Genomic DNA, 288,358 nt, shown 5'->3' on the forward strand with positions numbered 1-288,358 from the left:
CTGATGTGATGTGATGTGGCTTGGTTGCCTAGCAGCCATCCCCTTGTTTGAGTAACTGGGGAAGCGGAGAGATATCTGGTCTGCTGAACAACACACACATATACACAGACAACACTCGCACTCACTCTCTCTCTCTCTCTCTCTCTCTCTCTTACACACACTCACACACACAAACACACACAGCAGAGGCAGATAATGCCTCTGCTGTGTGTGTTTTACAGGCTTGACAGTGTCTGTTTGATGTCTGCTGTTACCATGTGAGGTATGAGGCATCTATAATCAATGTCTCAGGCTGGTGTAAATTGATTTGTGTTGGGAAGAGTCCCTGCCTTTGCTCTCAGCAAACCCACAATTTCTTAACCCTTTACCTCCCTGGAGGGCTACAAACAAAAAAATCCCTGCTTTCTCTGTCTTATTTTAAAACTCCACAGTCGCCCACATTCCCAACACTCCCGGCATGAAAATCTCTCATTTATCAATACTTCGATTTTCATGCAATTTTCACCGCCACCTCTCTCTCTGCCGTCCGAAAAAAAATCTATTTTTACTTTTTCCCTCCTCGCTCGCCGGCTCTCCCTTGTTCCATCCTCTCCTCATTAGCGCTGTGTGTGACACCTACACTGGGGCTTCAGGAGATGAATGGCCTAATCCCTGTGGGTAAGGAGTGAAATATTACATGGTGTGCTCACACATGCACAAACACACGCACACACTGACAATGAGAGGCACATGAGCACATTGTGTTGTACAATACACATGCTCAAATACACACACACACACACATGCCATAGTCTTGACAGCTCTGGTAAAAGGAGACAGATTAATGGAGGAAGTGTCCCACTGCAAAGCCTTTCAGAACGACAACGGGCAGATGAAGCTCTGCTCGCTTGACCAAGTGTCACCACACACACACACACACACACAGACATATACATATTTATATACATATATATTTATTTATATATATTTCTACACATATATGTACAGTATATAGAGAGTATGTACACCTGGGATCAATAAGCAGAATGAATAAGATCTTGCTTATTGTGCGTCATTGTGATGTCAGAGCAGCCAGGTGTGACGCTCTGGTTACGCTCTCACTTCTACGTCTGAACATCACAAGACCATCTGTCTGTGTAATGGGACGGTGGGTTGGTGGGGAGTGATGGGTATCAAGTGTTCAGGCACATTATACTGTACTTTTATGGTTGCCTTGACACACACACACACACACAACCTCCATACATAGCATCATGAAAGACACCGCAGCCATGTTAGATTGCGACCAACAACAAACAAATGACTGATCAAAAGTGGTGACCACTTTGAGTGAGGTGTGTGTGGGCTTGGTATTCAGGTCACTGTGTGTTGATGCCAGGCCCGCAGGGGCATATGGAGGGCACGGACTGGGTGGTGACGGTGTAGGGCGCCAAGAAGGAAACCATAAACCATCATTGTGATGTCCAAACAAGGCCGGGGAGTCATGGATGGGTGAGGGGTGTGATGGAGGTTATGAGGATCAGATACAGTTCCATAATCTCATTTATAAATAAAACAGCTGGTACAGTAGATGTATACATAGTTTTCCCGGGGGCCAAATGTGTTCCAGCAGAGTTCAATGTAACAGTGCTTTCAGTGTTCATATGTTGACAGGAGAATGTATTTAGAATGCTGTGAAGAGGAAAAAATGCCTAAAGCTGAGGAGTAAATACAGTGTACTCTCAGAAATACTTTAGCAAACAAGCATTTCCTGTTTTTAAAGGTTTTTATTCTCACATGAGTTGAGCACTTTCTAAAGATGCACATTTTATGCAGTAATTTCTTAAACCTACTTCAATTGATTTAGGCTATACAAATGTAACCTATTAATGTAATTTTTACAGGTGGAATAGTTAAAAGAATAGTTCAACATATTAGAAAATTACTTCATGGCTTTCTTTCACTTCTCTGGTGTGTAGCTACTGTATTTCTGAAACCAAAGCTAACAAAATCTGCCTTGCAGCACCCTTAAAGCTTATTAACACATTTGTTGCAGCTGTTCAAAAACCCAAATGTAAAATCAACAAATTTTGAAAGTCACAGGGCCCAGCCAAGAACACTTTGTATCACTTCTATTTTTCTACATGTTAATAAAATAGCTTTAGAGGTGTTGGCAGGCAGATTCTGTTACCTTGCAACAAAGCCAAGCTAGCTGTTTCCTCCTGTTTCTAATCTTTATGCTATGCAAACAGCACTTCAAGAGCTTGCTAATAAACATATATATCTCTTCTGTATGAGCAGCATGAAAAGTGTAAAAACAATAAGTTGTGGTTTTGAGGGGGATTATGTGCCAGGCTATTTCTTAAACTAAACTAACTGTCTCCTGGCTTTAGCTTAAAGAGAGAGAGTAGAATCAATTTTCTCATCTAACCCCGGGCAAGAAAGTAAATTTCCCAAAAACTATAACTCTGATGTATAAAACATATACAGCTGTGAACAGAAAATACACATGTGAAGGCAAAAGGTCAAATTTTCAAACACACAAAAACTCCTTTGCTCTGTCTAGCAACCCTGCTAATCCTGTTCAACAATATGAAACAAGAGCTCAATTATTCTCACATTGTTGCCACACTAACACCAGACAGATTTTTGGCCATGATCTGATGCTCATTTATGAGGCTGAAATGATCAAGCACAGAGTCCAATATCGCTGCAGTAAACAGTAGCCTGGCAGGCAGTGTGTTCTCCTCCATCAATCACTCCAACTCACCTGATCACCCTCCAGCACTCTTTGGTCCACGTCCACACACACTGTGACAGTGCCAGCACCATTACCCACTTAAACAATGACCCCCTTGTTCACTAACAGTCGCCCATTGGAGCTGATTAAACTTTTAAATGTCATTTAATAGAAGCGTAATGTTGCTCCAATCTGTCTGTCAGCAGCTTGAGGGGGGGTAAAAGGATACCTGGTCACCCTCTTGGCGTGTCACACTGCCTGCTAAATTCCTCAGCTGGCTAGTCATCACCCTCAGTGTGGGATGTGGTGATGAGAGTGTATGTGACCTGGACTTAAAGGAGACACGAGGTCGCAGCACCTTTAAACCTGCCACCTCTTTGTTTGACCCTCTTGCTGCTGGCTGGAGTTTCTCAAGGTGCTCATGTTATACAGCAGGGGAGAAAGGCAGACGAAGCCTGGCCGGTTCTGTGACACTGGGAGGCCATTTTAGCTCAGCATAATGCCAATGAATGAACAATGGCTGCTCTGTTTGAGGGTTTGTTTGTTTGGCGACCTTTAGCTGAGACTCAGCAACTGATAATGGCATTTGTCCTGCACCAGTATTGGATTATGGGTATTTTTAAGTAACCTCGCATTCTTAGGAAATTCCAGCAGCACTGCCTTCGTCATCGTTCTGGAGCAGAGTCACATTTTCTCAGCGTGTTGCGCTGAGTTAGCTGTTAATTTGATGTCCTTGACTCTCGCACAGCTGTACCACTGAGTAGCAGGGTCACCTCCTGCTGGAAGCTGCCAAAAACACAGATTTATTTCAGACCCTCGCTGGTGTGCTACGCTGATGTGCTTCCTGATTGTTCTTGGGACAGGATCTCATTAAGCTGTTGCCGGAAACTAAAGTTGATATTTGGGCTCTCTGCACGACCTGCCCTGACACCAGATGTTCCTATGGTCTTTAAATAATATACTTCCACTGTGCCAGCACAACTTTTATATCACCTTCTTATCAACCTTTACAGGAAACAGTAGTGCAGATGAAAAGATTGTGTGTGTGTGGTAGGCTTTGTGCAGTGTGTAGCCTTTACTGTGGTGCATGTGCTACCTGCCATGCTGTTCATTTTCCCTGCAGTGTTGATGCCAGTTCCACTTTCATCTGTCAGTAGAGGTTACAGAGAAATGTCCACACTTATGTGATTATTTTGTGTACAACTGAATGAAAGGCGGTGACTGGTTTGTAGACCTACGCAGGTGATGATCCAGTCATGAACCTTTCAAGAAATGAGAACAAGCGTGTGCACGTGTTTGCAGGTTTGCACGTCAGTTTGCAGGAGCATTTTTAAAAAAAGCAAAGGATCACAAGTGCATGCGTGCATTTGCATACACGGCATTGTGCGGCTGCTCGTGTATTCTTTGAAGCAATGCGCTTCTACGAGGTGGGGGGGGGGGACTGCTTGATTGACAGCGAAAGAGTGGGCGCCTGGCCGTGCCTGTGGTTGAGGCAGGCTGTGGGAGATGGAGGGTGTTAAGTCGTCAGTATGAGGCATATGTCAGAGATCAGCGCTGGACTGTGGAGATCACTGAGATAAGAATGGAGGAAGGGCGCCGGGGGTTGAGAGGGACAGAGATTACTGGGGGCTTGGTGCCTTGACCACAGGCAGAGATGGCTGCTCATCGCACACAAACACACACAAACACACACAACACACACATTCACATCTCTCCCATTGCATCTTCCTCACAAGCAGTGGATACACATGCCCAGCTCTCCAGAGGCTGCATGCAAAGCCCTGTGTTAATAAGATTGTCTTCTTCTCTGGGTGAAAGTCTCCAGAATAATGACAGGGGGAATAAGAGCCTGGCTCTTGAACCTCTTCATGCTCTTAAGTGTCGGCAACTGAAGGAAAACAGAGTGGTGGAGATTAGAGTCGGCCAAGTAGATGTGCAATGATAACATCCTGTATTCCTCACCTGGCTGTTCCAAACAAAGCACTTCATTGATGTCAGTACATGTGCAGGAGTCAGTACAGTGCCTCTCTATGTACAATCCCCTTAGGTCCTCGTGAAATAAGCCTCTGCTCTCTATGTTCACCCTGCTGCAGTTTCCTTGTGCACAACAGAAGAACAGTCCCTGTCAGCTCTGTCAGCTGACTCTGAGTGTTAACCCACAGCTTGAGGTGGTTTGAAATATTTGTTTGAGGGGAAATGGTTTAATTCCAATATTTATAACTAGCTTTCCAGTCACTTCACTACAAACATGGCTTTTTTAGCCACTTGGGAGCAGGGCAGTAAGCTGCAAACACAACACTGACACATTGACACATGATTGAAAAATTGATACGGGGAGTGTTTAAAGCAAACATGGTGAATGGACTGCACTTATGTTATGTCACTGTCTTAATGACCATTCAAAACGCTTTACACTACGAGTCACATTCACCCATTCATGCACACATTCATTCAGCGCTTCTATATGTATATACAGGGTACTCTAACACACACACACTCATACTCTAATGGTACATGGGAGCAATTTGGGGTTCAGTATCTTGCCCCAGTTGGCACACATTTGGCACAGCCAGCAAATATAGAGCAACACTGAAGTTCATTTGGAGGTGTGTTTCTGTCCACTTAATGTCTAAGATTATCTCCCTCTCTCCCTTTTAGCTCTTTTTGGATCTCTGCCCTCTGCCTTTAGTGTCTTCCTCAGACCATATTTGCTGAAAACAGCTGTCTGCTGCTGCTGAATCAAAACTTATATGTTGTGAGCATTCAAACCAAAACAATGAGCAAAGAAACACTAAAACGCTCCACAGAGTCGAGGGAATCTGCTGATTCTCTGCAGGTTCACACTACACAAGGTCATTTAATCCATTGTTAATATCGTGATATTGGAGCATCAAATAAGAGGATGTGAGTGAAACCATGTTTGTAGTTCTTTCTGGAGTTTACAGTGGGCTGGGATACATTTAGCCGCTCAGTTGATGATTCAGGGAGAGAATTTGCAGATACATAAACACACTTGTTGAGTGTCTACATCCAAATGAGCTTAAAAATGAGTTCAGATCCTTCATCAAAGTCAAGACAATGAAGCAGCTATATTATTGTTGTTATTGGCCCTGTGCAGACTCTTTGCTGTATTATTAGTTGCTATGGGTGATCATTCATGCACTTTAATTACTGTTGCACATCTTTTCTTGCTCTGAGCTGACAGCACAGCCTGGATGGGCTGCATGCATGAACATAACTATGCACACCTCAACAAAGGTCTAACTGACCGTGGCACAAAATTCTGCTGCTCTTAGACCCGAGTGTCTAACTCCATGAATAGGAAGCAGTGCTGACAAAGTGCATACATGCTCTGCAAAACCCCTCTCTGAATGAATAACAGAAAAAAGAAAAAGCATAGTCCTAAGATCATGCTAATAACAACTCTGCAATGTGTTTGTTTTTATTTTGGTACCTTTTCCCTGCTGCACTGTAATCTACACCGCCATTATGTTCCATGCAGAGGTGAGTCCTATCCACTGCTGTTCTCTGTGTCCCCGACATTATTGCCCAAGTTTGTTTGGTTCGTCGAAAGAAAGAGTGAGTATGCGGAGTAGGTAGCGATAAGAATAGCTGTTTTATTGTGTGCCACTGCCTTGGCCCCTAATACTGAATGTGTTATCTGAGGGTGCAGCATGCCACACTAAGCTATGTGCATGTGATGCATGGCTGAGCAGCATTCCTCCTCCTGAGTGCATCGCAGGGCAGAGATAGTAGGAAGGCAAAGCAGCCTGACTGCCAACAGAGAGGGAGAGAGGAGTGAGAGCAGGTGAGAGGAGAGATGAAGGGAGAGAGCAATACAGGGAACATGTAGTTAAGTGGAATGAAGCACCCTTTGTTGCAGATAAGATCATTCTGCTTCCCTGGCTGGCGTCACTAAAGCGATTTGAGCACAACGAATGTAGCTGATTATGTTGTTGGCAGCCCACAAAATCCCTCACTGACATGCAGATAAACATTTGTCCAAGTAATAAGAGACTGGAGGTTTTCATGCTTTTGTACTGTCATGATTTTACTTATCATTATTTTATCAATAAGGCAGGGTCATGTGTGATCTGCCAGTAGATTGACAGGATGAGGAGATGCTAGGAGGATCAGAGCATCATGGGAAATAAAGTCCACACTAAGGAATGTTGCGGAAAAAGAGGCTAAATGAGGGTCTATGACCTCTGTGTTCAGACGGTCACCCAACTTCCAACAGGGTTCGTAAGCTCCTGGTCCTGGGGTCTTCTGTGGAAACACACACACACACACACACACACACACACACACACACAGACACAGTTTTTTTTTCAGTGTTTCAGTTCTTATTTAAAGTGCATTGCTCAATACTTTCTGAAGCCACTGTAATGGTGTGACCCCATATTTTATTTAAAGGAATTCTGTAATTTATAACTACTCTCTTTAAAATTTCATACATTTCCATTAGTCATATGGAGAGCAATTTCACCATCCGAGATATATACATTAATGTGTATATTGCATTTTTAGTTGCCCACCAATGAGCAACAGTTGACAATGTCATAATGCAACCAAGAGTATATAAAACTGTACAAAGTGTAAGTATAAATTCATATTCTTTTCCAGAATTAGAATAGCCATATGACTAATTATGTAGTGTTGTACATGTTTACAGATGACCTGTGAGCAACTATAGAGGAGATGTAAAATATGAAGTACTGGACTCACTGGGTGCACATAGTGGAGCCGTGGCAAAGTGGATTTGAAGCAGGATGTGATGCCTTTTTCAGATCTGGTCTGTAGATTGTAGTGACATGGAGCAGGTCCCTCCTTCTGAGGTGGTCAGGGATAGGAGAAAATGTCAGTTAGCAGTAACAGTTAGCAGTCTTTTATTGGACAGAGGCTCAGTTACCAAGCATAACAGCTAAACATGCTATAACTTGGCTTTGATATGTTGCAGACTAGACCTAGCATGGAATTATTAGCATTTACTCTCACATATGGTTTCTTACATTTAGTCAGGCAAGGAAATTAAATCTGCCCTATTTTTGTCCACTGAACATATTTGAATATACTACTGTATTTGCTGTTTTAACACTATGTTTACTGAAAATGTCCATTAGCAATAGTTTGTAGTGAGTAACTTAAGCAGAACCCAGGGGAGTTAAAATAATTGCATTCCAGTCTCTGTAACTTAACTAAACACAAACAACTTGTGTGCAGCCCCTGACAATAGTTTTTTGGGTGGTCACATACAGAAACAGCTGGATATGAACAGGAGTCTAGACTTTAATTGGCTAAGAATGAGCTTGAATTATTTGAATCAGGGACCTGTTCTCTCAGAGGAGAACATGGAATTTAATTTTTTTGCCACCTGAACTGAAATGGCATCGTCAATCTGGAGAAAACCCAACAGTTCAATCAGACTGCTCCAAACATGATGGTGTGTACACGCCCTGAGGCCAGTGTTGCTGTAGGTTAGGGTTAGGGTTTGTCTACTGTACATTATGACCTCTGACATTTTTAGCCACACAAAAGATTGATTCTCACACATTTGGCTCATGAAAACCCTATTGTTATTCCATACTGATACTCATGTCACAGTCATGTGAGGGATGCAGTATACACCAGACCTATTTTAGGGTCCCATACAAATATTTGAAAGATCTACAACATATCATTTGACTCGTGACTTTATGGTATTTGCCAGTAGATCTGTTGTTTAGGTGTGTTATGAGTTAGTCTGTGTCAAAAGTCAGTCTCTCTCTCTCTCTCTTGGTCTTGCTCTCCCTCTCTCTCTCCTTGCCTTTCACTTCTCCTTTCCTCTTACCCACTAACACACATACTGGTCATCACCAGCGGCATGCCACGCAGAAATAGCATCACCCCCCCTGCACCCTCCTCCTCAGACATAAAACTGTCTCCCTGTCCCTGAACACAGGACTAGCCCTTCATTTTCAGCCGCTCTCTGATTCTGACAGAGGAACACAGGAAGGTGTCTTTTCCTCTCCTCTACTCCTCGGAGGAATGGCTGCTACCATTACGTGCTATTTGAACCCAGTTGCCAGTTCACTTGATCCACGTGCATGCTTGATGCTCCCAGAGGTGCTAATGCAGGTGTATTTAGCAGGAGCTAGCAGACAGCATTGAAACTCTTTCAGGGATGTGTGTAAGTGTGTTTGAGCCAAAGCACCTGGCCTACTTTCCTACAGTGGCACAGCACATTAGAAACGTTCTCCTGTGTGGCGTAGGTAACTGGAACATGCTGTGAGTGTCTGTGAAACTCTTAAACTTTGACCTGTTTTTGATCGGGGCATCCAAGACCATGCTATACATTAGAACTAATGTAAACTGGAAACCTTGATTTATCTTTCTACAACGACGTGAGGTGAAGTTAGTGTGACATATAAGTGTCAACCTCATGGTGGTAGAGGAAAAAACAAGAGCTCACCATCTGTCAGATTCATCCTCTGGGCACCATGAATATCTGTATCAGATGTCAGCATCAAATGGCAATCCATCAAATAGCTGCCAAGATATGACACTAAAAAGTCAACCATAATGGTGGTAGACCGACCATAAACTTCTGCTGCTAGCATGGCAAAGTTCTCATGCAGTACTTACAGGCTGAATCACATTCATGCTAGAGCATGCCAAGAGAGTAGGGTATTTATTCATATGAAAATGTCTGGGATTATGACTTTAATTCTAACAGGCTTAAATCTCAAGGGAGGATTTGTTCCTTCCAAGCAGCACGTGCAGTCAATATTGCAAAAAAGCACAACATGTAAATCTAGGACACACAGTGGCCCCAGGATGGAGAAATTAAGTCAAATCATGAAATAGAGAATATATGTTTTTTGTTGTGTTCCCAAACATCTTCAGCTGACTGGGGGTTTCTTTTTAAATATGTGGAAATCAATTTCATTTTGTTCTGGGCTGAGTCTATGTTCAGAGAGGTAATAAAATTCTTATCTCCTGACTCTGTATGTTCCCACTGTAAACCATTAAGACACCTCAACTTTGATCCACTAATGTCTGGATGTGTATCCAGCTCAGTCGGGTCAGCTGTCTGAATGATCTGTGCTTTCAGTTAACTTCGCTGCGGGATTTGTGTAGCTGCTTAACCTTTGACAATAAACTTGTCTTGGAGTCGCTATGACACCACTAACATCAGAAAACTGCTCCCAACTCTGCAGTAATAACACCCTCGAGATTTCTTAGCGCCTTTCCTTCTCTGTCAACACTGAGCAGCTGCCAGCACGGCTCAAATATCCATCAGCTACCAGCATGGACACACGGGTAAGGCTGCAACACTCTGCAATATGAACCAAAGCTGACTGGTCAGCCAGTACAGTGCCATAACAGGCCCTCAGATGAGGCAAATGATACTATCGGCCTGTGGAATCAATTTTCTGTGACCCCTGTGTCATAACTAGCTCCTGTGCGGTACATACCAGATACACATTAGGTCACAGGTTGTAATCAAGACCTATTGAAAGTGTATTGTAATGAAGCCTTTTTGTGGGCAATGGAAAGACTGAATGGTCCTAATAACTAGTCTTGGTGACCAGATACTTACAGGTGGAAAGCTGATCCGTTGCACAGTCGACCGAAACATCACATGCCTGCAAGGAGAGGAGAGAAGAGAGAAGAAGGGGGGATGGCTGTCAAAAAAAAAAAAGAGAGAGAGGAGAACAATGACGGGAAGAGTGAGAGAAGAAAAGAGTAAGGCCGTGCATGATCAGAGGCAGAGAAAATGAGAGAGCAGGTTGGTGGATACTCCATCTATGAGATGTGAGGGAAGATAAGAGAGGAAAGGAGAAGTTGAATGAGGAGGAAGGACTCAGCGATCAAGGGATGATTCATGGGTTGTCTGCTCCGCTGTGATCTGAGAGTTAAAGAGAGGCTGTTTGTCGAGAGCTTACTTGCAGGGAATCTTCTCCACCGGTTTCGCTGTCACATTGTAGTCGCACGGTGAAGTGTTTATATGCTGGCACGGGGAATAAAGATAAAGAAGTGTTTAAATATATATGACAGTATCACCATGGGTTTGTTTGTGTGTGTGTATGTGTGTGCTGTGCTACGTTGAAATGCATCCTCTGTTCAGTTAGTCTCCTGCAGGTACATTTTGAAGAGCAGCAACTGTAATTTTAAGTAAGGCACTGTGATGATATCTAGATGTCACAGCCAAACACACTATCAAAAAATAACAATTAATAAGTCCTGTTTAAATAAATTACACCCTAGGGCTAAGAAATACATATTAGAATTAAGGTGATATAGCAACAGTTCCTGTTAATTATAACTTTAGCCGGAAATTACACTGCATACTCAGTTTTTGGGTTATGGCATCAACTACAAGTAACATTAACATATAAAGGTATTACATGTTTAAGATATTGGTATGACATTATGGCATTTATTACATTAAGTTTTATTACATTACATGATTGCGTCATTCTGTATGTTGCTTTAAAAATTTTATTTTTTTTTATGAGAGTGAAATGAGAAAATCAGTACCACTCTCACATCTGCATGTTAAGTTTGGAGCCACAACCAGGAGGCAGTTGGCGTAGCTTAGCATAAAAACTAACATCAGAGGGAAACAGCTAACCTGGCTCTGTCCAAAGTTCAATAGCTAATATTTTTCTTCATTTTTCATGCTAACAGCTAATCCTCCCAGTAGTTCTGCAATGTGTTTGTGCACATCACTGAAGAAGACAAGAAGTCACTGCTCCCAGCTTTTGTTCACCAACAAATAACTTAAGTATGTAACTCTCCATAAAACTACAAACTACTGTGTACAATTGGAACAAATGAAATAGAGATACACTGTGTTAACAGGTCAGCTTTAGATGTTTTGGTAGGTGTATTTTTTTACTTGGGAGAAAGTCCCATAACTAAAAATACCTGTGGAGTTTTCTTGTTAACAGAAACAGTTGTTTCATCATCCAATGTATCTTTGAGAGCAAACGTATAGAGTGGATTTCCACCTTCATAAAATATTTGCAACACAGAATTTTTGATTATTGGAAATCCTGCATTGTTTACATCCATGTTTTCTGGCTAGTAGCCTTCCTCCTCCTTACCCTTGCTGGCTGTTAGCTACAGTTTTGGCCCATTTACTTCCATCACGTGTCAGTTAGAGAAACTGCATCAAAACATCAAATTGAATATGTATCCCACTGTGTGTGCTCATGTGATACAAACAAAGAAGGACCCACTCATAAAAACATTGCTCCATAGTAATTCTGGTCAATAACTAGTCAATAACTACAAAGGGTATCTTTAATGTACAGAAAAAGGAAGGTGGGTCCGTGTACTCCATTAATATGTTGTCACTTGTACATGCCAGTAGGAGGGGTGAAGGGAATAATCTGAATCCCACCTTGTCTCTGATGCCAAGCGTGGCGATGTTGGGCCGTGGACAGTTTTTGAAAGAGTAGGATGCCGGGTGCATCAGGACCTCCTGGATGGAGTCGATGTGGTCATACGCCCCGGGTAACAGCAGATCTCCTTTATGCACGCCCAGAGTCTGGGCTTTTCTGCCTACACCTTTAAACCCATAGGTCTTCCTCACAGGGTTCAGTTCAGCTTCTTCGATGAAGTCTCGAATGTGATAGAGACCAGGGATGGGTGTGTCCTGGAAGAAGATGAGAGGGGAAAAGTTTGGGGAATGTGTGACCACATCACTTGTTGCTGGCAATTTACTGCACTGTGTTAGCCCATTGAAGGAATCACTGGATCATTGTCTGTATGAACCGAATGCAGCTCAGGCAACTCAAACACTGGCTTCATACACCTATTTCAGCCTTCCCCAAAATCCTTTGTGAATGCAGCTGGATTTTCACATCACAGTAAGAAACTTCAGGTTTCCTTGCAACAGTTTAAACTCATTTCAAAATAAAATCCCTGTTTGTACATGTACTGCACTGTTAATAGAGCTGCCTGGCCTGTTGTTTGTGGTGTAGGATACATGATTAGAAAGAAGAAGGCAGCTGATTAACAATGAAGCATGAGAGCTGGGATCACATTAAGATAAACTGATAATTAATTAGGTCTATGTGTTATTACAATGAATGCACTGTGAGACACAGGACTCGCTGTAGTTTCCAAAGTGTTTGGACAGCACACTTTGGAAGGAGACAGTGGGAAAGTGCTGTGAAATAAAAGTCAGTGACTGAAAACCATACATGCTGCAACAACAATATGAAGCTACCTGAAGGCAGGACAGTGCTACTATAGCTACATATGAGCTAATGAGCCACTTCAATTTGACAAGCCAGTGACAAGTGTTTGGGCCTGCTCAGAAGCTAATGCAGTAGGCTCTGAATGCTCTGAAGACAGGCTATGAAAACATACTGCAGTATGACACCTACTTTCAGTGTCCCCAGCCACCAGCTCCCCCGGCCACACAAGTCCACCTTGTCATCACCCTGCAGATAAGAACAGGATACAAGCCACCACACAGTAGACTGTTTCAGTTAAGATGACATTACTATGCCAACAATGTGTGGATGCATCTCCCACATGTAACATCCCGTGCTTTACTGGTTCTGTTTGTCCTCATTAACCACACAGAGTTACGAGGGCTTTAAAGACACATACTTACCTTATCTGTTCTATTACCACCCCTGGACATGTCACCAACTTTAGAGACAGCTTTGTTTTTCCATGTGGCCGTATCCTGCACCGGACTCATTGTCGTTCACTATCTGCTTGACTGGAGATCCAGTGACACCTGACCACCATTAAAACTGCGACTGTTACTATAGCAGCGACTCCACTATCGATCAATTTTTCAACAAGCTGGCCCGGTGGAGGGCTAAATTTAGACTCACCTACCAGTTTGACTGAGAGAAAGACACAATGGAAAACCAGCAAGGTACACACTGTACATGCTGCAGTTACTCTAGTCCTCATTATCATCATCTGCCATTGTGTGATATTTGGAGGCAGACTGTTATTCATTAGAATATAAAGATTAGAAGTTGGCATAAGAGTGCAAACTGCAATCCAGGACAAGACAAAACAGGAAAACATGTCTCACTGGGAGTGTGCTCTTGAAATGAAACACTTAAAGAACACAACAGGATCCAAATGAAATAACTTGAGAAATTCTTGCAAACTGCATGAAGTTTATCTTACCTCTAGTGGCATGCCAGGCTGAAGTGTGATGTCAGGTACAAGCACACACACTCTCTCTCTCAGTACAGCAGAACTGAAGACCATCACCTGAAGAGAAAATCTCACTCTGGGAGCATAAAGCGCAACATTCGGGCCTCGTTGCTAGGCTACATGGAACGCATGGTTCTAAGAAGGAACTTCATGTTTCCATTTCTTGTCAAGGAAGTCTCATGAGACCTGAGAGAACATGAGGAGAAAACACACAGCCAGCAAAGGAACTGTTATCTGACTGATGTTGTCCTGTACACATCCCCTTTCATCACAGTACCTGATGTACCTTCACAGTCTCATGTGCATGAATGCAGAGCAGGGCTTGGACTAGCTTTACATGAGCTGTGTAATTAACAGCTTTTTGTAAGTAGGCCGTGATGACACTTAAACTGTGAGAGTTTTTTTTAAAGTCTTGTGATAATTGGTTTTGACAAGATGAGAGCCACTTGTGTCATCGATTCACACCTGAAGTTACTGTGGCTTATGGTGTTCCTTTCTGTTCTGTCTTGGAGTTGAGGGTGTTCCTGAAGATAACCACTTCATTTTTAGCTACACACAACAAAATAAAAGGGGAAATCAAATCAGGTGCATTGTAAATAAATAAATCTCCTTATAGTCATTAGTGTCTGAGCTGACATTTTGTACTGCTCCATGTTTGAATATGTCATTCACACCACCCTATATACTTCAATATACAAAAACACTGTATAAAAACATTACATGTAAAATGACAACAATCCTTAATCCTTAAGTGTTAAATCAACCACTGCATAGAATCAAGGGCCCAACTCCTTAACATCTAGCATAAAACTCACACAGGAGGCAGAGCAGAGGTCCACAATAGAGCTTTATTTTGTCATTCATCAAAATAACAAACTTAGTATCTCTGCAAGCTACTGTAACAAACTCAATAAAAAAAAAAAAAAAAAAAAAAAACAGGTACACCTCTATTTACACCATGGTTTCTGATGTACACTCAATCACCTGCACCTTGTGATTGGGGGCAAATGCCAAGTAAGACATGAAGCAGTCAGCTTCTACATGGTGCTGCACCAACAGTAGCAGACAACACATGGCCTATATAGTCAGTGGGGAGCTGGACAGTACAAGGCTAATCTAATGTTGAGTACCATTATGTGCACTTCACAATAGAAGCCTTTGATCCCACGCAGTGCTTTTATTTTAATGACAATACAGATTTGATCTGAGCTTATCTGAACATTAAGAGGCATTGGCTGATGCTCCTCAGTGCTTTTGGGAAATTAACAGGGGACACTTTAAATTTAAAACGGTAAACATTTCATGTGTATTCGAAGCAACAAGGAAAAAAAAAAGAAGATCCTATCAAAAACTGAGCATCCTGTCCTCAATACAAAAATGGGAATTATTACAGGGTATACAAACTCAAGGATCCGTTAACTGAGAAAACAAGACAATTTTCATATCCGGGTAGATTGTAAATTTTATTGGAAAACAAAAATATACAACTTGGAATGAATTATTTGAGGCATGACCAGAGGTCATTAAAAAAAAGAAATAAAGAAAAGTAAAAGTAGTGAGTAAAACATTAAAAAGCATGATAAGATTAGTCGTTTTCTGGTATATAGAACAGCAGATACAAAAAGAGTTTGTACGAGTACCTAGGAGATACACCCGTGTAATTTTTTTGCAGTAGTGCAATGCTGAGAGATTTCCATATATACTTTGTCCGTAGTCCATGCAGAGTTTAAACTCCTCTACATTGTTTCCATGCCAACAGTGTTGCCAAGTGACAACCAGCTGACAGGTTTCCAATGTCGCCATGCGTGGAGGGGCCCCGAGCACACAAGACAGGAAGATTCGAAGTTCTCCAGCTCCAAGGGGCCTCCACAGGCATCTGGTTGTATGACCGTTCTGTCACTCCAAAACACCATGACAGCAAAAGAAAGGGACATGGGGACAAGAGCCTATGCAGTTTACATGCAGTTCCTTTGGACAGCAGAAGGGGCAGGGACAAAAGGGGCTATTAAGATTTTACAGATAAATTACACAAAGAAAAAAAGGCAAATTATTTATATACGAAATCTGTACAAGGCCTTCACTTCGCCGTCATCATTTGTACGAACTCTGCAGGAAAGGAGGGAGAAATGAAAATGTGAATGAGTATTCGGCGAGTGACTCAAGCAGATTAAAAAAATTAAATATTTTATATCTACCAACCTTCATAGTTGACCTGTCCATCTCCGTCAATGTCTGCTTCTCTGATCATCTCATCCACTTCTTCATCAGTCAGCTTCTCTCCAAGGTTTGTCATCACATGGCGCAGCTCAGCAGCACTGATGTATCCATTGCCATCCTGAAAATTCAGATCAGTTAGTAAGCAAATTTAAAAACTGCTGTACAGAGTTGAGTGTGGGAGTGTAGACAGTATTTACCTTGTCAAAGACACGGAATGCTTCTCTGATCTCCTCCTCGCTGTCTGTGTCCTTCATCTTCCTGGCCATCATGGTCAGGAACTCTGGGAAGTCTATCGTTCCATTTCCTAGGGACAAGAAACAGACATTGAAGAGGGATTTCCATCTAGCACAATGACAGTATGTGTGCAGTTAGCAGGTTTTGAAGCCAGATTGAGACCTCACCATCAGCATCCACTTCATTGATCATGTCCTGCAGCTCTGCCTCTGTGGGGTTCTGGCCCAGAGAGCGCATGACTGTGCCCAGCTCTTTGGTGGTGATGGTGCCATCTCCATCCTTGTCAAAGAGCGAAAATGCCTCCTTGAATTCTGGTTGCAAAAAAGACAAGAGGATGGTTGTCTTTAGTAAGGCAGGGATGCCACACCTATTGCTACATATGCACAAGAAAAATGGTAAAGTATGTCTGACAGTGGCTGTAGAAGAAAAACTCTGCAGAAGGGTCAATATAACTTAAAAATAATTAGAATAAAAATTGACATAATTGCTGTTAGTTCATTTTGCTTTACAAACTCTTCAACTTATCTTGAAGTCTGCCAACCACACTGACCCAAACCCTGAATTAGCTCAAGCCTAAAAGGGCATTACATCACTCATGTTTCAGTTATAAACTAGCTACAGCATGATGATATACCCCTCTGTTTTGAGTTCCAACTGCAGTTGTTTCTGGCTAAACAAGGACAACAACCACGAGACCAAGCAGCAGGCTACATCAGCACTGAATGACAGCCTGTGTAGTTTGGTGGAGCTGTGAGGGATGAGGAATGATGACACACATCAAGTGTGATGAGGCCAATGGGCAATGTGTAGTGGCATGCAGCAGCTTGTCAGCATCATAAAAACTACAACCTGCCCTGCTATTTGCAGGGTCAAACGCATAGGGCAACACCCTTTTTGTTAGGAGGAAAGGCCTGCTGTCTGCATAAACTACAGGAAGTGGTGGTGGCGGCGGCGGGGGGGGGGCAACAATTCCACCCATACAGGCCACTGAAAACCAACTTCACTGCCCCAAGACAGAGCACACTGGTGAAGGGTCACGTCATGCTGTTTGTACAAACTGACAATCTAAATACTGGCGCATGAGCAAAACACAAGGGTTTACTCATGAAAAGCTGATACTGTGAAATACAGTACGAGTATGACCGGCATAATGTGAAACCTGAGACCTAAGCTGAGTCAATTCAACAGAAGCAGGAATATTTTAGCAGAAAAACAACCACAACTGCGCCATTTTAGACATGAATTGCATACATTTCTGCAAGTCTGAGCAGGGCAGCACAGACACATTCCACCTGCATGATTATCACAATAACATCAAGGTCTCATCTTATGATACCAGTATACTAAGCCCAGGTTGCTGCTGCAATTGTTCTTGAAGCTTTCCATCTGACGAGAACACACCCAGGGCAAAGGCCACATCATGCTCAGCATGTAAAAAGGTGACTGCCAACACCTCACCAGAATACACAGCCCTTCCAGATTACATCATTTATTACATGGCAACCATGAAAATGCAAAGTTTTCCATGCGGGAGTCCTTCTGCGTTCCAGAGCCAACAAGCAACAGCCGTTTCATTCATTCCTGTTTTATGACCAGTAGGCTGCCCTGTGGAATGCCTTAAAAGGCAAAAGTATAAATCCACTGCAAGGGATGCAAGGATCCATAATGCAGGCCACTTTGCAGGACATGAGGGACGTAGATCAATGCAGCGATGTCTTACCAGCGATCTGCTCTTCTGTAAGCTGATCAGCCTGTAAAACGGAAGATGAAGTAATTAATAATCTGCCATATAGCAAAATATCTAGACTTTACCGTAATACCTTTAAACGACTTTAATATCAATCCCAATTCTTGATAGATTATTTTAAAATCCTTAAACATATTTTGTACAGCTGCTACAACAGCTATTACAGCAATTGTAACATTGCAACTACGTAAAAACAAAGGCGTTTTCGCACCGGTAGCTAACAATCTTTTTACGGAAACACAGGAGAATGCAGAAATACCGAAAAATTTACGATACCTCGTGCCCCTCAGTCGTTAGATTCATCTACATTTGAATGTTCGATGACGCCAACTTTGCCATAGACAATGAATGACTTACAAATTGGCGGTAAATGTTAGCTAGGAAGAGCTAAGGTTAGCTAGCTACCGTTTTGCGCCGGCTTACTGTTACAGACTTAGGCAAACACCCATGTTACACACTTTTAACAGACTAACTGGTTAATATAATAGTCATCACAAGAAAGGCTGCGGCTGGCAAACAGTCATAACATAATTTCTCGTTCAGCACCCATCACTAAATAGGACATGTAACACATTTGTAACAAAACGGACGGACGGACGGCTACCATCATAATTTAACAAACCCAACATTAAGCTGGAATTGAATTGATCTTGTACAAGAGCAACATTATTCGGGACCGTAACGCTCATGTACTGTTTCAAGTGTAACTACGCTAACGTTAAACACACGGGCGCAACTTGATTCATTCAGAACAACCCAGCTTCAGCTTACGTTAGCTTTGCCTAACAACCTAGCAACTAGGAAGCTGTCATTTATTCGGCCGGCATTGCGGTGGTTACAACGCACCGTTTATGGTGGCTTAAGCTTAGCCGCTGGTGACGTTATGTTTTAATGACATAAACGTCGAAAATTTAAAAAACTAACAAATGCTAAGGGGACTATCTACCAATTCTAAACTGGAGAGAAAAGTATAATCTTGTTTATCTTACCATTTCGATGTAGATGCAGCGGCTAGTTCACGACAAAATCCGTAACAACCAAAGCCAACACAAAGCCTACGCGGACTGACAACCTCTATGAACACACTGAGAAAGAGGCAAGTGGACTCGCCTTTAACGGCTATCCTAAACTCCTCCTCTTTTTAATATCACTCCGCCAACTTCCCGTTTCCTCAATTTCTAAATTAATGAAAAACATATTTATAGAAATAATTAGCTGCATATAAAAATAAAAAAACAACTACAATAGCCATGTACAAGTGACGTGAAGGTTTCGATGTTGGTATTAGAAATGATATTACGTATTGATTGAGATCTGCATAACAGCGTATGGATACTTTCTGCTACTCTGTGATGGGGCACAAGACGTAGCTGAAAGAAATCGCGCTCTCTGATTGGTGTGTTTGTACCTGCAATGCGTCACTCGCACGGTCTGCGCTGCCGCTGCATCTTATCCATAGACATTCAGTCAGTGCCACAGGCATAACCGACAGGCTTGTTGCATCGTGTGTATACATATGGGCATCATCTTAAAAGAGACCCAGTAAGATAGTGTTTGATAAGTAATTAGTCACAAGGAGCATAGTTTGTATTAGTTATTGGGGTTTTACTGACCCAGTTTGTGCTTCCACGAGTGAATGTTTTTTTCGTATTCCAGCAGTTTTCTCATCTATGATTTCATTACTTGTGTTTTTTATTCATTAAAGTGGCGTTACAAGGTTATGACAGACTGAGTGAAGGGTCCCTGTCTGCTGTGCATATCTTCACTTAAAATTGTATGAATAATGAAATGCTGTGTAAGGGCTTAAGTGTATGAGTGTAAGAGTTTGTAATAGGAAACAGTTTGTGCATGTGTGTGAGTTTGTGTGTGCGTACATTTAGATGTGTGATATGTGACTGGGTCTGTTGCAGGCGTTGCTGTCAGATGACTGTGGATTCTCAAGTCTAATTGTGCTGCTGGTGTGGATGGGAGTATCTGATAGCCTGATTGCTTATGCCTGACTGCTCTCCTGTCTCCCAGTGACCACCTGTCTCTGGCCTGATCCCATGGGAGCTGCTGTGGAGGAGGGTGGACAGAGATGTGCGAGGAGAAGGATTTGAAGAACCACTCAGAGAATGTACTAGAATCTCCATGTCCCAAAACAGCCCCCCTTCCTCCCAATTCTGCTGCCTCTCTTATTATTAGACACGGATGTCACACTATAAGTAGAGAGCAGGGATTGTGAAAAGCTCAATATCTCCCAAGCAGATGTAAGAAATGAGGATCCAAAGTGGTTCCCACCTCCATCTGTGCTGTTTACAGAGGTGATGCTGCCTGTGCCATGTGTTCTGCTGAGCAGCCTCAGAATCAGCTAGGCTTTTCCCCCAGCCTGCCTAATCTGGAGCACATTGGATTCCTTTCATTTAAATCTGTTTTTCTGCTACAGGGTTTTTGTCACTGCGTAGATTATGTTTGGCAAAGGTGACGGCACAAAGGCCTAAACCTGTCACAAGAATCAGATAAGCTGGAGCATGTGTATGTGGAGGTGTATGAATTCACCTTTTGCCCCTCTGAAAATACTTTGCATGTGCCTTAGATACGAATATGTAGCTGCCGTTAACACTTAACTACATTTCATCTGGTATTCACATATAGAAGACACTATTACACAACACCCATAGCAAATTGTTCAATAAAACTGTTGTTTGGAGACAATGGTTTACTGTTCGGTCATAAATATTTCAAAATCTGAATAGCTTTCCACTTTGTCCTCCTGCTCAATTTTCTATAGCTGCACTTCATCCAATATGCACAGTCAGCTGTTTGGTTGGTTGATGACATGCCCTTCAATGATCCCCAGGTCTCAGAGGACCTGCTCCAGGTCAAAGGTGATTGCAGGTTGGAGGCTAATATGGATAGGGCATATTGGAATTCAGGAGACATGACTTAATGGTCTATAAAACCTGAAACCAATCTCCATGATGTAAGCCAAAGCCTTAACTCTCAGCATGGAGGACAGTACAGTCTAAGTTACAGTGTTTTTTTTTTATTATTATGAACGTTTGGTGTAATATTAATTCTGTACTATTATATTTTTTTACACAGATGCGTACACACACACACACTATGCTCAAACCACTGTTGTTACCACCTATTATTGCCACCCCACACCTGCCCACCCCCTGGTTATCAGCTCTGTGAATATGTAACCGCCTCACATAATAAGTCCTTATCGGACACAGCCCAACCTAGAACATTTTTCTTCTTCCATTTCCATACCACAGGGGTCAAAGTTCATTTTAGTTCATCAGGCACGGCTGAGGTCACTCCTCCGTCTTCATTAATGTCACCTCCCAGTGGCCTGAATCATCACTCCCGCTGATAGCAGTTAGCATTGTTTCCTTCACAGAAAAAAGAAACTTGCAGTGTTGGTCAGGGGGCGGGATTGGCACACAGCACGTGAGATACAGTATGTGTTAAGTGCTGTGCAGGGTGTTGGCATTGTGCAATCATATTCTAAAATAAAACAGCTTTCAAGAAAAAAAAAAGCTAAAGGAGGAATTTGTGTACCTAAGTGGCCTGTGAGGACTTTGAGGGATAAAGCACTGGTGACAAATATGAGAAGATGTTTACCTGTGTAACAGAAAGACGTGGGCACCATTATTAATGGATGAGGCTTTGTAATGCACCTGCTGGTTCCATGCCAAAGAAGCGGATCACCTTTCATGGGAGAGAATGGCAGTTGTTTGTGTGTCATGGATGTAGCCACTATTAGTGAAAAGACCTTTACATTGTGCGAGCAAGCATGTCTGTGCACATTCAGGTCTACATCTGTTTGCTTTGGAGTGTGTGTTTGAACATCTGCACGTGTGTGTGTATGTAAGATTAGCCTATATGCCTCTATGTAATGCTTCTGTATGTATGCACTGATGGTAAATACAACTGGGGAAGGGGTGTGTTCATGTATGCATGTATTTTTTATGACTTGCAGGCAATTTCGGCTATGTCTGAGTGACGTCTGAGAGTTCCTGATTACCCAGCGTACCCGACCAAAGGTCTGGATCAGTCAGTGGACAAAGTTGACAGCCTACAGCAAACCATTTTCGGTTAGCATGAATGGTTTTATTGCCATGCAATAAGGGCATTAGCTGTATATGGTCCAACAAATGGCTAGCTGCACATGAGCCAATCCCATTTGGCATTCTGGCCTACCTGTTACTGAGAAATGACTTGTTTTCCAAAATTACATCATGAAGCAGAAATGATTAATGGCCTCAAATCGGATAAGAGGATTTGGTCAGGCCTGCTATCCCCTGCCTATTTCAATCATGTTGTGATGAAATGGATATAGTATTAAGCATGCACTTAGTTTTCTATCCCCCTAACGTGTTTCTGTTTGTTGGGCCTGGCACTAGATCATCAACCGCCTCTAAACCTGCACATGTCACTTGTTTTATTTGAGGGGATCTGAGGGACAAAACCACTTACTGGCTGTCAAATAGAATCCCTGCTGTTGATCTTCACTCCCTCACTTTTCATTTCCCTCCTGTCCTCTCTCTCTCTCTGTCTCTCTTTCTCTGACTCTAACTCTGTCCCTCTCCCTGCCTCCCTCTTTCCCTCACTGGCTTGCCTCCAGGTTGTCTGCTGCAGTCAGTGTGGAGCTGGAGTTCAAACACTGCAGCCTTCAGCAGCACATGAAACGGTGCTACTAGGAACCTTCCAGAAGTGTGGCACTACAAAGCTCTCTCGCCAAGGTGATTTCATCCTTACTGGCTGTTTTTCACAGGCTGCTCTTCACTGTTAGCTGTATCTTTGTATTACAGGTGTCAGGAGCTCTACTTGCTATGGATTTTTTTTTATTCTTTCCAGAAGTTTCCTCTACAAATCCAGTAGGTAGTGTTGTAGATATAATCTCAGTTTACTCGCTCAATCAATCTTGTAGAAACTGAAACCGGAGGAATCAAGAAGCACTGCAGCGGTTATGCAGGGGTAGCAGCCTGCATGAGTGTGTACTTTGGTGTGTAACCACAATAAGGAAATGACAGGGGCAGAGTGCTCTAGAAGCGCCCTGTCCTTGACCCTGGCTGTAGCATAGGCCAGGTCTGTCTCTGCAGTGGCAGGGACCTGCAGGGCTGCCTCACTCTGCGCCCCCCTCAGATGATCTCATTCTGCAGGGGGCAGCGGGCTCCACTGCATGCCGTGGCCACTTCCAGATGAAGGCTGCAGAGCAGGTGTCTAGTCGTCTGTCTGAACGTGTGTGTGACTTTGTGTGTGTGTGCGTGTGTGTGTGGCTGTGAAAGTACTGCGTTTCTGCTTAAACCCAACTCATAAACAAATGTGATTGATCTGCCTTGTGTGGAAGACTCAGCTGGGACACCTGGTGGCCAGAGGATAAATTGCAGGTCAATTAAAAAATAAAATGAACAGATTCAGTGGTGGAAAATAACTATGTTCAGTCAAGTACTGTACACAAGAACCATCTATATGACTGCATATACAGTAGTTAAGATATGCCTCACCCGATCTAGCCACAAGATTAAAATGCTACATGTTTATGCACCAATAATAACATCCCTACAATTATAATACTCTGAAGGGGCCCATTCTGCAGACTTTTGGTACTGAAAGAACAGTTTGCTAATAACACTTCTGTACTTTTACTGAAGTTAATTTGAAATTTGAGTGTTTTATGTACGTTTATATTTACTTCTTTTATTCAAGTAAATGATCTGAATACTTCATCCACTACTGAAAATGTTGTACTTTTTACATGTTGTACTTGGTACTCTACAGTATTTACTAATTCACTAGTTACTTTTCACATCAAGATCTGACACATGGGTCCTCTGCAAGACAAGGCCACAAAGATTAGGTAATTAGTAATTTAGTGTGCAATTCTTTTTAGGAAAATATTTTATTTATAACAAACTTGCAGTTCATCGAATTACACGCAACCAATAAACTGTGGACTTGTGGCCGTGGGGGTTGTTGGGGGTCTGGGAGTCAGGCAGTTGTCAACTTTACCTGCTTGGTATCCTGGTATTTATGAAAGTATATCAGCCATATCTTAACCAACTACAATATTAAAATCCTGCTTACATGTTAACGCATCAGTAATAAAAATGCAATCATATTATTTATTATGAATACTTTACAAGTACATCTTAAGTACATCTTGCTCATATATTTTACGTATATGTTGTTTATAATGGAGTATTTTTACACTATGTTACTACTTAAGTAAATGATTTGAGAATTCCTTCCATCACTAATTAAGTTGACAGATTCATCTTTTGGAGGGTCAGTATCATTCTCCTCCACTTTGATATGTAGTTTATTTGACTTTAAGTAACTGTATAAACTGATCAATACTGCACTGATTTTAATACAGTAGTAGAAGTAGAGGTGTCTTTATTCCAGCATCCTTCATTTCAGAGTGTGAAATGCTTTTCCACCCTGCCAAGAATAACATTTGGGGGAAATGACATCATTATTTGAGCATGAATACCTTTTAAAGACACTGAGTCCTCACACAAACTATCAACTATCAGCAGCTACAGCTTGACATTGATCAGCTTGCAGGAAGATGACAATGTGATATTCATTTTCCTCCTGAATGGGAGGTCACAGGTCAGGGTGAGATGTAGAGAAAATCTGTACAGTTGTCTAAGGATTAACTGTCTCACTCAAGGACACTTTGCCAATGTAGACTTTAAATCTGGACATTTATGTTAGCAGACCTTATCTTTAGCTACATGGCCATTCTGTTCCCATCATTAGTGAAGCGACATGATTGTTTTAATAACAAAGGTCATTTCCTCTTTAAATGACCACAGTAGTAATGAATAATGTTATAAACATTCATAATGTGACACTTTTAATGATTTACATTATATTTACACATAGTTTTAACTTGCATTGACAGTCCAGCTTTACAAAAGACAGCTGCCAGTTGAAAGAGTGAATAACTCTGCAGTGTTAAAGTAACAGGGAGATAATCCAGCAAAGAACAATAACTTTGTTGTTGTATAATTCCAAAGTGAGATAAACACTTTTAGAAAACAGCGACTTGGATTTAAATGTTTGCAAAATAATAACACAACTGCATAAAATGAATCAATGATATTATGAGTGATGCAGATTTTCCAAATATTACTGTACATTTTGGACAAGGGCAATAACAAACTCGATACTGAATATAATTGTGAACAGAGGGCAGGGGCTTGATGCCAGGTATTCTGGCAAATGCTAATGTTGCTATCAAGGATGCTGTTGGCCTAGTATCAGCTGGAAGCTAAAGACCACTGCAGTGGTTTACTTTCCATCAACATCTCTAGCCAAGAGATTGTTGAGTTCTGCTGGGTCAGACTCTGACTGTAAACTGTTGTCCAGGCGAAAAAACTTCCAGCTCACACTTGGCAGGTCCATCGCTCAGCAGAGATGATTGGAAATAATTGACTTTAAAAGTCACTCAGGCTTAATTACTTGTTTGTTACAATATAAATAAGAGTCATTCATCTTGTCATTATATAACATATTTAGTGGCTCAAAAAGTGCTTGCATTGTGTTTGTAAGCCTGTACATTTTCACGTGCAAGTTTTAGCATCTTTTAGTGTGTGTGTGTGTGATTTGCACAGATGCATGTATATTTATATGGTTTTAGTATGTGCTATCTGAGGTGTTGCCTCCTGGGTGTGATGTTGTCTATGATCCGGGGGCTGCAGTGGGTCATGTAGTGCAGGGCAGGGTCAGAGTAGTTGAAGGGCGGAGGGTTGTACTGCTCCTGGATGTAGTCTGGCAACAAGTGTGGGAGGCTGGAAGAAACCATATAAGCCAATCAGAAAGCAGAAGTAAACAAGAGTTCAGAGTGTGGTAGATGAGATGATGTCCACAGCTGAGACCAAATGGGTCATTATGTGCTATAGAATGGTTGTAATAGCTATCATTACCAGGAGTTAAATTTCTGTATATTTTGTACCTTGTTCAGTGAATCCTGGTTCTGATAAGTACTGTCTGTAATTCATCCACAGACAATGATTTCAGGCAATTTATGGAAATATTTGGATGGGCAGCAGTTGTTGTGGAATACTCAATGACTCATGAATATTCATGCAGACTCTAGCCTAGATATTCAGAGTGTTGAAAGATGCTGAAATCTGGGACTAAAGCTGATTAAAAACATGAGACATACATCCTGAATGCTTCTCTGGACTTGGCGTAACCTGATTTGCGGTTCAGATGTTTTGGATTGTTCATCATTATGGATGTTCTCTGTGCACATATGTATATCCTCTCTGATAACAAGGTAAAGAATGTGCAATATGGTGTGCCATGGATCATTCTGTGACTTAAGATCAAAGGAAAAAACACAATTGTTGCCAAAACTTACATGGTGGTTAAACAGGAACATTAGTATTATTATATCATACCATGTAATCTTCTTCAAAGACAACATAACCTCTCCCTGGTTTTTGCTTCTCGTTCTAATCTAACATATAATCCCACAATGCCAGCACAGATCCTGGCCATTATATCCATAGGGTCTAGTTTACTGTTAGTAGAAAAAGCAGGCCAGTCATCAGGGGGATTATGTGTCTCTGTGGCCCACTAACACCTGGCCCAGATGCCATACATCTGTACACAAATACTGGGGCCAAGGACACATGCACATTATGATGCACAAAGTCGTGAACAGACACACTGCTATGCACATTCACACACGATATACATCTGGACATGAGATGTACTTTAGAGTGGACTTCCATTCAACATGATACATTCAAACCAGATTAAAATCCTATGTCAGAGCCAGGAACCTCACCAACCCTGACCTCAAATCCAAGATGGCTGCATCAACAGTAGTGAAAGCTATAGTAATATACTATTTATCTGCACTTCTGTCTTATCTCATTAAATCAGTCATATAGTATGTGTATAAAATACAGCATAATGCGTTGTCATTAAGTGGTATTACTAACAATGGCTAGCAATGACAAACCTTGTTAGAGGAAACACCACTTCCCCATGAAATAAAAAAAAAAAACCTTCTGCTCTGACGTCTGATTTCAGAGATAAATGGAATACAGCAGGAATATGAAGCTCCTTAGTTTAGCTTAGAATAAAGACTAAAGACTGAAAACAGCTAGTCTAGCTCTTCCTGAAGATAACAAAATCCACCAACTAGCTCATCTAAAAGCTCACTAATTACCACATTATATTTTGCTTGTTTAATCCCACCTAACATATAGTTTGGCCTTCCATGTAAAGCCACAATGTTTTATATATATATATATATATATATATATATATATATATATATATATATATATATATATATATACATATATATATATATATATTTTTTTTTACACTAGGTAAATATTGTTTAGGCAGATATTGTTACGGCAGATATTATTACGTTTGGAATGAGCCAGTCTAGCTGTTTTCCCCTTCTCCCCCTTCGCTATGCCAGGATAAGCTAAGTGGCTTAGCTTCATATTTACTATACAGATATGACAGCTGCATCAATCTTTTGAGCTAATTCTCTGCATGAAAGCAAATAAGCATATTCACCAAAAAGTCACCAAACTATTCCTTTGGATGATTTGATGATGCTGTTTTAGTCATTTCCCTGTGAGCAAACAAAGCACGTCTAACCTGTTGATGTATTCCCCTCATTATCACCGTGGTTTACTGTATATTCTATCTGCAAACATTCCTCAGTGTTAGCCAAGTGCAGTTTCATAACTCGGACCAAAGCTGTTAGTAGGAAGTGTTTTTATTTAATATAGTAAGAGAGTGGGCAGTCCGTCCTCCAACTGAGAAGTTAAATACAAGGAGACAGTGCTGCAGCAGCAGTACAGAGGACAGGATTTAAAGCCTCTGAGTTGCTGTAAAGGATTGTCTCTGGGCAGACCTATTTGACTACTGTACCTTGAAACAGTGTGTGTGTGTGTGTGTGTGTGTGGGAGGGGTTTGTTTTACTATATTCTTGGGGTCTGATAATTGGGAGCCCACTATACTTGGATCTGACAGCTTTGTGGGGACCAAAATGTTGGACCCCACACGTTTGAATGGCTGGTTTTAAGGTTAGGGTTAGGTTATGTGTGTGTGTGTGTGTGTATGTGTATGCGTGTAAGTGAGTGAGTGTGCGTGTGTGGTTATCTGGTCATTCTCTGCAGCAATATATTTTGTGTGACCTGCAATGAACCCTGCCTCAGTCTGCCCAAAGGAGCTGCTGACCCACCTAAAAACACAGTTTCAGATTAATTCATTAGTGTTTTAGTGCCCACTGATGGTCTGGCCATTATTTTGTGTGACAGAAAGCTGCAGTGCTATATAAGGTTGATGTGAGAGTGTAATGTTCAATACACAGCAGAGAACATGTCTGATGTGTGATGACAGTTGGTGTATGGATAGAAAATTGAGAGGTATACTTAGAATATAGCCGTGTTATTCTTTACCACTAGTGAGGCAGAAAACATGGCAGATGGGTGTGCCAAAACATAACAAAAGCCATGTTGATACACCAACCAAACGCACTGAAGCTGGAACCACAGGTTTCCATTTAACCCTAGCAGTGTAACTGTTGAATGGATAGTGACACTCGTGTTACTCACTCTCCGGTAACAGTCTTCTTGCAGCAGCAGAAGCAGGCCAGTGCAGCCAGGAGAAGCAGCAGGAGCAGAGGGATGCCGATGCCCAGAACCAACCCCAGAACAAGGTCCAGCTCCATGTCATTCACCTTACCTCTCTCTGGAGTGGGTCAGTCAATGTTAAGTTATGGAAAACTGTGGCAAACTCTCATCAAATCAAGTCACATGTTGTTTTACAAAGAGAGGAAGGATGGAATAAATGTTAAGGTGTCACAGGTCTGTGAATGATAGCACCATATAAACAAAATGCCTACCACACTATTAAAGACATGTTTGAAATACTTTCAGTGGTAATATCTAAATTAAGTAAAGTAAGCGCAGATCCTCACCTAATACACAGGACTGGGTTTCATCCATATCAGTGCCATTACAAACACACCTGTAGCCTCCATAAGTGTTGGCACAGAGGGCTGGTTGGGCACACACCACCTCCTTAGCCTTACACTCATCCAGATCTGAAGGTGGGGACACAGAGGCAGTCTTATACTATTAGCCACATTTATTATGTTGAAGTTAAAATGTTATGTTACTACTTGCCAATACTACATAAAGGTAATAGTTTACTATACTAATACATAAACTACATATACTTCCGTTACTTTATTTCCATTGCAGTTATTATGATAATGATAATTATTACTAAGTGAGGACCATTTGTCAAAATACATTTTTTTTAAGTGGTGTTATAAATGTCATAACCAAATGACAAAAATGTCAGACTTGATTTATCACAAGCAGCTTTAGGTAAGAATTTAACAAAAGTCATAAACTATAGGGACTAATTTTATTCTGTAGTATTAAAGGCATCTTGCCAAACAACAAAACTTGGATGAAAAAGTGTTAAATTGTTTAAATGGGTGTTCGCTAGACTTGCTGATCTTATAAATTAACATATAAAGAAACAAATAAATAAATGCAATGAAAATCACTAAAAGTATCTTACCATCAACTTCAATGGCAGCGATGTCATAGTGCTTACTGACTCTGGCCATGTAGTCTCTGATATACCAGTGGGGTGTGTCACTGGACACGTTGATACGATATTCATCCAAACCTGGTTTGGAGCCCTGTCCTTGATTCTTCTTACTAGCATTGTAGAATTTGTTCTGGAAACCCATCATCAATATGTCCTCCAGCTGAGAAACGAGCAGAATGAGGTTATTGTTTTGCAGTATAGAAATGTGTGAAATTGTGTTATTAGTGTTACATGTTACTAATTAATGTGTTACCGAGACACCACTGGCATACCCCCCCCCCCCCCCCCCCCCACACACACACACACCTGTTTGAGTCCGTCAGGTCTGCTCTTCTTCCATATCACGGTGACATTGAACACATTCCACCCTGCAGAAACAAAACAGCAGCAACAGCTGTGTGATGACCGCTTCTTACCATATATAGGCATGTTTACCATGGTAACACCAGGGGCAGGGCTGAACCATGATAAAGCCCTGAAACTACAGAATGAAGCATATGAGAGCTCTTACCTGGAGGGTTGGCAGATTCACCTGCAGAGAGAAACACATCAGTCAGACCTGAATCACATACACTGGTGACACACTGGATATCTACACAGCTGTAGGGTTTTCATAAACATATTTTAATTCAGTTTAGTTTTAGTTTAGTAATCTACTGGATCAGGACTAAGCAAATCATGGTTATTCTGGTAATAACCAGAATATGGTAATATGGTTATTCAAACATCACAACAGTCATTCTGGCTGATTAGACGTTTGCTTTGCAAAATGCTGGTTGAGGTAGATAGAATGTATGTTGATATTACACAATATTTGCTTAGAAACACATGCATGCATTTCAAAGTGCATTTTTACAACACTTAACATGGAAGTTGCTTGCAGATATAGCGTGGAGCTGCACAGTTTTCCAACTATTTGTGGGATATTTTGGACTTTTAGAATATTTAGATAAATTGTGGCAATTTCTGTCTGAATTTATTTTATGTTTTGTGGATTAATAAACCCTTTTTGCTTTCACCTACAAGAGGAGTCCGTGTGAGATGCGTGCATATTGGATAATAGAAATGTGTCAGCTTTGAAGTCTCCTTTAGAAGGCGTAAGGGGTAAATTCATTAGGTCATCAAAATCTATGCACTAAGCACAACAGTGTAAGATGTCCCACCAAGTGATGTCATGTGAAAGTTACAGTAATTACCATTAAATACTGTTCATATCAATAATTAAAAAGTGCCTGAAAACCAAACCACAACCCCTCTGTTAAGGTAATTAATCGCACATTTCATGGATAAGGCGCAGTGCACAATATTTTTTAACCCTCATATGACAAACTCTACAATCATGCAGCTGTCTAATGATACAAGTGTCTGTAAACATGGGAAGCTTTTGTATCATTTACCTCCATCCCACATGATATGAATGACTGAAGAGCTGAGAATAAGCATAACCAAGAATGTGGGGACTATGTGAGGGTTTTTAAAATATCACACTGAAACTACAAACAACAACAACAACAACAAAAATCATGTACAGTATTTTGTAGAGCTGTCAAAGATCATAACAAGGATATCAAACTATAAAGAAAGATGCAGTATGTGGATTCAGGATTCACCAGATGTGTATTATGTGCATGTACTGCATGAAGGTGTACTATACTATCATATTTGACACATACAGTCCAGTGCATGGTAGCTCTATAGGGACTCTAGATGGCACTGTTTCTTTTGAGTTCTAAAGTTCATCTTTATTGCTGAGTAAATATATAGAAAAAAATATTATTGGAGGATATTTATATTGTCATTTGGACTTTTATCATCTGTGAGTATAACTAATACAGTCTGCTGCTGGCTGAATGACCGATGACTGTGCACTTACCACATCCATCAGTGTCCTTGGTGTCCTTGTATCTGCAGACACAGTCAACAGAGCCAGGTTTGTTCTTACACTCAAATTTAGCATTGGGGCAGGTTGATAGCTCTGCGCACTCATCAATATCTGCAATACAGACAAAGACAGATTTGCAGTTACGTTGTTGTAAATAAATGTGTTACAATTCAAACTGAAGTGTTGAGTGTAGTAACAGTACCTGTGCAGTTGTGTCCATTCCCAGTAAAGCCAGGCTTACATGTGCAGGTGTAGTTTTGCTTTGTGCTGCGGCATTCAGCGTCTTTGTGGCAGGGGAAGGGGTAAGGAGGGATGCACATGTCTGAGAAGGTAAACAGACAAACAAACATGAATATGGGGTTGAGTTTTTTTCCCCAAAATCTGCTAAAGTGACTGCACAAAAAAAAGAAAATATATATATATATATATATATTGTGCCACAAACCATGCTCAAAGCACTTGTATCCTTGTTTTCCATTAGAGACAGTATTATCAGGACACTCTCCACAGGTGAACTGGTTAGGCTCCTTTGACTGGCACTTCACCCCACGGAAACAGGGCTTGCCTCGACATACGTCTGAAGCGTTCCCACAGAACTTCCCACTGAACCCCTTTGGGCACAAGCACCCCACTACCTGTGAGAGGAAAAAGAATGAACAGACACAGACATACTGGAAACATCCAGAGATACTGCATTCAAATAGACGTTTTTCAGAGATTTGTAAATCGAAGAGTCCCACAAGCACTTGAATTCACCAACAAGGATGTATTTTCAGCAGTCCCAACTTATTCTATACTCTGTGAGAGTATAAAACGCTTACATCCTCCCTCTTCCCTAAACCACATTTAACTTCAATGGGAAGCCTTCAAGTTAATTCAAGATTAAATTAAATTACAGGCCTGGGTCCACATTATGATTTATCTTATTTAGATTAGCATTTGTTTTGTTTAATTATAGGGAATTTGTTTAAGTTATAACTACAAATCCTTTTGTTCTTTGTCTTAGTTTGCATGCTTAAATAGGACTAAACACAGCATACAGCTCATGCTGGTGCTCAATGAAATGGATCACCAAAGTTACTAGAATTGATTGTCTGTGAACTATGACTGTCATAATCCATCAAATACGGTAGTAGATGCTGAGATATTTCAGTCTGCACCAAAATGGTGGAATGACGTTACCATCCTTAGAGCCATGACACAATCAGAGAAACATTCTTTGTATTCATATCTAAGGAATGTAACCAGAATCAGGGCTGCCACTTGAATAGTTCCAGATAAGTTGGTATAAATGAATAACTCAAACTAGCTTTTGTCTGCATTAGATCTGCTTATTCCAGTTCAGGGTCAACACCAGCACAAACAGGCAGGTTTGCCATTAATGAATGTCAGGTGATGTATGAGGTGTGTATGAACTGTATTAGGTAACAAGCATCAGCTGAATTCAAAAACGCACCTGGAACTTTCCCTGCTGGTGGTTCTCGGCGATGCTGTCGTACTGGCAGGTTCCTCCATTGAGGCAGTTGCAGACGCGCAGGAGGGGAGTGAACAGGGAGCTGGTGAGCTCATCCCTGACCTTAATGATCAACTGGACAGGCTGGGTGCTGAGGGGAGTCCATGTCAGGTAGCCATCACCTGGAGCAGAAAGCAGAAGAGTCATATAACAGTACTGTAAAGACTGCACAGACAGAGATTCATTCATAAACTTATATACTGCCAAGGGAACATCCATGTACATCCAGTGCCTTACAATGTCAAATTTAAGAAAAAAAAAGATTTAAAATTAAATATTTACAAGAGCATTTTTGTATGAAGTATGAAAAACAACAATGTTTATATTTTGGCCGATTTGTGTGTATTCTGAAGGCCTGTGCGTGTCTCTCTCTGCATGACCCATCCACTGACTCAGCTCTGAAATGTCCCATCTGCCAAAGACTGCACTGCTGGCTACAGCAGTGGGCTCACCATCCCACTAACAAATGTCAACAGTAACGTCATCTGTAACAGCGATGGAATGAAAGGAAGGGGGGACTATCTTTGGTATGAAGACTTGAGGGAAAAGTGCCTTTTTTTTGTGCGTGTGTGCGTGTCTCACCACTGCCAATAGAAGACTGTGGGGGCCTGGGGTAGAGCAGTGAGTAGGTGATGGGGTCTCCATTAGAGTCCTGAGCAATGATCTGAATGTTGACAGTAGAGTTGACCTTAACACGGATGACAGCAGGGCTCTGTCACTATAGGAGGCATGTTTCCTGCCGGACCACAGACAGACCACATCAAATTAGTGCAGGTCAAAGATGAAAATACAAATGAATTCCCAAAATAGTGCAGACAGCTTACCATAGATAAGAGCCAGATTTTGGTATTGCTTCTTGGCATCCATAGTCCGTAGACCCAGGTCAGTGCTGCCAGATGCTAGGGCATCATGGACGCACTCCATGCTGCCTTTACAGGTTCTCCTCAGCTCCTCCACCTCAGCAGGACTGACGCTCCCCAGCAGGTACTCAGAGGAGACAAGCGCCAGTGGAACCAGTGGCGGCGGAGAGAACAACAGGCTCTCTGGGACTGGGACTGCCCCTAGAAACACACACACACACACGGGACCAGAAATGAGGACAGGTATGGGTAGGGACAGGCGTGGATGTGAAAAACTTCTCAGAAAATTGTCTAGACATTGTCTGTCACACAGCAGTGAACTGAACAGCTATGGGAAGCCAAACTGGAGATGTGATTTTCAGTTGGCATTTTCAAGTATTTTGTGAGAATCCTGCACTAATGTAATATTTCAGACAGTCTCTGTGCTGATAAATAGATGTATTGATACACATAGTTAAAGCTGCATTACATGTCCAGAAGAAAACATTAGCATTGACTTGTTGTTATTTCAGATGACCTGAAGAATGTCAGTCCAATATTCACTCTTCTCTCTTCTGGTCTCCACTAACTGCTGAGGTAAGTATCTGGCTCTTTGGCTGCTAAATGCCTCCTTATGTTCACCAGCTACAGCTGCTAACTTTGTGTGTCTTCTGTATGAGCAGTAGGTTTATCTGAGAGAGTGGTGAGAGTGAACCAAAAGAGTAAAATTGGTGGCTGAAAGGTGTTAAAACTCTCCACAGAGCCGTGGGAACTGCAGAGTTAGGTGATAATTCTCTGTTGAACTGTCACAACAAGCGACTCCTGTCACATCACGCATAACAACTTGATTCACTGAGAATGGAAAAATATTGATTATTATTGCTGCAGATGACAGCACCTGAGTGGGCTGGATGGCAGGAGTCAACAACAAAAAGGTCCAGGTATTAAGATTTAGGTAGGCAGGAGGGCTCACTTTTATTTCTCAAAATGATGTCAACTTTTCTCTTCAAGCACAAGTAAACAGTATAAGTGCACGCATCTATGGTCCACTCACAGGACAGGCCGAAGTAATGCAGCCTCTCCTCTGGGGGGGGGTTGAGGTCTGCTGAGGGGAGGAGCCTTCCATCAGACATGAGGAAGTCGTCTGAGCGGTTGGCGCTCCAGAGACCCATGAGACCCACAGTGCGGTTGTAGAAGGTCTGAGGAACCTCCACCATGGCTGCCAGCTGACTGTGGCCTCCAACCCGCCACACCACCACATGGAGACCACCGGCGTACACCGCTGCACAGCGATTCACTGACATACAGCGCACAGCAAAGTCCTTCTCTCCCTTGTGCACAACACCTGAAAAGACAGTTATGACGTAACTGTCATGATTAAGACAACAGCTTTCGTGTCTTAAATAGATATCTGTGTTGGTGTGCTTGGATGATAGGCTAAAATTAACTGATATATTACCTGTTATATAACCATATACTGGATTGTAATTGCATAATTGTGTCTTTTTTTTAATGTGCTCCTACACTATGGTATCTCATACAAAAAAACTAAAGCAAAATAGAACAGCTTTTAATTATGTATCAGATGTGTGAGGTTATCATTACCAACTGTGACTGGGACCTCAATGTTATCCACAAAAACCTGGAGTCCATCTCCTTTCTTTGCACACCTCCATTCAATCTGAGAGTGATACATGAAAATTAGAAACAGGTTAAATTTACAAATATTATCTAATGTTTTTTTCATCTTGCTTCAACAACTAGATATATGGCTGGAATTGAGCCTGTTTTAACAGCTGGACATACTGTCTGACAGCAAATAAGCTTATTTTCCAAAACTGTACTATTCTTTCAATACACACAAACTCTCTCTCTCTCTCTCTCTCTCTCTAAATACACACATATTCCAGTGTTTTCCTTCCTGACACACAAACATCCTGACCTTGCCAATGCCCTGGTAGAAGGCAGCCATGCGCACCACCACTGGGACCTCAATGATCGTCTTTGCGTCTATGTGCAGCTTGTCAGTCTGTCCTTGCAGGGTGAAGATATTAGAGCCGGTCGCCGAGGAGAGACGCAATATCACAAACTCTCCCAAGGCCTTGAAGGAGTACTCCGTACCATCGAAGGTGATGAAATGGAGGCTGCCAAACACCATCGCTGCAGGGAAAACATGGCAAAGAGAGGTTTTCTGGGAGATAATTTAAATTCATCACACCAGACTTCTTTGTATAAGATACAAATACATTCTAGGAGTGGGCAGACTGACATTCCCACTGATCAGTGTACCATATATGCTCTTCTGTTGGTTTTAACTTGCTTTGTGCTTAATAGGAAGAGTCCCTCACCTACACCCTGTGTCCCCTTCTTGGCCAGGGTGCAGACATCGGGGCTGCCCCAGCTGTAACCTTGGCAACGGTCTACTGGTCTCTTGTTGAGGTACAGGTGACACAGAGGAGACTCTATACAACACCACTGGAACGGCAGGAGGTCGTTATCTGAGGAGAGAGAATTCTGATATTTAAAAGAAAGTAGCTGAGTCTGTGTGGATTCGTGGGCGAACAGACTGTCCTGTAAGCAGATGTGTGTTCACATGTGTTTCACTTTGTCCTTGAGCAAGGCAGCAATACTTTACAAGCTCTCAGTAATTGTAACAGTAACTCATAATAATTGTATCAACTCCAACTCCATTAATCACTTAAAAGTTGAAGGTTACAATACAAACCTCCTTTATATTTTCCAAAGTACTTTAAGAAGCTTTTTGGTCTTCGTCTTGGTCATAACTTTTTCCTGACCTTCTGTGGAGCAGATATTGATTTTAACTCAACTAATGCTGTCTTGAAAACAACCCTGGATTATAAATGTTTTCTAGTGACAAATATACTGTGTATATGGGATCATTAGGAGATGGTGACTATGCTGTAAGTCCTGATTTTGAGGTGCATTTGGCCAAAAACCCAAATTCACTTGTATTACCAATGTGTTTCTGTATGCTGTGTCCAGAGAAGTAGCGTTCGTTGTACCCAGCCAGCAGGGGACCTTCTGGTTCATACACGCAGCTCTTCCCTGAACCATGTCTGTTGGACAGGACTGACTGGAAGATGTGACCCCCTGTACCCCCCCACCGCTGACCCCTCAGTGTCTTCACCCTTAAGTCCAGATCACTAGTATCCTGCAAGAATGACAGGTCCTCCAGAGCCTGGGTGCGGGTGCAGGGACATGAAGATAGCTCCTTTGTCCACTCAGCAGGGTCAGGCTCATTCAGCGCCCATGTCTGGCACCTGATTTGGGGATCCATGTCTGACCCCGCTGGTCCTGTAAAATCATACACCAGCTGACCTAACTGTCCCAGGGTGCCTTTCACCTGCTGGGGCCTGTATCTGCCTCTAGGCCCAAAAAGGTTTCCTGGGGGGACAGTTGGCTCCCTGAAGGAGGATTTTCCATCTGTGTAGCCAATGACAGCGTCGTGATATTGCCTCAGGCCCGGACCCCAGAGCATCTCTCCATATCGCAGGAGGGCAAAAGAGCGTTCTCCATTGGTGGTCAGGATACACTGGAAAGTGTTAGTCTGAAAACAACAAATCAGAACTGTTTGAGTAATTAAGTTGTAATTTCAATCAATCAGTGTAATACTGCCCAACACTACATGATAATACCATTCCCACTGTAGAGGAACAACAAGACCTCAACACAATGCAAAAATTGACAATGCAAGGACACATACAGTAAACAGGTGGCAGCAGATCTCACTACACTTTGCATTCAAGCCCTTTAGGAAACAGCCCCAAGATGGCACCAAAGTTAAACAAAGCAGCAGGAGTATTTCAGGACTTCTGACTGAATACCTGCTTTCTTTGAGCTACGGTTTAAGGGCTCACATTGCACATAACAATGGAAGAATTTAAAGTAGGACAAACATGCAGGCAGACTTCGACACACCCTGCTCCATCACACCCTTCACTGAGACTGGTTTAGAAAAAGTCTCAGTCAGATGAGTTTCAAATGATGTTTGAATATTCTTGTGTTTTAACCTATAGACTGAGAAAGTGAATTACACCACTTTTTCTTGTTTTTTCTTTCCAGATCATCATCGATACTATACAAGGTCTGTGCATATACATAAATAAATTAGTTACTGTTTATGTGTGTGAGAGAGAAAAACCAAAGAAAATAAAAGTAACAAAAGTAAAGTAACAACAATGTGGTTGCAACTTTGGCTCACAAACATTTTAAGAAAAATCTAATCAAGAAAATCAAGATCGGACAAACAGGACACGTTCTCACTGCTGTTCAGTGCATGTATTAAAATGTTTTCATGATTCAAATAATCTTTACCTCTGAGAGGTTGACCTTCTGGTAGGATACGGGCATCACATGGTCCCAGGTGATCTTGAGGATCCAGGCAGGAGTAAAAGCAGGCTTGTTTCTCTGCAGCTCAAACTTTGTAACTTCATCTGCTGTACGATTAAACACTATCTGGGAGTAGATATCTGACATATCCAGGTTATGGTATTCCTGAAAAGAAAAGTAATATGATCCAAGTTGTAGCATAAAGCTATTAAATCCTTAGATATAAATGGAAAATAAATAAATAAATTGATAAATGCTTGTTTTGTAGATTGCAAAACTCTATCAGATACAGACTAAGCTGTTCTATGACTTTGATTTTACCTCATAACAAACCCCAGTCACACTCCAACATGAGCCTTGACCCCTGATAACATCTAACCTGATAGAGCAGCCGCCCATTGCCATTGGTGAGGTCGGCATCATCCCAGAACACCGCCAACAGAGTCACATCCATGTTGTCTGGGAAACCACTGGCTGAAGGAGCAGGGAGCAGGTACTGCTCATTCTCAGCGACAGATTGAAACTGGACGAGGCCATTGTCAGAAAACTGGGAGGAAAGGGAGAGGTGATACCAGACAAGTATTAAAAAGGTTGTTATAAAATCATAACGTACTAGCCAGTTTTGTAATAGTTCAAGCAATATACCATATTTATCAAGTTTAAAGTCATGTATGCATTATTGCTACTTGCGCACGGCATGTAAGCCCCACAAGGATCACATATTCTATGGGTAACTATGCTGCTATCCATACATTGTAGACTGAGTCATGTGCAAATGTCACAGCTCCCCCTCACCTGCCTACATCCCTGCTTTTTATCACTTTCCCATTTCTTTATTTTAATCCCATTACCTTTTCCTTCAGCCAGTGTCTGAGTCTGCTTGTGGGTCCAAAAAACAAAATGGAAAGCCAGACCTTAACAGTAGTATGTTTATTATTGTCTCAACAAAATGACACTCCTGAAGGTTATGCTGTATTCTGTCACTGTCAAGAATTAATCTGCTGGACAACAATGCCAGAGGCCAAAGAGGAATTGATTTTGGTGCAGATTCTTTATTAAAGGATTTCTAAATACCATGAAATGTCACATTTGAATCCAGATTCCTAAATATTTTCCTTTTTTTTTTTTTTTTTAAATACAACAGTTTTAGAGGACTTTGCAGCCTTGGCAGATACACTATATGTACTCCCTGATACATTTTTTGTGTTGTAAGGAATTTTGCTCAGAAACTCACATAAATCCTGTCGTACAATCGTCCCATAAATGGGAAACCCATTGGCGGTATGATATAAGGTGAATTTCCATCTTCTGTGTCCATCTTTACGCCTTTATCACCAACCTCTTTTCCAAAGGGGTACAGGTTGCTCTCTATTGGGGAAACACAAACAATTAATCAGTGGAAAGCTAAGGATAACTACATCATATTATCATCAACCAAACTAATACACTCGCTACCAGCATATAAGATGATTTAAACTGTAACTTATTATAAAACAGTCAAACCATTTGAAAAATGAAATAGTTGATGTGTAATAATCAGTTTAAATCCAATATTCACAGTATATAAACACAACAAGCTGTTGATCTTTGAAATGCATGTTGCCCTGTCTATTAAGCTAAGATACCGTTGTCTTCTTTGCTAATGCAAAATGCAGAAAAGTAGCAGTTTTAGTTTCAAACTGTATTTGCAAATAGCACTAGCTGTACACTATGTAAGATATAAATAGTACTTGCTAATTGTTTTCACTGTGAAAACCTTACTTCTTCAAATTTGTTCACCAGTATTTATATATACATTTTTACTTCACCTCCAAACAGAATAAATTAAAAACTGAATAGTTTTCTACTTAAAACTGATGCTGTTTCTTTTTTAGCTAATGAAACTCAGCCAATTCTGAGATACAAGATTTTCACAACAATGATGTGACATTACAAGAATGCCAGGTTTGACAGTCAAAGGTGGCACACATGCAAAAACACAGACATCACTGTGTGATTATCAAGACAGATGATTAACAAAGACATAGCCAACCATTTTGAGCCATCATTCTGCACAGTGTGCCCTGTTTGGGACAGGAACAGGTGTACGACCCTTGCAGGTTGGTACAGGATGTTTGCCCAGGGCATGTCATGGGCAACAAACACTCATCAAAGTCCACGCATCCTCCTTTTCCATGACCATTTTCTTCTGTGGCATTCCAGCCATGACTGCATGAGCATTTGAAACCTCCTACATGGTTGGAGCAGGTGGCAGCAGAGTGACACAGCTCATTAGCCTGTTGGCATTCATCAAAGTCTACGCACAGTGGCCCGATACTCACAAAGCCGGGCTTACACACACATACAAATGACCCTGGGGTGTTGTGACAGCGGGCGAGAGGGTGGCATGGTTTGGTCAGGGCAACGCACTCATCCACATCTTTGCACCAGGAGCCATTTCCAGCAAAGCCCAGGGGGCAGTGGCATGAAAAGGAGCCGGGGGTGTTCCAGCAGCGTGCCACAGGGTGGCATGGCAAACTCTCGCATTCATTAGTGTCGACACATGCTTGTTTTTCTTCATGATGCCCCAGGGGACAAGAGCAGTTGTACCCTCCAGGCAGGTTGGTACACACCTGGTCAAAGCGGCAGGTGGTGTTATCCTTGCATTCGTCGATATCCTCACAGCCCCGGTCAATGGGTTTGTACCCAGGGGAACACTGACAGAAGAAGGACCCTGCTGTGTTGTTACATAATGAGTGCTCAGGGCATGGGGTGCCATCTGGGCTCTGACACTCATCCACATCTTGACACTCTGTACCATTCAAAATAAACCCCTCATTACAGGGGCAAAGGTAAGACCCAGGGATGTTGACACATACAGAGTGTGGCTGACACACTGATGAGTTGAGGGAGTCTGAACATTCATCTACATCCATGCACTCTGTCCCATTACTCCAGAATCCTTTGATGCATTCACAGTAATATGACCCTACAGAATTTATACATGTCCCATTGGTGCAAAGCTCCCCCACCTCAGTGTCCTCACATTCATCAACATCCACACACAAGTCATTGTCCCTGGAAAATCCAGCATCACAGGGACACAGGTAGCTTCCATTGGTGTTGACGCACGTGCTATGCTCAGGGCATGTGGAGTTGTCTAGACACTCGTCGATATCCTCACAGCCGGTGTTGTTGCCTTGGTAACCTTCCCAGCAATTGCAAACAAAAGATCCAACTGTGTTTAGGCAGCTGGAGAAGTTAGGGCACTGGATGAGGCCGAGGGAGCACTCATCTACATCCAAACACAAGGACTGGTTTCCTGAGAAACCTGGGTCACAGGTACATTCGTAGCTCCCCTCTATGTTGGTGCAGGTACTGTTGTCAGGGCAGGTGAAGTTCCCTGTCACACATTCATCCATGTCCTGACAGTGTGTCCCATTGTCTTCAAACCCTGGCCAGCAGTCACAGATATAGGAGCCATTGGTGTTGAAGCAGTGTGAGAAGGCAGGGCAGACTTCACCATGTGAAGCATCACATTCATCCACATCCCAGCAATCAGTACCACTTCCTTCATAACCATCTGTGCACTGGCAGTAGAAGGAACCCTGGTATGGGTGGCACTCAGCGAGGGGATGGCAGGAGCTGCTAGCATTTAGACAGGTGTCTTCACTCACACACGTGCCCTTGTTGTACACCAGGTCCAAGATACACGAACACATATAGGAACCGGGGGTGTTGCTGCACGTCATGTTGCTGCCACAGGTTGCGTTCAGCTGACATTCATCCACATCTTCACAAACAAAGCCATCACCGTGGTATCCATCCTGGCACTGGCAGATGTAGGACCCGTTTGTGTTGAGGCACAAAGCCTTGGCACTGCAGTTGTGTGTCAGCGAGGAGTTCTGCTCACACTCATTCACATCCTGGCAGTCAAAGCCACTGCCTTCCATGCCAGGCGGACAGGCACAGTAGAAAGATCCAGGCGTGTTAGTGCAGCTGGCAACTGGATGGCATCCTCCATTTTGGCCTTGGCACTCATCAAAGTCTATAATTTATCCAAAATGGGACAGTGTCAGGGAAACAGCCCCAAATGGTGCTAAAAGAAAGCTCAAGAGAGAGTCCACTTATGGGGGCAAAAAACAACTGGCATTTATAGATGTTAACAATGAGAATTTGATGCTTACCAGAGCAGTTCTTCCCATCACCTGTGAAGCCGCTGAGACAGAAGCAGGAATGGCTGCCCACTGTGTTGACACACTGGGCAAAGTCACTGCACTCCTGCTGCCCCGTCTCACACTCATTTATATCTAGAAAGATGATGGACAAATGGGGAAGGAGAAAGAGAGGGAGATGATTAGGATTAATATCAAAAGACAAACCATTAGCAGTGATAATGATTTTGTAGGCTTAAGCCGGGTTTTACATGGTAACTTTTATTTCTAATTCCATCTTAGTTTAGTGGCTATGGACAGAAAGAAAAATATGTCAAAATTTTTAAAAAAAGAACTGTCATGGTACTGTCATGTTGAAACGTTTGGAAAGTAATCTGACTTAGAGCCAGGAGGAGTAGGTGGTGTGTCACTCCCTGTCCTAGAGTGAATATCATTTTGTTTTCTTCCAAATTTATAGCACTGTTAAAAACTATTCTACCTAAAACCCAGTGAAAAAGTAGATCCCTCCTTATCTTTATCCAGTTACTGGTACTGTGAGTTTGTTTTACTGAAGCTGTTTTCACTCTCATTTTTCATGAATAAGCTCTTGACACAAGTAGTGGCACAATACTTGTAAATGATACATGACACAGTAAGTTATTCAGTTTTCACTGAATAAGCTTCACACAGTGGAGGATTTTCTCAGAACTGTTAGCAACAACATATATTGAGACAGTTTAGCCTAGTTGCTATCTTACAACAAAAGTGCTTCTACATTTAAAAATTACATCAAACCTGTATTTACCTCATCCGTTAACTTAATGAAGAGAGAAAAGATCAGTAATATTTTCCACATTTGTTGCAGTTTATAAACTACCCTTCTTAAACAGATCCCATTTACATGGTATTGACTCAGACTCATCCATTCAGCCTGGCATCATGTTCAGGGTTGATTCACATGAGTCAACAAATCAGAAATATGAGCAGAAATCAGGAATCAGGCTACATTAACCACACTCTATGTGAAAATAACAATAAAAGGAGTGTGCTTACCAAAACATTGTGTTCCATTGAGAGCGTAGCCTTGTCTGCAGACACAGGAAAACGATCCTGGGATATTCACACACTCCGTTTCATTTTCAGGACAAATGTTTTCCCTCTGGCACTCATCTATGTCAGAACAAGTCAGCCCGTCACCCACATAACCCAGGTCACACACACACTGGTATCCAGAAGGTGAACGGTGGCACAGGCCATGACTGTGGCAGGCAGGGTCACACAATGGACTGGGTTTCACACAAGTGTCATTGAGGGCCACTGTACCATTCAAACATGAGCAGACATGAGAACCAGGGGAGTTAATACACTTTGAGAAGGCTGGGCAGGTGATATCAGAGAGCGAGCACTCGTCCACGTCCTGACAGGAGAAGCCATCACCTTTGAAACCCTGCTCACAGGAGCAGAAGAAGTCCCCAATGAAGTTGGTACATAGTGCCCGTGGGTGGCATGTACCCGCCGCAGAACACTCATCTATATCCTCACACCGGGTGCCATTTGCTGCAAAGCCTCGCTTACAGGTGCAAGTGTAGGACCCGATAGTGTTGAGGCATGTGGCATTGACATGGCAAGGGCTGTCTTTACACTCATCCATATCAACACAGTCCATGTTGCTGGCAGGACGGTAGTAACCGACCTTGCAGGGGCACTCGTATGATCCGTCAATGTTCTTGCACTGTTCATTCACTCCGCATGGATTGTTCAGTTCTTTACACTCATTTATATCCTGGCACAGAGTCCGGTTAACCAAGATGAAGCCTGGCAGGCACAGGCAAGAGAAGGAACCCTGGTTGTTGACACATGTCGCCTTGTTTCTGCAACCTCCGTTATCCACCAAACACTCATTGACATCATTGCACCGGGTCACCCCATTTCCAGAATAACCCACCTGACAGGTACAGTTGTAGGAGCCAGGAAGGTTGACACATAGGGCATTTGAGTGGCACGGCGAGGCCAATGAGCATTCATCCACATCCTTGCAGGTGGCCCCATCTCCACTGTATCCTGTTGTACACTGACATGAGAAGGAGCCTGGTGAATTTGTGCAGGTCGCATAAGGGCTGCAGCGGCCTGCCTCACACTCATCCAAATCAAAGCACCTGGAGTCATTGAAGATGTAGCCGCTGCCACAGTCACAGTAATATGACCCACCAGTGTTGACGCAGGTGGTGGTAGAAGGGCAGATGTCAGATGTTGCACATTCATCAATGTCCTCACACAGTCGTCCGTCTCCCACAAAACCTCCCAGACAGGAGCACTCGTAACTCCCCAGCCTGTTGATACAGGCAGCATTGGGGTCACATTGATTGTTTTCATTGCATTCATTTATGTCCGCACACGTCAGTCCATTTCCCACAAAACCACTGTTGCAAGTACACCGGTATGACCCCATGGTGTTTACACAGTCTGCATACAGGCTACAGATGTTGTTGGCACATTCATCGATGTCAACACAGCTCTGCCCGTTACTTTCAAAACCACTGCTGCATGTGCAGCGGTAGGTGCCTGGCAAATTTTTACAACCTTTGTAGCCAAGTGAGGAAGAACAAACACGAGGAGTCTCTGAACATTCATCTATGTCAAGACACAGGTAGTTTCCATTGCCCTTATAGCCAGCATTACAAGTACACACATAGGACCCAGGATTGTTAGTGCAGGTGGCGTTCCAATGGCAGATCCTCTGGTTAGTGCATTCATTAACATCAGTACACTGGAAGCCGTTGCCCTTGAAGCCAACTTTACACTGGCATTGCCGCCCTCCCTCAAAGTTAGTGCAGAGAGCGTTGGCATGGCAACCCCCGTTTTCTTTTTGGCACTCATCAATGTCCTGGCAGTTGGTGCCATCTCCAATGTATCCACTGAGGCAGACGCAGCTATAGCTGCCCAGAGTGTTGTTGCAGCGGGCCTGTGAGTGACAGCCATGCAGGCCAGTGAGACATTCATCAATGTCACTGCACAGCAGACCATTGCCCTGGAAGCCCATGCGGCACGCACAGGTGAAGTTGTTGTTGACCTTCAGACACTCGGCCTGAGGGTGGCACCTGCTGCCTGCTGCTTCACAGTCCCTCAGGTCAGCAACTGAAAAGAGCGAGGGTAGGAGAAAAGAGCTTGAGACATGTTCAATCTGATTATCTGTTAGTTTCTGAAATAGATATTAAGGTAGCATGTGTTATTTGGTGTCTGTGCGTTGGGTAAAAACAGTAATGATGATTTAAGTGAAGCACCTGCACTGCAGTGTTCCAGCACCGCAGATAGACTTATCAGCCACAGGAGTGGGAACCTGGGAGGGCAAAGACAAGAAAAGCATGAGAATCGACTATTATCTGTGATGGTACCAGTAGTACCTTTTGACAATAATAATAATATACTTTTTCAGAAACATATTAGGCATTCTAAAAGTCTCCACTGTCAAAAATGCGGTGAGGATTATGTAGCCACGCATCACATGAAGTCTGAAATGCCTCTGTTCTTGAAATAGGAACTAAAGTCTTGATTTGACCTAATTGCAGAGTGTGTGTTACCTTTCTTACTGTATTCTGTGTTTCCACAGCCTACTTTCATCCTACTGGAACAATGGTTGTGTGTCTTTTGTTACGATCAGTGTAGCACAGATAAACCTGTTGTCTTATCCTGACTCACCACCCAGAGGGGTCATTTACTGTCATTCTGCTCTGGCTTATCCAACATTACATCTGATTCCTGCCAGATAATGTACATAACATTTTCTTAATTTTATTCAACAGCATGTAAATCTCATTTTAAAATTACGGCAAGACTTTTTCAGTAGAGTAGAAGACTAGACTTATTATTTGACTTTAGAACTGCTGATTTATGCTACATAAACTAATAGAAATATATATTTTTTCTCACCACTTGTTCAAAAGTCTAAAAACCTTCCAGCCTCTCCCTGCTGCCACAGTTTGTTTGGGGAGGAGTTGTATTCAAGGTGTACAGGCAGTGGCTCAGGGAAGTAGTTGAGCTGAATTATGAGAATTATGAGAATAATGACAGCAATCCTTGTTTGTTCTGATTGGATTACCATCTAAATGTCAATATTCCCTTAGGGCCATATAAGGCTTTTGTCTGTGTCTCAGGGGAAGGTTCTGGATGGACAGACAGAATGTGGAGGACTGTCTACTGTAAATCATATCAGTCCTCCCTGTGGGTCTGCAGCTGGGACAGAGAAGGGTATGACAGCAGCCATAATATCCATCTACATCTGTAACATTTATAGCCATTTGAAACTTGAGGAAATGCTCCCTGTAGTGATGTCAAAGTACACTGGAAGTCTGAAAGGTCTTTTTTTGAGAGTACCAATGCTTTAAGCATTTTACAGTTCTACTGTTTTTCTTTTTACTCACTCAGCCTTTCTTATTATTCATTCTCTGTCTGTGAATATAAATATATTCAGTGTATTGTTAATTCTGTTTTAACAAAGTTAGTTTGTGTGTTAGATGAGAAGAGCTCTTATATCTGTCCATTGAATATGAAGGTTTAACCAACAGCTGGTTAGCTTAGCTTAACTTAAAAACTGGATATGGGGGAAACAGCTAGCCTGACTCAAAAGGTACCAGTGCTCTGCCTACCAGAACCTCTAACTAACTATTAGCATACAGTATGCATTCAATGCATATTAGAGTTTATGGTCCTGCTTGCAACTTGTAAATAAAAATAATAGAATAAATAAATAAATAATAAAATAATACATATATAATAATGATTAGTTAATAATACTAAAATACTTAGAGATAGTGCTGTAAATCCATTTGTAAATGTAATAAATACAATTAATTTGTACATAACAAAACAATTAAATAAATCAACAATTATATAGATAGTGACAAAGGAAAATAATAAAAGTCTTAATATTTTTTGTTAGTTTTGTTTATACCTCTAATATGAAGACAGGTGAGGATTGAGATCATGGTAAACAATCAATAATAAATTGACACAGGTAAGACATTAATACGTGTTTTAGGTCAAATTTAACAGGGTATTACTGACAAAAGTAGTTTGATAAACAGATCCATATGAACCATTCTTCAAAGCTTTATACTTAAACCATAGAAAAATTGACCATGATAGAAAAATCAACAAAAATATCAAGAAATATAAAATTCACAGACCGTCACCGCTAAAAGAAGACCTAGAGATTTTCACTTACCACATATTTCCCTGTCACCTGGTAGACTCCGAGTCTTTGGTGGAGGAGAAAGTGCGGACTCCCCTCCTTGGGACCTGTCTCCTTCTCTTCGTCTTTCTCGGTAGAGTCCAACCTCTGTCGTCAAGCAGCCTCTTCCAATTCCGTCTCCTCCACCTCTGTCTTCATTCCTCCACCCCTGGGACTTGGGACAATGGTCCACCTCACCATACCATGCACTGCCCTGACATCTTAAACCTCTGGGAAGGGGAACACCCATATTCCCCTGCTTATGTGTCAGCTCTCACACAATAAGTGGACCAGTCCCCTAAGGCCTTCGTTTGTCCCCTTCACTGTAGACAAGAAGACGGGACACCAAAATCACTTTCATTCACCTGTTCATCTGGGGAGAAAGGGATTTAGAGCCTTTTGGTATCTAGTATTTTACTGTGATTCTTTGCCAGAGATGTTGTCAGTTTGTAGCAGAGACGCATGCTACAAACATGTGAATCATATTACAATCACCACTGACAGCAGTATAATAACTTGACATTAATCACACCATTTAGACCATTTAGACCACTTTTTTCATGAGCCACCAAACTGTTTAAAGCTGCATATCGTTGCTTTGGCTTTAACCTCAACATCAGTCGATCCTGTAAGTGTGAACTAAACTGATTTAACCCCTACATTCTTCACAATGACTGTTATCTATAATATTGTCCTATATGGCAAATCCCATCCATTCATGATATGAATATAAGATAAAACAAATCAAAATGTCTAACTGCTGTTACTCTAAAGCAAATTCTATTACCTAATTTAAGATTTCATTATATATTATATCATATATCAAGCAGTCACCTGGTGGGCTTAGTATACAGCATGACACACAGAGTAATAAATCCTTGGCAGCAGCTACTGCACAGATAAGGCAGCCACAGATACAGAGCAGGTTTCAGAGCTCTGTCTGCAGACGGGAAAAGTGGTTCTGTTTTTATGGACTGTTGTTAGAATTTATTTATCTGATCACCTGGGCTGGTACAATTGTTGACTTAAGTTACACTTGACTTTAAGTCATAAGGCGTATGGTCTGGGGTTTCTATTGCTTAAAAGTCTGCGGCTGTAACCAGCACAGTTTCTCTTCTGCTCCGTTAGCAGTGTATAATGGAAGTATAAACCACTATATGTTACACAGCTATCATAGAAATTTGGCTACTAGAGAAGATGTTTCGTAATATAACCTGCGTACCAAAGCAGCCTTCAAAGTGTGGTAACACAGTTTTTAACATTTGAGACAAAACTGTATTTTTCTCGAAAACTCAGTGGTTTGTTTTACTGGTCTGAGTTAGACATTTTAAATATAAAAATGCAAAGCATGTATGAAAATGTCTCAGTCAGTAAAATAAATAAATAAATAAATAGGACCATTTTACTTTGAAGCATAAAGGAGGAAGTAATTTGACAAGAAAAGAAAGAAGAAAAAGGAAGTGTGTGCAACTGCGATTTCTCACAGCGTCTTTCAACTTTGCATGGAATGGACTGACAGAGAGCCAACAAGGAATATTCATCAGTTCATTTTGGGTTCATTCATTTCATTATGAAAACTTGGATTGCCATTATTCTCACTGCTTTTGCAGTGGGAGCCTCAGCTCAAAAGTGTAAGAGTCTTTCTTGTTATCCAGTAACATTTTTTTCATGTTACAAGTAGTGACATGTTGGTGATGTTGGTGGCTAGAGAAAGAAAGAAGAAATTGTGAATTATTTATATTTGATTATAGTAGTTATATGGATATGGATATGGATATATTATACAAAGATAACTTTGTATACAAAAGTTGATTTGATCTAATTATAGTTACCACATGTTTTGGTTTGGGGACAGCAGATATTCAGAGCTCCTAAGTCAAAATGAGTCTTCACTGATTTCATTATTTAGAGTCTGATGCATTGCTTGCCTTGTTTCACAAACTTATATTTCTTTGGAATTGATGCAGTTCTGGAAATAACAGACTCGACAATGCAGCCCCATGTGTAGGCCGTAACATTAAAGGTGGGGATCTATTAGCAGAAATATAATAGTAGAATATAATATACAAAAATATGTTTTCTTTAAGTGTGTAATCATGTAAAACTAATCATCGTTGCATTTTTGTTCGCTTCTATGAGCAGTTTATATCTGCATAGGAGAGGTTCCTCTTCCACAGAGTCCATGTTGCACCATCATGTTTTTACAGTAGCACATTAACAGTACCAGTGTCTGCCATTGCTTATAGTTTTACAGATTAACTACTAAATACAACATCTAAATATACAGTGTTTCCTCTGTGGTGAATGTGTGGGGGTGGGTTGACATGGTTATTCAATAATCAATGATAATTAAAAAAAAAACTTGCAGGAGAGGACTCTAGCTTTCCTGTTATCAGCAGCAGAGCCACTGCTGTCAAAGTGCATACGTTTAAAATGACTTTCAGACATTTGGGGTAACGTCTGTCCATTGATGATTTTAAAGACACTTAATAACGCTTGTGGGAGCTTTTCTTGTGTTTAACATAATGTCTCCTGTCCTCCTCCATTCCGTGTGTGTGGATGAGCTACTCACTCACACACATGTGAAACAGGAAAAGAGGAGATAAACACATAAGTGACAACAAAACACAGTTTTCTTGACAGAGTAGCCTAGTCAATGCGGTAGCTGATGCTGTTTTATCATATGTCAGCCAATATAGACTCTACAGCCCAAAAACAGAATGTTACAATAATCAAGTCTTGATGAGATAAATGTGTGAATTAGAAGTTCATCATCTGCCATGGAAAGGGAACACTGAATCTTACCTATGACGTGTAGGTGAAAAAAGGTGTCCTGACATCTTTAATATGCTGATTGAAGGAGAGAGCAGGGTCAAATGTGACACCCAGATTATTGGCTGTGTTACTTTGAGAAATCACATGGTTGTCAAAAAATTATTGTTACTTGATCAAATGCTTGTCTATTTTGTACTGGCCAATGACCAGCAAGTCAGAGAGTCATCAGCCTTTATGGCCACATATAGCTGGGTATCATCAGCGTAGCAGTAAAAATGAGACAAGAATCACAAGTGCGAGGAGCTGGTGGAGACCTAGTAAGTCATTTCATCCTCATCAGCAGTGTGGAGGGCTGGTATTAGGATGAATCATTTAAATGTTCAACACTGAAATGTTTACCTTGATGTCATTTTCTTTTCTCCAGCTGGGTCCGTATCCAGCTGACTCACAAACCAGTGACAACTCCACTGAATGCTCCCAATTTGAAGGCGTGAGTATATCTAACATTCCTCATTCATGAAAGAACTAAGAAAGTATAACCACATAGTTAGATTAAAGTGTCAATATTTCCTAATTGTAATACCTTGCCCTGATACAGTGCCATTGCGGATGCCATTCACAAGCGTTATGACAACTTCAACAAGGACATGGTGGAGGAAGTCCAGGTGAGTGCGTGTCCAACTGGGGGGAAAAAACACGTAGTTTTGTCACAATACTACAAAGTCTTCATTCAGTATCCTAAAAAGACGCCACTAACTGAGTAACAAAACATCCTGTCTGTCTTTCTGCAGTATGACCCTGATGCCCGTCTCATTGTGGTGGATGTGAAGAAGCCAATGGGAGAACGCAAGAGTGACCTGACCAATATGGCCTATTACATGGAGAAAGATGTATGCTGAAGCTATTTGTATAATATACTGAATATATATTTCTGTTTTCTAGAAGGCTTAAGGAGAGGCCTGGCAACTTACCCTGTCATTACTCATCATTTTTTTCTTGTAGGTCAAGATGCTGCCCCTGTTCAAGAACCAGGACAAGTTTGAGCCCACTGTGGGCAGCCAGAAGCTGGAGATGGAGAACATCCTGGTCTACTATGTGGATGAGAAGGCCCCCACTTTCACCACAGATAGGGCCTCTGGGGGTGTTTTTGACCCTCAGACACTCTCACTCACATTGGTACTTGCTGCCTGCTGCTTCACAATCCTTCAGGTCAGCAACTGAAAAGAACAAGAGTGAGACAAAAGAGCTTAAGACATACTGAAACTGATTATCTTGTCAACTCATTTTTTTTAGAAAATGTTTAGAGGTCCAATATTTCAATTGATTAACTCCAGATAAAGTTTTGCAATATGCATAATATTTTCTTTATTTTTAAAACATGTTTATCTCATTTTAAAGTAGGAATAAAGTCTCTCAAAGTCTTTCTTTTTTATTATCTTTAATTTTGTTTATTCAATGTTTAACTCCATGAACACTTTCTGCAATAAAATGTTATTGTCTTTGTTTAATTCTTCAAAATGCTGTATATCTCCATCTCAAGATGAAGATATCTGACATGTCATCCACCTCTGTTCTTGAATTAGGAAGTAAAGTCTTGATTTGACCTAACTGCAGTGTATGGTATCTTCCTTACTGTATTTTGTGTTTCCACAGCCTACTTCCATCCTACTGGAACAATGAATTGTAACAGTTAGGGTAACTCAGATAAATCTGTTATCCTGACTCACTACCCAGAGAACTCATTTTTCAATTAATCTCAAAATTAATGGAAGTTATCCCAGAGTTCCTGTAAGTCCTTTATGCATTGATATAAATGTTTTGTCATCATTCTCTCAACCTAATATTAATCCATACTATGCATTTTGAACAACTGGACTCCTCTGAACCAATGTCCAAGTATTATCCCACTATAGGGAAAATTTGGTTGCAGCCAAGTGTTAAATATTCCATCATAAATACAACATAAAAGACAACATAGCTGTCAGAACACAACAATATAGTGCAATACGAAATCACTACATGTGAAGACAAAAAACTGCTCAGTACCAGCATTTGTGCAAATTCAGCCCACAAATTTTAGTGAAAACAAAAGAGTCTTTGAGTCCTATGAGTTGGGACTCTGTACCCTTTACCTGAAGGTAGAAACTCAAACTCCATCTGCAGGGTTGGTCAGTACAGTCCAATATGGTGTAGCCTCCCCTTGTGTCCTGGGCCCGGTTTTTCAAAAGGTTTAATCTGGATAAAATTGATCTGGATTTGGTAATCCTTTTTTTTTTTTTTTTTTTTTTTTGCCATCCATGATCACATAATCCATTTTACTTTTGAGACGGTTTTTTCAAAGCAACATCGGATTGGATCAATCTGATCCGGACAGAAACTTTTCAAGATCACCAAATCTGGATAACCAGCGCTCTAACAGGATAGGAAATCACAATGTAGAACTATAGATATGTAAAGAGCAACAAGCAGAATAGCCAGTGTGGGGTCAGTACAAGTTTATTTTTATTTGAAACAAAAACACACACACACACAAAAAAAAACACCCTCTTCCAGCAGTCCGCTCATCTGAGACCTACAACAAATAAATAAAACATTACTCACAAACACTGTACATTGAGGATATTTAGAACAAGTTTCAAATATAGATGTATTGAATTAAATAAAAAGGTTTAATGTCAAATACTCAACAATAATTTCAGAGTTCTTCATCTGATGTGGAGAGACCAGCTTGTCTGAGCTTGGCCTTTAGGAGGTGGATCTTAAGTCCGGCCTTGGTTTGCTGTAGTTTGGTGAGAGTCAGTTGTTCCGCTGCCAGACAAATTTGTACTTCTGCCCTTTCAGTCTCTTTTTGCAGAAGTGCCTTGTAATCATCATCTTTGTTTGATGAAGCAAACAGGATGTGCAATAAGGGACACAATAGTTAGACACTATTTCTGATTTGGATTTGTTTTGCCACCAGTGATGCCATTGACATTGCTTTGTTATTCTCTTTTATCATTGCATGCATCGGTAAAAAAATAATCTAAAAACAAAACAAAAATATCTTTGATTGTGATGAATACACATTAATTAATGACAGAATTAAATATATTATTTGTGGTCAATATTGACAGCTGTTTGGGGGATTATTTTATGAGGCCAAACTCTTTCTACTTTGCTGTAGGCCTATACTGAAAGGCTGAATATGTTATAGCCTACATAATCACTGTAGCCTGATGGATGAACAAATCAAATTAAAACCTTTTGAATAAATAGGATATCTTGTAGGCCATACTGCATGATCCAAATATAGTATTATTTGATACAATTTTGAAGTTTCATCATATTTTGGGCCTGAAATCCATGCTGAATCCACCCTTCTGATGGGATCAGTATAATCTAGAGTTTTTGGATCAAAGTGATCCCAATCCTACTAAAAAGTTCTAAAAACCCCAAACTAAAGGTTTGATCTGGATCAAAACCAAGATTGGATTACGTGATCTAATCCGATTACGTAATCCGTTTTTTTCTTTTGAAAAAACCCATTTTCAAGATTTGATCCAATCTGTTATCCAAAATCTGAGCGGATTACTTTTGAAAAACTGTTCCCTGTTGGTTGCAAAGATCAGAAAGCTGAGCTTGATTCACCCCAGTAACTTTACTGGCCAGACTAACAAACTACAAGAATGAATTTTTTATCACAAAATAAAGACATTGTTGTACCAAATCTTGCTACATTTTTGTTTTTATTTGCTATTTTTTTCACCTTTATTACTGAAGCATGTTTTACTTTTTATTACCTGCAGTAGAACTTCAGACCATGTGATGCAGTGTGACTGATCCAGATTTAGGAGAGGGTAGAGAGCTAGGATAAGTCAGTTTGGACCGAAAGACTATTCCTCTACCCAGCCTACTTCTGGCTAATGTCTGATCCAAAGAAGATGGAATGGATGTGGTGGTACTCAGACTCACTCAGCAACAGGAGATTGAAGACAGTTGTGGCCACATCTTTGCACAGACTTAGCTTTGTTGCAATATCACAGATCAAGCTGTTGCACAGACAGACCATTGCCAAACCAATGGATTCCAGCAGAATGAGGGGATTGAGACTCTATTTGCAATGATAATGCCTGGTGCTCAGTGTGGATGGACAATGTTTACCAGATGTCAAGTTTTAACTCACCAGTGTGTTGCTGTTGTTTACATTCCTCCAGATGCAAACTCAAACTCAAATTTAATGTCTTTATGAGTGACATAGAGGGATTACATTTGTAATTTTGTTATATGATGATAATTAAATTGAATCTTGAATCTTAAATTCCCAATGACAGAATGCTCAGACAGAGGTGGGAATGATATGGACAATGAACAACCTGTCGATACCACTGATGATACTGTGTGGGACTTTATTGAGACCACAGTAGAAGGACTTTCTCCAGGGGTCAGAGCCATTTTTATCAGATACTCTGTGGCAAGGCAAAGTCCCAGACTGAACATCATCAAAAAATACTGCATCTATGCTGAGACTGTTGTTCAGGATGAAAGAAATCAACAAATGAAGGAATCCAAAGCAACAGCTGAAAGGTTCCAGATGGTTCAGCTGGCTTATTATGCTCCATCTGGAAGAGAAAGAGGAGGAGGCAGAGGCAAAAGCCTAGGACGAGGGACAGGCAGCAGCTTCTCTTTTTTAGTACTGTACTGTTTGTCAGAAGTGTGGTCAACTGGGTCACTAGGCTACAGATCGCATTGCCATAAGGCCAGAGGAATTGGATGGCAAGTGAGGAACATCGCTTCCACAACCTGTCAATGCGTCCATGAATAGATCATTTGGAGACAGGAATCAAATCATCACAAGGATAAAGACTGTGCAAGCCTCAAATCCTGCCTCCATCAAGTGGAGTGTCAAAAACCCCTGATAAGTTACTTTTGATCTATAATGCCTTTCTCTCCATTGATGTAATTAAGTTGTATCCTGTTGAATGTGAGGGTTTTTGGTGTGTCAAATGTACACCATTCATTTATTGTCTGAGAATGTCCAGCAGATAAGGCCGGAAGAAACTTGCTATGTGTTGTAGGCCTGACTATTGTTTACACAAAAAATAGCTTGATATTGAAAAAAATCTGACTCCACAGTTCTTAGGTATGATTATTGTTGGAATATATAATATTGATCCCTCTTCAGTTACACAGCAATTTTATTATTTCGATGAGGCCCATGGTGATGGAGTGTTTGTGGTGGGACGACCAATGCACTTATGTAGCACATGAAGGTGCAAATCAACAATTTGAACAAAAGAAGATTGACACAGTGTTTAGAGGCCTGATTGTGTGGAATATGCATGGGGGATCAAAGTATTATTATTATTTACTTAGGTAGAGGTCAGGATGCTGCTATTATGTTCACCTAACATTGCTAGTAAATGTAATTCAGATGAAAGATCAGTATGCCTCTTTACAGACAAATGTAGATGCAAACACCCTCAGAAGTAACTGGTAACATAAAGTGACAGATCTGCCCTCAGAGGTGCCTGTGCAAATAACACACACTCCTTTGTGAGCTGCTTGTAATTATCCTTAGCTTCCTATCTGTAGCCAGAGAAAAGGTTTTGTAATACTACCTGTTTGCCAAAGTAGCCTTCAGAGTGTGGTTTTTAACATTTTAAGTTTCACAAACCATATTTACAGGAAAACACTATACCTTGTTTTATGGAAATTATGTCTGGCTTTAAGAGTTGACAGTTTGTGAAATAAAGAAATGTAATGCATGTATGAACATGTCTCAGTAAACCACCATATTTCTTCTCAACACTCCTCCCACCCCAACAGCACAGCATTTAGCATCCATACGTCATAAACTGACGGTAAATTACATAATGATTCTTATAAAATGAAAAAAAATCTCATCAGCCATATTTTTACATTGTGTGGGCCAAATTCTAAATTTAAACCATATGACTGAGACTTGCATATGTAATGCAGATTCATGAGATGAAGTACAGTACTGTGAGAAAAATTAAGATACATAATTCATATAATTTACCGTGCTTGTTAATCAATACCACACTGAATAAAGAGAACTTAACGTTTTAATAACTTGTCTTAAAGCCTGAAAATACAAAATACTTTACACACATTGAATTATCTCTATCTTATATCACATTGATTTCTACCTCCTACACCTGACTTCAAATGAAGAATGCTGTGAATTAAAGAGTCTAGTGATGAAGATCTTTCTGTTAAATTATTTCAAATAAGTGATGATGTTTTTATCCCACTCAGTGTACAGTGTTGGAGGACTTATGGCATGTCTGATGACAGGCTTCAGTGTCTTTAAAGAGTAGTTTGAGATTTTGGGAAATATGATGATCCACTTGATCAATCCACTTGATTACTGAATGACATCTACTAATGACTGAGGCTAATGAAACTGTTGGTGAGAATATTTCTCAGACAGATAATCTCTATGAGAGCTGAGGCTGTGACTCAGCTTTGTCATGGAGTCGAGCATGACTCACAACACCTGAGAAATGTTTTCCCAACCTCTGGTTTCTGTTATGTACCTGCTCAGACAGTTGATGATGTCATCATATCTCAATTTTTCTTAGTTTGTAATAAACTAGATACATATTTAGACTTATTTTGTGCACATCTTAGGATATTTTAGCTGTATGTAATAAAATATGAACAAGAACACACAACTTTGGACACAGCTTAATGGTTTGAAAGTACCACATCATTGTAGATATGATGTGTAAAAAGCTATGGGGAAACCTACACAAAGTATAAATACACATAGTACTAAAATATTAGAATATTACAATGGTACAATATAATATACTGGGAATCCATGAATACCATTATATAAGTGACTGTAAACTATCTGACGTGTTGTTATTATTGCCACTACTAAGACTATCATTATTATTAATACTGTATATATTATAAACTATACAGTATAATATATACTAGTACATTTGCTTTGCTTTCCTATTTCTGTACAGTCTACTTTTGCTATTTTGCATGTTTATAAAGTATGTTTGTGTCCATTGTCTGTATCTGTATATGTATCTCTGTCTATCTTGAAATCCCATAATACTTTTTATTTTACACTAATAGAACATATAATATTTTTAAGGAAAAGGTAACTATAAACCGTAGCCCATAGAATTAGCCATGGTTTCACTATGATCACTGCCAAGAGGCAGAGTCTGTAGGAAGTGAACCACAAAACTACTGTATGCATAAAACTACTTTAAGACAGAGGTGTGTTTTTCATTGTTTAGTTTCTTCTAACCGAAAATATTACACATTTTTTCTGGACATTTTTGATTTGTTGATGAGCTAAAAAACTAAAATGTCAACATGAGAGAGAGAGCGAGAGAGAGAGAGAGAGAGAGAGATATCCAAATATGGTCATACCGGAAAACAGGTGCGTTTTTGTCCTACCATCCCCTCCCCCGTCTCTTCATCGACGTCATGAGACTACCCGTCTTATAAATTTACTTCATAGCTGCTCTGTATCAGTTCGACAAGAACACGTAAACGGTAATCAGTAATTATCTCTACATAGTTACTTAACTTAGGTAGTGCGCGCGCTGTTTTGAGTCCTTACTTTTGTGTGCGCGCGCTCCTTGAGTTTCTCTCTGAACAGGTTTGACCAGGATACACCTGCGGGAAGAAAAAGGAAGGTCTGTGAGCCTCCGCGGTATTCTTCACTTCATCTTTGACCTTTGTGGTCGACGGACGCACAGAAAACCGACTAGGAAACTTTATTCTTGAATTCATTTTTGAGAATTTCATCATGAAAATTTGGATTGCTCTCGTCCTCGCTGCTTTGCGGCGGGAGCCTCAGCTCAAAGCTGTAAGTAGTGTGATTTATTCAACTGTATCGGGCGAAAACGTCTTACAGAGCAGTTTTTGGCTTGGCATGCTCTTCGATAACCTCATTTAAATAGTACTGTTTAATACTCGAACTGCTTTAATTACAAAACAGGAACAATAAGGTGAAACATTAATTATGTTCTTACTGGCTGTAGTTAATTAATACTGACCTTTCTTACCTGCAGTGCAGTGTTCAGCCGTACAAAGTGCTTTTATTACCGACAAGAGTTGTAAAAGGTGGAGTTTAAAGTCGTTTTTATACCAAACGCAGTTAGTTTCGTTGGTGAGTGGGGGTTGGGAGGATTTGTCCCGCTCTTTGGGGACTTCGTTGTTTCGAGAAACCAACGCCCAGGTGTTCAGGAAACCTGCTTGACTACCTTGCCCTTTTCTGTTTATAGGGTTATGTATCACAGTGCAATAAATCCGTTGTTGAACGGGGTTACGCTAAGCTTCTGATACATTCTGGGTGTTTCATTGGGATTTGAACTAAATCCCACTCTAGACCTTGGCCTAATTTATTATGTGACATAATGTTAAACACAAACACACTACAGTGAAGTTGAAGTTGAGCCATTAGATATTTGAAATATTAATGTAAGTGTTCTTGTCAGGGATTGCTGACATAATATTTGTTTAGATATTATTTGCGTTAATTATGTTTTGGTCCTTGTTTTTCTGCTTAGGTACATGTGAAACCTTGAAGTGGGCTACCTGTGATGGAAACCCATGTTCTTGTACCATTCTTGTTGACAACAACGTGAAACAAACACTGGACTGCACCAAGCGTAAGTATTGTTGTAATCAAGTCCATAGACTTTATTTATGCAGCTCAGTTGTTTTGTTCTTGCCTGCTCATGGAGCACCTTCATGTTTCACCTTCAGTGATCCCCAAGTGCTTCCTGATGAAGGCTGAGATGTACAGAGCCAAAAAGGGCCTGGACACTCGCACAATTGGAGGAAAACCAGTTGAAACTGCCTTTGTGGACAACGATGGCATCTACGACCCAGAGTGCGAGAACGACGGCAAATTCAAGGCCAAGCAGTGCAACAACACAGAGGAGTGCTGGTGTGTCAACAGCGCTGGCGTGCGTCGAACTGACAAGGGAGACAAGAATCACAAGTGCGAGGAGCTGGTGGAGACCTAGTAAGTCATTTCATCCTCATCAGCAGTGTGGAGGGCTGGTATTAGGATGAATCATTTAAATGTTCAACACTGAAATGTTTACCTTGATGTCATTTTCTTTTCTCCAGCTGGGTCCGTATCCAGCTGACTCACAAACCAGTGACAACTCCACTGAATGCTCCCAATTTGAAGGCGTGAGTATATCTAACATTCCTCATTCATGAAAGAATTAAGAAAGTATAACCACATAGTTAGATTAAAGTGTCAATATTTCCTAATTGTAATACCTTGCCCTGATACAGTGCCATTGCGGATGCCATTCACAAGCGTTATGACAACTTCAACAAGGACATGGTGGAGGAAGTCCAGGTGAGTGCGTGTCCAACTGGGGGGAAAAAACACGTAGTTTTGTCACAATACTACAAAGTCTTCACTCAGTATCATAAAAAGACGCCACTAACTGAGTAACAAAACATCCTGTCTGTCTTTCTGCAGTATGACCCTGATGCCCGCCTCATTGTGGTGGATGTGAAGAAGCCAATGGGAGAACGCAAGAGTGACCTGACCAATATGGCCTATTACATGGAGAAAGATGTATGCTGAAGCTGTTTGTATAATATACTGAATATATATTTCTGTTTTCTAGAAGGCTTAAGGAGAGGCCTGGTAACTTACCCTGTCATTACTTATCATTTTTTTTTCTTGTAGGTCAAGGTGCTGCCCCTGTTCAAGAACCAGGACAAGTTTGAGCCCACTGTGGGCAGCCAGAAGCTGGAGATGGAGAACATCCTGGTCTACTATGTGGACGAGAAGGCCCCCACTTTCACCATGAAGAACCTGACAGGCGGGATCATTGCCGTCATCGTGGTGGTGGTGCTGGGCGTGATTGCCGGCCTACTGATCCTGGTAAGTGTGTGTGTGTGTGTGTCTACAGATGTCATTATCTCTTTGATTGAAGTCACTGATCATGTGATGAGTTACCAGACTGAGTACTAATTTTCTTTTCTGTGTGTGTGTGTGTGTAGTTCTTTGCCAAAAGGAGACAGAGTCAGCGGTACAACAAAGCTCAGGTGAGACAAACTTCCTTTACTGTTTTAGTGTCGAATCTGTGAAAAAAAGTTATTTGTTGCACCATAGAACTACAGTTTGTTAACTATCTGCTCACTCTTATTATTCAGCAAAGAGAGATGGAGGCCATGTGAAGTCCTCATGGCAGCGGGAATCTACGAAGAGTCAGCTTGTACATCACCTTTTTGGATGAACTTTTTTTTTTTGTAGTGGGAGTGTGCCATTATACATCATTTTACTTGAGGAATGCAGATTGTAAAGGAACATTCAACTTTTGCTTTGTTGACATTTTCGTTTTGCTGGCACCGCCATTTTATTTATGAATTGTGTGAAGTCTAAACACATCATCCAATCTATTGGCCATAAAGAACTGTGCTTTTTAAAATATGGTTAGTGGCACATGCCACATTTTAATGTTAGAACTTGTTTGAATGGTTTAAATTCCATGTCATAGATTGTACAGATTCTTTCTTACTAATGTGTGTGTGTGTTTGATGGATTGTTTTTAATAAAAATGTTTTAAAAGGCCCTGGGTGTGGTGTAGGTTTCTTTTTGTTGCAGTGGGTTGTCAGTAGACTTTGTGCCTCTTGTCACAGTGGAAAACTACAGCATGGGGGAGGGGAACAAGCTATAGGAAGACACTGTGAGCACCTTTTTTGTTGTGGTGTTTATTTGCCAAGCTGTGCAGTTTCTCTGATATTCAAACCTGATGTAAAGTCAGCACTTGGTGAGCTCAAATGATTCCTCAGTAAGTTTAACTCTCTCTTCATCTCAGAGACCTAAGATGGCTGCTTTGATAAAGGTGGATTGTAATAAGCCTTTTGTTTACATGGGACAAGTCCAATGGGTGTGGCAGCACTGTTTTGAGTGTGTCACTGTCTGGTATTGTTTCTTTTGAAGTAAACATTAATCCCTGCTTTTCATAGGCTGCTTTTTAAGCAGACACCTGCAGACCAGTCTTTCTTAACCTGTATGAAAGATCTTGACAGTAACAACACAGAAACAGCTGAGACTGTGGTCGAGTGCGTTTTGGTGACACTGGATTGCAGAGACTACATTCACACCTGCTAGTTCACAGGGAGTTGGTTTAGTCATTTCTTGCTTTATCTGAAACTGTTTGGCATCATGTTCAACCTGTCCGTCAGGTTCTGGCTCACTCATAAAAAAAATGTACATACTGCATATGTACATAACAAATATTGAGAAAGGCTTGAGTTTAAAGGGAATTAAAGTGACACTGCATGAGCCTTTATTCATGTCAGGTGAAAAAGTCAAAGCTAAGGCAGCAGAAATCAGAGAGGCAGAGTGTGAGGTGGGAAATTTGTTGCACAACAAACTGGAAACAGGTGTTGCACTGTTCAGAAATTCAGGTGAAACTGCCGAAGTAAAAATTCCTCTGAAGTGCTGTCACAACATGATCGCAGCGGTCAGTGTTTTGTGTGGCTGCTCTCTCCCTGAAGGCAGCACCTCAGGTGGCAGTCCTTGTTTCACCTTTATGAGCTGAAGGTTAAGTCTCTTTTTCAAGTGACAAAAAGGCAGCACATTGTAATAACTGGCAATTAATCCAGCCTACTTAATATTTACCTTTATTTTGAAAGGACAGAAAAGTCATTTGATTAGTAAACACGAACACAGACTTCCTCCCTTTGATTCTTCTCCATTCCTACTGTTTTGTTAATGCACATTATGAGCCACCAGAGTATTAATGTTTATCGCGTCTATTATGTGTTCCACTTTGCCTCAACCAACCCCCACCCCCGTAAGCCCTCCCTTCCTTCATCTCCATGGCGACACAGGGACAAAAGCATTTCTCTAACTACCTCAGGCAGGTTAGGTATCATATATCTCCCCCACCCCCTCCCCTCTGTGAGAGACTACAGGAATGAGGGTGTGTCAGTTGCTGTCATTCACCTTCTGCAGGTATCAACATGTCAGCTACATCTGCACCAATGAGGAGGCTGGAGGGCGGTTCTGTAGAATAAATGTGAAGTAGGAGGTGAATGTTATGGTTTCTGTGAATTTGGATTTCCCAGAGGGCGAATTATCTGGGTGAACACAGGAGTGGCTAGTCGAGAAACCAGTAACTTCTTTGTTTTAGTTACGTTTCTTCAAGCATTAGGCTTAGACAATAATTACTTATTCCAAAGATGATTTAAATACAATGTATTTAATATGACAAATAAATATAATACCTGACAATTCTTGCTGTATACAGATGTAAGTCAGAAGCGGGAGAGAAAAAAAGTTTTTTAAAAGTACCTTACACATAAAATGTCCTGTTTTTCCAGTTTATCTTCAAGTTAAATGGGTCACTATATCTGCTTCATTAAAATACCTTCATATTTTGTCACACCAGGTAACAAACTCACAATCAAACAATAACCTTTTCTTTCAGCATTTGTCACATCCTCTTACCATCTTCCTCTGATTCACTGTACACAAACACAGACTTCATTTCTTTTCCCCAGCCCTGCGATACTTCCCCAAATGATGTGGATGCACACGTTGACTTTCATTCCAACACACAGGCCTGGAGTATTTGTACACGATTAAAGTTTCACAGCTCTCCTGGCTGTTCAGTAACTAAAAGCACAAAGGGCACAATCTAGTTTCCTCATATGGTTCAGTCTTTCTCAACACAACCAACTCATCCAATCTACATCTATCACAACTGCTGTGATGTTCCTAAAGCACTTACATTTTCACCACAGTTAGTTTAAGGTTTTTTTTAAAAAAGCTGTTCTCCTCAGCTGCAGCTGGTTTGCCATTATTTCGTCCAGCTTTCATCATATTGTTGGATAAGCTTCATTATACAACAATACTGAACACTGCAAGAGTTTATGTTCCTGATACAGAGATACTGTGCCCCAGAAAATAATACAAAAATACCCTCTAAATGATTTCTTCATAAAGCATCATTACCTCTTCTATACGGAGTATTACTGCGTTATTTTTGAAGGTGGGAATACCAAATTTAACCACAAACAGCATCTTTACCTAAGGAAATGTACCAGACAGCACAGATTAATGAGACATTTCAGAACACTAGCTAGCTGTCAATAAATGCTGTTGACTTTTCTCTTTGGAGTTCGAACATAAAAGCAACATATTCATCAGGGAAACAGAAAATATCCTTGGAGGATGTTAACCAAAGCTCCTTATTTGTTCCTAGACAGCCTTGTACCTTAGTACAAAGCTCACAGCTCCAGTTTAAGCCCAAATCTCATAATGTGTTCTCTGAGAAAGGCACAGAGTAACCTCTCAGAAGGTTAACTGCTTATAACTGAAGGACATCAACTCCCAATAATCCTGTATGATGATATCAGTGAACTGCTGCCACCTCAGCTGGTCTGTTATATCAGGTTGTACCAAACAGAGAGGAGAGGAAGAGAAGTTTTTTTCTTAATTCAACTTCATCTGGATGAAGCACTCATGGTTTAGGGAGATAGTATTTGTCAAAACAGACCATGCCACTTACCAGAAATGAATCTGGCCTAGTAAGGCAAATGTACAGGATCTGAATCAGTCCTAGTGCACCTGTAAAATAAGTTTTTCAAATGTAAATAAGGTAAAAGGCAACTCAACAAAGTGAGTATTTTACAGAGAGATCAGGGTGTTATATTGTCACAGCAGCGTGGGGGCCTTGCTCGGGCGTCCCAGCGCCGGTGGGGATTTGCTCCTCAGCTCTTTGCTCTTCAGGCTGACGGGCTGGGCCACCATCAGAGCGGGGGCAGAGAGGTGGTGGGCAGCGGCCTTCTGCTGATGAGCACTATTGATGTAACTGGAAACGAGGAGGGTGATTTCCCTGATCTGTGGATGAAATAGAGGGGGTGTCGGTGTTTGTCTCCATATTTTACTGACTTTAAATTCACTGAAAAATCTTTACTGGGTTCCACAGGTTAGACTTCCTTCTGCTGTCTGTTTGGGATCACTGTCATGTTGGAAAATTCCTCTCCTGCCAAACTTCTTGAGACTGGGAATAATCTTCTCATTCAGTATTTGGGTATACATACTTGCATTGATAGTGCAGTCTATAAATACCATCTACCCTACACCTTTTGCACTCATGCAGCCCTGTATCTGCACATTCATCTCAATGTTAGACACTCAGCACATTGCACACTAAACATGCTGGATCACGTTTCTTTTCATGTTCTATGGCAAAGTTAAATATTGCAGTTTTGTGCTGTCTGTAGAGGTTGACTACATGTAATAACCCTCTCACTCTCGAATCCCTGAAATACCAGCCACAGCACCTTATGTTATCAGTAGTAGGCTCATCCTGTACCTCCCAATCACTGCTGCAGCTGTGTTTCAGTTTGTGTTCATTAGACTACTGATGCCTTAGTACTCTCTCCCATCTTTATGAAGCCTCTGGTTTCTTACTTGTTCAGGCAGCTCCTTACCAATGCGGAATCATGCTGCATCAGATATAACCCAGGCCAAAACTGAGAAGACCATGGTTATTTTTTTATAAGCTTGTTCATGCAATTAGGCGTCACTGGAAGTCAGTTGTGCAATCACTTTTGTTGCAGAGATTATCTGATTCTAGGTGTAAAGTGTTTCTATTGGATAGTTAAATATTAGCCACATTATAATTACTTGTCATGCATGCTATGCTGGTATCTTAGAAATACACCATAAAAATAAGGGTGAACAGCATTTTTCATTAGTTCTACAATAACAGTGGAATGAGACAGTATAAAAACCATTATGTAGGAGGTGGATGAAATGACTCCTACCACACACAATATATCGGTAACCTCTACTTGGGTGTTTGAATTGTGATAATGTGATGAACTCCACCTAAACATCAAGATTCACATAAAACCTAATACTGGTCTAGATCTCTCACTAACCTTGGAGGCGTCCATGGCAAATAGATGTTTCTCTGTAGGTTTGTCTTTGCTGGTGTTGGTACCAATACTCTGTCCCACCACCAGCATTAAGTCCTGTTTGCAGCCCCCAAACGTCATCAGGTTCTTGTAGGGATGGGACACCAGCGGTTTCTGAAACACAGATGCACATAATTTGGACAGTCGCATAAACATATCACAACCCCCATCTATACTTGTCTACATCTTCATACATGACCTCATTTGAAGTCTGCATGAGCAAGTTCTGCCTATCTGCTTTTGAGATTTGATTCTCCAAATCACTTAACTGTGTGACTGCATAGACCAATAGAAATGTCTATTTCTAGGGTCATGATTATAGCAGAGTGAATGCATATTAGCTTCTTAAAGGTGCTACATGTAAGTTTTGCTTTTAAGTTTAGCATTAACAGCTGTTTAGGAGGAACATTGTGAGTTCAGCATCACACTTGTTAATGCTTATTCATGCTTATTCTACTTCTATTTCTACTACTTATTTTTTTCTCCTGAAGTTAGCATGCTAACCACCTAGCACTGGCCCATCTGGTCTTGTAATACCACTGTGTGATAGTCACTGTAGGATGAGAGGATGAAGACGTGGCATGAGCTAATCTCTAATCGTGTAAATGCAATGGTGAGTAAGCAACTGTTAATGCTAATGTTGGCTATGTAGCATCAGCAAAAACACACATATAGCAACTTTAAATGACCCCCCCCCCCCCCTTACTCTCACTTCACTCTTAAGAAACCCTTTTGTGCTTCACAGGTTGTGCAAATATAATCTCTGTTCCCACTAGCGTTGGCAGGGAGTGAAGAGAGTAGAGCACAGGAATCATGTCCAGGCTGTTGTTAGGGGCAATGTGACATCAGAGATGCTTACGATAGAGTTGTGTTCCAGAACACTGATACCATCTTCATGTACTGCCAGCCAAACACGCACACCCTGCTCTGGAGAAGGAGTAATAGACTAAAAACAAGGGAAAGACACAGGAAGTGAGATCACTTTCAAATTACATTAATTTTCATGATACATTATTGTATGATAAATGAGGGGAAATACAAACAATGTACTATATCATAACATATTATAGTGTTGCTGTTCTTGATAGTTCACAGAAGTGGAGACACATGGAGCAAATATATAGTGAGGTGTTGATTCAACTTTATGGTTATTGAAATGATCTGCATTGTCTGGTATTTTGTTGTTGCTTATGTTGAGATCTGACTGGACGAAGTATCAGAAACACTTGCACTGTGCAGAGGTCTCTATTCCTTTCCTCTGTTGTGCACAGCATATCAAAAGTTGATTTAGTGTATGTGTCCATATCTCTATTTTTTTTAACACTGTATCATGATTTTAATTTGAAATTCACACACACACACACACACACACTTACCTCTGCTTCAAATAGTTTGGCCCCAAAGAAAGGCCACTTCCTGGCAACAGTCAGGTAGATCCTGACACACTCAGATGAACTTCGACCTCTGAGTGAGGCCCAGCGGGCAGAGAGACGCTGCAGCAGTTGCCTGGAGGGGTGGGAATAAAATCACATTCTATCATGCAATGTTACACAGGTCCAAAAAAGTCTACTCATTCTCTCACTTTTGTTCTTCAGGCTCTGTGTGTAATGGGTACTACACTACATGCCAAGTCTTAATTTGAGTAGGTTTACAACAATATAGTTCAAAGGTCACTGGACTGATACGCAAAACAAAATCATCATATTAAATGTTTCATGGAAAACCATTTGCAGTCAATGAGTCTTCAACCAAAAGACATCAGCAGATGCTTTGTGTCTTCCCTGGTGATGCTCTCCCAGGCTTTCACAGGTCTTGCTTGTTGTGAGGACTCTCTGCCTTTTAGCAAGTGGAAAACCAGATGATTGACTCTGCCAGTCAAGGACATTCCACTTCTTTACTTTGAAAAGGTCTGGTTGCTGTGCGGGATGTTTAGGATCATTATCCTGCTGAATGATTAAATATTGTCCATTGAGTTTTGATGCACCTGGCTGAACCTAAGCACACACAATGCTCCTGTATACTACTGCATTTATCTTGTTGCTTCCGTCAGCAGTGAAATCAACAGTAAATGTTCCACTTAGAGCCATATATATCTGAGCCTTAACAGAACCACATCACGACTGACAGTTATGGAAGTATGTCATGGGTCATGAGCTGTTTCTCCATGCTCTCCTCTTTAGATGTCAATTTTTGCTTCATCCGTCAATAAAACGTTGTTCCAGTTTTTGTGAACTGCAGCCTGGTATTTCTGTTTTTCAGGTTTGCATCTTGTTCAATCCTCTGAGGTTATGGTAATGATGTATTGTTCTGATTGTTGACAAGAAAACAGCTAAGCCTACACCCTGGAGACCATCTTTGACTTGCTGTGGAATCATAAAGGGATTCTTTTTCACCATGCAAATGACTTCCTGCTCACTGACAGATTTTCCTGTGCACACTTGCCTTTTTAGACTTTGCCCAAATGTTGATTCTCTGTGATAGATTTTTTTCTTTTTTGAGCTTTGTTTGTTTTCTCCCTCACCTGCATGATCACTGCTTTACTGCTAATGCTACCAAACTCCACCTCAATCTGAATAGCACCTCTAAACTCTTAATCACCTCTGAGCACCATGTGTGCTCTTTTATGCATGAGCTAACTTTGAAATGACAAACAGCTGCCCAAGCAACATTTAGTTGCCAGCTGGAAGCTCGGCACTATGTTAAAATGGGCTATAGCTCCAACACAGTTCTTTAAATGTAATTGTAAACCTGCTCAACATTAAAGCTGAGACGTGGCACTTTAATGTAGTATCCATTATTTTATTTTAACTTTAAGAGTCTGAAGTGAAAAGAAAGCAAAGATTAACTGCCCAAACTATGGTTTGGTCTGTATCTAAAATAGATAGCCAACTAAATAAATAGATATATACAGTTCACATGAAAGCTGGAAATATGTGAGGACTGAATTATATCCAGTTTTCAGTGTGGTCTGGTACCTGAGCTGCTCCTCAGATGTGGTTCTGCGGTAGTGTTTAGGGTAAAATCTTTCCAGAACCTGTTTCAGGGTTTGGTTAGACTTGGTCTGGGCTGATCCAGGAGCAGAGAAGGGACGCTCAAAATCCCCAAACTCCACCTGAACACAAACACAAAGGTGTTTATATAGTATATTTTTTTTTTTTTTTTTTACAGGTTTTAAAGGTAGGGTCTGGTTTATCAACAATCTATCAGTGACACATGAAATAGTTTTCCTTACAACAGAGAGTGAATAAATACATAAGAGATGGCACTGTGGTGCTAAAATGAAACTATCCACTGGACTGTGGTTATATTATACACCCTGCAGCTTCATTCATTAAAACCCATGACACTGACAATACTTAGTTTACATGATAAACAAAAATGTAAGAAGTAAGTGAAAAAAAAATACTAATTTATTAACTTCCAGACCTGGGCCAACAGGGCAGCCATTTCCAGAGCCAGTTCCTTGTTGACAGGAAAGTGTCCCGCTACAATGGCTTCATTGGTCTGATATGCCAACAGCAACCTCTCCCTCTCTGACTCCCCCCTGACCTGGAGAGAGAAGTACAGCCTGGGAGAGGAGAGCAAAAGATAAAAAGATGAAGACAGAGAGAAGATCATGGATGGATTGAACATTATTAAACATCCAGGGTTTGTTCAGTCTTGAATTTCCTTTTGTCTACTACTGCAGTGGAAACATTTTAGAATAGCATTGACATAGGATATTGGTCAGCCAAATGTTTTATGCAGACCCTTGTAATCCAGAAAGTAACTCACTCTCATTCATGCCCTCACAGTAAACCTACTTCCTCTGTGGCTATCAGTAGGTGTGGGAACAAATCCTGATAATAGTCTGAGCCATGCCCTCTCATCTCCTGCCTACTCTAAAGTAATATGTGACAAGTTTTAACACTATGAAACCATGTCCTGGTTAAATATAAAGAGTAATACCTGGTGTTAAAATACATTAATGTAATGTGCAGCCACAGGGCCAGTTGGGTTCTTCTTTACCTGTTCTTGTAAGTGAGGCGAACAGTCCTGGTGTTTTCAGACTTGCCAGTGTGCTGCTCCTTACAGGCCTGCTCCCATTTGGAGATAATGTCGCATATCTGTAGCAGATATGAAGAAGACACATTTGATTTGTTGGTAAGAAAACCTTCAAAACTTCACACATTTCAAAAAGTAATCATCACATGAACTAAGGATGCACCTTGATGCTTCCTTGCAGACAGTGTTCAAGCTCTCGTCCAGTAGGGTCATCAGTGTACAGACTGAAACCAGATAGCCCAGTTTTTCTCATGCAGGTGTCCTGGTTGAGGCGACACTGGAACTCGTCCACTGTGGTTGAAGCATCGAAACTCACCACCTGTGGAAAGGGAATTCATTCAGGTTAAACATTACAGTAAAAACGATGATCACGACAGTTCCAGCTTGGTTTTGATGTTTTCATTCTACATGTATAATATAGGTTCATGAATTTTTCTAACTACTTACAGTCAAAAATCACATACATGCAGAGACTGTAAGACTGTAGACTGATAAATACACTTACTTTATATGCATCCAACAAGCCTAAAACTTAAAGTCATATTAGCAGCTTTCTGAGGCTGTAATTGACGCATAGTGGTGTTTTCAGCTAAATCAGCATACTAACATGCAGGGACAAAGCTAACATGCTAATGTTTAGCAGGTGCAGTGTCTAGGGGTGTAGGAGAAACATGATGATTGTGACGAAGAAAAGTTCAGGGAACAACAAAATTATTACAATTCATCTTGAAGGGAACATCTGTACCAAATACCAAGGAAGTCCATTGAGATACTGAGTATCTCAATACTGAGTACTGAGATAATTCAGTCTGGCCCAAAGTGGTGGTTCAAATGTAGCATCCCTAAAGCCATGCTGGTAAACTTTTACGGAAACATATACTCTCTACTAATACTTATCATTATTATTAGTGTCATTATTGGACTGAATCAGTAATTGATCTTGTCGATATGGTGTAGTCATCAACATGTTTTGGACTGTAGAGCCAACCTGTAATAATATATCTTAAAACAGGTTTCTGTATCCTTGTGAACTGAGAGCTACTACTTGATAGGTGTCTCGGCTATGACCTCATCCTTCCCTGTAAACAAATATAGAGAGACAGGAAACAGGGAGTGGCAAAAACAAACAGTCACGCAGGAAAACCCTGGTGTGTACAGGTAGAGGTACAGGTTGGGTGGAGCAGTGAGACAGCTGAGTGAGGACATGTGCAGTACAGTTGTGTGTAACTGTGTGTGATGTGAGAAAGTAACAGCGTCAGCACGATGCTAGATAGTTTTTTAAGACATCACTCATCATCTGTCTCGTCATTACCTGGTAGGTGTTGTTGAGGAAGTGAACAGGGACGCTGAATGGCAGCGAGTGATGGTAGGGATTCCTCAGCAGGATAGAAAGGATCTCCATACGGGATGGCCTGGCCTGCCTTTCACCCTTCTGCTGAGTCCGCTCCATGGACCGCTGGCAGTAAATGGCATACTTACCCACCTCAGTCCTGAGGACAACAGAGAGTCAGTGATAAAGTGGTACATCTGTGGCATGAACATCATCGTATGATTATGTAATTGGAATTTACTCAGAGCATCTTAAAACTTCCTCAACATCAAAGATGCTAACATTTAGAAATAAAATCATGAAAATAAATGTAAACAGTATTCCAGTGTTCACTAAATAATCATATTAAATCCAGTTAATGATCACCATATACATATTTTATGCTAATGTATGTTTGAAGATTAATGTTAATTCATGCTGGATTTGCTTCAAAGACTCTTCAGTGATTTAATATTACACTACCATAACGTTGGGGGACTTACAGGAGACAGATTTTTTAAAAAATAGTTGAATTGAGGCTCTAATGTGGGTGAAGCTAAAAAACACTGGATTTTACTCATCACAAAACATCCACAGTTAGGATTTTCCGGACATGCAAAATCAGTGAATTACCCCTTATTTTGCACATTACACATACATTACAAGTGTTCATTGCATTAGTACATATTGAAATGTGCTTCACAAAAACTACCTCCTGTATATCCATGGGGAAAAGAGATGGAATTTGCGGCCCAAATTATATTCAAATACATGCACAGCAAGAATCTGTGATAGGTGCTGTAGTTTGCATTACTTTTATGTAAGGCGGATGCACAAAGACCAGTATTGTGTGTCGGCACAGCAGAGGCTAAATACCAGTGCAACATGATTTAAAAAGTTGGCCTTAGATAATTTCAGTAAGTCAGTATAATCAAACTATAGTGTGTCAGGTTTGACAGACAGCTGGGAGTCGATATGTAACAGTTTAAAATTGCATGAAATGTCATTTTGGATGTGAATGACAGTGTAGATCAATATTATATAAGAACCAGTTATTTAAATGGCTACATTGAGTGTGTAGTGTTTTGGCTGAGAGTGTTTATTGTCACCTGGAGTCTCCGTGTCTTTTGAGGTGAACTTGGAGGAGCCAGAGGAAAGGATGCTGAGGCAGAAACAGTCCTACACACAAGGCTAGAAACTGCCAGCCCTGAAGAATGACAAACAACACACTGTTACCCAACCTGTTCTTTCCAAACTGTCCCACATATGAGACAGACCGAAAACTGCAGCTTTTCCTTGTTGCATAATGTTTTACCATGAAACAGTGTGTCACAGTTGTAACCAGTTTTGATCAAGTTGATCAGCCTCACACAGTTCATTCATGCACAGTATCACAAAGGAGATACTGCACTGTGTTATGACTCATTCTGTTGTCTTTAAAGCCTGTGGTTGGCTGAGACATAATTATACTTTGGAATGTATCATCCTTTGTGAGACTATCAGGAAGTGATAAATGTCCAACCTCAACTGCTGCCCTCTGTTGGCGACACAGCTGCAGGTGTTATTGATGTATCTGCTTATTGGGTATGGACGATCACATGACTACATGATAGACAAAGAGCTTCTGGGGTAGTTCTGAGAACTTTTGAGGGCTTGGTCTTTGTGTATAGAAGCTTGTTTTGTATTCATGGCAACAAGAGAGACCAAAATGCTTTAAGAAGAAATAAATGATTTGATCAAGTTTTTTCCAAGTAGTTTTGATATCAGTTTACACAGTGAACCCTGATGATTCGACCCTTTTCCTCTTCTTTCAAACGTCAGCACTTTGAGTAAATAACATGAGCTACTGCTGACACCGTGTGGTGACAATGCAAACCTGCAGTGGTCCTGGATGGCCGTGTGGCTGCCTCTTCCGGGTCTGCTTGATGAGCTGGCAAAACAACTCGTTCTGAAGCTCTGGGTGGGCCAGACACACCTGCAGGGCACTCTGGGCCAGCGAGACATGGTAGTCGATAGCCGGGGCATCGATGGCCACATTGATGAAAAGCTGACAAGTCTGTGGAGAGGTGACGCATTGAGACGGGATGCAGGAGGAGAGATCACCTACACTATGATTCATTATTTGTCCACACAGAGGTTTCTGGTCAAACCATATTTTTGGACGTACCTTGAAGAGTTTAACAGCTTCTGTCTGAAGAGCCTGTGAGGGCAGGGTAGTGAGAGGAGATGACAGAGCCTCCTTACTGAAGCACAGCACGGGATGTCTCCAGATCTGAGAGTCTGAAAGACAGAGACAGAAGAGCAGTGAGCACACGTCACACAAATGAATTAACAACCACATGCTTCACAGATTATATGGTAAAAGAAATTAAAATAAAGATCACTGAGTAAAGATCCAAAGCAAAAACTTTCTACATCTTGTTTTGCATGTTAAATGCGAAGGAGAAAACATGACCCAGTTTACTCATGTACATTCTTAGGGACTTTGATTCATGATGATGTTGCTAGTCGGTGATGAACATCATAAAAATTACATCTCATTATTTTCACAAAAATCTGTAACTATGGGAAGTGATGAGAAATTCTTTCAGTAGACTGACTCAACCATGAAGGAACATGTTGTTTAATTGTTGACATAGTTGTTGTGGGGAGGTTTTGAAATCGAGAATTGCTTAGTCCATACCAGGTGGTTTTATGGGGTGTTTTAAAAGTGGTTTAGTTTTAAATGTTGCTACCAACACACTCCAAACAGGCTGTTTTCCAGTGTATTTTTGGTTATGATTTTTATCTGATGCAAGACAGGTCATACAAATCACAGTCTAATGGTTTTTGTGAAACTGAATTTAAAAAAAAAGACACCACAGAAACTGCAGTAAATTATTAGAAAGTAATTTGTAGGAAATACTCACTTGGATCTCCATCCAGTTGGAAGAGTTTTCCCACCAGTTGTTCGAACTCAGTGCCAACTTTACCCACTGTGGTGCCTGCTGCCACAGACAGATGGTACAGCCATGAATCCTGTGGAGGTACACATAACAGCAACAACAGATTTGGACATAGTTACAGAGAACACAATTGGACTTTAAAATCAAATTACACCAAATTAGTAACCAGTAAAATGAATAAATTAATGTTCCTTTTGCTACTCCCTATCACTATGACACTATTAAGCTTTTTAATTTTTACATTCTTACACACAGCATTCTTTGAGTTGTGTATGTGAGATGTGGGCTTCTTTTCTGGCTTGCTTATAGTAAGTTGGCCATCACATTGTGAATGCAGCACAGACAAGAGCACCACTAACAAAAGTTTAAACTTGACAAACGATGACTACATTTCCACAACTAAAAAAACTGAATGGTTATTATATGCTTTTTACATTCTACTACTGTCCACTTGATTGATTGATTTAATCTATACCAAATAGCACCAGATGGTGATGGAAAAATAAAAAAGCTAAGATGGTGGTGTGACAGTGCTGCTGTGATGATGTTGATCTTGGACCTTTTCATGGCGGGACTCGATCAGCAGGTAGGTCGGCCCTTGCTCCTGTGGGTGGATAGCGATGGTGAAGGGTGCTCCCTGTAAGCCCCGCCCACACATCTTCAGGTCATCATCTGAATCCCTGGACCTGTCCACCTCCTCCACCCTGGCCTCCCACAGCTTAATCTGACCTAGTGGGAACTGTGAACACACAAAGAAACAAACAATAAGCTCATATGTTGCACTGGCTTGTCTACTCACCAATTTACAATATGATTTACCATTACATTTCAAAATCTAAAAATAGACTAAAGATTTATATACCGTGATAATGACCCATTTTCAGGAAATTAAAACTTGTTCAAATTAGTGACCCTGAATGCTGCTCCCATGATCCAGCTCAACCAATGATACGATAATTAAACATTAAACATTTGTTAGTGTTAGTGATAGTGTTAGTGCTATTAATGTTTCACTGTTTGTCATTATTATTCCTTTAGCTGTAGTGGTTATAATAATAATAATAATAATAATAATAATAATAATAATTGTTGTTGTTGTTATTATTATTACTACTACTACTACTATTTACATTTTGACTTAGTCTGTGTATCTGCAATGTTGTCTTTCTCTTACCCCATTCCCTCACCCCCCTCTCTTTCTGTCTAAACCCAACCGGTCGAGGCAGATGGCCGCCCACCTTGAGTCCGGTTCTGCTCGAGGTTTCTGCCTCTTAAAAGGAAGTTTTTCCTTGCCACAGTCGCCTAGTGCTTGCTCATGGTGGGATCTGTTGGGTTTCTCTCTGTAAATTTTATAAGATAAAGAGTTCGGTCTAGACCGGCTCTATATGTACAGTGCCTCGAGATAACTTCTGTTGTGAATTGGCGTTATATAAATAAAATTTGACTTGACTTGACTTGAATGAATTTTTGAGTCTGGGTTGTGAAAGTGTTGATGAGGCTCAGTGACCAAATTTTCACCTAACGAGCATTACGGTTTTGTCTGAACATCCTGTAAATCTTTAAAGGTGATATATATGTTTTTGCTGTGGCAAAACCTGCATGCTACAGTGACTCACTATTGCAAAGTGGTATAACAAGATGGGAGGGCTAGCTGGTTAGCATGCTAACTTCAGGAGAAGAAAAACCGTGATAGAAATAAAAGCAGGACAAGAGTTAATATTGGTGTTACTTTCCACTGCTGGAGACAACAAGTAAAGGAATGAAGTTTGGTGCTGATTAATGCTAATGTTAGCTATATGTAGCACCTACAAAGCAACACTATGTAACTTCTGTTTGATAAAAAGATTTGCTCAAAAGATTGGTCCACTGAATCAGTGCTTGATCGGAGCTCCAACTGTGGAGTCCCACTCACTGTTGGTCCCCAGCTTCAAACACGTCAAACACGCCAAACCCCATTTATAATTCTTGATATTTTAAGTTTCTGTGCTGAATATTGAAGATGAACGCTGGTTTTTAATAACTTCTAGGTCTTCTGGGTTAATAATTATTTAACTGATCAGTTTGGCATTACTCTTGAATTTGCTGAGCCTGATTCAGTCAGTCAGTTAGCAGGAGATAGTGCCCACCCAACCCAAGATACCTAGTGCAAGAACAGGCCTTCAGGGCGCAGAGAGGGAATAAAAGAGGTTCCATTCTCCGTATACAAGTCAGTGTACCATCAAAATTATTTTGAAGCTGTTATCTTAAGGTAGAATAGTTGCAAATGTTGCTTTAGTGTTGTTTGAGTGATGAATCATACCTTGTCCTCTTGGCTCCGGAAGTAGTACAGCGTTTTACCAATCAGAGCGCACCAAACCCGCTTAGAGTAGCCGTGCTTTACCTGCCACAGAGCGAGAGCAAATCTGAGAAATTGCAGTAACGTCTATGACAACGTAGTAGTAGTAGTACAAAAAAACTGTCTGAAGACCAAGGAGAAGAACACCTCATTATGACATGGCAAAACTCATCACTGAACTGTAAACATGAATAAATCTACAGTGTTATTATAATAAGTTTTAATAGGTCATGCAAGTTTAAGTTGTGTATTGTAAAAAGTGATTCATTTTTGACAGTCAGTGCAGAGTTTGAGGCCATAGTGATAAGATGTTGGACCTTTATGAGCAGTCCCTTCATGCCAGGGCGAATATCCGGCTGGGTGAAGAGAGGACTGGCAGCTTTCACCCTCAGCACGCTCAGCAGCACCCTGAGCCACTCCTCCAGCAAGTTAGGAGAGTCAGCCTTCAGGTAGTAAACACGCTTCCCTGTCACTATCTACACATGACAATAAAAACATATGTGGAGGTGAAGATGGGAAAGGGAAGCAGAGATCATCTGACAGTGTATAGATGCTGAAAAATGATGAATGAAGAATACCTGAAGAACTTGTTTTCCCTCTCCACGGGCGATGCTGCTAGTGGCGTTCACCTCGATTTGACCCTGAGGTTTCCTGATCACATCACTCTGTGGGTGAATGATTACGTTTTATGGCACTCACTCAGGACATGGATAAAAATGTAGTTACATCATAAACCAACAAGATTAAGAAAGTAATGTGTAAAACCCACAGGTGACTTAAAGTAGAGCAGCTCTCCATCTTTGAGGACAAACCAGCGTCTCTTCCAGGTTTTCTTCCAGGTCTTTACCATTTTCAACAGGTAGCCTGACTTCTCCATCGGCTCCTACGAAATACAACGCTGTTCAGTTTATCAATACTTAAAAACACTTAAAAACAGCTCTGCGATGTTATCACTTCACAAGGTGGAGCACAGGAGCTGATAACTACGGATGATTTTGTAGTGTGTGTCATAGGTAAAGTGATCACCCGGCCTGGATCTATTCCTAAAACACAGACTGACTCACACTCTTGCCGTTGTCGCCGCCTGAAGAGCAGGTCTTGGGTAATTTCTGCTCTGGTTCAGAGCATTCTGTGTCTGTGGAGTAGGCATCAGGAGGGATGGCATAGTCGCTCTCTGATGTCATTGAAGACATGGACACAGCTAGAGGAGATGCAGAGTGGTTGAATGGGCGAGTGCAACATACAGTATGATCATACACAACTATAATCCACAATCTTTTTCTGTTTCCTTACAAATGAAGTAATTCCAGAGTAAAGGTTAGCATGCTAAAGAAACAGCACAGTAGAACAATAACTCCAAACTAATATATAAGAAACAAGAAAAGAGAACTGATGACCAACATCATAAGTTAAGTTTAATAGGAGCATTGCACAATTACTGTTGGTTGCTACAGACACAATGAATTTGTAATGTAAATCTGTATTGATTTAGCAGCACCTGCTGCGCTCAAGGACAGATTTTAGTTCAGCTGTTGTGGGAATTCTAAATAACCTTCAGGAACAGTGTATGTTGGTGTGTCGTACCTCTCTTGAGAGAGCGCGGGCTGCCGGGGCTGCTGTCCTTGCGGGAGCTCGAGGAGGTGTGGGAGCTGCAGAAGGAGCCATCCTCCTCTCCTGAACTGGACGACTCCTCAGAGCTGGACGACTCGTCTGAGAACGGACTGCTGCTCAGTAGAGTGGCTTTCTGCAAAAACGGAAGACAATGTCGACGTCAACACACTATTGAACATACACAAACACACTGTCACAGAACATCCCCAACATTCCTATATTAAAATCAATCTTAATATTATTACAGAGCAATAAAAATGCAGATGGTGATAACTTTCACAGTGCACAGCTATACTTACCCCCTTCAGAGTAGTGTAAACTGGTGTAGTCATGTTTTTATAGATGAGGGATGTGTACATTACAAAGGCAGGATAGGATGACTGGAGGGAAGAGTCTGCAAGACAGATCACATATCAGTTAACCAGTAAATCTGTGTACTATCAGCTCAGCAGTTTTGCTTCTTGTTTCTAGGTCTTACCTTTGCTAGCATTGTCTGTGCAGGATGTTTCAGACAGTCTGATTCCTGATTTAGCCACAGCATAGATACGACTCTCCTGAGGAGAAAACACATACAATTCTGCCATTAAGAAAATACTTGCCCACAGCTGGCAATCATTTTGTAAGGTTGGAATCTTATGTCACAACTGTTATTTATAGGGACACATCCTGTGCACATTCTGCATTGCATGTGTAGCTATTTTTCCAAATTACAATGACTACCTACAGGCTATATAATCTGTATTGCTGCTAGTGGGCACCTTAGCAGCAGGTGGCACTATGAGCACCTGAATATAAACAGTAACCCACTGGCAAGAAAGAAATTGCATGATAATTCATTTGAGCGGTAGAGGAAAACATGTTGCTAAGACTTTGACTTGTATTGTTTTCAACTGAGACCTTAAGATTAAGATTAAGATTACTGATTCATCTTGGATAAAATGGAGTTAGGATCGTGTCTGGGTTATGCTTTCTCTTTTGGCAAGAGATTTAAGACTTCATCTTTAGAGCATTCCCACCTTGTTAAGAATAAAGCTCTGCCAGAAACAAATATTGACTTATGGCAACTTGACATTTTTATTGATACTAGGCTTAAAGGATAAGGCTAGTGATAGCCCATATTGTCAACAACTTCCCTACCCTGTCTGTGGCACTTGGCCACAACCAAACTGGTCCCTACAGAAGACAGGCCAAGACAGGCCAGTGTTATAATAACTGAACGTAACTCAAATTGGGAGTAAATTGTGCATTTGTTGGGGACTACTTAATACTGGATTTGGTGACCTAACTAGTATTTACAACAACAACAACACCAAGATCAGTTTCACCTCACATCAAACACTGGACACTCTTACCCAGGAAGGCAGCCTGTGTAAAGGGGGAGTAGGAGGTTTGCTGCCAGGTGCTGAGATGTCACCGTCCGGCCTCTCTGGGCTCATATCTGTGCCAGGATCAGGTGAGGTCAGCAACGAAGGCATGGTAGGTGTAGCTCGTGAGCTGGGAGGGACTTGAGGAGGTGTGTCCCTGCCGGTCTCCATGCCAACCTCCTGCTCCTGGTCAAGGTCAGTTTCCTGTGGCCGGAAGGGGCGCAGCATGCTGAGGGCATTACGTGTTTGTCCATGAGCTGCCTCTGTGCTGATTGGCGGCTGGCTCAAGTGTTTCTTGGCCAGTGACACATTCATCAACCCAAACCCCGCTGGGGTGCGGAGACGCGGCTGTTTGGGTGAGGCAGGGTTGTCCCTTGGGTCCTGGGGTGGGTTTGGTCGTTTAGGTGTAAGGGCTGGCGTGAGGATGGGGCTGGGGGTGTTTGGTTCACTGGAAGAGGATGAGGAGTCAAGTCTTTGTGACTGGAATCGTTTGTTGAGTTCCTCAGAGGTGCAGTCCTCCAGCTTGGCCCTGTGTGCCTCCTCCTCCCCGTCTTTACATCCTCCCAGGGTCCCATCTGATGATCCCAGGAGGCTGAAGCTGGGCCGCTCCGCTCTCTGCATGTCATCGTCAAACAGAGAGCTGCTGTCATCTGAAGCAGTCAGGTAGGTCTCACTGCCTGGGCGGCTGAACTCCAGACCACACACTCCACCTCCTCCTCTGCCCTCACACCCTCCTCCTCCCTCACCCTCGGATGCAGCGCTGGAGAGCACAGAGGAGACCCCCCGAGACTCACGTCCACATGCATTCTCACCCAAGCTTTCAGATGCACTGTCATCCTCTACAGGAGAACACAAAAGTCCAGTTGGGTCAGGTCCATGGACTTCACCATCTATCTCTGAGGAGGCTGCCTGCTTACTCTTCACTGTAAAAAAAAAAAAAAAATCAAAATGCATATCCATTATATATTAATAATCTCTATTTCATTGTTTTTCATTGTGGCAATTTAACCAATTCAATAATTATTGTATAATTTCATAATGAGTGACTGAAAACATGTTCAGAGCTTTTATAGAAAAAATCTACTTTAAACAATCACGATCAAATTCATGCTAATTAGCCGAAGAGCAGTGAAACTTTAATTACTAAATTTCCATTTTATTCAAACAAAAGAAGACTAAATTTAATCCTTAGTCTGTCTTTGCTCCATTATAATACATTTGGTAGAGGTTTTGTTAGTATTGGTAAGTCTGACATTTTGTTTTTATTTTGTCCAGTGCTTTAGTTTATGAGCAAATGCCTGAAAAGCTAATCACACTCCCATCAACCTCAACTGTACTTTGCATTTAATGCTAATCAGCAACTGTTATCATGCTTACACACTACACCAAGATGGTGAACACTGTAAAGATCATACCTGCTAAACATCAGAGTGTTTGTAATTGTGAGCAAGTTAGCATGCTCAAGTTAGCATTAAGCTCAAAGTATTGCTGTGACTCAGTCTCATTGAACTGCTACCATGGCTGTAGTATAAACTCTAAATTTTATTTCACAGACTGCAATCTGGCCTTCTGGTCACACACTTTTCAATGTGCAATATGCAATGTGAGTGGCAAAATAGTTTAGTAGTGAAAACTCTTTCCTTAAGACGCCACAGATATGACCTAATGGCGAAAAAGGTCTTCTGAGTCACTTTCCATTTTCCACTATGAAACTGTGCCTTCCTGTGTCCAGCTCTTTCCCAGTGTCTGACTTCATCCATAAATATGCTGAATCACAAAAGCTGTTTCCATATCCATAGCTGTAACTATTTGGGGACTTACCATTTTCATCTCTGCCCTCAGTCTCTTCCTGGGTGCTAAGGGTCCTCTGGGAAGGTGCTGGCCCAGTGAGGACCTGAGGGTTCTTCCCTCTCACCTGGAAACAGCCAAACGTCAGGCTGCTGAGACGCTGGGCCTCACCAGGTCTGCACAGGACTCCTCGTCCACCACCACACTTCTGCTCGAAGGCTGCAAACACACACACAGCACATCTGAATGATCAAATGTATGTACTAAAGGAGGTGCAATCAAAAAGTTCCAAGACCGTTCCTGTTGTGTTCCGTCTCGTGATGATGATGCTCCATCATGAAAATGTGCCTGCTCACAGCGCATGGAAAACACAATTGTCATTCTCCACCTTCCCTACTCGCCAAATTTAAATCAGGTGCAGTTTTTTCTTGCTTTTTGATTGCTCCTCATATATGTGTGTTTATAAATGCATACATATTACCAACTAGCATTTACATTTTCTTCACCATGGTTTTTATCTACCTAATATCCTCTGATGAACATATGATTAAACGTGGATGACTTAGGACATAAAAAGTTCTTACCTTGCACTTGTTTCTGCAGCTTCAGAATCTGAGCCTCCTGTTGCTTGTTGGTTTCTCTTAATGCTGCATTCTCTACCTCAAACTGATGGATAAACATATATTTTCACATAACAGCAACTTGGCCCATAGAATGATGTGGAATTAATTACCCCAACATATCATCCAAGTTCCACCTTCTCTTTTACATCCAAACAAACTGTTTTAGTCATAATTATATAAAATTCTGCAATGTATTCACCTCTGACAACTTCAGCATCACCCACTCCTTGATCTTAGCTGCTTTCTCCTCCACTGTTTTGGCATCTTGAAGTCTGATCTGTTTCTGGTGAAAGAGGACAAGTCTGAATGAACAAACCTCAGCCATGTTTCTCTCCAGCTGAATGCATGCAGCCATAGAATATTTGGGGACACAAAGAGCAGATAGAGAGATAGAAGATGGAAGTGCCTTTCATGGAAATGGAATGTCCCTGCAGAGAGGAGGTAGGAAAATACTAAACAAACCCTAAAAGCAAGGTTAAAAACACTAGGAGAAAGAGGGGGCCAAGAGTCTGGTACTTTTCCAGTTCAGTTCTGCTTTCCTACACTTATGCTTTAAGCAACAACTGTTTTCCTTCTCTGTTGTGGTATACTGAGGTTTGATCATCTGACATTATTATCCAAATTCTCAGAGCATGACAGCAGCTTTTCAGCCAGGTGCACAGCTGAAAAATAAGAATTTTATAACTCGAAACCAGGGGTTTTTGTGTTGTTTGCACGTCTTCTTTTGCACATCTGCTAGTGCTACATCTGTTGCTTTGATGAGATTCATGGTGTGTACGTGTCTTACCTGCTCCTCCAGCTGCTGCTCCAGCTGGGCGATGACGTCCTCCTTCTCCTGCACCAGGGCCTGCAGCTCCTGGCATCGCTGAAACAAACGCACCTCTGAGTCTCCGGACTGGCCGTCTGGTGCTTTCAGCTTCTCCTCCATCCACTGCACCTTAAAGCATCAAATATACTGTATAAATACTGTGCACATGGGAACACACAGGTAAAGAGACGTCTGTTGGGACTCTTACCTGCTGGTGAGCAGTGAAGGCCCGTTTTTCTGCATTGATCACCTGAGTCTCCAGTTGTTGAATCTAGGAAAGGAAAAATATACTTTTTAATTTCACTTTACTTTAATCTGACCTCTTTTCTTGTGATTTTTTATTTATTTTATCCTTCAAATAATGGACACATATTCCATATTATATCCACACAACACACTGTAACACTCTCTACATGACTATGAACCGTAAAGGAGCTCTTTTGTTCCCTCCAGCGCTACTGACCACGATGCATACACATGGAGGTGAAATATCAACTCCACTTCTGTCCCAAGCCAAATACAACAGCACCAAATAAAGACAAAGAAAGAGCTGCATGCTAGAGACGTAATGAGAACTCCAGTCAAGATAACACTGCTATGCTGGAAAAGTGCAGATGCTTTTCAGCTGGTGTTGACATTCTTCGTTTTATATGACTCAAAAGAATGTTTATAATCAGAATTAGGCTATCAAAAGTTCACATATGTATCTTAAATCTACATTTTACACACCGTTTAGACATTTATGTTTTTTCCTCATATAAAATCCATTTTCCAAATTTATTATTCAGATTTATAGCAATCTACTAATATCTTCTACAGACTCACAGTGACATGGATAAACCTATTTTCAATGGCCTTCAATTAATGTATACTAATATAATAATATACTAATGCTCAAGTGATGTTTGTGTTGTTAAAATCTAAATGAACTATTACTGGCTGTTGTGCTCTGTTTGTGTTGTAAGATGAGAACAATAGAAATAAAACAGAGCCTTAGTGTAAAACAGTTCAGCAGATGTCCCTGTCTATAAAATGCAATAACTTAAACACCAACTATAAAATTAAGAGAGCATTGCCAAGAAGACGCTACCATTTTCTCATGGGAATGGATGAATTTGTTAACAACATCTATACTTATGACTCAGAATTGATGAGGCAGTTTTATTTCTGCATATAACACCTTTAACCAGTTACATAATCATGATGAGGTGTCACATCTATAAAGGTACAACCAGCTCTTTGTGAGCTAAGATCAGAGCACAGTGTGAGGAACCTGGTAGGAGTCTGTTAAAACTGCAGCAACACCAAAAGGTCACACAGCTTTCACACACAGGCTACAGCACGCAGGTACGCACACATACAGAGTTACACAGACAGATACTGGCACACACACTAGATATACACATACACAAGGATTTAAAAAAAAACCCAGTGGGAATCGAGGAGAGAGATGACTTTATGAGCAACATTCCTCTGAAATTCCTCAGCTCAGAGTGGCGGAAGCAGCAGAGAAACCAGTGTCTTCTGAGGAAACTCTCTTAAACCTCAGTGGCTTTACGGAGGAAAATATGTAGGAATGTCGATGGAAATTCTCTGTGAAGCAGCTCTACAACCACCATGGTTAGAATAGTTTGCTACAGTACATGTGCACATATACACGTACAAATTAGACTAAATTAGAGGAAACTTTTAACAATCCCTGCGGGGAAACTGGCTGACACACCAGAGAGTCGGCTGTAGCTCAGAATAGGACAGAGTGTTGGAGATAATGAAGGAAGTAATTTATTGCAGAGTAAGTATGGCAAGCAAACCCTCACTGTCTTACTCCAGAGGAGAAAATATAGTTCACCATTCATTTTCACAGGAGACATTTTGACTTGTGATAGCAGGAAAAGCACAGGTGGAATAAATAACATTTAAGATGATTGTTCCACTGAGGTGTCTCAGTAAGGCAGACCCTGAAACTGACACATGTACATGGAATACAGCCACTCATTAGTTATCAATTCCAATAACATTTTGCTATCATTGCAATGTACTGTACACCTCTGATAGGTCAGACAAATAATTCAATATTATGTTCTTGACATTTCATGTTTTCTACACATGACATGTTTGGTCTCATTCAATGCATAACAGTGTAGGACAAATTTACAGTGCACTGTGATATCTGTCTTGATAATAACAATATTATGTGTTCAACTATATCACCCAGTTCTTAGACCCAACGTTTTTGTGATTCAGTTTATGCTTGGATTGTTGGTATTTCTTTCAGTGACCTGTGCTGCTCCTGTGCACAGCTATACAGCCATTACAGGGATTCATAGCAGGGTTCACCAAGTTCAATTCAAGACTTTGTAAGACCTTTATAATACCACATGGAATGTATTTTAATATGTGTTTCATGATCACAAACCACAAGTGAAAATCCAGTGGGGATGATATGGTCTATTATTATGTCATATTTTTTCAGTACAGTATGTAACAATAACTCGTAATTATATAGTAACTTGTATTAAAACAACCTGGACATGGATAAGCAGCAGACAATGGATGGATGGACTCACCAACTAAAAACTACTAATTCACAAGTTCATTTAAGTCTACTGTAGCTAGCCAACGAGGACTGAACAACCTTCTGCACCACAGTCCACTGCTGAAGAAATCCTTTTAGTAAATAGGTGCATTTAATCTTTAATGCTTCCCATTCTGAGGTAAATAAATTCAGTTTTTTCATTTATTAAAGAAAAATATTTTGGGTCCCTTTCAGCTTTTTTGCATTCCTTCCACTCAAATACATAAGGGGTATTCAGTTTTCCTTGTATTTTGACTCCAGTACAATGTTTTAGAAGTGGAAAATCGCTTACAAAACACTCATGTACTGTGATGTTGCCAACTGTTCAGTGTCCACAGTAGTTCTGTTACACACACTGTAGAAATGAGCAAATTAGCACTCAAATTAATTACTGCAGATGCTGCTCTGATTCACATCCAAACTGTGTGTAAACTCCTGTGAAGAACAAAAACTGTATCTGGCCTCAGATTTAATGCCATTGGAGACTGGCATGGCTGGGCTCCAGTTTTCCCCTGCTTCTGTTAACTTCCATAGACCAGAAGAAGAAGTGGACCCAGCACAGTCCAAAAGCAGCCACACCCTGCAACAGACACTCACTGTTTCCACTGCACACAGTTTTCTGGACCAGAGCGGGAGCGAGGCCTTTACGCAGTCACTGTTCCACTTGTCACTGCAGTGTGATTTTTAAAAATGCATTCTGTCAGTGGAATCTGAGTACTTTCACATCTGGTTTTGAAGATATTGTGGCAAAATTCTTTTTTTTTTGTGCTGATAAAAACTGCACTGAATTGACAAATGTAAGAATAACATAGATACATGACTCCTCTGAATTAATCCCTTGATCTATTTCTGTAGTTACTTATCACATAAACCACAGAAACACACACTGATCACTTTCACTTTAAAACCAATGTCGATTAGATGTAAGTTCTAATCAAACATAGACATGAAGAAGGTTAATATATCTCACAAATATACACACACACTCTCTCCCTCCCTTTCTCTCTCTTCTCTATATAGATCCTCTGCTGTACCACAAACCACATGAGCCTCTCTCAATAACAGATATAGCATCTGGCAGAGAGCAGCTTGTTAATTACAGGGCATGTATTCTGTAGGCTACAGCTGGAGACGACACACACTCCATCTCATACATACACCAGACATAACAACATATAAAAAGCCATAAACATATGTTTAATGATGAGGATATTTTCCTGTTTATCAGACTATGCGTGCAAGCGCGTGTGTGTGTTGCTCATTCTGTTTGTTATATATAGGATGAGTCAGGTCTGGGTGTCTGTGTCATATCCTGTGTTCAGTTGGGATGGCAATGAGAGGTTAAGATTTATGTTGTGGTCATTTTAAGGTATACAGCCCATTACCTGCTCCCTACACTCACATGTGAGCATTTGTGCCGCTTCACTGTCTATATAACACAACCTCTCTCCTCTGCCTCAGCCCCCATAACCTCTGAACAATGCTCTATCACCTCTGCAGTCAATTCCCTCCTCAGATCCAAACTCCAGTTCAACTTCCATTCCTGGAATTCCACAACTGGCGCTCTGTGGCCAACCTCCCCCTGAACTCCATCCATCCCTCCCCCATCACTCCATCCACAGCCAGACAGCCAGCTCACAAAGCCTCTTTCTGTAGCCACTATGACCCATAGTGTTTACCTACAATTATACAGGTTTAACGGCAAATAGATTCATCAAATATAACTATAGTTAGGTATGGTCAAGACTTATTCTCTGCCAAATATGCTCACCGATGCTTAAATGTCTCGTTAATTGTCAAATATGTTGGATAAAATGAAAACTGGGGGACAAATAGAGGGATTAACTCACCTCCAAAACAAGATTCCTTTGACACACACTGCACATGCACAAAAACGTGGCTCTGCACACATGAAAACATAAACACGTGCAAACCGATAGGAACACAAATGAAGAAAGGCGACATCTGCATTGAAGAAAAAGTCTGTGTAACTTAAGGTTAGCCATAGGCATCTATGCTGTGATGACTGGGCAGCTGGAGGATGAAAATTACAAGCGGATGTTTGTGTGTAGTGGGGAAGATGGGTCTGGATAGGTGTGTGTGTGTGTGTGTGTGTGTATGAGAGTGAGCGTGAAAAAGTAGGGCTGGGTGGTGAGACAATAATGTTGAATAATGTGATATAATTTTATATTGCAATATAAATTATATCGCAAGAAGAAATGATGCTATAATTTTCCTCAATAGAAATATAACAAAACGTTGATAAAGGTTCAACATTAGTTAGGTTGGATTTTGTCATTGTAATCATTTTTCTACTTCAGATCTGTGTTATTTTCTGCTTTATGTGTTTGCGACCATAATGAAAAGTTTAAAACCAAGAGCAAAAACAGCCTTCAAACTTGAAAGAAAGAAATAATGATGACATTTATTGTGAAAATGATTGACAAATGTTATCATTTTTGGACATATCGCCCAATTTTTACATTCTTATCTTTCTCTATTTAAATTATTTAGGGCATGGTTAGGTCTTGAAAGCCACACGATGCATTTAATCCCATTTTTGAACCTGTTGACAGCTACTGATACACGATTGGTTCATATGGTCAGTAACCCACCTACCAGCTGGGAGGATGTTTGTTTCTTTCTAAACGTGGAAGACCAAACTACAATATGTCACTCCAGCCTTAGGGTCTTGGTGTGTCTCTACTGTATGTACTGTAGGTCTGGTGATATTCCATATGTTTCTTATTGTCACCAAAGTCCATGGAAAGACCCAAACCAACAATCAGTGTATCTTTCTAACATAATCTGCAACTGAAAATACTCAATGCACAACACTTAATTTACTCCTGTTTTCTCAAAACTACTGCTGTTTAAAGAAATTATTTAGCCTTAAAAAATGAAACTATATATTAGAGATTAAGTCTTCACTAAACCCCAGTGGGTCTGGAGATCAGTGTAACAGACAGTGTTGGGAGGTCAGAGAGTACTGACAGGCTAGACGACTGTGAATTATTGGTTTTGGTCGTTTCATGGGATTTGTTGACAAGACAAACATGGAACAACACCAGACTTCTCCTTTGGTATTTCTTCAACATTGGACAGTATAGCCTCTGGTATTTCACCACTTTTTTTTCCCTTTTTTTTTCAGGGATGAGACTCAGAGAATATATAGCTATAGAATAAAAAAATAGACAGAATAAAAAATGTCAGCGAGCATATGAGGTTGGAAGTGAGGAGGCTGACAGAATCAGAAAATATAACACACATGGCCTCTTTGTCTTCATGAAGAGATGTGTAGCCTACTGTTGCAGCTGGAGGCCCCACTGGCCAAAACTAACGTCCCTCCCAAATAACTACACCCACACTCTCTCTCACACACCACCACTTTTCATTTTCTGAAAAGTTAAAGCAGTTAAGCAGTGAGTTTGACTGGTCTTGCATATATATACATGAACACACAGAATAACTGACCGGGTGAGTGCTTCAGATTGCAAACTCACTTCCTGTGCAACACACACACACATGTGTACACACGTACTATTTACTAAACTGGGTATTTCCTCCCTTGGGCAGCTCAATCTTTACACAAGGTTTCATTTTTTTCTCTTTTTCTTTTTCTTCCCCTCATTCCCTCTCTCTATCCCCGTGCAGGGCTTTCTAGGATTTCAGCAATTTGCCAAGTCTACTTGGAGTCGAATTAATTTTAAGTCAATTCAGTTAGACTGATAAATTTATAATTCCAAATAATTTCCAGTAACTTCTCTCTTTTTTCTTTGCAACTTTATTTAATATAACTAACATTTATGCTTAAGAAATAGTGACGTTTTTAACAGTTTTTAAAGAAAACATGATGAGTTTTTGATTTTTAAAGAAATCTAGATGCAGTCACTACAAACAATAGTCACATTTTCTTAAATCTCACTTACTAATGCAATAATGTACTCGTGTGGTAGCAGTAATAGTACAGAATCTGCCATTTGTGTGACATAATTTAACTTGATTCTAATGCAAACTGAAGTCTACCTGTAAATGCACAGTAAAGTAATGCTGCAGTTTCATTAACCAATGAACACCAACATACAATTTTTTCAGGCTCAGCTACCTCCACCCAAATTGACTTTCACCCCCCCCCCCCCCCCTGCAGTGAGATATTAGGGGGATTTTGCTGTGATGTACGTGTGGCCCCCCGCACAGCTTTAAAACAACAAGCTCTGGCGGAGGCGGTGGGAGCCACAGTAGAGAAAAAAACATCAGCAGGGGTCTGGATGTTAACATGATGAGCTCATGGCATCAGGGGGTCAGTGAGCACAAGGTGACCGGTCATTCTACAACAAACACAAGAGTAAAATGGCAACATGTTTAAGGACAGCTCTGGTATTTTTGAACTTGAGCCTTATTTTCCATGTTTTTGGCCGTGTAAAAACAAAAATCTTGGGAATCAGTGCAGTATTGAGCCACAACAGTATATCCAGCAGCCGCAAACAGCTGCTACAATGTAATCCAGTGGGTAATTGTCCATGTCAAAGTATGTCCACTGAAGTGCTTGTTTTTGCCAGTGACAGGCTCAGATTGTTATTATAAGTGTCTGACAACATCATGGATAGGATTCCTACAGAGATAGACCTTTTATTAAGGAGTGAGATCCTTTTTGTTGAACCAGAAACATCACTATATATCATTACCAGACTCCACTGACAAAAACTGTTATTTTACCTCACAGAACACAGGACTTGCTGGAATACCTGTCCCAATCAGTTAGTTTGTGTTGTTGTGTGATACTTCCACAACTGAAAGTCACACGTATATCTGTCAAACATTTACACGCAAAAACATGGGAAACTAAGGCCCAGGTTCAAACATATCTATTATCCCTTAATTTTGTCATCTGATGCTAAATCATGATCCAAGTGTGTCGTTACTACCGGTCCTCAAATAATCTGCTGAACTCTGGTTGAACTCTGAATCCTTGGGAATTAAATCAGTGATATGTAGTGACTGCTGTCCTTACAATAAACACGCTGACCACTACAGTGAACTGAGGAAGTTATTTTTAACTCAGACTAAAGGTTGGGAGGTGGTGACCCTAGTTTGACAAAGCCTATTCAAACTAACGTGACATGTATTGAAATTTAAACTCAGCACACAAAACTGATGAGGCAACTGAACTCCAAGCAGCAAAACTACGATTGAGTAAACATGACTGAAGTAGAAACTAGTGAAGCTGAGGTGAATTGTATAACAGTTCTTGAAAACACATTGCATGTTATTCTGCGTTTAATGATGTGCTTTACGATGTAGAGAGGGAAAAATACTTTCAAATGTAGTTAAATTCAACTTGTCAAACAGGATGGATAAGGCCAAAAATATCGAGCAGAGACTTTCACATGTGCTTCGTGGGCTGAAAGAACCCACCAAAGCCAATCTGTCTTCCAAGTCTCTCCAGGAGTTTGTTTTGCTGTCCAGCTGAGCTTACTTTGACTCTGTAATTGACTGGAGCTGGGTCAATCCCATCATGCAGTGCGTGGTGGAGCCCTGTGGTCAGACTGCTGTTTACATTAGAGCTCTAATCAGCATCCCTGGAGAGCAGCTTCAGATCTAGGCCACTGAACAGTTTGGGCCGGCCCAGTGCCGGCCAGCTGGGGAGGGACGAGCTGCTCTGTACCCCACCAGACACAGCTTAGCGACAGCTCAGTTCCACTGAACAGAATCAGAGAAACACTGATTTTTAATGTGAAACTGCATCATTGAGTGTTTTTACCAGTTTTAATCACCTGACCCATTTGGAGGAGACCTGTGTAAATAGTTCGCCTCCCAGTAAAAACCTCCTGAACAACTGTCACTGAAAGAATCCTGAGAAGCTGACTGCAATGACGACAGGACGACAGTGGTGGTGTGGACAATAACTCCCATGATACCACACTACTTCATAACGTCACTAAACTAAGTCTTTTGTTTTTGATTTGATTGAGAGATTCCGAGAGGCAGAAATTACATAATCAGGATCATTAATCATAGAAACACTTTTACAACTTTGTTTACTTTTTCTTTATCAGCTAAAAGACCATTCTTTTCTTCTTCATCTCTTATAATCTATTTCAAATGTATCTTGGCACGAGATTTGTCCTCTACATCTGCACAGACTTACTTTCCCTGCAATTACAGATTACTTTTTACAGATTCAAATTTGAATTGTTGGTATTTTTTTCTTTCAGACACATTGTGTGACACTGTAACATGCCACATTAGCAACAGGTCTATACTCAATACTGGACCAGCAGTTATCAAGCATCAGCGTTTTTTGTGCAATGCATTGGGACTGATCTCTGTCTTGTCAAAATGATGCTGGATTGAGCAAATGATTTGGTAAATACAGTTCCTCCATCCTTACATCTCCTTCTCGCATCAATCTCTTGCATCCCTGTTGGGAGGACACAACATGGAAAGCACCCTTACTGTGTCTAAACTGGCACAAATGTTCACCGATTAACAGAAAAAAACCAAAGTTTACTTGAACCAACTTTGTCAGCGGTGAGTTCTCGGATCTTGATAATCTGCACTCTGAACTTCATGAGCAGAGCCTCCAGGACTGTACACTTCTCCTTCCAGTCCTCCTGGCTCATGGCCTCCTCCCCATCCGCCATACCGACTGACCCTCTGTAACATACACACAGCCAAACACACAGCAGTGAGAGAGAGAGGAGAAAGTAAATATATGTAACATAACATTACAGCAATCTCCTAGAGGCTTCCTGTGGGAAAATTCACTTTTCATTTCCTCCTCTTGAATGAGATGAGAGATCAGGGTCAGCTACAGACAACCATCTATGAAGCTGGTTGGGATTCAGTGTCTTGATCTAAAGCACATCTGTGGTATGAATAAGTGCTGACATGGAGGTTGTTTTTATGATAATACAATCAATTTATTGACAGATAATCAACATTTCTGAATTTGAACATTTTCATACTAAAAAAAGCTCCATGGTTTTCATGAAATTTTATTCATAACTTTGTGGAAGCAGTGAAACATGGAGGAGGACTGATGCACATTTAGTCTCATTGTCATCATTACATGAAAAACAGCAGCTGACCCATATCTGATTTTTGATAAACATACCTACACACACACACGCACACACACACACACACACACACAGAGGGTTTGTTGTTGTAAAGCCATCACCTGAAATATTCCAGGGTCGAGCCCAGCTGGACCAGTGTGGGCAGTGGGCGTATCACTTCACTCAGCCAAACAGTAAAACACTACCGTTGCTCCAAAACACCTCAACACCCTCCCTGGGACAGAATTGCATCACGTTTTCCAGTGAAAACAGCTGGTAAATACAGAGAGGAAGAGAGAGAGTGAGTGAGAGACACAGAGGAAGAGAGAGAGAGATGAGGATCTCTGATGAAGGAGAGTATCAGGAGGAGGAGGAGGATAGAAAGCCTGGGTTTCTCCTCCAAGTAATAACCTCTCATTACCAACCCTGGCCTCCTCACAAAGAGACTACAAACATGTGTGGAGAGAGGCCATAAACCGGTTTCCACAGGCTTATTTCTGTTGCTTGTTTGCTGTGGTAAACACTGACGAAGGCAAGGAAAAAAAGATGCTCTCACCCAGCAAAACAAAACAACATAAATGAGTAAGAGTAAGGAATTTAATGTGATATATTCAATGGGTCTAAGGCCTACAAATACCTATATAAAATCATATCAAAAAAGGATTTGTTTTACATTATAATTCTCATATAATTTTACAGATACATAATATCATACATTAGGGTACTTTGGCAACCAACATTTCGTGGCACTAGTATCTTTTCAAATATGCTGTGCTCATTTGCTGTTGATTATACTGTCAAAGAAAGTTTACTTGGATGGGCCTGATTTAGTTTTATTGTCAGTCTTCTGTAAAACCACCCATAAAATTTTAGGTTTTATTTTATTAAAAGTATTTTTATTTCTTATGATTTGCTGCACCAGTAATCTTAAGCTGATGTTTTGAGAAGTGAATTCACTCATGTTTCCTTGATAAGTACATGTTTTGCAGAATTTAATAAGATTCTATGAGAATATTAGTCACAACTGGGTAATAAGGGACAGATAATTTCCGTCTCTTCCAAGCATCATTCCATACTGGTGATAAAACGACATAGTTAGTGGAAAACATTTAAGTCCATTTAACCCCTGAACCCTGTCAGAGTTCCTTTTTGTCTCATTCTCTCTCACTTCCTGTTGAGTAAAGTCAGTGTCAGCACACAGAGACAGTGAACCATAATGTATTGTGTGAGCACTTGCCTGCAATTTCATCTGGAGCAGCAGTGCTGCATAGAGCCATTAGAGATGTCAAGACCTTATAAGCCACAGTTAATGTATTTTAAGTGAGGATTTACAGGTGTGGAAAATGAACAGTGATGAAAAATGATAACATGGAAGCAAAGTACTGTAAACACTGAGGTAATAAGGTATAATAAGTCTGTTCAGTTTTTAAACACTCCAAAATCTTTCAGTATTCAGATGTGAGGACTAGGGCGGAGTGATATAACCAAAAATGTCACCATGACAAAAATGTCTTTATGAGTCGATATAGAATTCTATAATATTATAATGCCATAAAAATTATATAATGATGATTATTGTTATCATTTTATCACCCAGCCCCAGTGAAGACTCAGTGTTTTGTTCAGTTTTGTCAGGTGTGAGAGTTTGTTATTAAATTTGAACCCACAGTTTGTATTCTCTATTACTAAGTCACAGATTTAACTTTGGTTGTGGTGTTTCTTACACAGGGCAGAGTCATGGTGGTGAAGAAGAGTAAACTAAGGTAAAGTAATGAACAGTGGCAAAAGGTTTTATTTTATATTGTGCTATTGTATATTGAGGTTATTGAGACTATAACACATGAGTTATATATTTAAGTGTCACTAGAATAGCTTGACATCTAATTAACATAACAAACAACAACAACAAAGTATATTTTGGTGTCTAAATTTTAGGGCTGCAGCAAAAAAACAAATCTAAATTAAAACTCCAGATAGGAAAAGACAAAAATAGCTCCACTTTATTTGCTTAGAAAACACTACTCACATTCATGAGTGTGCTTAATTTAATCATCATTTTCACACCACTGTTGAAACAGGGGCCAAGTGAAAAACTGGTATTCAACTTAAAAGCTTTAGTATTAGCTTGTCCCACGAGTGAATCATAATCAATCATTAAAAACTAACCGTTAGCCTAAACCGTCTCTCTCATACATACACAACTCTCCGTCGTTTCGTATTTAATTAAAAAACAGCTATTTTCATCAAAGTTTCTCGACTTACCCTTAAGTAAACTGACGCAAACTTCACGAGCGGCTTCACGCCATGTCAACTCCAGCGTCTATATATTTATTTATATTCCTGTTTAAAAAATGATGAATAAAAACGGTGAATTGCTCTCTTTCCTAAAGGTTTTCATTTCAGCTCTCAAGCAAAAGTTGGAAACGGGTTGGATTTAGGGGGTGTGGCTTCAAGAAATAAGACCAATCACTGACTTGATAGGCGTTTCTCTACGTTGAAGAACCACGAAGTCTGGGATTAATTGACGTATGATCTCCACCAATTAAAATCCGGAGCGCTATTTTATGGACAGATGTGTTGTGAGGGCGGTCACAACTATTTGTCGGAAGTGACGTTACACGTGTGCGGCATGGACCATACTTGTGTCAAGCTTGCGAGAACAAAACAGGAAATTAAACTTAAACTTCAAATTTAAAGTTTTATGATATACAAATAAGTTTGTGTAGTATGTTTGACCACATATGTATTACTAAATAGTGTCTTTGAATGCTTGAAGGCTACATGAAAGATAGAAACATCAGTGAAACAATTAGAATTTTGTGTTGTTTTTGGGCTTGGCTTATTATATTCTGAAAATATCACACCGGAAGAGAATGTTTGTGTCCTCCAACTTGACGTTAGTTACAGTTTCCAGCTGAAGCAGTGGGTCTTCCAAGTATACCACATGCTCAGTTGAGGTGAATGCGAATTATGTTTAATTTTACACCTTTATCAAGCTGTTCGACTCTTTGTGAGAGTTCAGTCGTTGTATAGTGTCAGTGTTTACTGTGTCTGTCTCGCTATTTAATATAGAACGTAGAATAAGTGCTACACAGCTAGCAGGAGTTGGCTAACAGTACTAGCAGCTCGACTTTTGGCCAAGGTAAAGCGAAAACTAAGAAAGTGTGTGTGTGTGTGTGTAAATGTGTGTGCAAGAGAGGAGAGAGAGATAGAAGGAGAGGGAGAGGGGGAGTATTGGGGGTGACAATGAAAGAAAAACTCTTAATTTGTAAATACCAGACGATAATTTTATCCATATTGGCCATTAAAGATGTGAAGGCTCAGTGTTCTACTCAGTTTTGACAGGTATGAGAGACTGTTGAATCTGAACCTCCAGTTTGCATTCTCTGTAACATTCAAAACATTCATGCAGTCACGGAATTGATTCAACTGATGGTGCTCTTCACACAGGTCAGAGCCATGGTGGTGAAGAAGAAGACAGCCAAAGTAGAGGCTGTGGCGTTGGACGAGGAGAAACTGCAGAAGCTGATAGGTAATGATGGCTACTGAAGAGCAAACTAAGTCTGTGGTAAATGAGGAACAAAAACAAAGACCATCAAATGGTCGTGCTCCTCAAAAGATATTACATGTCAATGTGACCTCAAAGCACTTTCAGTCCAAGTGTGTGTATCCTCCACTACATGATAAATGTGTCATAGTATTTAGTATTTTTTGAATATGTGTGTCTTTCTTAGCGTCCCTCTCTGTGGATGGAGGAGAAGATGGAGTCAAGCAGATTGCTCAGACCCTGCAGTCCTGTTTGGAGCTGACAGAGCCAGTGCAGCAGATCCAGCTAGTTAAAAAGGTTAACAACAACAAGATTAATGTATGCATTTGGTTGTCAGTATTTAACAAACATTGTGTTTAGTCGATGGAGCTGAGTAGGCTACTAAACCTTACTGTATAGTATATGACCAGTGTGTGTGTCCATACCACATCAGGCAGGGTCCCAGTTGGAAGCACTGAGTGAGGAGCAGTCAGATGGAGCTCTTCTCGAGGCCTGTTTACACACCCTGGCTCTGGTCTACACGTCCCTGCAGGCCAAGAACCCCCTACGACGAGCCATCGCCAGGTACACAACTAAGTTATAATACTCTCTTAGTCTGAAACATAACAACAATAACTGGTTCCTCTGTGTTCGAAATCCTCAATCCTGGAATCTAAATTCTTGTCCAACAACAAAATGTCTAATATCATGAAACTCCAAAAGTAGAATGTAGATATTTAGTTGTAAGAATATAATTATGGATGGGTTAGCTGTCTCTAAATTGCCCATAGGTGTGAATGTGAGTGTGAATGGTTGTTTGTCTATATATGTTGGCCCTATGATGGACTGATGATCCATACAGGGTGTACCCTGCCTCTCACCCAATGTCAGCTTGGATAAGCTCCAGCCCCTCTGCGACCCTTAGCGGATAAACAGTATAGATAATAGATGAATGAAGGAATGAATGAATGGTTTAGCTGTCAGACAGTGCAAGTTTGGACCTTGGTAGTTCATTATAACTTGTCTTTCATTTACCTGTCTGTGTTTACAGTATATTCTTTGGTTTTGTAATAAATAATATGTCTGTGTCACCCTCTGTCCTCAGTGCCTTGGGTTCAGTGCCAGCCTGGTTACAGGAGCAGACTGTAAACTGTTTGTGTACCTGCTTGTCTGACTGTCTGTCAAGTGCAGATTCAGACAAATATCCACACATTGTAGACACCATTGCTGCCTGTCTGGATGGTTTTCCTGTTGGTGAGTGGGTTATTGCTTGTATTTGCTTTTACTGCTGATTTATTCTACTTTTGATCACTAGAGATGTCAGATAAACCTGTATGTAAGTAAAAATAAATAACTGCCTTTTCAAAAATCTATCTCCAGGTGAGAGATGCATTAACAAACTGCTGCCTGAAGGTTAGTGTCTGTACGTCCTTAATGTCTGATTTTAAGAAAAGGCTCTGTTTTCTTCCTCAGCCTCACTGTCTCTTTTCTCCTCTATGTAGTATTGCAGTTTCTTCACAAGGGACTGAACGAATACCTTCATCAGAACAGGTACAGAGACACACTTAATAATCCCTATTTCTGGATGTCATTAAATGTTTTATTTTAGCACCTAAAACAATGTGTATGAATAATGTGATTAAAAATTTTTTAAAGACCTCTTCTTTGAAATCCAGGCTGTTTTTACCTGGATTTACACTTGACATTTTATAGTGTCTCAGTATTACTGGGAGTGACTGTCTTCTTTCCTTGCCATGACACAAGTTGCTGCGGACATTCACTTTCATCACAGTATCTGTTATTCAACTCACATAACTGCTATAGTTTTATTTCCTTTGGTGCTTGATTGCACTTACACTTGGATCAGATGCTTTGCTGCTCCCCCTGTCTAAACTCTAATTAGAGACATCTTATGTAGATACATGAGGGAAGCAGGACAACCCCAATATTCATAGTTTGAGTCTTGTTGTTGATCAGTGTGTCTCTGTCGCCCCCTGCTGTTCTTCAAGTGGTCTAGCAGGCCGTCACATTGCTCAGGCTCAGCTAATGCACTCCTGCCTGGCTGCAGTGAAGACTTCCATGCTGGTAGTCCAGAGATCCCAAGAGGCCATCAGTGCAGCTCTGCAGGCTGAAGTCGATCAGTGCAAAGTGGAGGACACGTTAAGCAGCCTCCTGAGCTGTTACATACACATCCTCACTGATGGTAAGAACCAGCTGTAGAAGTAAACATGCTGGATAAAAGGTGGTTGTAAGCTCAACCCGAGACATGGCTCCAAAGATGTCCATCCATATAAGTCTACAAGTCTTTGAACAGAACATTGCTGGATTAGTAATAGTTGCTGTCTTATTTTTTGGTAAAAGAAAATACTATTTTTACGTGCTGACCTTTGAATGAGTGATATATAAAGCTTGAAAATGAGAAACATGGAACCACAAAAGGACTACAGTATACCTACATATTTTTGTTGCTGATTTTTTCCTCTGTTCCTCTGTAGAGGAGTTCATCCAGTCAGTCCAGAGTACAGCCGGCATGGCTGTAGTATTACTGATCAGGTCCGTCATGGGCTCGGGAGACGAAGTTGCTTCTGTGGTGGTGAGTTTGAGGGATTTAAAAATAATGTTGTGGTGTGGCTGGATTGGTTGTTATGTATAACACATATAACTTGCTTGCATAAATTGAGGTAAGTAGTTAAGTTCGTATATATGAATGTAAACTAAGGAAGCAGCACCTCAGAATGAATGTGTAGTAAATATGTATTTAGCTGCTATATTACCTAAATATCAGGAACTCAGTAAATAACAATAACAATTAAAGATTTGTTCATTATTAAAATAGCTTTGGTGAAGTTGTCAAGAATGAATCTTGTCATTTAGTTTCTGTAGATTTGAACAGTGTTATACTGTATACTGTAGCAACATAAACATCCTGTCTGCATGTCGCTGAAATACTTCAGTTCATGCCCTTAAGACATTTTTACAGACACATTTAACCAAAAGTTATTAGAAAACTCATGATAAAAGTTACATTTGAAAGACGTATTTAATCACCTAAACATTTCTTTGTTATTGGTCGTTCTCTGATTGTGTGTGTCAGGTGTGCAGTTTACTGTGTGGCTCAGTCCAGGGCTTGGACCCGGCTCCTCAGTGGCTCCAGCAGAGGTGTGCTGGTCTGTGTGCCAGTGGTCGCCCGCCGGGTGTCTCTCTGTATCTGTGTCATGGGGTTCTGGCTATGTTGAGCTGGAAGGGTACTCTCCCAGGACCACAGTGGGAACAACTGCTGCTGTTGGTCCCAAACACACTGCTGGATCTGGACGTCAGGTATGTCTGGCAAAATGAGTCTCTATCTTGTATTGATTACTCTTCAGTTATTACAGAAGTTATTTCATCATGTGAAAATAGATCATATTTTAAATGTGTCTCAGATGTTCTTAACAAAGTATTCTGGTGTTTCCACAGCTGAGGTGTAACAAGCATGCTCATGTTTTTTGTGTCTTCGCTGTAGTATAAAGGAATCCAGTACAGCCATGGTGGTGGCTCGGGTTTTGACCCTGTGGAGTGGTGCTGCTCTGGACTGCCTGCAGGGAGAGGGGCATGCCTGCCCTCCCCACCTCCGGGAGTCCCTCTGTGGAGGCTCTGAGCTACAGCGACACCTCCTGGAGCACATCTACTCCCACTGGGAGCACCCACTAGACGGAGTCCGTCACCAAACCCGCTCACTGTTCCACAACCTCCTCCTCCTCCATCAACACACCAACCCTTCCGCTTCTGACCCCACCAAGGACTCCTACATCACAGAACTCACCCAAAGCCTGCTGGGACTAGAGTGGCACATGAGGGGGAAGTACGGCTCCTTGGGTTGCTTGGTGGACCTCTGTGGAGCGGAGTACTTGCTTAACATCCAGCCCCAGCTGCCGTCATGTCTCCTGGGCTTGATGGGTGATCAGACCCTGGCTCCTTACGCCAGCGACCTGCTGGAGAGGCTGTTTGTCAGTCACAAGGCGCAACTGGCAAGTGAGGCTGGTGCAGCAGGAAAGATGGAGGACTGGATGGAGCGTTGGCACCAGACATGGGTAACCCCGCTGCTACAGGTGCTCTGCCGTGCCAGACTGGACCAGACCACGTACATACTGGACTACTTCCTGCCCAAGCTGCTTCGCTGCAGCCCCTCCAGTTTGGCTCACATGGTGCAGGCCTTGCAGGATACACCACCCTGCAGCACAGGCAAAGGCACAAATACACAGACATCTCCACATACAAACACATTCATATCCCATATGTCTGCAACTACTTTCTCTCTTCCCCTCTGGTCATACTCATGATATTTCAGCTGCATATTAATGTCTCTCACTTTCACAAAGAAGTCTGTTGTCGCTTTAAAGACTGGAAAGCAGTGTTTCTTGCCACGAGCAAGCTAAGAGAGCATTCTGTAACACAGTCATGACAGTTTGAGAACTGTGAAACCTTTCTGTTAATACTGTCTTTATTTCTTGTCAGGTCCTTCAGGCAGCAGGGGTGCACTGGGAGCTCTGATGACGTGCCTGCGGGCAGCCAGGGCCCAGGGTGTTGTTCCATCCTCAGAAGAAGGTCTGTGGGGAGGACTGGTGCCCCTTCCCTTACTCCAACAAGCCCTGATAAACAAACATGATCAAGTGAGTATGTGTCTGTCCTTGAGTGTGTGTTCATGGTCTTCAATACTGCAAGATTTTTAGAATGATTTTTACATTTTGTGTGGTATATATCTTGGATTTCCACTGTATTTGATCATTGTCTTTCACTGGCCAGGTGAGGATGGACGCTTTAGGTTTGGTGTGCGAGAGCCACCGCAGCACTGAGGTTCTGACCTCACAGGAAATGGGCCTGATCCGCCACTTCCTGCCGCCCAATCTCAACAGTCAGTCCCCTGGCGTCAGACAGCAGACAGTCAGCCTGCTGAAGAAGGTCATCTTTAATGTTTGAAGATATTACTTATACTCTCATTACATTTGAAATGTTGGGCTGGTAGCAATACATTAAGCTTGAGTTTGCTTGTGGGCTGGGAGTAGCAGCCTGTGTGTTTATTAAGGGATTCATTGATGTTGATGTTAACAGGGATCCACAGAACTCTTTTGACATTTAATTAAATGGAAACCTAAAGATTAAATCTACTTCACAGTTACTTTGTAGAGTGAAGGACAGCACTCAACTGCTGCAGAAGAGACTGAGTCAGGAGAGAGACCAGGAGCAGAGAGACAGAGACAAACACACACTACATCTGTACAAGGTATACCACACACACAGTGCATTAATGCAGGGTTCCCATTAAGGATAATCACTCAGTTTTCCCTGATCTTTTTTAGTTTTAATGAATAAAGGCTTATTTTTTGTGTGTGATGCAGGAGTTCCTGCGCTGGCTGTGTAGTGAGGCTGCTGGAGGTTTTGCTTCCTGGAGCTTCCTTTTCTAAATGCCTCATGTCCCTTCACCTGCTGTGTCTACTGGGCCAGCTCTTCACCTTCAGCACTGGTACACCTAATGCTCACCAGGGGCAGTTTTAAATGACTTAAACCTAACAAGACATCACAGCTCCCACTGTAAGCAGTATTGTTAATAAACATTATATATTGCAGAAGTAGATATTCAGTGATATTTAATAATAATATCACAGGAAAGACAATGTAATTTCAACCTACCCCCACCAAAAATATTTTGTAACATTTTAAAGGATAACTCCAGTATATTTGATATTGATAGGGACAAAATGTCTTTGCGATTAGTATACTAATTCGTACACCAGCAAGAGTGCAGGAACCGCAAAACAGCACTACAATGTAAACAACAGGGCAGCTGTCCACTTCAAAGTACATCCACTTAAATGCTTGTTTTTCCACCGACAGTCTCAGATTGTTATGGTGTGTCTGACTATATTATGGATAGGATTTCTATAGAATTAGACATTTTTATTAAAGAGCTGTTTTATTGCTACCAGACTCCACTGACAAAATTTTTTACTTAAGTAAAAGTTCCACACAATAACACAAATAAACCAACAGACTGATTAGTGGCTTTTGCAGAGAGCGATAAAACGGCTGTTTCTGGTTGAAGAAAATGGATCTTACTCTTAACAAATAAGCCTATCTCTGTAGAGTATTCCTTTCCATAATGTTGTCATACTTACAGTAACAATAATAACAATCTGAGCCTGTTAGTTGTAAAAATATTTACTGCTGCTGACATTTTTTGAGTGTTCCCAGTACACCATTCTTGCTCAATATTGCACAGATTTTTTGTTCCTAACCATCATTTACACCCAAAAACATGGGAAAGAAAGGCCCAGGTTATCTATGAAATACCAGTGTCCTTATGGCTGAACTGTTGTCATAAATACAGCAACTTGTAGGCTACTTTTTCAGATATTGAAATACCAGACAATTGAAAAATGTCTTCCTGGTCATACAGTACATCCTCAACCACCACACTCACAGCAGTTTAGAATTCAGTGCTTTACTCAAGGGCACCTTAGTGATGATGCTTGGCACATTTCATATTATTACATTGGCCAGCTCACAGCCCTGGAATCCACCTTTCTGTAGGTGAACTGAAACAGCAGACTCTCTATCACTGCTCAGTCTCTTTACTTTGATGCCAGCCTCACTCTCCAGCTGTCTTGGCGTATGCTCTACCTCTTTGTCACTCACTGTCACCTCCTGCGTTTCTTCATCCCTACCTCTCTGTTTTCCTCAGGGCCTGATGTGTTTGCCCTTGGTGAAGTTGTGACCTCTGTGCATGCTCAGAATGTCCTCTACTGTGTTGCCAGCAACTTCCTGGAGGTCAAACAGCTCGCATCATCGCTACTACGGCAACTCCCTCCATCAGCTGTAGGGCTACAGGTTAATATTCCAAACACTAGCTATCCATTAAAAAAACAGAATTTATAAAAGAGCAGTGTACATTGCTGTGATCCACCTTTGCTAAGATCCGTATTGATTCTTAAGACACTACACTCAGCTGGAATTTGCATGTAGGTAAAGCACAATCTTCACCATGTGTAGTAGTATTCACCTGATATCTCCCTGGTTGTTGTGATGTTAGGAGCCAGACAGGATGCGTTGTGTCCTTCAGGCTGCTCTGGACCTCAGTACTAGCACCAAGCCTTTTGACAGCGTTACAGCAGCCCACCTCCTCAACCTACTGCTGCACCAGCCAGACCTGAGCCAGGCTCTGCTGCACTGTGCCCAGCAGCAGGGCCTCGATTTTCAACTTCCCTCCCCACCGACCATGGCTTCTGACATGCTCATCTTGGAGCTCAACACTCTGGCTGGTAAGATCCAGATGTATAGCCCCGATAAACATATGCATGTGCTAATAAACAAAAAATACACTAAACCAACTATCATGTGAAATGTATGTGTTTCTGTCCACAGTGGTTCAGTTCTTGCTGTGCTGTCTGCAGTCAGAGGTGTCGAGGGCCGAGTCTTCTCTCTTACAGGCAGCTGCTTCCTATCCTCTGTATGGCAGAGCTCATTGCATCACAGCTGTACTGCAGCATCTAAACACTGAGTGAGAGAATCACACTGAAACACACACACACACACATTAAACAACTCTCTTCCATTTGTTTTTTTTTTTTTTTGCTGTTGGCAGTGGAGGAAAGCTTGCTGCACAAACTCTGAGTACAGGAGCCCTTGTGTTGTGTTTTGGTGCTTGCGTGATAAGTGCATGTTTATGTGTGTGTTTAGGAGTCTGACACAGACTGAGCAGTGGAGAAGTCTGGTGTCAGAGCTGATTGCTGTGTGCTACAGGATGTCTGATGTGGTTTCCCCTGTAGTCCAGAGCTCCTCCCCAGAAGGACTCATCCCCATGGACACTGACTCAGGTAATCATTGTCCTCTTCACACTGAGTACATTTAATTTATATCAGACATTTGTTTTGGTAGCTTTTATCCAGAACAAAAACAAAATATTGACAAATTTTATTTTGGACATAAGTATAGTTGTAGTTGATGGAATCATTCAGATTTAGTTATGGAAGGAAATATACACCATGAAAAAGATACAAAATTATATGTTGTATGTGTGTGTGTGTGTATTTGGACAGAGACCTCAGCTGGTCTGCAGAGGATCCTGCAGGAGATCCAGCCCAGGGACACCAATGACTTCTTCACTAGTGCCAGACAGCTGGACACACACCATGGAGATGATCAGACACAGAGTCAAACCACGCACACCCCGTCACTGGACACTGGTGAGTCCTAGATATGAGTATTACACTGATTACGCTTAACACGCACAGGAACACAGGAATGTCACACAGGGATATACCTTTGTTAGACTTTTACTCAGGTGTAGCTGGGAGTTGGGGATGTTAAATATTGAAACCCATTAGTTGTCTCTGCTTGGGAGTGCAGTCCTACTGTTGTCCTGATGGGGACAGTGTTTGGCCTTTTTTGTGTGATACAGTTACATGATGCTCAGTCACTCCTAGGAAACGTATTTAATGATTACCTAAATGACTCTATGATAAGGGCAATAAAATGTTTTGCTGTATGTGTGTGTAAGTGTATATAACTCATGACCTAACATAAACAACAAAAGCAGGTATATTGTGTGACTTTGGAACTTTCCACTAAATACAATGCTTTAAAACTGTACACTTCATTATAAGTCAAATAAATCTTTTAGTCTCAATTATAAGGTAATGAATCAAAAAGTGATCAAACTTTTCTCATGTCATTTTTTTCATGTGTGTGTGTGTGTGTCACTGTGGGTGTACGGGTGGTGTTGGCTTCCAGGCGGTGAGAGCTACAGGGTGACAGCCCAGATGGTGCTGGTATGTTGCTGGCGGAGCATGAAGGAAGTGGCCATGCTGCTCGGACAGCTGTGTCAGAGCCTGCCCCTGCACTACACCAATGACAAGGCACACACACGCCCAGGGCTCATCACAGAGGAGCAGGTGAGATCCTGGAGAACAGAACACACCTCACCTCAGCAGAAATTCAGTAACTGTTACTTTCATTGTTCCTGTCCCAACCACTGACTTTGTGAAACAAACCGGTTTAAGTATGAATATAATAACTGTGACCAGTTTTGCCTCTTGACCTTATTGTCACTGCTGTCCATTTCAAATATTATGGATACGATTACAATTTTTAAGTACTTGCTTATTTTATAATGGGTCCTAAATATACATCAGTCTTTCTTTTAATCATAGCTGTTGATAAGGCCAGTTTAAGTGTGATGATGTTCTACCAAAGTTAATACATCTTGCGAGTGCCACAAAGTGATTTCCACATCTCCAGCATGGGAAGTGTGAAAGTACAGAGAGTCAGAGTAACACATTGTTGGTTTTGGTCTTTTCCTGGGATGAGTTGACAGTAAGAAAACTCACCTTATCAACATTTCATTTGTTCTGCTGTGGTAAACCATGGTAATAGGTTATATTTAGAATTAAAATATAAAATAGCCTTAGCTCTGCTCCTTCCATGTGTTATTTTATTTTATTTTTTGTATGACAGTGCCTTTGCACATCTGACAGTGGGCTCCTCAAACATCTGCTGCCACTGTTCAGCTGTGTCTTGTCGCTATTCTACTGCTTAGAAGTCTTATTTTGGGAAAGGAAAGGCTAACAAGGTTAACCAAGCTACAGCAGCTGAGCTGTGGTAGTGTGCTGCAGTGAACACTGGTTAGCCCCCCCACCTCAGTGGCATCAGGAATTGGTGATCTCATACAATGACAGTCAGTCAGTGAACACATGATGTAGAAATGCGCGCAGCTGCCTGACCCTGGTGTTGACACTGTTGTTGTCAGTTGTAGAAGCTGTTTGCATCTGCACCATCACACAGACACACAGACATGCTACAAACCATATATTCCAGGATAAAAGGTGTCACTTTCTTACTATATGCGTGGATGTGCTCTGTAGCGGGGGATGATGTGAATGCATGTGTGTGTCTGTGTGTGTTTGTGACACCACACTGGGAGGCTCTTCAATTAGCATCCGCCCTCGTTAGTGCCGCGCTTTCATTTGAGGCCCGACCCTGCTGGTTTAACGGCCGCAACGCCCCTCCCTTTCCACTGCATTCTTTCCAAATCACTTCCACCACCAGCAGGAAAACACTGAGTGCTGCAAACAACACACACTCACACATATACACATACACAGACTGTCACACAAACAAACTCACACAGGAATAGTTGTCTGAGTGGTTCAGCATGTGAATGTCCATAATAACAAGGGTACCAGACATAGGCTGTGTTTGTCTGTGTAGGGGGTAGAGGGTGTGTGTGCATGTGTGTGTTTGTGTTTGTCTCTTGACTGTGTATTTACACTCCTGAGAGAGCGAGAAAGTAGGAAGTCTCATACTGCAGTGCTGAATGTGTGTTTTTTCTGTGTTTGTTTAGGGCCACAATTTTGACTGTCCAGGTTCTTAACCTGCACCAACAGGAGTTAACTACAGATTTAGAGGCAAACGGTGCATTGCACTGTGAATTTCACAGTTTAGTTCCAGTTGTTCTTGAGCAATGCTCAGTTGACATTTGGTTAAAGCTGGGATCCTGTACTGTGATCCAAGTACAACAGTTTATGTAAAATTGCAGCACAGTTAGCATTGTGTACCTTGCAGGTTGGATTGAGCCTAACTGAATCTGTTATTCTTCTATTTTTGACCCTATATGATCAATGACACTATTGCCTATTTGTGATTTTAAAAGTTGCACATTTTGTGAAGTTTCCCTCTTTAATTGTATTTGTCAAACTGGTTTAACATTAATTTCCGGCTGACAGTTAAAACACTTTAAAAAGTGTGTACTTTTACTGCTTGATGCTGACATTTTCTCTGTAATAGAGCAGAAGAGCCAATTCATATTAAAAGAATGGGTATACATATTGGTAAATACATTTATTAACTTTCTTGCTGACAGTTAAGAGGGGAATAATGTGAAGACACCACTCTCATGTCTTTCTTGTATAAGTATAAAGCTGCAGCCAGTTGCTTGTGAGCTTAGCTAGCAAGCTTTGTTTATTAATTAGTGAATTCTATAAGTGCTGCTAGGTAAATGTTGTTAACTTTGGACATCTGTCTTCTTATCTAACTAAGTGTATTTTCCAAAATGTCAAACTGTACCTTTACTATCCCAGTAATACTGACAGTTCACTGACATGGCTGCTAATGATTTCATTTTTTATGTCACTGAACCAAACAATCTATGAAAGTATCTAAGAATAGTTTAGACTAGACTGTGCATAGAAATTTGAAATCTAAGTACAGGGTTCGGTTTGGCACTTGTCTGTACTATACTTGTCAATGAGTTGTTCAGTTCAATTACCTCTAAAATTTTTCCTATAGTTCTTCATTATTCCCTCAATAACAGGTAGAATATATCCCTTTAACTGTCACTATTGAAATGGACTTGATAATGATGTCACCATCACAGTGTCCTGAAGAGATAATTGATGGTGATATCATGGATACCATGTATGTCAGCTGTGGTAACTATGGCAATGGCCCTTATTACATAACCAATGATTTAACAAACTCATGTTCAGGACCATGCGGACAAGAGGAAAATGTGAACTTCTGTCCTCTGTCCTAACCGCATCCCTTTTTCTTTTTCATTCGCTTGTCATCAGTTCCATGCTTTGTATGTGTGTGTGTGTGTGTATACTGTGTGTGTGTGTATACTGTGTGTGTGTGTATACTGTGTGTGTTAGCATTAACAGTCAGTGGGGTGATTCCAATAGTGTTTGGAAAGTTGGGTCTGGCCAAGTCTGTGTGGACAAAGTCATTCTGCCCTACCGCAGTGATGACATGGATGGGCAAACATATGTGTATAAATGTGTGTGTGCGTGTCTCTGTGTGTATGTCTGTGTGTGTTTGCCTGACCAAAACACAACACATCTCTTTCCAAAATGTGTGTGAGCTCAACACCTCCTGCGGTCCACAGCCAGCATCCTGTGTTATATCCTTGTTGGCCTGACAACACTGCAGATGTTTCTGTCACTGGGTGGCACCATGGCAACAGCAGTGGTTATAAGTGGGCATTAAATGGTAATGGTTTGATTTCTTTCTTTTATGACATCATCTTCTCTTTATCATCACTATTAATCATGTTCAGCAAAGACAATGTATGTGGTTTTCTTTTTTTCTGTTGACGAGTTAAGGATGGGACGGAGCTGTGAAATTGGTTGATTGTATTGTATTAGAGAAAAAGGACAAAACAAGTTTGTATATGTGTGTGAGCACTCTTGTACTGAAAGCACATGACAGACCACCGAAGCTGATCAGTTGGAGTTTGACAGCTCTGATGTTGTTTTGGCATAGCTCAGCCTAGATCGGTCATAGCCCTGGTTTGGCTGCTCTGAAGCTAAGACTGAAACACACCCACATCCACACACACTGCTATTAACACATTAGGAATGCTTTGTCCGACATAACTCTGTATTTGCTCTCTACTGCAAATTCTAAAAGTACTATTGCCCTCAAAGAATCCCACAGTGAATTGAAAAATGTACTGTTCAGAACATGTGCGCTACTTTTTGCCAAAAGTCTCCTGCACTTGTGATACTGCAAAGAGGCAATGATTCACACAAGTATAAATCTCATTGATTTTGGACACAGCTGAAGACAACATAAGCTTTGTAAACTAAAAAGTAGTGCTCTAGGAAATTAGGTTGTGATATGTAACACTGCTTTATTGGCACCATGACTCTTTAATTCAATATCACAGAGATATAGAGTTATTTTTGAAAAAGGTTTAATTTCTTTGCTCACAAAGCAACGACAAAAGTCTAATTAATCTCACAACTCAAATCTAATTAGTCTCATCTTGCTAATTATTATTTAGCAATTACATGATACTTTATTGATCCCTGTGGAAGAAAAATAAGGAAATGCAGATACAAATGAAAACAAAGAAATTTTAGTAAAATATAAAAATATGAGAATGAAAATGTTGTTAGTTTATATTTCCATGTGTCTTAATATTATGTAGTTCTTTTCCATAATGATTCTGTTACTGTCATTGTTAGTTCAGCTGGCTATCAGGCAAACCTGAGGATAAACCATTAACAGCAGGTGGTAGTTTACAGGTAGATATGTTGTTTTGGTTGGTTATATATGAACATATAGAAGATAAATTACAGTAGGCCTTTTTCACACCAGACATTTAGACTTTTGGCTTATAGTAGGCAAAAACACAGTCAAGACAGTGTGAGGCAGCATGAATAATACCAGGATCCCAAAACTGAAGCAGCTACATGGAATTCAGCCACCACTGATTTATTATTTAATCCAGTGCCTTTTTTTACAGTGACTTAAATTGTCTTCTGTGAAAAAAGACTGATACAATAAGATGATAGACATTAAAGGCTTAACTGAGGCATTCTCCAGGAAAAAAAACATATTACAAGATAAAAACAGAGAAATTAAATAACTGTGTGAGATATAGCCTCCTGGAAGACTCCTTGCCTGTGTTCCTCATTTTTATATCTCCACGTCAGCGACAGTATGTGGCCAGAGGGATCATGTTTTCAGGTTGTCTCATTCTCATGAATCCAGTATCTCAGTAATGCTTTCAAATTTGGCCCAAATGTTCACTTGAATTTAGGGATGAACTTATTAGATTTGGGTGGTCACAGAGTTCAAAGGTCAATGTCAATTTGACCTCATAAAACACATTTTTGGCTATAATTCACATGCTAATAACTGCAGCTTGACTGGTTGGTGGATGTATACAGCCACACAGTGGTAATTCTAGTTTCTTACAGCAACATCATACAACATTTAGATCAAAGAAGGGTCATAGTCCTCTGTTTCTTTAGTTAGACTTGGGTCTAACTGCGTGTCACTGATATGTGAATTGTTCCACAATTCAAGTCTAAATTAACATTTTTACCTGATTCCAAAGTCCAACTGTGATGGACTAGAGCACAAGAGAATAACATTTAGCATGTTCCAGTAGACAATGAAACAATGAATATTACTTTATGGCCTGTTCCATTTATAAACCAGAACTTCAAAATTCCTCCTGCAGATTGCAGCGACAACAACAACAAACATTATCAGAGTGCTTTCTAACCCTGTGCCGTCAGGGGAGAAGTTGGCTATTTGGGTCACTGTCACAGCCTGGAGCCATACATGTAATTAGACTTGGGAAACTTCTCTCTCCGCACATGGAAGTTTTTCTGGGAAACGGGCACGTTTGCAAACAGGAAGTTGACGTCTAAATAAAGTACCCCCCTCCACCCTCCCCCGCCCCGCGCAGGAAGCTTGCTCGGCCCTTTTGAACAGTTACTCAGACGGGAACCTTCGGGAGGGAAGCTTTAAATAGGCGAAGCCGCGGCCCGGCTCGGCCCAGCTCAGCACCGCAGCGGTCTGGGACCCGGCAGCCACGGGCCATCTAACAGTGACTGTCGCTGCCATTTTTACCCCGGTGAGGTCAGGCCTGTCCTGGGAGTCCACTCTGGCCACTAGTGTGATAAGTCATTGGGCTTGGTACAGCTGTGGTCTCCTCAGTCCATACTTTGGTGTTTAAGTTAGTCCACTTTGGGTCTGCAGGGTCAGTTGAGTTTATTGACCAGTCACATGGCCAGAAATGGGCTGCCTAAGCCCTACATTTTTGTGTCATTCATTCCTCGAGTAATATTTCCATTTTACACATTTTTTTCATTCATCTATTTTGTCCTTTTCAGCACATTCTCTCGCTGTTTTCCTCTATAAACCCATCTTCGTGCATCACTATTCCCTCTTTCAGTGGCATCAGGGCCGGTTTCAGAAGGTTACAGTGACTGGCGTGCTCCTAGTTCATCTGCGGGTCTCCGTCTGTGTTAGTTTAGATGTTGTGTCTAACCCCACATCCCCTAAGGGGCCGTTGGGATTTTTTTCACCCTTTTCACACAGGGGTTTTTTGCATCAGGGCCTTGCCACCCCCTCCCTGTGCCCTCCATGCCACCCCTGACTAAGTCGGGGCCTGGCTGCTTCTGTGGTGGCGGTGATACCACAGCCTTAATGACAGGGCACTGGAGCTCTGCGTCCGCCTCGCCCTGCCGCCTCACCTGCAACACACTCACCAGTTTACACACTGCCACAGAAACAGCACTCATTTTTGTGTGTGTGTGTGTGTGTGGTGTGTGTGTGTGGTGTGTGGTGTGTGTGTGTGTGTGTATGTGTATAGTTAGAATAATGTCGCTAACACTGTTACTAACTGGATGGTTTTACTGACAGTGGCCATTATGTGGATGTCTCAGCATCCTTATTTGAACACACTTGTCACGCTACTGACATGCCGCTCTCACGCTTAACATGTCCAATGCTCACTGGCTGAAAACTAAGTGATGTCTCTAAAACAAGAGTGTAGCCAGTGTTGCAGCTTCATTGTGCTTGCCAAATAGAGAAAAGGCTAACGTGGGATTAGGTAATGCAGTTCATCAGGGAATGATCGTCTTTTATACACCCTAGCTCTGTACTTTTAGTTGGAATTTGTCAAAGAAAATGAACCGTTGTTTTGACCTTATTGCATGTATTTAGATGTGTAATTGCTTGACATTACAAAATCATTCACACACTAACACGAAGTATACAGAAGTAGTTTTATATAGATGTGAGTCATTTCTGTTTTGTTCTCTGTACAAATAAACTAATGCTCATGGCTTTTGGGTGTGGACGTGGATTTTGCGTCCTCAGAGTTGATGAGTTAAAGTGTTCTCTTGATGAGGGTTAGCCTTAACTTCTCAAACATCCATATTTTAGCAAATTGCATGTAATGAGTTGACAGGTAATGACAGGGGATGATGCATAACTCAAAGTAAGTCATTGAAGTGTCAAAAAACTTCAATGACTTCTGAAACAATGTCGTTTAAAAGTAAATTAAGTAAATAATAAGTTTTAGCATATATCTAACATATATACAGTATGTATATGTATGTAAATGATTGAAACTAGAACTGAAAGCTTTCGATACAACACATGAAATATGTGTAATAAAGTTAATACACTTCCATAACTGTTTTCTCTCTATATCTTTGAACTAAGAAAACAGGTTGACCTGCTACTGCACTGTTTAGCCAATGATGAACTGATGCACTTGTGACTTTCTTCACTGTTTGCAGGTGGTCTCCAACCATTCATGCATACATAACACGCACATGGACGCACAGGCACCTAGAAAGCAGCACTGGCCTTGTTACAGTTCAGTTGCTGATTCCCTCTCTGTGTCTCTCTCTCTGTTACAGGTGGAGGGGGTAGGCCTGTACTTCCGTCAGCAGCTCCTGCAGTCCCGTCATCGTGGCGCCTTTGAACTGGCTTATGTGGGCTTTGTACGCCTCACCGACATGCTGTGCAGGTGTGTGTGTTCACATTCAGGGCAAAGGGGCTGAAAGGTAATACTGCTGAATGGCTGTGGGAATTAGCTTCCATCATGACAAGTGAACATCAGTGTGCCTTGTAATTAGCAAGCGGGCCAGTTCTCTCAGTATCACTCTTCAGATATAATATACTGTAATTACATCAAGACTGGATAATTGGAATGATTCATTATCTGGTGCCCTCTGGACAGCCAACAGATACATGGGCATAAAAAAAAAATTGGGCTGCTGATAACAGAGCATGAGCATTTGTCAGCTCATAATGCACTAAATCAGTTATGATGTTTTATGAATTAAAAAGCTGATAAGAATTTTTTAAAATTAAATTCTGATACATTGTTTAATTATAGAATTAATGAAGTGCCCCACTGAGGATATAGAAAATTAATCTCAGTTTTAGAATTGAAAGCTGCTTGTGCACTTAAATTGCACATTGAATGGTATTAGACTGGTGGAGCAACCTGCTTCCAGGGGCAACATTAAACTTGGCTGGAGCCCCATACTGAACTCCACACTCCCCATCACCCCTGCTATTCAAGGAAATAATCCCACTGTTATCCTCCCGAGGGGAAGAAAAAAAAAACATCTTTTAATTCTGAACGACATGAAAGAATTTCTCACTTTCCTGTACTTTCTTGTTTTCTTCAATGGCGGGCTGTGGAAGATGTCTTTAGCCCTGCGGCAGGTGTCGAACCACAAAACCGTCGCAGCAGTGTTGACTTTGAACCACCCAGTGCTGAGCAGTTAAAACAAAACTCACTTGTTTTGTTCTTGTACAGAAACCAGCCTCTCAGTGTGTTGTGTAATGAGGGCGACATTCTAGTGGTTGTGTGTAGGAGTGCTGGGAGTGTGTGTGTTCCACTCCAGGCTCATGTGTCGATGTGAGTTTGTGTTTTCAGGAGGGGAAGAGCAGTGTGTGGATGGTATGCAGGCCGTGTGCTGGGTTATGGGGTGTTGATTGCGGGGTGCTTAACCACGGCCTTTTGATGCGCTGCCTCGGGATCTGGCTCTGGTGTGTTCCAGTGTGTTTGCACTCTCTTGGTGTCTCTTTGTCTCTCTCTTCATTCTTCTCCCTTTTCTCTTTCTTTGACTCTTTATATCTCTCCTCACTCTCTCTCATTTTTTTCTCTCCATGCCTGAGTTCCCTGGTTAGGCATGTACATTTATATCTGCAGTTGTTTACAGCAGTGGTTCACACTGAATAGAGGGTTTTTTTCACTTGTACCCCCACAGCCCTGCCAAATGAACTCAACTACCCCTTCATCCACACTACCTGACATGCTCTACATGTGTTGGATATGTTTTTAACAGTTAATCATGTAAATGTATTGCTACGATATATTAACAAACTATTGAACTGTCAGTGTTTAGGTTGATTTGGTTACGTTTGCATCCGTGCTACTACCATTTATACATTATTTTTAGCTGTTTCAAGCTTTGTCCTTTGCTTGTAGCTGACTATTTAACCATTCATCCATTACTTTTGGCTTTTCCAACTATTTATCAGTAACTTTTAGCTATATTTTAACCATTCTACTTCTTTCCTTGTTTGCTAATTAGGTTTTGCATGCTCTTAATTGCAGCTGGGGTGTTAAAGCTCACTCAATGTGTGTGTGTGTTTTTTTTAAATCAAATTATAATTCATATATTTTAAAAGATTTGTTGAGATGCTCCATAATCTTTCCATGTCCCTCTTGGAAACTGCAGACATACCCTCTGGGGTATTAAGTATATCCTGGTTGGAAATCACCTGGTTTATTGTATATAACTCACCGCATGTGTTTGGCAGTGAGGATGTGCGTGTGTCCTTGGTGTGTCAAGTGTGTGTAGTACAGTGGAGTGTGTGTAGCAGCGCTGCGCCCTTGCTCTGTCCCCCACATTGAATTGTTTTAATTCATCCGCTCCGCTCCTCTGGCTGTTGTTAAACAGCTGCTTCTTACAGAACAGGGCAGAGCGGTTTCTTGTGGGTGTCCGTTTTCCAGACCTGGTTCAAATCATATTCTTAACATTTGTTTAAAACGTTTACCACAGAGAAGAATAAATGTGTCAGAAAGTTTAAAGCAGCAACTTCCTTTGTAACATCAACCCCTCTTAAACGGGCATAAGACCATGGATTAACATTCAGGAAGATTTTCTCTTAAGATATGCAGCATGATACATAGACACAGTTAAGGTTAAGTTAAGATTACTGATGATGATTTTTCACAGCCCACAGACACTATCATGGGAATTACCAGTTCATAGTATTTGAAACATAATCATACTAAACCAGGAGGCCCTGAAACACAGAGAAGGTCCTGCTTATCCCCATCATTTTATAAAAAACTTATAAAATATGTGTTCCTGGTTTGGCATGTCAGTGTTGGATTTATTGGAAGAGATTTAAGTCATGCAGCAGTGTGCAGTATGACTTTCTATTTTGAAAATATGTATACAAATACAAATAATGAGGATACTGAACATTGCAGCTGACAACTCTAGTTTCTATAGAACATTAGTACTAAAAGGTGAACTTAGAATGAATTTGAGTTCATGAAATAACAACTACTGAAACAACAACTGAAATTTACTTGTATATGAAAATATAAAATGGAATCAAATAAGTAAATATGTCATATGTAATGAATCAAGACAAGTAAGTTCATGTTTCATTGATTCATTGATCATTAGACTAAAATGCATCTTGATGTAATACTGTGATCATAATTCTAAAGAGAGAAGCTCAAAGAAGTCCCCTGTAATTTATTACCCATGTTTTTCTGTGTGTTTATGTGTGTATAAGGAGTGGAAGTCAGTCTCTGCAGCAGCTTCCAGCCCGCTGGCTGTCCGAGGTTCTGGATGAGGTCAAATCCAGCGATCCGTCGTCCAAGCTGTGTGCCACACGGCGCAGCGCTGGAATACCCTTCTACATTCCAGGTGAGCGTAGGCACGGTTTTCAAGATTTTGACATAGCAGCTGAGCTAAGAAGTATCAAAAGGGTGCTTGTAAAGTTTCAGTCTGGATGCTGGACTGACTCACACTGTTGATTTCAAGTGTTGGCAAGAGGTTATTGTTTAAATTACAACACTTCAGAATGCAGAAGATGCAGACCTTTGTCAGTAAACAGCACATTCCTCTGATTTAGTTTCTGCAGAGTGTGTGGTAGAGCGATGGTCACACTGGTTCACCCATCCTTGGTGAATCTAACCCGCTCTGGACACAGTGGTCCTTTGTTACTGGTTAAGACCATATCTCCACACTTTTCTTTCTATTGTTGCTGCTTAATGTGCTGGTTTAATTTGCTGGTTTAGGTCAGTTAAAATATGCCTTTAGTTTGCAGTCATGGTCTGAACATGAGAATGAAGGACTATTTGGCAAAATATAAGCTCATGTAATAACATGAGTTCATGTGATGGTAAAGATTAAGATTTGGTCAAAATGAAAATTACGATGGAATATTTTGCATGGACATGGTAAAGGTAATGATTTGTGAATGGTTTTTGGAAAGGTCTCAGAAGTTTAGTAATAGAAACCCTGTGTGTGTGTCTGTATGTGTGTGTGTGTGTGCACATGCATGTGTGTATGTTTGTGTTCCTGTTTACTTCTAAAAGCAGTGCAATCAGCAGTTCTTGGCAAGCCATTGGAGCACTCATGCTGGAAGAACACTGAGTTTCTTAATCCGTCTGTCTTTTTTTTCTCACTGACACACTCACATAACACTCATAACACATGCATACACACACACACAGACACTCACACACTGTCCTTTCGGTGACCCCTCTTAGTAGTCACCAGTCCCACACACCTTTTAACAATGTGTTGTAATCTCTTGCTAACCTGCCTTAACACTTGACTGACTCAGTCTGTTATTCAGCCACAGCTCGCCTCCCCACTTCCTCTGATAACTGATATTAAGACTAGACATGACAGAGTTCATGTTTTATCATAGCAGTAATTTTGGAGCGGGGTTGCTCTTTGTTGTGGTTATGGGAAGGAGGCACACGGCTGCACCACTGACATCACTGACTCTTTTTTAATGTGTTTCTATGCCAGGCATGTGTGCTGTCTAAAAATGGTCTGAAATCTTTGAAGTAGATGGATTTAGCCAGATGTGGTTCTTTTCTTTTTGTTTTTAACAGTTTTTAATTCAATGTCAACTTTAAAAAGTCCTAACTTTGACTTTCTGGCAGTGGTGTAATTATCCCTGATTATTTGTGGGACATTATGGGAATCATCTACATGTTAAATGTTGTGAACATCCCTGTTCCCTGGCTTTATTGATTTTTCAAATTAAAAGACATGACAGAAAAGTGAAGACACAGTAAAGTAGAGAGAATAGAGGAAGAGCAGCATATGCAGAACACAGCATGATAGAAAACAAAGATGGATGACCTAAGATGAAGATTAAGAAAGACCGGCGAAACAGAGAAGATAAGATAAAGGAGAAAGAGGGACAGCCCGACAAAGCAGAGGAAGTCTGGGGAGAAGCAGCCGTCTGCACTTTGGCAGAGCTTTGAGCTGCATTCCTGCACACAGAAAGACGGAGTCAGATCCAGGAAGGCTGGCTCCTGCGCTTGCCTCTCGCCGGTCTGAACCGACCTGGGACAGACTTCATAGGAACCGCCAGGCTAGCCCTCCTCTTCCTCTTACCGTCCTCCATCCCTACTCCCCAGGAGTTCATAGGAGCCAGACTGTGCCTCCTCCTCCTCCTCCTCCTCCTTTCCTCCCTACGTCTATCCTCCATCTCTCTATCCCTCCCAGGCCTAACTCTTAACCATAACCCAGGCCAGACACACAGCTGGCTCCCATCAGCTCCCACAGTAAGATAACTCCGCTCTCACACAGCAGCCAAGTGCTGTCACCTCCTTGCTCCCACATTCCCAACTCCCACTCCTGGCACATACAAATGATGTCATTCAGCACTGAAGCTGTCAGTATAGACAAACTTATGTAATGGCTGTGGCTGTCTGTTACAGGATAAGATTTGATATGGTGGTGGGCACACTTAAGTTCAGTTTAGAGGTTTTGCTGCTGCAATTTTAGAACAAAGAAATAAGAGGTTCTTAACCATAAATACACACTGAATAGCAATCCAGACATTATTATAGTTTTTCATGTGGCCTGTAATGAAGAACAGTAACAAGTGCATCAGTTGCACAAACAACTTATTGATCTTTTTTAATAAACTAAGAAATATGTGAAAGGATTTTCTCCATAGGTTAGAAAACAGTGCTGTATGTTAGACTTGATAAAACCAAGTCATACTTGTCTGAATGAGCAACATAACTTTGACATATGTAGGATCATACCAGTGTGGCAGCATTTCACATATTTCTTGCTGTTATATCTTGATATTGCATCAACATACGTTATTATCGTTCTGTCGGTATGAGGATGGCATCTGATCCAGGTCTTTGAGAGGTGACCTGTTGCAGTAACAGTAGTAATGCAGTAATCTGCACCTCTCATTACCAGCAGGAAGTTATCTTTCCCTGTTACAGGCAGAAAGGAAACAAACAAACATATTTCAGAGTGTTGATTATTTAAACAGCTTGTTTTTCTTTATTGAACTTTATTTTACTGTATGGCTGTTCATGTTTTCATGCCTCTGCACTGGCGGCAGCTGTGGCAGGAGATATTATGGTTGGCCGTCTGTCTGCCCCATTCTCATGAACTCCATATTTCAGTAATGGTTCGAGGGAATTTCTTCAAGTTTGACACAAACATTCACTTAGAGTCAAAGATAAAGTGGTTTCATTTTGTTGGTGACCTACTGTGACTTGACCTTTGCACAAAACACATTTTTGGCCATAGCTCAACAATTAACTGCAACTGGACTGGTTGGTGGAGGCATACAACCATTGGGCAGTAATTCTTCTTTGTTTATTTTAATTACTATATAGCTGTTCTGTGTTGATGTGTTTTTTTTCTTCCTCCTCTGCAGGCTCTGCTCTCCTCTGAGCCCAAGTCATCCAGTTGCAGTCTGCTGAAGATGACAATGAGAGAACTGATCACCTTGGCCATGCCATCAGCTGACAGGAACACTGACAGCTCCACTGTCCCTCAGGTATGATCATTCAGTACCTCACTGCACAAGTCTCACATGTAGCCAGATCTCACCAGGGACAGCTGCTCCAAACAGACAAAAATGGCATCATAAGGACTACTGGTGTGATAGTGGTGGATAGCACTGAGGAGACAGCCCAGTCATAGAAATTACATTAGGAATAGTAGCTAATTGGTGGTGTATTTTGTCTGTCACTGATGAATTTGTCTACCAGTTTATGCTGGACCCCAGTCACCTTTTGAAGGTCACATTATACTCTTTTCTCTATTCTACTCTTTCTGGCTTATCACATGCTGATAGCCAGTTTTGCAGTGAATCGTCAAAGGTGATGTGTTCTCATGGTGACATAGTTTGACAGGTATTATTGTCTTTAACGTGATTTGTAATGTGATGTATTCTTAATGTGATTCTGCTGGGTGTTTAGACATGATCTGTTTGCCCCATCTCAGGTCCATGCTCTGAACATCCTCAGGGCTCTGTACAGGGACACTCGTCTGGGGGAAAACATCATCCCCTTCGTCTCAGATGGAATGCAGGCCTGCTGTGCTGGGCTTCACCTCTCCTGTCTGGGCAGTGAGTTTCAACTGACATCTTTATTCATCACGTCTAATGTGCATCCTAACACTAACCTGTTGGAGAGGGTTTTAGACATTTTTCTCCAATAGAGTGACACAGAACAATTCAACAGCTCCACAAACAGTAGCTGCAAAATGACCATATTGTTGAATCATCATCTCTCTGATAATGACCTTCATGAAGCTAATATTTATTGCAGGGCTGTTGCGTTGGATTGCATTAGTTTAAGCTCAGTGTGCCTGATTTACTGACTCTATGTCTGCGGCAAAACTGCATGGTGCTGATGAAAATCACTGCTCTCTAATTTGTTGATCTGTGATGCTGATGTTTGCCTCTGTTATGATGACTTACAGATTTGCATAGACCTCATTTCTCAGTCTTCCCACCTTCTCATTCCCTGATTGGTTTTCTGTCCCAGGTGAGGAACTCCTCCACTCTTCTCTTCAGCACTCTAATCACAAGGATCTTTGGCGTGAAGAAAGGGAAGGACGAGCACTCGAAAAAGAACAGGTTTTCTCCCTCTCTTCTTCCTCTCAAACACTGCTCTACCAGTTTAAGTTTACTGTCATGTGCATCAGTGCAGAATGAAACACTAACATTTGAATGTATGTGCAAAAAACAGGAAAGAAATGCCCTGGAACAAGGGGAATTCAGTTAGTGGGTTGAGGTTATTCCCCTTATTTCCAGTGCAATTTCATTTATGCAAGTCATCTTGTACTTGACTGTAATTATACCAAATGACTGTAACTACTTTTTTCCCCACTTGTTTTTCAACCTAAACTATTTCAGTCTCTGATCTGGACTGTCTACGATGGAATGTAATAAATCTATATTTTTTATAGTACATCAACAGTCAGTCACTTGACAAGAAGGCAAACAATTTAGTATCAGATGTATGTAAACAGTTTTTATTGTACACCACTGAGGGGCGCTGTTGTAACAGCACTCTGGCTGAAATGCAGGTTTTCCTCTACTCAAACCTTCTCCTGAATTTTGCCTGTGGAGATTCAAGTCTTCATTGCTGCTGTACCAGCGACAGGGAAATGACAACATTGTATCTGTGTTTTAATGTAAATTTCATGCTATCAAAGTATTATTTATAAAAAAAAAAAGTTTCTGCTCTTATGAGGGCCAGGAGCATTCACTTATTATACATCTATGAACAATAATGTGTGGTGGATAAAAATGCTCTGAAACTTGAAGCAGCATTTCCACTATAGACCAGAGCAGCACTGAAAGGCTCTATTGAAACTCAAGGAGCTGTTGGTTGTGATGATATTAGTTAAACTTCGATTAATCATATCAGAAAATTGTAATAAAAGGTTTCATAAATGGTCATGTTTTGTAAAGTACAGTACAGTTAGTTTTTCAGAGACGGACCTTAGACTGAGATGCCTTCAGGTAGCTTATTTAAATAGGATCATTCAAAAGTGTGTGGATTTTAGTCAGAACAAGACTCTCATCCCATTGGCCACATGATTTCTTATTTAGGGAAGACTGCCACCTAAAATTCCACAGTCACAGTAAACAACACAGGTGATGATATTCTCACATATTATCAGGGTGTAAGTGGTGAGATTACTAGAAATATTTACAGCCCAATGCACTAACCTACATATCCAACATGTTCTCTCTGTCATGCTGATGATATTTTTTGCCGGACAAGCTGTCAGTTGGTGGATGTCTCATTTTCGGGGGATAAAATGGTGATGCGATTATCTGCAACAACCACACACCGAGTCAAAACGGGTTTCAGTTGTGCAAATGATGAATCTGTTCAGAGGTTTTAGTTGGAAGGTTATCAGTTGTTGGTCCCGCTCTGCTGATAAGGATTATTTGAAAAACTGTAGAATATTTTTGGGGTTTCTAAAAAAAAAAAAAACACAAAACCTTTGAATTATAACAAGCTCCCGGTGCCCTGTCAAGGAACTATCCATCCACATATATTTTATGGTTTGTTGTATCCATCTTAGAGGTTAGGCTGGGTTAAGCACTTGGGTGCAGCAAGTTTAACATGATCAAACAATGTCACAGATTTATTTGATGCTGCAGCAAAGTTTTCCTTAGAAATGTCTCTGTTGTCCTGGCATTACAGTGTTTTATTTCTCTGTTTGAAATGTCTTCTCATCTGCTGTGGTGTATTTAGATTTATGGATAGATAGGGGGCCAGAGCTGGATACCTGCAAAACTAATCACACTCCCATCAGCCTCAGCTGTACTGTGTACTGTGTTTGGTGCTAATGAGCAAATGTCAGCATGCTACCACAAGATGGTGAACATGGGATACCTCCTTAACATGAGCGTGGCTGTAAACTCCAAAGTCACCTCATATGGATGGATGATAGATACAGAAAAGATTCTGTTATAAAATGCTATGTGTAACAACATATCCATCAAATTTGGGTTTGATTATACTGTACGACATGGCTGATGTGAGGCATCCATACTTGTTTGGTTTTGACAATAATCCAAGTGTCTTAGTTGTAGTCACAATTTAGCGTGCGTACAAGACAGAAACTTGTATTTACGGTAACTGTGATGTGACATGAACACAGAATGAGCCTTGTTGTGCTAAGCTAAGCTAACCACATCCTGCCTTCCAGCTTTAAAACAGAGAACTTGATAAACATTATAGCTGCTAAACATCAGCATGTTAGCACTGTCACTGTAAGCAGGTCTGTACTGAGCTCAGAAGTGATTTGCTTCCCAGTAGATAATCCAGGGTTGAGTTTTATAGGCCCTATTCCAGGAAGCCCAGTCTGTATTTTACTGTATTTCTATTGGCTACTTCTCTAAAGGCCTCTGAAAACTCCTAACCAAGCCAAGGCTGCTTCTGTTTATCTTGTCTGTTTTCTCTTGTGTTTTTAGTCTGCTCTCCCTCTGTTTGTACAGCTCTCAGTTATGTCCCCCTCCTCATGTCTGCTACTTTCTTTTTTCGTAATATTGTGTCGGGTTATTTTTATATGCATGTGGGAGAATTTATGATGAATGAGGAATAGAACGATGTACATGTTTTTGATATATTTTTAGTTTACGAGTCATTACCTTTATGTTACAATAGTGTACTTGTAATATTTCAGTTGGTGCCAGTAGATCTAATTCTATTGACCTGGTACAGCACTGTGCATGTTTGTAAGAAAGCTGCAACTCATTTAGAATTGTCTTTGAGAGTTTGTCTTTTCCACAGTCGGTTGTATGTCTGGTCTCTGTTATTACCATGATTTTATGGTTGTGATCTCTGGCAGCAGAAAATGCATTGTGACAGCTTGTCCACTCTAATATTTGACTGTGTGTGTGGTTGTGTGTGTGTCAGCGTCTCTTGGTCCACTGGAGCTGGAGCATAAACACATTTCCCTCTCATACAAACCAGTTTATTTACAGCATTATGTGTATTTGTGTGTTTGGAAAGACTGAGCTTCTCACTGTCTGTGGGAATTTCAGCTGTGTATTTTACATAGTTACTTGAACCCAGACATGTTGTTTGCTTGTAGATTGTTGTTCCACACGGGCCTCTCCGCTCCGTAACCGTACGTTGATGTTGAACCAATATCGCTGTTGAGATAAATGCAACTGTAAACAAAGCTGACAGAGTGAAGATTGCTTTCTGCATTCCAAACAGTGCATCCAGCTTTATCTCAAGCTTGTTTCAACTCCTCACTGTGCACTACATGTGCTCTTGTACATGCAAAAATGTCCATGTTTTTGAGCATTGTGTAGGGGTGTAATGATTCTCCAGATCCGTGGTTTGGTTCAGACATTGATTTTTGAGGTTCATACATGTTTTGTTTTGTTTTGTTTTTGTGGTGGGCTAATTACAGTAGCCTAACTTTAACCAATCATGACTGAACACATGCAGTCGGGATACCTTAAAAAAAACAAGATTTGTTACAGTCATTTTGTTGTAGTAGAATCATAATGAGAGCTCAACAGGCTGCACCTGCAGTGGTCGCACCATATTGGGTATCACAACATGTCTGCCTGTATCGTAATATGAGATTTTTGATGTCTATATTGTCTATATTATCAGTGACATAAAATATTCAGATCTGAATAATTTTTATTTTTAAGTATGATGTTTTCCTCTGAAATGTCATGGAATAGAAGAATAATGTAACCCATAAATACTCCAGTAAAGTACCTCTAAAATTGTAAGTAAAAAACTAAATGCACTTGGTTACCCTTCTTCCCTGTGCACTGCAACTAATCTTCAATAGACTTTTTGTGCCATTTGCCTGGAAGGTATTGTAGTCTATGTAAGTGTGCACACACAGCCTTGAGCCCACAAATATGACCAGGCCTTTTCACTTACACCCTCTCCTCTCTTCTCTCTCCTCCTCTGTGACCCTTGCCCCTTTTACCCCATCTAATCTGCTCCGACACAACCTCTGACCTTTGTCCTCCAGGCAGCAGAGACTTGTCAGACTGAGAGACTCTCATTAGAGAGAGCAGAGGAGGGCAGGGAGCACACATTCTTATATAATACACACAGTCCTGTATTTACACATGTATACAGTGACAATAAAGTTTATTTGAAGCTGCAGCAACAGCGACCCCCACACCTCATCACTGCTGTGTGTATGTGTCAGGTCATAGGAGGTGAGGAGTGTGTCACATCCATGTTGAAAGGGGTTCTGAAACCTTCACACATGACTCATTTGCCTACCATGACAGTGCCTGCTGCTAACTTGAACCAGGTCCAAGAAGGGTGTGTGTTTTTGTGCGTTAGTCCAGAATTAGTGGCAGTCGTGACTGAAGCAGTATGCGATCTCTCCAGTCTTGTGATCATGTGCTTGGCAGACCAGACCTCTTCCCTTTAGGAGTGACTTGATTTAGACAGGCAGAGTTAAATAAAAACTTTATTGGCCCTGAGGCTGAATGGCGGTTGCAGCAGCGGGACCGCCAGCGTTAAATATAAAGTTTGTCATTTTATTGATAGCTGTGTATGTGTGTGAGTGAATACATAAGCGCAAACACACGTGACCACGGTATATGGCGCAGTATATGTGCATACACACAAATGCAACTGTTTATTTCTGGCTGTGGCAGGATAAACAAATGTAAAGGCTTGATTTGTTATAGTGGGCAGCATTTGGCACAAGATCGTCTCCCTATCAGACCTTTGCGATGTTTGACTGAAATTGCGCTCTCCATTATTTCCCCTCCTTTGCCTCTTGCTGTTTCTTGTCACTTTCCCTTCATCTCTTATTTAGAAGAGCGGTAGATAGAAGGATGATAAGTGGAGAAACATGTTAAATTATATTTGATCAATAGTATCATTGCAGCTGATGTGGCCCTGAGAGACAGAAAGTTTGGTTCAACTCAAATTTAGCTGGAATTCACCAGTATTCCACAGTGTTTCTGTTCATGGTTGAGTCATTTATGAAAGTACTCAATCATGGAGATGTAATATGCTGCATTACTATACCGTACTTGATCAAAACTTCAACAAAGATTTTAGCTTCTATCAAATACAGAGCTACTCTGCTAGGTAAGGTCTATCTCTGTAGGAATCCTATACATAATGTTGTCAGACACTTTTACAATAACAGTCTGTCAGTGGCAAAAACAAGCACTTTAGTTGACTTACTTTGATGTGAACAATTGCTCCGTTTGATTACACTGCAGCAGCTGTTCACAATATACCATTCCTGCTTAATACTGCTCTGATTCCAAAGCTTTTTGTCACTATCAGTTATTTAAAAAGCAAATAAAGGGTTCAAAAACTCCTACTGCTAATTATCCTTTAAATAATTGTGACCATATGTACTGAGCATGATATTTTGCAGTGAAAAAATTCAAATTGACTAACTGTTAACAGTTCTGTCTTATGCACAAACTCTCTAATGGTGACACAGTTTTTAAATAACCTCAGACATATTTACTGTATTGCAACTTTGTGTTACTTCTCAGTTGACATATATTTTCTGCTGATATGCAGATGAATATAACTTAAGTGATTCATTTGTATGTGGTGTAACAGCTCTGGCCATTCATTTATTAAATCTCTTTTGTAAGTCCATTAACTTTATGGAAATGCAATAATAATTTCCTAAAGTAACCCTTGACAAAGGATAAAACACCACTTTCCACCAATTCACCATCTAGTTATCGTTTTATAAAGTCAAGTCTTAAAACATCTGGATGGAACCACTATCCTAAACAGACAACCTCTTTATGAATCCAGAGTTATTTGGGTGTATGCCTGAAGCTCTTATGACCATTAATACTCATTCTGTCTCTTTCTTTCTGCTTCTCCCCTCAGGATGACGGGCAGAGAGTTTTTCACTCGTTTTCCAGCTCTCTATCCGTTCCTTCTGAACCAGCTGGAGGAGGCTGCAGCCACAGTGGAAAGGTGAGGTGCTTCTCCTTAATCCACACACATGCACACTCCAGCATTCAGCCCTTGCCATGGCTTTTCACACTTCCTTGATCCCATTATAGGTTTAATTTACTTACATTTAAGCCATACCAGACAGCTTTTTTTTGTTTTGTTAAGCTGATCAAGCAGTGGTGCTTTTGTGCTACTGGCTTCCCAGAGTAAGTTAGTGCAACTTTTTGTCAGTCCTAAACCTAGATTCTTCCTAAGTGGGAACAGAAACTCTAATCATGCATTGCTCTTGACTGAGTCCTTGTATGCACCTTTTTTCAGAGCTTTCATTTGCATCAGTCGACTGTAAAGCACAAGACTTTACGACTGAATAAAGTAAGTCATGTTGAGATTTAGTTTTGTTTTTGCAGTGTGGAGTTGAGTCCACTGAGGTTCATTGGCCTTATCTTTGCAGCTCAGCCCAAACTCCCATTTTAAAAGCATTGGAGTCCTCCAGCAGCTCCCTAGGCAGCCTTATCTTAATATGGATCCAATTAATTGAATGCTCTTTGAGACGGGCTCTTTCACAATTCCCCTCACTCCCTTCGACCCTTGTTAAAACATTTGCAAATTTCCCACGGAACCAGCTCTCGACCGTCTGAATTCCCACATCATCTCAGTGTATTGCACCACCCAGACAGACAGACCAACCACACCATACAGTGGCAGTGCACAGCAGGACAGGAGGTAGAAGAGCTGCTGTTAGTGGTTTTAAACAGTCTTGTGGAAGTTGCAGTACAAGTGCATTCCCAAAATAGGTCACAATATATGAAAGATTATAGAAATGAGATTTGGAAGCATAAGGTTATACTTTAGAGTCTATGTATATACATTATGTACTGTGTAATCCATCTGTTCTATAGAAATGCTCTCCCCAAAGAATTAGCAATGTGAGACAATCCTGTATCCAGAGATAGTTGAGTGATTAAAAAAGTGACATACACACAGTTGGAACCAGTATTTAAAGTGTATACACAGCAAAAGAGGATCAAAAAGAGACTGTAATGTAGAGTCCCTGCAGATAGGCATCATGTGGAGTGGTGTGAAACAGGCAAGATGCCCAGAATGAGGAAAAAAATGTGTAGGCTATTTCAAGTTGGCCAAGCCCTTTGACCATGGTTAGCAACATTAGTGTGTAAGTAGCATGTAAACAAACCAAATTACTCGTGGACAGTTTAGCTATAACATCACTCAGTATTTATGCAAGCATTTATCTGTGATATGACATTTACTTTACACTATGACTGAGCACAAACATAGCTAAGCATTGGTACCACACATTATGATTGGAGTTATAATGTAATGGGTGAGGATGACTTACAGGGAAGACATTGATGGATCCAGAAAGTTCCGACTTTGTTCACTTTAACAGGGCCTTCTACTGGCAAGTCATTAAATATCTGGGGAGGGCGTCAAAATGATCCATATTGCCATTTTGTAAATCATCTGACACCACTGGATTTTTTTTGGTGTCTTCTCCTTTATCTCATACATTATGGCATGGACAGATAGTGTTTATAAACCTAATCTGGTTTTGAAAAGAATGTGCTGTAAGCCTGATCATATACTTAGCATCAAGAGTTACTTCGCAGTAACAGAATGTTGTCTGTACTTTTTATATGCCCTGTAGATTCATAAATTTAAAAAGCCTAATGTTATTATCTCAATGTAGCAAACTTAACCCAGTTTATCTCTGAAGCTATTTCAGATCACTATGCACATTTAAACTCTATCTTATCTGCTCCTGCCTCCATTTCCAAAGAAAACAGTTTTCATATCATACTCCAAGTTCTCTTCTCTAATTTCCTAAACAAACTGATGATTTATTTGTCTGAGAGCTAACTAAATGGTAAGCTAAAGCTTTCGTTTACTTTAGAGCTTCTTCTGTGTCTCTGCTACTGTGTCCCTTTCACTGCTTTCTAAATGAAGGAATAAAAATACTTAAGGTCAGTGTCCTGTTTCCATTTGTCTTTAAAAGATGTACAACAAAAATAACCCTTTCATCGAAGACCCAGATACTGGAGATGATTGAGGAGTTTTGGGAGAGAGGACAGAAATTCACGGAGGACCTCAGCATGGAATTTAAGAGTGCCATTAAATGCCACAGAGTCTCTTTTTCATCCTGTCAAGCATTTGAGCCTCCAGCTGTATCCCAACGTGGCCTAATATCTGCTGCCCCCCCTCCCCTATCTCTGACATCACATCCTGTCCCGCTGTGCTTGACTGAACTATGACACTAAACACATTAGACCAGTTACTAATTGGGCTGCTATTACATTTCCCATCTTGTCGATCTGTGGCAGTCCCAGCGGATGGTTCTGCGCTGAGTGAAGTAATGAAAAGCACAAGTTGTTTTTGCAGGGGGTCTGTTGTTCTGTCTCAGTTCTATGAGATCCTCATGACTAATGACAGGGCCCGAAGGACATTCTGCTTTCCTGACAGACCCACACAACGCTCAGCTGCAAGCACTCCCTGTATTGTAAACACAGTTTTTCCATCATGTTTCCATTATTCTAAGATGATATTCTAACTTTATTTAAACTTTAGCAACTAACACTGCTGAAACTTTGAGTGGTTTTATGAACACCAAGACAAAGTAGAAGGGCTCCTTCTGCAGCAGATCTACTGTAAAACTCACTGAACCTTTGGCGAGTTGGTCTCTGCTTTGTTCATCTTTCAAAGAGCTGGACTCTGACAGCAGGACAAGAGGGAATGAAATGGTTCTGAAGGCAACACATGGCCCCTCTCCACATTAGATACCCGATATTCATACATTTTAGTCGTTTAGTCGTTACTTTGTAGCCTAAGTCCTCGTCTTTTTCCTCTCTTCCTTCATTTTCCTCCCTCCTTCCCCCACTGTGAGTGTGTCAGAGTGAAACTGTGAAACCGCTGGCACAGACAGACAGTTTCCATTCTGACTCAGTTAGTGATGATGAGATTTGGATGGAGGAAAAAAGGGGAGGTGAAAAGCTCAGCTCAAGGACGGATGAGGAGATGACTGTAGTGTGGGTGGTTTTAGATACTTTATGCAGTGTGTATTAAAAAAGCCAGAGGAATGTAGGCCTGTTATGTTTTGTGTTGGAATTTTGATTATATGTGGTTTTCATATTGCTCTTTAATCCAGGTTCAGAAACTGGACGGCACATTAGAACTCCATCCAAACCATTTGTTTCTCATACAATGCCATAGCTACAGCATATCAACAAAGATAACAAAATAAAGGACTGTAAAGGATTGATACCACTCCCAGATTGGAGAGTGGTATTAATAATCTCATCTAAATCTTTAATTTTACTAATCATCATATCGGACCATTTCACAATATGAGACTTATGTATAATATGAACAAGATGATCATACAGCGGTGGTAGGCAATAGGCAGCCTGTGGACCAAATCTGGCCCTCCAACAAAAATATTGTCTCTTTCTCTGCAATCTCACAAGCCAGGTTTATATTCAATATCATATACGCTGCCTTAGCGGACTCTATACAGGGTCCAAAATTAGCAGCCACTACTCATAAAGTGTGAGTAAAAATCTATGTCTGTGAATAAAAGCAATGAGGTCAGTCCCCATTGGCAGGTTGCTGAAATAAGCCTTCCTCACTACAAACTTTCATCACTACATCAGATAAGTTGATTGACTATATATTGCAAGTCTTTGATTGACCCTCGCTGTCCACTGTTGCTATAGCTTGAAGCAGGCAAAACCTAGCTGTGAACACTAACCGCTAACAGATTCTGCAAGTGGAGCAACCAAAAGGGACAACTGAAGAGAGTTGTTTAAGTATGCCTAATAGAAAATTAAAAACAAACGCTGGTCAGGGAGAAAGTTTGTGTCTGAAGATGATGCAATTTAAGTTTTAGCAGGCTGTGTATGATATGCAGAACTGCCAGGACACAACCCGAGTATATTAAGTACATGTGTTGTTTGCAGAGTATGTGTATTTTTAAAGCAGGATCTGAAATTGTCATTATTAAAGTTCCACCTGCACGGTCCAGATAATATTGTGTATATGTGTATATGTTGCATTGTTAAATCTGACTGGCTGTGTGTGTGTGTGTGTGTGTGTTCAGTGACAGTGGTCAGGTGAAGCTACACCCCAGTCTCTTCTTGCTGCTGCTGGTGCTCAGTCGACTCTACCCTTCTCCAATGGATGGATCCTCTTCACCTCTGGGACTTGCCCCTTTCATGTCCTTCATCATTAGGTGGGTGTCGGTGCTACACACTCTCACAAGTACACACACATTCGTGTATATTATAGACACTCCATATACAGTGGACATACAGACAAATCAAATAATTCTATTGAAATCACATCACCACAGTTGTTTTTCTACCTAGTCTTAGGGTGGTAGGAACAAGTTTGTAAAACGTTCTTTTTAATTCATACTACTGTGATGCATCTATCAGCTCACTCCCTTTCCTTAATGAAACCTGTGTCCTCAACAAGAATTTCAACAACTAACTGCTCCAGTCCCAGCAGGGATGCTCTATTACAACATACAGTATGTGAATGAGTGTGATGCTTTCTCTATCAACAGCTCCTCACTTGTGTCATCACTATCAATGAGAATGTGTTTCCAGTGAGCTCGCCTGCTTATAGAGAGATAAAAAAAAAAACAAAAAAACAAATGAACCAGGGGAATGCTCTATCAAATCCAAGAGGGTCACACACCTGCTCTCTCAGCCATGATAACCCTCTCAAACAAAGTTTCTCTGAACCAGAGCTCATTCTAAGTATAGAACACTTCACAATCACTGAGACAAAACACAGACAGTCTAAACATCGGTGGTGTGTTCTTTTGTTTTGTTTGCACAGGTGCTCCTGCATCTTTTGTATAAACTATCCAACATCATTTCTTTTTTGTTATTTCTAGCATCACAATCCCCCAAATCCAGATCATGCTGTATATTCTAATGTATGACCAATACAACAAACAAGACAGAATTTTTTGTGTCTGTGTGTGTGTCTTTGTCTAATTTAGTGTTTCTGCACACTAAGACAAAACACCTGTCTGGTCTGAGTTTGTCTCTACAGACAGTTTTTGCTGTTGTTGTCAGTGCTGTCTCGTGTGGCTGCTGGTTGATTAGACTGTGACTGGTTTTATCTGAATCCACTCACTGTTTACTGCAGAGGAAACCTCACAGGCGAATGGGAAACTGTGGTTACAGCCTTCATTTTTCACATTCCTCAGATGGAGAAATCTACAAATATTATTGGAACATGTTCATCTACATGTGCTGCACCTGCAAACAGAACTTTTGCTTGAACATCCTGCATACCCGGTTTGTGTAACTGTTCTTGTAAGGACCTTCTCTGACTTAAAGCAGTTGACTTGTGTGCATGAGAGAGGACACATAGGAACTACACTACACCCTCCCCCTGAAATGTAAAATATACAACATAATATATACATAATATATATAGTATTTAAACAAGTTTTTATATTGTAAAATATAAAAGTTTTTATGAATGTAATCTGAGTGTAGTGTGTGTGTGTGTGTGTTAGGGAGGAGATGAGGAGGTTATGCTAAGATCTTGAGATTGGAAAGTTTCACTGACAGCACTTGAGTGTGGGTGTTCAGCTGTGTGTCTGTTACTTTATGTCCATTGGTAGTTGGTAAATGGTTGGTAGTATACGGGTGGTACATCAGTGTAGTATAGTAGTTTTTTGTGCGTAGATTTGGTTGTTTTTCGGATGATATAGCTGAGCTGTTTGTCTGCTGCTCCATTAGCAGTACCTTTAAATCTTGGACCACGTCCACATAATGATGGTTTCTCAAGATGTTTTTAGCTTTTAGCAGGCTCTGTGGATGACAGTGTCAGTTGGCTGGTCATTTGGTTGGTCCACTACTCATGTCCAGACTGAAATATCTCAACAGCTGTTGGATAGATTGCCTGGAACTTTGTGCAGACATTCATGGTACCCAGAGGATGAAAGGGTTCAGTGATCTTTTGATTTTCTCTAGAGCCACCACAAGTTGACATTTGCGGTTTTGAGTGAAATGTCTTAAAAACAAGTTCACGAATTGCCACAAAATTCATGTGCCCTTCAGGATAAAAGCTAATAACATTCGTGATCCATTAGCTTTAACACCATCTCCTTTCTTAACACCATCATCAGGTCAAAAATTTCATTTGTTCAGTACTGTGGTTTATGACCAAATACCTGCAAATGAATTGACTGATGTTCTGGTCTTCAGAACAGAGTGACAGAGATGAGGAAGTGGTACAAGCTATTGCAGCAAAGCCCAGATTTTTCTGAACACAGTGTTCACTCACTATTGTTGAAGAGACTATTTCTTTTTTCTATTTAATCTTTTCACTTTGATTGCCACCTACAAATGTGCAAAATTGGCAAATCTTCTTTCTCTCAAAACTGACTGGACACTGATGTTTGTTTTAATTGCAATTATATTGAAGTAACTAATGAAATGATCATTCATCAGTTCGACATTGTCCAAACAGTGCCGTTACCTTATGCCAGTAATGGTTTTCAATGTCTCATACTATAGTTACCCCTTCCTGGTTACAAGTGGGCTGTAATTTAAGTCCAGTTATTTTTTCTTTTTTCTTTCTTACACTCTAGCTAATTGGCACTAGCTGAGTCAGCTCGCAGCAGTTCCTGTTAGCAGTGTGCCCATAGATGTACAAACAGATTCACTGGAATTTGATAGCGACGAAAACTTCAAACATGATGATTCTGATGCAAGTTCTATTGTCATCACAACACTGACGATAACTTCCTGGGAAAGTACAAGTCACTGTGAAATTAAAACTATATGTATCATGTCTGTGTGTTCTGATGTGACTAAGTCATGACTTGGAGAAGGAGTGCCATTTTTGACACAAATGCGGGGCAAATCAGCTGGCTGAACTACAATGACTAACTTCCTGTTGTTTTTAGAACACCAGCATGGATCAATCTATTTCACATCACATATTATCTTTGTCTCACGTCTCTCCCTGGACGCCTTCCCTTCATCTCCTGCAACCGCCCCCCCAGCCAACATAAACAGTTACCATATGGGACTGCAAATGTGCCACCATGACTGAGAACACAGAAATTATTCCACATCAGTTAATGATTAACTGATTTACCAGACTTTTATTTAAACAAACCTGTTATTTAGTGAAAATTTAAAGTAAGTCCTTAAAAAAGGTTGGTGCGGTGAACAGGTCTGAAGCTGAGTACTGACTGGCTGGCTGACTCTCTCTGTCAGAGGAGGTATGCAGTGCACACATCCACCCAAATGAAGCCCACATGTTGGAGATGTTAAATATAGCCCAGCCCTAACTTCTTTGGCTCCAGCCGTGTTTCTCGACACTACCCCCCCCCCCTCCCTTCCCCCAACCCATCTTCCCCAGGCGTGTGTGGACGTGTCTGATGAGGTCGATGACTGTCAGCCCCCTCCTCCTCCTCCTCCTCCTCCTCCTCCTCACCCCTCTCTCTCCATATGATCTTAGAGACCACCTCCAAGGATTAAATGTAGCTTAGCTCCTCTTCTGTAGACAGGACAGAGCATCATGCCATATAATTCATCTCCTATCCCTTAATAACACAACAGATTTTCATGCCCTACCCCCTCCTGCACAAATGTTCACATTCCTGTGCTGCCTGGCCTCTGCATGTGTCACACCTGCACGGCTAATGTTGAAGAGGACCAATGACGCTGACGAAGAGGGGGAGGATGACAATGAGCAGGCACATTTATTCCAAAAAGTGATGGCTGCTTCATTCCAGCCTTCAACATCTTTATATCTGGTGAACAGTTGGTCTTATCTCCTCCAGCGTCTCTCTTTTTCCCCTTCCTTCTCATTCTTTCTCTGTCTCAATGCTAAAGCTTCAGAGCGCTGTTATAGTGATTTATGTCCTGTGATATCCAACCCAGGCATCTCTCCTCACCCTCCCTTACTCCCTTACTCCTCTCCTTTCCCGTCCTCACTGTCTCATATCTCATTTCTTTTGAAAGGGCATGGTAATGCCCATAAACTAAAGTGAGGCTTCAGAGGGGACCATTGTCATTTCCTTCCCAACACAGATGCTCTATGTTTCCCGTCTCTTGTTATTATTCATTTGTTGGCTTGCAGGGGCCCTGACAGTGGACTAATGACTAAGTACTGACTTAGTTGAGGGCCCAAACTTTTTCACATGCTGCAATTGCACATGCCTTATTTTTTAACTTCATGAAATAATCAGTAAATAACATAATTAACAGTGAATTAACATTTGAAAAAAGGCTAATTTTTGCTGCAGGGATTGTATAAAGGCCTGAGTGTTTGTCCCTGCAGGTTTTGCGTTTCTTACTGTTGTTGTGCAACTTCAAAGTTTAAAATTTTAGCTGTGTCGACCCAGTAACAAGTTTAAATTGCCTGCAGTGGATGGGCCACATTGCCATACACACACAGTGTAGCATTCCTCATACTGCAACCACCACTTTGTCGTCTTCACTGGATCAGTTGGTCTCTCCCCAGCTGCACCTGCACTCTTATCATCAGTTGTGCAATGAGTGGCTCTCCCTCTCCACCAGCCTCCTCCTCTCTCTCTCTTCATTTTGCTTTAAAAAAAAAAATAAAAAATCCTCTATAGACCACTTCATCTTTGGAACATGCTGACATCTAAATGGATTGTTTTGTGCATTTCATCATCAATGTGCCACCGATGTATTTTCAAACTTGTAAAAATGGCCGTTGAGGGAGGATGACATATTGTTGGCACAGATGGCGACATAATTTATATGTCGCATGACACGGGTCGCCAAAGTTAAGTCTAGCTTTTTAAGTCAAGTGAGCAGAGCAGCCAGTGGATATTTGGTGGGCAACAACTGGGGTCACAGGTTGCTATCATCATTTCCTGTAAGTGCAGAGCAGCCATGTTTGATTTGAGACCACACCTTATTGAAATTCACGCATGCCTCACTATGCCAGTGAGTATACTGTGTACAGCAGCGTACTACGTGTAAGTGTACTATCTGAAGTATTCAGTTTGAAACACTGCATTAAACTCGCTGACATTGGTCACAGACTGAAACCCTGGATTGCATGTAAAAAGTAAGGCTCATTTGATGGACAATTCATTGTGGAATTTGAGTAGAACATTTAAACACCCAGAATTTGGACTGTAAAATAAAATGGATGGATAGTAAATATAGTGCACTATATAGCCTATTGGGAGTGATTTCAGACTCAGTTTTTGTCTGCTGACTGCTGAATGATAACAACTTTAAAATTATTCTCAGCTTAAGTTTGTAGAACAATTAGACATTCTGGTGGAAATTGGTGCTATACATGCACTGCCCTAAACTTGTCTTGAAACAACTAATTGCTTAGTATATGAACAGAAATCAAACAATTTTGATGGATAAATTTTTAATTCATTTTAGTTTGCTACTGTGTCTTTTTTATATTACCACTGGAGGACACCAAACCTGACATTTTCCAAGTCTACACATAGTGGTTTTACAGCAGACTAAACAATTAAAACAAACAAAAGGAGTTTTGTTTTTAAAGTAAAACAATGGTTTTATTCAGACAGCTACATCTTTTCCATGTGAATGAAGCAAAATGATTTTAATTGTGTCACCACTTAACTTCCTAACTTGCCCACATTTTTCAGTGACAGACTTTGTTGCTTGGGCTTGTTTAGCCAACATGCTCCAGTCTCTGTGGAGGAAGCTATTCTCCTAGTTCACCAAAATGAGGCCCAGATGAATCTCGTCCATGCCAGTCAACAGTCTGCCTCCTGACCCCACAGGGGACGGCCCTGTTTCTAAAATTACACCCTTCCAAACTGTCATTTCCTTTTGCAAAAGAGTTTCAATGGGACAAATTAGCACAGATAGTTAACATATGGGCCCCAAATGGAGGCTGGGAGGGGTGGAAAGTGAGGAATGGACATGGATTTGGTCATTTGGACATGTTTGTGTGTGTATGGGTGAGTCTGCGTGAACTTCTGTGCACATAAATTCACATGTATGGGCGTGTAGAGCTCAGGAATGCAAACTGTTGTCTGTGTTTGATGCAGGGTCTTTGGTTCTCTATCTGGCTATAGGTGTGTACATGTGTATGTGCACGCGCTTGTGTGTGAGGGAGGCATGTTCACAGCAGGTGGAAAAGCATTTGTTGACAGTTGACTTGTTTCTCCACACAGCCCTCTCTTTGTTTAAGTCCATATATTTCCCTGTCTCTATTCTAACCAGCAGTGGATTTTTGACAAATTATTTTCATTGCTCACAGAAAATTAAAAACATGTCCATAATTATTTGAAAGTAGTTATAGGCTTATCTCTCTGTGTCTTTAAACCTGTCTCGCCCTCCCTCATACCAAAGCCAAAAAAGCAAGCTTCCTTTTCATCTCTGCATACCACTGTAGTGATGGATAGGTGTTTCACGTTTCTCTGGAACCTTCTGCTGAATTTTCCACAGTGGAGCTGAGCCATTTGTTTGGCCTCCACCACCCACTTTAATGCCATTACAGACCCTATAAACAGCCTGCAACCTACACACACACACACACACACACACACACACACCACCTCGTCCTCTTCTGACTTTTGCTCTTTTGCATGTATGTGAGTGTGTGCTTGGCTATGCTCCCATGTGACTATACAGTATGTATTTAAGGTATGCCCTCCATACATGTGCAAGACCCAGTTGTTGCCCTGAACTGAGACTCAGTGCTTATTCCTTTGCTGTATGTTGTTTTGTGTTGTACACAGCCTGAAGGCCAATGCACACAAGCATTTTTTAAGTAGTGTTTCAACCCACACCAACCCCAACAGACATGCCTGTGTTGGGCATCAGTATGTGTCGTCTTCTGTTCTTTAGACTCTCACATGTTTTTCCTTTCTGTGTGAGCATTTTGAAATTCCAAATTCAAATTTGTAATGATCAGAATAAAATATATAAAACAATTCTTTTCTTAAAGGCCACTTGGAACATAATTATGTCCATTAAACTGACCAATATTTTTCACATATTTCTGATATAAGTCAGTCTGGTGAAGACAGTTCAGCCACTGTCCTTGCACCACCTCTGGATCTGAGAACAATGACAGCCATGCCGGAGGTCAGGTTTTGTGACACGTGTGATGTGGATTGGACGATGGTGCCTTAATGATTGTAAATCGGGAAGTCCAAAGGCTTGTCAGTTAAAAAGAAAATGTGTAGCAGTTGAACCTCGTAGGCAGGCTCTGGCTAGCTGTCACAGCAGCATTGCCTCCTCTGTGATTATGTTTGTGTGGTAAGTTACCACAGTGCTATAAACTATATGCTGAACAGTGCTCTACCTGGTGTGGAAGTTGCTTATTTTCGATCAATATTTGTTTAATCTCTCCTGAGCTTCTGTAGAAAGTTCTTGTCATAATAGCAGCATGGATTTAGTTGTGCAATGTTGATTGGTCTGTTGGCCCACCACTTCAGTTCAATTTGAAATATCTTTTTAAATGGATTGCCATCAAAATTTGGTACAGATATTCATGGTCCCCAAAGGATGAATCCTACTGACACTCATCCAGCCTCACCAGCAGGTCAAAGTTTTTGGGTATCCTGAGAAATATCTCAGTGTCTCTTATGTGGATTGGCAGTAGTTGTGTATAAACATTCATGATTCCCAGATGATGAATCCTACTAACTCCTAGTACTTACTTTAGTGCCACCATCAGGTTCACATTTGTGGAACAGATAGACTGAATTTGGTGACCCCCTGACTTTTACTTAAGCGCTATGATCAGGTCCGATTTTCAATTTTTCCAGTACTTTAGGTTATAACCAAATACCTGCAAAACTAATGTGATTCTCATCAGCCTCAGCCATAAGTTGTGTTAGTTAAACCCTAAACTGTTAACATGCTAATATCCTAAACTAAAATTATGAACGTAGTAAACATTACACCGGCTAAACATCAGCATGTTAGTGTTTTGCATTTAGTGCAGCCTGCTTAGATGTGGCCCATGTTACAATAATATTTTTTTAATGCATAGATTGTGCTTAAATGCACCATGTATGAAACTTCAAAATTTCTGGTGCCCCCAAGTGGTGGACACTGCAGAAGACAGTTTGCACACTAGTATTTTTTAAAGTCATAGTGTAGCATGGATTCAGAGATATATTTAGCAGACATGAGAGTGGTATCAATCTTTTCATCTATTTCTCAAACTCTAAACTACAGCTTATTTATTTTTTTTTTTTCATATATGAAGAAAGGTATGTTGACATTGCCTACTTCCCTCAGTAGCAGGCACTCTTTCTCTGCCCCTCTCCATTGGTGTCACTCCTCCTCCTTTCATCTCATTCAGGTCTTGGTCATGTCCTTCCCTCATGTCAGCGATGGCATTGTTATGACACTGGAGATGGAAAGACTATCAGCTTGTAAACAAGGTTAATTTTAGCCTGCACTCAGGGTGACTGGCCACATTCTCCATCACCAGTGAATACTGTAAATTACCATGTGTGTGTGATAGAGACGTGTGTGTGGGCAAAAACAAAATGGAATGGTTATTTCCTGGCTGGTTAGGTAATGATTTGAAAATATTTGATTTTGGGATTATTGGTCATCTGCTGGCCTAGAAGCTGTTGAGGTTCCATATTTTTTTGGGATAGATAATAGGGAAGTGGAGAGAAACAGGCACAGAGAGGGAGAAAGATGGAGATCTTATGTAACAGGCATAAAAATACTGACCAACTGTCTGAAATTAAATAAGTCATGGGTCATCATTCCTAACTTGAGAATTTGTCCATGACATAATATGACTGCCGAACAGAATAATAACAAAAATTAATAATATCACACAGAGTAATTACATTATTTTTCATAACAAAGTTACAGCTGTAGAATAAATTGAACTCAACAGTTACAATAACAACCCATGACCTGTGATAATAGGAAACTTTATATCTTGCACCATTAACTCAGACAGGCAAAATGTTACATAATGCAAGACTAAAAGATTATGAAAACAATGCAGCTATCCATTTTCCATGATTTTCGTACGTTTCCATGGCACTAATGTTGCTGACGTGTGTATGTGTGTGTTCTGCAGATGCAGTCATTCTGCAGTGTATCGGACCAGAGAAATGGCAGCTCGGGCCCTCGTCCCCTTTGTGCTGGTCACCCAGGTCCCGTCCACAGTCCAGTCTTTACTGCAGGAGCTTCCTACAGAGCCAGGACCCAGAATCCAACACAACCACATCCATGGGACTCTGCTGCAGGTCTGAACCCACACACATCAACATGCATGAATAAACACTCATATACATATTACATATTCTATACACACTCAGCCACATATTTAAAATGTGCTGCAGGCCCCTCCCCATGATAGGCAATATTATCAAATACATTTTCATAGTGCACTACATAAAATACAAGTCAGACAAGTTGAGTATTTGAATTTGTGCGTCACAGCTGTGGCTGGAGGCATTCCGTTTTTCGGAGTGTTCATGCTTCCCATTCGTGTGAACACAATATCTCTCTAGCACCTTAAAGGAATTTCTTCAGATCTATCAGATATATCAGGATCCTCCCAGTGGGAATTCGATTACAGTTCACTTTCACTTGGACTCAAAGATGAACTGATTAGAATTTGGTGAAAGTAAAACTGAAGTGAAAGTAAATTATCAAGCAAAAAACTTTATTTCATTCTTCCTTCTCAAATATGATGAATTGCTGCTTTTCTCTGTTTTAAGTTATTATAACTATCTCAAATGTAACCTTTGGCTCTAGGAGGTTGTAGTGGGTATTTATCACAATTTTCCAGTTCAAGATTTTATAATGATTTATTGATTGACTGAAAACTTAAACAGATCTGTATAAATTCTTAATCTGATCTGTTTTAGTTTGAATAAAATTCTTGCTTCATATTGAACGAGGTTCCATCCTTATTTATTTCAGCAGGCTTCATTAAAAACACATACAGTGGCAAGAAAAACTGGACACTTGGATTATTTGATAAGTTGTTAAACTTGCTATGGTACCAATAACCACAGGTTATATACTGCTCTCATATATATATGTTCTCATGCATGATGATGATACAACTGTATATCCAGAATTTAAACCTTTGTGAATAATTAAAGCAGCCTTATATTTAAACTTTATAATAATTTAATGTCCTCAGTTTATAAATGAGTTTATAATCCTTTAAATTCTTTCAGTTTAAAACATGAAAATCTTCACTTGAGAGGTTTTCACGCAACAGAGACAAAATATAAAATCCAATCATCAAAGCAGTTACATGTGCATGTGCACACCCTCACAAAGCAGAACATCGAGCCTTAGCACACACACACACACACACACACAATCACACACGCACACTTGCACTCATTCTCTGTCAGTCCCACACACCCAGCTTCCACACAGAGCCTGTCCAGACAAGGCGGTTATCGCAGGGTAAATACCAGTGTTTAGTTCTGTCATCACACTCTGACAAACACAACCAAACAGTCTGCTGGTAATATCAACACACGCAGAGGAAAAGGGGGATAGGGAGTTTCCCCGGCCTTTTATTGAACAACACTGACGGGGTCGGTGAGGGAGCTGGGGGCGTGGAGTGGTAAGACCCAGGCTGAGGGGTCAACACAAAGAATGAAAACTGCACCGTTTTCTTCAAGATTTGATGGAGCACTTCTGGTTTGATAGCGGTCTGGACTGCAGGGAGGTCCGCTGTGGGATGAAGGCAAGGATGGCGAGGAGGAAGAGCGGGAGGGAAGGTGGGCCTCTTAAAGGCTTAGAGGAGATTTCAGGAGAAGAGTGGACTTTAGTTTGCTTTCCTGTCATGGCCGCCATGTGTGGAGCTTCCCCAGATGTCTCCTGATCTGTTTCTGCATTTGTCCATTTCCATCTCTTTCCTCTTCTGTTACTGTCTGTCTCTGCCCTTAAAATGTATTTCTTGGTGTCTCCTGCTCTCCTTGCTCTCCTCTGTCTCTCTAGGTTTCTACTGCCTTTCTTTTTCTTCACTTACTCTGTCTGTTTCCATCTGTCTCCCCTTCCTGTACAAAAGGGTGAGATCATATGTTCTTCTGTGTAATTTAGAGTCTTATGTAATAAATGTTGTAACAGTAGGTAGTTTCTTTGTCCTGTCACGTGTGCCCTCTACTGTTTGCTATCTGTTTTTATGTCACTTTGCTATACACTATATACATCTATAGTAGCTCAAGTAAATAATACAGAATGGAACACATATATTTTTAATGCTTTACAACAGTGTACTTTTTCTTACAAAGGTATGTATTGTGCATAATTCAAAGAGGGATTTACAAAAAATATTCAGTTAGACATACAGTTGTAATGGCAGACAGGAAAAGACACAGATATAATGTGTAAAATGTCAGAAGCTAGTTAATTCAGTTTATTATCATGTGAGCCAGATTCCTCACATTTGAGCAGCTGGAACCAGCAAATGTTTGACAGTTTCAAAATGGTAAACCAGTGTAAAAAAAATCTCTATATATAGTTGTTTGACCTACTAATTGATTAATTGACTAACCATTTCAGCAATAACACAAATTACAACAATTACAACAAATCACTGTCATTTTATTAGAGAATAGGACACGGTGCCTTGTGATTCTTACCACAATTACGCCATTAACTGGGGTCCTGTTGCTATGCTGTCATCAAAGTATCTTTGTAGTTTGTAACTTAGAGCAGTACATGTAATTGAAGACACAGAAATATTAGCTGTGATTGGTGCATTTAGGGAAAAGGGACTGAGTTTAGGATTGGTCTTTTCATTTTTACTCCCAGTTTTGCTCGGGCCCCTTCAACCCTGTCCCTGTTCTCTTTTCATCTGAGCCTTTTCTTAAACCATCCAGAAGAGAGAGAGAGAGAGAGAGATTTACAGTACATCACACTCGCACATTCACAAAAATATCTGTATGGGATATAGAACAGCTGATGCCTGCAGGCCCTCCTTAGACATTTAATTTCCTTTTTCCTTCCACCAAAAGCACATCAGACCATTAACCCTCACACACTGCTCAGCTTCACCGGATCTATGCATACAATCTCTCTTATTGGGCCAAAAGAGAGAGTAACAGATTTATTCTTCCTGTTTCTATGTCACATGTCAATGAATGAAAGTTTTCAGTTGTGTAACATTCAGATTTATTATAATGTGTAATATCCTGTTATTTATAGTCATTTTGCTCAATTCGTATTAATATTCAGTATCTGCTGTTATTATTTGCTGCGTGGATTTCACACAGGGAACATTACTGATTCTTCCTAATCACAAGAATAGTGTGAATCGAATGAAATACTCTTATTCACTTTCTGGCCAAGAGTTAGATGAGAATCTTGATACCACTCTCATGTCTGTGTGCTAAATATGAAGCTACAGCTAGTGGTCAATTAGCTTAGCTTAGCATAAAGACTGGAAATGGGGAAACAGCTAGCCTGGCTCTGCCCAAAGACAACAATATCTGTTACTAGCACCTCTGAAGCTCACTAATAAGCACATTATACAAGGGCTGGGTGACGGAACGATAACATGAATTACTGAAATATCAAGATTTTTATAAAATTATGTTGCAGCACAAAATAAAGATAGAATTTTCCTCAATAGAAATACAACAAATGGTCAACAAATACTGATTAAATCAATTTGAATGCTTAGATAGCAAGCACAGAAATGAGTCATGAACTGCCAATTATGTTGCAGCAGAATAAGAGGTATGAATTGTTGGTTAAGTGGGTTTTTTTAGTTACTGGCAGCAGTCCTGATAGGTTTATATATATCTGTATGGACCATCTGTAACCACGCTATAGATAGCAGGTGTGTAGGTAGTTGGGTGGGGGCATTATGGAGATGATGGATGCAGATATTTAGGGATTGTTTGGCTGTAGGAAGAAGGTAGGACTGTTATGGCAGGAGCTGTAAAGCTATATGCAGGTGAAGTGTTCTAAACATAGTGAAACAGAGATAGAGGTCTGCAGTGAACACACACACACAGCCACTGGTAGAGGAGATAGTGATCATGCATGCTATGAAGTGTGTGTAGAATGTTCTGCACTTATTTGTATGGTGAGGTAAGATGTGCAGGCTTCAGTAAAATGAATGAACAGAGAGAAAGGGAGTATGTCTGTGCATGTACACCACATACTGGAGATGTGTTTATGCTGTGATAATGAGGACATTGTGTTTAGCCTTGGGAGATACCTAATGTATGTTCATATGCGTGGTTTACTCTATGTGTGTATGTGCGCGCATGTGTGTAACAGGTAGCAGATGTTTTTGCTGGAAGAAGAAATGACTTCCTCTGTTATTGTCAAAGAACAACTGTTAGTGGGCCAAGTGTGGAGCTGGGAACCATCACAGCTACTGAGACACGCTGTACCACCCTGCTGACTTTCTCACACACAGTGAAGGGGTCTGATACCCACACACAAGAACGTGTTTCCAGCCAAACCCACTTCCAACCTTAATTAATTCTTCCATATGTTGTAAATTCTTCTATGTCATTGCATTACGGATTCAAGCTGTAAATCAGTTACAGCTAGACTTTTTTTGCACAGGACAGTGAGAGAGAGACAGGAAACAGGGAGAGAATGACATGAAATAAAGATCTGGCCAGATCAAGGAGTCGAACCAGGGGTCCGCCTGCTCAGACCACTAGGGCCCACGTGGTACGCACTCTAGCCATTCGGCTATCTGGTTTGCCCCTGGAGCTAGACCATGACAGCTCCCAAAAGTGAAGCCAAAACATCTCGGTCACTCCTGGTGGCTGGCTGCAGTGCAGGTCATAAACCAGGGGCATGAGCCAAACTAAAATATTTAGGTAGCTCTTGTTCATGTGTGTTTTCTGGTTCATTTTTCTTAATAACTTTGGTTTTAATTAGTTATTTGATGCTGTAATAAGCAAGTGAAACGTGATGATTGACAGCTGTGATGGACTGGCGATTGGTCCGTGGGTCTAAATGACGTCACCAGCAAAAACATGGCAGTGCTCATATCTGGTATATTTTATACAGTGGCATAAAGTGGAGACACACCTTCTGTCTTTATATACAGTCACTGGTTCCCAACTAGAGAATTAGAGCCGCCTGCTGTTTATCTTCATGAGGTAACTCCTAATATTCGCATAACTGCAGTAAACGGAAAGATACACTAATCCACATTTTCTTTTGCAAATTTTCTGGTAATGCATTTGAAATTTTGATGGAAATGTGGCTTGTCACACTTGAATGTAGCTGTAATGGTTACTGCTTGCTGCATATCTCACAAGCTTAGTCCATTGCCCAAATTAAAAATTTTTGCTCTGTAGTGGCCTGGTCACACCAGAAGGTAGCACAGTGACATGAACAGGCATGTCCTCATGAATCTGATAGTTCTAGGAGCTTGGGGATTTAGCGACTGCACGTAGCCTAGAAAAATTCTAGCGCTAATCAGTCATGCTAGTTCTCTAGGGTAGTTTGCCAACTGTCAGTTAGCAAACTGCTAACCTGCTAATCTGCTTGCTATCTAGCAAGTTAACGCCTTTTATTCAAGAGACATATTTTTACAGTCAACGTCTATATCATAATTGTCTGCAAACCATGACTCTTGTGGAACAGTTTTTACTATGGGAGAGCAAAACTGAATAAAAGTGTGGGGTGCAGCACAGCTGTGTAGCTATCAAATCTTCCGCTAATTTGGACCCTCCGGTTCTCCAGGTCTACTCTGTCAAGATGGCTTCCTGTAGATCAGCAGTGCAAATTTAAGTGTCAAATTTAATCAGAATTGAGCTTGATGCAAAAGGTTCTAATTTAGTAAATCTGTTGATTATGGCGATTTCCTGTGACCAGGCCTTTATAGACACAGTGTTTTGCCAGGGTGAAACTTTAAGGCAACGTTTAACAATAAGATACTTAATGTCACGTATCCATTTAACTTTGGGATAATAATCATGATTAGATAAGTTGAAACTAGCTGACTGATTTTGAATGAAAGGCTAAGTTCAATCTGATTTGGCCTGGTTTCATTTGAAGCAGCGCTGTCCTCTGGATGGCCTGAGTAAGGCTCTTGTCTTTGATAAAACATCTTAAAAAACATTGGAAGCACTTCTGTCACTCCAACATGCCCCAAACCTCTGTTGATACAACCAGAACTGAGCTTAACAAGCCCATCGGACAGACCGGCACTAAACCAACCCGACACCGATCTCCACTCTCGACACGCGCCAGCAACAGCCATGGCCCACAATGCCTGGTACGGGCCAGAAGTATTAAAGCTGCGGCCTGTGGTGGTTTGAGGAGGGCCAACTCGGCGGATGTAATCCTTTGTGTATTTCCACAACAGAGGCTAAACGAGACTGAGACTGAGAGGAGAAGGAGGCTTGAGAATTAGGAGTATTGCTGTCTCCTTCTCTCTGGCAGCAGTGATGTTTGTGTTGTTTTCCCAGATGCATTCTTCCCTGCTGTCTTCCAACTATGTTCCTTTGGTCTGCTGTTCTGACTCCTGCCTTTGGCCAGTGGTCTGCCTGGGCTTTCTGAGAAAACCCTCAGGGTTGAACCAGTGAAAGAATGTGTGGGCCTGAAAACCCAGACAGCCTGCATTTAATATGACATAAGATTTATATAATCCTAAGGGAATCCCAGGTGTTAGATACTGTGTCAGACCCAAGCCTTGAAGTTGTAACAATGTATTGAAGTCTGCACAAGGAAGTCTTGAAGGTAGTAAGGTAGTACTGATCTGATCATAATATTGAATCCCTAGTGCCATCAAATTTCACAGACCCCCTGCAGTTTATCAGCCAACTCCTTAAGAAGGCAAGGGACGCTGACTTTAGCTAATTTGGTAGATTTGCAAAATAATTTAAGGTTACTCAAGGTCCACTTAATAGCTTTTTCTAGAGCTTTCACATTCCACATTTCACAGTCTTCATCATAGGGTTTGCTTCTATACCTAGGTCACACAATCATAAGTGAGCCAACTTTATCCTCTGACGAAGAGCATGAGATGTGGTTCAAAGATCCTGAAAAAGAGAGTAAGAGTTAAGATGAAAAATCTAATATTTTTAAGGTCAATGCAGAATACTTTGACATGAAACAAATCAGAACTTGCACTGGCTTTAAATCTTAAGAAAGTATGATTATTGAAGTAAGAGTGACTGTGGACTGCAAAGAAAATCCCTGGGTAATATGTAATTGTCATCAGAGGTTAAACTTTTTCCTCAGGGTAGATGTAGTTGACTATGTAGTTGAGTCTTGTTAAAGACGGTAACTGTGCAAACTGTCCCAGTTTCTTTTTATAGCTGAATCTACGAAAAAACAACAAAAGTCAAATGAAATTCTGTTTAAATTTTGAGGTTAAGAGACAGTGAACTGACTACTGTTGTTGAAGTGACTCACTAGTGATGGCAAGGGACTACTGACTGTCGGCCTTCCACATCGACACACACACACACACACACACACACACACATGCTGCCAACTCAAAAATACATACCTTTCAAAGGACATAATGGAAATAACAAACAGCTCCCTGGGGGCTCTTTGAGTTGCAGTGTTCTAACTTTTGACAAAGATGTAGTAACACAGTTGTTGCGTGCACACACAGACATACACACACCACTAAATTACTTGGTTGTCACGCCCATGTGCATATGCATTTGTGAGGGAGTATGACTTGGTGTCTAGAGTGCATATGGAAGCTTTGTTTGTGCAAGAATACGGCTATATAGAGTAAGAGAGTGTGTTTATTTCTCTTTTATATTTAGCCCGTCTTTATTGGAATCTCTTTTTGCCTAATTGGGCGCGTCCACACTTTGCCTAACCCCTATCTGGTTTTATGTGAATGCCGATTTATATGTTTCTTTGTGCATGTGTTTTACTGGACTGAGCCACGAATTGGTGTGCAATTATTTGCACTTGCACTTGCTGTGTGTGTGTGTGTGTGTGTGTGTGTGTCTCTGTTTGTGTCTGCGTGTCTCTGTTTGTGTCTGCGTGTGTGCATGTGCATGTGCATGTGCGCTCGCTGCCGCGTGTGGTCAGTCTGTGGTTGCGGCAGTGGGAGGGACGGCAGGGCAGCCTGATAACAGAGTCTGAAGGGACCTCACATCCACCACCACTATTTTTACCGGGCCCAAAAGAGGAGTAAGGCTTGTTGCAACACACACACAGAAAAAAAAAAAACACACACACACACACACACACACACACACACACACAAGTAGTTAAACGCCTCACTAGAAAACAAGGCGTACAAATAGGTTTTGATATTTTTCTTATTTAGCACTGCCACACCAGAATTTTTCTCTCCATAAAATTGCAACTCAAAACTCTAGAGGGCAGTTGATTGTTACTGTAGTCATATAGTAAATCAAAGAGTAAAAGAGTAAATCAGGGAATTAAAGCTGCACTCAGTATCTTTATATTAATAATGGATCAAATCACCTGTACTTAGCATTTTAGCATCTTTCAGCTCATTGTTTTGTTTTAAAGTAGAAATGAATGAGAAATTAAGAGTGAGAGTGAGTGGAGAGTGAGTCTCCATACATACTAAGGTCAGGGGCTTCAAAGGTCTTATTTAATTGTGTTTTGTGTTTTTTGCATTAAAAAAATGCATTCAAAATGTTTTTTTGACCTCACGGATACATATAATACATTTAAGTGAGAAACACCAAACTGAAACTCCACAGGGCACCTTTAACTGTCTTCTTAAAATTGAATTCACTTCAATATATTCTGGAGTGGTATAGTTGATAGGTTTGAAGGAGTAAAAATTCACATGATAAATTCAGGCGTAGTAGTTGTAGCAGGACTAATTGAAGCATCATGCCTTATAGCGGTAATCTGAAGGAAAAAATCTTGAAATTTTATTAACGTAAATTAGCCTGCACTAGGTCTCTGTGCATCCGTCTTATCGTCTCCCATTCATTTTAGCTTGAGCCAATCCCAGCATCTCCTCCCACATGGGGAGTAGTTCTGTACTCTGTCTTTTAGAGGAGGAACAGGGAGGCTGCATTTTCTATAAATATTCCGGTTTTCTCCACACTGGGCTGGATTGAGCTGGTTGAGCCTCCCATGCAGGGACTTCCCAGCCCGGTGGATGAGGTGTAACTGTGGAGTGCACTCAGAGGGAATGAAGACGTAGGTCTCTGCCACTGAGACTGGAACCAGTGCTGGTACTGGCGCCCTTGGTGCTGAACCAACCTTTTAACCAACTGGTGCTTCCTTATGAGTCCTCTGATTTCATAAATGCTTGTAATAACACTGAACATATGAAGTATTCCAAAAACAATTGAGAATCTTCTTTGATTTGCAAGTTTCGACACCTTTCAAGAAACAAGTTTCATTATTCTGAGGAGTATTCAGAAACTTCCACATCACCGCAAACAAGATTGTTGTTGAGATTAATGCCAGATGTTGATGTTGATGATCTGTTGACCTCCAATGCACAGTTTACAGTATTTATGTCAGTACACCATCCAAGACCACATTTGATGAAAACATTTTTAATATCTTTCCATTTTTTCCTAAGATTAAACCTCCCCACTTTTTTCACTATTCATGATTTTTCCAGTTGCTTGCAGTCTTGTTTGGGTTTGTATGGTGACATTACCCTGCCCTCAACATAATGTCATGCCTGGTTCTACACCAGCAGGTTCAAGAGGCTATAACGTAGCTGATTTTGTTGATTGAAGGCACTCCAAGCTGAAGGCTGCACACCACCAAAACCAGTGTCACAGGTCCACCATAGGTCATCAAGATTGTTCTATTCTGGTAGCATTGTACTGAACAAACAGGGTGATGAGACACTGCTAGAACAATTAGTTAGCTTTGTCAAACACAAGATGCATCAAGAGATCATTGTGTCTATCGGCCAAATGTGTAAATTTGCTGACTGAAGTTCTCTACAGGTGTAGCTGTGACCTGGGAATCTGCCAAAACTGGTTGGAGCGCACACTGAAATTGGAGACACATTCTTTGAATTGAAAGGATCAGCAAATATTTGCAGAGACTGGTTTAAATGAGACTGATTCTTTAGAACCAGTTTTTGACAGTGGAATCACTCAGATTCAATATTTGCTTTGGGAATCAGCTCCAACACTGGCTCCTTGTAGGTGGAAAAGCCCTTAGAAAATTGACAGCGAGAGGAAGAAGGACCCAGGGGTGTGGAAGCTGTTTGTGTGAGCCAGTGGGTGTTGCCTGGGCGTGGAGACTGCAGGAGAAGAGAAGGGGCAGGCCAGGACTCAGTGGCCAGGTTTGGTGCTACGTGGTCGGCCTGGTTTTTCCCCACGTTGCCTTCCCTGCACAGCATAATGAATGGCTTCCTACTGGTCTGTGGCCGTGGCCCCGGCTTAAAGAGTATACTTACCAAGGCCCAGAATACACACCCCAGCCAGCCAGCCAGCCAACCAGCCAGCCAGTCAGCCAGTCAGCCTGTGTCCTGGCCGCTGAACACTCCCAACCATCAGTCCACCTGCTACAAACTGGCTCATTCTCACACTGTCACATCAGCCACAATGAAAAGAATGATTTGATCTTCAATGAGAAACCATTAACAAGCTGTACAGTTACTGCAAGTCTTTTAAGTCACACATGTATTTCACAGGGGTCAGAGCTCAAGTGCCAAAAAAGATGGTTCCCTGGAGCAAAAGGGATAACACACTCTGTCTTCTCTTTAAGGTTAAGTTAGGTGTAGCACTAGTAGGCAGCTAAAATACCCTTAGTATTAACAGATTTTTATGTCTGGATAATTGTCTGGATATTCTCTCTCTCTTTTTTTTCTTTCTTTTCTTTTTCTTGTACTTTGTTGGTCCTTTTCCTAATGGACTTCTAATCTGACCATAAAGATGAACTGAACTGGACGTGTGCATCACATGATAAATTGACATCTGACTTGTATAGTCTACACTGAGAGATCCCTGTTGAAGCCAGGACCCTTTTTGCTGTGAGATGACCGTGCTAATCACTTACCCACCATGCCACCCAATACACATACTGTAGTAGTTTTAGCATGCCCCTGGTTTTAGCCTTTTGGTATCAGTGTCTGTAGTTTGTGAATCTAAGAGACTTTTCAGACAGAGACGCATTTAGGCTGATATGGCTCATGTATAAATGATGTGTGTGTGTGTGTGTGTGTTTGCAGGTGCTGTTTCTTCTGCGCTCCTACCAGACTGACTCACACAGACCCCTGCCAGCAGGAAATGGCATCGCTGGAGCCCTCAGTCAGCGCATGTGGCTCGCCTCTCGGTAATCCTAGACACACACACACGCGCGCGCATGCACACACAGATAAGCATCCCTCCCTCTTTCCCAACTCGCTCTCCAGAAGAATAGCTCCTTGTCTCACCGTTCATCCCCTCCTTGGCCGTGTCCACTTCATGTCCTGCGCAGGCATCCATTTCAAAGAGACCGCCTGCTGTCCCATCCGCACCACCAACCCCCCTCCACACACACACACACACACACACACACACACACACACACACAGACACACACACACACACACACACACACACACACACACACACCCCTCCTCCCCCTATCTCTGGTCCTCTCACCCAAGATCGAGGCCTCAAGATGGGGCACAGATTACCCTGTCGGCCCCCTCCTGCCTGGCTGAGGTCAGGCCCAGGTCTTCAGTCTCCCCTGTGCTCTGGCCCACAGCAGATAACGTGGGGTCGCAGTGTTAGCAACACTAGCCCTGCTAGCTCCGCTTGGTTACACTGATGAGCCTTTATTAAGATGACGGGGTGAATTCTTGCTCACCGGAGCGCGCCCACAGACTGTCCGTTTGATCATGCAGCACCGCAGAGCCCCGCACCCAGATCTAAGGACATCACAGGTCAGAGGATCTCTGTTTTTGGAAAAAGAAAACCTCCTTTCTCGTCCAGAACACCACTAATTTGAAGCGGCCACCTTCCAAAAAGGATGGAATGCATTGTTCGTCTGGTCTGAGTCAGTGTTTGGTTTTGGCCTCACACCGTCTCTGTGTTGTGTCATTTTGGACTTTTTCTGGCTCCCAGAAGGTATCAACGCTATAACAATGACTGCAGACACTCATGCAACTCACTGCAGTTGACTTTGGCCTTGTGGTGCTGCTGCAGACCCAGACCCACTTGTTAGAACATCTATGTCAACATCAGTGTATTGTTTGGATTGTGATCCAATGATTCAACTTCTTACAGTCTATTTAAATGTTACCTCACATTCATACATACAAACACACTCAGCCCACTTCATAGGACTCATCCCTTCCCAAATCTGTTCTCACTTAAGCCACACACACACACACACTCCGCCTGCCCCTCTCCCCGTACTCCATCATGTGTATTGTGTATGTGTATGTGTTCGAAGTGTGCAAAGGATTTGTGTGTGGGGGTGTGTGTTATTAATATCGGAGTGATGAAAACGTGACGTCAAGCTCACACACTGTGTCCCTTGTTCTCACACACACATTTGTGGGCTTTCACAGTGCTGTGGTCATACCCTTGACTGAGTGCACACATAATTTGAACACACACACACGCTTTGCACTGCCCACACATGCTACTTCACTTACATAAAAATTAAAGGCTGATATAACACATTTCTGTCAACATTCACAAATAATAGAACAATAATAACACAGGGAGTCACAGGCTCCATGGCAAATTGATTATTGCAAAAGAAAACAAATACAACTGGCTCCTTGATCATACAGCTGGGGGCATCTCATGTGATGGGTCCTCATTCTTGGCTTTAAGGATTCACCACAAATGAAAATGCATCCTGTGAGCTGTTGACCCAGTAATAGCAGTCACTTTCTTTGAGTTTTTAACCAATTATATGTTCTTTATCATCCAGTCATGGCCACATGCAGTAAGCGGAATAGTGCTGGAAAGATTAGCTGTGTAATTTCTTTTAATTTTTTTGTGTTACGGAAAGCCTCATTGAGATTAAAAATCTGTTCTTCAAGAGTGTCTTGTCCAAGATAGGCAGCACTAATGAATGGACTGCAGACAATTAAAATAAGACAGATGAGACAGAATATACCACAAATCAGAAATTAAACAGAAATGTGATATAAAATCAAGACAAGACTAACTGGCCCCTTAATACAATCCACTTGAACTGTCTAAAACCATAAAAATAAATGTGATAGCTTAAAGGTGCTATATGTAAGTTTTTGCTGTTGATACATTTGCATTGTAAGCATTAACAGCTGTTTCCATACGAAGAGCTTCAGCCATTGTTGCATAAGACAAGAAAAGTACTGTACTGAGTTCTGACTGGATGCTACAGTGACTAACTATCGCAATGTGGTATTATGAGATGGGCTTCAGCTAGCTAGTTAAAATGCTAACCTCAGTAGAAGAAAAGGAGTGACAGAAACAGAGCCAAAACAACAGTTAACATTGTTGTTGATTTTCACCACTGGTGACAGCAACATTGACAGTCAGAATTTAGATAATTAAGGGATAGTTTGAGTCATTTATCAGCTAAAATTAGCCTCTCACATGGAAGAAGACATTCTGACAGCAGATATTTTGACAGGTAACATTAGGAAAAGCACAGGTGTAAATAATAAAATCAATAATGGCTAAATTCTATTTAGCCGCCTCAGTTTCAGGGTCCTGGTATTGTCATTCTGTCATGTCATACTGGGATACCTGAATAGAGCACAGCCATCATTAATGTTTAGAGCTTTAACCAAGACAACACAAATCTGTAATTGCTGCCAAAGTCTGAATATTTTGCAAACACGAACAAAACATGTTTTCACTTTGTCATCATGGCTTATTCAATATAGATTGATGGGCAAAAATGCTATTTCTGTCCATTTAAAATTAAATCTACAACACAATAAGTGTGCAAAAAGGGAAGGAGTCTCAATACATTTTCAAGTGACTGTATTAACAGAGGACCCAAGACATTAACTTGTGATTGGAAGCTCTTGAAAACTGCAAGCAAGTGTACCTTGAGTCAAAATGAATGTATCTAACTTTTATTTGGAACAAAATGGAACTTTCACCCTCATAAAACACATCATTTTATCATTAGACACATTTGAAACATTAATATGTCCTTTGCCAGTTTTAATCCACAACAGGAGGTCTGATCAAGATAAGGAAAATTGTCATCGCAAGAGATCACATTTAATTGCACCAAATCACAACCAATAGATTCATTGAGTTGCACATGTCCAGTGACCTAATTCAACAGTTTGTGGTGAGACATGAGCCTGTTTCTAAAGAAAATCTCTGTCTGTGATCTTAATGGAAAATAGATAATCAGTGACTGGAGGCTGCAGTGTTAACTCTTTAATTTCATAAGAGGTTTAAAAACATACTCTTCATAAAAGGAAGACTTCATTATAAAAGACTCATAAACGTGTGTTTTCTTCCCAACAATTTCACCCCAAGAACGATTGAGTTTTAAAATTAATCAGACTTTCTTAAGTTTTCTGTGCTAGCTCAACAGTGAAATTATTTATGGTTTGTTTGTTGAATGGAATAGCTAGAAGAAACACTCTTTAATTTGTTTTCCTCTCCTTTTAGACAGAATAGCTGTGTGGTGACCAGAGGAGCCTTTCTGGATGTGTTAGTGTGCCTGTGTGGGCTGAAGATCAGTCTTCTTGAAGGTCAGTAGTTACTGTGGAGTCGTAATGTTTCATTAAACACACACACAGCAGGATGCACATACAGTTCTTCTCCACTCTCTCCTTTATTCCTCCATTCAGTCCGTCCACACAGTACATTCAGTGAATTTCAGATGCTTACATTTTCTAAAATATGGCAGAATACACTGTTTCTGTTACATGACCCTGTTCAGTTCATGAGCAGACATGTGGTTTGGTTGTTACCCATTAGACTGCTCTTCTCCTGCTCTCCACTTTCCTTGCTCGCTACAAATCTTGTATTTTATTTCATCGGGTGTGTCACACAAACAGTTACCTATTCTAAAGACTCACATGACAACAGCTAAAGCCCTGGAATTTTCGTCCAGTAAGGAAAGTATGGAGTTCAAGATCGTTTTTATTTAACCAGAAACATTGCCACCAGACTCCATTGACAAAAACACTAATTTTATTTCACAGAGCACAGGAGTCGCTTGATACCTCTGCCTCGAGCGGTTCGTTTGTTTGTGTTATTGTGTGGTACTTTTACTTCTGTAAAGCATCTGAATACTTCCACTATCAAAAGTCACAATATCTCATAATGAGTACTTATTAATTAGAATTTTTAACTCATACTCTATATTCAATTCTCATATTGAGAATAAAATATTTGAATGTTGATGGTGTAAATTTCGTTTTGTAGAAATGTTCTCTCGCTAGTCTTAGATCTTGATTTAGATGGTCTTTTGCTGATGTCAGCCAGTTGCTGGAGAGTTCATCAGCTCAGTAAGCAGCAACTGTGTTCCCTCCATTTGCTATGAATTTGACTTTGAATAGTTCTACCTCTGAACAGACAACCCCGCAACGTTTGCTGGCGAGGCTGTCCACTGCGCTCTCCATTTAGACGGATTGTTGACAGACGTCAGCTTTATTTCTCGAGTATTTCAGAGAAGCCCCCTGGTGTCTGTGTGTTTGTGTGTGTGTGTGTGTGTGTGTGTGTGTGTGTGTGTCTGTGTGTGGGTTCGTATCTGTGTACATGGTGTGGTTGTGTGCACATGTGCGCAGATTGGTGGGGGTCTCCACAGTGGAGGAATGTGAAACCAAAGGCGAGCGATCTCTGACAGATGGTAGGGTTGTGCCTATGACCCAGTTTATGGAGGAGTGCTGTACAGAGAGAGAAGAAAAGAGAGAGGAGGGGGAGGCACTTATGTTTTCAGTCGGCCATGTGCTGAACACATGTTCGCCTTGACAGTGGAAATACCAGGGATTTCTCAAAACAAGCCTGTATATTGAGGACCCGGCCTGGCCTGACTTGGCTCTGCTCCTTACATAACTAAATAAGCACCCTTTAGCTCACACACCTCTAATGCCTCTATTATTATCATAAGTCTGTCTTTGGCTTCATTTCTCACCCTCTCTCTGGTGGGATTTGAGCCCTGAGCTGGTCTGTCTTTCTAGTTCTCCTCTCTTCTACCTTTCATTTCCAATCCCTCACTCTTTTCCTGTTGTGTAATTGCACTTTTCAGACAAATCGAGTTAAAAAGCCACAGGTTGGGCAAGTTCATATGAAAGCAACAGGCTCTTAAGAGTGCCTGGCACCAGGGGTAAAGGTGAACAATTGGCTTTTTCAGTATTACTTCTCTTTTCCCCTTTTAACTGGCACCCTGCATTAAATAGGAACTTTGCATTTACCAGCCAAGTTCTTTCGCCTCTGAACACAGGTCTTTGTGCATGTGTGTGTGTGTGTGTGTGTGTGTGTACGCACACTTCTCTGCCCCAGCCCTTTGATCCATGCGGACTCATAAAAAAGCCCCAACCGTTCATTGCTTCATCTCTACCTCCGCCAGTGTTCTGTTTCTCTGCCAGTAAAATAAGAAAAAAAAGTAGAAGCAGAGACTGACACAAATTGAGGGAAAAATCAGACAAAACGTTTTAAATATCAGTGAGTTTGATGGAATTTCTTGTGTTTCCATTAGTGTGGAACCAGATGATGATGGTATGTCACTATTCCTCTGTCTGAGAATCTGAATTCGTTTACTAGTAATGATGATGATGTCAGTCTTTCTCAGTGATTAACATTTTGTTCCCCTTATAGTAGCACTTTTTTTATTGTTCTTTGAGATCATACTTTTGACCTCATTACAAATATTACAGGATATGGTTTGGATTTTTTCAGGCTTACTTACATGTCATATACAGCGTTGAGGGATAATGGAATACAAAAACCAAATCAATCTTCATCCTGTTAGTTGTCTGTACTGGAAACAAGACAAGGGAATTTTCCATTAAAGGTGCTATATGTAAGTTTTTGCTATCACTACATAGCCAATATTAGTATTAACCGCTGTTTACTTACCAAGGGCTTCAATCATCAATGCATTTACAAGACAAGAGGTTAGAATACGCTACTTCTTCATCCTCTCATGTTGGACTGAGGGTAGAGTGGACACTACACTAATTCACTATCGCAAAGAGGTATTACGAGATGGTTATGGGTGGGCCAGAGCCAGCTGGTTAACATGCTAACTTCAGTAGAATAAAAGAAATGATAGAAATAAAAGCAGAACAAGAGTTAAAATTGTCACTGCTTTCCACTGCTGGAGATAAATAACAAATTTTGATGCTGAACGTGCAATGTTTCTTCCAGACTGATAAGTAAACAGCTGTTAATGCTAATGTTAGCTGTGTAGTGATAGCAAAACTTACATATAGCACTTTTAATAAACTTTGAAAAACACCAACTTGATTTGTCTAATTCAGATTACTGAAGCTTCATATTGGCTTCAAATTAACTTGAGAATGCAGACTGTAGATTTTGTTACCCATTCCATACAGTGTAGTTGTGCCACAACAGGATGTCTTCCCTGTCAGTATGGAGGAGAAATGATTACGTCTCATAACTCTCTTAGTGTGCATACTATACATGTATGTCATGATGTGTGTTGCATTAAGACAGATGATGTGAAAAAATCCTGTCCTTTAATCTGTTTTAGCACACACAAAAAATGTTACCATAATTAGACTTCTAGTAACTTTATCACATGTGATTAATGTTCATCTGTGACAGCTTGGTGAGCCATGTAGTATAAGACTTACCAATATTATATATATCCATATTTGGATGCACTCATTTAACTTTTAAGAGGTGCTTTTTTGTTATAAATATGCACCAACCGCTGCATTTTAATGTCAGGAGAAGAGCTTTGTAATCCTCCTCCTCCTCTGAAATACTACACTCTACACATTATAGCCTATACAGCAGTGATTCCCAAACTATGGATCAGGAACCCCCCAAGTGTTTACCAGACACAGGATATTTCTGTCTGAAAAACTGATTCTTTTCTGACTTAACCTTTCTCCTGTGTACTCTTGTAATACTGAAAAGTTGTACCTCTTCAGAAACTACCCAGATTAAAATAGGGAGTATCACTCTTTGGTTGAACAGGTCATAGCTTATAGACAACCTGTGATGAGAGGTCACAGGAAGGCATTGGTTTGGCTATACAAAGTCTCAAGCCAAAATGGCTGGAAACCAGTGCTTGAGAGGAGTCTGAATGGAATTTGAGCCTTTAAAACAAATCAAATGAAAGCACTGAAAACTCTAAATATGGCGTTGAACTCTTTCACAGTGCTGTTGAAGTAGTATTAATATTTTGGCACAATAAATCTGCTAAGTTATCTGCTAAAAAATTGTTCTTTTAGTAGTATTATTTAACAGTAATTTTGTCAGTATAGTAGTAAAACTTCCTCATAAATTTAGGAATCTATCAGCCACTGAGGCTGGTAGACAAAGATGTCATAGCTTGCTGTTATTTATATCACGTAGACACTTGAAGCACATCAAGCAGCCCACATACACACGTATATATATGTAGGGACAGAGCTTTTAGGGTAATTAGAGGGAGGGACCCTAGTAAATTGTAAAGCTCCATCAGCATGTAAAGGAGGTCAGCTCTTTCACACTGGCAGACACACACACACACACACACACGTAGCGTCTGGGGTTTGTTTTTCACAGTTTGGGTAATGATGGTGGAAGCTGATGTGAAATCCCAGCTGTGTGCTTGCGTGTGAGAGCACGTGCAAGTGTCTAGCCAAAGTTCTAGCTTGACACAGCAAAGCGTCTTTACTGCCACTGGGCTATGGACGGGGCTAATGGAGAACCAACAAGCTCACTGACATACCAATCTGCACCAAGTGAACAACCAGCAACACTTTCTGTTAGTTTCTGTGGCATGTCAGTACAAACCAAACTCTTCATTTACTTTATAGAATTTAAGAGCATGCACATGTACTTTCATCATATGGGGAACTTCTTAAAATACACTGTGTTGAAATGGTGATGTTGTTGAACTGTAAGGTTGGCTAAGGTTTATTTTACCCAGATGTTGTGGTTACATTCAGTTTAAATATTTGACCTGTACTGTAAAACAGGCCATCGCACATATACTACTTGTGTTCCTTCCTCCTGCTCACACATAAACCCTTGCAAAGGACAAGTCTCACCTACACATGTGACCCATTTGGAGTTTTCATTTGTCTGCGTACTGAAAGCATTGCACTCTTTTGGGGTTGTTTTCATAGCTTCATTTTACAGAGTGGAGTTCTGTTTTGGGTGTCTACACAGGAATGTTAATAATACCTGGTTAATGTTCTTACAGGTTTCAAGTTTCATGTGCTAAAATGTCATAATTGTGAAGTGGAAATCAACAGAACCACAGGACTTTGTAATGTTTATCATTCTCATCAAGTTCAGTCTGATAGCATGCTAACATTTGCTAATTAGCATTAAACGCAAAGCACAGCTGAGGAATGTCATATTGAATATTTTTGGGTTCTGGGCTGTTAATGATATCAGCTGGGACTTGGGAAAATAATATATGTATTATTCACTATTTTCTGACAATTTATAGACTAAATGATCAGTGGTTTAATTGAAAAAACAAATGCCAGATTAATTGATAATGAATGAAAAGGTCCTTGTCAGTATTAGGCATAATAATGATTATAACCAGATGACAGTGCGAAATAAAAAGGCAGGGTATGGTATTACCATGGTTGAACATTTTTGTCATGATAACATTTTTGGCCGTAACACCCAGCCCTGTGTGTCTCTAAACCTCTGAAACAGCACTTAAACCATCATTGCTAACTAAAACTCTCAGCTGACACCTGCACCAGCATTTAGTAACACAAAAAGTCTGGAGCCCTGCTTGCATTGTCTTTTGCTGAGCCAGGCCTCAGCCCAGAGTATCCGAAAATATCAAATAGTAACCACAACTCACTGGAGTCTGGACTCAGTCCAGCTGCAGGTTTGCACACGAGCAGCACAAAGAGACACAAGTGTTGTAGACACAGATTTAAATAAACACAGCTGTGGGAGAACAATGGCTATTTATGATCAGACATGAAAAATCACATTGAAATGGCCCTCACAGGGATTCCTTTCATTTGCTGTGGGATGCCTGACCCCCCCCCCCCACACACACACACTGTATTTTAATAAAGACCATCATAAAACAGCTTTGCATCCTGACTAATGATGTTTTTCCTCTTTCTTCCTTACTCCTTTCTAATTCTTTCTTTCCTCATTCTGACTTTTTATTTCTTTTTTCCAGTTATCAACTTTGCCTTTTCTTTTTTTTCTCTCATTTTAATCTTTCTTTTTCTGTCTCTAATTAGTGCATTTGGAGTCAGTTGAAAGTATTTTTTGGGCCTCTTCTTGATTTATTCCCTCTTACTGTGTGTGTGTGTGTGTGTGTGTGTGTGTGTGTGTGTGTGTGTGGGTGGGTGGGTGGGTGGGTGGAGTGATTTGTTTGGCAGTGATTTTTTTCAGAGTCAGGTATGAATCAGGACCATAGCATTACAGTTGAATGCATCAGTCTGTGACTAGCTAATGCATGTTGTTTCTCCATTCATTTCTCTCTCTCTCTCTCTCTCACACACACACACACACACACACACACACACGCACACACACACACACACGCTTCACGTTTCTCTCTGTTCCACCATGACAGGCAGCCGTTTTTTCTTTGACACGCTCCCATTCTCCTTCAGTCATCCTCCTCTCTCTCTTCCCTTCATCATTGGTGTCATTACTGTGCCCCTACCCCCTATTATAACCATTAGGCTATGCTTATTTGGCCCAAGACCCCCCTTTGAGGATCAGGTTCCACAGTAACCCAGCCCATCTCTAGGAGGAATGCAGCATTTCCCGCTCTTTTGTCAGGCCACGTTTTGAGTGGAGCTGCAATGCCAGATTGAGTTGCACTGGGTTTCATAAGCTTTTCTGTGTGTGTGTGCGTGTGTGTGTGTGTGCATGCATGTGTGTTAAACTAATTGAGTTGGCTGTCAAAGCAGGGTCTGTGTGGAGTCTTGGAGCAATACTGTAGGGAGGAGCACAGCTTTAGAATGGCATTGGGTTTCTCTATAGTTGCCCTGCCTCTGGATTATACTTATATTTCAGAGGAAGTGCATGTGTGCGTGCGCATGTGTGTGTTTATTTGTGTGTCCATCACTCCCCAAGGGTGTATGTTCACAGGTGGCTGGGTTGGCACAGCCATGGGCATTTCCAAACAGACACTGACGCAGCCTTTCCTATAAAAGTCAAAATAGAAAGGAACAGAGGACACTGGCTTCTTCAGTCTGGTCTGTTGTCTGCATCTGTTCGCTTCACAAAGGGCTGTGTGTGTGTGTTTGTGTGTGTGTGTTTAGCTTGTAGAGAGGTTGGACTGGATACATCTGAAAACACTGTGAGCTCCTGGGAATAGCTCATTAAACAAGCATCCTTATTATTGTGAATGAACATAGCTAGCTACAATAGAGTCAAGATAAGCTGAAGCTTTATCCACCTTCATTGGGAACTGGGTAACACTGCAGGCCTTATCTATCTCTTAAAGTAATGGCTTTTAGGGATTCAGAAATAGCTCTCTGTTACATCCATTACATGCTCCATTATGGCTTCATTCAAACATGACAGAACTATTGTGGATAGAGCAGTACTGCTCAAACTATATTCAGCACCTGGTGTGTGTGTGTGTGTGTAGCTATGACACTGCTGGAGAACAGTGGTGAGTTGAAAATAATCATCTGATGGAAGAGGAGTGTTCTCAATGAATGCTTCTGCTGTCATCTGTTTAAGAAAAGGCAAACATTGTCCAAGAAGTACCTGTGAAAATGAATGAAAGAAAGAACATTTAGAAATGTTGCTTATGATGTTTTTAAACACAACAACGGGGGGTGGGGGGTGGACTGATCCTCCTCAACATAATGAATGATCATAGGCTCATCCACAGTATTTCTTAGGTTAATTATAGTGATTTAACTTGACTTGTGAATATATTTTTGCTTATTAAATGACTGTTTTATTACAGTTTTCCTAGAGAGTAGGCCAAAATGCACATTACCTCTGTCTAACCTTGCTCTGCTGTAGCTTTATATTAATGTTGTGGCATTCAGTTCAGATATGAGCCATGTTGGAAGTGTTTGCAACATGGACACTTAAAACCTTCCAACATGTGAAGCTGTTATAACATAAAGGCAAATGAGAGGAGAATTATATATATTATATTATATTATATTATATTTCATATATTATTCATTATCATGATGAATGTCAATTTCTTTGAAGTTTTAAGTCTTATTTTTGCTCCTGAGTGGAAGTTGAAGAAACCCGGCAGTTAATTGTTAATTGTGGTTTTAAACTTTTCTTTATGGTCAGAACATGACAAACATTTCACAAATCTGGGGTAGAAAAACGATTATACTGATAAAATCTAACCTAAAAAAAAAGCATAGCTTGTGCAATGCATACCTCTGTTCCTGGGACATGATTGGAAGCTCATGATTCATTTCTGTGCATGCTATCTAAGCATGGAAATTCATTATATTGAACATTTATTGACCATTTGTCATAAAATTATATTAATTTACTGTGATAATTATTGCTATTATTTTATCGCCCAGCCCTAAGAAGAATGTAGAATACACTTTGATATCATCATAAAGTAAAGATATCATGTAAATAATAAAAAGGGTCTTCATCCTCGTCCTGTTTTGTCAGCTAACATGAGAGTTTGTGTGTTTTTCAGAATCAGAAGTCGGCGAGCTCCGTCAGCAGGCTCTGTCCGTCCTGATGGCCTCAGAGCTGGTCATCTCTGAGCCTTCCTCTACCACCCTTGGGCCTGGCAGCACCCAGTACCTGCTCAGCCTGGCGCGGGTGGCCCTCAGCGCTGGCGTGGAGATCCCTGAGCTCTGGAGGAGCCGTCAGTTGACGAGCCAGCTCCTGCAGTGTCTGCTGCAGTGCCCGCAGTACGAAGTGAGGGAGCTGGTGCTGGAGGGGGTCCTGAGGAAGCTGCAGGAGGAGGAGGAAGAGAAGGACAATGAGAAGAGGAGACCTCAGTGGCTGGACGAGACCACACTGTCTAACCTGACCACCCTGGCTCTTCATGAGACACACCCCCAGTGTCTGGCCAAGGTGGGACCACACACACAAAAACATTATGAGAGGTGCTTTATTTGTTGTATGTTTGTTTGAGAGCCTGTATATGTGTCTGGTTGTTTTATAGATGCACGTGTGTGTCTGTGTGTGTGTGTTTGTTACAGGCCATAATCTCAGTCCTGTCATCACACAAAGAGGCACACTTTCCAAAAAAATATGTTTTTTCTATTCATCACATTTTCACTGAACCACAGTGGCATTTACTGTAAATTGATTAAATGTCCAAATCCATCTCGCGCAGGCTTGCGTGAGAGGCTAATCGGCCGCAGGGGACACGCCAAGCAGCCTGGCAGTGAGCTGACTCTCTTCTCACTTACACTCACTCATGAGAGGTTTTTCTAGGCTTCCACTGTAACGAGTTCTGGAGAGGAAAATGCGGCCTATTTCCTGTTTGGGGACAGAAGGTCGTATTTCAGTTTGTTCATAAAGTGAGGACAGGCTGGACTGCTCTGTCCTGCTCTGTTACTCCTGTCATTAACACTCCTCCAGAGCTGACTGGAGTCACCACTGCTGGGACCTGTATGTGTGTTTTCATGCTGCTGCAGACTTTTTTTTTTTTTTTTTTTTTTTTTTTTTTGGTGCCTGTTCACCAGGCACTGCTTTACAGGCCAGCCGTTAATGTTTAAAGTGTCGGCCCCGTTAAGTGGAGCCTCCCCTCCGCCAAGGACACGCCAACCCAATGGGCCAGTTGCCATAGTTCAGCCTGGACTCCGCTGAAGCATTCTGGGAGAGGAGCAGCAGTAGGCCAAGGACATAGTGTTGGTCTGCCCATGATGATGCTTCCAAAGTCTGAAGGAAACTAACCTGTCATCTTCAGTCCTTATTCAAAACATATATTAGATGACTCACAGAGGACACTGACAAGTACGATGGCAGTCTGATCGGCCCTGAAATAACTTTTTAAAAATATTGAGAAGACAGAAGTTAATGCAAAAAGTCATATGGCTGTTTATAGCATTTTTGGAGCTTTATGTATAATATTTAATATTTATTTTGACAGATACGCATACTCCAGTTCCATCAAGATATATGTTTGATATTAAATGGTAACAGTGTGGGTTGAAAAGGGGGACTAAATAAGCACTTCATAGCCACATACTGTACAGTATGTATTGTAATAAACAACTGAGGCTAAAGCTGAAGCCCTGGAAAAAAGTCAGCATCCTCTACAACTAATGATCCACGTAGGAGACATGCAAACAGCATTACTCTTTAGCTGTAGTGTAAAGCTGGTTAGTCCTTAAAAAATGAATGATCACCCTGCCAATCTTACATAGCTGATCATTGTTGGTCCTAAAAGCAGTTGATTAGGATTTTACTGTCAACAACTAGACTGGTGTGTAGTGGACCATAATGAACTGTGAGAAACACTTAATGCTGAATACTGCTCTGAAGCAGCACTGTAGCAAGTGTGGCTGAAAAATGATATGATATGAAAAATGTAAAGTCTGTCTAGACAAATATATTGATTAGCCGAATGTTTTCATTTTATTTCTGTTTCTTCAAAGTTTTGAGTTTATTCTGCTGAATCTTTCTTTTTACTGAGAGATAAAGATAGTCACGACTGTTTTACCCCAAGCTGCCAGCAGATACCAGTAAAAAGCAGCGACACACTGAGGCAGACAAGGCGATAGAGACAGAAAGAATGAGTGTTAGAGAGCACTGTAATGCAAGCTAGGTAGAGCGTAACCTTTGTATTTCTTAACATTTGTGTGTCTGTTCATGCAGGGTGGGCGTCACTGTTTATTTGCATGTTACAGCTATGAAAGTCCGTACGAGTCTACGCCTGAGTTGGCATGTTTTCTTGTGACTGTGTATATTTGAGAACGTGGGCAGTCAAGTGTGTTGCAAGACGGGAGCTCATTAAAGCGGGTTTTAAAAGTCAGAGGCAGCAGAGGTGGTGAGACCAGCTGCGCCGGAGCTAACAGTCAAATACCTGGCAGACAGACAGGCAGGTGAGCGGTGATAAACAGGCTAGAGATTTAAGAAAAAAAAAAACACCTCAGGTTTTCCAGTTATGCAATACAGACAGAGAAATGAATGACCAAATGAATCATGACACTGGCTTGGCATTGCTGGCCCAATGACTGATTCACTCTCTCTGGAGTTAAAAAGAGCCAGTGAATGTAATGAAATAGTGTCTAAAAAATAAACTGTATGTCCACCACAACTCCTAGAACAGTATAATGGGCTGCTGCAGATATGGACACTACTTGACAGTATGAAAAATGACAACATTAGCACTTTGTGTACGCTGTGTAGTATTGTCAGAAATTCTAACTACAGCTTAAAATCTCTTGAGCAGCTTTGCAGTAAGCTGCATTAATAGATTTCATTGGTCACTAGGGGTAGTGGAACAAACTGAAAGCACAACTTTAACATGATATCACATCAGTAAGTTGTAATACATTGTTACATGTGTTAATAAACAGTGGTTTATTTAAACAGCAGATACAGAGCAACATTAGGATTTTTTTAAGTCGTGTTTCCAGCCCAAGTCCAATATACTGCTGTGGCTGGAATTTAGGTTGTTAAGAGTAGAGTTTACACTTCAAAGTTTGTTGATAATTCTCTGTGTTTTTGTTACTACAAGCAACCCTTTTACATTACGCAGAGTTTTATGATCCACAACTTATATAAAAAAGTGTTAAAAAGTCTATTTAAAATGGACTTTTTAACAGAGTAAGTTAAAATGACAGACACGTTAGCTAAGGAGCTCTACCTCGCCTACCTTGTCTTTTTACTGCTCACATGCACAAATATACAGTCACGTACACATACACACAGATGTTTACACACAGACACTGCATACACCCGCTCGTGCTGCTCTCCACCCACACAGATGCTGTAAAGCAAGCTTTATTTTAAAGCTCTAATAACAGGTTGGGGCCTCGAAAGAAATAATAATCATTGAGATATGCAGGAGGAATGTCAACATGTGTTCTCGGCTGGATGTGTGTTTTTAACGGGGGTCTCACGCGGTGGAAAACAAGTCTTTTCCTCCTCTGACTCGGTCAGCTGCCTCCCTCTCTGGAGGAGTGACCGGGCAAAGAAAACAGCACAGGAAGGATGGAGAGGAGGGGGAAGCAGCGAGGGGTGATGGGTGAAGAAAATCAACTCTAGGAGGTTAAGCTGAACGCGTAGAGTAGACACAGGACAAGGACCATGTTACTAGCTGATGGAAAGAGGGAGAGAAGTGGAAAGTTGGATATGCCTTCAATCATACGCTTCTTTTTGTGCATGCATGTACTCATCTGCATCCATACACACATATAATTGTGTGTTGTGTGTGTGTGTGTGTGTGAGAGAGAGAGAAAGAGAGAGAGGGAGAGAGAGGCAGCTGTGTACCCGTGGTTTGGGTGTGCGTAGGGAGGATCTGACCGGTGTGGTAAAAATACCCTCGGGGCAACTTGCCAGCCGTACTGCAGAGAGGACACCAAAGCTGTGTTGATGGATGGCCCTGAGCAACTTCCCCCCACCAGTAGCCGTGTGTGTGTGTGTGTGTGTGTGTGTGTGTGTGAGAGTGAAAGTGATGGTGGTGAACAGAAGTGACTATATCAGTATCTTATATAGTATCTCTTACTCCTGTAACTTTCTCTTTTTCTCTGCCTCTGTCCTCCTCTCAGGTCCTTCAGGTGCTGTGTGTGTTGATCTCCAGTGGTGAACTCCTATGGAGGGATGATGGGAAGACTTTGTCCCAGGAGGAGGTCCTTCTGCACCTCTTCACACTGGCTCAAAACTCTGTTCACAGGTCAGGGAACATGTAATGTTTTATAATACATAATATTTTGTTTCCTCTGGGTCAGTGCAGCATGTTGCCCAGGGGCTCTTCGGGGGTTAGGCCTCATCCACAAAGTGTCAAACCTCAAGTCAAACTCTGTTTCAAATATTTTAAATTATTATACTGCGACATTTCTTTAAAAACATTTTTGATTTAAGGTAGATGTTGTGATAAAATCTGGACCAAAGTGGCACACAGGCCAACATCACCATCCTCAGAGCCACATGACTAAAAATAAATGAGACTGCATTGGAAATACAATGTTTCATAAATGTATTCTCCTCCTTGAGATATTCATAATTATGTTGTTGCACGTGGTTGTGTTCTGGAAACCTGCACACCAACTTGTAGAACTGTCCTGAGCTGAAGGATCAGGATCAGTACCTGTTGCGACTTTAATTCATTTCAAGGTAACTGCAGGAAAAGGGAGGCAACTGTGTTACCCCAAAATGTCCGCTCCCTCCTGAAAACCTGCTGTCAAAACAATCCCTAAGCAATCCCTGACTGGCCTTTAGCTGTGATGGATGGAAGAGACGTTCTGGCTCCATCCTCTTGTGAAAGAGCCCTGATGCTGCTGTGGCAGGCTGGCTGTCAGGCCCTTATTCAGAGCCAGACTCCATGGAGGAGGGGGCACACAGGTTCACTGGCTGCACCTTAACACTGCACCTGGGTACCCGGTGTGTGCTGGCACCTTTCTGTATGGCTGTTTCTATAGCTGCTCGTGTACTGTTTCAGTATTTACATCCATTTTCCATCTTCCACCCACATTTAAACATAAATGTGGATGAAAGCTAATATTTGTGCTCTCATCAAACCATCATCAGAACACTGTTCCTATGCTACATTATTCTCAAGTGTCAGGCTTAAGATATTACTTTTGGGAGAGCTTATAAGTTCATGAGTCATAGGGCCTCTCTTACCACAAACTGATTTTGGCACATGCTGTGCCAGTGTTTGTGTGTGTGTGCATGTACTGTAAGCCCTTTGACATACATTGACAGACACACACACCTTCCCTGACAAGCCACTGCTGTACTTTTCTCACCCCAACAAGAGAATACAGGCTTGAATAAGGATTGGATTACAAAGGCTTTTAGCCCTGTAAAGCCTTTTCCTGGCCACAATCTCTGGACCCAGGGATCCACTTTCCCTTTGGAGCCACCCCAGGGTTATGATTAGAGCCAGGGAGGGATGAGATTGGGTTGCTGGCTGCCCTTGTCTGCCATGTGATTGAATGGCACTGGGGCTATTGTGATCCATAATGTAGTGGTGAGTACCAGCACACTTCTTTTGTGGATTGTAAGTCAATACAGTTGAGTGATGTGTGTGTGTGTGTGTGCGTGTGTGTGTGTGTGTGTGTAGTTGACTGCACCGAGTGTTATGTGTGCGTAATGGTTTCCACAGAATGACCTGAGGGGCACATTATCATTTTCAGACCCTCTCACTGCACTCACGTGGCAACTTAAAGGGTAGTTTCCCCTAAGTAACAAAAACATATTTACTCACTACTCATAACCCCAATAAAATTCCATTAATCTCCATTGTATTGGAGTGAGGAGTGAGATCCTTTGAGATCCACTTAGGTGAAAATGGTCATGTTTATACAAATCACTACTTTGCCTGAAAGGGATTTACAGTCTGTACAATGTATGACACCCTGTGTCCAGAAACCCCAAAGTCAGATTAGAAAAAATAGTCTGACCACGTTCAGCATTTGGACACTAGGGGTGTTTGATTTTGTGTTTCAGTGTGGAGCTTCACTGTGCTGCCCTGACCCTGGTCTCTCAACTCGTGGTTCAGCTGGTGAACTCTGACCCAAAGGTAAAGACTTACACATGTATGTTTTAATCATTTCTGACCTGGCACAGAGGAATCTGTTGGTGGCCTCAGAGTTTAAACTCACTGAAAATTCAGAAATGTACATGAATGAAGTGCTGGTTGTTACCACCAGCCATTAGCCCTGTGCTGCTTCGTCTTAGCTTCAGCTTGTAGCTCAGCAGTCAGTTTGCTGCCCCTGCTACAGGACAGTGTTTTCCAAATGTGAAGTGAGAGCCAATACACAGACTGATCAAAGTGAAAGAAAAATGTGGAGTGAACGGACCATTTTTCAAACACAGGTGCCACTAATAACACAACTAATTATAATGAATTGCAATAATTGCTGAAACAGAGCCATTGTCAGTGTTATTAGTTCCACCTGTGCTGTTCCTGCCATGACAAGTCCAAATGTAATGAAAAACATGCATGCAAAGAAACTTGCAGTTCATGTCTTGATAATATTATTTCAACAAACTTTAACTTGGCCTTTTTTGCGACTAGCTTCCCCAGTTTTGTTACTGGTCTGGTCTGATCTTCTGTCCAAAGTTATGATTATGAGGAAGTTGTGATTTAAAAACTAACTAAATGATTTCTGGAAGTTTTTGTTTCGCGTGTGAAGAGTTTTATCTGATGTTACAATATTTATTTCTAGGGTGCAAGTGCAATGTCTTGCTTGGCTCAGTGGGGGGCGCTGGTGTGCTCATGCTGCAGCGAGGAGCAGCCAGTGGAGGTGAAGCTGATGGCTGCCAAGGTGTTGGTCAACTGTACAGACACTCTGCTGACCAGCCCTCATCTGCCACTGGGTGAGTCTCAGTTATGGTCAAACTTCCAGTGCAGTTTAGATACACACTTCAGTGTGAAGAGAAATGTTTGTCAAAATTGTGTTGCTAAACATAATGCAAAAATGGTTTTCTGAAATATTCTGATCTGAAATGCAGGTCTCAGGTGAGATCATTGTGGCTAAAGAATCTGTGTGTATCTACCTGTGTGTGTTTGTGTGTGTCAGGCCTGTCCACTACAGTTTCTCTGTGGGGGAGTCTGTTCACATTACTGCAGGATGAAGATCAGGACGTCCGAGATTCAGCCTCTGACTTCATCTCCAATGTACCAGCACCTCTCAGTAAGCACGCACTCCTGAGTTACACACACACACACTTATGTTGATCTTGGTCACTTTTGGGGACATTACATACATTGCACTCATTTCCTGGAGTCTTACCCTAACCCTAACCATAACCACTACTTGCCTAATCCTAACCTCTTGTGTAACCTTAACCTAACCCTAACTTTAACCACTGAGCCCAAACTCAAATTGACTCCCAAATTAACTGGTCTTCAGTCTGGAAGTAGCCTGTGACACACACACACACACACAGACAGACACACAAACAACTGTATGTATTAATAAGCTCTTGCAGACTAAGTGCTCAACTGCTCAACTCATGTACATAACCATGGTAACACACACTGTACGCATCTTCTTACTTGCAATATACATGCACACTCACTCAGATACAAGCACACAACAGACATAATGCATACCCGCTGAAATATACACACACACTCTTATGTATAAACACACACTCACATAAAAACACACCACAAACACATGCTGATGTTAAAAAGGGTCGATGACATCATTTCGCACTAAGGGTGGTGAAGCATTCCTGGAATGACGGGCGCTAATTCTAGTTTGGGAGTTGGGACATGAATGAAAAGTGTGTAGTGTGTGTGTTTATCTGGTTATGTGTCATTGTATTGTCATACTCTGAGGTCGTTTTTCTTGGGAATTAAAAGATGCCAGACTTTACCAAATGAATATGCTCAGAAATGACTCAGGTAAACACACACATACACATACCAGTGACAGGATTATCCACCTGTGAAGGACCCTCACAACTGTCTCGGTCACACACACAGGCCTGACAGCTGACAGCTCTCAAGTGTCCCTCAACTTCCTGTCATTACAACACTCACTTCCTGTATTTTTCCAGCTTTCCTCCAGGAACCACCCTCATTGTGTCTGTCGCCACTGATAGTATCTCATAACATAACGCTAGGCAGCAAAACATCTAAAAAGTTTCTGCAGCCCCTCATTTCAACGCTGTTTATGGGTGGGAGGGCAGAGTCATGAGGGAAGACACAACTCCAGGTTATTTGAGCTAAAGGCTGAAACAGTTGTAGTTAGCATCCAGGGGAGAAAAAAATGTCAACTTTTCCTTTAATGGCAGAGAATGTGTCATGATCTGATGGCCCAGGGAGTTCATTTAAAATTCCTGAAGTGTTTTGATACTGGGATTTTATCCAAATGTTGTGTGTGTGTTCTATATGTGTTTATGTACATAAGGCCAGACAGATTCAGATAAGCTGTCAGTTAAAAATCAGATAGGAGTTCAACAACATGACTAAGATGGAGAGGTTTTCTCTACAACAGGAAGAGAACACAATAGGCATAATTACAGAGTGGGTGTCCTGTGTGTGTGCGTGTGTGTGTGCGTGTGCGTGTGTGTGTGTGTGTGTGTGTGTGTGTGTGTGTGTGTGTGTGTGTGTGTGTAGAAAAAGAGAGTGGGGCATCCTCCTTTGTCCATCCACATTGACTGCTCATTTGGAGATTACAGTTTTTCTCTGCGTGTGGGCGGCAGTAAGTGTGTTTCTTACCGTAAACTGGCTTACATTTCCTCCTGGACACATGTCTCCACTGTGGGAAACGAGTGTTTGTCTCAGTTCTTTTGTGTGACCTTTCACTCCCCAGCCAAGCCACTCAAAACCTACTCTAACCTCCAAAGTGATCATGAAAATTGCACTGAATTCCTGGTTTATTTTAACACGTGTCGTACGCACTGCAGGAATGTGCGCACAACACAGAAAGAAGAAATGAGACGGTAAATTGGTAATCTTGTATCCAATGAATGAGTGACTTGGCCAGAAAAGTTGAGTTCCTCATGTAAATGAAAAACAACAGAAAAACCCAAAAGAAATCACATCCCACTGGCTGTAAAAAAAAAAAAAAACAAAACCTTCAATTGGAAAAATATGTCATCTTTCTACTTTTAAGGCTTAAACTCAAGCGATGTTCTAAAATTAAACACACAACAGTGAGCTGGAAGGACATTTCAGTACTTCTGGAGCTATGGCAGAATTTAATGAAGTCATCATGTCCTCAAGAACGCACTTATTGCTGTTTCTAGGAGAACGTTTTTAAGTGTATGTGTGTCAGTGTGTTAATGGGTCTTGAAGTGCATGGTTGCGTGACTAAAAGAGAGTTTGTATTTGTGAGTCTGCTTTAATCTGTGTTTAATGTAAATTTGTCTGAATGTGCAGGTTTTACCGGTCACACTGGAAACTGGCGAAGCAAAATGAATCTGTGCATCTTTGATATACAGGCATTTCGGCCCAGAGGCTCTGTGACATAGTGACAGGGCCAGTTAGTGAACTAACCTTTGTGCTAACCTTTGAGTCACACCAGATTAACAGCCTAAATGACCTATTCTTGTTGTGTTATGTATTTGTTGCCATTTGTGAGTGAATCCAGACGCAAACAAACAATGTATAGCTCCCTGTAAAATGAGTTCAATTGGTTTTATTAGAGTTATATTAATCAGATTTTATTTTGATATAACTGCCAGTGACAGAGCATTTGCAGCTATTCTGCCAACAGTTTCTTGATATGTCTGTGGGAGATATCACTGGTGTCACTGGTGAAATTCACACAGTTTATTCAAAAGACAAATTTGCATCAGCTTTCGTCGCATAATTGTCTGTATATTATTCCTCTGTGGAGCAGTTTGCATACCAGCAGGGTTGGAAAGAACTGGATGGTGCAGTGTAGTTAGATAAGAGGATCAAGATGTTGTTAGGTGTATTTTGATGTTTGAATAGAGACCAGGGTATTGCTTATTTTGTTTTTCTGTATAGTTGAACTTGCATTACAGATTCCTGGTCAGATTTCGGTAAGTGTTTTCAAGAGTTTGAATGTGTGCCACATTGTTAAAGTAGATAAGTTCTCACCCACCACTGCAGAGATCTGGTGTTTGATTCCAGTAGTGAGACCTCTGGCTTGGTGACCTGTATAATATCTCTGGTCAGCAGTCATTGCCTTGTGTCAGAGTGCCAAGCAAATAGAAATGGAGTGGTGCAGCCTGCTGTTCCACACCATAGCTGTATGGCAAAATGCTGCGCCAGTGGAAAAAACATCACTAATGTGTCTGTGTGTATGTCTGTATACCCTATCACTGAGTGTGTGTGTTTGTGTGTATCCTTCCCGTCCTCTTCAGGCCAGCCAGCCAGTCTGCTGGGAAGTTGATGTGTGTGTGTGTGTGTGTGTGTGTTTTATGACCTGCTGTTGCAGAGTCAAGTATCTGAGGTGTTAGCTGCTTCAGATGGAGGTGACGACTCCTGGCCCTTTGATATGGAGGACAGCCAGAGATGTGAGAACAGAGACAGATTCTGCAACACACACACACACACACACGCACAATCACACAAAAGGACAAAATGCAAAACAATCACCCTGTTTTAGAAATAAAAAAAGTTACATTAAAAATGTAATTTAAATGTGTAACCTTGTAGCTTTCTTCAGGCGAAAGCTTTTTTGGTGTCTTTTCCTTTCCACAGTGATTGTTTTGGGTCTGAGGTAAACACATTAAATAATAGATATTCTTTCATCATTAAACAAGACTAGGACTCACCTTTCCTTTAAAAAGTATGTGAGTGCTTTGAAAATTACTTGTTTTACTTAAAATAGTTGAATCTTTCTGAAACTCTGTCAGGTGTGTGCTTATAGTTTAGACGAGTTATAGTAGAAATAAATCTGTTTAGTACATGCGGGGGAGAAATCTGTGCAGATTTACATCAGGTTAGTGAAGGTTCTTTTTCCCAGAGCTGTGATCCACAGTAGAGCTATTGTCCTGGACAGGAAGAGCAAATCTAATTTAACCCCATCCCACCCACTAACACCCCCACACCCCCCTCAGCCCCCCACCAGCATAACCACTACCACCACCACCCAAATACCTCCAGACTAATTGGGTCTGAAATCAAACTCCACTCACCCTCACTGGACCTCCAGCACTGTGACAGAGTCAGGCCAGGAACAGAGGGATCACTTTATATATAGAGTACAGAGGGATTTGGATCGGACGACAGTGTGTAAGAACTGGGAAGACAAAAAGCAAGGAAAACAGAACTACACAGTAATCCTCACTTTATAAATAAATGTGCGTTCTTAAACCAGTTACTGGATGTTGCATCTAGAACAAACTGATTACATTCTACATAATCTACTTTTTCAATATTGAAGCTTGCTTGTAGCTTAGAAAAGAATTAGCTGGTATCTGCTATTATATCTGCTATAAGGACCAGGAATTCACTCACAACAGACTCTCCTCACGTGTATCTTCTGAAATATCAGCCCTCCAGTTCTTTACTCTAAGCCACCTTCAGATTAACAGTGAAATGTTCAGCATGTTCAATAGAAAGATGTACCAATTTGGATATCAGATCTCTGCTATTTGATTCCTTGCTTTCACTTCCCAGCAGTTAGATTTATACCGCTCTCGTGTCTGCATGTTTCACATTCAAAGCTACAACCAACACTTGGTTAGCTTAGCTTAGCACAATGAGTGTAAACAGGGGCACACAGCTCTGTCTAAAGGTAACAAAACCATCTACCAGCACTTATATAGCTCACAAATTGCCATATTATATCTGTTTGTTTCAACTGTTTAAAAAATGTAGTGTAAAGCAAACTGCATTTTGTGATCTTTTTTATGCCCTGACAGCCAGGCTTGCTGTTTCCTGTCATTTCCAGTCTTTGTGCTAAGCTAAGCCAAGGAGCTGCTAGCAATAACTTCACATTTACCATGCACATTTGAGAGCGGTATCAGTCCTAAAATATTGAACTGTGTCTTTAAATGATACAAACTTTCCATTAGTGAATAAATATTGAATTGTTCCAAGTCTCCCGTCCTGCTGTCTGTTTTACCTACTATTCTGAGGTGGTGTTGAACTCTGTTGAATGAAGTGCAGCAGTGGCCTCACAAACTTTGCTGACGTGCCCCATATTTTCCAGGCCATTCTCAGTGAACCATTATCAGCCAGCTCGCCTGGAGTAACCTACTTTGCTTACTGTAAAGCCAACAAATGCCTGTGCAGAATGTGCCATTCATGCATCCTTTCCTCCAGTTCATTCATTTACAGTGGATAACACAGATGAATGGAAGTGAACAACCTGACTGGGCTGGAGGATACTCATTAAACAGACCTTGTCCTATTTTAGCACAATAGTCGCTTAACCATTAAAGCTGGGTTTGTGTTGGTTTATGAGTGTGTTAGTTTATATATAAAGTCTATAGAAACTGGAAGCAGTTTACACTGCTGGAGAGTTACTCAACATTTGATTTGCTCTAAGCTTTACTTTTAGAATAAATAAGCTGTTACACACAAACAGACATGGTGTTTTTGCTGCTTTCACTGTCTTTCACTCAAACTGCAGTGTGAGGAATGAGATTTTATTGATTTGGTGTGTGGTGTGACATAAAGTCACATGTCTGCAGTAATGACTATTGTCTGCAGGCTGTGTCTGTGTACAGTGTATTCTTTTGCTAAAGTTGCAAGTTATGATACTTGACTGTGATGTGTTTCAAAGATAAAATTGGAGTACAGAGTGTCTTGGTGTAGCTATTTCACAATCTAACTGTGTCAGACTGAGGCGGCCTCGTTGTGCATCCTCTGTTGTTGTGAAACAGGTGTAATCAGACCTAGATCTGATAGTAGTGCTCATTCTAACTCATTTGTACCTGTAAAGTTTACTTCATCAGAATAGTTCAGAAAACAAAAGACAAACAAAATCCTTATCAAACATATTCCTTGTTATGTAAATGTTAGAGCAATTTAACATGGCTGAACAAGTTCAAGTCACTTTTACATAAAAGTCACAATGACAATCTTACTAGGTCAGACTTTCTGACTTTCGGTAACACTTTGAACTGAATTAAATGGCGTCTAATTAGTGTAAAAGCAGTGGCAGCACAAAGTAAAACATGCATAGAAAGAAATGAAATGTATGCAAATGTTTTTCCTACCCAACTAACTAACATCATTCTCATATTAACATCATTCTCATATTTTTTTCATTTTCTTGTATTGAATGATACAGAAAGGTGCTTCTGATATTTCGCTTACCCTTACTGATATATATTTGGTGGACAAAATACCAGAATCACCTGTCAGTGCTTGTATAATGCAACACAAGGCAAAAGCACCGTTAACCAAAACTATTTGTTTAAATCAGTGCGTTTCTATAACAGTTTTTGCTTTCATGAAGGCAGGATTTACTGCAGGTCTCCATTAGTTTCAGCTACTTAACTGTCTAATAAATGAAGAATGTAAATGTGAATGTCCTGTCATGTCTGAGTAAAGGGACATTTACACAACAGACTCCTACATCTGCATGACAAAAGGGCATTACTTTAAAAAGGCTCTCCACCTATTTTACACATGAGGTCAGGGCTACATCCACACCAACACCTTTTTGGCTTGAAACACATCACTGTGGAGGCTTTCCGAAATAATGCTGGCCCCGTTTTAGTTTGAAAACTCTGTGGCCGCGTGTTAGTCTGAGAATTTTGTAAAATGATGAAGCAGGCACACACTTTGCTTCCTGATTGGTTCTTATCAGCATCGACCAGGGCCTTGACTACCAGTGGTGAATGCATGGATAATGAATTCTGAGCGTTGCTGACCTCTGTGTCTTTGGTCGCAGCTGTTGTGCTGTTAAATTCGTATTTTTTTCCATTGATGTTTCTCGTAGTATTTTCTGCAACTAAGCAACCAACTGCAGAGCAGATAATCTGCTGTCTGAACAAGCCCATGCCTAGTGTACGTGAATGGTCATGTGATTTACATTTTCAGGCAGGTTAGTAAAGATGGAGATTTTCTCTGATACATAGCTAAAATCTGCCTCTTTTGAGATCTTCTTTCTTAATGGAAACACAATACTAAATTGCTAGACGGTCCTTTGAATTGACAGATGAATCCAGCGGTGTTATATATTCCATGTCTGAAAAAGGCTATAAACTCAAACCCCTAGAACTCACCGAACATGAGTTATTTGCAATTCATATTTCATTTACGTCTCAGCGGGAATGAAATGACTACAGGTGATGGCGGTGGTTCCATGATAGAGACAAACAGGAGCCTGTCTTGCCCCCCTTGTTTAGCCATTGACTTGTATGTGATCCTTGACTGAGCCAGCCACAGACTGGACTCTATGACAAATGCTGCTACAGCAAACTCAAACTACATACACAAGTATACTCTGAATGTTAATGCTCACTATTCACTTAGTTTTGTCCTATTGTCTTCATGTTAATTTTTGCTGGTGATGTTGTTGTTGTTTCTCCAGAGGAAGTCAGGGCAGTAAAGTGTTTTTATTTCACACCTCAGTCTCTATCTCACACCTATGCTTCCTGGTGTCTCGGCTCCACTGTAGCGTCTGTTGCTGTGTCTGTGTGTGTTTTGTGCGAGAGGGAAAGGGTGTTTCTTTGAGTTTGCGTTAAGATTAATGTTGTGGGTGTTTTCCCATTATTGAGTGAAACTCTTGTCTCTGTTATTTTGTAACTGAGAGACTTGTTTTCAGAATGGCAAAAACACACTCTCAGGCTGAATAAAATGAATTTTCAGAAGCTGCAAAGGACCAGCTCATTTCCTCATCTGAACACAGGTTAAATCCTGGACATGTGGCCCTGGTTTGACAGACAGGCTTTGTCCAGGCTGTACGGGATACAGAGCTGACTGTGAGACAGGGCAGGTGTAGCTGAGTCAGTAGTCACTGGTCAGTCTGTAGTTTATAGACCCAGATGGGATGGGTATAGTTAAAGCAGTAAGTTGAGGTTTGTTTTTTACAAATATCTATGGGAAAAAAGTCAACATTCCAAAGTTGAAAACATATTGTTACATAACATAGAAAGATAATGTGAAGGAAATAACAACTAACCTACAATAGATAAGTCAAACTATATACATTCAGATAAGCTAGGTTGAAACAGGGAAGGAAATGAATTAGCACTGTAAAAAGATCAGATTACTTTAGTTTTCTTGAATTTTTTCTTTGTTTGTTTTTGTGTTCATTTGTCTTCTCTTTTTAAAGCACCTTGTTGTGTTAGCGTTAGCATTTAGCTGAAAGCACTGTTGTGCCTATAAGAACAGCATCAAAAAGCCGCTAGCACGGCTATAGTATATTTTGTTTTGCATATACTCATTGTTGTCACTTGTGTGTGCAATTACACTGTTCAGGCAAACCCTGCTATGAATTATCATGTAGTATGGAACTGGGACACAGCTTATAGTTACAGCCCCATATAATTATGAGCTGTAAGTTGATTTGACTGTTTGGATTTTGTTTCCAACTTAAGAGATCAGTGAAGAGCAGTGTTACAGTTTGGAAATCCTCTTTGGAAGCAATTCCTCAAAAAAGGTGATGATATATGCCTGATGAAGGGCTTGTTATGGTTCAGGCAGATTTACATAGAAGGCACTTCTAAAAACTGAGTTGCCACAGTCTCTAACAAGGCAACCACAGATCTCCGTCAAGTAAAAAAAAAAAAAACTCTTCAGGAGCACAGAATGGTACAACTGTTAAACTGTTTCCACAAGTGGCATAAGGTTAAGTTTTTCCCTCACACTCCTGCCCTGCCCAGCTCAGATGAGTGCCAGTGGATGCCAACTGCACAACACAAACACACACAGCCTCACCCCATCTTACTCAAACCCATTCATTCTCCAACTGGTGCTGATATTGTCATTTACAGAGACAAGCTTGTCGAACATAAACTCCCAGCCTTTCATCACAAACAATACCCACATAGGACAACACTCATACCACCTCACACACATACACACACACACTACACACCAGTAACAGCATGAAAGACAATCCCCTTGAGAAACAGAGTATTTTGCGCCAAAATCTCGAGAAGGGAAATCGCGTTAAGCGATGTGTGAAACCTCCGTAGAAAAGTAGATAAATTGAATGCAGCTAAAATTTCCGATTATGGGAGGGGGCAGGGGTCTATAAAGGCTTGACATCAGAGGCAGGGCCGTCCCAGAGAGAGGCGGCTTCTTGGTAGTGAAAGGAATTTGTCACTCAAGCTCCTAAACTCTTAAATCTCCTCTAATACGGTACAATCAACAGCCTCTAATGTTCACAGACCAGCTTTCCTCTCCGCTCAGACTTCAGGCTCTGCTCTGATTTTACGCCTCCTCTCTGAAGAGGAAAAACAATCTGGGTTCCCAGCCCCGTGTGTATGTGTGAGTGTGTGTGTGTTTTATACTGTATGTGTGCTGATGGGGGTCTATATACCTCCTCCCTCCTTCCCTCCTCTTCCCATAGTGGTAGTGTTTTGGCTAGTGACTCTGAAAGCCTTTTGAAGTCTTTGGTGTTATCTGGGTGTCAGCTGTGGTGAGGATGGTCAAGGTGGGAGAACAGCACTCTCACACACACTCACACACACACACACAACCTGTGTGTCAGATAGTTCCCGCGTGGACAACTGGAGATGGTGAATTAAGTTGAACATTATGTTCTCCCTCTGTTTGAAGTGTGTGTTCTTGCACTCACACTTCCTCCACTGTCTCATACAACACTAACACAATGAGAGTATAGGCCCATGACAGGGCTGTGTGTGTGTGTGTGTGTGTGTGTGTGTGTGTGTGTGTGTGTGTGTGTGTGTGTAGAAGCAGTACATTTACATTTATTTTTCATGGGAGTTAGTAGTGGCAAAACCCAACATTACATTCACACATGCAGGCAGTCCATCCATCCATCCTTTCATTAACATTTAAATAGGAAGTTGAGCTGAACATTTGTTCTTTCTGTGTGTGCATGCGCATATTGGTGTAACATGCAGAATATTTCTGAATCCACTTATACACACCCTGATGGTGGTTGGTTATATGAGTTATAGTTTTGTTTCCCAGAAGGCTGTCCAAGCCCAGAGAAGACACACATGCGCACACATTCACACTAAGTTTGGAACATACTGTCATCTCTGCATCATTCAAACATTGCTTCTCAAGCACCAACGGTTACATATCCACAAGAGACAAAGTTATTGAGACAGTTGAAGTCAGTTGAAGGCAGAAAATTCTGTTTTCATGCAGACACTCCAGATTTCTCCCCTACCGCCTGCCACATTTCTGAACCAAGCCTGATACATTTATTTCATATTTGATAATCCTACAGACTAAAGACTTTGTTCCCTGTTTTTGGACTTGCGGTGACGTGCACGCACACATTTTTTCCTTGGAGTGCAAATCCGTCTGAATTTTACAAATAGTGTACTGTTCAGCTGTGGAAACTGACTTATTTAGAATTATTTATTTCAGTTTGAGTTTTAGTCAGACTTTGGATTTAATTATTTTGGATACGGGGACACACCACTGCAAGTAATGGTTTTTCCTTTCATGCCACCGCATCACACGATACTCCGTGGGCCCGGGACTATGTCATTCACATGCACTGTGTAGAGACCCATTTAGAAAACCTGTGCGTAATGTACACGGCTGAGAAATCTGTTTTCTCTAGCAGAAATCTAGCCATGGTATCCACGTTCTACTAATCCCCCACCTTGATTGGGAAAACCAGGTTTCTCCTGCTATGATTTTTAAGAAATCAGGTAACTTCAGACAGCTGACAAAAACCTGGTGACTTGCGTGCCTCCCTCTTTAAAGCCTAACAAAGTGATTGTTGACTAACCAGTGTTTCAATTTAGGCAGAACTCTAACATTTTAGCAAATTTCTTAACCAGTATCATCCATCATAGCCAAAGTGATGAATGCTAATGCACCGTTTCTTCTTAAGTGTAAATTTAGCATTGTTACATTATAATTTATATATAATATATTATAGTGTCCACTGAGTGGAGATTTATACATCATTAAATTTAAATCAAATACAGTAACAGGTAGGAATACCTGTCAGCTAAGTTAGCTTGCTGACAAAATGAATGTTATGGCACTTTTAGGTTGAAAGGGGATAATTAAGGAATGTGCACCAGTTTCTCGTTAGTCCACACACACTAGTAATACTGTAGCATGTCTACTAAGTAAAGAAATACTCAAACTAAATTCAATGCTAAATTAAAACACTGAATTCTGACATTCAGATAAGCAGTTACTAAATATTTACCCATGTCCATTTACCCATACCCAGCTTACTAACAAAACAAACGTGAGCTTAGTAATATATGACCTGTGTAAAGTTAAAACAGGTAATCAATGGAACATGGTCAACACATCTGGCCTGATACTTTATTAAAACTGTATCAAATAAAGTGGGAAACTAGGATCACTTAAAATTACATTTGAAAAACTAACACTATAATGTTAGACTAAATGGCCAAATAATATCAGTTTCATTAGCTTACAATGCATGTTATCCTACCCATTCAAAAGTGCATTCAAATTATTACCTGTGAAATGTGTGTTTGTCTGTGAGTGTATTGATAAATAAAATAAAATCTTATTTATATTTACATAGGCTTTAACAGTCGTGTTTGACACAGTGCTACAGAGCAAGCTAGGATAATATTTACACATAATTAAAGTCTGTACTTGCTAAAATATTTCCTAGTTCCTAAGTTTTAATGGTATCCAGTTTCATAAATCAATAGTTTAACACTAGCTAGTAATTACAAAGAGTTTAGGAAGGGCATTACATCCAAACTCAGTAATGGATTTATGAACATTCTTTTCAGTTGTATGCCTGCACCGCTAACCTCATTATGAACTTGAGCATAACCTTAGATCCAAATGCGAAGGTCCTCAGGTCATTCTAAAGATGAACTTTAACCTTAACTTTAAGTGTAAAACAATGTTTAAAGACTTTATATAATTATGTTGTCTCATCTGTCCTCAGATATGACAGGTGTGTCCGTGTGTCCTCCAGTAGCAATGGACTCAGGCATGGGGCTCCTGTGCAGGCTGTTTGAGCTGTGGGGACAGGTTCCTGCAGGTTCCCTCGCTCTGACAGAGTGGCTGCTGGGAGATGAAGAGGGCAGTGATGAGGCAGTTGCAGACGAAGCTTCCAGTCTGGTGAGTATCGCTCAAGTAACTCAGTCACATAGGAGCAGAGTACCATGAGTGTCCAGGAATCTGTGTTAATGACCATCAAGCTGATACATATTGACAGCTTACACTGTTACACTGTGGTACAAGAACATCACAAACTGTACCAAGATATGTTTAAGACAGAAGACTGCATGTACTTGTCATGTTTTCCATTAAGGCAAACATATGACTGTCATGGTTTCATATTCATATTCATAGTGCTGAAGGAAAACATTTTTGAAAACATTTTATTATCAGAGTTTTAAGGTAGAGCACTGCTTAACACTATTGTAAACCTATGATTTAGGTTGCTTTAACATTAGATAGCTATAATGCCATTCAGAGGACCCTCTGCTTGTTTCCACTGTTCAGCATAATGCTCCTCCTCATTCCGTATTTGTACTATTTATACAGAATGGTGAGGTTGTATGAAAAGCTCACCATTAAAAGGTGAGGTATAAAAGGGGCTATTGTGTCTAAAGTGTAGAATCACAGGAACAGATAGAACTATATCTTATTTTCTTTGTTGCTCTGCTCATAGTAGCAGTCAAAATAGCTGGGCGTTTTATAGCCACCAAGGTTTCTTCACTCCAACCACTGTGTTTAGCTGCCTGTTTAGTTTTGGTTTCTGTTTAGTTGCTGGGTTCTTTCCACTGACTCTGTTGAGATACAGTGTAAGACACAACTTTAAGTATTTTTTAACTATGGCTTCTTGTGGCTGATTGATATCTTCAGCTTTAAAGCCCAGGGCTAAATTTCTTAAAGCTGTGCTACTCAATAGCATATATATTATATTAACAATGGATCAAATTATTATCTGTTATGTGAACAGTGTTGCTTGTATTGATGAACCCACAGAGAATTTTCACCGAATTTTGCAGGTCCACTTAGTTTAAAGCATTTTAATATTTAACATTTTAACTCATTGTTTTGGTTTTCCAGACCACAACTTTACTGTTTTGATCACTGCTTTATACCAGTGATTTGGTTATTTAAACTAAAAAAAGCTCAAGCTAAATTAATAACTAGCTGGTGAACATAGTGGAGAGCCAGATGTTTCCCTCTGGAGTTAGTAGAAACAGAACTAACTTGTCAGGTGACCAGGAACATGACTGAAAATTCAAACTAACGTTGCCCTGTGTTTGTTGGATTTGTAAATAGAGCTGTTTTTCTTTAAAAGGTGATAATATGTCAGCTGTGTGTTGACAATTTGCTCCACTGCTTCCAAGTGACCAAAAAAAAAAAAACAACCAAAACAGCTTTAAATTAAACTCCAGTTAACTGACATTTTGTTCTTGACCAGGATGAGGAAGACTTCCTGTTTGAGAAGGGGGATCTTAACCTGTGGGCCGAGCCTGTCCAATGGGTGAAGCTGCTTCACGGAAACCTCAGCTCCCTCATCCTGACCTTCAAGCAGACCCAGTGCTCAGGAACCACCAGCCAAGACCAAGCCAAGCTCCAAGCACTTTTAACCCAGGCCCAAGCCAAGGCCCTCAGCTCCCAAAAGGCCCTGGACTCCCTCCCTGTCCTGCCCCAGTTTTCCTGCACCGTGGAGCATGCCCGGCTGACGCTGCGGCACCAGAGGGCCACGCTGGCTCTGGATGTGCTGGAGAGGCTGAGGTAAAGGAAAGTCAGACTTTCTAATATTTCAAAAGGGAAGGTTTTCAGATAAATGAATGAACAGCTTTAGTGAACCAACACATTAGACCACAGACTGGCTTTGTGATCAAGTCTTATTATTATCAAATTAAGGAAGTAAAGGAAACAATTGTATTTCTTTACTCTGTACTTGTTATTGTTTTACAAATATTGCTCTCACTGTTTACCAGATGTGTTTGCATTTTTTATAATTACTGTTCCTTGATATCTTTTGAAATAAAGATTATGTCTCAAATTACTACATTTATCTATTCCAATGTGCTATGTTTCCTAAAAGAAAAGATTAGCTCGAATGTCTCGCTTCTTTAATGTTGATATTTCTGTAAAGAGGCAGGAAAGAGAAGAAATAGACAAAGATGATATTAATATTATGTGAACACATGTGGAGAAGTCTGGCAGTTGTGAAGCCATAACAATAATTCAGCCACAGCTTTTGCACAACAACACTTAATGCACTGTTCTCTTATCAGTGGGTATGTGTCACACGACAAATTTCAACAGTGTCAGTATTGAGTAAACAGAGCGTTCTGCTTTCTCCATGTCTACCAGGGATTTAAGGTTTGGAAGAAAACAACTCAGTGCCTAAAGCTTCGAGAACTAACTTCAATGGTGTGATTGTGCAGCGGGCCGAGCTTTATGACCAAGGCATGGGATTGTGAAAGCAACTGTTTGCGCTGACACGTCACCAAAGTTGTATTTCAGTTTACCCTTTGACTTCTACTGTATGTTTATACGAGGTGTTATTTTCCTGTGATATTTAATTTACTGCAGGATTCTTCCCATTGGACTGTGTTTTTACGCTTCCCTCTAGTTTTTTCTGGTTATGTAATTAAGAGGACGGCACAATGGACTACTGTCCTCCCGTGTGTGTAAAAATGTGTGTGTGGATCCACACTGCCCCGCTCTAAGAGCTGGACCTTTCTCTCTCCCTGGTAGCCATGTTCCCAGTTACAGTAAAACTGATGTAATGTTTTGGAACAGCCCGACATCCCCCAATAAAAACAGAGCCGTGTGATGGGAGAGCGGTTTCTGTGGACAGGGACATGTTCAAGGGATTTCTCAGGAGCCTCGCTGTGTCTGTCCTTCACATTAAACTATTTATCACAACTTGCAAAGCGCAAATAGTCCTGGGGCAGCCCTCAGCCTAATTTTAGGGTTGGTAGTAGTAGATTCCAAGCTCTTATGTCACTTGTTTTTCGCCTGTTGCTATTTTCCCTTTTTTTTTTTTTTTAACCTCCCTCCTTCCTCCTCCAACCAAACCATTCAGCACATAAGAGAATATTGAATCATGTCACAGAAAGAAAATCATTTTTAAACCACTCTTTCAGTTATAATCCTATATGGAAAAGACTTAATGGTTACCAGTGTCGCAGAAACCTGCAATTTCTGGTGATATGTGTTGCACAATGTTTTTACACCCTCTGGACCAAAATATCAGCCTTTCGGAACCCTGATATAGAGTCCCGTGCTCTGCTGCCAACTCTGCAATCTTTCCACTGTGGTTTTTAAAACTTGATATAATTCCAAGAGTAGAGTGGAGTAGTTTGACATTTTCATGTGAACATTCTGCCATTCTGGGAGGGTTACATCATGCTGAGACGGGGGGCAGCTTATTGCAACCACACTGCACTCTTTGACTTTACAAAGAAGGGACCGTGGCGACCGGGTGGCTTTATCATTAGAGAGAAGGGAGGAAGCAGGTTTTGCAGAAATGACCAATTCACTTTCTGATCTTTATCAGATATTGTGATCTGAGAAAAGACAGATTTGCTTCAGAAATGAATAAATGTATAACACGATTACAGCTCATTTGTACTGAATGTACCTTTAAATCTTGCTCCAGCTCTGCTCAGCAGATGGCGCCCCAATTTTTTATAGTCAGTTCTCATTTTGCTCTCATGGGGGCAGTGTTGCGCCGTTGTACGAGAGGAATAACCACATTCCTGCAGTCTGGGCTCTGACATTGGGGGGAAAAACAAGTTAGAGAGAAACTGAGAGTGCTTTAAAAAGATTTCACTTAAGCAAATTCACTCTGTGTTTAATGACTCAGGCTGGTTTGTGTTTTAAGAGACAGATTTCTAATCTTAGAGTGTAGATTAGAGTCAAGATTATGAAGTTTAACTTCTGCATAATAGAAGAGTAGGTCATTTGAGCACCGCAGGTATTAACTGTCTATTTTTCCATGTGTAGAAGACTGGAATAGGCTGCTGTTGCACTGTGGAAGTTGATTATGCAACCAGTGGATTCTAAAAATTGTACTGCACTCTGCCTGGACTCCTCTCCGCTCATACTTGTGGTCTCACCCCATCCACAGGGAGAGAGAGAGAGGGAGAGAGAGGGAGAGGGAGGGTAAGGCAGAGGCAGAGTTTCCTTCCATTACAAATACATGTGTCAGCTTCCAAGTGTGGTGGTCCAGAAGCTAGAGGGGTGGCCCTTGTCACTGGCTCAAACTGTTGGACTTTTCTAGATGGAGAAACGTTAAGGAACCATTTACCTTTTCACTTAAATTCACCCAGCCCCCACCCCTCCTCCTTTCCCTCCACTCACAGCTTCAGAAGAGGACCCAGGTGTAAATGTGTATGGTTAATTGGCTGGAGAGCAGCTTGCATGCAGAGTAGACTTCCCTTGATGGCTCTACATTCTTTCTCAGCGAGAGACAACCCAAAAAGCAAAACCAACTTCCACAAAATTGGTTGTGTGATTAAAAGAAAAAAAAAAAAACTTTTTGAGGGGTGTGTGGAGGGGGGGGAGGGGGGGGGGGCTGCTGGGGTTGGATTTCAAGGCGTGGTGTTAAAGAATAGGCGGCCAACCGGTGAATGGAAGAGGCGGCTCTTCGCAAAAGTTTGCCCCGACTTCAGCTCGCCCCTCCCTGGCCACCGCCAAGCGTTTATATTGACGCAGAGGAGCGAGAGCGCACAGTGAAGCACTCTGGCTCAGCGCTTCTCGAGGGGAGGAAATAAAAAACACCTACAACTGAACAGTACTAACCTATCCCCTCTTCTTCCTTCATCTGTGGACTTAAACTGCACATAAACCTTTCAAGCAACTTTTCAAAACTTTTCCACAACCAAAACCAGTCGTGGCACAAACTACCGCTCGTCGCATTCAAGGATCCTGGTCGGTCCTCCATGAAAGAGGGAGCGCGACAGCAAACTTGGGGAAAAGAGATGTCTGCGACCGTCTTGTCTGCTTTCTACGACATGGACATGCTTTACAAGGTAAAAAGAAACTTGACTAAATACGTGGAGTTTTTCGCTTTGCTTTCAGGGTGAAACGCTTGAACTGTGGCTGAATTAGCATGCTTCAACCCGAGTGGAGTTAGCATGCGTTCAGCTGCAACAAGTTGTAATGTTGCAGGCAAACAAAGTTGTTTTAAACATACCATGTGGTCAAATGGTCTCAGAATTGGTACAGGTGCATTGCTAACTCGTATCTTTTCCTTCCAACAGCAAGATAAAAGCATGAACATGAACGCCCTCCACATAAACAGCATGCTGGACAAGAAAGCGGTGGGGGCTCCGGTCACGACTCCGGGCTCCGGCGGCTCCTTCACGCCGGGATTTTTCCGCAGAAACTCAACCAGCAACGTGGAGGCGATGAACAACGGCAACAAATACTCGATGGGCTCCTACAGTCTGAAGGAGAACACGCCGAGCAGCAACAGCAGCGCCACGGCCCTCATGAACAAGGAGAACAAGTTCCGCGACCGAGCTTACAGCGAGAACGGAGACCGTGGCGTGCTGCAGCAGAAGCCCGGCTCTCAGATCAACTCGACCCGCTACAAGACCGAGCTGTGCCGGCCCTTCGAGGAGAACGGGTCGTGCAAATACGGGGAGAAATGTCAGTTCGCCCACGGCTACCACGAGTTGAGGAGCTTGTCCCGCCACCCTAAGTACAAAACTGAGCCGTGCCGCACCTTCCACACCATCGGTTTCTGCCCCTACGGTCCCCGGTGTCACTTTATCCACAACGCCGACGAGCGCCGGCCCGCTCCGGCCGCCAACGCTAACGTGCAGACGGGGGAGCCCAGGTCAGCTCGCGAGCTCTGCGGCTACGGCCAGAGGGAGGTCCTGCCGCCGCAGCAGCTCGGCTACACCCAGAGGGACAGACCAAAGCTTCACCACAGCCTAAGCTTCTCCGGCTTCTCCACCCACAATGGACTCGAATCTCCCCTGCTCGACAGCCCCACGTCCCGGACCCCACCGCCACCCACCACCGCCTCCTCCTGCACCTCAGCCTCCAGCTTCTACGAGGAAGTGCTGTCCCCCAACTCCGTGTCCTGCATCAACAGTGCCTTCTCTTTCCCCGGACAGGACTTAAAAGCCTTACTGGCCCCTCTGGCTGTGCACACCCCCAGCGGCTACGCCAACAACCACTCCGCCTGTGCCTACTACGGGAACATGCAGAGCAGCGTGTGTCCTCCCTCCCCTCCGACCTACAACATGAGCCACTTGCAGGCGCTGCGCCGCCTCAGCGAGTCGCCGGTGTTCGAGCCTCCTCCCAGCCCGCCAGACTCGCTCTCTGACCGGGAGAGCTATGCGAGCGGGTCCCTCAGCTCTTCTGGGAGCCTCAGCGGCTCCGAGTCGCCGAGTCTGGACGCTGGAAGACGTTTGCCAATCTTCAGCAGGCTGTCGATTTCAGATGACTAATCGTGTTTTTGTTTTCAAATGGATTTATGGACGGGTCTGGCGGGGTGGGTTGAGAATTCAGGGGGGTGTCAGTGAGTGAGGTAGACTGTCCTTCAAGCAGAGGATCCCGGTTAAGCCCCCCTCGCCCCCACCTCGCCCCATTTCAGCAGCATCCACCCTGCTGAAGTGCCTTTGAGCAAGACATTGAATCCCTACTAGCTCTAAGGGTGCTGACCCTGCTCTGACCTCCCTGGAGGGGGGCAAGAGAAGAGAATTTCACCCACAGGGATCAATAAAGCTTCATACAGTTTTAAGTGTCCTTGACCTGGCATTAGTTTAGTTTTTTTTCTGTATGTAATATAGCTGTATTAAAACTTAGATAGCAAACAGAAGGCATTCCATCAGTGCCTTGCCCAAGGGCTCATGGCAGCCCCCTCTCCCTTTTGCTCTATCAGGCAAGCCACACTTTTCCTGGGATTAGATGTGTGTGTGTGTGTAACATGACTTGACAAGAAGAAGAGACTGTAAGCGGTTTCAGATTTCCTCCCATCCTGCCAAGAATATGCCTTGACTCAAAGTAACATTTTTTTTTTTCTTTATCAAAGTGTGTTATTTTTTTTTTCCTTCCTCTCTGAAAGCTTCAACTTCCATTCCAGATCTGTCTTCTCCCAGCGCCACCCAGTGGTTCGTTTGGTTAGTCTAGTTTGTTGCTTGGTTAAAAAGCACTCTTGAGTTGGGTTTGTTTGGGGAAATCACTGCTGATGGTTGAATATATATTTTTTTAGCTGTTTTTGAGTGATTTACATAGCAGTGCATAACTGGCTATGGACTATTTAACTTATTTATTATCTTGTGAAAAAAGTATAGGCTACATTGGTAATTTGTGTCCATACTGTATTTATCAAGTATGATGAAGCAATAGATCTATATTCTTTTATGTTTAAATTATGATCGCCATTATTAATCTGCATAAAGTGGAGTGTATGTTCTTTTCACAGTAATATATATATTTTGTCGTTTTTTTTTTCTCCTTTTTTGTAACTTCACTTGGTTATTTTTATTGTAAATGAGTAAAAAAAAATCTTAATTTAAGAGAACGTATGTGATATTTATTTCATTAATTTTGTTTCCTTGTTTACGTTTATTAAAAAAAAGTTTGCGTGATTGCTGTTTGCTCCTGAGGTTGTGTGTCAGTGCTGTAGAAGGCTTTTTTTTTTTTTTTTTTTTTTTTTTTTTTGAGGATCCCTATTTAGATGTTTCTGTAGAATGTATAAACAATGTGGTTGTACAGACCGTCCAAACCTTACTTCTTTTGTTGATCTAGATCAGACTTCAGTGACAAAGAACCCAAGTCAATAAATTAACCAAAAAGTATTTTTGTTTTTCTCTCTGTTTGCACGAGGTCACACTGTGATTCCAGCCACGTGCTAAAGAATGTAGCAATCCCTTGTGCCCCAGTATTATTGTGTAGTGCCTAAGGGGTTCACCATCTTGACATGCCTTAAAATTAACCAAATAAAGTATTTTTCCTTCATGGCATCTTTTTATACACAGGTTGAACTGAATGTAGTGTTGGATTCTGAAACTTTTTTTTTTTTTTAAGGTTGTTACCACTCAGACACTCTGATAAACAACCGTAACCTTTCTCTAAATCCCCATTCCTCTTATTTTGGTTTCCTTTTGCTCTGTTTTCTTTTTTCTTTTTTTTTTGATATTGAAATCTAGTCTGAGTCTTGAGAGTTTGCTGGAGAGGGAAGTGGATGAACACGTTTGGTTTGTACATAGTAGGTACAGGGGGATGCGCACTATGTACTTTTGACTACTTTATCAGAAGTAAAGCTTTTTGAATGTAACAAAAAAACGGACAAAAAGACAACGAGAGTTGTAATATTTTTTTGGGGAGTCAGTTCACTACAAATTGAGTGTGAGACTGTTAACTTTGTACTGTACATTTTTTGTAGTTCTCCCAATAAAAATCATTTTGAAAAAGTTTCAGACTGCCATGCTGTGATTTCTTATATATCTGAGTATAACAATTGAACAGGTGTGACATCCAGATCAAAAACATGAACTGGTGATGTTCAGGAGCGTGACAGTTCTGGTTCTCATGTTGCTCACACACACACACACACACACACACACCACATCTCTCAGCGTGACTGCTTGGAGGCAGTGTGTCCTTCCTACAGTAGACCCCTATCTGCCCTGTGACACTACTTGGCCTGGGACCCTCAGGGGGTCTTGTGCAGGAAGTTTCGGCCCCTTGTCCTCTCCGTACAGTAAAAGCACCGACCAGTTTCCAGGGAAAGGCACAAACTGAATTCCCGTCTCCTGTCCAACAAAGGAAGAACTGAACTGTAGGTATGCTCTGTGACAGCTATAATCTGATTATGAACACAGAAAGCCACACCACCACAGAAACTGACAGCCCTGAATCAAATGTACATAATATTACATAATGTGTTATGTTCAGCTATAAACAGAGGATGATGAGAGATATGTCTGCGCCGATTGAGGAATGAGGTCTGGAATTTTAAAATGGAAAATGTGTAGGAGCGCAGAGTGTGTTGTAGTCACAGGAAAGTAAGTTGAATTGTGCTGGTAGCTCAGGCCCTTAGTCTGTCTGGGTCTTTGCCACCACGATAAGATTTTAATCTTTTAATAAGTCGTGCATAATGATCCCATTTTCTGACATAGTGTACACTGGCACTCAGCAAATCCTCTCCATCCTTAGAGAACAGCTGCTTTAAGTCTATATGAGGATTTAGCAGCGGTAGGAGAAGATTGTTTTGGACTTTTAGAAGGGAATCTACTCACAACATAGATATCTGACAAAAGACAAGGGGCCTCAAGTGCTTTTTTACAAGGGTCTCACTCAATGTTGGGAATCACAGGTTACAATCTTAATCTGATGGAAATAGTTCAGTAATGCATAACAGTGCTTCAGTAAAGGTACCTTCCACCACTGAGGTTAAGAAGTGAATGACAGACACTAAGCTGAGTGTTCTATAGGCTTACACATGGAGTGACTGCTCACAAGTATGACAAATCAGTGCGCTGAATGATCCTTTATGTTTTGTCCTTGGAGATTCTCAGTTATCCATGTCATAGATATCCAAGAAGGGTTGAATCAAGGGCAACTGGCCCTGGATCAGCCCTTCTTGGATGATCCTATACGTTGTTTTGCTCATTGATCTTTCAAAGTAAGCCATCAGAAACCTGTTATTGTGAGTGATATCACTGTGTCCTGAGGTCGGACAGGCTGAATGGATGTATCTGTCTGGGAACTGAACACCAGCCATCAGCCCATGACTGATTAACTCTGCAGCTGTAAATGTGTTTCTACTATCAGTCGCTTGAGCAGGTAAAACAGGGACAGTAGTGAATTTTGCAACTCAACAGGCCATAGCAGGGCAAAATGCATTCTCCACCCTTCCCTGATTGGAGTGTCATATTCGGTCACGTCTAGACCAAATAAAAGCCCTGGCCTACATTTCGGCATGAAGCCCCTGTTGTTTGCGGTGCCTCGATTTCCAGGAGCCTTTCAAAGAAAACTGTTTTCTGCAGGCTATTCTGCATAGTTATCAGTCGTAGCAAAGGCATTAAGAAAATAAAGGGCCCAGGAGTCATGTGGTGCCTGAAGTTCATGCCAAGATAAGGCAGGCCGATAAGCGCCCCGGCAAATATTTACTGTGTCCTCAGGATTTCATAATGAAGTGTTTATCAGAGCAGAGCCAAAGGCCTGCACAATGCGGCGAGCCCTGCCAAGTAGGATCCATGTACCTGTGACTCAGTGTGTGTGTGTGTGGGGATATGTGTGTGTGTGTGTGTCTTAGTGTGTCAATCAACAAACCCACATATACTGTTTAATTGAGTGTATCAACGTTCATATGTGTTGTGTCTATAGAAGATTTGAACTTTTTCTATATAAGGATGTGTATGCAGTGGTGTTAGTGTGTGCACACAGGGGTCTTGCTGGTTAATGGGATCTTGGAGCTCCTACAATGAAAGGAAACACTCTCTGACTTGTGATTAGGGCAGGAAGAGTCCCACTTCCTGGCCACCACCCATTTCCACCTCTTCTTCGTCCTGCTGTTTTTCCCCCTCCGTCAGTTTCCCTTCTCCTCTGTAGTGGCGGCTTCTAGAAGTTACTATTTGTGTTCCACTGCTGCACTGGGAAGCTCGGCTCGTCCTGGTATTGTTTTGGCATGCTAAGTCCAGACCTGGGGTCAAGTAGTAACAGCACATACTTTTTAGACTTTGTTTTAACCTACATGGATGCCAGATGGGTGGACATTTGCCAAATAGAAAGTGGAGAGCAGAGGTTGTTAATCATCTTTGTGTCAAAAAACCCAATTAGACTCTAAGCTAAGGCCTTAACCTTCTATTTGATCTGATCCATCCCCCCACAACCCCCCAGGTTCTGCTCTCATTGATTTAGTAATAAAAGTAAAAGATTACAGAGATTTAAGAGAAATCTTCCTGTCTTTAATGAGCTATAATTATAATTACAGTGAAAATAAACAGCTTCTTGTTTTAACTTAAGTGCCCCTCCTGCTTCCAAGGCCCCGAGTCACTGGTGTCCTAGTCAGTGAAAAACCCTTACAAGCCCCCTCTGTATGTTTACACTATTCTGGTTTCACAATGAAACAATGTGTAGTATGTGCATGTGTTCCTTGTGTGAAATTGGCTTGAAACCCCACCCAACTGGCACTACTATGAGATTCAAACAAACATCTGCAGCTGTCATTCCTAGCAGCTTTCAATAAAAAAAAATCTAATGGTCACTTAGAGGCTAATTTTCTTATTTGATTACTGCTGTAACCTTATGTAATATAAAGGCAGATGATGTCTAAGTCCTTCTTTAGGTAATAAGAAAGGTGGCAAGAGACAAGACAGAGAGTTACAGTCTAATGGGATCCATCCCTTCAGCAATCTGGATCCAGAGCCAGTTGGAGGCCTGTGAGGACTGTAACTTAAAGCCCCACCATGTACTTTTTGAACAAATAAATAGCAGGTTGTTTTTGTTACATGTGAAAAGTTGAATCAATAAGCAATGAAACACACCCTCTTTCAGTTCAATACATGCAAGAGTTTTGCTGTTCCAGCTTTACATGGTCTGGTATGACCAGGAGCTTATGGCAGCTGATGTTAGTAGACTTAGGATAAATATAGCAGAGATTACTCATTCAGTTTTGCCTATATTTAGCATGTCACAGCTAACATATTTCAATGATTTTATCAGAGGAATAGCAACTAGCTGGTGAGCATTTGGTAGCTCAGGAGCCAGATGTTTTTCTCAGGAGGTGGTGTGGTGGAATAGTGAATATTGTGCTTAGATTTGTCAGGTAGTCACAGCCGCAACTCAACATGAATGCTAATGATGCTTTGTGTCTGCTAAATGTATATATAGTGAATTGATTTTCTGACAAGATTACATAACAAGTTTATTAGATGACCACTAAATTCAATGGGCCAGTGTACTTTAATTGGCACTTGGATTAATGTATGTATGGGGATTACCAGTGGCTATCAGGCAAAGTGGAAAATTACAAAAACCTCAACAGATTTATACAGTGATATAGTGGAGAGAAAACTCAACACGCAGTATACTGATACTGAATTCAGTTTATACATCACAAGTATCAAACTCTTCAGACAGTATGAAAATCTTAAAGTCTGAAAATATAACCTTTCTTTGTTTATTCCTAACCACTCACCTTACTGTGACCACTGACAGGTTTACGTTAGCCTTCAGTTTACCACCGTCTCTTTTATTGTGAGGAGCTAAAAACATAATCTTCACTTTATTTTCAGGAAGCAGCCTCTGGGCCCCATGCTCAGCTGAGGTGACCCCCCCCCCTCCAGCTGCCGCAAGGTAAGCCAAGGTAAAGCCACAGCGCACAGATGCCGAATAAGGTTATGTTGTTTGCCCAGTGGATTTGAAGTCCGGTGATGGTCAGCGGCGATGGGGGTTGGAGGAGGTGGAGATGCGTGGGGTGGAGGGAGTTGGCTGAGGCCGGTCACGTTCGGCCCGGCGCTGCACGGTCTGCCATGTTCCTCTCCCTTCAACGCCTGCCGAGCTGTAAATATTTACAGAGCATCTTGTGAGAGGCCTGAGTGTTTACCACCAGTGCTTGTGGCTCTTCAGCGCACGGCGTGTGTGCATGTGCGCGTGTATGAGCAATGTAGAAGTAGAATCTTTTGCATTGCACATACACACTCATTGCACATTCACACAGTGTGAACCCTCAGCTGTGTGTGTGTGTGTGTCGGATGAGGTACTTCCCTTGGTCTCTCCACAGTTTACTAACACTGGCCCCTGGCTCTTGTTCAGGCCCCGATTCTGAGCTCAATCTATGAATCAACAGAGAGAGCCGGCGAGCGGAGAGGCGGTCGCACCTCGCTCTACCTTCTCTGACCCCTGCAAATGACAGAGAGAGAAAGATGGGAGAAGTGTTTACCTCGCCCCACCCTGTATATGAGGCTGTGGCGCTGACATCACGTCTTTGCGGGTGGAACATTCTCATAAAACATGTTTTCTTCACTCCTTTCCAAATGTAAATAATACAGAGGGTGTAAATACCATTAAGGGCCCGGCCAGGCCATTTTTAGGCAAGCAGTTCTGTATAAGGATGTTTCCAGATTCATGAAGCCCAGCCTGAGCACGTGGGTGGAAGTTTCACTGTGGTATGGTTAATGAGGTACACACACATGCTAACCTGGCCTGGCTCTAATTCTGTCTCCTACTGCTTTATTTCAGAGGTCAGAATATTCTTGGATGCCCTTTAATCTGCTGCAGACACCACAGTAAACTTACCATAAAAGATAAGACACTGTTCCACTCCCCACAAGGAAGAAAACCTCCCAAATCTGTGCATCAGAAAGCTAATTATCCCTTGACAAATTAAGGTTAGGAAAATAATATAAATGATTAAATGTGTGGACGTACAGGGCATGAGGAGGTCACCAAATTAACCAGTGTGTATGAAGATGATGTGACTCCTCTGCTGTGGCCTTCGCAGTCATCAGATTCCAACCCAGTTAAAAAGCCATGGGACATTCTGGAGCGACTTGTTAGACAGTGCTCTCCACCACCATCAAAACACTGTAAGGAAAATATTTTTATTTACAAGAGTGGTGTTCATCATCCCAGGAGAGTTACTTTAATTTGTCATCCATCTGTATATAGTTATTCAGAAGTGCTAGTTTTAGAGCTATCGTACCTCTGTCTAGTGTTTTATTTTGCTACTATTATACGTGTTAGCCTCACTCACTTCACTGTGGCCACCATTAACAGCCACAATGATGCTAATTCTAATGCTAAAAACGAGTGTGCCAGTAGCACGAGTTTAGTCACAAATGTGACAGTTGTTATGTATGTCAGTTACATAACAACCTATCAAGTGATGACGTCAGTCCAATATTCACTCTCCTTTTAGTTCTTTTTTGGTCTCCACCAACTCGTGCACTGAACCTGGCAAGGGTTTTATAGCTTATGGATTCAAGTTTTCATTTGAGAGACAGAAAGATTGTATAATGTCTTCTTTCAAAAGTTGCATGTTCTCATTTGCTAACACACACTATAACAGTAGCACAAGAGTGACTTGTCACTTTAAGATGAAAAGGTAACACCTTTATAAAAAGTAGCGCAAACAGTTAACATCTATCTATAGCACCGCTTTGTCAACTAGCACCTTTGAAAACGGATCTGATTAGTGAACAGTTCAAGTACCTATATATGAAAGAGAGGAGCCTGAAAATAACAATAACTATCTCAGTGCTATATGTGTCACACACTCTGCCCGCTCAGCTTTTGCAGAAGGGCAGGCATGAAAGTCGCAAGCCTAAGTATTTGACAGACATAGCTGTAAAATTTAGCATGTCCTATCTAGCTCAGTAAGGAGCTTTACTTAGGCCAGGCGTGGGCTCCAAACACATGATTGGCAGCCGAGCTCAGAGGGCGATAAGGAAGTATCTGTGAGGCGAGAGGGTGGGACTGGTGAAGAAGTGAATGCTGGGAGTGTGTGTTGACATTGCATGGCCTACTTACACTTTCTGACCAATCGTGTTAAAGACAGAGTGAGCCACACATGAGATCTCGGCCGTGATGAATGAAGCTTCATGGTCAGCACTGCGGTTTGAGAGAGCAGGGAGTGAGAGAGAAGGGAGTATGGCAGTAAGTGGGGGAGACTGACATGAAAATATTTAATTGGGGTGTTTATTTGGAGAGGATCTTGGCGGTGAGCGTGCTCCTGACTTCTTTCATTTGCCTTATTACTCAGTAAACACTTTTCAGCATGGAAGAGAATCTCCAAGGTCAGGTTTATGTCCATCCATTCAAGGACATATGTGTTTGTGAGTCAGTGTGGATGTCCGTGCACCCGTGTTGCACTGTGTAATTACATATAATCATCCAAAATGTTTATACTGTACAAATAGCATAACTATGCTAAGTGAGTGGCTGTGTAGGACGGGTATAGCTAGTGTTGTGAATGAGCTCGGCCGCTCCGTGATTACCCAGGCTCAAGGCCAGGCCCAGATTGTCATGCAGCAAGACAGAAGGCCTGCTAACACTCTTTATGACTTTCATATCTATACTGCACTATACAGCATTTCATAGAGACATACTGTATAATGTACTCAGGATGCATCGGCGCCATGTTTATTGTAGAAGTCAGTGGAGGCAAGCGTTCTACATTCATAAACTACATAAATACCTTTGCCCTGACCAGTTCCCACCACAGAACCTTTTAAGTCCAATTAGTCCAGTCACATTATTCAAACTAATTCAGTTTAACACATGCTACTTATTAAACTGTGCTTTGATACACACCTGCCAAATAATAATCATGTTAAAACCCATATTTTTACGATGCATACTAGACGGTACAGTATGACAGTATGTTTGTGTCATTGCATGATTCTGATTTTGCATTTCCTCGCTAATTAGAGCCTGTTGTATCATTTCCTGGTTCAGACATTACATTTGGTATTATCTGAATTTAATCTGAGAACGTGTTTTTCTCAGAGTAAATAAACGGCTCTTGGAAAAGTTTTGGACTTTTAATACTTTTACTCGAGCTTTGCTTTAAAGCCATGTTAGCAGTGTGGCTCTAAAAAGGGGCAATGTTGGTCTGTCAATCCACCACTGTGCTGCAGACTGAAGTATCTTAGTAATTAGTGGGTGGATCACAATGGAATTTGGTACATATATTAAAGATCTGCAGAGGATGAACCCTAATGACTTTGGTGATCCCTTGACTTTTCTTCTAGCACCACCATCAGGTCAACATTTTAAATTCTCTACTTCTTAGGTTTATGACCCACCTGGCTTTCCTATCTAAGCTGTATTTTGTCTACAGTGGTGATTTGCTAATGTGACATGCTAACATTCAAAACTAAGATAATGAACAGAGTAAACATTATACCAAAACCTTAACATGTTAGCATTGTCATTTGGAGCATGTTAGCATACTGACATAAGCATTTAGTTTAAAACACTGCTGTGCCTAACAGCTGCACAGAGCTGCAATAACTGCTCTTAGTCTTGTTTCCTTCATAACAAACTTTTAACATCAGTATCTACCATTCATACAAAGTCAAGGAACTCTGACCCTCTTGATGATTATCATTTGTATCTATAATCTTTTTGCATGTGGCTGTAATGCATCACTTAGTAACCATAAAGCAATAAGAATACATTATGAATGCTCATTAGTACATATGAAGCAATAAAAACAAGGTATGGAGGCCTCTCTGGTTCAGTGCACCTTTGAGGTTTGACCTACATCTGGAAGAAAGTTAAAGGGGGCTAAGGGTCACCTAGTCCCGGATGTGGTGCTAGTAAGGCAATGTGTATTTCTCTCTCTCTGTCTCTCTATCTCTCTCTCTCTCTCTCTATATATATATATATATATATATGTATGCGTGTGTGTGTGTCCTAACAGAAGAGGAGGGGTGTTGGTTAGTACTCCTCGGTCTAGTTGCAGTGCTCTTACTCACGTCCATATTTCATATCTGTGGCTTTCAAACAAAAGCCGTATGTTGATACAATCTACTGGCCAGCCAGAGGAAATGAGTGTTTGTGTGCTCACTAATGATGTTTCTATTTTTCTTTCTAATGTGATCCAGTTTTTTCCACTGAGCTCATTAGATTGCCCTGTTTCATTTCTCAACATAACCACATATCAATGCTTCTTTGGGCAGATAGTTTCATCATACATGATGATGAAAGACACATGGGGTGAAGTCAAATCATATCCAATGATTCACTGTGAGTTTTGTGAACAGATGATGTTAGCAGTGATCTGTATTTGTGCTTTCTGTTTACCTGAAACTGTTCAGAGTAACATCTGTTGGCTGTCTGGAGATCAAACCTGCAACCCTGAGATTTCCTTTAGGCTGTGATACTAGCCTGACAGTCACATTTTCCTCTGTGAAGACCTCTGTGACTTGAGATTGAAGGAAATAACCAGGCACAACTGCATACAAAGTCCATGGAAACATGACTGCAGATAGATTTGAAGCATGAGTCATGAAACTGAGACTAAGATGTAAGACTGAATGAAACTTGAAGAAAAAAAAAATAGTCACATGAAGAGATAAAATGATAAGTTTTGGGATTAGTCAGATGCTGAGCTGTCTCATGAATTCTTATGTGTCCACAGTTCACACTCTCATGGTCAGTGCAGATGTTGCTAACTAGTTATTAGTTCAGCTTGCAGACTGTTTATGCTGTAAAATCATGCAAATAATCTGAACTAGAGGTCTTTACAGGTCCACTTGTTTCCTGCTAACCGAGTTCCAATCCAACACAAGAGCTGGGTCATTTACAGTTTATACTGTAGTCAGCTTTATCGGGTCTCATTTCTCAACATAACCACATATCGGTGCTTCTTTGGGCAGATAGTTTAATTAGTTTAATCATCATTTTTGGTTTCATGTCTGTGTGTCGATACCCAAGTGGATCTCAACAGTCAAGCTATTAGTATTGATTATATCATAACTGAGTGTATTTGTTTGCTAACTAGCGGTTCATCATCCTGCTCCGTGAATTAATTTAGAATACAGTTTGAATAGGATCCAATTATCTGCAAGGCTATTTTGCCACAGATTGGAATTTGATTTCCCCTCATGAGTTCATGTGCTGCTTAAGACAGTTGCCAAAACTGTACAATAAATGACTTATCTGTCAATCTATATGACTATATATAACTTTTTGTGACAGTTAGTATGTAAGTTTGGTTCAGTTATGCTCAGAGCTCATAAGAATTGATGTTCTTTATTGAGCACCGAGAAGAAAATGGATGTAATGGAGGCTCACCAGTTCATTTTTGGGGGCTTCCTTCCAGGTCAGTCAAGCCATGGCAGTTGAATATTAGACTCAAAATACTTGTATATGTATTGGCCATCAAAAATCCATTCAGCCTTTTTCAACTGTTTGCATGTGGACTGTATATCAGCCTGTGGTGGCCTCACATACTGGAGGTCTTGGCTGTGTTTGTACGCTGAAGGATCTGATGTTTGGCAGCCCCAGCCATGTTCACAAACTCAGTGTTAGAGATTTTTGCTTTACAGACCCACTCCCCCCCCTGCTCCACCCCCCTCCTTCCCTCCACACTCTCTCCATCCATCCTCTCCATCTCTGTGCTGCAGGCGGACGCAGGTCCTGGAGCTGCAGCAGCCGACCGGTCCTCCCATCAATGCTTCCTTTAAGGGTAAGTGGAGCTGAGCAGCAGCACAGACCACCTTTATCTAGCACTCTCAGGACACTCATTCATACACCAGAGAGGGGGAGCTATCTGAAGCAACACACACATACACACACACACACAAACTGAGCAAAGCCGGGGTATGTGTGTATTCGCTTGCTCAAACACCATCGGGGAGCAAGAAAACACACCTCCTGCACTCATTTGCAGACTCCGTATGTGCATCTGTGTCTGTGTGTGTTTTGCATCTGGGACTATGCATACACACACCTCTGTTTACTGTAAATAAAGATAGATTTCATTTTATAAACAAACTCATGTTTATTTGAATGATCAATCTCAAACTCGTGCTTGTGTGCAGCCATTCAGGAGTTTGGTTTTTTTGGTGGGCACCATGCAGCCGCTTCTCCAAGATGAACAGCAGATGCCGTTGGCTGTTTCCCGTGAAGTTTACCCGGTAACAGTGGGATTTCTCAATGGCGCATTTCACTCTAATAATAAAGGAATTGGTATTTAAAAGATTATTCAGAACCACCCCTGCACAGATTCACTGTTGAGTTTGTTTGGGTAGAACACACACAGTGACCCACTCACACAAGCACACACATACCTCTGTTGTTACTGTAGCTAGCGGAACTAACCTAAATAATCTCTTATTTAAAAAGCTGAGTCACCTTAGAAACACACAGTCGGAATGGCCTCAAATCACCCCAAGTCCAAACAAAACAGGAAAGTGGATGTTAGTAATAAGGAAAAAATGTATTCTAAAACAAAGGAAATTGGATTTTGTTTTTTTTTCTTCTCTTTTAGTCATTGGTAATCATTCATAAATTTTCTTATGACATAGGAATATGTCTTATACTACCTTTATTTAATGTTAAACTGTACCGAAAACAAGGCTTGTTTTCATTCCCACTATCAGTACTGTTCACTTAATCTAAAAAAGGTTCTGAAAATTGAATACAAGCCTAAACCAGAAACCAGTGCCACCTGATTAGCGGGTTCAGGCACAACGTGAAAGTAACAAATTTTGCATGTCGTAACGCTAACTGATGGCAATAATGAACATAATGACAGATGGTGAGTCATTAGGCCCAAAGCATTTAGACTGCTTGACCTAAATCACAATCTGCCTCTCATTCCTCTGTGTGTGTCACTACAGCACAATACATCAGTTATTTACCCAGGGCCAGACCTTATGCAACATTCATTTGCAAGAGAGACTGTTTTGGAAACTCCTTAACCCCGTTTACCGAAAGCGAGGCCTGCACAAAGTCACAAGCGTCTCATCAAAGGGAGCTGATGAGTGGACTATGATTTTCCTCTTGCAGTTACGTGATCATGATTTACAATATTAGCTACATATTTTGAACTTAAAGGCATTTCCTCTCCTTCCACTGAACCACCTACCCTCACACACACTTAATTGCCCATCTCCCCATTAGTTAAGCCTGACAGCCTTAGTTACTGCTGCTGTAGCTGTCAACTTTTCCATTGTTGCATGGTACATTTAAGTTTAAAATGATAACAGTGGCAATATAATGCTGCTAGAAATTCTTGTTTTGTTTTTTTTTTTTTGTTTTTTTTAACAATGAGTCTTGATTTGGACAGAGGCAGGCAAAAGCAGACTTCTTTTTTCTAGCCAGCACCAGTTTTAGCAGCTGAAATTACAGATGTCGCTAGCAGACTTGGTTGTAGCTATCTCTCCAATTAAGGTTACACTAGCTGCATGAATTGGCTGAAAAAGCCTTCCATGTCTGACTTTTTAATGCTTCTAGCTGACTAGTTTTAGAACAAGAATCTGACAAAAGGCATCTCTACTCACTTTTGATGGCAACAATATTGTGCTTCAGAAGAATGAGGTTTAAAGCTGCACATTGCAGGCAAATTTATCTCACCAGCTGATAAATGTAGGAGACATAGCTCATCTCCTTCAGCTTCTCATTCCCTATTCATGGTCAAAAGTTTACTCAATACTAAGCAGTCATTTGTTATTTTGAACACTTACTAATTGTCATCATGTTGCTTCATCACTGGCAGCGTCACAACACTGAAAGTTTTGCATTTATACGTGGTGCACTGCCTTGCAGTACTGATAACAGAAAGAAGTGTATATGCCATGGGCTTTTGCCACACACTCAGTTAAAATGGTGGAGGGTAAATACAGTGATTTGGGACACAGCTGTGGAATTAAAGAAACACTATTGCTCCTTTATTGGAGAATAGCTAGAGTGTCCTAGAACTGTAAGTGCAATAAGGGAAAATGTAATGTATTCTAGCGCTACCTGTGTGGTTACATTAGCTTACATATTTGTTTGTATTTTCAAACAGTATGTTTCACTTTTAAGGCTTAGTAGGTTGAGGACTAATCAGTGTGTTACATAACACTGTCAGGGGGTAACATTAGAGTTGAATGCTAAAATCCAATAAAAAAGTTGGCCAGACTAGATACTAAATGCTAACAATAGCATCTGTTATTACAACAGATAAAAACTGCGTTTAGTGAACATTCACTTCCAGCTGGAACCTTTTGCAGGCATATATCACTGAAATAACATTGATGGGAGCACACATCATACCCTCCGTGCCTCATATCCACAGAGAAATCCCCAAGGACCTCTGCTCTCCAGAGGAAATGAGAGGTTTGAGATCCCTCTGCTGATAAAGTGGCAAACCTGTCACTGTGTGTTTACACAGCGGCACGTTTTTGCTGCTTCCCACCGTCTTTGGCCGTGCCAGAACTTCCAATTTAAGTCCTTTTCCACTGCCGCTGTTTATTAGAGGATCATTAGATAGACTGTTAATGAAAAAAATGTTGTTTAAGTTTTTTCATTCCCAGAGACATGTATGAAGTCATTCATTACCAGTCAGAGTGTTTTAGCCACTCTCTGGGCTCTGCATTAATTCCTTGTCAAACATTTTGGCATGTGGATTCATATTCATAGAAGTAGTTTCCAGTGCTGAGGTTGAAATTTACTGATGGGGTTTTTCTCTTACTCTTACTCTAGTCTTTCCAACTGAGACCAAGATGCAGGATGTGTGAAGACTTTGTGTGAAAGAAATAAGGTAGAACTGAAGAGGGAACAACCAGAGCCAGGTTAAATGGCTGAAGTAATTCTCACAATCTGAGTTACAAGCTATAAATTGGATACATTTCAGGTCGTGGTCCCTTCATATATAGGCTTTAATTCACTGACAGACATGTTACTTTACAACAGTTGCCAGCACTTTCTTCCTCTTATTGTCCTTTGTGGAACGAAGAGCCAAATAGGATGGTATTTATAAGATCAGCCAGAAGATTCAAGATTCAAGAAGCTTTATTTATCCCAAGGGAAAATGCTGTGCACCAGTTGCAATACAGAGGAGAAAACGTTATTTTGGATTTGATACAAGTTGATTCACTAATTGGGCCTATCTTTGATCAGTAGTTTTGGAAATGTTGTTAAAGTTATCCAGGATTTCAGATTAGTGTAATGATGGAATTGGTAAAAGGCCATATGCACAAACTATTCTCTGAGTGTCTGTTCTGTGATTCTCAACAACTTCTGTTGCACCTTCTTTTGCCTTAAAGTTGCACTAAACAATGGATCAAGCTATTACATAATAATATGAAAGGAGGCACCCACATTGATCGACTCACAGAGAATGGATAACAAAACTTATTGCTAACAGATTACACTGGTTCTCATACAGTTAGAAAAAGGGTTATAAGCAACTTTTTATCTTTGATATTGATTGACAGAAAATGAATAGGAATGCCACACAAGTCAATTCCTAACCTGGTAAAATATTGTTTAAAAGGGTTTTTTCTCTCTCTCTCCAGCAATCAAATCCTGAGGGGAACATTTGCTTTTCTTTGGAGTTTTCCAGGAATGGAAACGATCCAATGTTCGTTATGTGATAATCGGATCAATAAATAGACTGCTGCTGCAAAACATCTGCGATCAGCAGCTTTAGTCCAGAGATAACAGTGTCAATGACAGCCTTACAAAAAGCACATATCATTCAACCAGGGAAAACACAATAAAATGGACTCTTCTCATCATAACTGCTCAGCTTCCTTCTACCTCTCTCCCTCTGGCATTGTGTCTAAAGAAGGATTACTCCACCTTGACTTGACTGGATGAGTCAATTCAGCTTTATTTGTAAAACCTGATGTCATATATAATTTCTCAATGGATTTTTTCACAGAGCCTTAAGAGCACAGCTTAGCCTGGCCTTCTAAGTAAACAAGATTCTTATTAGCAATTCCTAATACAGGCTTTAATACATAGCGAGAAAACAAAGAAACAAGAAAACAAGGAAATTCAAAGACAGAATGGACTGGAGGTGCAGAGAGAGCTGTGGGTGGGAAATGGCGATTACAAAAACTGAACAAAAACTTCTAACTATAAGGAACTGTAACCTACTTACCACCTGGGTTAGTTTCGCTCCTCCTCGCACCAGGATTTCACTCCTGCCCTGCTGTACTCCTGGTTGCAACACTGACCTAGATTCTCACTTAAAGATTACTCTGTGCGTGCATGTGTTCACATGCACATATGTAACATGATAAGAGACACAGGTGGTCACGTTGCTGGTCTCCCATCAGGTTCAATGAAACCACAGGCCGACTTTGTCCAAGCACAATAGTGTACAACTGGGCCTCACATACTTAGACAAACCCACACATGCTGCACTGTAGTTATTGACTCACTAATACCGTAAGCCTTTACTTTGCAAACAGAAACTGTGCACATGATGAAATGTACACAGAGTTCTCATATGACCTGGAAACAGTGGAAACTGATGTGACAAATGAAAAGAGATGACAGTAATCACATTATTAAGATCATCCACAGCTGTTTGTTAGCAGTGTATGATCGGATTTCAGAGAAAAACATTACTAGGATTAGAGTTTACTCACAATCTTAACAGTATTCTGAATAAGTTACGGCTTATGAACAGACTCTGTGAGACTGAGTGAGTTTTATTAATGACAAATAGACAAACACAGACAACTACATGCTGGCATTCACTTTCTACAAATGCACACACAGTAGTATTAGATCCCCAACGGTGGGACAGCATGTTAAAGCATTTAAATTCTTCACTCATGCCCCTGGGTGTACACAGAGGAATCTCAGGCCCATCCAATAAAACAGAGTGTGTTTGTACAACTCCTGACCACTGAGGGCTGCTTTTCACATTACCAAATACTGTACATTCCTCCAAATGGTAAACACATCCCCGTCTCTCTCACACACACAAACACATACACAAGCTGAAATACTGCTGTGTTTGTGTGTGTCGGTGCACAGCACATAAATCCATTGAGTCACAGATAGCCGATGTGATAACTGTGGTAGTGAGTGTGCAAATGAGTGTGTGTGTGTAAGCACGTGTGTGTGTGTGTGTATCATTAGCGCTAAACGCCGCCCAACCCACCTGAGGAGTAAGGTAGAGAACAGCTGGAACCGGGCAGCAACATCTGTCAGTCGCGTCAAACACACACCCAGTCTGTGTATGGGTGTGTGTGTGAGCGCGTTCCTCAGTGTTTGTGTATGTGGAGGGGGTGTATGACTGTTTGTACACCCATCAGTGTTAACCTCTGACATCCTCTCCACCTCCCTCACCCCACCCGAGTCTCACAAGTGCAAGACCTCCATAGGTCTCAGGGTTAAAGTCATATCTGCCCTCAGCCCCTGATACTGTTATCAGCTGGAGTGTGTTTGGTTTCTGTTGGGAATGAGTACATGCTCCTGGCAGCCGAGTGATCGCCTCAGAAGGAAGTAGTTGTGAATAAATACCATAAAGATAGTGATAAGATACTGTTATAGCAGCCTGGCAGATCAAATCATTCTTTGTCTTTAATAAGGTCTGATCAACTATTATTGTGCTGCAGTTTGCACCAGAATTTTAATATCAGAGAACAGAGATGTTACTTTTGTCTGAATTTAAGGGGACACTGTTTTAAAAGGCTGATTATAAGTCTTGGCAGTATTACGATGTGAAAAAGATGTGTAGCCTTGAGTGCTGTCACTTGAGTCAGAGTCAGTTTGAAAATGACAGAAGTCTGGAGGTGTGGAGAAGAAGTGAGCTTACCTCTTTAGCCACTTCTTATGTCTGCTTGAGGCTAGCAGCTCAAGCTATGTTAGCTGCTTAGTAGCATAAGACACCTGACTCTCCAACCCCGCGGTTGGTGGTTGAATTGCACTGCACTAGTCACTAATTGTATATTTGTTCAGGGCTTTAAATTTCTCTTAAGTATTTAATTGTTACGACTAAGTAAGCAGCTATCAACACTCAAAAATCTCAGTTAATCTGATTAAGTGTTGGCAACCTTAACAAACATTCCCAGAACTGTCATAGTTGTCTAGTTGCTAAACTCTGAATCAGAAGAAACCAGCAACAACAACACAAATGTGGAAATCACATGTCAAATAATAATTTATTTATTTATACTTCTGCTTTATGCATTCAGTGACAATATGTATGGAAAGTAGGTCATCTTCCCACCATGACCTTAAAGTTCACCCAACCCAACCACAAAAGCATATAAATTATCATGTGGAATCTATGCAGATAGTTTCACTTTTATGTGCTAAGGTTTTGAAATATCCAGTTTGACCACCACCTCTCTCTACAATACCACAAAGTCAGTGTAATTTCGTGCACAGTGTATGTTCCTGCGCTTTTTTTTTTTTTTTTTGCAGAGGTATCATGGGAAATAAGTCCGTCTTCATGTATCACATGCTGGTTCACACAGTTGAGCTCTCTTACGGCTCAATCACGTCACTGTGTATTCAACCGCTCTGTGAAAACAACACCACATCCATTCAGTCTTTATCAGTGCATCAACAGTCAGGGGAACACATGGCTTTCCTCACAGTGCTGTGTTCTCTCTCGATCATATTTCCCCCTCTATCTCTTTTTCCTATTCTGTCCCTACACCCCGAACAAGAGAGGTTTTATGTGGTATTAGAAATTTCTTCGTTAGGCCTGGAGTAGAGCAACTTTTGGTTTTATAAAGAACCTTTTTAGAGCAGGCAACAGGTTACACAGGTTGTTTATTTGATTTGCCCTTTTTAGAACCAAATTAAAGGTTATAATAGCTCCATATAGAACCATTGACAAAACCAAAGAACCACTGAAGAGTTGTTCCTTTCCTAGAGAGACTTTTCTGACATTCAGGAAGACTGTTTTTAACTCTGGACTGGTTTTCAGCAGCAAAGGTCCTAAAAAATCTGACTTTATACAGTCCAGGAGATGTATGGGTTTAGGGTGGATGGCTTGCTGTTTGCCACCCTGCTACCTATTATTTTGGACTGGTGTATGTGTGTGTATGTGCTTTTGAAGGCCATGACTTTTAAAGGACTATTTTTGTTGGTTTTGGTTGAGTGTTTGTGTGTGAGAGGGAGAGAATGTGTATTTGTCTTGGGTAGTTTTCCTCTGGTTGTGGAGGGCTTACCTCAGCCTCCTTCACCATCATTATAGCCAACAGAATGAGAGGGAGACAGAGAACATTAAATATCATATTTATGGAGAAATCAATTCAATGATGTGGAGCCATATTAGCTCACATGCTAATTTAAGTGTTGTTTGTGCCTACCTATTTTGACCTAATTATTTTCTCAGTGATACAGCTGAACATTATCAAATCATGTCAAATTGGTAATATATGGTACGATTGTATGGTTATAATGTATGGCTAATTATTGCAACTCCCCTATTAGCAAATTTAATTTGAACAATAGCTAACATCTGGCAGATGCAGCTGCAGGCATAGCACTTCATGTAACTATGCTGGCCATGTTCACGGCAAGCTAGATTCATCCCCCCATCTAGTTAGCCACAAGTCTGTGAGCTAAGCTAACTACTTTCACATTAACAGTGATTACTGGTGTACAAATTAAGCTAAATTAGGCTAAAGACAAGTGTTACAGAACCTAATACCTTCACACACACACACACATACACACACTATAACCATTTTCAGTTTATTTTTCTAGCTTGTTTTTTTTTTTTTTTTTTTTTTAATTTATCTATAGAATATCCAGTCTGAACCTAAATGTTGGCACCATATGTGGTTTCTAGATTTGTGGTGTACTTCAAACCTGCTCCAATAACCAATAATCTGATAATGTGTGATATTATTTTAGTTGCTAAACTGCTTTGGCAACACGCTGAGTATCAAACAATTAAGTACATGAAAATCTTTTACCCTGTGCAGACTTTTGCAGCATTACAAACTGCAAATTAAAGCACCAACTGTCAGTGACTCCCATTTGACATTGTTTCTGAATTCAAGTGATACTTGCTGGCTATTGAACACTGCAGTGCACACTGTGCTTTTCAGTTGTGAGCCTGCATGCAGAGTCAACAAGCTAAAAGACTTCAGATATTAAAGTGGACTAGGCTAGTCTCAGATAGGTTTAGGGTTTCTGAGGTGACACACACACACAGTCATTTTCAGCAGGTGGGAAAGAGGCCTGGTGTGTCTGTGCATGTGCATGTGTGTGTTAGGGGTCAGGGAGGTCAGTGAGTTGTTGCCTAGATTCCTTCATGCTAGTATTGAACCACGCTGCTGCAGACCTTGTGTTTTTTACCATGACAGGTGCTAATCTTCTGTCCTGACAGCCCCCTGACAACCTGACCCGACCTTTGTGCATATGCCTGTGTGTGCATGCAAAATGTTCTTCATATGTACATGTTTGAACTTGAAGCATATGTAAGCTGACACAGCAAAGTCCTTCTTAATTAGCACAGAGATATATTTGCTTTTCCCTTAGGATAGCCAAGGGTGACATGATCTGTGTTTTCTAATGTCGACAACAGGATAAATACACAGAACAGATGCAGACGGCTTACGTAATGTTTGCACTGCTATGTTTGCAGTTATATTCCCATATAGAAGTGTTTCAAAGACAAGTCAAGCCACTCCTTTCACTGCTGCTCATTTGATAAAGCAGCTCAGCTAACAAACAGTTCATAAGAATGTCTGTGCAATGTACATTTTCTACAAGTGAAAACGTAATGACCTCACAGTTGGTGAACTATTGTAACAAGCGAACTAACTGCTAATGCGCATGTAGCCAGGAACGTGCTAATGCTAATCAGGAACATAGCTTTCTGACTTCTCTCAATTTTTCTGTACTGTTTCAATCACTGGGTCTCACTTTGTAAGCTGTTCTTGTGATTATACATCACTTTATTGAATGAAGAGTTATTGGAGAGGGAGTTAACGAGCTCATTAGTTTAGCTTGGATGCCGATTAAACAATTAGTTCACACAGTTCAATCGATGGACGTATTTGTACCATCAATTACTGTCTCATCACTGTCTGTAAATGATTCCTGTTTTGTAGAGCAGTTTATAGAAGAAGGTTAAATAAGGTGAGGTTAAATGGATGGTGAAGTACAGCTAGCTTCCTCTGTTTAGGACTCTGTCACCACTGACAGCACAGCTTGCTGTTCTGGTGCTATATTTAAGTGAGTTTTCATCTGTGTGACATCTACTCCATCAACATGTTTGTGGGTAAGTAGATAGCTGAGAGACACTAGCCTCAGCCTTTATAGTAATACATCATTAGATAACGTTTGAATTCCCTGGCGAGCACCCAGATTAAAACTCACTGACACAGTTACTTCACTCTGCCACAATGCTGGTCCCTACATACAGTTAGAAGCAGGCGTTTTATTCCAGCTCTGTGCCCACAATACTGTATTTGATGTCTTTCTATGCTTATTCAGCACAGAACGTAATGACAGCCTAAGTATATATATACGTTCCTCTCCCGCAGACTCTCTGTTACTGGGCCTCTACATGATGTGCCTGAGTGGCATGAGTGGGGTGACTGAGTTCACAGTGTATGTGTGTGTGTGCGTGTGAGTGAGGGAGAGAGAGAGAGAGAGAGAGAGATAGACGGGACGACCGGGGTCGACTGACCACAGAGGAATTCTCCCTGCAGGCCTCGGGGCCCACAGCTGATCGCAGCACATGCTAATTAGTTTACCTCAGTGTATACACACTCAGTCACACACACACACACTCTCACACTCAAACATAGCAAAACACATCTTATACGCACATATCATTTATAGACTTTCCTCAAATCCATCACAAGTTGTAAGTAATCACAAGTAACTGCTCCCTCTCTCTCTCTCTCTCTCTCTCTTTCTCTCTCTCTCACACACACACATGCACACAGCTGCACACATACACACACTGTCTGTGTCTGTCCTTGGGGATATGGCGGTGCAGTCAAATGACATAGGACTTTGTCACACACATGACATTGCAGTGTGGAAGTGGGTCACGCAGTATTTGCAAAGCACTGTGTTTGTTTTAAAGTGTGTGGAAAACCAGATGGGTGGAGTCACCCACACCAGAGCAGTCTAGGACAGTTGTTGTCAAATGCTGTCAATTTTAGAAAAGTACATTTTGCTCTGAAGAACAAAACATTTGTTTTATTCTTGTCAGTATCTAAAACTATATTTTGACTATCAGGAGACACAAATGTTTTTTTTTCCAATGAAACCTGCAGCACTAACAGTAAATAATAATTCTGCATACTTGTATGTAATCTGTATAAATTACCTTAATTTGAACTATTTTCCATAGACCCACCTGGTTCAGGATCAACAATCCTATGGATAAAATGAGTTCGGGTTCTATTGCCATGGGCCCTGGGTCTGTTTAACACCATGTGTTAACCCAGAGGAGCTGAGGAGACCTGGCTGATGGATCTCTGAGTGAGTGCCCCTGCTCAGGAGGTGAGGGGTCAGAGGTCAGAGGTCAGACTCATCTCAGAGAGATGAACAAGCACTCATTATTATACTGTAATTCAAAAGGGTCAAAATTATCTTTATTATATTAGATGCAAAAATCATAAATCCTAAATGAGTTCCATCTGTCATCCATCACTGTGACTGTACGTGGACTTTTATGTTGAAATGACAGTGGATTAGCCATGCTGTGTGCTATGTAACCTACTTTCTTTTGGCAGGGAGGATGGATTATATCCATCACGTCCAGGTACAAGAGAGAAGGCTTCTGACTTTATCAGGTAAGACTCAAGGCTTTGTTTTGAGGACTTGTACATTAACATGAACTCAGCTGTGAATTCAGTGCTGAATGAGTCTGTATCGCTGGTTGGTCTGACAGTTCTCGGTTCTGCATGAGTCTGGGTCCCAAGTAATAGACTGGTCTGTTTTTTTTCAGGTAGTACAGCTCCAGGTCTTTTCAGGTGTGGACATGAATCTTTGGACCTATAAAGACCTCTACTTGCTAGTGTTACAATAATCATTGCATTTTATATTTAACATTTATTGCTTTTCATTGTTAAGAAATCAGATTAATTATCAGTTAATTAGTTTTTCAGCTGATTAATCATTCAAGCAACTCATGTAAAATGATTATCCCAGTAATAGAAGATATGAAATGCTTTTAAAAAGAAAATTGGAGAAACTTGGAGCTGTGCTGCTGGGAAATTTGAATATATTTGTGAGATGTCTCAGTGGAAAACGAACCTACTACAACTTCTGCAGCTGGGACTATTTTATGCAAAATTTCTATTTGTTTCATATGTTTAGTCTCATTCTCAATACTCCCACTGCACTGCGCGTCCTTCACCAAATGTACTGTTTTTGCTGAGAGTAGTACTATGTAAGTCTGTGTCGCAGGTAATGTGTGATATTGAGGTGTTGACCATCATATGACCGGATCAGAGCTCTATTAAAACACAGCCACATGATCTATGTGCACACACACACACACACTCACACATACACACACACACTTGCTCAACGGGAAACATCACACCACCTCTCTCTCTCTTGACTTTGCAGACCACACCCGCTGTCGACATGGCAACCCTTGACGAGTTGGACGTCATGGCCACCTTGACTCCACCCTCCTCTCCTCTTGGTGTGTGCTAATTGATCATGAGACTATGGAAACACATAAGAGGGAGGGCGGGAGAGCCTGGGAGAGATGGAGAGAGAGAGAGAGAGATGGAGAGATGGAGGCACACATGAAGAAAGAAACAGATGTAAACAGAGATTGAAGAAAAGGAGGAGAGAAGGGAAAGTCCACCACTTAGAGATTGAGTTAATTTACATTTATTGAATAACTCTTGACGTCAGTTTTTCAATTACTGTACAAACTCCAGGAAACTGGGGTCTAAGACTTTTGGGAAATGTTTCTTAGTTGTGTGTGTGTGTGTGTGTGTGTGTTGAATTAATGAATGAAGATTTCCAAGGAAACTTTATGAATTTAAATCAGATTTTTGATGAAATGTAATAATAATAGCAAGGATTTTATACCTGTGGCTTATTTACAACATGAGACATTTTCACTGCTTCAAACCAAGACACAACAGGAAAAACAAGGTCATCAGTTCCTTCTTGGGATTTCCTTGTGACCTAGAGTATATGCTCCATGTTACAGTACATCGCCTATACAGTCTGCCTACGGCCCACGCTGCTCATATGAAAGTTACTGTTCAGTCCCATCTATACAGAGCAGTGTGGGAGCCTCTCACGGGATGGGATGCATCTCACTTTACATAATACACTAGTGGGTCCACATGGTGTTGTGTAGCTTGATTGCAATGCATGACACAGTGTGGATGTATTGTAAATCGGTCTAAACAAGAAGGACAGCTAACATATTTTCTCATATTTGTTTTTTTTTTTTGGTTCATATTTTGAGGTACTTGTCTCTGTGGTTTAGTATTGCATAGTACTGTCAAATGCTCTCTCTCATTCAACTTTTATTTCAACCTCCTTTAAAAAGTTGAACATGTTTCTTGGTTTAACAATCCATATTGTAAGATAAATGAGTGGCTGCAGTACCTGCATTTAGAATATGAATCCTTCACAAAGTTCAGCAAAGTTAAGCGGTGAATCATTTTTTACTGTACAAAATAACTACAGCTCCCATGACAATTTACCAGCATGGCAGAGTGGGTACTTCATCTTTACAGCAACTTAGTGTCTTCCACATACATGATTTACATACAAGGTTACTTTTGTATCCACTCAACTAACAGCCTCTTCCAGTGTCAGTTTAGATGGCAGCGTTTTAGCTGTATGCTCTGATTTAAAGAAACTGTAAAATTAAAGGAACATTTTGTAATTTTGGTAAATATATTTACTTGTCATGTCTGTACAGCGCTGACCTCTAAAGCTCACTAATTCTTAGAGATGGCCTGGACAAAACCCAAACTAAAGTATATGGCTGGATACAGTACCATTAGTCCTCATTTTGTAAATTGGGTTGACTGACCTTTTAAATGTCAATATACCCAAGTGCAGTTTTAAGGAAAGATCAAACTGTTAACATGCAGGTGCTAGGAATCACCAAATGGTTCTTTTATTGTGTGTTTTTTTTTTTTAAAGAAATACTGTGAACACCATACAAATGAATTTGTTTAATGTACATGTAAAACACTCAACTCTAACCCACTCACTCCTCCATTTTCCCTATGAATGACCCTTATCATACTTGATAAAGTCTGTCATTGACAATTAGACTTCTTTGTAAATCCACCAGCACATAAACATAGCCCCCCTTACAAATGGACATTAAGCTCATTACACCATCTAGCAGTCAGGACATTCACATTACACTCATTACAGGACGTGTCACCCTCAGGTCAGCATGCTGACCTTTATCCTTTTTCAACCTATGAACTCTACTAACATGACCTGTCTGATGATGTAACAGAGTCACGCACTGCTCTGCTGCTCCTCTGATGTGTCTGTGATTGTCAGTTGGATGACTGAATGAAAGAAAGGGAACATTGTGCATGTGCACAATGTTAAAAGAATTATTCAATCTCAGGGGTCAATTGGTGTGTGTGTGAGTGTAGTTGTGTGTGTGTGGGCTTGTTTAACCATATTTCCGAAAACTGGGATGCCCACTACCAAAGGACTGGTTAACTTATGGACTTAAGACTTGTCCCCGCGAAAGAAGGTGTACAAGGATTTGTGTGTGTGTGTGTGTGTGTGTGTGTGTGTGTGATAGAAGTATCATATGATTACATTAGTCAGACACTGAGTACATTTCATGGCTTCTACATAAGCCTGCTGGCAATATAGTTACACATTTAAAAAAACACACAAATAACAGTTAAAGCTCAGCTTCTTAAGGCATCTTAGCAGCATGTGAAGCTGTGAGTGTGTAGCTGTGTATCTGTGGTTTAGTGTTCATCACTGAAAACTGTTAAAACTTTTTGAAAAAAATGACCTATTTTCAACCATTAGTATTTTCATACATGTGACCTAATACATGTATCTATGTTACATTTGCATTTGGAAAATTTGCATATGAAACCTTGTGGGGACTGAAAGTATGGTTTAACCCTCAAAGCGCTGACTCATATTAGCCCACTAGGGAACTAGCGCTGTCATGTTTTTGCAACTCTGCTGAGAAACACTCTTTTATCTCTCTTCTCAGAAGATTCTGTATGGATTTATTTGAAACAGTATTCAGATTAGAGTGAAACTGAAAAGGGTTCTTGTGATATACACCGTTTGTGTGTTATCTGTCCCCTTACTGAACCTGCTCTGACTCAGACTCTGGCTCAGACTCATTCATGTCTGCACGCAACAATGCATAGTGATTACTCTCATCCCAGCAGATGGCTCCTCTATGTTTTTTGGGTAATTGAAAGATGCTTTCAATTATGCCTATGCACACAGACAAAACTAGACGGATAATACCACAGCTTTGTGATAATGCTAATGATTAATAAGAACACAGGATATTAAATATACACTGACAAAAAAATAAGTATATTACTCAAGTAGTTGATTTACTGTTTCAAAGTACTTTTAGTTTTTAGGTTATTTTATTCTTCCACCCCGGTACATTTGGGAAGAAAATATTGTACTTTTTATTTCACTACATTTATATTACAGCTAGCCTCTTTCACTTTAAAAATTAAGATTTTACATGACTAGTTTATGAATAATGATTCATTGTTAAAGTAATATATAATATACTGAGTATGGAGTGACAATGCCAGAGTATTGTCAAATGTTAAAATGTGGCCAGAGTCATTAAGTGGAATGACAACAATATCTGCTTAAAGGTTTGAGAAAATAAGCTAACAATAGTCCTCGGAAGCTACTGGTCATATCAAACCAAGTAACTGTCACCTAGTGGTTGCTCATGGTGGGATTTGTTGGGTCTCTCTGTAAATAAAAAGTAAATATAAAGAGTAGGTCTACACCTGCTATATATGAAAAGTGCCTTGAGATAACTTCTGCTGTGATTTGGTGCTATATAAATAAAACTGTTGAAAGAAAATTGAATTCAATATTTCTCCCATTGATGATATGCACTTACGCACATACAGTCCAATTCTATGGCTCATCTTAACAGGAAGATAAGACGACAAGTCCAGAGGGCTAAAGATGATTAAACACATCGTCACAATACAGTGTTGATAAGACAGACATGTTTACGAGATGATTGCATGTGGTGTCGCCATTTTAAGTAATATACTTTGAACTGATTGTTTTTTTTTTAAACCAGCAGCTGTTTTACTCTATAAAAATTTACTACTTGACAAGCTACATGATAACACACTACAAAGGAACAGATATCAGTGCAGAAATACAGTATGTGCAGCTGTTGTTGTTGGACATCACCTGTCATCTGTTGTGTGTGTGTGTGTGTGTGTGTGTGAGGCAGAGTTGATACAATTCTTGATTCATATTTCCAGTGTTTCCTTGTACCGTGCTGTGTCTACAGAGGTCCATGTGGGACAGAAAGCCCTGAGGGATTGGAATAACTGTATCTGGTTGTGGTCAGACCAGTCATAACCCATAATTCAGCGTGAGGAACATCTCTGGCCTGGGGGGTAAAAAGTTATGAGACCATACCCTGGCTAATGTTTTTTAATATGGCAACCAGCTGTCTATCTGAACCTCTACCTGCCTGCCTGCCTGTCTGTCTGTCTGTCTGTCTGCATCTGATATTACATCTTTTTAAAATCTAGTGCTGCGTACCTGATCTGCAACTTGTTTATGGAAACTCTATCCTCCCTGATGTGATTACTTCTTCATCTCAAGCCTCCCAGTCATGCCTGACTCACTTTATGAGGCGTCCCTATGGACAAACTGGCTTTCATACTTCACGTAACTCTTTGTGTGTGTGTATTGGGAAAGTTTTACTCATTCTTAATTGTTTGTAGATGTGCACCCGGGCACGTCTTGCGGTTTGGTGAAGAAGCAGTGGAACTGTGTTTTTTTGTGTTGTCTCAGGACACGACAGATTCATCTGTGTAAGATATCACCTCAGTTTTCTGTGCTGATGAACAGAGCACATGGATTATTGGAGGATACAGGCTTATCCAGATGTACACTGAGACACTGCTGTGTACACATGCATCATAATGTACCTGTAGCTCGTAACTGTATTTGTGTCAGTATGGCATGACACACCCACACACACTTACACACCTCATAATGGTCCTCTGATGTAAAGCTCAGTCCAGTATGTAGGTCAGCTGATAAGAGCAGCGGCAGGACATAAGTAATTATCAGACAAATATCAGACAGTGGCTTCGAGGAGACTTATTTCTGACCAACCATCAGCATAGTTCTGCTTAATCATATCTGACACCCTGAGTTATATAAGAGTTATTCACCTTGTTAAACTCCCAGCAAGTGAGCTGAGCCATTGTGAGCTGGCAGCTTGTTTCTGAACATCTGCAGTGAGATTAGAGGTCCAGTACAGTAGAGCTAAAGTTAGTTGTCAAAGGCGGGTCAAGTATAGTCCAGAGTCCAGGGCTGATAGGACAGGAGATGAGAACCTACTTTAGCTTTTTAAACAAGTAAAGAGAAGTTGGGTTATACAGTAATATAAGTCCTTGCTCAGCACTTCAACATGAAGTCATATGCACATAAAGGTTACTGGCTCGTGTGGTATCTTTGCAGTTTAGCAGGCTTGGGTACACACAAGTGCAAACAGTAGATTTGGTTAAAATCTAACTGACAATCTTTGCAGTGTCAGCCTCCATCTGTCTCAGTACTGGAGACTCTGCACAGAAGTACATTATGTTCAGAAACACTGTAGGGCCTGATGAGACACTTGGAAAACAAGATCATCACTCTTACTGTAACTTCAGAATGTAAATGGCTATACTTTAACATGTAAGTCAAGACATGTAAGTCAGTTCCTGGGGATGTTTTTCCAGTAATTTATTTGAAGTCACCAACATCTGCACCCTCTTGGGGAAGAGTCCACAAGAAAAGATGAAGTAAATGGTCATGGTGGTGCAGAAATCGCACTCCTTTTAGTAATGTTGCATTAGTTAGTGGCAACACAGGTTATCGTATATAACTAAATGAAAAGATTTCTAAAGAAAATTCCTGCTGGTTTGCTACATTTCATACATAGCCTGACTTAGCATTAGCTTACAACTAATACAAAACAGGCCTAGAGAATGGTGTCCTGGTATAAGTCCAGTTTTAGTTTTTTGTCTTATTTGCATAGCTTTGCCATCATTCCTTTCAGTAATTATAAGATTACACACACCATGTTAATGTTGAGATTTGGGAGCACTCACTCAGTGTAGTCAAATTTATTCAGAGGAAAATACAGAGGCAAACGTTCAACAGACTGTTTTAAACATCCATCCCAGTTTGCCCTCTGACTTCCTGATTCAACTTTGACCTTTTGTACCTGCTGTAGTTGTGCGGACACAGTTCTTTTGCAATGATGAATTATTGCTGACATGTTGTACGTGTTCACTCAAGGTTTAACCTTCAAAGTGGTTCAGATAATGTGGCTAAACCCTTACCTAGCTTACAACCTTTTACCCAGTCTAGCTTTATTTGTTGCAAATTCACTGTGCTCCCAGACGTCAGCCGTTACTTTGGTGAATATAATGTCAAAGGCAAAATGACAAAAACAAGATCTAAGTTGTAATAAAGCAGAATCAACCTGTAAAACCTACATTATCATCAGCTGAAAAGCTACTAAATGGGGTCATGGAAAAAAAAAAAAAACCCTAACCCGGTCTAACCTCATCCTGCCAGCTTCCATGATGCAGCACCACCACTCCATCCAGTATTCATCACCATCTGTGGTCTGCTGCCACTGCAGGACCTGGCTGCAGGCAGAGCATACAGTGGTTAATATGGAACTGCTGGAGAGACGCATGTATGAGGGATGGATAGAGTGTGGGGGCAGGAAGGACACTGACTGAATAAACTGGGTTGGAAAAAGTGAATCCATCATGTTTATTAAAAAAGATGCACGCTAGATTTGTGCCCTTTGTCTACACTGGAGCACCTCATCATGTAACTGCTCAACAGTGAAATGACTTTATCATGTAAAAAAACAGATGGAGAGATAAAGGTAGAGATAAGGCAAAGAGAGGTGACATCTCTGCAGAAAGCAATTTCACACCTGTTTGTTACCCAGACTTGGTTAACTCTGACTATGTGTGTGTGTGTGTGTGTGTGTGTGTGTGTATGAGGGACAGTGAAAAGGTGACTGACAGGCACAAACAGGCTAACCAAACATTCAGTTGATGCTGTGTGTGTACGTGTGTAGGTGGGGGGTATCTGCCCCTCTCTGTGTGAGTGTGTGTGTGTGTGTGTGTGTGTGTGTGTTTGGCTGTGGTATGTGAATGAGTCTGTGTGTGTGTGTGCGTGGATCAGTGTGTATAGTGTCCTGCTGACAGCAATGTCCTGGCTGTGATGTGGATAGCTGAGGGTGCTGACAGGCTGGTGTTGTCTCATGGTCCTGCTGGGGGCTGTTGGGGCAGGCCGGGGCACAAATGCTCCAGCCTGCTCCCCTTCTGCCCCCATCATGGCCTGGGCCTGTCAGTTAAATATACAGCCTCCCTCTACCAGAAAACCCTTCACCTCCTCAGCACTTAACCCTTAATGGCATTTGCCAGGTAAGTGTTCTTAAAATGAAACTGAAATTTCTTTTGGCATCGACTGTCTTTAAATATAATTTATCACCAGCAGTTGCCATCAACTCTGGAGCTTTTTAACCTATTTCAGCCCTCAGCACTTTGGTCCTACTTACTCGGGACCAAAGACCAAACAAGTTAGCAAGTAGCTGGTGAACAGAGAGTATTTAGAGGTTGAAGAAACAGATAGTTCCCTCAGGAATTGATGGAGACCAAAACAGAGCTAAAAGGAGTGTATGTTGGACTTACATTCATCAGGTGACCAGACATGACTCATAATAAATGCCAGTGTTGTTCTGTGTCTGGTGAGTGTGTAAACAAGCAACTGTTTGCTAACACATTTACTTTATTCGTGATAATATGATAATATGTCAGTGTTGTGTTTACAATTTGTTCTGCTGCCTCTAAGTAACCAAAAGAACGAAAGAAAGAAGGTAATGCAGCCTTAAAACTGAGGTATAACAAAAGCCCAGTGGTAGATGACTCTCTTTATTTAATTGTGTAAATTTATGTACAACTAAGCATCTGTTTGCAAATGCATTCATCATACCAGTTTAATAAGCTCATAATATGTCAGTGTTGCGTTTACAATTTTGTCTTGCTTTTTCCCAAGCAGCCATAAATAAATCAATCAATCATAAATAAAATCAATTCAAACTGCTTTAACACGTGATTCACCAGTGACTGGGTTGAGAGGCATCTGAAACAGCATGTGACACTAAAAGCTTGTTCTCACCAGAAAAATCAATGTCTTTTTTTAAACCTACATTTTCATGAATGATTTACATTACTGCATCATCTCAATGCTTTGCACTATATCATTACCAACTGTAACTGTAAGGTCCTCACTCATCACTGCACACTGACTCCTCCATTGGCATTATATTGTTTGTAAAGCCATTTTTATGCTATTACCAGCATACCTATATGAGTACATGAAAAGGACAGATGCTAACAATTATCCTTGCTCTTCACTCACAGAGCATCTTTTGGTTGAGTATACTTGGTAAAAGGGTTTTTATGTGTGCAGCTCCCTACACTGAACCCTCTGTCAAATGAGTTAAAATTACAGTCACTGGTTTCTCTGGGCAGATTTAAAGCTTTGAACTCATCTGTCATCTATCTGTCAGTGTTAGTGTGCTTGCTAAAAGATTTTTAATGCCCCAAACTGCTGCTGTTTTTCAGTCCAATGTAAGTATGTTTTATGGATATGTTTTAATTTTCTAATGGATTTTTATTAATGTACGTACAGACATGCTCTATGAAGACAGCAAGGTTTATTTTGTGAGAAAATAATATCCAGATGTGAAGCGACATTTACATGGAAAAGGTGGATATCTGATCACCGAGGCAGCCTCACTGACCTGTGTGTGTGTGACGCTGTGTGTGCGTGTGTTCAGGGGCAACCCAGGCCAGTGAGAAGGCCAACAGTCTTTCCATATCTGTCATATCCTGTTATGATGTGATATGTTAGGAGGAACAGTCAGAAGGACACACACACACACACACACACACACACACACACTCACAAAATCTCACACACAAATTGTATTGCACACAAACGTAATAGCATCTTAGCTGTGTATATGTGCATGAAAAAGTTTTTTTTTATTGTTTTATCCCATTTTTCAATATTAATGGTCACAAATGTTTCCACATTCTGTCTTTTTTGATGTTTTTTTGATATAAAGCTCACCTCTGCAGTTATTTCAACTAGTTGCATATTAGCAAAGTGAACTGCTGCATACAGATAAATATGTCTGCTTCTGGACGTCTTGTCAAAATTTGGCGTACTCCTTTGAGCGGGCTGTCATCACATGCTGTCATCCACGACTGTCCTGGAGTCAGCCATGGAGCGGAAGGATGGAAAAAGAAAGAGAGGGAAGAGAAATGAGGACGAGGACGATGACAGATGTTGAGAACATCACCCCTGACTCATGAGAGGAGACAAACGAGCCAAATCTGACATTTGTCTCTGATTTAGTTCTGAGGTCCAGTTTAAATCTTTCTCAGTGTTCCACTCTTTTCATCGTATTTCCACATTTCCATCCATTCCACATTCATTCATCATACTCCAGTGTTTGTGGTGAGAGAGAGCAAGGCCGCTACTTTTCTTAAGGTCACTCATATCATCTCTCTTTCAGCCTGTTTTTCAGCATTTGTTTTTTTCTTCACACTCTTGTATCTCTCACTTCATCCCTCCTGTCCTTAGAGAGCATACAGTATGATAAGAAATATGCTAATTATAGCAAAGTAGGCCATTGTGGCCAAGGACGTCTGCTATAATAAACACTCACTCATACACACATGCACTGTAGTGCCCCCCTGTTGAGGCTATCACTGCAGAGATACTTGGCAGTGGTGTTTGAAAGAGGAGATAGTAGCTCTTAGAAAGGCTAAACTCAGCCTGTCATCTATTATGTGTGTGTGTGTGTGTGTGTGTGTGTGTGTGTGTGTGTGTGTGTGTGTGTGTTAACCCTGTGTTTATGTCAAGGTTGTTACCCACACTGATGTGTAATAAATGCTACCTGTGTGATTTTATTTCTTTATGATAGCTATTTGTTGTGCAATGTGTTAGTGAGTAACAGATTGCATTCTATTTTCAAAATCTTGTACCCTAACAATGTTTCCTTGTTGATTATGCAGTTGAGATGAATTATGAATTGTTGCTTGGTAAGTACTGGATTAAATGATGTTAGACATACATGGTTAGTGTTCACTGTATGTAGGCAGTGAGTGAGGTCACATTGTAGTGAAGTGTGTTTCTGTTTGGAATGCAGCCCAGGAGTCTGGGAGGCCATCTGGATTGAAGATTGACCTGTCATACCTGCAAATGATCTACAGCCTGCTGGAATCTAGCACACACACACACACACACACACATACACACCCTTGAACTCCTATCTTTGTGGAGACCTGTCATTATTGACATAATACATTTGCTAGCCCCATACCCTAACCTTAACCACCTGAATCCCTAACCCTTACTCTAACCCTAACCCATGCCTTATCTTTAATCACAAAGGACTTCAGAGATGATGTTAGGCCCACATTAGGACCAGGTTTTTGACCTCATAAGGACTACTGGCCCCAACAAGGTTAGTGTTTCTACTGGAAAAGGTGTACACAGATGCAGACACACACACAGTTGTCGTCTTGTTGTCTGTAAGGGCCTTCACAGAACACAGACCAGACATTAAGTAATATATATGCACAAACCTAGGAACCTATATGCACACACAAATACACATACATGCTCACACACATGCACCAACACACACTCCCACACACAACTCTGCTGATAATCTCTGTGACCTTCACCACAGTGGCAGACAAACACATGCAGACACACACGTAGACACTACTCTTAAACACAAAGGTACATTTACACACAAAGGAATGCAGTGAAATGCTGGAATTGCACAGCTCAGTAGACCAATCAAAGCATTAAGGAAAGTTCAAATGTTGACTTTTTAGAAGTCTGAATGTTAATGTCATTTAGAAACACAAAATGCATGTGCTGTTTGGACAATATTGAAAGCATTACTGTAATGATCATTTGCTTTTACAGGAGGTGATTTGGATTTTTTGAGTGCAGTGGACACAGGTGACGAAGATATTTGATGCATTGTAATCCAAAGATTTGAAACCTTAGGCATTGTAAGAGCATGGCGTTATCAGGTTTTTCCTTGATTTTTCCTTGTATTTGCACAGAATCAAAGATTAGATTATATGTTTAAAGTGAAAGAAATTAGGCTAGCACCTGCTAGGCTTTGGAGAAAATTCCACTTGCATACAGCAGTGGGAAGAAATGGGTGTTACACGTATCCAACAATGCCCAGAAGCCACTTTGTCACACCTCCAAAATATTTCTATTTTTTTCTGTTTTCGTATTTCTATTTTCATCAGTGTAATTGCTTAGTTGAGTTTAATAACATAATAAAACTGGTTATTGTTCTGTTATAGTAAATATGAAGCTACGGCAAACAGCGGTTTAGCTTAGCTTAGCAGAGATACTGGAAATGGGTAAACAGCTAGCCTGGCTCTCTCCAAAGGTAAATCTCCTATCTAGCTGTTTTCCCCTTCTTCCAGTGTTTATGCTAACCTGAACTAACGAGCTGCTGCCTGTAGCTCCATACTGAACTCTTCCATTAAAGTCTTATCTTAATGAAAGGATGGTGAAAGTGAGGTTAGGTCAAACCAACTTAAGCTATGACTCTAGATGTGAATGAGTTCTGTAATGCCCCAATTACTGACTAACTCACTGAATAAATATCCTCAGTAATAAAAACTGACCAGTGACCCGTGTTTTACATCCAGACATCAAGCAGCAGCCATGGCAGGAATGCCACCAGTGAAACCAGTGAGGGTCAATGACAGGTCAAGGGTCACAACAGCACTTGTGGGAGGAGGAGGAGGGAGAAGATGACAAGAACAGAATGGACAAAAACGAGGGATGAATGAGGAGATAAACGAGAGAGAGTGTGGCACACTAGGCAAGCATATCAATGCCACTGAGTAGTTTGACTGTGTAGATCCATTTGTAGGCTCATGAGTTTGTGTTTCTGGCTGCATGTTTTTGTGTATGTTGTTGTTGGTCCCTAAATGTCATGTAACGTATTGGTGTATGTGTATGCATGTGTTTGTGTGAGTGACACAGAGAGAAAGCAACAGACACAAAACAGCTAACTAAACAACAGCAAAAGGAGAAAGCTGAGTAAAAGTGCAGCTCTGCTCTAGAAATAGCAAATGGCCTCACAGTGACAAACCCAGATGGGTGCACAGACACACACACACACACACACACACACACACAGCATGCCAACTTGTCTGGTGTGTGCAGGTTGTGGTTTGACGGATGATGTGATGATAGCCATTTGAGGAGGATCAGCTCTAAACCAGATACTACTGTACACAAATACACAAACACACACAGAAGTGAAAATCCTTTACTTTAATCTTTGACATCATGCAAGTAAACTCAAGACTTCCCAAATGCAACATGGGAAACTGCACTGAGAAGAGAAGGATTTTACACAGCTCTCTTTTGGCACTTAACATCGCCGCCACATACATACAGGACACTGGCAGACATGTCATTTCTAAACATAAACTCTGCAGCATGTAATATATACTGTGTATAGGTGTGTGTGTATGTGTGTTTGTGTGTGTGTGTGTGTTTGTGTTTGTGTGTGTCGCTGGCTGTCTGTTTAGTTTCAAGGACAGGTTAAACACTGCTGTCTTTTTATAGCACCAGCAATTCAACTTGTGTGTGTGTGTGTGTGTGTGTGTGTGTGTGTGTGTGTGATAGTGAGGAATCAACTGAATGAGAGAAAGAAATTGTGAGAAACCATGTCTAGAAAGATACTTGTGATGCTAGCGAGAAAATTGGAAGGGAAAAAAATAGTCCTCTGTGTGTGTGTGTGTGTGCGTGTGTGTGCGTGCATGTGAGAATGTGTTTGTGTGTAAGCATGTACACTCTTGCATGTCCTTGGGCCTTTCAGCAAAGCTTTGTGCCCTGCTGTCAGGGCAGTCATAAAAGTGTATGAATCAGCCCGTGTGTGTCTTTGCTCGTGCACACACAAGTGTATTTTTCCATTCAAGTGTGAAAAAACAGACAGCACTGTCAGAGAAGAGAGGATGACTCACCTGACCTGCATTTCACACACTCATTGCACTTGCCTGAGAAACAAACATATCACTGTTATTTTCAACACGCCTATACATCTACTATGGAAGGATATAGTGTGGATTATATGGAGTGCTCGTCAGGTGTTCTGGTATTCCTGGGAGGTGTCCCCAGGTAACCCTAACCCTAAACCTAATCCTAACTTTGCAAGGACGGGCAACAAAGTAAAGGTTGCACGAGCTACCAGTTGTGACCCCTCATGACCTGTGGATTGGGGCACTGTCATCCCATTTCTCCTCTAATTTGTGAGGTTTTTCCTCTAATTTGTCACACCTCTGCACCATTTTTTATATTCTAACTTGGCTCACCAATATGCTGGTCCAGATTAGACAAAACTTTCAGTCAGAAGACAAGTGACAAAATGAAGTGACTGAAGAACAATACATCAGAACATGAGTGACAGCGGATCATGAAAGGTTCTGAACAAAAGCATTAGAACTGTAAAAAAAAAAAAAAAATACATTGTTTCTGTCAACTTTTTTGTCACAAAAAATGCAGCATATGGGAATTACAAAATAGCCAACATAATTTGCAACACAACATTACAATCATTCAAAATGTAACAGAGGCACATGTGAAATGCAAAGAAACATGCTTTGCATGTAAAGTCACAGCTTAAATTACGTGTCTTTTGGTTTGCAAGTCATAGCTTTTCCTCTGCACCTCTAACTTTTTCTCAGTTTGGTAATCATGGTAAATGAATGAATGTTTCAGTGGAGGGGATTCTCTCTGCTGCTCCTTCAATTGGTCCAATAAACTATAAGCTATATAACTATACAATAAGCTAGTAGTTTTCTACATCTGAAACCAGAACTTTTCCTACTTCACATGTAGAATACAATAACAGTGTATTTTTGTAACTGTCTCAGCACAACAGTGCAGAAGTTATAGGCTGCCTCATTAACGGGCAACATTATCATAACGTTACACTCACATCACAACCAACAACTGAAACAGACAAGTAACCTGAATGACAGCAGTTGGGTGTGAATGGAGAGCAGGAGAGGACCTGTCCGAGGTTTAACCGCACTGCTCAACACAAGGCTGGCTGTCATCAGTTTGATTTCTGATGTAATAAGGAACAAGAAAAGATTTACCTGTTTTCTGTCAATCTTAGACAGGGAAAGAATTATAACCACAGAGAGATGCAGCACAGGATTTCTACATTTGATCAGACTGTAAGGTTAAGAAACTATCCCGACAGGGAGCTAACAGCGGGCTAAATCAAATTACAAGCTGGAAGCTTAGTAGTGGTGATGTTAAAGTCATGCTGTGGTGTTGTTCTTTTATAGCCTAATGTTATGTAATGTCTACTATCAGAGTTCTGTGGTCACTTCCACTTAAAGTCACATAGCTACAATGTACCCGACCAATAGAAGAGCAGGAGAGAGAATCCCTGCCCCTGGAACATTTGCTGATTTACCGTAATGACCGGAAAGGAAAGGAAAAGCTTCGACTTACAAACCAAAAATAACAACTGCAATCCAAAAAAACAAATCACATCTTGCATTTTACATTGTTGCTCTTTGTTATTTTTTGAATGACAGTGATTTTGAGCTGCACTTTGCACCTTTGAATGTGTTTGGTAACCTACTGTCAATAGACTACCATGTCTCTTTTGAAATGTCATTATTGGCCTCAACTTAAAGTTATATTGATGATTGCTTAGATTATAACTGTGCTGGTGCTGTTTGATGACTTACAGCTACCTGCCCTCCCCCATCCTCCCACTAATTCTTTTTTCTGCACCTAGTTTTCATTTCTGCAGCTTGGAAGGACACCACAGGCTCAGAGCTCTCTCTGTCTCTGCAGTGCCTGGAATGACAGAAATGGCTGTGTGTCAGTCAGATGAGTCACCCATTTCCTTGGGCAAAGTGAAGTCCTGCCCTTTTAATTAACCCTTTGGCCCAGGAAGTGGTCTCAAAAACTAGCATTACAGTTTCAACTCAGGTTGTTTTCCTTTAGTGTATTTTTAAGGATTCCTAGAAGAAAGAAAAAGGATGGATGGATGGATAGGCAAGTTTATTTTGCTTATCTAAGATTCCTTGTTAAATGTCCCGTCAGAGTCAGGAGTAGTTTCAGTAATAGTTGTTTTTCAAAAAGACAGTCTTGACATGTGTATACAGATCACAGGTTCTCACTGATTATGCCTGTGGGACACCCTAGGACAGACACAACCATTGTCTGTTATTAAACTGAATAATACAAATCAAACAGCCAACCACAAGTTGATTCATGTACCTTGGGATACACACCCATTCTGTGTATTTCAGTAGTTCCTGTTAAAACACTGCTGTCTCCTCCATGTCGTATCACATAGGTTCTGAGTCTCTAAGTAGAGACCTTGGACATTGTCACAGGGATGAAATACAAGTGCCTACAGGTATGCACCTATTAAGGTTCAGCAACGTGAGAGATCACTGTATTTATTAAGTCGGCCTGATAACAGGCATGAAAACGATGCCCTATTATCTTAATACTGTCAGTCATCTTATTTTCCTGCACTCAGCTTTTAAAGTGGTGTTTTGGGCTGTATTTTATTTGTGGCCTGACAAAGATGACGTGTCATGGGCTGAACTAGGTATGGCGAGATGGACACATCACACCTTGACCAAAGTGTGTTATTAAATGTTGTCACTGGCAATAATGAAAAGTTCCTAAGTACATTTACTCAAGTCCTGTATCTGTATCTGCTGTACCTAAGTTTCAAATGTCAACTTAACTGGAAAGAGGAAGCAGTCTGATAAATGACAATTACTTATCCCAGGAATTTTTACAGTTTAATGAACTGATGCTCTTGTGGTGGATGTGGACATTCATCCCAACACTTTCAAACCAATCTGCACCACACCTTATATGTTCTGGCATACTGGCAGTGAACTCTACACATTATCACACACACACACACACACACACACACACACTGGCTTTGTTTGTGGCCAGTGTTGCATGCCATGAAAACAATGACCGCTTGTGAGAAACAGGGGAGAGCCAACCTCTACTTGATACAACAGGTGCAATAGCAAAGCCTATCACATTATACCTGTAATCATTAACTACCTGTAGCCCATTTTGTGTGTGTGTGTGTGTGTGTGTGCGTGCGTGCGTGCATGTGCAAGCTTTTCAGTACATGCACAGTTGTCTCAGTCATCACTCAGCCCCACTACACTTTCTTAGGCAACAGGTCATTGCTTTTGTTGACTAATGACCTTATCAGGCCTCAGTACACAATGATGTCATTCCCAGGTGTGTGAGTGTGTGTGTGTGTGTGTGTGTGTGTGTGTGTCTGAGCCTAGGGGTCTGGTTTACTTTAGATTGTTATTAGGAACCGTATCTTTACCGCACAAAAATCATATTCCCTTTCCTGTTTGGCTCTGAGGGTGGTAGAGGTCATACTAATACACTAGAAAATACAGTCTGTACCTGCATGCAACATGAAACATGAATTAGGCTGCTAAGGAAAATGAATGACATCACATTTTAAGTCTCACAGTAGGTCACATTCATTCCTATTTTACTTCTTCAGTGTATCAACACTCTTATCATTCCACTTGGAAAAATATGAAGGAATGTTGTTTTAACCCTTGTGAAAACACTGCCATTACCTGAATCCTCAAAGAAAGTGACTGAACCTGAAAAACACCTGTGGTATCATAAGGTAAAAATGTACCTTCGAACCTTACAGCAGTCAGTGGCCTTTTGAGATGGTACTACATACTGAACCCATTTCAAGTATGGAATTATGCTTGTGTAGTGCTCTTGGGTTCAGCTGATTTTTTGTGCATTTTTTGAAAAAAAAAAAACACTATTATCCATCATATTGTGATGGATGGATGCAGCTGAGGTAACTATACAGTAAATTCAGGATCACTAAGCTGTTGGACTGGACATAAACTTAATTTTCTTATCTGGTGGGCACTATTCAATCTGGATTTTTTGAAAGCTGATATAAAGGTTGCCAATTACCAAGTACAGCCTCTGCTTCTTTGTCTTGTTTAAATCATTTTTTGGTTAAAGCTTAACACAAATAAAACACTTGATTGAGATGACCTCTGACTTCTATCACCCCCACTTCTACACCTTTACTTTCTGCCTACATATAGGACAGGGTATTTCCTGCATTGGTCGTTGGCCCTGGATCTAAATTTTGTCCATAGTATCCAATATGGACTTAATTCCTAGAGATACTGAGATGTCAGTACCACATTGGTGTTTATGGAGAGCGTTCAGGGTGAATTGATTCAAGGCAACATATTCTGACGATAACTATCATCACAATAATCTCTAATCAGTGTCATTTAGCAGCTTGAGATGGTTCACAAAGAGCACAGTCAGTAGGTGCTGCATTGGTTATTTTCCATCCACTTACAGAGATGTGGCATCCGATTAACTTGTGCTACGTGTCTAATGTTATTCTTGGAGCAGCACGGGGGAATCTCCAGCTGCCCAACTTTGTTTAGTCAAACTTTTTAGTCAAACACCTGCTCATTACCACACACAAACATACATTCATGCACACTCCCTTTTTCCCGACACACAATCACACACTTAAGAAAAACTCTGAGGTGCCAAGAAATTCCTGTCTAATTGTAGAACTCAGGTAAATTAACTATGACAAGTGCAAACCAATCTCTCTCTCTCTCTCTCTCTCTCTCTCTCTCTCTCTCTCTCTCTCTACCCATCTGTCTGTCTCAGTGTTTGTCTTAGCTTGGCCTCCATTCAGTTCTTACGTAACTGCGTTGGTGAGAACCTGCTGGCTGTTCAAACAGGTTGGCATCACAGAGGATTAGAGGCTGATGGACACGACCCACATACTGAGACACTTCCCTGCAGGTAGCTGTCAGCCTGCCACCCCCGCCCCCTCTGACACAGACACACACACACACACACACACACATACACACACGCATGCACACACACACACACACACACACACACACACACACACACACAGAGGAATCTGCTCCTGTCATGTTTGAGGATCAGGGTGATATATAGATAATAAAGTGAGCAGTCACAGTCTTATGTGAAACCTGTCTCAAGGCCACAGATAGACTTTCCATTGTTCTGCCTTGTCTTTTGTTTGAGCCATGACTCATTTCAAATAAGTGGTAAATTCAGTTTGTGCTGAAGTGCCTGGTGACATGCTATTGTGTTGCTTTTATTTGTGATCTGAAGATCTGCTCCTAGAAGGTGTAGGTCAGACCACATATAAAGCTAATCAGTTAAGGGTTAAGAGTGATATATTATGTAGAAATCTTCACTCATGCTGTATATGGTACTTCACACATTGAAGCAAATTCACATCATATTGCAAAAGACATCTAGAGATTAGTAATATAGCAACATTTCAATCATTTCTGAACTTAACGGCGCTATTCTGCTAGTCAACAGAAAAAGTAGCTCACTCCTGGAAACAGCATGATTTTCAAAGTAGCATCACTGCCTACTGGGAAACGTAATTAATCTGTAGAATTGCTACATGTATCACTTCTCCCCAACAATGGTCATGGATACATTTTCCCATTTTTAAAAAAGTAAGCAAAGTAATTATCAGAAACAGCAGGGCACTGTAGTTTTTAGCAAGCATTACTCAAACAGGAGTAAACAGTGGATTGTTGAGGACTATTTTTAGCAATGGTTTAATACACACTGGGAGCTCTTGTGAGTACAAAAGCTTTTGGACAACAAAGGAGCCTCATGGCACTGAGGAATAAGACATATCGGGTTCTGGATACACACAAAATACACAGAGCTACAGTATATACTTCAATACTGGATTTTTTTGAAGGCGGATACCAGAATTTTGAAAATAAAAAATAAATTAAAAAATAATAATATACAATAAATATATTAACATTCAATAAATCATATTCTTATTGTGAAGGCTGTGCATATATAACATCATGGGTCTCTAAACCATTTCACCACAACTCAAGTTAGCAATTACAATAATTAAGGCAAATAAATATGAATGTATGCAATATGCTTTTGAGGCCCAATCACCTTAAATGACAAAATATAAATAAATTACATATAATACATTTAATTACATTTGTTATAAGAATAATCCATCATGTCTGACATCATAATAGACTGGTGACAGTTTAGTTTTTACAGAAGCTCAGTATCAGCTCCAAATATCAACAATTGAAATGATATCTGTCCAAACCTAACAACATAACAAACAGACATATAAACATAAAGCGTTAGTCATATGGTATTTATTTGTCCCTTCAGTGTGACCCTGCCCAGAAAGCCAGATGAATAGTGAGGCTTTACTACACTGTGCCACAGAGTTTAGATAACCACAAGTTGTCTGTTAGTATTTATCTGTGATTTGCAGCTTCACTGACAATAGCTTCATTATCCTGCTGGTGTTGACTCCACTTCAGGCAGAAGCAGAACAAAATGTAAACTCAGGCCTGATAAAAAGCATGTTCAGAGAGACAATCCAGGTTCATCCCCTTAAACCATCGCTGTGGCAATGTGTGCCCATCGTTGGGTAACCAGGACGACGGGAGAGTGGCACACAAGCACAGAGCATCAAATGCATCTACATGACCTGTGGAACTGACTGACAATAGAAAAGACTGTGTGTGTGTGTGTGTGTGTGTGGTCACATGCTGCAGTTCTCTAGCATTTGATTGATATGTCATGTATAAGCTCATGTATGTACATTTGTGAGAAACGGTGTTTGCATGTGTTAGTAAATATAAGGTGTGCATGTGGTCTTTTGTCAATGTAAAGCAGACAATAAGAGGAAGCAGCTCCAGGAGCAGCCTCCTATTTAACACTTTTCCACAGCAGTTAGAATGTGGTAGGATATCAGTCATGATTACTAAAAATGTAAATCATCATCAAAGTAATTGTTTGACATTTTGGGAAATATGGCTATTAATTTCCTTGCTGAGAGTTGGATAAAAAGACTGATACCACTCTTGTGTCTGTCTGTTAGCTACAGCCCACAGCCTGTTAGCTTAACCTAGCAAAAAAGGAAGAAAGTCACAGTCTGGTACATAATCCCCGCTCATTAAACCATAAATTGCTGTTATTATGTTTTTGTATTTGAGGTGCTGGTAATTTTGTTACCTTTGGACAGAGTCAGGCTAACTGTTTCCAGACTTTATGCTAAGCTAGGCTAACTGTCACCTGGCTTCTCACCTAACTCTCTGCAAGAAATCATATAGCCGTGTTTCCCAAAAAATGTGTTTTTGAAAATTTGATGGTTTTACTTGGTGTTTCCCCCGAAATTTCATTGCCATCAGTGTGTGAGAGTTAAAATCACTGTATGACATTAAATTCTCCCACAGTTAGTGCTTCTAACTCAACAAAGTAAAAAAGAGTGAAAAAGAGGTTACATAGGCACCCACACACATTTTCATAAGAAAGACCTTTGCTAATTACAACGTCACCTGTTAATGAAAATTACATGGGAGATTCCACTGTGTGGGGGTAGTTACTAATACTACATAAACATGCATACTGCGCACATGGAGAATCAATACCGCTGCACACTAACAGTATCTTTTGGGGACGGGAGATAAATGATCATAAGTGTTCTCAGTTTCGACTTGTGTTTTTTGGTTTGGTAAGACAGAGGACATGACGTAGCAGTAAAACTCCCCACTAAGATTCATTTCAAAACAAAATGCCATTCCATATTGTGGAACTATAGATCCCACAAGCTGTACTTACTGACTGCAACAAAAATCCTATCCCAAAATGCTATTTCTGGTTAACTCTAAGAGAGTCATAACTTAAAGGCAAATCTATGAGAGATTTGTTTAATTTCTAAATGACAACATTTATTGGAAACACCGGAACACACACACACACACACACACACACACAAACAGAACAAAAAGTATCTTAAACACAGGCAGCGTAAAAATTTCCACGCCTCTCAGTGACTGTCAGATTTACGCACATTTTTGTGTACGTCTGTGGCATACGTGTGTGTGAACCCTATAAGGAGGTCATAATGAGATTATGCATCATTGTGGGGTCTCCTCAGAACACCCACACACACAGACGCACACAGACACACACTCTGAACCAGCTGAGTGAAGCCTCTAAACCACAGGCCTGACTCACCAGGCTGTTGTTTTTCTTTTTGTTGTTCATGGGTTTTTTCTGTTGTTCTACGACCCTCACCTTTGCACTACTTTCTCACTGGAGCGAGTGAGCATCTCTCTGTAGTCCCTGCCCTCCCTGTCTCTCTTTCTTTCTTTGGTAATTTCCCTCTCGTTTTCTTTTATCTCAAGTTGGAGCGGGTTTCCTGCTTAACAATTGGAGGAACCCGGCAGTCAGAGGTGTCACGCTCTCTCATCTCCCTGTATCTCTGTCGCATGCATTGACAGAGCACACACACTAGCAAACATTACAGACAGCTGGCGAGATGAGGGAATTCTGCAGGAAGACCTGGTTCCTGTTCAGGAGTTCACGGATGATGACTGTTTGAACTATGGAATTTTGAGCTATAGCTTCAGCATTTTACAGTAGCTTTAATAGTACAGAGGTGTCGCCCATGATTTCAGTGGAAAGAGTTCACTGTCACAGTAGGACTGCTGTTTATTAGTTTTCAGGAAGTTAAAGGATCATTCCAGTGTATTACCACTTGGATCTTCTTTTTTTAAAGGATTGGCCATTGTTTCTAGCAGTTAGAATAACATTCCACTGAGAGGTGACCACGAAATCAGACGGGCAAGAAAAATTAGTCATACGACAGACGATCAGACAGATCATTAGTAATCCCTTAGTTAGCTAAACTTATTTAGAAAATAAATTAAAAAAGAAATTAAGAAAATAAATACAGTGTAGACTTATCACCCAAACAGTCCACTGTAGTCATGCATCCCAGTTTGTAAACAGACTCCCAAGTTCAACTCTAATCTTTCACACTTACTCTAGTTGTGCAAGTACAGCTTCATTGGCAAGGGAGGCAAAGGCACTGATTTTGTGGGTGCTCTGGAGTTTTAGGAGCACCCATTAGAATGTGCTGGATTGAGAACAACCACAGGGAAATTTTACTGTGTGATTACCATGTCAGGAGAATAGGACCATTGACCAGTGAACATGGATAGACTGGACGCATTGTCAAAGAAAAGTTTTAGGTGTACTCTAAATTGTGTCCATTCTTATGTCTGTGAAGATTCTCAGTCATGGTTGTGGTTACCCAAGAAAAGTTAAATTAAGGGCAACTGGATACTTGAAGACTTCTCTTCTTCAGTAATGAAGAAGTATTCTGCAAGAGACCATCGTTTTGTCACACAACATTTTTTATGTGCTCACTTTTGGTGTGATATAGATAACCTGAGTAAAGTGGAAACACAGGAATACACACACAGATGCACACACGCACACATACACACACACACACACACACACACACACACACACACCAAACAGAACAAAAAGTATCTTAAACACAGGCAGCGTAAAAATTTTCACGCCTCTCAGTAAGGTGACTCTCAGATTTATGCACGTTTTTGTGTACATTTGTGGCATACGTGTGTGAGAACCCTATAGACTGCTGTTCCGTGTTATCACATCCAATATCAAATGACAGTCAAATCTACAAAAGTAAGACCCAAGACCATTGGAATAAACTAGACTATTCTTCATATGCCACTTTTCTAGGAGTATGAAAAAGGGACAGATAGAAGAGTAAGACAAACAATGATATAAAAAGCCCTGAACTCCCACTGTGTATTCAGACCACTGGGTGAGGTTAGGGGAAATCCTACAGCCACTTCATTGGACGACACTTTGTTTATCAGCTACATTTTCTACAGCATTCTGCAGCGGTCATGGTGACTGTGTAAAGTTTGTCTCTTTTCAAAGTTGCGGGTAACCAAGTCCTGAATGACTGAAATGCCAGCTTTCTGTATTTGTGAGTGTCTCAATGCCATTAGTGATTATTCTCTGTTTAGATATTATACACAGGTGTATGCTTTTTAATAATGATTTCATGTGAAAACAGAGTCTTAACAACTCATGACTGACCTTACCTAACATAGTCACACAGAATCAGCATACAGAGTATACACATGCACTGGAAAACAGCTGGAGGTTGCCCTGGGTGCAGTGGTCCACTGTGTTGATTGACAGGTGCTTTAACAGGCTGTGATTGGCTCTAATCTCACCTGAGATGGAGCACTTGCTGACCACTGTCTGCGCTAACAACATTTGACACACATACACACGCACAAACCCACACAGAAGAGCAGTCGTGCATACACTCATACACACACCTACCTAACCCCCTGCCTCTCTACACTAACAATACCCCCTCAATGTCTCACACTGTGTCCCTCAAAATTTCATCCATCCTGTGTTCATTTGGAAATGAAGACATTCTGTTTGATCTGCACAGGAATTTCCCTCTCTCCCATCTCTAGGACAGAGGGACAGAGTCACACAATATACCAGTTAAAAAGACTTGGTCTCCATTGAAACTGGGCCCTCTAAACTCCCTGTAGAGCCCCCGGGGCCCCCATTACAGTTCTGGCCTCTATAGAAGGAGCTGCGGCGCTGAACACTGGGCCTCCTTGTATTCTCCCAGTGCCCCAGCCGAGAGCCATTGACAAGCTCCACAATGTCCCGAGCGCTCCTTTACAGTAGAGAAGGGCTCTTTTCTCTAAAGGGTGGCTCAGGACTCAGAGAGGGGGACCTACTTTTTCACAAGGAGCCCTTTCCAATAGAGGCATCTGCAATCTGTTGCTTGCCCTCAGCCCGGTCCAGCCCCTTCTCTCCTTCAGCTCCTTTTTATTGCAAACCAGCCACGAACAAGGACAAATCGACCATGAATTCCTCAGCGCCTGGCAGCCGCTGCCCGCTCTTCCTCTGTAAACCCTCTCTCCCTTTCTCGGCTTTTCTCTTGCACTCTCCCCTCTCTCTGAGCATTCAATCTCCCTCCCTCGCTCTCTAACTCCGTCTTTTGTCTATAAAAAGCCCTGAAGGCCTGTTTTTTTCCTAGACTACCCTTTTACTTTTCTACTGCTCCCTCCTCATGTGTATCTTTCAACTGCGTCCCTCTCTCTCTCCGGGAGTGAAGTGGCGAATACAGGAGGTGAGAGGGCTAACGAAGAGAGTTCCCAATAAAAGGCTTTTATACAGGGCTGCTGAATGGGAATCTATTTTACAGGGCACCCATCCATCTACCAGCAACCCAAACCAATGTCTCTTTCCAACCTGTGAGATAAACACAGAGAAGAGACAAGAGAGGAGGGAACAGTCCTTGATACAAGGGGTGATATAGATGATACTTTTATTCAAAAAGAGCTAAAATTCTTCCACATTACAAACCTTTTAATGTGGAAAAAGTTGTCACTAAAAGAAATCATCGATTTGAGCTTTGAAAATGGCATGAGGATGATTAAGTTGTATAAGAACATGTGTGCTTGTCTGCCACCCTGTCAATAAATGTCTGTTTGTCAGTTTGCCGTCTTCCTGTCTGTCTAAAGGAACTTCCATGTAGCGGCTCGGCTGCTGAGAGTCACATAATAGCTGCTGTATAATGGGACCAAAGGGCTCAAAGGAGGCTCATTCAGCCAGAATACCATTTAAACCCACCTGTTTTCCTCCTCCTCTCCATCCTCACATCCTTCCTTCACAGAGGAGTGGGGTGCAGTTCAAGGGCTGTATAGCTTGCTGCATGGCCTCTGATCATGCATACACACACACACACACACACACACACACACACACAGAAACTTGGTGTTTAACATCAAAGCTGCCATGCAACCAGCATATAGGAGCTGTGTTTGTTTTGCCAGCCTAGCTCTCCAGTGCAACAGATGGAAATTCAAATTCAGATTCAAATCCAACAGACAGTTAAAACATACACACAGACAGAAGAGCACTACACAAACTGGAGAACCAAGAAAGAACACATAATACATACATATAACTGAACTTAAATCAAAGCAAAGAATAAATAAATATTCTATCTCGCACTCTAGCTTTTGCTTAAAGCAGCCCTGATTACATTTTTTGGCCACTTGGTGGCAGTGCAACAAGCGATAGACACAACATTGACATACTAAAACTTTATGAAGTTGATAGATAAAATGTTTTTGCAAACATTGGCTTATTATAAGCCCAATATTCACTCTCCCCATCGCTGTGTTCTGGACTGGACTATTCACCAGGTGCTTACTTATCTGCCGTTTGGTGCTGGTCAGGTAGTGTATCGAAGGTTGGTTTCCTATTACTCATAGAATTTTGATCAATTCTTCATATTAAAAATCATTAAGCATCAAAAGTTAACCACCATTCCAATGTTTTAATCATCTCTTCAGCCTAATATAACTGATGGAAAACAAGCAGCATTTACTGTCAGTTATATGGGGATACTATTAGGCTACAACAGAAGGCATAAACATAATTCAGCTGAGTCACATGAAGAACTAATGCCACATGAAAACACATCCACAAACACTCACATACAAACCTGCACATGTATGAACCCACTCTCTGACACCTACAGTAAATATAAGCTCTCCACTAACACAGGACCTTGGTCACACAAGCCCTCTGTCAAGGCCACTCTCATCGTCTTTCCTCCGCCCTCGCCCTCTGTAAAGCCCAGGGGATCCAGTCATCCAAGGCCACCCCTCTTTGCACATCTGCTGTGCTGGACAGCCAGGCTGGCAGGCGAGGCAAGGGGCCGGTTTGGGGCCCGATGGTCAGGGTACTTGGCTTTTGGAAAGGCTGTGTTGGGAGGGGGGGCTGGCAGCTGGATGGAGGGGGGGTGAGATGCCTCAGAGCAGTGCGCGGGCTTCCATGGAGATACTGTCTTACAGTGTTTACAACCTCCAATAGCGTGTCCGACCTCTCCTCCCCATCCCTCTATCCCTCCACAGGCCCACCGTGTCCTTCCTCTTCTAATGTAAATGTCGGGGGCTGGCAAGCTGATGAGTGTGAGTGTGTGTGAGAGAGAGAGAGAGGGTGGGTAACTTGTTTTGGTGATTCTCTGCCTTCCTTCTGTGTTCTTGTTGAAGCAGTGCTTTATGGTGTCAGCCTTTCATTTTATAACTCCCTCTCTATCTTTTCTCTTGGTTTTATAAGAGGTTCTGTTCTTCCAGGCCCGCTGCCCACTAAAGTCTGGTCTTAGTGCCACTGGGCATTCACACTGCCACCTATTAAAGTGAGTGAAAGGTGGCAGGACTTAAGAGTGCTGTCTGGCCCTGAGCAGTGGGCACCTGGCAGTGTTCATGTGCCAGGCTGGACACCAGGCCAAAAACATCCATCTGACCAAGTCATTTAATCCAACACTGAGTCCTGAAATCGTATTTTTCTTCAGACAAGTCAAAAATAATCTGTGGGGAGGGACTGTGCCACTTAAACAGCCATGTCAAATAAGAGCTAAAGTGTCTGACTTTTAATTAAAGATAGGTTTGTGGACATATTTGTGGAAAGAGTGTCTTTACTTAAAAACTTGGATGGAATTGACGCTAGTTGGTGTGCTGCTGACTGGAGTTCATCATAATCTTATATACCAACACTGATACAAACCATTTTGAAAACACATATCAAATAGGCATTCCTGTACATTATGTATGCTGGTGTAAAAAGCAAAGGGCTGATAATGTGGAATTTTTTGCCAATTGTCTGAATAATAGCTTGTCTCCTGCGCATGTAGGCAACTGCATTATGTGTATATATATATATATATATATATATATATATATAAAATAAAATGCAGAATTGAACTGCACAACAGCTGGTAGCAAAGACACCAAGGTCAGTAATGCCTGTAATTTGTTATCTATGTTGCATTCAGCACTGGTAGTCAAGGCTATGACCCAATCAAGAAGCAAACGTGTGTATCAGCGTCATGGTTTCCAAAGGTCTCTGTCCGTTATTCTATGATCAACAAAAATATGAACTCACAATAAGAAGTAAGTAACCAATAACTAATAACGTCTGCCCCCACATCAGGTTAAGAGCCTGTGTGTTTGTTGGAAATGAAATGCTACAATAAAACATTTTAAGTGGGTTTCCACACAGATGCTGGGGCCAATTAAAATGACCAAACCACAGTATGACACTGTCCCAAAAATTCACATTCACTGTAGAACACTAATGTAGGAGGCATAATGACCAATAACTAACACCAAGTCTGTACATACTGTCTCTATAGCAAAAATCTATTTAGATTTTAGTTTGACTTTAATGCTCAGGTACAGTAACTTGTTCCAGTGCTTTATTTCTGCATGAGGATGAACATGTGAATAAAGGTGTTTCTCAGTAATCTCTCATCTCATCTAAACTCATCTCAGTGTCTTTAAAAGGCTTTTACTTTCTTTGAATACAGCAAAAATGAAAATCTTTTGGTTTGTTTTTCACTGGTTAGCCTGTAGCTCTACCAAGAAGAAATTGACAAATTAAAGATTTGGCTAAAAGAAAATCAATCTGTGGGTTGAAGGTGATGAGTCACAGACCTATGTGAGAAAAGTGTTTTAAATCTGAGATAGCAAGTGGAGAAACAATGAGCCGAGTGAGAAACTGTTTAAGAAACAATGAGTCATTTCTAACCGCGCTGGATCAGACAGCACTTTCTTTTCTAAGAGTTAGTGGCTTCTCAATAACTCACCTACAGTTATATAGTCAAAGGGAGAAAAAGACACACACACACGCACACGCACACACACACCATTCAGGCATCTAGACAACTAGCAGAATGCTGATTGATTTCTGTGGGTAAGAACAGAAGCACCTGACCATTAGCAGAGAATGAGGGGTGGAGCTCTGACAGAGGGGCTTTTTACAAGCCCACTGTGACTGACAACAACACCAGGGAACTGTGTGTGTGTGTGTGTGTGTGTGTGTGTGTGTGTGAGAGAGAGAGAGAGAGAGAGAGAGAGAGAGAGAGAGAGAGAGAGAGGGGGAATCTGGAGGAGTGTGTTTGTCTGTGTGCAAGTATGTGTGCCTTTCTGCAGGCTGTGTGTGTGTGTGTATGTGTGTGTGTGGGTGAGACAGAAAAAAGGAAACTTTCACTGTGTGTGTGTGTATATGTGGGTGTGTGTGCGTGCACCTGCATGTGTGTATGTGTGTATTTATGGTGTGTGTGTTGCAGGGGACAGGAGGAGGCTCTCATCATTCCCATCAGTCCAGCTGTGCCTCTTTTTATCTGCACTTCCGAAGCTCATCAAGTTTGCTTTTTCACGCCCCCAACCCCTAACCCATCCTCACACACACACACACACACTCTCTCTCTCTTCCCCACCAGTGCACTTGACAGAATCTTGGTCTACTGCTGCACATCAAAGGCAGAGTGAGGAGAAACAGCCTCGTTGAAAGAGGAAAGGAGAGGAGACCCCCCACCCCACCTTCCAGCCTCTATCTCAGGACCCCCTGCTCGCCTCTTTTGTTGTGTCACTTTTTCTTTTCTCCCCTCCCCTCTTAGCTCTTTCCCCCTACCTATCCTATTCATTTAGGAGACTGTAAAAAAAGAAAAAGAAAAAAAGAATAAGATTGCCAAGTACATAAAGGGCCCCTGCCCTGCTTAGGGGTCCATCATAGGATTGGGAAGGTGGGGGTGGCAGTGAGGGTGTAAAAATCAATATGCCTGCACACTGGGTGCAATGCTGGGTCTCTCTCTTCGGTAGAAGGGGAAAGAGGGAGAAAAGGAAGGGATGATGTGAGGGAATGGTAGCTTTATGAAGGAATGAGAGGGAAACAAAAAGTGTGAATAAATTTTTTTTTCCAAGGTTGATTTATTTCTGTCAGCTAGTTAGCCAGTTCAGACAGGGCATTTTCTTTTTTGGACTGGGTAAGTTGTAAGTTTATTGTTGGACTCTTATTTACTATAGTACACAGTATTTACTTTCAGCCATTTTATATGAGAATTTGAATCCTCTACGAGTTTGTGCTCTAAATATTTTTAAAAAAATACAAAGCATGCACTTCACAATTTACTAATATTCGCTGAAAATAATAATCATGGAATTATTCCCAAATGATGATTCATAAGGCACACTTATGAATTCATAGCCTACTACAGAGTAAACTGCTGAGTGTCTGTTACAGGAAATAGTAGATAAGGGAGCTGATAAGTGTTTTACAGCCTTAAGCAGCTAATAACATAAATGATAACTCGGTTCCATTTAAGTGTGCTAATAAACAAGCATGCACTATAAAAAAGACCCTGGAAATGAACCTAAATGGAATTCAGCCATCATTAATTTTTATACATTGCACCTGTTGTGTCTTTTCATCAGACCGTGACTCGATCAAACAAGTGTATCTTGCCATGACGCCAGACTGTCCCAAAACTTTATATTCATAACAGATATCCAAAGCTATGAGAAATACAATTAAAGACCTTACAAAGGCATTCCACACAATACACTATGTCAGCTGAGTCTGTGTGGTTGTGATGTTGACAACTTAACTTAGTCCTATGTTATTTGGAAAGAGTTTTGCCAGCAGTAACTAAAGTGTGTTTACTGTGAAAGCGGAGATCCTCTGGAAACAATTATCTGAGCTCATAGAGCACGTGCTGGTAGACTAATTTTTGATCTCTGAAATGAAGAACTGATGATTTCCCATTAATGACTGAGTCAGCCGGGTGCTCCAAATAATGAATTACTGTAAGCGAGGGAGTTTGTCCAGGATGTTTACACCATGTAGGAGATATTCAAAGTAGTGGTTTTCTCACACATCATCACCTCCATTAGCTGCAACCATGGGGCGTTTATGTGAAATATGGGTACCAACTGTGAACTTTGCATTTAAACCAAAGAAAAAAAAAAAGAAAAAAAAAAAGTAAATCATGTGCTCTCCCGTCACTGTCACCCCACAACTCGTGCAAATCACCTGTGGTGTTTGTCTTCGCATCGCTGGAGGAAACCTCTTCAAAAGATCTCCGGTTTGGTTTCTCTGCAGCAGCGGTGGTGGCTGTGCAGCATGCTCTGCTCTGTGCACAAGACGGAGAGTGACTGAGAGAGAAACGAGCATGACAGAAAAAGAAACAGAGAGAGAAAAAGAAACAGAGACAGATATAGAGAGAATCTGTGCATCTCAACAATAATGAGCTAAAATAATCCTGTATTATGTAAGACATATCATATCAAAACACTTAATTCTAATAAGAATATCTTTAAAATATCATAGGAAATTACACAAAAGCTTCACATGTGATGCTCTTATTAGCTTATTATTGAGAGGTACACAGAAACTACCCACGTAGGAATATTACAGTGATTCCAAAACACATGATAAATACCATGAAGTGCAATATGATTTTTTTAATCACATGTTCCTGTAAGTCTGTTTGTTCCTTTAGGAAACTTAAACAAATATTGTAGTGATTTTTTTTTCAAGAGGAAAGCAAGAAAGGGAAATAGAAAGAGATGAAGATGTGTTACGATAACATCAGAACATTAAGTTCCTTTATCTGTTGGTGAGTCTGGTTGCTGAGCAGAGTGACTGGAAACCTCTGTGATGCTGCATGGTTGAAACCACATTACACATGTACACACACACACACAAATGCCGGTGTGTATCAGTGATGTGGTGGAGCAAAGGACACTCAACAAAGCATTCACAAGCACACTGCTGCAGTTCAGCCCGTTGCACACGTACTGCTCGCTTGCTTGACAGGTATGGAAAAGAACAGAGTGAACACCCGAGCACATAGCACACAGACACACACACACACACACACACACACACACACAGACCCATGTGAGCAGAGATTTTGCTGATACTATACCACACACAAAACCACAATGTTGGCACAAAGCTTTACAAATGCAGGCACACTTCCTGTACCTGCACCGGCAAATGGGGAGAGAAAGATTACTTGAAACAAGAGCGTGTGTACATGAAGATCATGGTGGCTTTGTGTGTGTGTATATCTGTTCCCAGGTGTGTTTATGTTCCTGCCTGTGTCTGTGCATGAATGTGTATCCGTTTTTCTGTGTCATTGTGTTTGGTGATGTGTACAAGATGTGTCTCCTGTTGTGTATGGGGAATGCACACATCATATATTGTATATACACAACATGACTATGTATGTCCAGTGTGTGGCTCAGCATGCAACAAACAGAGCCCAGACAGATGAATGAGAAACACATACGTGCTTCCCCACCTCAAACGCCCATCAGATTGCTCTTAGCCCCTTGAGAAACACAGCAGTGATCTATTACCACCTGCTATTGGACACTCTGTGTGTGTTGTGTATTGTGGCCCCTGGTTGGACGGTTAAATAAGACATTGTTGTGAATGAGGACAGTCTGTACCGAGCCTGAGCCAAGCTGAGATGACTCATTCATGGACTGTGCAGATGAGACATGAGATGCTTGAAGCACGAAGTTATGACGTGGGTGGGATTCACACATGGGCACACTGTGGCCATTGACATGCACCAGCTAAAATAATCTCCATATTTCCAAGGAAAAGGATTATGCCTGGTGCTGGACATTTTCAGTGAAAATTTCCTAAGTCTGTACAGGAAAAGGCAAGGCAGAGTGATTAATATAGCACATTACATCCACACTCAAAAGCAATTCAAATTTCTCTACCTAATGCATTAAATCATTAAATAAAGAAAACATGCATAACAGCTGGGTTAAACTCTAAAACTCTCTTTAGGTGCTCAGTGAGAGGCAAATGCATGCACATGCATTATTTGTAACACATGCTTTCTGTTTTGTTCTGTTTAAATTTCAATTCTAAATGCCAAGCTGAGATCAAGAAAATAACCTTGATGATGTCAAAAAGTAATTTTCTCAGACCTGACATAGCTCCCCCAGCACCAGAAGCCATAGTACAAGTTCAGGTTGAGTAGCACTCCTCGTGACGTGTAAACTTGTCTTCATGTGTCAGACTGGTGAGCTGAGGGGGAACTGCAGAGTCAGGTGATGATTTTCTTCTGACATCTTTCACTTGCACATCATTGATTGCTTTATCAAAAAAGTGTCAAAAAAAAGTCATGACACCACTGGATCCGGGTGTTTGACAGCAGTGAGAACAACAGCATCTGTACAACACAGCAGTGACATAAGAGCACCATCATGGAGACAAAAATACAAATAGTGGTGTGCAGTCGTCAGCAGGCAACACAGAGATGCACTGTAAAGTTGTGTTCATGCAAAGTGGCAGAAAACATGATGTACAAAGGGCTTCCTATTAGCAAATGCGCATGCAAAAACAGGCATACACAAACAATATGGGGTGACACAGAAACAATATCGTACACATGACATTTGCAATCTCAAATAGAAGCACACAAATTAAAAACATAAATGTTTTGCACAAGCACATTGTCTTATCTTAGGCTGATTTAAAGTGACAGATGAGTGATATGGGACATGTACTTTGCAAGGTGTGAAATCATGCTTTCATGCATATTTTGGTCTGCACCTGTGAAGAGTGTTCATATGTATGTCTGATTGCATGTGACGGTGTGCATAAGACAGCTGGTGTGCTAATCGTAACCTCTCATCTCCCTCACATCAGCACACTCAGCCTGTGTACCTGTCTGCTCTCTTACGTACACTGTGGTTTCTCAGCCAGCCCTGCAATACGCTCCCAGCCACAGATAAGAGCTGTTTATCTCACCACGGTGGCTTCCTCTTCAGCATACAAACATACTCTGTCTCTCCCCTCTCTTTTATTTCTTTCTTCTCATGTTGACGCAACCGTAAAATGCTGCAATGCTGAAACATGTCGTGTTGAGCTCTTGCTCTCGTGTTAATCTTTCCTGCTTTGAGCATAGACTAAGACGTGCAACGGGGCTGATGGTGTTTGCGATGGTGTGAGCTAACACACCCAAGTGCTACAAGTGTCTGCAAGCATTCACACACAGACACAGACATACGCTTTATGCGTGCACTGACAAGTAACCCCTAACAGACTCCTGGAAACAAACACATACACACACACACACACACAAAGAGAGAGATGCATGTCAGGAATCCTCTTACACAATTGCCCCACATCACTCTGCCGTCTGACATGGGAAAATCTACACTAGAATTCAGTCTTGGGGAAAACAAAGCCTAAGCCATTCATTAAAGTGATGATTGACAGCCTTGTGCTCTCAGGTCCTCTTCCTCAGTCAATCATATGCCTCCTCTCCATTTTTGCAAAAATTGAATTGTTTGCCTTGCAGAGTGAACTAGATTTCTGTGTAGATTAAAGGTGATGAGGTCGGTCTTAAATGCTGCAACTTCTGCAAACATTTTAGTGGGCCGGCATAGAGGGAGGTGGCCTTTTGCAGTGTTATGCAGATGTCACGTGAGGAGATATCTTTTTACATAGATGTAATCTTATGAAACTCTTAACAAGTCAATAGTAAATTTTATTCACATGGCAATTTTCAAAACCAGGACAAAGTGAAAAGACAAATATATATTGTTAAGAATAAGAACAAGTTGGTGCAAGAAGAGCGGACCAATATATGGGATCAGCAACTCTCTGATATATGGTGAGACTGAACCATGTAATGCCTTAGAAGTAATTAGAAGGATTTTAGATTCAATCCTTAATTTGACAGGAAGCCAGTGTAACAAAGCCAACACAGGGCTGATATGGGAACACTGCAGAGTCTTAGTTAGTAATTGTGCAACAGAGTTTGAAACTAATTGTAATCGTGCTACAGCTTCTTGGCTTAAACAAGAATACAAGATGAGAGGAGAGAAAACAATGGATGAATTGTTTGAGCTGTTGGAAAGATAAGACGGGGTGTAATTTGGCAGCGTTTCTTAACTGAAAATAAAAAGGCTGATTTACAGACTTTAGATGTTTCTCAAAGTTCAACTTGACCCATAGGTTTCTGCAAAGCAACTTTGAGTCAGAATGTAAAATTGATGTAAAATTTCAAAGGTCTAATTAGGAGTTTTCTTGTGATTTAGCTGCAAACATCTAAGAACTGAGCCTAAGAAAATTACAGTATGTTACAGGATGTGTTTGCAGTTTGATTGGAATTAAGCGAAACTATTCGCAGTTTTTGCTCCCATCAGCGTTGTTGCTCCATCATGGTGACAGGAGGGGGGAAGGAGAAGGAGAAAAGGACAATGAAATGGGAAAAAAATGAGTAGGGGGTGGGCGAAGGGAGAAAGTGGGGTAACAGGACAGTGGGAGCGATGGCGTGAGAGAGCACCTGTCCTGCTGGAGTTGGGTCCGCTTGTGGTTAACCAAAGTTGGCAGCACCTCAGCTTGACCTTATCCCCCTTACGCTGCCGCTCCCCTCTGATCCCATTAGAGGCCAGGCACCATGGCAAGACCCCCCCATACATGCACACACACACACACACACTTTCACCAACATGCTCCACATCCCCATACCCCCCCAACTCTTGGGCTGGGCTTGGTCTTACGGGGGCCCAGGACAAACATCAGGCCTGTGGAACAAACAGGCTGCTAATGTGGGCAGACAGGACAGACAATTAGAGCTAAGCACATGCTGTATGTGAGTGTGCACGAGCTTGAGAAAGGATGCATGGACAGACACATGCACAGAACAAGATATTAAGACCTACCCAGTATCACTTAGTAAGATGCTGACTTACTCACTTGCTTTACATGTGAGCTGCTCAAAATGTCAAAAAATGTCATACCTCACAGATATGTGCTCTAATGTGTCACACATAGAGTGACACATTAGAGCAGTCCCAGCAATGCATGGACAAGCACAAATATTGAGGTCAGTAACCCACATTAGAGGTTTGTAACTGCTTTCTCATCAGGCCTCAAATTTGAAGTTGGCCACAAGATTGTGACCCAGATAAAGGCGACTCATAATGGCTTTTTGTGAGAATCCTACATTGATCATACCAGTTGAAGGACACACAGCCAGACTTATAGAACACACCGAACAGTTAGACACACGGGAGTGGAAGCATCAGCACAGTGAGTAGGTAAGGCAAAAAAAAAAATCCTCTATCACTAGCATTGTAGGCCTCAGAATTAACACAATGTTGTCCTAGTGAATTTGTCCCTCTTCGCAACCTTGTCAGGATTCCTGAAATCCATCTTTGGTTTGTACTGGTTAAGAAACTCTGACCTACTTGGCTTGGACTATGTAAGACTGTAGAGGGGAAATTGGAGGCCACAAAAAACTTAAATGGCTATGTAAACAAAGTGTATGACCTCGTTTGATTTAGGCCCAGCCTGTGTATCTGTGGTTGTGTATATGGAGCAGCACATGCACACATCTGCTACCATTCACTCCCACACTTCCTCTGACTCCCTCACAGGCTGATACCTGCTGATGAACCTTTAGCTGTTGGCACACACCTCCAAGTCACACTCTCTCACACACACATAAATGCCTACACACAAACAGGTTGAGACCTGTTGCCCACAAGACAGACTGCCTTCCCCTTTTACACATCAACCATCGCATCTCACATAAACAGGTTTGTGTGCTGGTACACACTCACATTAAGGATATATAAGAAGGCAGGCATGTAGCTGCACATACTGCACATCTACACACACCTCCCAGTGTGGCACAGGCAGACAGGCTGGTGCATGCCAACACAACTTCAGTGCAACACACAGAATCACACCTATCCAGTGAGACATATACTGTATATGAGAGAGAATACAGGGCTCCATAATGGCTTTTTATCTGCATTACCTTTGCTGTTGTAACCAGTAAGAAATATGACAGGCATGAAATTGGACACATCAACTGATAAAGTGATACAGAATACAGAAAAAAGCAGCAACACATACAGCAGCACCATGGGACAGGAAGTTCAAATGCCAGTGTGGCTACAGAGTGAATAAAAGTGGAAAGAGAAACAAACAATACACTGGGCTGAATCCAGGATATGACTATTATTTCCTATAAAAACAGTCAGTATTTTGGTAGGATTGAACTCACATCAAATGGAAAAACACTGTTTTCTAGCAGGTTGTATTTAATGTGATAATGACTTTGTCACTGTAAATCTTCATATATACACAGAGATATTTTTACTCATTTCTATGGTTAGTGTTGTGGAATAAGGGGACAGCTACAGTGGTATGACGATAATGTCACTTGATTCAAGGCATTCGTCAGTTGATTAGATTTTCATTGGGAAATATGGAAAGGTTTTACTCTCCCAGATTTTAATTGCCTCAAGAATAATGCAATTTTAAGACTCAAAAGTAGACTAAGTGGCTTAATAAGATGCATGTGTGTAGTGAACCACAATTTGTTTTCTAGATGCTTGGGTTTACTCTGACCCTGGAATTTCAGAATCTATAAATGTACATGTATCGCGCTGATTAGATCCAATACGAGTTCTCTGTGGAAATGCTACCATTCCTACACTGAGATAACTGCCAGTTTGTAACTAATGCTGCTGCTGCTGTCACGCCTCCAGGAAACCAGACGAGGGTCCCTTTAGGTCAACTCCCACTTAAAAGGCCGACAATGAGCTTTGTCGCCGGGCTGTGAGCAGAGAGCTACAGCGTTCTGGGGCTCCTGCTCCCTCACACAGTAATGGGATTAAGGCTTCCACAAGGCAGATTAAGGGGCTCCAGGTCCCAACCTGTTCCCCCTGTCATTCTAGGTAATTCACATCTGCTGCATCCAAAATTATGGGTGATGGCAGAGTGGGAATGCTCCTACTGTTAACATAACATAACATAACACAACATGACAACATGACAGACATGACAGAACATGACATAACATGACGTGACGTGACGTGACGTGACGTGACGTGACGTGACGTAACATGACATAACATAACGTGACGTGACGTGACGTGACGTAACGTAACGTGACATGACATGACATGACACGACAGCACAACACAATACAACATAACATAACATAATACAACATAAAATAACATAACATAACATAACATAACATGACACGACATGACATGGCATGACATAAACATAGACATACCATACAGAAGAGACTGTTGAGTTACATGTACAAAATCTGAAGAACTTCTTGGTCTCTTTGCAGCACCAAATCTGCATCCATGGCATCTGACAGGGAGAACAGGCATGGCATGGGTGTCATAACTTGGGCATTCTAAATATAGGTAGGCCATAGTGGATGGAGTTATTATTATACACACAAGGCATGCATAGACATGCTTGCACAGGATTAAATGTACATTTGCATTCAAACACAGGCCCTCACACAACCACACTTGCGTTTCCATGTGTGCAGCCATACCAAGAACATCGATTACACACACTGAAAGGTTAGGGCAAAGGATAAAATCTTTTTGGTTATATTTTGTTGTTTCTATAATGGATTTCAGGGTAAGCTGAGTCATCACAATTAAAAATCAGAGAATAGTAAAACCAGAAATTATAACAGAGTGGAGTCATACAACAGGACATCATTAGAGAGGCCACTACAGACAAGACAGCCACGGCCTTCTGTGGCTGGCCTGCAGTGACAGAGCAGAGGGCCAGTCTAACTTGTGGGATCATGGGTAGTGGTGGTTGTGCTGCTACTCTTTTTACTTGTAGGAACACTGACCCCTAGTGTTCGTCACAGTTTTAGGAAAAAAGTACAGGAAAAACTTCCTTTGTATGCAGGTATTTAGACTTGCAATTAATTTGAGAATTTTAAAAGGAGAGAAATAAACAGTGTCACTTGATAATTGTTGTGTTTCACCACAAACAAATGTGATTCAACTTTTATTTTGTTCCTTTTGTTTCATGAACTTTGTGAATGTTTATGCATAGCAAGAAACTTAAATATTTAGCATCTAATTCACTGTCACTCAAAGGCACTGTAATGTAACGATGAGCCAGTGTGTATATGTATCTATGCCACATCTTCTTGCTCGCTCTAGTCTCTTGCTCTGTCTGCACTCTTTTCTACTCGTGTTTTTAGCTCTGTAATCCAATTTGGTGAGAAGCATCACTGTGTGCACACATATACACACACACACACACACACAGACACACACACACACACAAGATCCTGGGCCGTAGTGTCTCTGGCCCCCGCTATGTTGAAGTTTCCCTCTCAGCCCAGCTGGCAGAAGTTACAGCAGGGCAACAATGTGCCTGCAGGACGGGCCAGGACGGGTCCAGGACTGGGGCCCCACAGCCCCGCTGAAAGGCTCCTATTGTCCAGCCCCACCTCCATCAGGGACCATTAATTATGGGCCGCAGAGCACGGCTCTGAGTCAGAAAAGTCCACACACACACACACACACACACATGCACACATGCACACACAGCCAGGCTCCCCTCCTCCCCCCCTGTTACAGCATAAACACACTGATGGGGCTTAGGGGAACCAACTCCTCCTCCCCTTTTATCCCTCAAACTTTGCTCTCGTCTCTGCTGGCTCTTTTAATGAAGCCAAGCTGAGCACTGAGCAGAGAGCCATTACAGCCCTTGCTGATTTTGTTCCCCCAAGAATTTACACTTGAGCAGTGCAGAGCACGAAGAGAAAAGGAAAGACGAAAAATGCCCTCAACTGTGTTTTCTTTCTACCTCTCTCTCTCCTTTCACTTTTACCAGGGGATTTGAGATCTTGGTGGCTTTAAAGTGAGTCTCCACTGCTCACCCTCACACCTCCGCTTTCATCTATTCCTGCAGGCTCAACCTGGCATGAAAGTGTCCCCAGTGTAGTTATCACATAAGAACTAATGGCCACATTGGGGGAAATGCGAAAATATTCTAAAAGAATAAAAGAATGAAGCAGAAAATTAGTTAAATAAAATGCAAATTATATAGGATTATATAATAAAACCAAAATGACATCATCTGGTTTCATTATTACAGTGTACTGTTCGATCGACCCTCGGGATGACACATTACATTACACATCCCTCAACAATGTGACGCCACCCAAGAGCAGTTACTCAACACACAACTGCATTTTGATTTGGACAATAACCTGTGGTCTAACTGTAGCCAACAGACCCCCACCTCCCCTGTCCCACAGGCCCCTGGAGTTTGATTCATTTATTCATAGCAACTTTAACACATTCATGTCATAAAAGAGTTTCATAATGGCAAGGGCTCAGTCAGAGAAAATGAAACACTATGAAAAAGACAGTGGGTTTCCAAAGCAGAGACCTGAATGAATTGGTTTGGGCAGGATGTGTAAAACTGAAGGCCAAATGTGTATCACATTCAACCATATGGGCTCTGGAGAAAATTATGAGTATGTGCTGACGATTTATGAGGCCCAGACTGAGCTTGGGTTTGTTTTTGAAATGCTGTCATGTCATATTTAGAGAGTAGATATGAGTTTTTTCACCTGAAGTCATGTGTTTAAGGACCTACAGTCTTTTGCAGTTCAAACTCAGCCTAGGTATTATGTAAGTGTTTATTTTACTATTTTACTTTATTTTACTTGTAAATGTCTACTTATGTCTACTTGTAAATAGAGATAAGCTGTTACTAATGCTGCTGGCCAGAAATGAATGAACAATCCTTTTCTACTGATACTTTTGAAAGTTCAACTCATATTGCGTCAGCGCTAGCACACACTGACTCCAGGAAATAGTCATATGCTTGCACTCTAATGTCCAACACTCACAAAGGCTCTCACTTCCTATTTCCTACTCAGTCTTTATGTGTTACCAAACTAACACCCAACCTTCCACCGATATAAATGGAAGCCTATGTAATCTTAAACACTCACTATGCTAACATGCACAAATATTCTGCTTTTTGCCCTCATTCTGTCAAGCAATATTCCTACTAAGCTGTTTACATGGCTAATGATGTACATCTTAAAGCCTCACCTGTTGATAGCAAAGTCTTTAATAATGTTTAAATATAATGGTGTTTCTCCCTCCATTCAGAAATGTGAGTTTTTCTCTTGGGCATGTATCTCTACCCCAGCATAGCAAACTGTTGTCCAGTTGGTTTGTGTACAACGCAAAGAGCTGACCATAAACGAGCAAGAGGCCATGTGTCGCGAACTACCATAAAAACCTCAAGCCACATATTCTGAATGTGCTGTATACATGTCCAAATAATACTGTTAAAAATAATACTGACATATCCCACATGCCAAATTTGGAATATGTACTATTTATGTACTATTTATGTATTTATGTACTATTTACATGACCTCTATCAAATTCTAAATGTTGTCATTTTCTGAATAATAGTGGCATATTAGTGTGCACTAAAAACTCTTTACTACAACCCATAAGCAGAAAGATACTGATGAAAGCACTTGAGGGCTTTGTGACTTGTCTGCTACAGCCAAGACATCCCTCAAGTGCTAATGGTGCAACCAGATTTAGTGAATCACTGATCTGAATCTACCTGGAAGAGACTACCTACCTATTATGAGCTTAAGAAGGACTTAACATACAACCTTAGTAATGAATTTAGCAATAGCTGGTGCAGCCCAGCCCAGAGCTGAAAGAAAGCAGGAGAAAAGGAGAAATGTGTTTACTCTAAGGCTGGAGGTATATTTATATATAGGAATAGTATGTGTTGAGGTGTTTATAAAAGAAGTATGGAGAAAGTAGGAGAGAAATTGTCTTGATACATGGACGAGGGAGGGCAGAGAAACCAAGAAAAGTAGGCTGCTGAAAGTCATGCATACTCATACATACTTACACATGTAGTGGGACTACACACTCACCTCTGAGAGACACTTACACTGGTTGACTACAACATTTCTCACCAAGACCACCTCCACTGGACATTGAACAGACTCTCAAATGCATTGAGAACTTCCTCATGTCCTTATTTTTCTTCTCTCTCGTTCTACATTTGATGTCCAAAGATGATTTTGAACCAAAGTTTGTCCGCACAACCAGTGAAAGACATGTACACACACACACACGTTCACTCTGCACTACATGCCCTCCAAAGACTATCGTATTACACATATTGAAATATTGCACATACCAATCCATATGCTGCTACCTCACTTTATTTATTAAACTTGTTTGTTTTTTAATGCTGCACACTGCTGAAGAGTGGATAAACAGATTTTCATTGTTCTGAGCATAACAACAATTAAGACCTTAGCTAATACCTCATACAGAGAAAAAAGACAAGTTTCTTCTTTCCTCACTTATGACATTCCTCCTCTCTTCTTCTCCTCTCCTCCCTTGGTCTGACCCTCGCCTTTCTTTTTCCCCACAGAGGAGGTTACATAACATATTTCCACACACACACACACACACACACTCTCTCTAGCTACACTTCATCAGTTCCTGTCCCTCATCCACACCCCCACCTCTTCTTGCACACACACACACACACACACACACACACACTTGTCAGCTGTGAAATATTTCTCCCCAAGACCTCCTCGGCTGGACATTGAACAGACTTGCAAATGCATCGAGAACCTTCTCATGCCCTGATTCTTCTCTCTCTCTCTCTTTCTACATTCTCTCCCTCCCCCTCACACCACCACTCCCCCCCGCCACCCCCCCACCCCCCGTTCTCCCCTTTCATCTCTCAAACAAACACCCCGTTGCATTAATCAGGGTTTTTTCCTGCCACTCTGACAATGGCTCTGTTTTACATCACTGATTGGGGATGTGACCCCCCTCACACACACACACACACCACACACACGTATACACACACTCACCCCACCTCTCTCTCTCTCTCTTTCTCTCTCCTTCTCTCTCTTTGCTCACTGTGTTTCCCATAATGCAGAAGTCATAGAAAAATGGACCCCCAACCCCATGGCTTGGAGAAGAGGTTGCAGGGTGGGGTGCAGGGGGTTGACACCAAGGTCAGCCATGTCAGATCTGGGCTCAAGGGTGGGAGGGAGGTTGGTTTTCAAGAGTTGTGGGGAGACAGACAATAGATCTCTCTGACAACCAAAGAGAAAAGATGCACGATGAAGAGGCTGGATATCAATGACCAGTTTGACAGTGTTTTCTGAGATCCAGTGTTTCCAATATAGGAGGGAGGCTGGGGGGTCTTTTTGTGGATGACAAGTACAAGTGCACTGAAGCATGATGTACTGGTAGAGGTGCTGACATCTAACTATATTCAGTACTAAAGTACAATTTGCAAGTATGTATCATCAAGAAAAAACTTGACAAACTTGAAAATATATGTGATTTAATGAATCTATACATACAGTATCAGATTGACTTTGCAAAAATTTGTGAAATGTACCAAAGTGCATTTACTAATGTCCTATACAGCATTTGTTACTCCACTACATTTCATTGTCTTGCAGACTCAGATTTCACATAGAAAAAGCCATTTCGTAAAACCTGATATTATACAAAACACTATCAAATACCAAAAACTAGCACCAACACCAACAGCTACAACATTCGATTTGGCTGATAATTAGTTGCTTTAATCAGCATATTTCATGTTAAGAATGGATCAAATGATTGCCAAGCTCTGCTGTTCTCCTCACATCTATAGAAGATTTCAGTGTCTTTCAGCTTACTGTTTTGGTTTTTACAACATGCAGCTTAAGTCCAGTCCACCATCCACCAGCTTTTACCTAGGTATGTTCAATAGTTGGAAACACACAGTTTCCTGTGCAGTAACAGATTATTTCTGACATTAGGAGAAGCTCACTTTCAGTTTTGCCTGCAATCTAGTAAAAACTTTTGGCTTGTTTACAACCTGTATGGCCATATGACTGCTGCTTTTTTTTGCTGGATCTTGTTGTAATGATGTTGCTGTGTTTGCCAGATCTCAGTAATTGTATTAGTGAGAGCAATTATTAAACCCACGTTATAATAAAACAGAATTTTCCCTGAATATGATTTAAATACTAATATATGTGTTTGCTGAGCATTAAAGTGGAACAAGTGGATATATAACAATCAGAATCTGGCAAAGAATAAAGTATAAATCTGTCAAAGTGAGATTATTTAAGATGGAGAGCTGCACATCTAACACAAAGAGCTAGATAAATAACATGGCATGAAACGTGACACTGAACACTTTATTGTTGTTAAGTCAAAGTCAATGTGTCACACTTAAGGGCCAGTGTGTGTTGTCTGACAGTGTGACAAAGTGTAATTTAGAGGTCTGAGCTGTCACGCTACACTTTTCCTTAACATTAGGGGGATTTACAGTTTAATCCAGGGCGTTATTGGCATACGTTACTGAGCTTAATTATGAAATAATATTTTGGTTACATCATATTTGATTATTGTTGACTGGAATCATGGAACATCTATGTGTATGTGCCCAAGTACACAGTATCCACATGTGCTGCTACCCTTAGCAAGTTTTTCCCATGCCTCATCCTTTGCTGATCATCATGAGTTTAGTTAAACCTCTGAAAACCACAGTGAAGTAAAGCTGTACAGGCTTTGTTAGGTGTTAGACTGAGTTCACCACAGTCTGGGTGGCAGACTAAGGGCTGAGACTGACTCAGCTGAGAGCCTTGTGACTTGTGCAGTGTGCCCAGGCTTGGACGGCTTCAAGTCTCATCAACACGTCTGACTGAGAAGCAGAGAGAGGAGGGGGGCTGCAGACTGGCACAGTGCTCGCTCAGACTTGGCACGGGTCACTGGATCAGGGGCAAACTTCCTTAAACCAGGCCTGACGGTGGAGGGAGGGATGAGAGCTGGGCTGTTTTGGGATGCAGCTTCACAGCAGGGAATTTAGCGCAGTAGGGTGAGGGACTGAAGAGGTAGAGCGGGTAAGTGAAGAGGCTGAATGGGTATCATATTTTGCATCTCTAAAAGCCAGCTCTGACAAAAGGGGAGGCGTCCGTTCCCCTGCCTGACCCAATAATACATGGCAGGACCCAAACGGGGGCGCCATGCTAATGAGTGCATGCGATTAGTGCGACAGAGTGAGCTAGCAATGGGGAGGGTGAGTTGGGGTATGGGCTCTTAATGAGAAGTGAAGGGACCCTATTTCCCAGCAGTGGCCCCCGTGGACTGGTTTTTGGGGGGTCATTTTGGGCTGCGCTGCAGATTAATGACAGGCCACATACCAGTGGATAGAGAGGAGGTGGGGTAGGGTAGCAGTGCGGTGGTGGCAGTGGTGGTGGGGAGGGTTAACTAAGACAAAAGTAAAGCTGTGGAAAAATGCTAATTCACCAGTGGCTCGATAAAGAGGGGTGGGGGGCCAAGGGAGGAGGCGAACACAAAGAGGCAGAGGGTGGAGGTGGAACGAAAGGCAAGAGTGTAGCGTGTGAGAGATATTTTGGGAAGGGGGCTTAGAGTATGTGTGTATTTGAGTGTGGGCATGGCTGCAAGCTGGAAACAAAGACAGGGAGCAAGGCCTCGGACTCTAGGGCCTCCCGCACAGAGAAACTCAACACCCTTTTACATGCTGCTCTCATTTAAATTCTCAAAGTTCATGATGGATTTTACCCAGAGACTGTTGGACAGTGACATAAACACTCAAACAGCTCAGAGTCGCCTGTAAAAGGTCCAATATGGTGCAGCACAGGGTCCCATGTTGAAACACAGACTGGAAGCTATTATTACAGGATGGGACAGTCAGGAGCTAGCTGGTTAGCATGCTAAGTTCAGAGAAGAGTTAGAAGGGCGCTTGGCAAGTAAAGGAATGAAGTTTGATGCTGAACTCATGTTTCTTTTAGACTCGTAAGTAAGCAGGTGTTAATGCTAATACTGGCTATGTAGTGATAACAACAACTTACATATAGCACCTTTAAGTCCTACATATTGTTCTTATGGAGTGATGACAGATAAATTATTTCATATTTTTTGTTCTCTGTTTAAATTCAGAGATCAAATTTGTTCTTACTAAAGCTGACATACAGTAGTGTGAGTCCTAACAGACACCCAGTGAAAGAGGAGGTGGTCCTGCATTCCTGCTGCTTTCAGGTGGTTCCAGTGTGGTTTCTGTTGACCCACTTTCCCTCCTGTCTGCTGGCTGGATAACACTGTGGTTTTGGTAGCAGAGAGAGTTCACACCCTGGGAATAGCTGGCAGCCATGGAGGGAGGGATGGTGGAGGAGCAGACTACTGTAAGAGTGTGATTAATGAGCGAATGTTATGGCAGCACTGCAGAGAACAAAGAGACTAATCTACAGCACATGGAGAATGGAAAACACTGCACATACCAGAGGGTGGATCTAAAAACTAACCCACGTCTGCTGGTTAGTAATAGAATTGAGAACACCGGCTGTGGACACGCTGAAGGTGAATACTTGCCCACTGATATTGTGTTGCATAATATATCTTGCAGCTTCAAAGTATCAGGACGGTGCCATTTATTTAAGAGTTTCTGCACTGAAAGTAAATAAAATAAACTCACAGAGAAACTGAGAGTACGTGAACGCATTCATGTGCATTCTGTGTGTATGCAGATGTGTGTGTCAGGCATTGATTAATGTCTGAGCGTGATGGCAGGGTTAATCTGGTGGGCTCAGGCTTCAGGCTTATATCCCCTCTACTGTCCGTGACAGGTGTGTGTGTGTGTGTGTGTATGTGTGTGTGTGTGTGTTTCCACAGAGAAAAGGCAGGCTCACTCACCTCACTCATAAATCACACACTAGGGCTAATTGATTCAGCTCTGGTTCTTACGCTGCTTCCCCACCAAATCCTTAAAGAGGCGTCCAGGCTGCTTTTTAACAGAGTGTTGGGTTCTGTTATGCAAGCCTTCATAAACTGCTCATGTTCTCTTCAAAAGACTCCACAGAGAGACGGATGATTCATGACCCATGGCCACCAGCTCTAGAAACCTTCTACGTGCCACTAAGCTTTTAAATGCTTTGTTAGGCTGTGTGTGTTTAAAGAAAGTATGCTGATACAATTTTTTTTAAAACACCACAATGGTAAATGAAGTGCTAGGTGATATATGAACTCCTATCAGTAATTGTCATAATAGAAATATGAGCAGTATGAACTCTCCAAAAAGCATTCGCTAATGTATTAAATAACAATATTAGTCAGAGGCCTACAGTGGATCAGGTGCAGGATCCTGACTGGCTCTGAGCCTGTATTTCATTATATGCACAGGCTGTGTGCTTGGCCATATCTGGTCAAGAGTTTAATAAAAAAAAAGATTTGCTAGATTTGTCAATTATGGCAGTTTTGCAAACTGCACCCACAAAGTCCCAGATACAGGCTCCTTAAAGGTATAAGTGTCTAAACTTTTTACTTAGTTTTGAGCCTCATTTTTAAGATTTGCGTTTTTGATATTGTTTAACATGAAACTGCTTTATTTAGTGTTTTTTACCAGTTTTAATCACTGGGTCCATTTGTTTTGGAGATGAGGAAACCTCTGTGGATAATTAGGCTACTGGTGAAAACCTCCTGAATGTTTGACACTGTAGGAGTCCTAACCAGAAGAAGCTGACTGCAGTGACAACAATGTGGTGGTGAAAACAACCCCCATGATCCCATGCTACTTCACAATGTCATTAAACTATGTCTTTTGTTTTAATTGAGAGACCATTAGTGGCAGAAATTACATAATCTGCCTATAACTGCAAATAACATATAAAATGAATTTAGTCATCACAAGGAGTAGTACTCCACCTGTATAAAGTCTGAGAACCCTGCATGAATGAAAACCAATGGCTTCTTGAAATGCTGAAAAATACATTTAGATTTTTTAAAACTGAAGTTTTAAACTGATGAAGTACTGTATATTTGTTTCAAATACACAAGATAAAAACTGAGAAATTGCTAGCATGGTGCTTCAAGATCATATCTTTAGTTTGTTGATATTGCATGATTTGTTGACAGGTTTCTCTGGGTGACTGTTTGTCTGTCTCTCTTTTTTTTCATTTGGAGCTGTGTTTTGTCTGTGGGTCCAGTTGGAAACAATCTGCAGGCTGGCAGGGAATGAAAGAGCTCCCTGGTTCATCCCTGATGCTCCCCCAGCCGCCGTCGGACCGACTCTCCCCACGGGCCCCTGTCTCCAGCCCTCCCCGGTGGGCTAAGACCTGCTCAAGGTCCCCTCTGTGATGTGGGCTGTCCAATAAAAGCCAATGCTAGCTGGATTCCCAGGCCCATTCCCTCCCCCCGAGTCTTTATCTCACAGCATTGACCGAAGGCGAGGGCTGCCAGAGAATTAGGTTTCACTCTGCTCACACAAACTGTCTCGTTCTTTGCCTCTTTGGCAGAACCATGGGTGGAAGGAGCTGAAGCAGCTAGTGGAGTATGTGTGTCTGTAACTGGGTTTCCATCTCAGCATTTTCCATTCAAATTAAGAGGGCCTGATTGGAAACTATGGGTTTAACACAACAAATCTCAATATTTTAAAATAATTCTTCAAATGTAGGTTCAGATTTTTCCATTCTATCTTAACACAACTTTGACGTGCCTTATGTATGTTAACACACTTCTGGGTTGCTATAATCGTGATACTGTACAATTAAAGAAGGACTAAAAAAAATGGGAAATAAACTCCATAGTCTTTGTTCTGTTTCTGAGTATATGACATTAAAATATATGCACTTTCTGCTTATTAGTTTCAGCTTGACTTTAAAAAGCATTTTTAACAAAGAACCAGGACTGTGCACAATGTCTACAACAACTAACAACTATATTTACATACTATACATTGCAAGACATAGTAGCCCTATTACCAGGTAAAACTGGGTGACTCTGCAAAACCCCAGATTATGTTTATCTAATATATTTATTAGATTGATGAGTATGGAAATAAATCAGTTTTTGACCATTAGTAGCAACGTGGAGCAAGGTTTTTATGAGTATGTCCCTGTTTCTTTCTTATGCATGTGTGCCAGCATTCAGGTAATGCAAATTCCTGTCAGTGCTTTCATACTATTCCTCTAATCGGCAGGTGGCAGCTAAGCCCTGACGGAATTCAGCAATGTTTTAGCAAAGACAGAGAAGAAGAAGATTACAAGCAGAAGAATAATAATAAGAATATAGGTCAAAACCAGGTGATGTTGACCAGGTGATGATCAAACAGACAATCATCTGTTTGTTTCTGGCTGCTAGCGGTAATGTCAGCAACAATGCTAGCCCCATCAGCGTGACTACTGTACAACAACTGTAAGAATCCCAATTTGAATTAAAGCTGCAAGCAGCGTTGAATGGGCCCTCGCACCCCACGCCCATTGAGGGACTGGCAGCCACGGGGTCATTGGAGGTCGTACAACATGGTTTTGCAACTGCATGACCATTGGACACAGAACAAATCAGTTAAAAATCACATACTGTGCCCCTCAGTTGAATATTTCATCCATGATCATATCATGCATGAAGGTAGCCACCTGCACAGATAGAACCTATGAGCAGCTTATTCCTCTGTCCTTATGCCCACAGACTTGACAAGTACACTTATGGCTGGTTTTAACTGTAATAAATGTCTCTGACCTAATGTGAACTGGATCTTTGTCAATCTGCAAGTCAGTGAGTTACAACAACTTCCTGTTTCATGGCTAAGTTTTGAAATTCACTGTACCTCCATGGCAAGTGTGTTTAATGAAGACTCACAATCTTCACAATAAAGCATAATTATAGTCTTAATCCTTGTCTGACCACATTTAAGATGAACCTGATCAACCCACTTAGAGTGAACATCACACTTGATTTTTTTCTATAAATATGTCCAATCTGCTCACAATATCTCATTCCTTGTTTTAGGTGTGGGAGGTGAGCAACAGCATGAAGATGAGGGATGTTGAGTTTGAAGCCAGAAGGCTGCTCAACTCACCAGAGACCATTCCTCCTCAGTTTCAATGAGTCATGTTTGATACACATCTATTGTTGTGTTACAGTTACAGTGCAGTGGTGGTGATGTCTCTGTGAAGTGGTTGTAACAAACTTGACTGTGACCCACAGACATCCCAAGATCATCAGCCAGGCTCAGAAATACGCAACGAGACTGAAAGAGCAGCACCAGGAAACCCCCACCTCTACACTGCTGAGCCCACGAGAGGTGGTGATAAAGGTGGTTCCAAAAGTCATGCAGGGCTTCTGGTTGCCTCCTCCAAACACCTCCTTCAACATGCCGCTGAGTAAAATGGCTGTTGGACTCGTAAAAGCTGTTGAGGACCGGGTCTCCACTACTCTGTCCTCCATGCTCCTTCAGGTCATCTTCTCCCGCTCCATCAGAGACGATATGATCCTGTCTATCCAGGAAAAGGTTAGACAGGGTTACACTAAGGACATCCTGGTGAAGATACTCAACTGCTTTTTGGCAGAGGTGCTGCAGCAGCAGAGATCTGTGTGCTATTTCAGCCTCAGACTCACACAAAGTGCCTCCAAATCTGAACCCCAGAGAGGACTGCACCCAGCCAGCGGATGTGGTGGATGGTGCAGAGGTCAAAACCAGCTCTGCTGAAGATGTTACTGAGGGGCCTGGACTGGAGGAAAACAGTGAACCAATCAGAGAAATAAACTCTGACCATCAGTACTGAACCTCTGAGCAACATTACTGTCCAGAATGGCGTGAACCACACTGACAGAAACAGAGGAACCAGACTGTGCTGTGGTTCCATCACTCCCTCTGACCCCTGCTGCTCAACCTTCCAGTCCCTGTTTCAGTCCTGGATGGTGAGAATATGCGTGAGGAGCTCACTAGAGAATCAGACTGTGCCATGGATCCAGCTCTTCTGACCCTCTCTGACAAACCTCCTGTCATCACTGCAGTGCAACACCTCCAACTCCTGTCATCAATGCAGCACAGGATGACCAGACCACCAGTGCTGTCCTCTGGACAACTTTATTGTCTGCCACTCCCTCTGACCCCTGCAGCGCAACCTCCAGTCCCTGCTTCAGTCCTGGATGGTGAGAATATGAGTGAGGAGCCCACCAGCAAACCAGACTCATCACCATGGTTCCAGTTCAACCAGCTCTTCTGACCCTCTCTGACAAACCTGCTGTCATCAGTGCAGCACAGGATGACCAAACTGCCAGTGCTGAACCTCCTGACAACTTTATTGTCCACAGTGGTTTGAACGACAGCTTGGACAACACAGAGGAAGAACCAACTTCAAGGCTAAAACCAGACTCTTCTGTTCCTCCTCTTCCACCTGCTCCTTTTACCCTCACTACAGAAACTCCTTCCAACATTGGCCTTTATGAAGCAGAGGAACAGCCAATTATTCATATTGTCTTGTGTCTGAGCCATCAGGTCCATTCACACAGTGGTTCACTATTACTTGTGTGTGTGTAATGAATTCAAGCACTGACTGTCCTGCTTTGTTTTTTTAGAGGTTAAAAAGAGAAAGATGATTAGATTCAGCCGCTTCTTTGGTTGACTCAGAAAAAACATCTGCTGCTGCTTCCTGTCTGAAGACAACACAGGCAGAATGAAATTGCCTCTGTAAAACACCATTTTAATGCTGCACTGCAGTCTCTATTTCTCTGTTTCATGTTTGAATTAATAAATTAAAAATACAAAATTAATGTATATATGTATATTATAATTTGTCCATAAAAACAATGCACAAAGACAAACAGAAGACAGTGGAGGATGGTAGGACTGACCTGACAGTTGCTGCTGATGTAGATGCTGCAAACAATTCTGATATACCCTCAGTAAAACATCATTGAGTACTTTGTTATTGTAATCATCAGTTTCACTTTTGTGAATTTATTAAACTGTTAAATTCTGTGATGTATATATTGTATACATGTACAGCATAGGCATGATTTTGCTACCAGTGCATATGGGTGTGTATTTGAGAAACAAGCATTTTTGATTAGGGTAAAAGCTGAATCACAATGAGACAAAATGTCTTACAACAAATGTCAAATATTCCCAGAAACAGAAAACACATTGTCAATATGTACATACTGACATTTATCAAATAGACCAAAGACTCAGTACCTGCTGAAACTGAAAAAATGAACATCTATGCATAAAATGAGTATGTAGGAGTTTACTACACATCCCTGTGATCACCCACATCTGCACTTGTGCATTCTGAATTATTTTATAGAAATTGCTCTTTTGTTTTCAGTGAATACTTTTGAAGATACATTGCAATGGTAAAATGTGTTTTCACAAACTGAATGAAATAAAAGTAAAATCAAAAATAAAATTAACAGAATTAATTGGAATTTAACACCACAAAGGTCTTTAGCAGTCACCTAGCAAATTTGAAGTCACTAAGATCAAATCTCGAGGAGAAGTACATTAAAGTACAGCGGCTGTAAATGGCAAAATTTGGTGCCAAAATTGCACACTAAATTCAAAATGGCTGACTTTCTGTTGGATTTAGGGTATGGTTTCAAGAGGCTTTTTTGTATGTCTTGGGGTGTTATATGCACCTGCCAGAATTTCATATACCTGCATAAAACAGTATGCAGAGGCTGCTTCATTGAAAATTTCTAAGGGTCACCCTTGAGCCATTTTGCCCCATACGCACCTGAGACCCACATCAGATATCAAGTTTCATGACTTATGACATGCAGGCCAAGTTTCATGAGCATTCAAGCATGACTACCACCTGAAAAGTACTAGAAATTAAGTAGGGGGGCTAGACGGCAGCCTTATCATGCCTGTGGCCAATTGTGATATCAAATCAAAGTGCTAGGTGTTTAAATATGGATGCAAAGTTTTTGTGCATCCTAAAGGCCTGAAAACTGCAATCATAGAATGAAAACTGATGAAGGAAATACACAATGGCTCACTTCCTGTTTGATGAAACCCCCCCCAAAAAATTGAGTACGTCCACAATGATGACAGCAATGACCTCACCAAATTTCATGAAAATCCAAGCACCTTCTTTTTCATGGTTGCGTTTGGGGGCACTGTGGAGTCCGCTGACCATGCCTGAGTGCAGTCACTGAAGAACAATTTAATATTTGGAATTGTTTTGAAAAGCAAGACTGAATCACACCCACATTCATTATTTTGACATTCTCAGCTCAACTGAGTCTGAAAACATATTTGCAATACTTTGGAAATTTGAAGGCATTTTTTTATATCCAAATTGCTGTCTTCCTCCATTTCTGTAGGCATGTTGAGGATTGACAAAGCTCCCAACTGTGGTTAAAGTGTAAGTCTGACCTTTCTCTGATGCAACCTGATGACAGTTATGAATGAGCCTGAGCATGTAGGCGCAGTAATGTACATGTTTGTGTTTACAGGAGCCCAACAGCTGCCCTGACTGCTCCATGCTTTGCTGTCGAAACAGGAAAAGCCTTATATAACATATTACACACACTAACAGATTAACATGCAGTCAGTGAGTTAATCTATTGCACAAGCACAGACACAGAAACAGGTGTGCACACAAACATGCTCACAAATCTACACTGACGACTGAGTTAAGACAGACATCCATCTGTGTGAAAGTGCATACATGCAAACACACATGAACACTTTTTAAAAGGACACTGCAGAGCAGAATTTATACTATGGTAAGTCTGTCGTATACAAAAACATGGATACACCACACACACGCACACACACACATCTCCGGGACAGAGTTCACCCAGTCATTCCATCCTTGCGGCGGTGAAGCTGTTTTTCCATCGCTGGGTTCTTAGCGTGACATTGTGGTCCAAACAGCAGTGAAATATTACATGGGCCTGGGTTATTAAAACTGTTATTAGCATGGCCAATTGGGGCTAAACAGGACCTGACTGTCACCCTAATGACAGGGTGGCTGAGGGCTGGGAAAAGGGGGGAGGTGGTCCTCTGACCATCATCCACCAAATAGCCTCAGTGGATTCCCCACCACTAACATCCATCCCCCACCACCCGCCCCTCCTCCTCCCATGTGCTCAGAACTCTCTGGATCCTCTGCATGTATGAGACAAATAAAGCTGTGGTATTGACATACAAAGCCACAGATACACACTGAGATGGAGACAGATAGGTAAACAAATTTACACAGATAAATACTGACATATGCCTACATGAAGATGCATATAATTCTCACACAAATAAACATTTTTCAAGATAAATAAACACAAGAAATATAAATCATTTCATTCTGTGTCTCCATTCATTTCATGCATGTAGCCAAGTTTAGCATTAACAGCTGTTTACTGACCAATCAAGAAGAAACTTTGCAAATTCAGCAGTAATTTCATTCCTTTATTCACCATGAGTAAAATCACTTCTTTTCTTATACTGAATGAAGTTAGCATACTAACCAGTTAGCCCTGGCTCAGTCAGCCTATCTACTCACTTTCTGATAGTTTGTCACTGTATCATCTGGTCTGCCCTGAAGAAATAGAGCTGCTGAGAGGGCGTCTGATAGTATAACTTCTTGTATTGTAAATGTAGCAATGCCTGAAGCTCTTGGCAAACAACCATTGTTGCTACCGCCTCCCTCCTGGGAGAGAAAATTTACATACAGTCCCCTTTAGAGAAAAACATTGTAGTTGCTAGTTGAACTACACTTGTCAGATAGCTATAATTACTTTGCAGACTTTATTCCTATAAAGTGGTCTGTAATCTGATGCATTCTTATAAACCAGACAACTGTTAATAAGACAAGATAAACTATTACAATTTTAAATACAGCCACTGTGTATCATTGTTAATAATCTCCAGCACCTGTTATACTTGGCCAATCAAAACAAAACAAAATAAGGACTGAGTATAAACACAATATCAAATACAGGCAAAATGCCAAAAAAAAAGAGAAAAGAATTTAACACATTTCTAAACGGACTTAGGTCTCTTTCCCACATGATTACTATTTTACTCAAAGAACAACCAACCCGAGTCTACGGCATCGTATCCGATCCCGAGGGAACGGCTCAAAATAATGACTTACTTGTTTTTTTTGTTGAAAAGGGGAGACTTCAACCTTTCAGAAACTGCCGCTGGTGTTGTTTTCCGGTATCATGGAAGCGCTTCAGCTCGTTGGCTAAGTCAGTGTCCAATCAGACAATCTTGCGCCGTCACATGATGTGCCAATATCCAATTGTACTGGCTTTGTATCCTCACGTGGTGTATCAAAGAGTAGAAAGTAGAAAGATAGTTGACTCTCTCACTATATTTGTTGTTTCCACGATTGAAAATGGGCTCTGAATGCAATAATTTACACATAGAGGACCGTTATTTCATCTGGATAGTGCGTAATTACGCACACCACTGTTATGTATGTTACTGATAGATATTTTTCATTGTAAACGTTTTATTTGACTTGTAAATAATACCACGCTGAACCGGAAATGACGACAAAGACGTGGTGCTTCTCTCAGAGCTCAGTCACTTGGCATCTTTGGCTCAAAGTGAACAGCGGTCGGTGGATATAGCGTCCCTTGATTTTTTTTATTTATCTTTCCCCAAAAAAATATTGCAATGGCACGACGGTTATTTTCAGCGCAGGAAGCTGTAGAGCAGACTCTTGACAGTGATGCTGATCCTGAGTCTGGAGCAGAAAGCTTTTTCACGGATGAAGAGGTGGATTACATGGAGCGTCTGGACCCAGCTGAAGAGTAAGTGGCAAATATTTATACTGACAATAAGAAATGAAGGAAAAATAATGTGTCAAAACAGATAGTTTTATTTGTTATTTTTTACTTATTTGTAGTTTTGTATTTTTCTTTTACATTTATTTTGCAGCGGTAATGCTTCCCTGTTGACCTCCCCCAAAACCTCTACACCAAGGAGACGGAAAATTTCAAGAGGGCGGAGCAGAAGCAGATCAAGGAGCAGATCAGGGCAACGCAGCAGATCTCCCTCACGCCCTGAATCTTCAGTTCAACAAACCAGGTGGAACAGTGCGCACGTCCCTGACACTCTCTGTGACCTCAAAAAATTCACACCAAAAAGGAAACCAGGACACCAGCTTGACACAAGTGCGACATACACCCCGTTAGATCTATTTTCACTTTTTCTGGACAGAAGTGCAATAACCACTCTTTGCACTAACATAAATAAACAGGCTGCAAAAAACATTGCAAAGGGGAAAAAATATGTATGGACCATCACTAGAAGAAACAGAGTTTTACAAATTTATTGGACTAATATTTTACTTTGGTTTGGTAAAGCTCAGTGCAATAGCAGACTATTGGAAAAAGAATTCAATATTCAGCCAATCTTTCCCTCCCAAAGTGATGTCTCGGGATCGTTATCGGACCATATGTTGGAACATTCACATGAGTGACCCAGACAAAGACATTGAGAATGACAGGAACAAAGGGACCCCCCAATATGATAAACTGTTCGCGCTAAGGCCACTCCTTGACACCCTCACAGCAGCATGCAAAACACATTATCACCCCAGACAGAACATTGCCATTGATGAGAGGATGGTTGCAACAAAGGCTCCCACTGGAATGACCCAGTATATGAAAGCCAAACCAACAAAGTGGGGGTTCAAACTCTTTGTGTTGGCTGACAGTTCCAATGGGTACACAGTGGACTTTGCAGTTTACACAGGCAAGTCACAGTTTGCCTCTGGCAAGGGACTTGCATATGACTCTGTTATGTCTCTTGTAAACCATTCATTTCTAGGCAGTGGATACCACCTATATGTAGACAACTTCTACACCAGCCCAAAACTCTTCAGGGACCTGTATGCTGAAAACATTGGTGCATGTGGTACATACAGGGAAAACAGAAAAGACTGTCCTCGCACTCAGAGTAATGCTCTGTCAAAAAAGGATCCCAGAGGCACAATACGGTGGATCAGGGATGGCCCACTGTTGTTTGTGAAGTGGATGGACTCACGGGAAGTCGCCATCTGCTCCACCATTCATCTGGCTTTCACAGGTGAGACTGTGAAGCGACGCTTCAAAGACACTGATGGCACATGGGTCACCCAGAATGTCCCATGCCCAAATCCTGTCATTGAATACAACAGACACATGGGAGGAGTTGATCTTTCAGATCAGCTGATCCAGTACTACTCAGTACACCATACTACAATGCGCTGGTACCGGACCCTTTTTTATCATTTTTTGGACATTGCAGCCACCAATGCATATATTCTCTACAAGGAGTTGTGCAAAGAAAAAGGACAGACTGCAGTGACACACAGGGGATTCCTGGAGGAGCTGACAGCCCAGTTGTGTGGTGTGACTGTAACAGTCTCTCCTGCCAAGGCCCCTGAACAGCACTTGCCAGTGGCAATAAGTGAGCAAGCAGAGACAAGCAAGAGGGCCTCATATGGGAGGAGAGGCTGTGTTCTCTGCAGGAACAGTGCCCAAAAAAAGCAAGCTACTCCTTGGAAATGCCAAGTCTGTGATGTAGCACTCTGTCTCATTGCAGACAGAAACTGTTTTCAGGAGTGGCATCAACTTCAATAAAACGAGTGGCTATCTTTGCAATTGTTATGGTGTTTTGTACATTTATATTATAGTTAGAACCTTAATTTTTTACCCCATTATCCCTAAGACCTTAGAAAACATTTTTAAAATGTCCAGAAAGTTGTTCATTATAGTTTGCTGTGTTTTTACAATAAATATATGTGAAGTTTATTTTTCAATTTATTTTTTTCTTTCTCTTTATGAGTCTATAGCTTTTTTTTTTTTTTTTTTTTACATTTTTTTCATATGACACAATTACAACATGGATGTTATGAAAGCTCAGGTTGTTCTGAAAAAGGATGTGGATTACATGATAGTGACTTACAAGATGACTATTTTATGAGCTATAATATACAAACATTTCCAGGCGAGGAAGATTTTTTCCACCAGTATCTGCTTTACAATAATGATATGAAAGACTTCCAAAATTGGCAACATGTATTTAAACAAATCATTCAAAAGCCAATAAGCACATATCAAATCACTCTTTCCTCTCACTCAGCTTCATATTCACTGTCTCACCCACAGTCTCAGCCACCTCTGATTCCCCCACTTTTCCTTTATAGAATGAGACTTGGAGTGCAATAAACTGAACTGAATATCTTGATAGAGACGACACACACAGAGCACAAAACATATCTGTAGCCCAACATTGGCCAATGCTGACCAACTATAGCGGGGTTCAGCTGGAGCCAGAGAGACCACTGTGGTTATCGCTGGGTCTTTGGTATCCAAAACAGAGTTATGCTAACCTCTCAGCCCTCTCTGTCTCCACCACCGAGGAAAATCCATTCAAATCTCCAAACACACAGCAGTGGATCTAAAATCTCTACACACCCTCAAACTTTCTAGTTAGTTTTATTGCATTGAGGTCTCAAATTAAAAGACAATAAATCACATTTTCCCCCGCTTTCACTTGGACAAAGGAAGCGGAGGAATCAGTAAATAGTTACAACTGATGAAAACTTAAGGCCAGAAGACCATAACGTACTCCTAATTCAACTTCATAAAGCCTTTTTCAATCAGATTAGTAAATCCTATCATTAATCTATGAACTGTTTTTACTAAATATATATGATATGAAATAACAAGCTTTCAGCTTTCTTTCACTCCCAGGCCAAGAGCTGAATTTTAGTTAATTAAAACTTCCAAAGTTAGCATAGAAGTATTAGCATTAGCAAGATGACCACTGACTGAAAGTAAAAGGATTGCCCATTGCAGCATATTATATTATTTTACAAACTATATTATTACTACTAATGCACTAATGAGCAGGTGACACTTTACTGTTGTAGCTATTTCAAGGGGAGCTAATTTTAGATACTTTATGTACTGTTAGAGGGTTTATTCAATAATTATGTATAGCCAATAAAAAAAATTAATGTAAAAACATTATTCTGCAAAATATTAGTAACTACAGCTGTAAAATAAAAGTAGTCAACACAAAAGAACAATATTCTGTTGTGAAATGTACTACAGCAATGGTTTAAATCCAGAAAATGCAAATGCTGTGCTAAAGTTGTACCCCAAAATTGTATTTAAACTCAGTAGTTGTCTTGCATTACTGCATTTATCTTCATCTTAAGGTGTCTTATTAACTTAAACATGGTTGCACTGTACATATGAAGAGAGAAACTCCATTATTGCACTATAGTTCCAACTAAACATCAAAATATGACTCAAAGTAACTTTAAGTCAACTTTCACTTCAATCAAGTCAAATCTGTAAACTTCATAACTTCACAGGGGTCAAGGGTCAACACCTAGAACATAGAATGAATAGCAGAATGGGCAAAATCAATAGTGAACTCTTTCTTGCCCCTCTCCTATTAAGGATAATAGAGTACAACCATAGATGATATACTCAAGCTGCATTGATCACTATATCTAAACACATTGTGAGGTTGTAACCAAGCATATAGAATCTATTGATATGTTGATTGACAGCAAGATAGACCATGTTCTTACACAAGCAGTATGTGAAGCACAACACAGGCATTCCAGTGGGACTGTCTAAAAATATACAGCATATACATATTATTATACACATTGTTAAAATGCTTTATGGAAACTTTTGTCTCTAATATGGAGGTATTGTAATGTTAAAGTTGTTAAACCATTACCTCTACACTGAATGATTCAAACAAAAACATACATGGCATTAACTGTAATATGCAGGATCTGACACATAAATACTCTATACTAATCATAAATTCTATGTGTGAGGATTCAAATTTCTTTTTTGTTCATTTTTTACAGTAGTTTAAATAGTAATAGTTAAATGTGCTGAAATGGAAAAATCAGCTACTCTGAATTAATGTGACAGAAAAAGCTTTAGGGTAATAAAAACTAGTATGAATGAAAAGATACTGTATGTGATTTGAAGACATCCACTGTTCATACATCCATATTCATCCATCCATCCATTCATGTATCCAAACAAGCAAAGAGAAGTACAGAAAGACTATTTCCAGCTCAGGCTCCATCTCTGTCTCACATCAACACATGGAGTGGATTTGAACCAACAAACAACAAGTCTGCTCTATGAAATACGAGTCCAAAAACAAAGCTCTCCCTTCAGAGAAACCCCCCAAACCTCAGCGCGCACACACACACACACACACACGCATCAGTCTTAACCCCCCTGTGATACACTCGTTCTCTCTAGACCCTTCACCTTCTCCACTTCCAACAGTTAATCACACACATGGGGTTGGGGGGAGGTGAGCTGGGGGTGACACTGGGGCAAGAGTGAGTTGTGGCCCTTCGGACAGTCAGCACAGACAGAACCGGTGAATGTGTGTGTACACGTGTGCACGGATCTCCTCTAAGATTTACCCACAATCCCTTGCTTCCTGTGTGTTTATTTGGCCTCGGTAATGGTGGCTGTCACGGGCAATCGCCTGAGCCGGCCGCTGATTTACTCCAGGTGGCGCTTTGACTATTGTCCAGCCCAAGGAGCTGCCCTGACCCTTGTCCCCTGACCTCTGACCCCCGGGGTCTGCCCTGTGCCCTAACCAGAGGACGGGCTGGAGTTGTTGCTGAGGGGAGAGGCGACATGGGGATTAGACCAGGCTGAGTGGTTTGTGTGTGGAAACAGATACTCCCACAACTCCAGACCCCCAACCTCACAACTCACAACCAGTGCTGGTTCACATGCATTTTAACAGTGTTGGAGACGTTACTCTGAAGTGGTTTAACAGTGTGTTTATATTTGATATGATCTGCATCATGTAATTTGTTGGTGATGATATACTGTAGTAAACAATGTGAAACAATACTTGTTTCCTGGATGTTTTGGTCATAGAACTGGAAATACACTGAGAGGCTACTTTATTATGTACATCTGTAGGATCTAATCCAATACAACAGTTCAGCTGTAAATTCTACCTCAACAAATTTTGATTGACACTGTCAGAGAGGTAATTTAACTTAATATCATTACCTATATTATTATTTATCCAATATTCTTATTTATAATGTAACTTATTATTATAGAGCACATAGTTTGCAGTGGCGTTGAACAGTGCTGCGTTACTATTGCCTACCTAACCTCTAACGCTCTTTATAAACACATGTCAATATAATGCACTCCAGTACAACACCACCTGTAAGTACGGCCTCAGTTAGAAACATGAAGGTAAATCGACACCTCTTGGAAAGTTTAACACAAACTGGCCATTATAAGCTCTGTAGAATATGTGGCAGAGCTGTTGTATTACATTAGATTGCATAGGTGTGCCTAATAAAGTGGCCAGGTAGTGTATTTTGAGTTTTTGAATATCAGCTATCAGCAGTTTTAATCAAGAGAAATAATACTGGTGTACAAAACCATCCAAGCATAGTCCATCCAGTGCATTTACATTAACACAGGTACAGTATCAATACGAACTGCACTTTGCACCACCCAAAACACCCACAAGCCATGTATAAATATAGATTGGACTTACGATACCACTGTATTTGACCTTGTGTACACAAGTTCTTTTCAACAGACTGTAACATATACGCCCATTCTGTACATGCACTCCAGGCAAGCACACAAATAAAGGTTGAGATATAATTACCTTTTAACATGGCACACAGGATATGTTGTATTGAATGACTTTACAGTTAAAAAACATTTATTATTGCGTTATATTATTATCTTTCAGATTTTAGGGTGCAAAACCTTTACACTGACACAGTAATTTTACCTCTATAGTTAAATAGGGTTATTTCCATACAGTGGGATATTTTTATTCTCTTTCCATACACACATGCACACATACACATGCCAAAGCTTCCTGTGCTTCAGGCTGTATATATATATATATATATATATATATATATATATATATGTCCTGCATGCAGCCAGGTGGTTGGTGCTTGATACATGCACAGTGTTGGTACATGACCGGAGCTGATGACAGAGAGCGAGCAGACAGACAGCAGCTGTCAGTCTGGCTCAGTTACAGCCAAACAGCACCAACACTGATACACCTCAGTCATACCCTGAGGTCCATGTCTGGGTCATGGAGCTCTAGAGTTCACCATGGCCTTTAACTCCAGTCTGCCCTTCTCACTCAGAGCTATAGTTTCATTGGGTTGTTCTGTTAGATGGAATTTGGTGAGGATACAGATACAGTGTGTTTTATTCTAAACTTGTCTCCAGGAAATTATATTCATACTCAATACTACTAATTTATTTCCACAAATATCTAACAATTTTGAGGCAAACATAACCATTGTCTTCATTATGTTCACAGGCAATGATTTTTTGAGTGAAAGAGTTGTTTGATTTTTGTACGGCACGTGGGTGAAAAAAGTGCAGGACTGTGAAACAAGGTTCACATGCTGAGTCCTGCATGTGGTTAGGTTTAGGCAACAAAAGCACGTTGGTCACGGAAGGTTTAGGAAAAATTATGATTTTGGTTCAACGTTAATAAATTAAACACATACTGACTTGTGCCGTGTGCCTAAACATAGCCATACATAACATTAATCATGCTTTAGCTGCTACAAGGGGATACTGTATTGCCAGAGCAGATATTGTAGGGGGCGGCACGGTGGTGCAGTGGGGGCTTTGCATGTTCTCCCTGTGCCTGTGTGGATTCTCTCCGGGTACTCCGGCTTCCTCCCACAGTCCAAAGACATACATGATACATGATTAGGTTAATTGGTGACTGCCTTGTAGGTGTGAATGTGAGTGTGACTTCTTGTTTGTCTATATGTTGTCAGATACTGTATGTTCACATTACTATGCAACTTGGCAAATACGTTAATTTAAAAGTGTCTCACTAAACATGCATATCAGTGTAATTTCTGGACTGTGGGCGTTATGGTTAAAATCTTGACTGAGGCGAAAATGTCTGTTTATGGCAAAACCATTGAATTGAATAGAATATCCATTAATTTAAGGTATTCCATTGCAGTAACCCTAAAATTCCTGTAAATGAAGCTGCTGTTGTACTATATAACTGTGATGAGCAGGTACATCTTCTGAAAGAAGTGCATAACTGAGTGACAGTCAGTGGGTCAAACTGTCCGAGTCAGGCCCAGCAAATTTAAGAGTAATGCTGAGCTGTAAATCACGACTCATTAAAAAACAGAGTTTATCTTCAATATTTGGTGAGAAAACTTTTAAATCAAGAATTATAAACAGTATTTGGCACAGCTACAGCGCTTAATTCTGTGGTAGCCAGGGAGGAATATATTCCATTCAGCCATGTTTCAGGTCAGCGAGTGGGGCTATGCAGTCGGAGCTGCAGTCAAGCAACATTTTGACATTAGCTGAATGTGTGAGAATTGTGTTGAGATCAGGAGCTGCTAAGGATATGCTGCTTCCACAGCTCAGCTCGGAGCCCGACAGACTTCAATGCACCAGCGCTACATAATTACCACTGTTGCTCCGCTAAAGTTACATAGTGTTGCTTTTAGCTAATAACAAACAAAAAAATTGTGTCTTTACTAAACACACCCATTAAACATTCACAGTGCTGGTGGAAAAAGTAAGTGAACCCTTAAATTTAATAACTGATTGAACTTCTTTGGCAGCAGAGACCTCAAACAAGCTCCTCTGATAGCTGAGGATCAGACCTACACAACTTTCAGGAGGAATTGTGGACCAGTCTTCCTGCTTCAGCTCCATATTTGTACGATATCTGCTGTGAACACCTGAATCCACAGCATCTCTTTGGTCCAGGGTCTCTCTCTCAACCCAACTTAAAAGTAAAACTAATTAGCAATAGTCTTTCACATTACCCAACAGAAAGTCCAAGAAAAAAAGACATCACAGTTCTGGATCCAACTGACTGATTTGTAATGGCTGAAGTATTCAGATCCTTAGACTTAAAAGTAATACTACATTGTAAAAATACAAAATTCATGCACTGAGATGGTAACCAGGAAGTAAAGTACCTCATTGTACTTTAAATAAAGAAACTTGAGTAAATGTACTACACTCAATACAGTTACATTGTAGCTCTGATTTTAGTGGTGATTTCTCAGAAGTGGAGAACAATAACATCACATCATTCATTTTTTCATGCCATAGTATGCTATTTTATATAGACTACAAACTATAGGAAATGTATAATAATCTTGCTGTGTTCTCATGCTATGATTGATGGTTGTGTTATGCTAAACACCACTGCGATTTGCTCTTTATTTATTATATTTTTTCTGCTATGCTTATGAAATTTACTGCATGGATCCAGTTTTACCCCCTGAGATTATTAAAATTTTCATTTAATCTCCTTGAAACTCATAATTTAAGCAATTTATGAATTTTTGAAAGGGAGATTTAAAGCTTTTAGGTTGCCATCCTCGCATTTTACAATCCTTCCCTGACCAGACTGCAAACCGGCACTTAACCCAACACAGACCTTTGCCAAAGACCAAGGCTGTAATTCAAAAGCCCCCCTGTGTGTTAGTTATATAGGCTATCCCCACAACCAAAAGTCTCCCCGTCCCCCCAGTGCTTCCAGTTTACTTCTCTGTTCCGCCTGACTGACATGGTGTAGACATGGGCCCTCTGTCTGACGGGCTCTGGTTGCACCAGCAATATAAACCTGCTGGAGCTGGGGAAATATAACAGTGCACTCACACACACACACACATGCAGTACACACACACATAAAGGCACAGAATGCATATACATTTAACAGCAAGGTCTTTCTTGTAAATGAAATGTGTACTCTCAGTGGCATCTACCTGGTTAAATAAAGATATACACATATGTACATATATACAGACATACACGCAAGAGAATGAGAGAGTTTTACAAATGGAGAGGAAATGAGAGAGAGCGAGAGAGAGGGAATGCAGGGGGTTATGAGAGAGGATGTCTGGAGCAATAAAGGCTGGTACCAGCGTTCAGAGTTTAAGGGCCAACAGGGTTTCGGATATGAATCTTGCCCAAGCACGATGACCCCTGACCTTCTCCCAGAAGCCCCTGGGGGATGCAGCGGAGTTATTGTCTTCATCTTTCTGCCTAACTCTCCCTGACCTCCTCTGTCTTCCATCTGCACAAGTCCATTACGTCCATTTATTTCATCGCTACAACTCTCTGCACATAAACTGCTCTTTTCTCCTCTCTGCTCTATTCACTTTCTGTCGTTCCCGTCCATTCATGGCCCAAACAGAGCCATTGATTCATCAGCCGGACATGACCGTATTGTGTTAGAATGCGAAGATGGGAAAGGGAGAAAGAGGGAGAAAATGCTTGGCCATTAGGGCGACACTGAAAAGCGGAGAGTGGTCTTGAGGTCACCATGGAGTAGAGAGGATGGGGGTAAGTGGGATCAACATTGGACCAACTTTAGATTGTTCTGTGTTGCAGCACATTCAGGCCTTTTGGGCAATTGATACCATGGTTCAAAAGGACTCCACAACACCCATCAGTTATTCACAAGAAGCTGGAACAGATTTGACATTACATGTCATGGGAAAAGGTCCAGTCTCTATGCTGATTTAACACTCATTATTCATCCACTTGCTAATTAACAGACACAAAGAGTTTACATTATATAATACAGGGAGCAGCCCTTCAAGGGATCTTGCACACTCTTTTTGTCATCCTTCATTCTCATATTTATCTCAATATTTTCTGCTCCGTTTAGTCTGTTTCTCATGGTTTCATGTTATTTGAAGTGTTAGCTACATGGTTTTATTAGTGTCTATAACTGCCCCTTGCAAGACTCAATGATATGTCATGGGAAAAGCCTTCCAGGGGTCTTTGTAGACAATTGAAGAGGGGAGCCACAGAACAGAATATAACTCACTTGCAAACTTAGGGAATGATTTCAGTACAAAGACTGTTGTTGTCAGGATGTGAGCTGCAGCTAGCTTCAACAAGACAGTACTGTCCAACAGAAAGATGTTTCACTGGGTCTTTGTGCAGCACTGCTTAGTCTTACACTGATCAGATTACTTTATTTGTTCTACTGACTGAAATCCTTCCTGCAAACACACACTCAGGTCCGTGCATGTATGTATTTTTTCTCTGAGCTCAGAGAACATCAGAGTTACATTGCAATGGACACACACAGTAGGGTATCATGGAAGGGATGGAAACCTAAATTGTACAGAAGAACCAAAACAACAATATTTTCTTTTAAAATGCAAAATCTCTGGCCACACCATGATCTAAAGTCCTAAGGGAAATCCAAAGATTTCCACCAGCGATTCATCTCAGCAGCTTGACACTTTTAATCATGACATCACCTCACTACACAACAACAAACAGAGCAAGACGTAACCGGATGACCTTTCAGCTTAGGGACCATCAGCAAAGCTCTTGGCCTCTTTCTCATCTCTCTTATCCAACTCCTCCAAGACCTGCTTCTCTTTCTCCTCAGGTCTCCTGGGACCTCTGAACCAACAGATGAAGGGATGGAGAAGGAGTAAGCTTATAGTTAAGGTTATGCATCTGTGACTGAACAGCCTAACAGGCTGACGCTCTGGCCATAGACAGGTTTTTCCTCCAAGCTTAAAGGCCTAAACACTTTCATCTTGATGGGTTTGGTCAGAGTGATTCTGAGTTTCAGGATACACCTTCAAATCTTACATTAAGACGTTCTACAGATGATCGCACCCAGCAGCAGGTTTTGTAAGTGTGTGTCTACGTGTGTAAACTTTCCTTCACCCTCCGGGCTATTACTGTGAACAAGAATGTGTTTTTAGTGAACCTGCCTGCTTAAATAAGGATTGAGAACGTCCGTCTCGACCCTGCCCCGGTCAGGCCTAGCAACACAAATTCCAATGCATCACTGGCCACGTAGCCTCACAGCCTAATGAAGATGAGGTGAGGTGTGATGGGAGATGAAGTCATCAGGCGAGGGGAGGCGATGGGAAAGCACCAGTGGGAGTCATAAATCAGGACTCATTGTCTATGCTGGAGATTGTGTGTGTAAAGGGGTTGTGACTGGGTGGATGTGAAGGGGTGGAGAGGGTTCAGATTTTTTTTGGGGGGGGGGATAAGAGATGTGAAGGAGATCAGGGTGCGGTCAGTGTGATGTAATCTGCTGGACATCTGTGCTTCGATGACAGACAAGACACGCCATGTTCCGGCTCCAGGAGTTCTCACACACAGACACACACACACACATGTACGCTCACATGCGCATAGATACACACCTCCCTCCCCCAGGGAGCTGCGGTGCTGTCCCTGTCTGGGATCCAGAGACTTGGTACTAATGAGACTAAATGAGGCTGGAGCCTCTCTGCAAAGAGGTCACAGCCTGTCAAACAGTCAGGCAGCTGGTTACAATACTGGTTTGAGAATATGCCAACCAGTTGAACAACCTGCTGGCTATTCAGTCAGTCAGCCAGTTCACCAGTCAACCAATCATCCAATAAACCCGATGGTCTTTCAGTCAATACATGGATTAGCTCATTAACTAACTGATTCACAAACTAGTCAACTAGCCAAATTGCTAAGTGGCTAATAAGTCAGTAAACCATAACGCCAACCCCTTTTATTAATTTGGCATTTTGGTATTCAAAATACCATCTAATCAACCAGCATGAATATCAGCTAGCGGGTTAACTCATTAAATAGCCAGCAACAAGCTAGTCAGTCAACTAGCCAAGTAGCTAAACAGCCAATAGACTATTTAGGCAATCATCACTCAGCCAATAAAGTAGCAGGTATTCCAGTCACTAGCCAGGTTAGCTCATTTAATGAGCTAACCTGGCTAGTCAACCACTCAAATGGTAAGTAACAAATACACCATTTGGTCAGTCAGACAGCCAACCATTTTGTCATTTTAACCAAGCATCCAGTCAACCAGCCTGCCTGTCAGTCTCTGAGAGCTGAGTTTAGCCATGCATGTGCTGATTAAAGTGATGGGGGAGTTGGAGTGCAGGCTGAGTGAGGAGGGGGGTATCAAGCTTATGTAAGGCAAGAGCTAGGCCGAGCAGAACTGAACACAGGCCAGGCCTTGGATTGCCTCAGCATGGGGCAGAAATGTGCTGACCAAGGCTGCGGGTTGATTGAGAGTCCAGGGAGTCGGAGGGAGGGGGGTTGAATGAAGCTTATTTGACTATGGGTAATATAGGTTTCCTTCAAAAACAAACAGGACTAATTTTGTTTGCTGTGTGTTTTAGCAGCTGTGACCTCCTATATGACTAAGCTTGACCTCGTCCTTGCAGCCTATGGGGGATTTCAGCCCCTCAAATGTCTGACACTGAGCGGACCAAAGTTATATATGCACATTTGTCTGGTGTATATTGGTGTGAAGTATGGGTAGAGTTATGTGTGCACTGTGTGGATTGGGTCATCCTTTCAAGGTTGGGAGAAGTCCTTGGTACAGGTGCAGGATGGAAAGATATACTGGGCAATGGTCATCACACACTCAGACTCACACTCACATTTACCCACACTAGATCTCTTACATCTCAAGTAACAGAGACAACATAGTCACTATGGCCATTTTTCAAAGCCAAACCAACACTTGGACCAGACTATTCCCATGACTTAAGGGCTGGGATGATGATTACACTGTTGCCATAGAGATACTTCAGATGAAAAAATATTGTCAGTGAAGTATTCATGACAAAGTATTGCAGCAGATGTTTCATGACCAAAGAATTGTAGTAGTAAAACTCCTAATAGAGGTTTTGACATTCCTCCTGGTGCATTAAAAATAATAGAAATAAGCACAAAGACAAGGATTTGCCATTTGAAAACTCATTTAGGTCACATACCACAGCAGACAGTTTTATCACACTGCTAAAGACACTGACATCAACTGTACTGTGTGTATAACACATAGTATAACCTTTAGACACACAGTCACGTACACAAACACAGATACTTAGACCTAGAAAAACTCATATTTTATGCAGTTAAATATGTGCGCTCGCTGCTAAAAATAAGCACTTGGAAACTTTTATTGAAATACTGAAAGAAGTTGAAATGGCAGTTAAAATGGAAGGGCTGAAAGAAGTTAAAGTTTCAGGTTTAGTGTAAGCAATGAATGAACTTGAAGTTTCAATTTAAGTGTGGGTTCTGAGTAAAGTTAAACTAATGCTTGAAGTGAATGTGCTGAAGAACTGAATATTCAGTTGAACGTTAAGCACTGAAAGGAGCTGAAAAAAAGTTTTGGTCAAAGTTCAGTTTGTAAGATCTTCCCTCACTTTCCGCTTTGTCTCTCTATGAGTAAACATTGGTTATACACTCTTGATCTATTTCCTTCCATCACTCCTGCTTTCCCACTCTGCAAAAACCCTCCATTCATAATCCCTATATCCCCATAACAGACCAGCTACGTGCTCTGTTCTACAGCTCCTAAATACTGGGGAAGGATTGTTGTGTTTGTTGCTATTGGAAGAAATAAGAACTCTTTCCATGAGTTTAGTGACATTTGTCTGTCCCTGTGGTCTCTTAACAAGGAGTCATAGAGGTATTTGTAGAGGTTTAGGCCAGTCTGCCTTCAAAACATGTCCATCTCAGAATGAAAGGTGTCGCATATACAGCAGGCAGGTAGCCTCAAAAAGCTAAAGAGGTGAAAGCAGTTGATATGTCAGTCGATGCCTGTTACACATTACAGATTTTGGTTTGTCATTATTCATGCAAGGAAAGACATGAGCATTTGCTCTGACATTGCATTAATTTATGTACTGTACAATTAACAACAAATGGAATTAGGTAATTCTTGTTAGAATTTGTATTGTTTCATGAAAAATAAGTTTAATTGATAATAGCAGACAGCTGCAGATGGACATGTTTTTCTGATTTGCCCTGTCTAATGCTCTCTTTCTTTGTTTCCCTCTCTACTTCTTGATTCTAATCCTTCTAATTAATTTTGAGAGCCTGCAGCCCCCCCCCCCCCCACTCCCACCACCCTCATCCTCATCTCCACAACTTTCTCACAGGGAGCATAAAGGGCTGGAGGAGAGTAGAGAGAGGAGACACAGAGTGAGAAGAGAGAGACTGAAACAGAGGGTGGATTCATGGCAGCTCTACTCTGCTTCTTATCAGTATCCTGGCTCTGTGAATGAAGCTCTTCAGAGGAGCTCCTGGCCCCTCGACACCCAATACACCTCCAAAGCTATCTCTGAATCCCCACTGCATGTTCACACACACAACTACACACACACTCCAACAAGCCAACCTTCTTGCACATGTTCAAATAAGCATTGACATGGAAATAAACTCTACCAAATGCAATAGTGCAAATTAGGGCTGCAGAATTTTTTGATTATTGATTAATCTGTTGATTATTTTGTTGATCAGTCAGTCAGTTCTTGATTCAGTCTATAAAATGTCGAACAATGGCAAAAATGCCTTTCACATCTTCCCAAAGCCCAAACCACAGATACTGAACCTTTTACAACAACTTGGACAAAATGTGAAGTTTGAATGTCTACAGTTTCCTGACAACTGCGCAAACGCCATCTGCTGATCGAGTTCATGTGACGCTGTGAAAGCTCCTTGAACAGCCTACATGGACCTTGTGGTGAGACTGTTTTGTCAACTGCTGTTTCCAAGATTTAAAAAAAGAGAAGAATAAAAAGCATCTCCAATTCAAAATAACTGGCCAAATGTCATCTGCTGGCGAAAACCATGTGATGTGACTGTAAACTCCTGAACAGCTTCTAAAAAGACGTGGTGAGTGAGATTACTTTCTCAAAAAAGATTGAACTCACAATTATATAGATCACAGGAAACTGGAACAAGTGAATGTTTAGCTCTTCTGCTTGATAAATAACTCTACTGATTCATTTTCAAACATACTGGCACATATTCAAAGTGGCCACACAAACTTAATAAAACATAATGTGCTACAAGTTCCTCCACTCACATGGAAGTTACTGATGCATGGTAGAATGATAAGAAAAATAGTACATTCTTTCACATTTATGACACTGACAAACAAACTTTGTGGTGGCATTGTGGTATACTTCATTAAAAGAGCTCTTAATCTCAACATAACAGTTAATGTTGACTGTATTTGTTTTCTGTTATAAGCAGTATATGGGGTTCTGCCTGTCTTCAAGTAAAACCTCTGTTTAAACATTCAGGCATGACACTTTTCAGGTATATCAGTATTTCAAATGACATTATTCATTTGTGCATGTGGAAATTCATTGTCAAATCCATGACAGTGTGATGTCAACAGCAGCTGCCCAATCAAGCCCTATCATCAGCATTGTTAATTGGCAGACTAACGATGAAGCAAACTTGGAAATCACGCCACAAACCACCATGTCATAATATTGAACCAGCTCTGATTTATCAAGGCAAACAACACCCCAAAACCGTCTTTCCCAACACTGCATGAAACCAACATTGAAGTCTTATTTCCTGATGCTCTTGCATAGTCCTCACTGATGCTTATTTATCCAATTCACAGTAGCCCATATTTAGTGGCCTGTCTGAAATGACTGGGAGCCGTTGTGCAGCTATGCGCTGGATAGATCCAAATAAAAGAGGGGGGATATTGGGTATCCTGGCTTATTTGCGGTGTGGGTAGCCCCCCCTCCATTCTGCTAGTGGAGGCTGTTTTGGAGATGAGTGGGGGAACAAGGGGGGGTTATATTATAGGATATTAAATGGTAATGATGGGCCTGGAAGCGCGGGTCCATGGGAAAGTGGTTGGTGCGTCTCGCTGTGGCCCGGCGTCGGACCTGAGACGTTGGGAGCCAGAACCGGGTCACCCTGCCGCAGAGATCATTATAGGTTGGGGAGGTAGGGGGGGGAATTGAGATGCCAGACCCCACTGACCACTTCAACCCCCCCCACCCCAACCCCACACCCCTAGTCCTCTTCCCTCCTCAAACCCGAAGTCCGCTGACTGCCCATGCCTGCCCTCTGGAAAAAGACTCTAGCCGCAGTCGCTGGGCTCCACCAACCCCAACCCCGACCCTGTCGCCATGTCGACCAAGCATCCAGACAACATTGAGCAACCTTGGGTGGACAGGAAACCGCCAGCACCATGACAACAAGGAGGGGTGTGTGGGGGCTTCTACCACAGTGCTCATCGTAGGAACGTCCAGTGAGGAGATGGGAAATGGACAATAAAGCTGCAGTGTGGATAGCCACAAGGCACGAAACAGGGAAGAGAAAAGGGTGGGGTGGGGGTGGGGGTGGGGACGAGGGTGGGGGGGGGGAGAGCTCCTATTTCACTACATTCCTTTAATTCAACCAAGCAGACAGCATATTACTGACAAAGCCCATACTGACAGCTCCCCAGTGTGTGTATGTGTGTGTGTGCGTGCGCGCGCAGTGTGTCTGCATGAATGTATGTCTTTGCATCTTAACAGGATATGTATCTGCAGCTTAAGTGTGTTAGAGACACACAACTCTAACAAAGTGCTTTATGTAAGCAAGTGCAAGTTTGTTTATATGTGTGAGACAACATGGTACATCACATCACATTACACTGCATGAAGCATTTTTAGAAGTGAGCTCAGGCTGTATACAAGTTTTACAAACACAAATCACAGTCTCTTCTACAAATGTATATGGCTGCGGTTAGCTTCAGTTTAACTGAAATAAAGCAAGACGTGTTGTGACTGTTGTGTAAGACAGTCTATCCTTTCTGGCTCTATCTGCAGGCAACAGTCTACACAGAGTCTTAAAGGAATAGTTCAAAATTTAGAGAAATTCTTTCTCTCTAGTATTGAGAGGAGTAGATTGAAATTAAATATATAATTCTGATACGTCTAGTCCTGCATCTCCAAGTCTGAGAACATCAAACCTCAGATGGCCAAAAGAGCTAAACTCAAACTATAGAGTGAAAGCTACCTGGCTTACCTTTATTTGCAGAGAAGGGGAGCTAGCTGCCTCAAACTGGAATTCCTCATCTGCAAGGAAAAACTGTCAAAATGTCAGCTGCAGCAATGGTGGCGAGTAAGGTCAAGAGATGTACTGAGACAAAACAGCCCATTTTAGCCAACAAAAATCTAATAGTTAAAATGAATACAGCTGCTGAATGCTTTTGTTCTGAGAGACTGAGACTAAGTCTTTATTATTTCAGACGGAAGTCAATTTTTCTGAGCTTTTACACTGCAAATAAGTGACTCAGAGCAGCCTCTGGCAGTCTATATGATGTGATGCAAAGGATTTCAGTAGTCAGTCCTCAGTCTCCTCAGATGCCCCGCAGGACCTCAAATTGTCCCACCAACATCCTAGTATGTCTCGAACTGGCTGTGGTTGAGTTTCAGCTTATGTATGTTTGCAGACAAGTATTTCATACCTCTGTGTTGTTAATTCACAGGGGTGCAGTGGTTTATCTAAAATTGGAAACTATTGTTTCAGATGATCAGACTATTGTAAACAAATCAGCTGTTAAACCAAATCTTTCATCCTTGATTTGTCTTTCAAATCTTTTTCTTTCAACTTTTCAAGTTTTGGGTAACCTCACTAAACATTTACAGCTTTGTAAGTATATGTCCCAAAATGTTGAACAATGTCTTAAAGGAAATTATGAGGAAGAAGTATTACATGGACTACAGAGGTGTGAGCTCTCAGTGAATGAACTGTCAGCTGAGTCAAAGTCATCTGAGAAAGAGAAAATTCACCAAACATTTCAGTAAAGTCACTATAAACTCATCACTAGACAGCACAGACACGCCTAAAATCCTGACAGAGAAACGGCAGCAAAACCGTGGGAGATAAAAGTGAAGATAAATCATGTTAAGGTCACTATAAACTCAGCACTGCATACCCCAGACACACTGTGTGAGTTCATCCAGTTATAATGTTATAGGAACTTTATGGTGACACCATAGAAGATTGAGACCATAAAGGACCATATGGTCTCGAAGAAAATGACTGTTGAGCAAATTAGAAACATTATATACCCAATAAAAGCCTTTTTAAAGTTACTAATAGGAATATTACAAGGATGGGCATACCACAGGAAATTAAAAAACTGCCCTAAAGTATTTTAAAGTTGAAGTAAAGTTGATCTCATTAATCTCACACTGTAAGTGTATAGGAATATTACAACAACTTTTCCATATAGGAAATATGCCTTGCCAGCGATCCTCTCCTCCTCCTTTTTTTTCTCGTCCTCCTCTCGTATCGCTTCATCCTCGCGGCAGTATTTTCGACCCCAAACCCAACCGTCCAACATGATCCCCTATAATTAAGCAGGTTTAAGGCCAACTGATCCCCTCAGAGAGCCTTGTCTTCCATACATTCCAATTAAAAGCGATTACACACAGTGGTCTTTTACTGCTAAGAGGCCTCTGTCAACTCCTCATCACCCCTCCTCCCCCTGCCCTTCACCCACCCAACCACCAACACTACCCATTCCCAGGGTTTCAGTTGTCACCCGTTGCCTCAATGCATCCATCTCAATACAGTTTTTTTTTTTCCAGCATTTGTTTTTTTTCTTGTTTTTCTCCTCTGGAGTAATTACATGTTTTGTGTTGTTTGCGTGTGCTAAGTTAGTCCAGATATGTCCTACTTTTCCAGTCATTCTCCCCCTTTTTTTTTTATATCCCAGGCTTCTCTTTTTTTTAAGATTGTTAATTGATGGGAATAATAGCTGTAGAATCATATATATTCACTTTTCAAATGCAGGCCAAGACAAAAGCTTGAGCCAGGCAAATCCTTAAATCTTGTCAACTTTCACTCAAGGCACACCACCCTCACACCCACCACTCATAGCCCACCAACTCTCCCCATCCTTATTCTCTTTTGGAAATGCCTGCAGGGAGTTGAATAGAAGCCCCACATTTCCACATGAAGTGAGCAGCCAGCAGTGATCCTCTCTCCCCTGGCAAAGTTTACTTTTCTTCTAGCTGTGAGAAAGCTTGGTGAGACTGTGGTTATGAATATTCATGCCGGAGAGTTCCCTGTCAATCAGTCAAGGAGAGCTGAGGGGGGAATTTATGTCTCCAGTGGTTCGTTTTGCTGGGGAATTAATGTGTATTCATTCAGGTTTAGACCGATCCATTACAAACTTTTGCAGTGTTTTATCTCTCTGTTCTCTGCTATATTTATCAGTGAATATCTCTCTGCTAGCAAGCACAACAGCTTCATGCTTTCTACTGTTTTATTCAACATTGATCACTCACATCTAGTGACCACATCCATTCATCTCTATAAAAGAAAAGTCACTCCATTGTTGAAACATATCCATGTCTCCAGTACTGATGTGTGACTGACATGAGCATATTCAGCCTGCTGACAAAGACACTTTATAGCAGCACTGTTATAACTTAATGACCGTATCCACAGTGCATTTTAAAAGCATTCTTGATGAGTTACAACACATTCATGCTCATATCTATGCCTCATAAGCGCTAAAATGCAAAATCAGTGCCCACATAAGAATTTCTCTATTATGTATACTGGGCAGTTCTTTCTCCTATTTATCAGATTAATGTCAGCTTTGAAATTAGTGTTGGGGAGTAGTGTCACTAGAGCTTTTTAAACACTTTGTCTACTCTGCAGTTGGTCTCTCTCTTACTGAAAGTAACACATATAATATGATCAAATTGACTGGACATCAAAAAGCAAATATAGAGTGGCACCAAGAGCATCACCCATTGCTGGAGGAAGCAATGGCAATGGGAAAGAAGTATCCACAAAAGGATGAATCACAAAAGCCATTCAGGTTTGAATGTTAGCTATAATGTTTTGACTTGATTTTAATCTATTTTTAAAGCATTATACTGGCCAGTAGACCAATCATTTTAAATGGGATCGTGTTTTTAACCTTCCCAATGTACAGATGTAGCATGAATGCAGAATTTAGCTGCACAACAGCTGCTGGCAAAGACACCAAGGTCAGCATAGCTTGTAATTCGTTGACGCATTCACCACTGATAGTCATGGCTGATTCTGTTTTCTTCCGGAAAAGGGTCACGTGACAGGATCATGACGAATCTGGGAAGGATGCGTTGTGACTGATACAAGCCAGTCAGAAATTCAAAGTGTCAGTTTTAGGGGCTAAGATAGTGCTCAGGACAGTCAGTTTATATAACAGATCCAAAAGTCTGAAGGCTTATCAGATGTCAAAACACTGCCCAGTGGTTTATAATACTATGGTTTTACCACTCTGGAAAGTTAACTTAGCAGCAATTAGTTTATTTTTCGCTGACAATTTTGAGGGTAAACAGTTAAAAAATATAGTGTTCACATTACAAGTAATCCACCAGGAATGCATGTGTGCAATGTGCTTGCCTTGCCAGATAATGTTGTGGAGTGAGAGAGAGTGGTTACAGACAGAAGGAAAGTGTCTTGAACCACGCTGGACCATTGCATACCCCTCATCATAAATTTACACATTTCAGGAGTTATTATTTATATCTTTATATTTTTGACCAGAGTCAGGGTTTTATGTGATGAAATGTAGAGATAAACACATTGTGTTCTTTAAGGATGACACATTATGAGAGTATTATAATTCCTTGTGGGTATTCTTTCTTGTACAGTGTAATAAATACAACAATCATCAAAGTATTACCAAAATAATGACCAAGAACCTTTGTGGGAAGCATGAAATCGAATCGATGAAATGTGAGTCCTGGCCTTGCGAACAAGATAAAGAGAAGCGTATCTGTGTGGGACAAGGGTGAGGAAAGTAGGGGACCAATAAACAGCACAACACAGTGAGAGAAGATAGAGAAAGAGAAGCTAGGAAAAAAGCCACTGCTGGGCACCACTCACAGAGGCATAAATCTAGACGCTCACAATTGGATTCAAATGCAAATCCAGCACCAAGCACCCAGTCAAAAGGCCGACCTTAATTTAGCCAAGTCCCAATGTGTGTATGCTACCCCCAACTGACAGGAACACTTCATTCTCCATACCTTTTTTTCTCTGACTGTGTGACTATCTCTGACTCTCTGACTGTGTGTGTGCGTGCATATACCTTATGAAGCAAGACAACAATGACAGACAGTTTTGATTTTAGACCTTTCAGAAAGTTATGCAAAGTTTACTTTTAACCAATATATCACTTTATTTCAGAGTGATTTTTTTGTATGTGCATGTTATAAGGGGTGGGAGCTTTGTGTGCACATCCCTGCCCATCCTTATTCTCCTCTCTCTGTTCCCACCTCCCAGCCCCTCCAGCAAAGGAGTCAGAAATGAACCTGAACTGATTGAGAGTCAAAAGCAGTTGCTGGGGCAGGTTCAGTGGGGCAGAATCAGTTGCCGGGGCAGCAGTGGTGGTAGCTGGTTACTAAGCAGGGGAGGAGGGCAGGCTGGGTAGCCCCCGTTGGTTGCCAGGGGGCAGCCTGTTGGTTGCTTGGGAGTGCCGTAGCAATCGGGCGAGTGTTAAAGCCATTAGGAGACCTTACCATATGAAAGGCTGGGTGGGTGTGGCAGGGCCGAAGATGAGTCCTGGGAGGATAGCCCCACTGTCAAACAGCAGGCGTCTTACAAAAGAGCCTTTCACTCAACCATTACTGCCCCCCACCCCCCCACCCCACACACACACACACACACACACACACACACACACACACAAAACCTCCACCCAGTGCTCTCATCCCAGCCGGGCCCATTCAGAGCCAGCCACCGTGGCCACAGAATAGGGGAATTCCTCCTTCCAGTACAGGAATGACAGGACAAACAGAGGAGGGAAAGAGGAGTAAAAGAAAAAGAAAGAGACAACTTAAGGCACTGTGACCTTCCACCAGCCTGTACGGAACTCTGTGTTTTGCCTCTAAGTTGGCATCCAGGCTGCAGTCAGAGAGGCCCCCAGGGAGCCCAATCCAACCCCCTGGGAGAGACTCATTACTGGGGGTAACAGCTCCCTGGCGCTCCCCATCCTGTCTGAGAGTAGAAATCTTTATTTCCCTCTCAGTTACGAGCAGAGGTACTGTTTACTATGTGGTAATGAAAAAAGCACACAGGAAAACTAAAAATAGACTGAGCTAGAGCAGCCCAACAGCCAGGAAAGGAAATATGGGTGTATATGAGTGTACATATGTGTGTGTGCGTGTGAGTGTGTGTGTGTTGACACATAGCCACAGGTATTGGGCAGCAGTGATAGAAGCCAGCCTCTGTTTCCTGTCCTTAACAGGCTAATGGTGGGGATTTACTGGTCTTTTATTATGATTGCTTCAATTAGCTGTAAAGCAGCACAAGACCAGTGCTCTAACTGCCTGTTTGTCTGTCTGTCTCTCAGTCTCAGTTCCTGAAATGTCCCTGTCTCTTAATGACTTCTCTGCAGAACAGCAGAAAACTGATAATCCATGAAACACCATGTTACAATACAGAATCATTGGGGTACATACTGGAAAGGGCAGTTCTATGTGTACTCACTAAGTTGTTTTCATTGAATGCATTTATGTAGCTAGAGGTAAGAGGTGACTGGTTTATGGGTCAGTTCATCCAAATTACAATGAAGGCAAATGGAGCTGTATTAAGATTTAGAATAGCTCTGAGGTTTCTGAACCTGTGCCTTATTTTCCCATGTATTTGACCAACAACTGTATACCCTGCAACCACGAAATGGCGCTGTGATGTAATCTAACTGTGCATTTGTCAGTGTAAAAGTACATCCACTAAAATTGATTATTTTTGCCACTCACAGGCTCAGATTGTCATTATAAGATAGGATTCCTACAGACACAAACTTTTTTTAAAGAGTAAGATCATTTTCATAATGTTGTCAGACATCTATATTAACAATTTGAACCTGTCAGTTGCAAAACCAAACATTTAAGTGAATGTACTTGAATGCAGACAAATGCCAAATTGGACTGCATTGCAGTGCTGTGTGCCTGGTATAGTGTTCTTGCTCAATATTGGACCAATTGCCAAGATTTTGTCCCTATCAATCATGTACCCCCCAAATACATGAAAAAATGAGGTCCAGATTCAAAAATCCCAGAGTTTAAGCATCCAGTATGCTTCTTGCTGCTGGTCAGAACAGGTATAACGTTGCCATAATGTTAATAATGTTACCATGGTCACCATCTCAGTGTAACATTAGCACCAAATGCAAATGAAACAGAGGCTGATAGAAATGTCATTACTTTTCTACATATTTGGTTATAGACCAAAGTACTGCATGAAGTAGCACAAGAGGAAAAGTCAGGGGAACACCAGATTCAAGATGATTCACCCACTGAGGACCATTAATGCCTGTACTACATTTCATGGCAATCCAACCAACAGTTGTTGAAAAATGTAAGTCTGGACCTAAATGGTGGACAGGCCAACCAACTAACATTGCCATCCTTAGAGTCATGCCTCTAGCATGGCTAACAGTTTAACAACAATGTCTAGACAATGACTCTGTTACTAATCCACAGAACACACCAGGAAATCTTTGAAAGACAAAGTTCCTTTATCCACAGTAACTGGGACACAGGTTCTTAAAAGAGATTTTGTCATTTGAATGACTTAAAATGTAGTCTTTCAGTGCTATTGCCAACACAAATAAAATTCCATTCACCTCCATTTTCTGCTGCAATCTAAGAGAGAGATATCTCAAAACCTCAGCACAAAACACCCAAAATATGCATGGCCATCTACCACCACCAAGTCAAAAAATATTTTTAATGCAATTTAGGTCAACTGACCTTCTAAGCAGGGAAAGGTACCAACATCCTTGTGGTTAGGCCAAATCTCAACATGAAACTAAAACTAAAGAATTAAATGGTGAAAACAACAGTTTGAAAAATCGTTTTGTTTTAGTTTCATGTGTCCTATGGAAACATCTGTGTGTGCTAATGCCTGCTAATGTTTGCTGATATGCAGACACAGAGGCAGCTTGAAGCACATATGGAATCCAAGGAGTTTACTGAAGTCTTTGACATGACTTCTTGTAACTGAGGTTATCACAAATCAAATCTAGCCTCCTTTTGTCCTGGTTGGATCATTAAGTCATACAACAGAGTTACTACCAGTCTGCCTGTCTTTTTCATCATTGTATTTTCTATTGGATTGTTTGTTTCAATCACCTTTGCTTTCTGTCTTTCCACAGTCCAACTGTTTGTTTCAGTCTGTCAGTTCTTTTTACTCTGAGCTGATCTCAGTCCAAGCTTCATGTCGGTCCAAACATCTGTGCTGAACTCATCTTAATGGAGTAGTTTTTATGTTGGTGTCGTTATACAACCACTCACCACATTTTGTAATGTCAAGACAAAATACATCCATTATCTGTCCACATGTCAACATAAAACAATTTAAATAAGCATAATAGAATCTTGAATTCCTTCTCTTTTGGGGGTTTCCTTTTGTTCTCAGTGGTCAGATGGTTTTATTGCTAAAGAAGACAAGAGGAGGCAGACCGCTTGGGATGCAAAAGGGGAAGAAAACAACATTTACTGAAGCTTTGTTCAAGTTTCACTGCTAAACCATTGAATGAACCGTTGCACTGTTTGATCCAACTTCTCCGCTAATTTCCTGATTATGAGTCAGCAGTGAGGTTATGTGAGTGAGTCAGTGTAGTGGCCTGTATGTGTGTGTGTGTGTGTGTGTGTGTGTGTGTGGGAGTGGGAGTGGGAGTAGTACGTGTGGGTGTGAGTTCTGTGGTCAAGTATGACTAAGGGGCAACTTATGAGTCTGTGCATATGTTTGTGTGTAAGAGAGAGAGAGAGGAGGGTGAGCGAGGGAGGGGTGTGTTTGAGATGGTAACATGCGATTGGCCAGTTTTCATGACACAGCCAGAGACTGTGTAGACACAGACCGCAACAGAATAAGATTATTCCCTCAACCAAGAGACATTAGTGTTGCTGGACATCCTTTATAAACAGATCTTTTCAATTTTTTATGGTAAATGTGTGGGGATTTTTCTTGGTGGTCTTGCTAAGACATTTTCAGAAATACGATTGGTCTTTTGGTGAGTGGTTTGCTTAGATGAGGAGCTAAATACTGCTCTTAT

General features: G+C 41.2%; 9 protein-coding genes and 1 long non-coding RNA gene across 12 annotated transcripts; 5 read left to right on the forward strand and 5 right to left on the reverse strand.

The window, feature by feature from the left end:
• Nucleotides 1-6,756: 6,756 nt before the first annotated feature.
• stpg4 (sperm-tail PG-rich repeat containing 4) lies at nt 6,757-14,004 on the reverse strand. Of its 2 annotated transcripts, XM_051076658.1 has the most exons (8): nt 13,871-14,004; nt 13,335-13,682; nt 13,102-13,158; nt 12,111-12,365; nt 10,648-10,712; nt 10,302-10,347; nt 7,448-7,552; nt 6,757-6,988 (listed from the first exon to the last, which is right to left on the reverse strand). In XM_051076658.1, exons 2-8 carry the CDS (start codon nt 13,422-13,424, stop codon nt 6,803-6,805), a joined length of 804 nt encoding a protein of 267 aa, XP_050932615.1. In that variant the 5' UTR covers nt 13,425-13,682; nt 13,871-14,004; the 3' UTR covers nt 6,757-6,802. The 2 variants fall into 2 exon arrangements, with proteins under 2 accessions (XP_050932615.1, XP_050932616.1); XM_051076659.1 differs by lacking the exon at nt 13,335-13,682.
• Nucleotides 14,005-15,350: 1,346 nt separating this feature from the next.
• calm2a (calmodulin 2a (phosphorylase kinase, delta)) lies at nt 15,351-19,245 on the reverse strand. The gene is made up of 6 exons (XM_018694615.2): nt 19,088-19,245; nt 18,072-18,102; nt 16,519-16,662; nt 16,315-16,421; nt 16,100-16,235; nt 15,351-16,006 (listed from the first exon to the last, which is right to left on the reverse strand). Exons 1-6 carry the CDS (start codon nt 19,088-19,090, stop codon nt 15,978-15,980), a joined length of 450 nt encoding a protein of 149 aa, XP_018550131.1. The 5' UTR covers nt 19,091-19,245; the 3' UTR covers nt 15,351-15,977.
• Nucleotides 19,246-24,852: 5,607 nt separating this feature from the next.
• si:ch73-105b23.6 (uncharacterized) lies at nt 24,853-30,132 on the reverse strand. The gene is made up of 5 exons (XM_018694594.2): nt 30,015-30,132; nt 29,676-29,868; nt 29,062-29,187; nt 28,697-28,832; nt 24,853-25,891 (listed from the first exon to the last, which is right to left on the reverse strand). Exons 2-5 carry the CDS (start codon nt 29,851-29,853, stop codon nt 25,747-25,749), a joined length of 585 nt encoding a protein of 194 aa, XP_018550110.2. The 5' UTR covers nt 29,854-29,868; nt 30,015-30,132; the 3' UTR covers nt 24,853-25,746.
• A 20,327-nt stretch (nt 30,133-50,459) lies between these two features.
• Nucleotides 50,460-52,035, forward strand: LOC108895686 (epithelial cell adhesion molecule-like). The gene is made up of 6 exons (XM_018694588.1): nt 50,460-50,466; nt 50,708-50,744; nt 50,852-50,917; nt 51,026-51,092; nt 51,219-51,317; nt 51,430-52,035. The coding sequence occupies exons 1-6, from the start codon at nt 50,460-50,462 to the stop codon at nt 51,646-51,648; spliced, it is 495 nt and encodes a 164-aa protein (XP_018550104.1). The 3' UTR covers nt 51,649-52,035.
• A 5,874-nt stretch (nt 52,036-57,909) lies between these two features.
• Nucleotides 57,910-61,006, forward strand: LOC108884661 (tumor-associated calcium signal transducer 2). Its single transcript, XM_018678692.2, is given in 10 exon segments — nt 57,910-58,235; nt 58,238-58,267; nt 58,971-59,072; nt 59,170-59,431; nt 59,539-59,604; nt 59,713-59,779; nt 59,906-60,004; nt 60,119-60,316; nt 60,436-60,480; nt 60,589-61,006. Coding segments are annotated over 10 exon segments (921 nt in total). The 5' UTR covers nt 57,910-58,207; the 3' UTR covers nt 60,613-61,006.
• Nucleotides 61,007-62,626: 1,620 nt separating this feature from the next.
• On the reverse strand, nt 62,627-94,271 carry plekhh2 (pleckstrin homology domain containing, family H (with MyTH4 domain) member 2). Of its 2 annotated transcripts, XM_018678673.2 has the most exons (31): nt 94,099-94,270; nt 91,959-92,109; nt 91,297-91,432; nt 82,409-82,471; nt 82,180-82,329; nt 81,592-81,675; nt 81,354-81,435; nt 80,803-80,988; nt 78,970-79,904; nt 78,096-78,171; nt 77,917-78,011; nt 77,591-77,750; nt 77,071-77,207; nt 76,776-76,889; nt 76,585-76,671; nt 76,324-76,482; nt 75,971-76,051; nt 74,231-74,410; nt 73,636-73,744; nt 72,894-73,006; nt 72,603-72,782; nt 71,836-71,933; nt 70,730-70,907; nt 69,581-69,736; nt 69,382-69,479; nt 68,800-68,941; nt 68,349-68,485; nt 66,750-66,879; nt 66,233-66,319; nt 65,338-65,487; nt 62,627-64,288 (listed from the first exon to the last, which is right to left on the reverse strand). In XM_018678673.2, the coding sequence occupies exons 3-31, from the start codon at nt 91,417-91,419 to the stop codon at nt 64,103-64,105; spliced, it is 4,476 nt and encodes a 1,491-aa protein (XP_018534189.1). In that variant the 5' UTR covers nt 91,420-91,432; nt 91,959-92,109; nt 94,099-94,270; the 3' UTR covers nt 62,627-64,102. The 2 variants fall into 2 exon arrangements, with proteins under 2 accessions (XP_018534189.1, XP_018534197.1); XM_018678681.2 differs by lacking the exon at nt 91,959-92,109 and having other exon boundaries at nt 94,099-94,271.
• Nucleotides 94,272-94,722: 451 nt separating this feature from the next.
• On the forward strand, nt 94,723-181,324 carry thada (THADA armadillo repeat containing). Its single transcript, XM_051076651.1, is given in 40 exon segments — nt 94,723-94,793; nt 95,287-95,368; nt 95,571-95,680; nt 95,817-95,947; nt 96,468-96,616; nt 96,743-96,775; nt 96,865-96,913; nt 97,372-97,565; nt 97,858-97,952; nt 98,457-98,680; nt 98,865-99,583; nt 99,857-100,011; nt 100,145-100,300; nt 100,515-100,622; nt 100,738-100,761; nt 100,763-100,862; nt 102,081-102,226; nt 102,429-102,657; nt 102,761-102,896; nt 103,076-103,212; nt 103,435-103,581; nt 104,129-104,289; nt 111,565-111,674; nt 114,479-114,608; nt 117,617-117,742; nt 118,192-118,281; nt 118,283-118,315; nt 118,737-118,828; nt 124,581-124,670; nt 128,761-128,892; nt 137,727-137,895; nt 148,761-148,864; nt 152,155-152,237; nt 160,307-160,692; nt 164,343-164,467; nt 166,246-166,318; nt 166,968-167,118; nt 167,322-167,435; nt 179,232-179,407; nt 180,726-181,324. Coding segments are annotated over 39 exon segments (5,781 nt in total). The 5' UTR covers nt 94,723-94,793; nt 95,287-95,295; the 3' UTR covers nt 181,047-181,324.
• A 2,638-nt stretch (nt 181,325-183,962) lies between these two features.
• On the forward strand, nt 183,963-187,700 carry zfp36l2 (zinc finger protein 36, C3H type-like 2). The gene is made up of 2 exons (XM_018678660.2): nt 183,963-184,299; nt 184,531-187,700. Exons 1-2 carry the CDS (start codon nt 184,210-184,212, stop codon nt 185,728-185,730), a joined length of 1,290 nt encoding a protein of 429 aa, XP_018534176.1. The 5' UTR covers nt 183,963-184,209; the 3' UTR covers nt 185,731-187,700.
• A 3,767-nt stretch (nt 187,701-191,467) lies between these two features.
• On the reverse strand, nt 191,468-202,081 carry LOC127143404 (uncharacterized). The gene is made up of 3 exons (XR_007814787.1): nt 201,837-202,081; nt 192,662-192,817; nt 191,468-192,133 (listed from the first exon to the last, which is right to left on the reverse strand). It is a non-coding gene; the product is annotated as an uncharacterized LOC127143404 (long non-coding RNA).
• A 60,917-nt stretch (nt 202,082-262,998) lies between these two features.
• On the forward strand, nt 262,999-265,242 carry LOC108884626 (piggyBac transposable element-derived protein 4). Its single transcript, XM_018678636.2, has 2 exons — nt 262,999-263,256; nt 263,384-265,242. The coding sequence occupies exon 2, from the start codon at nt 263,737-263,739 to the stop codon at nt 265,069-265,071; it is 1,335 nt and encodes a 444-aa protein (XP_018534152.1). The 5' UTR covers nt 262,999-263,256; nt 263,384-263,736; the 3' UTR covers nt 265,072-265,242.
• Nucleotides 265,243-288,358: the final 23,116 nt, after the last annotated feature.

The sequence above is a fragment of the Lates calcarifer genome, linkage group LG16_LG22, assembly GCF_001640805.2.
Source record: "Lates calcarifer isolate ASB-BC8 linkage group LG16_LG22, TLL_Latcal_v3, whole genome shotgun sequence".
Lineage (NCBI taxonomy): Eukaryota > Metazoa > Chordata > Actinopteri > Centropomidae > Lates > Lates calcarifer.

Coding starts and splice junctions, on each gene's coding strand:
- LOC108884626 (XM_018678636.2), top strand. CDS start 263,737: ATGTATGGACCATCACTAGAAGAAACAGAGTTTTACAAATTTATTGGA.
- LOC108895686 (XM_018694588.1), top strand. Junction 51,093..51,218: donor ACATGGTGGAGGAAGTCCAG/GTGAGTGCGTGT, acceptor GTCTTTCTGCAG/TATGACCCTGATGCCCGTCT. Junction 51,318..51,429: donor CCTATTACATGGAGAAAGAT/GTATGCTGAAGC, acceptor TTTTTCTTGTAG/GTCAAGATGCTGCCCCTGTT.
- si:ch73-105b23.6 (XM_018694594.2), bottom strand. CDS start 29,853: ATGATGGGTTTCCAGAACAAATTCTACAATGCTAGTAAGAAGAATCAA. Junction 29,188..29,675: donor CGCTGCCATTGAAGTTGATG/GTAAGATACTTT, acceptor CCCCACCTTCAG/ATCTGGATGAGTGTAAGGCT. Junction 25,892..28,696: donor AAGAAGACTGTTACCGGAGA/GTGAGTAACACG, acceptor GGTTTCTTCCAG/CCTCCCACACTTGTTGCCAG.
- zfp36l2 (XM_018678660.2), top strand. CDS start 184,210: ATGAAAGAGGGAGCGCGACAGCAAACTTGGGGAAAAGAGATGTCTGCG. Junction 184,300..184,530: donor ACATGGACATGCTTTACAAG/GTAAAAAGAAAC, acceptor TCCTTCCAACAG/CAAGATAAAAGCATGAACAT.
- calm2a (XM_018694615.2), bottom strand. Junction 16,663..18,071: donor TACAGAAGAGCAGATCGCTG/GTAAGACATCGC, acceptor TTTTGCAACCAG/AATTCAAGGAGGCATTTTCG. Junction 16,236..16,314: donor CATTCCGTGTCTTTGACAAG/GTAAATACTGTC, acceptor CTGAATTTTCAG/GATGGCAATGGATACATCAG.
- plekhh2 (XM_018678681.2), bottom strand. CDS start 91,419: ATGGCGGATGGGGAGGAGGCCATGAGCCAGGAGGACTGGAAGGAGAAG. Junction 78,172..78,969: donor TACACAGGCTGCCTTCCTGG/GTAAGAGTGTCC, acceptor TTTTCTCCTCAG/GAGAGTCGTATCTATGCTGT. Junction 73,007..73,635: donor CCAACTGGATGGAGATCCAA/GTGAGTATTTCC, acceptor TCTGTCTTTCAG/ACTCTCAGATCTGGAGACAT.
- stpg4 (XM_051076658.1), bottom strand. CDS start 13,424: ATGAGTCCGGTGCAGGATACGGCCACATGGAAAAACAAAGCTGTCTCT. Junction 10,348..10,647: donor GTGGAGAAGATTCCCTGCAA/GTAAGCTCTCGA, acceptor CTCTCCTTGCAG/GCATGTGATGTTTCGGTCGA. Junction 6,989..7,447: donor GGCTCCACTATGTGCACCCA/GTGAGTCCAGTA, acceptor GTGTTTCCACAG/AAGACCCCAGGACCAGGAGC.